At 38.3% G+C, this 263,972-nt stretch overlaps 3 protein-coding genes and 2 non-coding genes across 15 annotated transcripts; 2 read left to right on the top strand and 3 right to left on the bottom strand.

The window, feature by feature from the left end:
• The first annotated feature begins 20,383 nt into the window (after positions 1-20,383).
• MTMR2 (myotubularin related protein 2) lies at positions 20,384-107,252 on the top strand. 8 transcript variants are annotated; one of them, XM_074372907.1, is made up of 17 exons: positions 20,409-20,632; positions 29,464-29,534; positions 55,621-55,726; positions 59,064-59,249; positions 73,432-73,507; positions 79,041-79,135; positions 79,291-79,401; positions 81,404-81,505; positions 82,591-82,674; positions 87,028-87,177; positions 87,925-88,113; positions 92,615-92,800; positions 95,718-95,924; positions 99,986-100,078; positions 103,112-103,225; positions 105,039-105,215; positions 105,908-107,252. In XM_074372907.1, the coding sequence occupies exons 4-17, from the start codon at positions 59,193-59,195 to the stop codon at positions 106,067-106,069; spliced, it is 1,803 nt and encodes a 600-aa protein (XP_074229008.1). In that variant the 5' UTR covers positions 20,409-20,632; positions 29,464-29,534; positions 55,621-55,726; positions 59,064-59,192; the 3' UTR covers positions 106,070-107,252. The 8 variants fall into 8 exon arrangements, with proteins under 8 accessions (XP_074229007.1, XP_074229010.1, XP_074229008.1 ...); XM_045508945.2 differs by lacking the exon at positions 20,409-20,632 and adding an exon at positions 20,740-20,758; XM_074372910.1 differs by lacking the exon at positions 59,064-59,249 and having other exon boundaries at positions 20,410-20,632.
• Positions 107,253-119,845: 12,593 nt separating this feature from the next.
• Positions 119,846-159,622, bottom strand: CEP57 (centrosomal protein 57). The gene is made up of 11 exons (XM_010973335.3): positions 159,344-159,622; positions 149,560-149,716; positions 137,524-137,703; positions 137,061-137,182; positions 134,406-134,522; positions 133,749-133,826; positions 130,837-130,944; positions 130,219-130,296; positions 123,493-123,731; positions 122,746-122,890; positions 119,846-121,071 (listed from the first exon to the last, which is right to left on the bottom strand). Exons 1-11 carry the CDS (start codon positions 159,386-159,388, stop codon positions 120,838-120,840), a joined length of 1,503 nt encoding a protein of 500 aa, XP_010971637.2. The 5' UTR covers positions 159,389-159,622; the 3' UTR covers positions 119,846-120,837.
• Positions 159,623-160,260: 638 nt separating this feature from the next.
• Positions 160,261-178,619, top strand: FAM76B (family with sequence similarity 76 member B). Of its 4 annotated transcripts, none has more exons than XM_045509011.2 (10): positions 160,261-160,683; positions 161,510-161,574; positions 162,440-162,494; positions 163,570-163,725; positions 165,463-165,662; positions 168,887-168,934; positions 169,114-169,194; positions 169,848-169,980; positions 172,611-172,712; positions 177,452-178,619. In XM_045509011.2, the coding sequence occupies exons 1-10, from the start codon at positions 160,597-160,599 to the stop codon at positions 177,539-177,541; spliced, it is 1,017 nt and encodes a 338-aa protein (XP_045364967.1). In that variant the 5' UTR covers positions 160,261-160,596; the 3' UTR covers positions 177,542-178,619. The 4 variants fall into 4 exon arrangements, with proteins under 4 accessions (XP_045364967.1, XP_010971638.1, XP_074229015.1 ...); XM_010973336.3 differs by having other exon boundaries at positions 169,845-169,980; XM_074372914.1 differs by having other exon boundaries at positions 160,261-161,204.
• Positions 178,620-236,445: 57,826 nt separating this feature from the next.
• On the bottom strand, positions 236,446-236,518 carry TRNAG-ACC (transfer RNA glycine (anticodon ACC)). Its single transcript has one exon. It is a non-coding gene; the product is annotated as a tRNA-Gly (tRNA).
• Positions 236,519-249,121: 12,603 nt separating this feature from the next.
• TRNAT-AGU (transfer RNA threonine (anticodon AGU)) lies at positions 249,122-249,195 on the bottom strand. Its single transcript has one exon. It is a non-coding gene; the product is annotated as a tRNA-Thr (tRNA).
• Positions 249,196-263,972: the final 14,777 nt, after the last annotated feature.

Here is a 263,972-nt window from a genome sequence, read left to right as displayed (position 1 = left end):
AATAGTTCCCTGTGCTATAGTAGGACCTTGCTGTTTATCTATTTTTCATATAGCAGTTAGTATCTGCAAATTTTAAACTCCTAATTTATCCCTTCATCCCCCCTTTTGCCGCTGATAACCACAAGTTTGTTTTCTGCCTGTGAGTCTGTTTCTGTTTTGTAAATAAGTTCATTTGTCTCATTTTTTTAGATTCCACATACAAGTGGTGTCATATAGTATTTTCCTTTCTCTTTCTGGCTTACTTCACTTAGTATGATGATCTCCAGCTGCATCCATGTTGCTGCAAATGGCATTATTTTATTCTTTTTTATGGTTGAGTTGGATTTCATTGTATATATATATATATACCACGTCTTCTTTATCCAATTATCTGTTGGTGAATATTTAGGTTGCTTCACTGTCTTGGCTATTGTAAATAGTGCTGCTGTGAACATGGGTGTGCCTGTATCTTTTAGAATTAAAGTTCCTTCTGGATATATGCCCAGGAGTGGGATTGCTGGATCATATAGTAAGTCTAGTTTTAGTTTTTAAAGGAATTTCCATACTGTTTTCCATAATGGCTGCACCAAACTACATTTTCACCAACAGTGTAGGACTGTTCCCTTTTCTCCACACTCTTTTCTCCTATTGTTTGTGGAAGATTCTATATTTTAATGTCTTCAACTTTATCTGGTGCAGAGGGATTTGCTAGGATACCTCTTGGTGCTTCCATGCCCAATGTTAATAATATAAAGGCAACTTCCACAATCTTAAAAATGGCAAGGTAACCAAGGATTCAGGTCCCTCAAGGATGCAGGGCTGGGTCACCCCACCAATGCAAGTTCCAAGAGAATTTCTGACCAAGAGATATCTACAATGGGTGGTAAAAGAGATGATGAATTTTAATTATAGCCTTAGGACCAACTATAGCCTTAAGGGCTGTACTTTGTCCCATTAACTCACCAATTGTTAAGCCCTTGATTATTTTTCCTGTTTTCAGGGAACTGCATCTTGAACCTTGAAAAATCAGTGAGAGGATAAAGTGAACACGGTGTGGACTGAGTGGATCTGAGTGGTACAAGGGATGCATTGTAGCAGATCCAAAAAGAGCTCTACCATATCCTCTAAACCTATCCTGGAGAGCGCCTGTGCAAGATGATTGCTTCCTCCATATGTCTGCCTGGGGGCATCTTCAGCATACTCAGCCCACACAGGGGACAAGCCACAAATGGCAGGGAGTTCACGCCCCAGGATGACCTTCTAGGTCATGAACCAATGTAGGACAGGAATTGGTGGATAAATATTCTAGCTTCCACCTCCCTGAGTGGATAAATCTGATGCGTGTTTCAGGCTACCTTTCAGAGTTCCCGGCAGGAATAAGCCCATGGTGATAAGCTGCTTCTGAACACACACTTTATCAGCTTCTCTTCTTTCTGGGTCCTCCCTCCTCACTTCTTCACAGTGCTTCCCAGAGTCACTTCCCAAATGCTGCTTAGATCCAAATCTTGGTCTTAGGATCTACCTTGGAGGGAATTAAACTAAAACAAAATCCAAATGTCCATCAACAGTAAAATGGGTAAATTGAAGTGTTGTCATCAAATGAAATGCTAGGCTGCAGTAGAAGGGACTTGGCTAAACACATCACCATAATGTTGAGGGTAAGAGGCATGTCAGAAAAATACTTACAGTTCTATTCCATTGATTTAGTATCTTAAAAGGCAAAACTAAAAATATAATTTAAAGATACATACAGGGCAGCAAATTTGGAAAGAAAGGCCAGAGAATGATTATCGTGAGTCTAACAACTGCCTCTGGGATGTGGGACAGAAAGGGCTTTTAAAAAGGCACTGGTAATATTCTATTTCTTAAACTGCTTATGTTACACAAGTGATGGTGATATTCTTATTCCTTAGATTATACATATGTATTTTCTTTATGCTTTGTGTATTTGATATATTTTATAATGAACAATTTTCAAAAGCTGTCAAATTAGGTACGTGAAAGACGGAAGGAGGATTGCAATCAATCAACCAGTTGGTCACTAAGGACAAGGATTTTGCACTCGGAGCGCTTTGCAACTCTCTTAAGTTTTCGTTCCATTTTAATGAAATCAGAACTGGAAATCATAGAAGGTGCATTACGTATGAGATTCATGCAAGAAAGACTTTAGAGACCTCCCATTAGCAAAACCACACCAAAAAGAAAGGCCTTGGTCCTAACATCAAAAGATTTATATATAAAGGAACTTTATCAGCTGTACAGTAAAATATTTAAAATTTATGCTTCAAGTTAAAACATTTATGTATATGTATATATATATATAGTGTTTGTATACATATACATAATTCTTAAATCCAATTTTATTTTCTTTTTCAAATTAACTGACCAACTAGCAGTTCTGTTCCTGTCATATAAGAAGACATCTACTCTATTAAACATTAAAGAAATGAACTAAAAATTTTAATCTGTGTAGGGCTTTGTTTGAGAACTAATGAGAGGTGAGGATAGAATAGTACAGTTTATGTATGTTTGAAAAATAAGCTTGATCCTTAACATTTATTCCTAAGAAAATATAAAACTTAAATATTAAGAAAGATTATCTCCGATATGAATGAATGAATCTAACATAAATAATCTTCAAAGTAGCTTTTCCTCATTACTCATTCATATACTAACATGAAAGCAACATGTCACTTTTCAAAGCGCTGAAGAAAAAGTTAAATATATCTAAAGAGAGATAAATATATAAACCTCATTTATATGTGTATTTCCATTTGTATCATTCTGCCTTTCAACACTTACTGGAAAAATAGAAGATTGTTCTACAACTGGTCTTTTGGTTAAAGTTAGCAGGGAATTTTTATTCATCTTTGGAGTGATCAGAAGTTTTGAAGGATGTCTTAATCCTGCTCTGAGTATGTCAAAGTCGATGTCTTTGTTCATTTCACAAAACCAAATAAGAGTGGTGGTGTGCGGATTAGATTTTGACAATTCAATCCAGATGACTTCTTTATTATGGAAAAATATTCTCCATCCTTTATCTAATCCAGAAAGTATATTCATAGAGAAGTCACTATAGCTGCATATAATACAGTTGCAAACATTAAAATTAAAGGTTATAAGAAGAAAACACAGCTGTTAAAGGGCAGTGACTGAATGAATTCATTTTAGTGTTGCATATATATGATGATGTGGATTATTCAAGATTTTCTCCAAAACTCATTTCGAAGGCTCTCACTTTAGCATTTCAAAGGTAGTGGATAACATCAGGGGGGAAAAAGTTTCACTTCTTTCAAATACAATAATAACAGAATTTGAAAGCTAAATATGCAAAGGCTTATAAAATAATGTGTACCAGGGAGATCTGAATGTCAATTGTGTGCACAGATGTCTCAGTTAGAGCATGAAATACTGGCATGTTTCATAGTAGTTTCTTTCTTGAGGAAGTCTTTTGCACTTGTGCAGTGACATGAGATCTCTTTATGACATAGAGAAAAGCTAATAATCTCACAAAAATGGGTAAAACTTGTGTCTCCCAATTTAACTGACCCTGGATGTGAATTATTAACAATGAAGTTTTGTTTAAACAAATAAAACATTGCATATGTGTATTTACTTGCTTTTATTTAAAAATTTTAAAACATGTTCAAGCATATTTCACCTTAGAGAAATATGTTCAAACTATTTTAAGTTTTAAAGTTAAAGCATGAAGTGCTCCATCCACAAAGTCAGAACTTTTTAGAAGTTCATTTAACTCTATCATTTTCCCAAAGATCTTGTGCTTCTTTTCCCACTGCAATATAGTCAGAAACGACTTTGTATTTCCTATTAGTCCTTTAATCATTCAATTGGCTTCAAAGATTGTAGAGCCTTGGTTAGAGAGCTCAATTTCCCACCTGTCTGTGTAGTTCTTTCTCTTGAAACCGTGCTTCCCCGAGTATATTTCATGAACTACTAGTTTGGGGCTTTGCGACAGACAAACACAGGGCTTCCACTGTCGAAATAGGTTGGAAAGGATGAGAATGCATTAGGTCTTTATAAGAGATACAGGTGTTTTCAGATTTTTTTCTCTAACAAACAAAACTGTTTATCTTATTTTTAAAACCAGCATTTCCTAAATTTACTTGACCTTTTTCACATAACCCCAACTGATATCCTATGGTATGGTTAAGCAAATGCTGTCCTACATAATTTAACCTAAGAGTGTATTCTGGTCGGCCTTTAAAAGAATATTTCTACAAAATGCAAACATTGATATATTTTTATTTGCAATGAAAAAATACTTTGTTCATGTTAGTTAATAAAAAGCCTAGCATTTGGATAAACAACAAGGTCCTACTGTGCTCAGAGGGAACTATAGTCAATATCTTGTAATAATCTATGATGAAAAAGATTATGAATAAGAATATAGATATATATGTATACACACACACATACATATAACTGAATCACTTTGCTGTACACCAGAAATGAACACAACATAGTAAATCAACTATACTTCAATTTTTTTAAAAAAGCCTAACATTTTACTGATTTCTCTTCAAGATCAGGACCAGTTTTTTTCAGAGATTATACTTGTTTGTTTGCTCTGAACAGGTACTATAGAAGTTTCAAGAGCACTGCCTCATACAACATGGGATACTTTCCAGATAATGATGATATCGAAAAACTAAAATTTTCAAATGAGAGAGAGCCAGAATGAGGGAAATCACCTGACTTTTATTGTTTTCGAAGGAAGAATTAGGAGCTGTATGCATTGATAACTGTAGTTTAAAAGGCAGCAATTGCGGCTTAAGGCATGAAACAGTCAGGGAATACCGGTCTGTGTTCTGAGGGTGTTAGCCTAAGGAATGTTTGAGGAAAACTTGAGAGGATAAGAGTAGGTGAGATTTTCTAGATCTACTTTCATTTGAAACCTCCTATTACTGAATGCATCTAGTTTCAGTAAAGGATGAATTTACTCAACATGAAATTATATTCCAAGGGTTTAATTAAGTAGATTTTGGTCTCGCACAACTCCTCCTGAAAGCAATACTTCATAATTAACCTCCTTCCAAGTTGTTTGCACTCATCGCTTTTTCCCCTCAACCTCCCTATGCAAGTTTCCTTGTAAAACTTGCTGACCTGCGAACACATATATGGATTCTCCATATTTTGAAACTGAGGCCCTGAAATGCAGGGGGTGGGGCTGGGGATTTGCTGGTGTGTCTTCTCTGCCATTAAATTACTCCCAGGCATGTCACTGGTTTGGGGGGGATTTGTTTATTTTTTGCAATTTCCTATTAGTTTCTTCTCAATTAAAAAAATCAGTATTTAATTTGCTTTAAGTCCTTTAGAGTGTATGCATAACATTGATCAACATAGCAGGGTAATGATAGAATTCAAGCTTTGAAATTTGGAACCAGAGATCCAAAGATCTCTTTTATATACACACCCAAAGATCTCCATTTTGGTAACACAAAGAATCGTTCTCATCCTTGTCGTACTGCCCAGATGTTATATCTTGAACTCTATAGATACTATAAATCCTGAGTAATGTGAAAGCATTACAAAGAAATGAGCTTGCCTTTTAGAACTAAACCTAATGAAGGACAGATTGCCTAGAAGGGGAAAGAATATAAACATAGTCTGTCAAGAGAACATTTTCTTCAGGAAGTCATTGCTCACCCAAAACATTGTTGGCCATGGGTACCATTTTCTCTTGTGATTAGGTGGTGTTCTCATGAGAACTATCAAATCAGAGTAAGAATTCTGTTGGAAGCACCTATGAAACATATACATTCATTCATTCAAATATATATTTATTGAATGCCCACTTTTTACCAAACACTCTTCTAGATGCTTGGGACATATCAGTGGGCAAAATCAACAAGGAAGCTGGAAGCAACAGATAATAACAGTAGAATAATAAGTAAACATACGACTGGCAGGTGATAAATGGCATGAAAAAACTAGATGAGGCTAAGGGAGATATCAGTGCAGGGGCATATGTAAAATTTATGTGAAATGTCTTGAGAAGGAGACATCTGAGCAGAGATTTGAAGATGGTGTAAGAACATTAATATTAGGATGAAAAGTTGTTAGCAAAGATATGTCAAAATCATCAGGCGATGACAAGAGAGAAAGAAGCAAGAAATAACTCCAAGTCTTTCTGACTCAATTCATCTTCAACTCTGAATGCTTCAAAGTGATTGCAGCCCTAAGTGCAGACAAGTAGGTTTTTGATTAGTTTCCAGCCCCAAACGCTAACTTCATTTAAGGTCAAGGAAAGGTGGTTGTCTCATACACCTCCCTTAGTTATCATGAGCTAGAGCAAAGATGCAGTACATGACCTTGAAAGTATGAGCAACTCACACCACATAAATGTGACATACATTAGATATCCAACATTAGACGCTAAAAACAGGTACCAAAGCTTGACAGTTCATACAACACTTTCCAGGAGATTCAATAACAATACATCAAGATGTAATCTCCTCCAGGACAAATTCATCCTTCCCAAGATGCCAGAAATCTTTTATCTGCTTCCCAATGCCTGAAGTAATATATCAAAGAGTCATGAAAATGCCATGAATGTGAAAGTAATTTTAATGAATCAAAGAGGGAAGGCAACATGTCCACAGATGTGCAGTTAAGGAACTGTGATTAAGCCGAGACAATTTAACTTACTCAAGTGTAGAAATGACAGTTGACAGATTAATCACAATTATAGAAATCATATTATCTGAAAATATGAGATTAATGGATCCAAACACAGGTTTTTTTCAATGTATTTCAGGTAGTTCGATCTGTTGGTGGTGGTTAACATGTCCCCAAGGTCACTAGGACAAAGTGGATGCTGGGGTTTTTGATTACTGCCAACATTTCAGCAATGTTCAGTCGTCTGTTCTTCTTTGGTCTGATTGACACTGTATGTCTCTTTATGCTTTTAGTGAACTAGATACAGAGCTACCACTTGTGGAACATGGATAACGTGTCAGGCACCATACCAGATGCTTCTACACGTAGCATCTCGCTTGAGCCTCACATTCTGCTATTTAAGTGTGTGGTTACGTGAACATGATGTAGGAAGCTGCGGGGAGGAAGTACAGGAATCCTACATTTTTCAGGAGCTCAGAGAGGTCAGCTGACTGCTCTAAATTCACACATGTAGGAAGTATTAAAGCCAGGACTCCGCTCAGGATTTCCAGCTCTCTTAAGCTGTCCGCTACTCCATAGAGATCATCATAATAATGACTATTTCCATGGTATATTATTGTTTATAAAGTACATTCATATTTTTGATAATATCATGATCCTAAGATCATTCTAGTTAATCTTGGTTTTCTTCAAAATTATGAAAATGCACTAAAGCCACATGCCTATCTTTTGAATATAAACTTTCATCAACTACAGTTAATAAGACAAACTCATTACATTCGCCTCCATCTCACGATGAGGAAAGAGACTGCATTTTCAGTAAGTACAATAATACAGAGTATGGCACATTACTTAACTTCTCCAAGAATGTTTCCTCAACTATAAAATGAGGATAATAATATCTACCTACCTACCTACCTCACAGAATTATTGTAAAGGCAAAGTGTGATAATGCTGTGTATATAAAAGAGCTTTGAAAATTATAATAATGTATTACATTATTTAGTGATTATTATTAAAGACCATTTCTAGGTACTTTTATAATAAATTTATTCATGATTTTCTTTGGTTTTCAACTTGAAAGCTTTTCAACTATTCTTGATACTAAAAGTTTGTAAGATATCAAAATATAGAGAGTAGAAAGTTAAAATTCCATTTTATACATCTTTATCAATCCAATTAATTTCCTTTTCAAAAGGTGATAATGATTACTAGTGTGACACTTGTTTGGCACATTTAAAAATACTCATTTATATTCATTAATTTAAATGTATTAATTTTTTCTAAATACTTATCAATTAAATATATTTTACTTGACAATTTCTTGTTTATTTTTGTGAACATGTCCTGGAGCTCCTAAACTGTTATGTAGTAGTGTAGTACTTCATAATGGATAATTAAGCTATTTCTATTTCATATGTGTGTGTGTCTATAATTAACACCTTTTAACATATGTATATCTTCATGTACAAGTAAGCACATTTTACTAAGCTAAGCTATAGGTGAAATGTCTGAATCAAAGAGTACATTATTAATTTTAATAGTTACAACGCCCCCTCACCAAGTAATGCTGTGCCAAACGATACACGCTCTAACAGTATACGAGCATTTTCTTTGGACATTTGAAAACATTGCTTATCATCAGTAAGTCCATTTTGCCTATCTATGCATGAAAAATACGTCATTGCTATTTTCATTGTCATCGCTTCTATCACCAGTGAGGTGTGTATATTTTAATGTGTATATTATTGGCCAATTGCATTTTTTTCATGAGATATGTTTTTGTGTTCTCTGTCCATTTTCTTGCTGAATTGTTGCCTTTCCCATGATTTATAGACACTCTCTATATTACGGTCATATTTTTCTTTTTTATTATATATGTAGCAAAGATCTTCTTCCAGTCTGTCACGTTTATTTTTGTTTATGGTATCGCTCACCAGAAAGAAGTTTCATAGGCTTTTGTAGTTAAATCTGTTAGTCTTTCCCTTTTTGGTTTCTGGTTTTCTGTCTTGCTTAAGAAGGGACAGCCTATCAAAGATTATCAACACAGTCTCCTGTATTTTCTTCTAGTACTATTGCTTTTACCATTCATTGAGAGAAATATAGTCAGTTTTCTACCTCAAGTCATATACTAAAAGACACTTCTGATTGATTAAAGATCTGTGTGTCTATCATCTATCTGGCATCTCTCTCTTTAATATTTCCCACAATGGATCACCAATTGCATTAGCACCATTTTTTTTAGGAGTCCATGCTTTCTCCATTGATTTGAAATCACTTCTACCTTATAATTAATCTTCATCTGTATGTAAGTTTGTTTTTGGATGACTCTGTTCTTCATTTTGCCTTGTAATATTTTCTCGTCTAGTTCTAATCCATATGACTGTACATATTATGTAATTTTAATAAATGGGTATTTATATTCTTTCATGCAATACCCTAGACATATTTTCACTTTTCTATATAGTTTTTCCTAATTATTATTTGAATAGATATCATCTGTCATTTAGATGTACTGTATATTTTCCCCCATTCTTGAACATTTCTATTGTTTGTTTCTAAAAATAATGCTGCAGTTAACATCTTCATTCTCTCTCTCATTTTATGGCAATTCCTTAATAGCAGAATTACTGCATAAATTGCTATGAATATCTTTATGGATTTTGCCATGTCTTGCCATATTACTAACAGGATTGCTTCAGTTTTCAGTGTTCTCAGTAACAAATTAATATACTTATTTCCCTGTAATCTTATCAGTATTCAGTGTTATTTCACAAAGATATTTAATAAGTTAGTAAAATATTACCTCATGGTTCCCTGATAATCCTATATGAAGCTGGTCATCTGTCCCATTGTTCTGAATGCATCTTGATTATTCTGTATCACAGCTATATAATAATTGCTTATTAAATAATTTTAAAGCATAATCTGTATTCCAAGTTTGAAAATGACACATAATCTTTGATAGCTTCATGCTTCTATCTGTTACATCTCCATAACAGACAACACATTGTGAACTACAGGATAATTGAGTGCCATTCCATTAAAGTCCAACTTTAGACATTTACTTTTCTGATTATCTGTGGCTGTGTAAAAAAAAAAATCTCCCCCCCCCCAATTTAATGACATAGAACAACCTTCTGTTATGCTCGCATATTTTCAACACGGCACAGAATGTAACTTTTCTCTGCTCCACTATAACTGAATACGTCAAAGGCTAAGGGTGACTCGAGGGCTGGGGGCTAGGATCATTTGAATGCTTATTCACTCATGTGTCTTGTGGTTGGAAGAGGTTGGCTAGAACCTTAGCTATCGATGTTGGCTGTCAGCTGGAACATCTCCATATGACTTCTCCAAGTGGCTGGGTTCCAAGGGCAAGTATCCTGAGAGAGAAAGTCAGGTGGAAACCATACCTTTTCAAGACCTAGCCTCAGAACTCACAAAATGTCACTTCTTTTGGTAGTCATAATCTCACCCAGTTTTAGAAGGATAACCTGTCATATTTTGTGCTGTATTTCAAATTTTTGCTCTTCTTTTCTGGCTGATTTTGCAAAATATTTACATTCACAGATCCACTTGTCTTGAAATACAAAGATTCACATTCTACATTTGCCCTGCAGTTTTGTTTACCATTTATGGTGTTTTTCTAAGCTAGTCTTTTACTCTTTGCTCAAAATAACATTTAACAACATCCAGATGTTCCTGTAGTTCCTGCTCTGTTGTAGTAAGATCTCTTGGCATTCACTTAGCTTTTAAGGAGACACAGTTTTATTTCAACTATGGTTAGTGCCAAACTGGCCAAATGTTCAAGAAAGGGGAAGGAATCAGATTGGAGGATTGGTGACAAGGAAACTTAAGAAAGTAATTTCAGATTGACATCTTGGAATGGGCCCAGAGTGTGAACATTTTTATACCATATAAATGCATAACAAAAAGTATCCAGCAGGGAAGAGGCCCTAATAATCTGATGGAAAGATGACCTATTTTGTGGGTATCAGTGAGAGCTTCTTTTCCCAACAAACCCTAGTACTGGCTCAGTGAGCTTATAAACAAACATGGTAGGAATCTAAGCTAAAGATGGACTGAAACAATATGGACTTTTTTTGAACAAAGCTGATTTGGCGACTCCATTGCTGAATGCCTAATCTGCCAATAGCAAAGATCAATGCTGAATTTTCAATAAGGTATCATACCAGGGAAGGAAAAGCTGGTCACCTGGTATAAACTGATTACATTGATCACTGCCAATATGAAGTGGCAATGATTTTTCCTCAGAGGAATAGACATTTAGTTTGCTTAGTCTGGATGCATGAGCTCCATCATCCAGAAGAAGCTGGGTTATTATTGCAGAATAGTGAACATATATTGAAGACTCAGTTATGACACTGTCCAGGGGACCATATCTTATAAGGCTGATGTCCTTTCTTATAGAATACAACACATCCTCTGAGACAGCTTCCAGTGTATGGTGCGCTTTCCCTCACAGACGTACAGGGGTCTGTAACTCAAGGTGTAGAAGTGAGAGGGGTTTCACTCACTATTATACCTACCTATGTGAATCATGTTTGTTTCCATCTCTCATTTGTGCTTTGCTGGCCTACAGGTATTAACAGCCAAGGGATGAACAATTTCACTACGGGACAACTGTGGTCTCACCAAAGGGGAAGTCAAGACTGCCATCAGACCATTTTGAGGTCCTGGAGTTACTGAATTAACAGGTAAGAAGGTGAGTTACTGCCCCAATAGGTGATTGATCCTGTTTATCAAATGGAAATGGGAGTTGCTGCCACATTGCAAAGGCAAAGAAATATATTTAGAATCTAGGAGACCTTCCAGAAGTGCCTTTTTAAATTGCTATATCTAATGAGAAAAGATAGTAAAGATCGTTAACAACACAATCCGGGTGGGAATTCCATGTATTCATATCTCTCAGTAACTAAGATTTGAATCCCCTAAAAAGACAAAGAATGCCAACTAGCTGAAGTGCTGAATGAGGACAAAGGAAAAATGGAGGAAGTGCTGGAAGAAAGAATTTTAAATACTAATCAAAAGTTTTGCGGTAAATTGTGGAAATTAAGATTACGTTAGCTACATATATTTTCTTCCTTGCTCTGCCGTGTCTTTATTTTCATTACTCATTCATCTCCATTTCCCCTACTACTTTATATAGTGTGAGTGGTTAATTTTATTGCTCCATCCTTGGATTACAGGATATTGCGTTGGGGATGTGATTTAAGTAGAAAAGGAATAAACATCACTCAGAAATAGATACAGAGACTGACGAGACTGGGTTTCCTCTTTTGGGAGTAAGTGTGTTTTCTTCTGTATAAAGGCCAGTTTCATCATGGCTGGAAGCATGCTGTTGTTGTAATTGTTATTTGGGAGTTTGTCTCAACAGAGTGGTGTTTATGAAGGTAGACGAGTCAAAGGTATGAATTGTAGTGGATACAGTGGACTGAACACCCAGAGTGAGTACCTTCCGGGATGGCAGAAGCTGCAAAGTTACAAAATGCATTTTTCAGACTTCCTTGTATACAGGATTCTGTAAATGAAATCAGTTCTGTCCATTAAATGCATTCACAAAAAAACGAAAAATGAAGGTGAGGGCAGAGGCCATTTATTTTCTGTTTTGGCTGATGGCTAGCCTTGAAGGTACCTGTCTCCTGATCTCTAGATTTTAGGTAGTAATCAGTTCCACTGGCGATGTCCCAGTTCCGCACTTTCCTCATTTCAGTACACTGCTAATGCCTGTTCTCTAGGCAAGCCTGTTCTCTAGGCAAGTCTGTTCAGCCACTTCATTTTGAGAATCATACCTGAAGGCCCTGCCTAGAGGCTACTCCGTTAACCCTGTCAGGATTGCATGGGCATCTAATTCTGTTTACGATGTTCTGCTGTTAAAATAGCCAGCAAAGCACAGAGACTAGTGACGAGAACACAAACTTCTCAGGTGTTAAACTGTTCTAGTAGAAATTTGGGGATGTGGTTTATATACAGAGAACTGACCACACACGTAAACTTGAAGCCTAAGTTTGAGGGAATTATATTGGCAAAGAAGTCCATGCCTCTTCTACAAGCCTATGATTATTTGACTGCAAAATCAGCCTGAAGGTCGCCCAACATGCATTGGGAAGATGGCTGCAAAAGTTGTGAAACACTCTTCGCTTTCACCCCAAGTTAAGTCTCTCCAATACCCACTTAGAATGTGTCATAGAGAATAATGGGCAAAGAAAAAACTTCCTAGAAGGCAAAGCTAAGGTCCATGGAGGTTAAAAAACAAAGATACTCTTCCAAGAATAGAGAAATATGGGATGTCAAATGTGCTCAGCTCTATTGCTAACATGGGAGTTCCTTATAATTTCTGCCCAGCAGGGTTTCATGAATTCTATAGCTCTGTGACCATTTCCCATCCTTTCCTTTTCTGAATGAATTTTTTTTATAGTTAACCTATTCCTGCTCCACCATCATATAATGCGGAGATGTATGTGTGAGTGGAGAGGAGCGTGTAATCTTTTTAAAAAAATGTTACAGGACCTAAGATCCCAGGAAGCAGTATCGGGAAATGTTGAAGAGGACTGCATTTCACCCACAAGTACAGGACCTGGAGCTGTACGGAGTTACTAAAGAGATTTGTGGTTTTTACCTTTGGGAAAATAAACATGTTCTGTGTGTTATTAAAAGAGGGTACACAGGTTTTGGCGTTACCCGAAGGGTGGATTGTATTAGAGACTATTAGTTGTCCCCAGTATCCATTCCCTGCTTCTACAATAAAAAAAAAAAAATTGAGTTGGACAAATGGGCATTAAAGTAGACAGCATTCTAAGACTCCCCACAAGATTCTTTACACTGATGTACATACCCTCTGTAGCCTCTTCCCCAAGGATGGCAGGACCTGTGAATGTGATAGGATTTCACTCCTGTGATGAGACTGCATTACCTGGCAAAGGTGCAGGTGTTCTGCAACCACCTGAATTAGTCTGGAAGCAGATTGTTCCAGTTAAACCTCCAGGTGAGAAAAGAGCCTGGCCAATACCTTGATTTCCATCTGGTGAGATTCTGAGCAGAGGATCCAGTGAATTCTTGCCAGGACTCCTCATCCACAAAAACTGTGAGATAATAAACATGTGAAGGATTAGGCTACTAAATTTGTGTTTTTTTTTTTTTTACACAACAGTAGAAGATGATTATAGGCGTATACCTAAACATTGTGTCTCTAAGCGTCTTGCAGTAGGTGTGGTCTGTGACTAAGTTCTGGCCCATGAGATAAGAGCTGAATTCAAGTGTACAACTTCTGCTCTATTATCACAAAGGTAATGGTCATACTTCTAATTCTTTTGAATATATACCCAGAAGTAGACTTGCTGAATCATGTGGTAGGTCTATTTTCATTTATCTTTTTGTGGTTAAAAAATACATAACATAAAATTTACTGTCTTAATCACTTTAAGTACACAGTACAGTAGTGTTAACTAACTGTATGCACCTTGTTGTGCAACAGATGTCTAGAAATTTTTTCATCTTACAAAACTGGAACTCAATACCCATTGAACAATGACTCCCTCTTCTTTCGGTCCCAGCCCCTGGCAATCACCATTCTACTTCCTGCTTCTGATAGTTACCTCATATAAGTGGAATGATACAGTATTTGTCTTTTTATGGTTGGCTCATTTCATTTAGCACAGTGTCCTCAAGGGTCATCCATGTGGTAGCGTATGGCAGGCTTCTCTTTCTTTTTAAAATCTAAAATAATATTCCTTTGAATATATATATACATCACATTTGTTTATCCACTCATCTATTGATGGACATTTGGGTTGCTTCCACCTCTTGGCTATTGTGACTATTGCTGGTATGAACATAAGTGTACAAATATTTCTTTGAGACCCTGTTTTACATTCTTTTGCATACATAACTAGAAGTGGGATGCTGGATCATATGGTAGTTCTATATTTAATTTTTTGAAGAACCTCCAATACCATTTTCCACAGTGGTTGCACCACTTCACAACCCCACCAGCATTGCACAGGATTCCAATTTCTCCATATCCTCTCCAGTACTTGAAAGATATTTTTGTGATATATAGATATATATGTGATACATATATGCTATTTTGACTTTTTAAAAATATACTCTAAAGATGTTGCTGTAGGGTTTTCTATCATCCTATAATATTTCATGAGAAATCTGTGACCCTTAGAATTGTGGTTTCCTATATGTAATGTGTAATTTTTCTCTGCTGCTTTTAAGATTTTTTTGGTTTTCGGCAGTTTAATTATGATGTGTCTAGGCATGGTTTTCTTTGAATTTATCCTGCTTTGTGTTTTCTGAGCATCTTGAACCTATAAATTTATGTTGTCGGCCAAAATATGGTAAGTTTATGGCTATAGTTTCCTTTTTTAAAAAAAAGTTTTTGTCGGGGAGGTAATTAGGTTTGTTTATTATTTATTTTCAGAGGCGGTCCTGGGGATTGAACCCAGGACCTTGTGTATGCTAAGCATGCGCTCTACCACTTGAGCTATACCTTCCCCTCGCTGGCTATAGTTTCCTAAAATAGTTTTCTCTGTCTAATTTTTTTCTACTTCTGGGACTCCAATTATCTGTATATTAGACTTTTTGATATTGTCCCACGTGTCTCTTGGGCTCTGTTATTTTTTTCAATCTTTTTCCTCTTGCTTTTTTATTGGATAATTTCTATTGATATAGTCAAGTTTCTGACATTTTTCTCTGTTAAATCTACTCTATTAGGCTGATCCAGTGAATCTTTTTATTTCAGGTATTCTATTTTTCCTAAAATTTCCATTTGAATCTTTTTTTTTTAATATATTTGATTCCTGTGCTGAGTTTTACTATCTTTTCCTTGATTGCAGTGTATTTTCACTGAACGTAGTTCAATCTTTGCTGCTTTAAAGTCATTGATAATTCCAACATCTTAGTTATCTGGAATTTAGCCCTATTTATTATCTTTTCCTTTGAAACTGGGTGTCATTTTCTTGGTACTTTTAACGTCAAGTAATTCTGAATTGTGTCTTTGGCATTTATGAACATTGTTTTGAAGTCCCAGGATTCTGTTCTATTCCTCTGCAAAGTATTGATGCTTTTGTTTAGCAAGAAATTAAGTTAGTTTCAAACAAACTGAAAATTGTCTTGCCTATAGTTGGTAAGGACTCAAATCTTGCTTCAGTTCTTTTAACTGAAGAGTAGTAGGATATTCTATTTTTGGTTCTTGTATCTGAGCTGCTTGCAGTTTGCCTTTATGGTATTCAAATTAAAATCAGGTTTTTGTTTTTTTAATTTTTTTTATTGAATGAGTCTTTAAATTCTATAGCACTCTACAATTTTCAAGCATATATTAATTTTATATAATCCCATAATAGCCCCCTTTTTACTGCCCCACCGCTATATTCCCCTTTTGCCATTCCCTCTCCCCACTGGTAACCAACCACTACTTTGTTCTCTGTATCTGTGAGTTGGCTTCCTTTGTTGTTTTATTCACTAGTTTGTTGTATTTTTTAGATTCCACATATCAGGGATATCATACAGTATTTGTCTTTTTCTGTCTGACTTATTTCACTCAGCATAATGCCCTCCAAATCCATCCATGTTGCTGCAAATGGCAAAATTTCTTTCTTTATATGGCTGTGTAGTATTCCATTTCATATACATACTACGTCTTCTTTACCCATTCATATGTTGATATACACATACGTTGCTTCCATATTTTGGCAGTTTAAAAAATGCTGCTATAAACACTGGGGTGCATGTATCTTTTTGAATTAGTATTTTTGTTTCTTTTGGATACATATCCAGGAATGGAATTACATATATCTGAGTTTGTATACAGAGTTTATATAGTTTCCCTCTCTGGTTTTCTGTTTTAGAATTCCGGCTTCATTCTCTAGCTGCCCTGGGTTTCTCAGGCCAGAAAGTTAGTGGTCTGTCTTTGATAGTTTTTGCCACCCTGAACTGTACCAGAGATTTGGTCTATTCATAGCTCAAAGCCACCAAAAATGGAAACTCGCTCTGTGTTGGTCACTTCCTCCATGTTTTGCCTCTGCTTGCTTCTGTTTACTCTCTTGATCTCTCAGGTAGTTGTTTTGTTTTGTTTTTGATGTTTGTTTTGTTTTGTTGTTGTTTTATTTTGTCTAGTTCATAGCTGTTACCCGTGGCAAGCTCAGTCTGTTAGGAGCTTACTTCTCCATACCAGAAGTGGAACTCTCCAAGCCAAATTAATCAAAAAACTAAATTTTTAGATAAAAATAACTAATCATAAGGTTTATGCATACTTGATCTTTCCAAGGATTATGTTTTTAGCATATGTGTTTTAAGAGAAGCAGAAGTATCCTTTACTTGTCCACTCATAACCTGCCATTTTACTATCTCAAGAGAAGTTTCTTCATTACGATTCAAGCTGATAGGCAACAAACCTACAGATCCAAATCAGTGCTATTCAGATTGTTGTCTGCCAGCTAGTGCCTGTACGTGAACTATTCATTGCTGGTCCACGATGGGGACAGAATTGAGCTGTATTTAGAAACTTTCAAACAACTTTTACGGAGTAATTTTTATACTTGTTAAAAAAACAAGCAAAAAAATCAGCCTTGTATTTTGCATACCTTTGGTTTTTCTTAAACTTCATTTTTATAATAATTAATTTTTCTTATATTTTACGAAAGTATTGTTGGTGATGGTTTGGAAATTAAAAGCGAAACACTCGTTATTCCCACAGATAATTTGAAAAACACTGTCCCAGATTTCAAATGAGAAAATAACCTTTGGGAAGTTCTCATATTAACCATGTAATAGGAAAGATGAGCTTAGACTGTAAAAGATTATAGTGATACAGTTCTTAAATGACCTGGGATAGGCTAAAACGTTCTTTTCAAAGACGAGAAAACTGAGGTGCAGAAAGTCCTAACTAAGTTGACTTTTTGAGGATATATGACATAGCAACTTACATGTCAGAAAAAGAACCCAGCACTAATTTTACTTTCAGTTGAGAATATAGTATCCTTTGCTTGTTTTTCACACTGAGAAAATACTGTTTTACTATTTAGGTTAGAAATAAAGCAGTAAGCTCAGAGGAAGAACAAATAATAATGACAGCAACAGACCCATTTAGTGAACCTACTGTGTAACCAGCTTTGTGTAAAGAAAAACAACCCATTATGTGAGTATTTTTATTCCCATTTTAGAAATGAGAAAACTGAGTCTCGGCGAGCCAACTTGATCAAAAATCATGGAGCAAGTAAGTGACAGAATCAAGATTCTAATTCACATTTGTCTGATTCCAAAGTCTCCATACTTAACACTACTGTTCTTTATTAATCACTAAATAGACGCATACACAAATTATTCCATCATCAGGCAGGTGGTTTCAAATGCTCTACTAACACTGCTAAAAATGAACTGGGGAGTAGACAGTACATGGTTCTCCCAATCAAGCATTCATCAGTTTTGACCAAACTTTGCTTGGAAAATCTATGTCAGTGTATCAGCTGACAGTGAGTCAGCATTTTGGAAAGCATTTAGGGAAGGAGAAGCAATAAGCAAGTTTTTTAATGAATCATTGTAGATGTTTATTCTTGTTAAGTGTTTCTGACTACCTGTTATTTTTGCCCATCAGAGGAATCAGTTGCCACCCTGCAACTGCCAAGCTGAAGGGAACAGGAAGGCCAAGACGTTTTGTGTAAACATACGTTCATTAATTGTAATAAGTACCCTAGCTTATGCTGAACACAAGGAGGCTAGTTGTTCTTCTGGGGAATGTCCTTGCAAGTTAGTATTTCACTGGCCCTATGCTTTTAAGATTTTCTTAAAAACATCAGTTGTCTGTATAAATTAAATCTAGTTTAAATCGACATAATTCTATTTGTCCTATCAAGGAAGTGATTTTTTTTTAATTGTTCATTGTCTACTTTTTTACAGAAATAATCTTTGCATAGTTTTAAACCATATACATGAGGTGATGGGGATTCAGTCTCAATCAGAAAAATTCCTTTATGGTATCCTTTCTATGTCCTTCCTTTGTCCTCTGTAACAAAGTTGCCAGCAGAAGCATTTCCCCTTCACCCAGTTCCTGTTTTCTTATCACAATTCTATTCCTTTACCCTCCCTTCCTGCCCTGCCGGGGAATTTGAGAGGGCAGGGAAAGATTGCTAAAACTCTGCCCTCTATCCTACACCACTGCATCCAACAGTATATATGACTATTTTATTTTATTTTACTTTTTGCTTATTTATCAGTTCCCTCCCCATTTCCTCTTCCACACCTCTGTGTGGACAATGGATTAATGCCAAAATGTTTTTCCCCCACAGACACTTCCAGCACACACAGACTTCAATCCAAGTTACAGCAGGACTGAAAGTTTCAACTTCTTTTCTAGTGTCCTTTCTACAATGCGGGGCCAGGTGTGCAATGGAAACTGACAAGCATTAATTTTTTTCTTACCTGTCCTATACTTTCCCCCTTATCCTTCCCATACTCATCACTTCCTACTTCTCAGTGCCCTTCCTATCCCCTCCTACAGCTACCATTTATTGACGTTGTGTTTATATACATTAGCCCACTCCATCCTGTGACAACCCTTATGACGTCGGTAGTAATGTTAGGTAGTTTAGATAGAAATGAGCACTGGGCAGGGGGAAAGGAGCAACCAAGAAAATAACAGTATGTCTGCACTCAGAATAAGGGATTCCAGAAACTTTTACTTTCTCTAAATGAGGGCCAGCAAAAGAAGCCCGTTAAAATCAAAACGCTGCAGCTGCGCATAAGAGAAGGCCATGGGGTAACTTGACCCAATGAACCTGCCTAAAAGGGGTTGGGCATGCCAGAGCACAAGGAACCTGAGTTGTCAATCATCCTGAGCACAAGGAACCTGAGTTGTCAATCAGCATGATCACTCAAAGAACCTGAGCTGTTAATCAATAAGTCAGTCAGTCAATCAATCAATCTCACAAAAACGCCCCTAAGCCAGGGTGTAAGACACAAGAGCAAAGGAGCAGCACTATTTTTCATCTTTTGGACTGGCCAGCTCCCAATTCTTGGGAGTGTACTACCTTTTACTACTTTTTTACTTTACTAATAAAAATCTTGCTTATATCACGCTGTCTCTCATTAAAAAAATTTTTTTTTTCGGGTGACTAAGAACCGAGGTAATTCTTATTTCCGTTTTCCCAGTAACAGTAATACTGATAACATCTGAGCGCTTACTTTGTACTAAGCATTGTTCTCAGCATTTAACATGTACTAAGTCATCTAGTCTGTGAAGCTATTATTATTACTATTCCTATTCTTCAATGGCAGGATTTGAATCCCTGTCGGACTGACTGTAAAGCAGCCTTTAATCATTATTTAATTAATCGTTATTTAATCATTTGTCAGCCTCTGACCTGAACATTCTGCCATCTCATCTCTCACATCCTCATCCTTTCCTCGCCTCTACGTTCTCGTCCTCCCTTCCTGACCCCCACGTCCCTTCTGCCTCCTCAGCCAACTGCCCATTCCTTGATTCCTTTAGTCCCCTTTTCCCCCGACCGCCACATTCTGTCACAGTCTTCCCCGTCCTCCAGATCCTTGTCTCTTACTTCTCGTGAGACCCTGGGCCCTAGTATTCCTTTACTCCTCTCTTATTTTTAAAATGTCCATTCCTTCCGCAGGGCCTGGTCCCTCCAGCCGGCCGGGACCCTCACCCGCCGCGCGCGGCCGCCGCCGTCCTGGGAGAGGGACGCGGCGGCCGCGGGGCGGCGCGGGGTCCTCCGGCTGCCCGGCAGCCCCCGCGCGCGGTGCAGACTGGGGGAACATGGCCGCTTCCGGTCTCCCTCCCGGGCCGGCGCGGGCCTGACCGCGGCCTCTGCCCGACGCACTCCGCCCTCTGCTCCTCCCGCCGGGCTGCCGCGGAGGTCGCTGCAGCCTTTCCCTCCCGCTGCCCGCGCCGCGCCATGGAGAAGAGCTCGAGCTGTGAGAGTCTTGGCTCCCAGCCGGCGGTAGCACGGCCGCCCAGCGTGGATTCCCTGTCCAGGTAACCGGGACGCCCGGGGCCCCGCCCAGCGTCCGAGGGGGATGGAGAGCGGCCGGGGACCCGTGGGTCTGCGCCCCAGCTCGCGGACTCCGCTTCCAGAAGGCTGAGCCGGAGTGCTTTCCCTAGGTCTGGGAACCACTTCTTCCTCACTCTCTGGGGTTTGGAGGCTGGGAAAGTGGAGGCTAAAACTCACTGCTTCTTTATTGGCCCCTCTACCTTTTGTAATCCCACATCGTTTTATCCGTGGTTGAGGTACCCCCAGTTCACTACTTTCTCTTGTCTCCTTACTCAATTCATTTTTTTGGACAGCCTTCCCCCCACTCTCCCCCTCCCCCCATTTCCTCCCCTCCTTTCCCTCTTGATCACTCATTCCAAAACCATCCTCCAGTTTTTCTTCCATCTGTCCTTAAGTCTTTGGTTTTTGGGTTCTTGCCCACCCTTTCGTCTTTTTTTCCTTCACTTCACTTAACCTCTTTTACTATTTTCCTTACACTCGGATCTCCACCTCTCCACCTTTGCTTAAAAATATAAGTAAAAATGCCCATCACCGTGCTTCGCTGGTCTAAATCTTCCAGCTGAAAGTCATTATTCCCGAGTGGGAATAACTAATGAGTGGTGCTTTTCTTCCTTGCTGGGCTCCCGGTTCTCCAGGTTATTTCTCTTGCATCATATGGGATTTCTTTCCCTAGAATTTTGAGGAGGACTTTAGTATGCAGCTTGGCAGAGAGCTGTTGTGAATGTTAACTACACATGTCTCAGATGCAGGTTTTTTCTTTGGTTTTAAATTAGTGATGTAAAATTTTACTCAGAAATAATAGAAGACCTGTATTTGTCATACAGCCACAGTGGAATCTGTTCTTTTTCACTGAAAAATAGTCAATTTATTACAGAGTTACTAGATGCTAAACTGCTGTGTAAAAACGCACAGAATTTTCATTTTTCCCGGTGAGTAAATTGAAGTTGTTCTGTCTCTTTTAATTCATTTTGGACTCTGCTAAATATGGGTGATACTGCCCCTCCCCTTTTCCTGTTGCTATTCAAGACCTCATTGGAGAATCATTAGCTAATTCTATCTTTCTAAATTAGATTCTCTTCCTATATGCATTCATACCAACCTGCCTGTCCTTTTTTCAAAGTCCTTAACAAGCACAGTGTAATTGTGGTCTTAATTGTCTTCTCTATTAGACTAGAGGCTACTTGAGGAACAGGATCATATCTTACTCATCTTCATATAACCAGCATTTAACAGAGACCTTGCCTGTCACAGGCGCTCAGTACTTTTTTTTTTTTTTAATTTGTAGATTGAATTATCTGAGAGAAGAATTTTTCTTTGTGTTTGATTATGCATATTGTACATTTGTTTCAAGTATTTTTTAATTCTCTGTTTATTACTCTAAGATTTAGAAAGTGGGGATTTATACTTAGCTGTGAAATCAGTTGGAAAACAGGTTGGGAAATGGTAATTTTACGGGAAAGTTACAAATGGCCACTATGGTTCAGAATGTAAAGAAAACAAATGAGGCAACTAGTAAGCTCATCCAAGTGAGAGGATTTGGAACCACAGGAGGCAGTATAGCCTTGTTAGAAAGAAAGTCCTGGAAGTCAGGAGGCTCCGGCTCATTTAAAGTCCTGGGCTCAGCTAGTGATGTGGCTTGAATCATTTAACCTTTCCAGCCTGCAGTCTTCTCATCTTTTAAAATAAGGGGGTTGACCTAGAAAATCTGGAAGGTCCCTCAGAGCTCTAAAATTCTATCATTCTGTATCTTAAGATAATACTTTATCTTAACGCTTAATGATAGTAACCTTTGTTTTGGGTTTTTGAAATTACTCTAAAACGTCTATTATAAACTAATGTACCTAATTGTGTCACTTAAGCATATTTTTATTTTCTCTAAAAAAAAGGCCCAGCAACTTTATACATATATTCTAACTTGTTAATGAAACATTATGTTACATATGAAGAAAATTAAGAACTCTTTGAATTTTGACTAGAGTGTGTTAGCGTCATCCTCTCTGGACAAAAATATAAACATATCTCTACTTTCACAGGAAAATGCCAGCTTTCATTCTTCCTCTCTGCAAGGAAGAAAAATAACATTTATTGAATGTCTACTGTATGGAATTCATTCTGCTAAATTCTTTCATGTCTTTTATTTCATGAATCATTACAGCTATTGGTGGCAACAGTATAGAATAGCTGCATTGTAGACACTTTTTAGCTTAATGTTAAACTTTATATAGGGTAACAATCAATCACAGGTAATTCTAATACACAGGGAGGGTGGATGACTATGTTACAATAGCTATGTTACGTGGCTACCCACATTATTATTTTTGCTAGCCTATGTTAAAGCAAAATACTGATGTTTGAAATGTATTATCTCAGCCTTTTTCAGAAGTTTCACCCTTAAATTGTAGTTACACTTTTGTTTTATACGATTAGGAAATGTTCATTTTCAAATTTTGAATTAGGAAATTGCCTTTTGAAATTGTTTTGCTGTCTCTTGCAAAATAGTAATGAATAATACTATTCAGTGTGTTACAGATTGTCTTTTACACACTAGATTAATACATTTCTGCTCAGTTTAGCTCCAGGGAAAATTGTTCATGCAAACAATTATGTATACTTCCTATTTGTTTGAAAATAGAAACTGTGTAACTGCCTTTTCAGTTTGGCAAAAAGACTTCGATGAGATTTATAACTGAAGTTAGTAATATACTCACCTTTAATTTCTTCAGGTACTTCTGTTAGATAAATTCACTTTAAATATTATGTTTAATATTAATTATTAATAAACATATATTAATAACATAACATAATATATATTATATGTTATATATAATAATATACATTATAATATATAATTACTTACTAATTATTAATAAAAATAAAATATGTTTTAATTTGCTTAATTTGTAAAATGTTTTACGGTTTTCTGAGAAGTAGGGAGAATATAAATCTGAAAAATAATACATTAAACCATGTGGTTGCCCATTTTTTTTTGGAAAATGACACATTCCACTGAAGTTGGGTGACTGTCTCTTATGGGATCTGTAGTTCACATTAAGCAGATGTTGCAACTTTATATCTGTGTATCTGTAGTCTGTATATACCTATAAATCTGTAGTCAGCTCAGAATTGCTATTGCTTCTAGCTTTGCCTTCTAGGTTATCATAGGCCTGCTGTCTTTGTCACGAAAGAGCAGTTTCATTCTAAAGAGATTCAGATAGCAGCTAATTGGCTATAGTTATGTCGCCTTGCAGCCTTAAGAAAGGTAATTTTCAGGGGGAGGGTATAGCTCAAGCAGTAGAGTGCATGCTTAGCATGCATGAGGTCCTGGGTTCAATCCCCAGTATCTCCTCTAAAAATAAGTAAACCTAATTACCTCCTCCTGCCAAAAAATTAAATAAATAAATAAATAAAAACTACAATAAAAAATAACTTAAAAATTAAAAGAAAGCTAATTTTCTTTGAGTCTGCTTGGTGTTGCCCTGTTTCAGTGAGCTTTTCAGCAGCTCTTGTATATCCTGCTATTGTCCATTCATTACACATGTCCTGCCCCACAGAGTTGTAAAAAATTTCACGTCAGAACACTGATAATCTGGCTATATTCTGTAATTTTATTCTTGTTGGTCTTGCTCTGATTTTTATATAGGATGTAGATAAAACAATACTGTAGGCTGGATATGGTAGCTCGGGTAGGCCTGAGCCTCAGAGTTGTAGAAGTTACACAGCAGAATTTGACACTGTATTGGTACTATTCTACCTTCTTTGTCTGGCTCTCCACTTTTCAGTTTGTACATTGTTAGAAAATGTGCTGCTTGCGTGTGTTTCTTGGATTACTTTTTACTGTGCATAATCAAATGCTAATGTATCTGGTGCCACATAGGTGCTCAGTGAACATTTATTACATTAAATACGGAAATGGTGACTGAATGTTCACCACTTGTTTTTATTGTTTCTACTCAAAGAGTTAAAAAGGGTTTTCTGATGTGGAATATAGCCTGTAAAATCACAATTTCAGGTTCAAGCTGAAGACACCCGTGCGTGAAACCTCATGACACCCGAGCTATTTTACTGGCTGCATTATCTTTTCTGTGCCCAGTCCTGTGTGTCTTCACAGTGTTATGTTCCCTCAGCCTACTGACTTTTCCATCTGCCACTCTTGATTACTTTGGTCTCTTTTTCTTTAACTTATTTTGTCAGTCATTTTATATAATGTGTATTTCTTCATTCTCTAGTTACTCTGGGCACCACTTGTTTGTCTCAGATTATTTTGGATTATCAGTTAGTTTCTAGGGTATAAATTTGTTAGCATTTATGAACATCCCATATTTAACTTAGATTAAATAAAGTCAAAGGGGAGAGGCACATAATATAATAAAAAAGGTAACTCCAACTAATTTCATTTTTTATTGCGTATCTGTTTTAAAATTATCATTTGAAAACAGCATGAATTTTAATAGTATTTATAGCCTTAACAGGTAGAACTTTTAAGATTTCTGGAGTACATTTTGTTGCAAGGTCTCACTTCTAGTTTCAGCCCCAAGGTCACTTAGAGGTGAGGTGTCAGTAGGAAATATCCTTTTAGGTGGTTTTTTCAGTCATGGTGATGGATTTGTATCCAATCACACAGTCTTACCATTTCTCCTCGTGACTCTTGGCATGTCTTCTGAGACGGCTGGCCAGGATTAGTGGTAGAGACTATAGCTACGGAACAAAGTGAAGCTAATAGATTGACTCTCCAACTTTGGCCTTATTATTAGCAACTTGCATCAGACATTGAACATACTGGTAGCTTAAAAATTACTTATTTTGGATTTCATTATAACAAGACGCTGAAAGAACTTTAAAGTTCTTAGATAAGATCCAATATTATTGTTAACTAATCAGTCATTTTGTATATATTTTTCCAGAAGAACATTTAAAGAGATTACTTATCAATCAAAAGTACTATATTCAAAACCTTATAGTAGCTTATGGTGAAAATATGAAAATGAATATATGTACATGTATTTCTGTACCAGAAATAAACAATATTGTAAACTGACTATACTTCAATAAATATATATATATATATACACACACACACACACACACATACACACACACAAAAAAAGCATATAAGTTAATACTAAAGCTGAGATTGGGTCCTCATAATAGGTTGTATTTTTTCCTCCTTATCCTGTCATCAGTGGTCTTGATACGTAGGTCAGTAGTTCCAAGACCAGTGGCATCAGCATCCCTTGGGAGTTTGTTAAAATATGGATTTCCTGGCTGTACCTCACGTCTAGCTGAATCAGAAATTGGGAGTAGAGACCACAGTTCGTGCTTTATCAAGACCTCCAGGTGATCCAGGTGCATGTTGAAATTTGAAAACCACTGTCTTAGGTCTTCTACTGATTGTTGCCTAGTAACTCCATCAGTGTTAGTTGAAATGGACTAAGTTAAGGTCTATGTTAGAACTACTATAAGCCTGTTACTTGTGAGTACTTTTGTAAAGATATTGACTGAAATAGTGAAAGGTAAAATTCATCTGCTGTGGATTTATTTTATCTGGTTTTTAGGAAATTTCCTGAGGTCTTTTCTTTCTTAGCCACAAGAAAGAACACAAATCAAGAATATATGTTTTAGGCTTTTCTTAAAAATTGATCCTTGGTGAGAAGCATTAGTGGTAACATGCATTTAAAAAAGTATTATAAAGAATCACCTGAACCAATAAAGGATTAAGCCCACGGGAAGGAAATAACCCAGATACAGATGTTCAGAAAGCAGTGAGTTTATTTTGGAAAGTTGCCAGTTAATGCTATTGTATTCAAATTCACCAGGGACTAAAGTTGCATGTGATTCAGGACTTGACCAGTAGAAATTCTCGACATTTTAGTATAGAATATTTTCTCTTTTTAAGGAAGTTAATTTTGAGTGGGTAAAGCACTTGATATCTTTTGGCCTTTCTATGATTTAGGTAAATCAGTGGATAGGATTAAAAACTATTGAGAGGTGATAGTCATGGGTAGGGAGTGATTTTGTAAGCCTGCTTTCCACAGGAAGTCAGGTTAAAAATGGAACTATATAAAAAGAAAAGATTGGTACAAGGTTATTAAAATTAAAGGGACTAGAGAAGATGTTCTCTTAATGAAAATAATAATCTCAGTTCCCTTTCCTGTAGCTTTATTACACAGAACTAATTGTGCGTATGCCTCTTAATGTGTTTCTTTATATGTACCAATGTGGTCATCACTATAGACCACTAAAGAGCAAGCTTCAAAGTTCTTCCCCTGTTCAAGTACATAGTACCCAGGGCACTAATTGCTGATGATTTTTCTTCTTTCAGTCACTCTTACTGTGATTAACTCTTGGGCTCTTTAAATACTTCTTAGTCTAGATTAAATAAGGGCAGATGCTGTGTTTTAAATATAATAAAAATTAACTTTTAAAAATGTTTTAACTATACACCTCAAGAAACCTAAGTAACACTTACTCGGAAAACTCTTCTTTCTTCTTCTTTATTTACTTTTCTTATTTTTAAGTTAGGGTTTAGATTTAGCAAAATATAACAGAAAATCCAAACTGTGGCTTAGAACAGAAATAATTTTTTTTCCCACGTGAAAGCCCAGAGATAGTATAGATTTGACATAGCAGATATGATGTATCAAGGACACAGATTCTAACTTAATGTGCCTTACATTCCAGAGTTACCCCAGGAACCAAAATTGCTATCTCTAACCATTGAATCTCCATTCTATTTAAAAGGAAGGAGGAAGGGAAGAAGAAAGGCATGTGCCCTCTATTTAAAGGATATCTATTTTGAAGTCACAAGTTGCCTTTTAAGTTCACATCCAGTTGGTCAGATCATGGTCCCATGACCATACCTAGCCACAATGGATGCTAAGATACATAGTCTTTTCTGAGAGGTCTGTCTCTAAGGAATAGGAAAGAATAGGTGTTGGGAATAGTCAGAAACTTCTCCCATGTGTACAAATAAATCATCTTTAAAGCAAGGGAGATACTTTTCGTTTAAAGTGTATAACACTTGTGCCAGAGTCATTCTTAGATTTGCCTGCAATGACCGTAATAGAAAATGCACAGGAAGATGATGTGCTGTAGCAGACCAAAAGTGAGAACTGTGTCTTGGAACATTCTAAACGCTGAGTTTTTAGGCTTTTAACTTTTTTTTGTGTGTAGTATCTTTGGCTAGATTTTTATAATACTAATCTGGGACCATAAAATAAAAGGGATACACTTAATAATTGCCAGATCATTAGGTGAAAAGCAAATAGAAATCAAATGAAGAATAACCAGCTATGCTGTTTCATTTGAAGAGCTCAAGGAGTTGCCTGGTGAAGTAGTTGTGTTGTGAGGATGGTGGCCTGCACTGCTCACTCCTCTGTGGTTGGACACTCATTTCCAAGCCATGTGTCCAAGGGTGTTACCTCCCCCCAGAATATTCCATCAGGTTCTCCTTAGCTGTTTTCTCTCATTAGAGTTCAAAAGGTTTGGTTCATGAGGGAAATAAAGCAGGCAGTTTGGGCCATGTTAAGTTTATGAATGCTTTTTCCCAATATCTTGTGTTTCTTTTTGTATCTTTGACCTAAAAATTTGGAAATTCTGAGAAATTGATATTTTATGCCTTTTTGTGTCACCCAAGTTAAATATTAATATTTTAAGCATGTAATACCAAACAGAAGGGGTATAATCATATTGCAGTGAGTAGAGGATAGAGGAGTCTCTTCTGGATTGATACAGCATTGTTCATTGCATTCAGAGGGTTTAATAGTAACGAGTTACAAATATATCCATCTTCTTTCTTAACAGCATTGTCTTTACTGACAAGAGCAAGTGAGCAGTTGTTCAACTAGGACTTTCTTAGGAGGTTGTATATCAGCAAAAGGTGTACTAACTTTGGCTGACGATAGGCCAGTGATTATGAGCCTTGATTTTACTGAGTTGAACCAAGATGCCCAGCAAAGGTCAAAAATAAAATTTTGTATGATACAAATGTCCTCTGTTACTGGTGTTGGATAGTATTCTTCCATTATAACCAAAGGCAGTACCTAAAAATATGAACACCTGAGAAAAGCTTTGCTTTTTCAAGTGATAGAAAGTTGTTGAAATAGTAAATTAATAGTATTAATATAAACAGTCACAATAATAATATAAATAATAGCACTTAACATTTATTGAGTGCTTACTATATGCTGGGCATATATCATATATAAATCCCTTATATGCATTTTCTCATGTAATCCTCGTATCAGATAAACAGTATTAATGTCTCCATTTTACAGATGAGGAAACTGGAGATTAGGGAGAACAATTTGACATTTGAACCCAAGTCTGTTTAACTTCAGGGTGTCTGTTCTATAAGGAACTCATCACACCTGAAGGTCTGGTGCCTCAGGTCCAGGCCGAAACTTGGTAGGTAAAGGGCAGTCCCAGGGTAGGTCGACTGGATGGTCTTGACAAGGAAATGAGTTTCCTTGACCAGCTGTGCTATTGAGCAGGAGAAGGATAAGGTACACATACACAATATATTAGTGAGTTTAGACTGTCCGTCTTTAAAGAGAATTTTCTCTAGATTTGAATGTTTTTTAATTTCGACAGAAAATAAGATTTTTTTTCCCTTTGCCTGATGATTAAGAGGAAAGTTTTGTTTTTATTCAGAATAGTTTTACATTTTGAACAGCAGGTCTATTATGAAGCAAGTAAAGATGTTGCCAGAGCCTCCTCCTGTCCTTCCCTCCCCTGTAGGCTTTACAGAATAATTTAGAATACTTTAGTTTTCCTTAAATATCTGAATTCCCCTAAGTTCCTTTGTGTTTATTTACAGTTAATGTGTTAAGAGCCATTGACATTTGAAGATCATCAGAAGTGAAGATAAAACATCTCAAAAATTATAATGTAAGTGAATGGGAAAATGGAAATAAAAAATGGACAAAGGTTAATATTGCCAACAGTATTTCTGCAACTTATGTATTATTCCAAGTGAAATTTATGCATATGAGTAACCAGTAACTTCAAACTTAAGTCCCAATTCCAAGTCCCAGTCCTTAAAATTCTGTGTTCTCTTCTACCTGGGGAAAGTAGTCACTAAGCTTTAGTCATCGGTAATTTTCCATTAGAATTCTTTTGGCTTCCATGTACTGTTTTTCTCCTCTTTTCTCCTTAGTACTTTGCATTTTGACAAGGGCTGATGTATTTAAAATTGCATGTGTCTGGAGACTGAGGTCTTCGCTTTTTAGCTGTTGAGGTATGTTTTATGCAGGTTTAATTTTACTACTGTTTTGTATGTTTCTTGGGCAAAAATATGACTAGTAAGCTAGCTAACCTCCTCCCTTCCTCACTTCCTTCCCTTCTATCTTTGCCCACTCCCTTCCTTCCTTTCTTATTCTCTGTAAATATTTGTTTAACATAAATCCTGCACATTAAACTAGATCTAGAATTCTTAAGACGGTGGTACTGAAACGAGTTATGTCATCTTTTTATACAGTTAGGGGCATTAGAGATCATAGTTAATTTCTCAAGCGTGGCTGAGGACCACCTGCTCTTCTCAGTCACTTGCGGTGCCTGGTGAACATTTAGCTTCCTGGGTTCCAGGCCAGACATTCTGAATCATTGTAACAGACCTGGAGAAGTTTAATAACTTAACTAACCAGAGGCACCCTGAGTGTTAAAAGGCCGAGAAAGGTTGGTGTTTTCTCCAAAGTCACAGAGGTATTTAGTGCCAGAAGTGACCTCCTGACTCCTAGTTCTAGACCTCAAGTCATGCCATGGTTTTTGTTGGGCAGGCAGCTTCACTCTGTGTGTGTGCATATATATACATGTATACACATAGATGTCAAATCATAAGCAGTTGATTATCACTGTTCCTGAAAAACAATCACTAAGAAAACAACTGAAGAACATGGACTGTTTGTTTTTCATCTTTAGTCAGACATGACTGATACTGATTTTGAAATCATTGGCTGGGAAAAGACCCCTGGTAGTCCAGGAAGAGGCAAAAAACTTTTTTCTTTTTCTTATGGCACTGTCCCTACTTGGTCTTTAAGTTTTATCATTCTGAAAGGGAGGGCTCTGATTCCATTTGTGAATGTTGGTAGCTAGCATCGTGCTTGCAAATAGTAGGTTCTTGATAAACATGGTATGAATAGGTTACTGTTAAAACAGTTTTTTTTTTCTTTTGAATTTTATAAGATACTATTAAGAGTGGTTTTATTTGCTTTGTGCAGAAGCTGGTGCTTTACCAAGCCAGAGACCTTAAATAATTAAAGTCATTTATACTTACGACACTCATTGTTGTGGTTGATGTTCACAGTATCTCTGAGGGTCTGAAATATTCTAAATTATTTTCTGAACTATAAGTGTTTGAATTAATTTTTATATTATGTATATCTTATATTGTATCGTGTATAGTATACTGATAGTGACTGAATTGTAACCTTACACTAGTCATGTAGTTATCCAGTATTCTTTGAAATATTCCTTAATTCTCAAATTAACTAAGTTTAACTATAAATTGCTATTACCCAATATTCTGGAAATTTTTGGACATGTGACATTTTAAAAATCTCTTATTTGTTTCTAACAAGTTAATTGTATTTTTGTAATTTAAAATTTTCTTCCCATTAAATTTTTTTTGCTCTTTTTGTAACCACAGACTTAAAATTATAAATAAGATAGCTCTAAAAAGAAGTTTTTTAAAAAGGATCTATTATGCAGTATAACTCCTTCATTTTTTATGTTTTTTATGTTTGGGCACTGAAGGGACTTGCCTAAGAGTGGAAGTTTTATGAATATTAAAATACCCCTGTGTACAGGGTAATATTTATTGTATTTCTATCATATGTGTGAAGTGCTATGAAAACTGTCAAGTGTCACACAAATATATTATTATGATTACTACTCTGATGATAATATGTCCACTTAGTTTCACTTTGATTTCATTGAAGACATTTAGTATTGTTTAATTGAAAATCAGAAAGAAAAATACATAAATTCTTATCACATGATCTGTTCTCTTATTTCTTGTGCTCAGATTTTACTGTGTCCCCTTGAAGCACATGATACTAGAATAAATACTTTGTAGGTTGCCTAAATTTCTCTTTCACTGTGCTAATCCAATCCAGATTGTCACTTTATGCAATTACACAGAATACTCAGGATGGTACCTCTATATTGGAAGACTTCTTCAGCAGTTTTCTGTGTGGAAAAAATGGTGAATGAATGATGTAATCTAAGTATGCTGATGGGCTAGTAACCAATTTAGTAATAACTAGTGTTTCTCTGTCTTGGAAAAGCAAAAGTATCCAGATAGCCTGAAGAATGGATATGTGGTTTTAATAATGAATTTTATGGTTTTAATAACGAATTCGGATTTGCATGATGGAGTGAGAAAATTACGTGCAAGTTCATTTACCAATACACATGTTCCCCAAGTGTTTTCTGTATTTGTCCAGGTAAAAGTGTCTGCTGAGTGAGCATTTGCTGAATGGTCAGCTCTCCTCTTTTAGTGTTTCTGCCCTTGTACTTCAGTTTGGATGGAAGCGTTTGTGTCTGAATTCTAAAATTCAAAGTGTTCTTTGAACTCCAGTAATCTTACCAGCTTTCAGTTTCATATGACATTTTTCTCAGCTAATTGATTCATAAATAACTTCTCTCTAGGCTACTTATGACTCCACTGAGTTTTAACTTCAGCTCTCATCTGATTTTGGATCAGGATTTCTGAAGAAAATCTGAGAAACTCCTTTAAGGAGTTGCTGAGGGTGTTGGGATTGATGCTGGGATTCAGGGTCCCTCCTGTTCTCCAATTCTTACCCCATCCCCCAGGGACACACTCATTTTGGCTAGACTACCTTGGCTTTTACCTATTTCTATTTCCAGATAAGGTCTTTGAAGAAACATACTCTACAGAAAAAAAAAGACGTATGTAGACCATTTTCTATACAACCTTGTTTTTCACACTTTCTGCTGCAGCATTAAATACGTCCTAACTTTTAGTTAGGGAAATGTAGATGATAGACCTGAAAATAAAATAATTCAAGTTAAACTGTATCCGTGGTCATGTGTACCTCAGAACCTTGGGATTTTCCAGACTAAGTGTCAGTATGCACCAGCTGTCCCAGAGCTCAAACCCCCTTTGTTCCTCTGAAGAATACAAAATGTGGTCTCTCATCTCTGTCGGTCAGATGCCATGATGATAAAATCATTTATGGCCTCTCTTTTATACTATAGATTGGTTAAGTTAAAAAAAATTGAGATTTCTGGTATAGCATTTAAAAAATAATTACTATAAGCTCCAGTAATTTGGGGGAGTTGGTTTTCTGTTTTGGAGGCCCTGCAAGTATTCTGACAATAAGCCTTTTGTGTGCCAAGTGCATTACACACTCTGCAGTCCTTTTATTATTTTTTAAATAAAATTTTCAACAGAATGGCTAATAGAGCACGAACAGTGCTTATGACACTATAGTCCATTGTGTAAGTACTGACAGCAAAATTTGCATTCCTAGAAAAGCTTGCTCACAGTCAGAATATAGAGTACATTCTTTCATGTTCTTGGGCAAACATTCTATGTATGTGCTCAGCTCGTTACTTACAGGAGAATACTTTTTGGAAAGAACCTTTTCTTGCCATGGAATACTGAAGAAACATTAAATTGGCAGTAAGAGTGAAGCGATTTAAATAAGGCAAGTGATTTAAATCCTATTGTAATAACTATGGTCAACAATGATGGGAAGTAAAAGAAAGGCGAGCTCTCTCAAGTCCTCTGCAGACGCTTGTTTACTTGGATCTATGAAAAGATAGGTGACTTGTTTCCAGGCAGGTTTGAATTAACAGTATAGAATGCTGGTGTGTTTACCTGCATGTCTAATTTTCAGAAACACTTTTTCACTTTTGCCTGAAATGCTTGTATTTGAAATACTAGGTGAGGAGAACTAAGAGGAGTATAAATATATTCATGGCATCCTTCAGTGCTGAAATTTTATTTTTCTGTTCATTATTGTGAAATACCACCAAGTATTAGTGTGACTGACAATGAAGTAATGGTAATTCCATTAACAGCCCAGCAAATTGGCAGAGCCAAAGGTCAGTACTTTGCTAACAGTTACGTTGAAAAGTATTGGTGATGGAATTGGTTTTGCGATTGAAGCTTTGGGCCAGTCTTATGCATGAATCTTTCAGAAGTTACACAGGATACATATATGCACATGTGTTTAGGGGAGTGTGTGTGTGTATTATATGTATATATTTATATATTAAAAATTTTTCCCCTTGATATTTGTTCTTTGTATAAAGTGATTCATCCATTAACTAAAACTTTTTTTAATTTTTAAAGTTTATACATTTGATTACCTTAAACAGATGAGGACATTTTACAGTACACATCTGAGTAAAAAGTATTTTTACGGCCAAAGACTGATTCATTTTAATTTAATTAGTGGGTTCCTTTTTAGAAGGAGACCTTTATTTTTTATTTCATACTATTATCCCTTCTGAAAAAGATACTCTTGTATTTCCACAGTGTTACTCGTTGAACAGTTTCTACCAGTTAAGTATTTAGTACTAATTACTTTGTACAGATCATGTTTTTTGGTCCTTATTATGGTCTTATGTCAATATGGTATATTATAAAGGAAGAACTTAAATTAAGTAGCTGGCGTGAATTATTATTTGCTAAGTGGTAAAACCAAATCTTTGTGACCCTGCGGCTCCTGTTTTCAGCTGCTGAGCACTTCTGCATCTGTGTTCTGTGCTTTGTGTTCTGTTCTGTGATGCCGTTTCATCCTTTATATCCCTTTATTCCCACGCTGTACCATTATGAGATACTTAGATATCTGGCATCTGCCTTAGACTATGAGTTTCTTGAAGAAGATAAATCAGCTCTATTCCCAGTACATGATACATTGGTGATTTGTCAGTAAATGTCTGTGAAAGAGAGAGGAGAGTACGAAAAACGGTGATTAAGGAAGTTCCTGCTCCCCAGATGGAGGGGACAGTTGGCTAAGAGGCCTTTAGTGGAGGTAGAGATTGTTAGTCTCCATCCTTGCAAAGAAGCCGATGGGTACTTTGAGGCGTGGGAATGTTTGGAGGTGATAAGTGACCCCAGCTAACTGGAGCAGATTTCCCCGCCTTTGCAGCATTGTCAAGGATGCTTGTAAGTTCAGTGGTATTGAGGCACGAAGTCCTTCGGTGGTAGGTACCAAAATTCATTTGTTTAGACATACTTTTCTTAGTTAGCAAGTTTTTAGCCTTATTAATTCTCATAAGTATAACAACAACAACAACAAATCTAACTGAAACAAACAAAAATAAATAGAAAAGTGGAATGTACTTTATCGTATTTAACGATACTATTTTGAGAAGCATATAGAGAGTCATTTCTATCCCCCTACCAATCATTAGTTTGTGTAACTGTTTGTCTAAATGCTGCCCTTTGAAATAGTAGAACTTTTGAGACCAAAAGGGTGGAACTTTGCTCTTAGGAATAGTGTAGCAAAGGAAAAAGACATTCTCTTATAATAACAGCACACCAGCAGATGTGTGGGAATGACTAAGAGTCAGATGATGGAATTTCTGTTTTGACCTTGTGGTGGAAAGAGAACTGTGTCACTGGCTGAGATAGTGGCAGGACTGTTAAAAAACAGTATGACTAGTGCTGTCCTGTGTTAGCGTCTTACTCGCTATGGACCTAAGTTCTGGTCTTTCGCGGTGCGTGTGTATGTTCATCTGGTTATTTTGTGGAGCCAAAAGTTAACATTTAAATAATATTGACTTGATTCTTTTTAATTAGGGATAAAGAGAGTAATACAGTTCAGGGTGGAATGAGGAGTGGTTAGAGAGGGGAATTCTCGTGAGAGTGACTTCTTGTTTACAAGGACCGTGGCTCTGCAAATTTGGATAAGTGCATTTGTGAACCTAAATTGTTTGCATATTCATGTAATCTTTAACTGCTCGTCCTAAGCAGTTTTTTTGATACTGAATCAGAATGTAGAACATTAGAATATAATTGCAGTTTTATCCTAAAAGGTATTTTGAGGAAAGGAGCCTACGTATGAGTAAGTATAAAGAATAGCTAGTGTTGCTAACAGTGCTATTCCACAGTGCTGGTTATATTTTGATCAATTTTTGAGAAAATACTTTCTCTGTAACAACTTTAATGATTTCTAAAATGTGCGTTTTATTTATATTCTTTTCTGACATAGCACACTAATCTGAGTAAAGATATTGCTCTTGAGAGCAGAAATTGTTTTGCCTACCTTTGAGATATTATATGATTGTTTTTGTTCCAAAGCACACTTATCTCTTCATTATTCTGAACCTTATTAATTACTTGCAGGTTATCCAGGGCCTGAGAGTTTTCTATTCATTTATGGCTTAGCTGTTTGAACCCTGACAGTGGTTTTTTTGTACCTCCATCAAGGGATTTATAGGGACAGAAGGAAATCATGATTATAATTAATGTCATTTCTTAATAACTCTGATTAAAGGTTTGGGCAGCAAAGTGCCTACACTAATTGAAAATGAATATCATTTCCTGATGTTGCTGTGTGAAGGCCTTTTTGTGGGGAAAGCTCGTGCAGTATAGTTAAGATAAAAGGTTGATGGAGAAATCTTTGAATCACATTTTCATATGGGACAATGGTTGAGTTGTGTGCATGTGCAGAAGGGGAAAGTTGGGTTTTTTTTGATTATCAAGAGCTGAAAGGGACGTTAAAAATGGTAAAATCCAGTTTAGCAGATACTTCCAATACTTAGAATCATTGCTCTTTAATTCATTTGTAATCCTAGAATTTTATGTCTGGGATTTTTATGCCCTGAATCATAGAATCTTCGATTTGAACTGTGAGACCATGTTGTGTAGCAGTTCCACCCCTCAAGTCTTCCTTATGACTTGAATGTCATCATTCACAGAGCCCTCACTTCCTCAACACTTCCTGCTCCGTCTTGGAGATCACTCTCAGCGTAAAAAGAAGCATTGGGTACAGGAAAAGACCCTTTCTATAGCCTGTCAATTGAGTGGAATATGGATGATGGAGGATGATTGCTTAGTTTGGAAACACAGTTGTGTTTCTCATTTAAGCACACGTTGGGAAAAATCTTTTTTGGGGAGGGGCTTTTAGTGATTAAAGCAGATACTGTGGAATGGCTGTAATTTAATTCGAATAGTAATGCCACAATTCTTTTAATCTTGAATATTTGAAGTCACTCTGTGAAACTTATGAAACTCATGGCCATTTAAAATGTATTTGGACCGTGAACCTGTGACTCTTTATATGTGAGCTTTTCATTTGTGTGCCCAAATCTTATCTCGCTTGACCGGTCAAAAGTAAGATGACGTGGGTTGTTTTTTGGTGGGGGGCATTTCGTGACTTTTCCACAAGTCTTTTATTGTTTGTAATGGTAGATTTGATCATTTCAAATATTTATTTAATTCTTTCCCTATAAATCAGCTATCCCTTTAAATTATTTTAGTGTAAATAGATCTGGCTTAGGATTTTATTGCTGTCATTTAAAATATAATGGATATGTTGTAAATGCTAATCTCTAAAAAGCTCTGATTTTTATTTGGAAAGTTTTCTGGGTAAATAAGCATTTATTGAGTTTGTGTATTTTACCGAACTAGAAAATGTAAACTTGCTTGAAAACATTAGCAAAGAACCAGTAAGAAATAGCTATGAATCAGAGATGAATGTGATGAGGGGCATGTGTCCAAGTAGTCATCCAGGAGGAATGGTGTTAATCTAGAAAGTCTTTCTGAGAAGATGCTGTGTTTCTTAGATTTGCCATTCTTAAACATTTTAACAGTGACTTCATTTTTCGCATGTTAGTATATTATCAGTTGTAGGATTCAGTACCCCCCCCCCCCTTTTTTTTAAGCACTGGTGTTTATAGGTAAAAGAATCTTAATGCTTAGATAGCATTTTCACATTATTTTCTCTTGGTCTTTATAACTATCTAGTGAGATAAGAAGAGTGAGTATTTTTATTCTCACTTCGTAGTGTGAAATTGAGGCTCTGAGAGGCTAAATGACTTTCCATGATTTCTGAGACCTAATTTTCCTTTCTCTGCTCATAGCTTAAACTTACATGTCCTGGTTGAAGTGAGAGAGTAGTTTACGTGTTCCCATTTGCCATAGTGTCCCTTACTTTGTGTTCTGAAGATGCTTTTCAGTATGGTTATGTATAATAAATTAAACACTTAATGGTGGACATCCTTTTTTGGTCATGGAATGAAGTAGGACACAACATTTGTGATGAAAACAGAAAGGATGTATGTTTCCAACAATGATTTTATAATTGGAACTGGTTCTTAGAGGGAAAATATGAAATTTCTTTTCCCAAAAGTTATTTTTGCTTTCTTGTCTTATTTTAAATAAATTGTATTGAATTTTCTCTGGCAGAGACTGTCTTATTATGGATAATTTAGCTCCTTGTTTCTTTAAGGATCAGATTGTTGGAATCTGATTTGTTTTAGTCCTCCAATCCTGTGTTTAACCTCATTTTGTTAAACTGGAGTTCTCTGATGACAATAGGAGATACCCCGTTCCAGCCTCCATTAGATAAAAATAATATTTTACATAATTTTAGAGTTTCTATCTGTCAGGTAATATGCTAAACTCTTTGCATGCATTATTTTATTTAATCTTTATAAGTATGAACTGTTCCTGGCATATGGTAAGTGCTCAGTAAGTATTAACTAAACAGAGGAGACGGCAAATAAGTAAAACAAAAAAAATCATATAGCAATAAGCATTTTGGGAAAAGTAAAGCAAGAAAGACCAATAGAGAAAGACTGGGCGGGTTTGGAGTTGTTTGCAGTTTTATATAAAATTGCCCGGGAAGGTCTCATTATGAAGGCAACATTTGAGCAAAAAAGCTGAAGAAAGTAAAGGAAGAAATGGGGATATTTGGGAGAAGAGAGTTAGAGATGATAACCAAAGATATAAAGGTCCGGAAGTGGGAGCTTGCCTGGCGTGTTTGAGGAGTAGCAAGGAGTCCTGTGTTGTACAGGGCAGAGGAGTGAAAGGGAGCAGTAAAAGATGAGATCAGGGAGGGAGGGGTCTGGGCAGATTGTGAGAAGCATTTGGGGCCATTTTAAGGATTTTGGCTTTTACTCTGAGTGAAATGGGAAGGGAGTGGGAGGTTTTTTGCAGAGGAGTGACTGTATCAGGTGTTTCAAAAGGATCACTTTGGCTGCTGTATTAAGAACAGGCTAGGAAGCAGAAGCAGGGAGACTGGCTTAGAGGCGGTTGGAATCATCCAGGAGGGAGATGATAGTGGCAGCCAGAGAGGCAGACAGAAGTGATTGGATAGTGAACACATTTTTGAGGGTGCAGCCAGTGGATTTCCAGATTGACTGAACAGGTAGTGTAAGAATAGTCAAAGTTGACTCCAGAGTTTTTGGCTCAAGGAGGTAGAGAAGGATAGAATCTGCCATTTACTAAGATGTTAGAGCTGGCTTCAGGAGGAAGAGCAGGAGTTTGGTTTGGGGCACATTCACCTGTAGGAGTTAAATAAATAAGTTATTGGAATCTGAAATTCAAGAGAAGAGTGTGGGATAGGGCTCTAAATTTGAGTTCATCAACTCAGAGATGTTAAAGTTGTGAGAGTGTATGAGATTAGTAAGGAGGAGGTGCACATAGAGATGGTAGGAGGTGCAAGGACCGAGAGTTCAGGGGTGCCCCAGTGCTACGAGGTTAAGAAGTGAGAAGGAATCAGTACAGGAGGCCTGAGAGGAAGAGGGGCTAGTGAGAAGACTAACCCTGGAAGAGTACAGGGTTCTGGAAGCCAAAGATAGAAAGTGTTCCAAGGAGGAGAGATCAGCAGGGTCAAATGCTGCTTGTAGATGAGAACTAAGTACTGATGATTGAGTTCAGCGAAGCGGAGATTCTTGACAGCCTGACAAAAGCATTTTTATTGGCCCATTGGAAGGGGGTTCAGAGAGACTGAGAAGTATGGAACTGGAAGCAGTGAGTAGACACCGCTTTCAAGGAGTTCTGCTGTAAGGAAGCGCAGAGAAGTGAAGTGGTATCTGGAGGGGTTATGTTGAGAGAAATAATAGTGTGTTTCTATTCTGACTGGAATGGTTAAGGAGAGGGGGAACATTTTATAATGCAGGAACCAGAGGGAAAAATTGCTGGAGAGCTTTTCTTGGAAAGATGAGAGGAGATGCTTTAGCGGAGGAGCTGGCTTTAGATGGGAGTGCAGATGATTTCCCTGCAGTAAGAGAAAGGAAGGCAGAGGGCACATGCCCGGATGCAGTTAGGTTGTAGTTGGACGAGCCTGCTTGGTTACTTCTATATTTTTTAGTGAAATGGGAATCTAGATCACCTACTAAAATTCAAGACGGAGAGGATGGTAGAGGATGAGGAAAGAAAAGACAATATGAAATCGTTGTCTGGAAGAGGGGGAGAACATATGGACTAGGAAAATGTAGTGTGTTTGCTGGTCAGTATTAGGGGTCTGGTCAAGGTGAGTGATCATAAATTCAAAGTGAGTCCAGGCCGTATGGTTGTGTGTTTTTGTCTATACTAACCCACCTGTATGGGTGTAGGTCTGGAGTAGGCAAAGTGTTGGGTTAACTAGCATTTGGGTGTTGCCATAAGTAACCAGGAAGCAAACAAGGGCAAGAGAGCAATTGTAATTACAGGCTATGGAATTTGAAAAGTTGGGGAAAGAGAGAAGTAAGGTCATGAAATAGTGAGAGGCAATGAAAGGTAGTAGGAACAGGGGTGGTCTTGGTGGAACTGAGTAATTAAAAGATGTTGGTTAGGGTCCTAGGGAAAATGAGCTGATGGTCAGATAGTAGAACATTTGAAATTTAAATTAAGGAGATCAGTTAATTGGTAATGCCAGTGTTCAGGGTATGGTCCTGGTCTGAGATTGAGTGGAGGACAAGATCACTGGTGGAGAGGAGGTATGGCACTGAGAGGCCAGGGTATTGGAATAGTCACTTGTATGGATAGTGAAATCAGTAAGAATTATGGCAGTTGTATTGCTATTAGAAAGAATGGTGGTGAGCCTGAAGCTAATTCTTCAAGGAGTGAGGTGGAGTCAGTTAGAGATAGGTCCCTGACTTCAGCAAGGAAGGGTGGAGGGTAGTATAGTCTGATCACAGAAGAGTGACTGATGGGGTCTTCAGACACAAAGAGGAAGAATAGCCTGAAAGTGGCAATTTGCTGGCCTAGTCCTGGGAGAGGGGTATAGTAGAGAAGATAAGAGGGCTGTTTTTCCATTTGGAAGGGCTGTAGGGAGAGCAGTGTCCTCAGGGGAAGACTGGACTTTAGCTAGAGTAAAAGGCAGAGATCATTTAAGAGAGAGAGATAATAGAGGATTTTTGCTGATGATTGACCTTGAAAATCAGGAGCCACAGGAGTTGGCGGGAACTAGAAGAGGGAATTAGTTTGGTGGTTTTGACTTCTTATGGGAACTCTTTAAACAAAGATAAAGGGTGTAATGAAGTTAGTCCTTACGGTTTTTAAGATGGAATGATGGGCTGTAGGAAGACGGAGTGGTGAAGGGGAGGGAAGGGTGAGTCCTGCAAGCATCGCTCACAGTTCTGGCATCTCCTCTTCACTAGCCAGTGGTGCTGGGAGGCTGGGGAGAGATGGAGGGATGGTCTTGCTCTTCCAGAGCACTTGGATTTCTGATGCCCTTTCATAACTCCTACTGGTGGAGGCTGAGGGTGGTGAGTGGAATGGGTGGTCTTACTTGGAACACAAGGAACTGAATAAGTGATCAGTTGTATGGGGCAGAGTTTATCAGCTCCATTTTATATGTGAAGGAACTGAGACTCAGAGAGGTAGAGCATCCTGCCCAAGGTCACATGGCTGCTGAGTAGTGGAGTGAAAGGAGACGAAGCAACCATGTTAAGTGGACAGTTAAGTGGACGAGGAGCCCAGGCTCAGCAACATTCTGAGATGAAACCAGATGGTCATCGGCGCCTTCATCTACTTTCAGATCCTACAATACACTTGGATTCGTACTGAATTCTAAATGGGAGATTGAATCCAGTCTTCTCATATTGACTGTGTTCCTTGTATAGTCCAAAATCTTAAAAAAAAAATTATGGGAAACAAACCCAAAATACTGCTTTCTGATAGTCATATTCTTAACCTACTTCTAAATTCCGTTCAGCCTTATCTTCTCCAGGGATCATTCCTTGATTGGTCTCCATTGAACTTCATCCTCATACAGTGAGCTTATGTGTTAGAAATATTGATGTGTGTGTGTGCGCACGCGCACGTGGGTGCATTTGTCTTATGTTCCTAGTTAGATAATAAACACCCTGAGGTATTTGTCCTTTTGGTTCTGTACTCCTATCAGAAGCAATGTGATTTAGTCAGAATGGGACCTGGTACATCTGGCTCTGCCACGAATTTGATATCATACTTCAAATCATTCACTTCACTTCTCTGGCCTGAACTTTATCTGTAAATGAGGAGAGTTTCACAAAAATCTCAGTGTTCCTTGAAAGTTTTAGTATTCTGTAATTCAGTAGCCAGCTATCAGAACGGTTGGCTAACTGATAGCTATGCTTGCCTTTGAAAGGAACAATTGAAAAATATTATTTGGTGTAGTTCTGATTACTTACTGTGCAACTTAGTGTCATTGTAAGGTGTGGGCATTAGCCAAATAGGATCAGAGTGAGAAATAGAGCTGGAGAGAGGAAGGGTGGGGCCAGATGTTACTAGTAATATTTGTAATTGCGGGACTGAGAAGATTAAATATGTTTGAAAATCATTTGCATTGAGGTGGTAGTTGAAGCTGTGGGATTCCATGAAATTTCAGAGAGAGACTGGACACAGTGAACAGCGCCAAGGTCAGAACTTCCAAGAGAATCTATGTTTAGAGGGCATCTGGAAGAAAAGAACCTGGGGAAAGCCAGTAAATTTTAATGACAACAGAAGTTTAGAGAGAAAAGAATCCCGAGAGAGGCAGGGACAGTAGGATCAGATATTGCAGAGGAGTTGAGGAGGCAAGGACTAGGGAAATTGGACCCCTGGGTTTGTTCCTGAGGTCATTAATGACGTCCAGAAAGCAGTATCAGCAGAGCCGTTAGGATAGAGTTCAAAATGTGGTGTTAAAGATTCTCACATAGATTCAGCAAATCACTGGAGTTTCTGCTGAATGGCCAGTGTTGTGTAAAGTCTATGCATGTGTACACACACACACACACACACACATACACATACCCCTCTCCCAAAGGAGACTGGACGGGGCAGGATGAAGGACACAGGAGTAGGGACTTGCCTTGAACCTGAGAAGGGACGTGTCATCATCTAAGATAGGAAGAGTGGGCTTGGATGCAAATAAGTTTATTCAGCGAGACACAAGCAGTTGAGGCAGTCTTTGCCTTATTACTTCAGTTTTTCAGTCATATTAGGCTATGATTTCTAAAACATAGATCATGTTGATACAGTAATTGATTTGATGTATCTTATTAATAAATTCTTTGGATTTTTCTCTTATTTTCCTCCACCTCTTTGTAGTGTTATTTTTTACTATGAGCTGCCAATTTGAAACCCTCTTCTAAGCTTTCACTGAACTTTCTTTCTTGATCCTTCCACCTCTCTGACCATTTTTTCTTAGACTTGTACCTCTAGTCTCTATTCTATGAAAATGAATGTAGTTCTGTTCACTGAATCTCAAATCTCTTAGCGCTTTAAATCCTTTCCCTGGGCTACATGATTCAGTTTCATGGACGTAGCTATCACCTAACTGTAACCTCTCCAAAGAATTTCAAAGCTGGAAAAGGTTTGTATTTCCACTCACTTGATGAACACATCCACCTGGATACTTTGCAAGAGCCTCAAATTCAACATCAGAATCTACTGCAAATTTCCACAGACCATTCAGACTTGCTCTTTTCTTCTGCATTTCCTCTCTGTCATTGTGTGCCCTGTTCCAGTTGTCTATTAATGGTTTCGTTCAATAGCCTGTTAACTAATCTGGCTTCTTCTAGAGGTTTTCCCCCAACTGGTGCTCCATCACTCAAGCAGAATCTCCCTTTGCACGCAGAACTGATTATATAACACTTCTGCTCAGAAATGCTTGATGGCTTCCCAATGCCTGCAGGATAGAATCCGAACTGTTATCGGGGTGTCCTTCTAGAACCTTCTTTCTGTGGTTTCTTCATAGAACACAGGTCAGCCTTTCTTGTCCCTACCCCTGCTGTGATCCACAAAGCCTACTCACATAGGTTTCCTGGATAATCTGTTTACTTACGCTGTTCTCTATCTGGAATGTTTTCGCTTTTCCACTCTACCATTAAGCACTATTCATGGGCCAATGTCCATAAAAAATGACACGTTTTTTCCAGGTCTGTGTCACCCTTTCCCAGTCATACTCAGTCCTTTCCTGTTCTACGCTGTGGTGTTTTGCAGACCACTCTTACATCACTTATCACAGTCAGTTTCATAGACAGGTAAATAGGAGTCGGCCTCTCCCCTGAGGATTTAATTTGGGGTTCACCTAATATTGCCGTATCACGTGTATCTTCACGGTGCACTCATCCAGCACAGAGTCAGCAGTAAATCAGACCTGCCTGAATGAATGAATGAACAAATGCACGATCAGGGAAAATCTAAAGCCCTTTGGCATACTGGTACATAGAGTGCGTATGTTTCCCTTGGATGCCTTAAGGCCACCTCGGTCTTAAAAATTCCACGATGAAACTCATTAACTCCCCAAACAACCTACTTTTTTTTGTTCTCTAACTGGCACACTGGTTTCTCAGTCAGCAATACTTATGATCATATTTTGACCCTTTTCTTTCCCTTCTCATCTTGTCAAGTCAGTTGCTAAGTTCTGTTGACTCTGTCTCCATGCCCCTTGCATCCCCTCCTATTTCATTTTTACTGCTAGTTTAAGCCCTTAGTACCTCAGTCCTGAGGTCTCCTAATAGTTTTCCTAGCAGATTTTTCTGCTCTAATCATCCATTCTCGGACCTGTTGTTAGGATAATCTTCCTAAAGCACAGCAACTTTCCGTGGCTTCTCACTGCTTTCAGAACTAAATATGTAAATACCAACTTTTTTTTTTTTAAGGACTTTTATAGTCTAATCAAAGCCTGTCTTTTCAGGCATAGCTCTGATTAAGCCTTACAGGTATCTTGCACTTCAGCCAAAGTGGTCTGCCTCTTACAATAGCTTTAATATGCCCTGAACTTCCCAATTTTTTTTTCATATTTTCTTTTGTTTAGTAAAACTGTTGAGAAGGTGATGAACCTCTTCTGTATTCTGGCTGTCTCCAAATACCACCTCTTTCTTAAAACCTTTTTCAAGACCCTAAGTTAAAGCTGTATATGAGCATTCCAATTTCCAAACCCCCACATGCTTTCTTTCTTGCTCATTCATTTTTCATGTCCTACGTTGTGTTTTTTGTATACCTGTATTAAGTACATTGGTGTGAAAGCTCACTAGGGGCAGCAGCCCTGTGTTACTTATCTCTGTATCGAGAAGTTCAGTAGTGTCTTGCATATAGTAGGTGCTCAAGGGTATTGATGAAATTAAACTGAGATATGAGATAGCCAAAAGAATATGCTAGTGAAGAGAAAGAAATTTGTAGTATAGGAACTAAGAAAAGACTTTTTTTTTTAAAAAAAAGTCAGGTCATTGGTAATTATAGAAAACCATTTTAGGGGCTTGATAGAGGCAGAAGCCAGATTGAAAGGAATTAGGGAGTGAATGGGTACTGAGAAAATGGAGCCATTGAGGATAGACAATTTGCTATAATGTGGAAGGTAGCTAAAGTCTTAAGAAATGGAATATGGTCTGCAGATTTGGAAAGAGACTTGCGAAGGAAAACTACATGTGGTGTTTGAAAGAAAAATCAGTGTGCCGTCAGAAATGCAACTGCCAAGATCACTGCAAGTCATGCGTTTTCATTTTTCACCTTGGCAGAGGAGAAGCACTCCAGTGAGTCAGGCCACTGAAGCTAATAATGAGTTCCAGTGTGCTGGGGCCGCAAGGTTGGATTAAGTATGCGAATCACAAAATAAGAAGCCTTGTAAGCATAACCATGTTGGGCATTGGCAAGGCTGATGTTCCTGACTCACTTGAGTTTATATTCTTGTGTTCCAGTTCAGTCTGATGAAATTATTGATCGAGAGAGAAGAGTTACTGAGCCAGCCATATGTATTTTTTAGGAGGTGTCCCCCCTTAATTATTGCAAGTATGTTTTGAAACGTAGGACATTGAAATAGAATCATTAAGCTGAGAAACCCTAGTGGTGGAAGCTGTTGATGATGTGTGGTAGGGCCAAGGAGGCAGACAGCGAAGGTCTCTTCCCTGTGCTTGAAATGCCATTCTGGGGGAGACTTCTTTGGCCTATCTGTAGTTAGTTAAAAAAAAAAAGGGGGGGGGGGAGAGAATCATTACTTAGCTAAATTAGAATATTTTTCAAGTGTATTTTAAAAGGTAGATACCGTTACAATCACTTAATATAAAACACTGGTAAAATCACTTAATGTAAAAAACAATTAAAATATTTAGAGAAATTGTGGCTATATTTCTTAATAGGATGTCATTTCTGCTTCTCCGTAAGCAGGGGTGTTGAGTTACACAGTGACAGCCCAGTGCTCTTGAGATAAGTACAGCTGTTGGATTTTGTTTCCCTTTGACTCTTTTATAAGAAATACAGTATTGGAATGTTTCTATTTAGTCTATGAGTCTTAGCTTCATATTCGAGAGTAAGGCTGTGGTTACCTAATTATGAAATACATACATATATATACGCATACAAACACATGTACCTTTTGGACAATTTAATGTTTCAATATTTATCTAGATATTGTGTGAATATTTCAAAAGGTGAAATACTCATTTCTGAAACCCTGGACTGTGTTAGAACTAAAAAGGATATCTGAGCCATGGTTCTTAACCTTGAAGTCCCTGATAATTGTAAAAAAAATTCAGAGGATAGCTTTTATGAGATTTTCAAAGAGATAATATGTGATCATCCAAAGGCTAACCACTGAAATAGTCTAATTGGCACTTTTCATAGATAATGAAACTGTGTTAGGGAGTGAAGATTAAGTCAAGTGGCCATGGATACTGCTGTTAGCTGGATAAAACTAAAATCCTGGTTTCTCAAGTCCCAGCTACTTTTTCTGTAAGCATTCCAGTGTAAATAACAGTAAAAAACAATTCCCACCAGTTGTTTAAGGATTATTGGTCACTTACTTATGATAGAGACTCTTTAACAGAATGTTTGCTCCAGTGTCCTAAGAAATGGAAATGGAGTACTAGATATGGTTTATAAAATAATATGCACACAGTAACTCCTGAAGGAAAAGGGAACTGTGTTTACCTTTCCCTACCCTTGTTCTGCCCGCCACCACCCCCCACCGCCAGGTTTCTTTCTCATTTTCTCTTCAACATTCTGGTCATGGCCTCTGATGAATTTGACTCGAATTATCCAAAGTTTTGATCATTGTCATTCACTTTTTCACTCATTAATTAGTTCAAGCAGTATTTCTTGAGTGCCTTTTCTATTCCAGGCACCGTACTAGGTCCTAGGAATAGCACTTCCTTCTTAAGGTTTGTAGTCCAAGGGGAGTTAGTCAGGGAGTTTTGCAGAGCCAGGCTCGCTGTAGAGGGGCTGGCATATTTAATGACCTTAAAGCAGCCCAGTGTGGTTGGACTGAGAAAAGCAAGGAGAGAGAGACACAAGAGGAAGCTGGAGAAGAAGGCAGGGCAGCTCATGGAGAAGAAGGCAGAGGCCATGGTAAGGAAAGAGCAGTGGGGAACCATTGAGGGACTTCAAGCAGGGGAGGGGGGGCTCGTTGCGACTTTTTGGCTATTATGAATAATGCTGCTGTGAGCATCTGTGTACATTTCTGTAGTTTTTTGGGTGGACATGTTTTCATTTGTTTCTGAGTGTATATTTAGGAGTGGAATTACTATGTTTGGTGACTCCATGTCACTTTTTGAGGAACTGCCAGACTGTTTTCCAAAGTAGCTATACCATCTTATGTTCTGCCAGCAATGTGTGAGTTACATTTTCTCCATAATGTTGGTAACATTTGTTATTGTGTCTTTTTGATTACAGCCACCCTGGAGTGTGTGGAGTGGTATCTCATTGTGAACTCCTCGCCTTTTCCTAGCAAGGCTTTTAATTTTTAAGCCTGGCATTTAGGATTCTCAGTGTTCTGAAATCACGCTACCTTTTTTAAGCCTTTTATCTATTTAGTTTGAGTAAACTACTTATTCACAAAATATGCCCTGTACTTTCCCAAGCTCTTTTTAAAAATTTCTTTGCATGTATGTGTTTGTGTGTGCTTGTGATCAGCAAAGCCTTGGTCTACGCCTTGCAATCCTTCCATAAAGGCTCAGCTGAATTTCTTTCTCCTTCATTTGAACACATTGAGCCATGTGGAATAGTAGATATTTGGCCATTTTACCTACAAAATAGCAACTTCAAATGGTTCAACTTAATGTTTTTCTTATTTTCTCTAATCCTCAAATTACTACTGTTGCCTCTGAGTTTTTCCTCCTGGCCCTGTTTATACCTCTCATGGTGTTACACTGACGTGCTTATGTGGTGTAATGTCTCCTGTGGGGCTGAAATCTCAAGAGCAGAGGCTCTGTAATCTGGTGTTTTGCACATAGTAAGGGTTTTGTAACTGTTAAAAATTTTTAAAGGCTTATGTGCAGTATATAAGGAATCAATATACACAAATGAATCAGTGTAAACAGTACATCAATAAATATAGCAAATAAATTTGTATAACGAATACAAATGCAAAGGTGTTGGAATGACTAGACTTATTGAAAGAAATTAGTAAGAATAATGTAGGACTGGTTTCTTGTGGAAAATGAACTTTCAAGATAAGTTTGAGGTGGTTAAAAACGATAGTTGTCAGAAGGGAAGATAGTTTGGAGGCTAAATTAAAAGATATTCAGAGCAGAAATGAGAAGAATCTGATTCTCATGACCAGTGGCAAGGAACAGGTTTGTTGTCTTCAGGAGTGAAGTGTAAGCTTCGAGCTAGAATGAGGTGTGGTGGAGAGCTTTGGCACTCTGAAGGCTATTGTGAGATTTAACCTGATTTGGAGGCAGTTGGGTATCAGTGCATGCACTTTCATCATGATGAATACAAGTGCTAAAGAATTGTTGGAGTGATGCTTGACAAACATCATTATATTTGAGTGTAACGTATTAGAAAGTGATGAGACTAAAATCCCTGAGTGAATCCAGTTAGGCGCTGATTCCAGCTTTTTTCGGCCAAAGAGTATTGAGCTAGAGTGAGACACGAAAATGGGAAATAAAAATATTCAATGTGAAAGAACGGAAGGGAGGAAGGAAAGAAAATATGAACTGTTTCTTCATGGAAATTACTTCATGCAGTTGGAGTGTCTGTCAAGTTGGGGTAAACAGTTTTGGGAAGTGTAGTTCTGTGGAAAACGTAATAGGCAAAAATGACCATTAATTTTTACTCACATTTTTCTCGAAGAAAGGTTATTTTTGATGACATAATTCTGTCTCTTCTGGTAGGACTGCCATGTCCTTTTTAGTACTTTTTAGAATTTTTGAGCTTTTTTGTGTAGAAAAAGATGATTTTAAACTATCAATTCAAATTGAAAATCTTTCGCTTCTAAATCCAAGAGATACTCCTTTGATGACTTTCATTCTCTATGACGGTATTAGTCAGCTCAATCCTGCAGACTTGTGGCTTCAACAGCACAACTTTATTTCTCCCAGTTTTGGAGGCTGAGAAGTCTAAGACCAAGGTGCTGGCTGACACTGTCCCTGGTGAGGACGCTCTTTGACGGGCTTGCACGTGGCTGCCTCCTGGCTGTTTTCTTACGTGGCTTTTCCCGCAGAGGTGAGGTGCGGGGAGCCACGGGCTTTCTCTCTTCCTCTTCTTATAAGACCACTCATCCTATCAGTCCTAACATATACCCCACCCACATGACTTCATTTAACTTTAACTGGTGGCAGAGCTTTCTGGAGGTAATTATAATCACTTTGGGACACAGTGAGCATCAGTGTCGGAGTTTTTGAGGGGAGGGAGTGAGTGGGAGGCACCAGTCAGTCCATAGGAAAGACAGACTTCATTTCTAAACTGTGTTCACAGTGCCAGCACGTGTGCCCTTATAGTGGGAAAATACTAATTTTTCTAATACTTCTGACATAATATTATCCAAAAAACACAATTTCTTACTTTGTAGATATGAGGTCTTTAATTGTAGTTCTTGTTGTTTTTCTTCCCCAGTAAATCCATGGGTACAGTCACTGGGGGGACATTTGTATTCTGACTTGTAAAATGTCACAGCTGAAAGTAGTATTAATGAGAGGTGAAGCAGCAGCTTTGCCATGATATATTTTTTAATTTATGCACCTAATCTGACTTGGGTTGGGGAAATTTGTGTGTAATAACAATCATCTGTCATAAATAGCAGCTAATACACGTGGTGCTACATTTTTTTAAAAGATGCTTTACATATTTTATTGCAAGCAAGCTGGGGAAACAGTCTGTGGTAAAGGATCTTGGAGTGGTAAACAATAACAGAAATGTCTGAGAAGAGGAGCTTGTAGTCGGGTAAATGCAATAGAGTGTTATGGGTATTGTGATGGGACTATGTACCGTGTACAGTGGAGGGAGAAGTAGCCGTGCCTGCAGGATGGATAGGGGCAAAGAGGGAGTGGGAGTGCACGCAGGGCATGGCAGGCAGAGAGAGCAGAGTTGGCAAAGGCACAGGTGCGTGAAATGGCTAAAGGACTCGGGAATCTGCAAGCCGTTCAGAGTGTGTTCAGACAAGTAAGGTCTACAGTGAGATACACAGAACAGAGGCCAGATCATGGGAGACTCAGGTGTTGTGTGCCAAGGAGTCTGGGCTGGAAGAATCTCTGGATCCTTAAGGGCATTCAGATTCCCACCATGACGGCAGTTTTGGAGAAGAAAGAAGCTTTAAAGAAGAAAGTGAGCCAGATTATAAAGTCCTTACTGAGCGAGGAGGGGTAATTGAAAGGTGAGTGGAGGGTAGTAACAGAAGCTGTCTACCCAAGTGTTATGAGCCTCAGAGGAGGAAGGCGTTTATGTATGAGACGGGAAAGTAGTATTAGTGTGGGAGCATGAGCGAGGAGCTGGGGAGGTGCTGCCTTCCCCTTTGGGCTTTGTTAGACGCGGGAGAAGAAAACCTTCTCTAGAAAAGCCTGCAGAGAAGTGGATTCCTGGAAGGAGATCTCAGCTGAGGCAAAGAAGTGGAGGAGGGAATTTGGTTGAAGCTGTAAGAATTTATTCAGTATGGAATAAAAAGTCCAGTATTAGGTTAGGAAGAGTTAGTAGCTGAAGGAAGACTTGGGCAGGGAAAATGGATGGAGGAAACACATAGTCAGGCTAGAAGGGCTGGCAGTTTTGAAGAGGACAGGGGTGACTAGGATAACAGGAATGTCTGGATTGAAGTTTATGTAGTGAAGTTTATGGCCTCGGAGAACTGAGGACTCAGGTGGCCTTGGTTACTTAATGAGGTTAGCAGACTGCAGTCTTTGCTGAGAGTTCAAATGTCTTGCCAATGACAAGATTCTAGTTCTCTAGCCTTTTATAATTTTTAAAGGAGGTGGCTATGTAACCAAAGAGCTCTAGTCTCATGTGGAAAGTGTTAAGTGCCGGCACGAGTATAGGTAGAAGTGTAGATGGCTGCAAGTTGTTCCAGCTGGAAGGCCTGGGGAAGACTTCTTGGAAAAGGTAGCCTTTCAGCTGGATCTCAGAGAGTAAGTAGGATGTTAATAAACAGATTGGGACAAATGGGCATTCTGTTTCGGAATGGCATGGACAAAGGTGTGAATTCAGGGGCACACAGAGCTTGTTTGTGGAAGAGTTTATAGTAAACAGAGAGAGCTTGACCTCAATATGAGCAGGGGAGAAATGGAAAAGAGCAGTGGAAATTAGATTGTATTTTCTCAGTAGCCATGATGATCAGAAGTTTGCATAGAGCCTGTATGACAGGAGAAAATGAACTACTGAAAATAAGAGTTCTGTATTCTGTGGCCACCTTCAGTTTGAGTAGCCACTTCATGTTTATACCAGAACTTTTAGTAGTTCCGTTGATGGTGGTGGTGGATGTGTATTTGTAAGTGTTGCTGTAATCACAAGAACAGTACTTTGATAATATTCCCATCCTTGACCCCTCCAGCCCCTCCCTCATTGCTTGCCTGGAGTTTAAAACCTTTTAGTGCTTATTCAGATACAAGATTGTAGATCGTAATATTGGCCCATGTTTATGTATGTCTGGAAAGAGAAGTTAATATAATTAAAGGCTGTTTGCCACACTTTTGCTTGAAAGACTGGCTCTTTGAAACTGCAAAGTATTGGTTGCAAGACCTGGTTTTGTTTGTTATTTTATTTCTCTTGGATTTGTTTATTCCATCCTTTGGCTCTAAAGAGCTGTGTGGTGTCTTAGTGGTACATGCTATAATACCCTGTTGGTACTGTTTTTCTAGGTGCACGTTACCCATGATTCCAGATTGTGTTTTATTGCCTTCAGGTGTTTTTCCTGTTTTCCCAGGAGGTCACAGGCATACAGAGTAGTATTGCACATTTCAACTTGTTTAAAGTAGACTTTGTGGGGTGTTGATTGCTATATTGCACTTAGAATTGTATTTGGCTGTACAGAATATAAAACTCCATTACAGTGATTTTAAAAGTTGAACTTCGTTTATCTTACATAACAAAAGTTCCTGAAGTAGGGAGTTGGTGGGGATTCAGCTGCTCACCAGGAAAGGACTTTATGCTTTTCTGTGTCCTTAGCAGGCCAGCACATTGCTCATGTGTACAAGATGGCCACAGTATTTCCAAGCTTTATGTTTGTTGGTCCAGACCAGAGAAAGTGGGAAAGTTTAAGGGCTACCTTGCTATTTCTGCTCTCCTGTATTAAAAAGATAAAAAGCTTCCATAACAATGAATGGACTTCCCTTAAATCTCATTGACCAAAATTGTGTCACATTGTTCTCCTAGACATGAGGGGGCTAAAAGCAAGCATGTCCTTGTCCTCTTGGGCTGGGCACAAACTGCCCTCATCAAAGTCAGGAAAGAGGGGTGTGTATATATATGGAGTAGGCAGCAAACACTGTCAAAGTACTGTGCCTAAAGTTTAATTATTTCACTTGTTTTTTTAAAAAGTTAAAAAAATGTTTTTGGGAAAAGGGAGGTAATTAGGTTTGTTTGTTTGTTTGTTTATTTAAATAGAGATACTGGGGATTGAATCTGTGACCTTGTGCATGCTAAGCACATGCCCTATCACTGAGCTATACCCCCTCCCTACTTGTTATTTTAATGCAGATGGTATTTAATTTATCTCGCATTGGCTACCAAAAAAAAAAAAAAAAAAGGGAATAAATCATTCTCAGCCTATCAGTTTCTCTTTCCTTACATTATAAAGCTAGATAATTGAATTTCTTAATGGCTGTTCCTTTGTATAATATTATAGGTTCTTAGATATAAAAAAGTAGCCACAGTTATACTTTGAAATACTTAATAAAATAAACAGATGGTTGTAGTTGAAAAAAGATTCTGAAGTGTTCCCCCGGCATGCCATTTTGATCCATTTAAATGAAGTGACAGTTTATTTTGGGGGAGATGCTTTTCACATTGTATAAATATATAAAAACATATTTTGGATGGCATGATCTTATACATGCAAAACTGTTAAAACTAATAAACAAATTCAGGGAAGATGCAGGATACAAAATCAACATGCAGAAATCAGTTGTTCCTATACACTAACAATGAACTTTCTGGAAAAGACATTAAGAAAGCAAATTCACTACAGTAGCATCAAAAAGAGTAAAATACTAAAGAATAAAATTAACCAAGGAGGTTAAAGATCTGTATGAAGAAAACTATAAAACAGTGATGGAAGGGATTGAAGAAGACACAAATGAGTAGAAAGTTATCCCATGTTAATGGATTGGAAGAGTTAAATCTTGTTAAAATGTCATTGCTGCCCAAAGTGATCTGCAGATGAAATGCATTCTCTGTAAACATTTCAATGGCATTTTTCACAGATAGAAAAAACTATCTTAAAATCAGTGTGGAACCATAAAAGACCTGAAATAGCTAACACGATCTTGAGCACAAAGAACAAAGCTGAAGGCATCATACTTCCCAACTTCAGACTGTATTACAAAGCTATAGTTATCAAAACAATATGAACAAAGACACATAGACAGCAGAACACAATACAGAGCCCAGAAACAACACCACGCATGTGTACGGTCAACGTACCTTTGAAATGGGCACCAAGAGTGCACAATGGGGAAAGGATGGACTCTTTGGTAAATGGTGTTGGTGAACAATGGATATCCGTGTGCAAAAGGATGAAGTTGAACCCTTGTATCACATCACACACAGAAATCCACACAAAATGGATTAAACATTTAAAAGTAAAACCTGAGTCTGTAAAACTCCAAGAGAAAAACAGAGGAAAAGCTCCTTGGTCTTGAGAATAGTTTCTTGGATTTGACGCCAACAGCACAGGCAACAAAAGAAAAAAATACACGAGTGGGACTACATCAAATATGAAGTTTCCCTTTAACAAAGGGAACAGTCAGCAAAATGAAAAAGTGACCTACAGAGTTAGAGAAAATGTTCTCAAAAGTGGACATACTGATCAAAGGGGGCAAATTTTCATTTTAAAACAAAAATGTGGTTCTTGAATATTATCACAACCTCAAGATGGGTTTATTCCATCAAAAGCTAATGAAAAGTTTTGGCTTTTGCTGTGAGACAGACTTTTAATATGTTAGGAATGAAGCTTTAGAAAAATATATTTTTTAATCAGAACTTTTTCAGTTCAAAGTGTCTGAGATTTTTCTACTGTTGATTTTTCTTACCTTAAGTAATTTTAAATGTCTTTTACTGATAAAAGGAAATGATGTAAATCATTCAGTTTGTGGCATAGGTATACTGTCATTGTGTTTTTGAATTTAACAAACACAATACGTTTAATAGTATACACAGGCACTGAAATCAATTTTGTGGAAAACAAAGACACAATCCTCCCTCTTGGGATACTTAAATGTAAGTTGGTGAGACTAAATTTACATACCCAAGATCAATAGTGAAAGGTAGTATGTGATCAGGTATCAAAAGTTCTACAGGAATTTAAGAGAACGATAGTAACCGTAGAGTGCGATTACTTAGTACAGAAGAAGTGGCTGTTTAAGACAGGCTTGTTAATAGTATAGAATTTGGTTTGGTGGGAAGGTACCAGGTACAAAGACAGTCCATCTTTCCATCTTTATCGTCTGCTCTTTTGCTCATCCAACCCTGTTGAACTGTTTGTAGTTTTTCTCAAATGTTCTGTGCTCTTTGATGATTCTATGCCTTTGCAGTGTTTTTTGTTTAGTTTCGGGATTCCCTTACTTGTTTGTCAGCCTGGCAGTTTCCTGTCTTTCAAGACTCAGACTCCTCTGTAAAGTCTTCCCTGAACTTCTCTGGGTAGAGTTAGGTGCTTTCTTTTCTCCCAGTTTATAGTCCTCTCCCCTTGTCTTCTCACCCCCGTGTGTGTGTGTGTGTGTGTGTGTGTGTGTGTGTGTGTGTGTGTGTGTGAGATTAGAGTTGTTAGCACATTGCACCATTTACTTACTTGTCTGTCTCTTCTGCAAGTTTGTGAGCTTTATGAACATGAGGATTGTTCCGTGTTTATCTCCAAATCATGGTGCCTGGTGTAATGGTTTTGCACATTGGCATGTTCATTGGATGAATGAATGGATGGTTGAATAAAAAGAAAGAATTAACTTGGGGTGTATTCAGGAGTCCTGGGGAAGGCTGTCCACAGGGAATGTGGACGGTAAGAATACTTAGCCTTGAAGGAATAGAGCTTGCAATTTATCAGTATTTGGAGATAAGATTGAATAGGCAAAGTAGGACTAGTTGGCACTGGAAGTTTTAATAAATAATGGAGTTACAATTAAAAAAATTTCTGAAATTGGTTTTTCAACACCTCCATTCTTCAAACGTACTGTGTGCTTTTGTATCTTGTAGTGCTTCCACTTCTCATTCAGAGAATTCAGTGCATACAAAATCAGCCTCGGTTGTATCATCGGATTCCATTTCGACTTCTGCAGAGAACTTTTCTCCTGACTTGAGGGTATGTATTCTAAGTTCTGATGAAGCATTTTCCATTAGCTGTTTGTGGCCACACTATCAATATAACTTTTAAGTAAGCAAGAGACGTTGATGAAGTATTCTCAAAGACCCGAGTCTTTATATAATATTCCAGAACTGGCCAGCAAATTTGGAATTCTTATTTACTTGTACAGGAAAAATGTGTAATTTATCTCTGAGTTTGAGATCTCTTAAGTTTTTTGCCAAACGATAATTAGTGAATTTCATTGCGGTATAAAAGATTTTCATGATTACTCCCCTAATGCTTTACTCCTGGTAACAGCTAGTATTTATTGAGTACTTACCATGTGCCAAGTACTGTTCTAAGTGCTCTGGTGAAATATGTCTTGTAATACTACTGTCAGTTCTGTGAGGTGGAAATTATTATTATCACCATTCTACAGATGATGATAACTCAGAGAGAGGTTAAATAATATGTCCAGAGTCTCATAGCTAATAAATTTAATTGCCAGTATTCTGGCTCGTCTCGTCTAGTTCTGAAGCGAAGTCATTTAAATACTGCAGTTATCTCATTGTAGTTTGTAGGTGTTCATCTGTTTATTAAAGGTCTTGTTGCTGTGAGATTGACCACATCCGCTATATCCTGTAGCACTTCGCACATTTTTGGATTTGTCTGCTCTTCTACTGTTGCTTAACTATGAGTGCTGGGGAAAGTAAATTTCATATGTGGTACCGATTTTTAAATCTTACCTTAGAATCTTTTAGTTCTGATGAAGTGACTGCCTTCTCAGTGGTTACACTTACACAATCTTAACTAAAACGTTGTTTTCATTAATGAGGTCATTTGCTGTTGAGCATAATTTGAGAATATATCCTTTTCAAGTATTTCGTTTTAAAAACTTGAATCCAACAAATGTAAGAAGACAGGTTAGAAGTATCTGTAAAGGCTTCTGCATATTTGCCATTATGTTTTGTGAAATGTCATAAAATACTAAATTGGGTATAGCATAACTTTAAACATCTTTAAAAACAATAAAAATTTATCTCTGTAATCTGGATGTATGTTATGCCGATTATAAGGGCTTCATAATATCATTAGCTGTTATTTTGAAGCATAACATACATTTAGGACAGGGTTCATCATTAATAATAGTGGATATAAACCCACCCTTGCCTTTCATTAATTTACTACTATTTGAATACATATTTTGTATATGTATCTAACTTTTGTTTATTCATTACATTAATACATATCCATTAAGGGCCTCTAGGCCTCTTGATAATTTTGTAATTTTTTTGGCCTACTTCTAGTCAGATTTAATTACTTAAAAACATCATTTTAAACCTCATATTGTAACCAATAAAGACTCATACTAGGCATGGGAGAAATGTCATTTTTACTTCTAGGCTGTGCTTATATTATTAATATTTACCAGCTCTTTCTTGCCTCAGATATGTTAAACCATTTGTGTGTTCTTGTGAGGGTTAGTTTAGCTGGGTGCACACGTGAATTGCAGTACACTGTAGGAGGCCTCCACCGCGGGCTTCCACTGTCAGCTTCTCTGCGTGCAGACCCTCTTTACTTCCTCAGTACACCATGTGTACCATAATAAGGGTGACTGGCTTACACTGGGACAAAATCAGGGTCATAATGTTAATGTATATATTAAATATTTTATTTATTTCTTATTTTTATCAGATAAATTTTAAATTTTAGAACGGTTTTAGGTTTACAGAAAACATGCAAAGATAGTACAGAGTTCCCATATAGCTGATATCCAGTTTCCTCTATTATTAATATCTTACATCTGTGGGGTGGGTACACCTGTCAAAATTAATGAACCGATGTGGATACATCACTGTTAACTGAAGTCAGTGCTTTTATTCAGATATCCTTCGTTTTTACCTGATGTGCTTCTCTTTGTTCCATGGTCCGTCCAGGATACCACATTGCATTCGGTGGTCCCTTAGGCACCTCTTGGCTGTGATAGCTTTTCAGACTTTGTTTTTGATGACCCTGACTGTTTTGGAGAGTACTGGTCAGATACTCTGCAGAATGTCTGATGTTTTACCCATTATTAGACTGGGGTTATGTGTTTTGGGGAAGAAGACCACAGAGATGATGAGCCATTTTCATCACATATCAAAGGCACATACTGTCAACACGATTTATCACTGTTGACGTTAACCGTAATTATTTGGTTGAGGTAGTGTTAGGTTCTTTCACTGAAAATACTCTTCTTTTTTTCCCTCCTTATCCTTATACTGTACTCTTTAGAAGGAAGTAACTATGCTTAAGGAGCCCACACTTATGTTCTACCTTGTTGAGAGTGGAATATCTATGTACTCTTTTTATTTCTTCTGCATGAGATATTTGTCTCTTCCCCCTCATTTATTGAATTCTGCAGTCTTTTATTCATATCAGTATTGACTCATGGATATTTATTTTATATATTACAATCCAGTACTACTTTCAGATTGTTCCAACTCCAAACTGGGAGTTCTTTTAGCCAGATCTTGTGTGTTGTGTTCTCTGTTGTTGTTTTTCTTGTTTGTTTTTTAGCTCTTCCTTACTTTCTGTCACTACAAGGTGCTCCAAGCTCATCTTGGTATTTCCTGCCCCATCCTGGAATCGTCACCTGTTTCTCAGGGAGCCAGATTTCTTTTATTGGAAAATGAAATTAGAAAAGATCTGGGTACTAGGTGTGCTCACTTTCTTTCTTTTTTCTCCCCCTCCCCTTCCCCTTCCTCCTCCTCTTGATAAAAATACCTTTATTTTCCTTCTGAAGCAAAAGATCATCTACGTGCATCCTATTTGGAGATAATATAATGAGTATGTTGATCATGTATGCAAGTTTGTCTGGAATAGACTTATTTTATGTCTCTTGTCCCTTCAGGTTTAACATTAGACACAAAAATGTCCTGAATTATTGACTCAGTTAGCACTAGGATACCAAAGGAATCTGTTAAGTTTATACATCAGCTCCATGACTTCAGGAATTTCCTGTATTAGTGCCTTATTAATTCAGCATTTTTCATAACTTAGTGGGGCCTTCAGAGAATATTTATTAGATGAATGAAGAGACAGTTGTTAGATGTTATATTAAGGAGAAGATGATTTGGAGCAACCAAAAGTTAACTGTACTTTCCATAGTAGAGTGCCTGAAAGGGCAGAGACAAAAAGGAAACTAATATGTTTAGGCTACCTGTTATCCTGATTCCTCATTTTAAACGATATCTTTGATTATTAGATATGTCTTTGCTTGAATCAGTCTTATGTTTCAGTTGTGGGAGGGAGATGAGTGAGTAACATTTAATATCACTTAAAAAATGCAGCCTGATTTCAAATGTATGTGTAGGGTGGAACGAAGGATGTGCTTCTAATAACTGGAAAACATCTAGCCTGCAACCTGGATAAATACTTGACATGCCTCAACTCATTTAACTTTCACAACAATCCTGTGAGATGCCATTACCCCTTTTGACGGATGAGAAACCTCTCGTTCAGAAGAGCTGAATTAAATCATGTGCTTAAGGGCACACAGGTAGGTGCTGCCCTTTTATTCAGTCTCCGGTCGGTCGTATTCCTGTGTGGCCTTTTCTCCCACAATTTTGCTGCTGCTTAGTGTTTTCAAACATGAAGTGAGATTTTCTTAATTAAAAGGAATATCTTTAACACATTTTTGAGATAAGAAATAGTTTTCAATATTACTTCCTTAATAAATGAGAATTGCTTTCTAACCAACCTTAAAAAGAGGGTTTTTGTGATAAAATCTCATCTCTCTTCTCAGTTTTGTTAGTTGATGACGTTTTGCTCTTAGTATGTGCACCTTTTGCATCTATAAATTGATAGTATTCTAGTTAATTATAGGGGAACTAACTGCAGGCAGCTATGTGTTGCTGACCGTGGTTTGGCTCTATGTGTGAGACGAGGCGCTTGGTATGGTAGTTTTGAAAGTCATCATTCACAGATGATTTGAAGTGGGTTAACCGCTAGGCTTCGAGTTCTCCACAGCCTCACTGTTTATCTCTGTCCTGAGCCTCAACATTTTATAAGCTCCATTAGTGCCAGCTTTTAAACAGAAGTGTAAAAAACACAGTGCATTGAAAAGCTAACCCAATTTCATTAAAACTATTAAATCAAATTATATAGGTTTTCTGCTACACATACCATGAAGTGACACTTTTCCTGAAAGGATAGTGTCATAGTAAATTAACGGCTGTGAAGGCTTCTGTTAAAGATTTCTTATTCAAGCCAGATTTTTTTTTTTGCTCCTGCATCAGTAAAGCAGAATGGAAAATCAGTGGGGGTATGGAACTATTTTAGATACCTTGAACTTGTGTTTACTCAGGTGAAATTCTGTTTTGTGTTACGTTTTCACCTTGTGGGCCTTGTCTGTTGTGGAAAAAGTCATAAACAGATTTAAAAAGTTGTAAACAGATTTAACCCAGTAGATGTATTTCTGAAAAACTGAGCACAGACTCAGGCTTAGTGAATTGAATCATGGGTCCTCAGTGACGTTAATTATAGTATTTTCTCTTTTCTTCATTTGTTCTTCACTTGGCAGTGAAGCCTGTTTAATTTCATTTAAAAAACTTAAAGTACTTTCATACAGAATTTTTAATAATGCAAATTATTTTTTAATAAACTTGCAATTTATAAAATCAGGCTTTCTTTAATAAGATTGTATTTTTACAGTTTGACACTTAGTGGAATTAAGAATCGGAACCTGTGTTTGTTTGGTTTATTTGCTCACTGGAAACTAAATCCCATGAAATGCAGGATTTTAAAATTCAAATGCACAGCTCTTGATTTACAAAGTGTAATTTGTATAGCATTGGACTTTAAATGAAGTATGTTCCTTAAACGGTGATGATTTAAAGATAACTTAAAGTCAAGCTATGCAATATTTCCTTTCCTTTGTTGATGCCTGTGATACGGCACTTACACTGAAGTCTGTCTGCAATTCAGAGTCAAATATTAAAGTGAAATTGTATTCTGTGTCTTTTATCTCTTTTAGAAGGTCTGTTTGATCTCAGAATATATGTATATTTATATAATTTGTATATATAAAAATATGTAATACATGAGACAATAGTTATAATTATAATGTAATTTGGGGTTTTGTTCTTAATGATCTACTCCTATCTTGAAATATTTAATGGGCTTAAATTAAGGAAGTGTGAATATCCCTTCAAAATTTATGTTAAATTTTTTATATTTCTTCTTGAACTAAAGGTCACAGATAATTGGGTTATTTTTTATCTAGAATATGTACAGGAATGTGATATTGATATGTTCAGTCGGAATGAGTTAAGTCTCATAGAGTGGATGTTAAGTAAACAGAACAGTGTCTATTATACATAATTATTTCCATAGCCAGAGCAAAAATTGATTGAAATTAGCACTCACTCATGATTAACACCACCCCTCATCCCAACATCCACTCTTAAGAACCTAGGCTTTGAAAAGAACAGCTTAGCCAGATAAAGGGTACCCACCAAAACTGCTAATAAGCCTCATACTTAACGGGAAAATGTTAGAAGCATTTCATTTGAACTTAGAAACATGATGACGATGATTTCCTTCACCACTTTTATTCAACATTTTGCTAGAAGTCTAGCCAGTAAAGTAAGAAAAGAATAAATTACGTAAAAGAAAGAAACAAAACTTTTTATTATTTATAGATGACTGTCTATACAGAAAATTCAAGAAAAATCTGTATGTACACTACCAGCACTGATGCTGAATGCAAGATAACTTAAAAAAAAAAATGCTCTGTACCTTAGCAAAATGTTCAGATAGTGTGATTTTAAAAATGTTACATTCACAAGCACAATGAAATTACATCACTCAGCGATAAGTCTAACAAAAGATATGCAAGAACTTTATGGAAGTTATAAAACTTAATAAAGAACCTAAAACTATCTCAAATATGTGAGCAGGCACAAAAGCCTGGTAATGTCACATATTTTCAGTATGTCTGTTAATTCAGTATCATTTCAGACCAAATTTAAGTTTATCTTGCCGAACTTGGCAAGCTAATCCTAAAATTTATATGAAAAGATAAAAGGTCAAGATTACTTAAGAAGAAACATGAAGAGGTGGGGATCCATTTAATCAAACATAAAACTAAAGTAATTAGAACAGAAATAGATGAGTGAGACATGACAAAGTTCAGGAAGAGACTGATACTTATAGGAACTCTGTATATGACAGAGATGATGTAACAAATCAATGGGGAAAGAATCAGCACTAGGTTAGCCATATTGGAGAGAAAAAAGAAGTTGGGTTCTTAATTCATATATACACAAAAATTGAATTCATTAGACTAAATATTTTAAGAGTGAAAAATCAAAATTTTAAAATTTTTAAAGAAAATGTACTACCATCTTCGTGACTTCTGTCTGGAAGGAATTTTAAAATAAGACCCAAAAATATTAACCATAAAAGAAACGATTATTTTTGTTGTTATATATAAAAAAACCCCTCTAATTAAAAGTTTCATTTATAAAAAATAAAAACAAAAAATTTTATTGTGCTAAAGTGGTAAGGACCTTTTCTTGTTTGTTTGAATACTGTTCATCTGACCTCTCTCAAATTCAGCTCTACAAAGGCAGGAGCCTTGGGTGTTTCCTAGTGCATAGAATAGTGCCTGAATCAATGTGACTTAAAAGCTATTTTACACTTGTGGCCAGTTCTATCCTGAAGCTCCACAGGACACTGGGAACATTTATCCTCCCATTTGCTGTATTTAATTAGTGGAAAAGTTCAGGAATACTCCTAATTGACTGAAACTTGAAACTACTTGTCAGTTACATCTGGGAAACTAAAGAAGGAAAGTCTGTATTTTATTCATAGTTCAGGTAAAATCTGGGCATTTATCCACTAACTCACTGCACTCTTTCAAAATTTCCTGTGTGTTCCGGGGAAAGTATCCAGTAAGACATGGCCTCTGCTGGCATGAAGCTTAGGGTCGTGTAGTGGAGAAGGAGGAAGCAGATCAGTGGTTATTGTATAGTAGGTACGAAGACGAATGTATACCTTGGGAGTGGAGAGGACACAGCGGTCTAAAGCAGTCTACATTGTAAGTAAATAAAGTGTTACTACATTTAAAATACTTACAAGAAAATACTGGAGGGCATTTATAAAAGAGAATTTAAGGAAAAATAAACTTTCTGGAGAGAAAAAGACAATACTATGAGATATACAGATAAGATGTGTCTGTTGTCACCTCTTGTACCCTTAGAGCTTAGTAGCTGGAATGTGGAAGATGCTCAGCAAGTGTTTTGACTGAATCAGTGGAAGAGAATGAGAAGTACTAAGTTACTTTCTCTTGTATCAAAATGTCATGTCTTTTGAAAAATGCTCATTTCCCTCTTTACTTTCCATTCTTACTAGTCCCCTAGTTCTTACGTTTGATGGACTTGTCTTTCTCTGATGCAGCTCATGCACTACTGTAAGGCTGGTCTTTCTCTGACATCATGATGTGACACCCTAGTTTAAAAATTATTCTTACAGTAGTAAGTGCAGACTTCTAAGCCTTGTGTTCAGGGTTTCTCATGTTTGGTCCTATCGCACTTATCACACTGTATCTTCAGCTCCTCCCAGATATAACCCCATGTCCATAGACAGGGATTCTCCTCATAGTCCCTCATACATAACGTGCTCAGTCAGGGCATGGAAACTCCTCATAGCCTCATACCGCATACCTCGCCCTAGGCAGGTCTTCCTTCTGGCTGTTTCTGAGTCCTGCTCTTCCTAATAGACTGGTGAATGTAGGTACGGTGTTTTCCTGAGTTCTGTGAGCCATGTTAGCAAATTACTGAAACCAAGGAGGGGTTGCAGGAGCCCCTGATTTATAGACAGTTGGTCAGATGTGCCGGTGACCACCTGGGACTTGAGTTTGGTGTTTGAAGTGGGGGGCAGTCTTGTGGGACTGAGCCCTTACAGTGTGAGGTCTGCACTGACTCTGGGTGATAGTGTAGTAACTCGTATCTGCTGAGAATTGGGAAATAGCTTGGTGTGGAAAACCTACATACCTGGTGTCAGAAGTGTTGAGAGTAGAAGATAGAAAAATGGTGTTTTTTCTTTTAGGAGGCTAGTAATCTGAAATCAAAGTGTTGGGAGGGTTGGTTAGTTCTGAGGGCTTGGAGGGAGAATTTGTTCTGTACCAACTATCCTTGGCTTGTAGACCCATCACTCCAGTCTCTGCCTCCATCTTGACGTGGCATTGTCCCTGGATCTCTGCGTCTTCATAGGGATGTCTTCTTATATGGACAACAGTTATATTGGATTAGGGCCCCACCCTAGCCAGTATATTCTCATTTTAACTAATTACATCTACAATGACCTTATTGCCAAATAAGGTCATGTGCCAAGGTACTGTCAGTTCATACTTAAGCCTGTCTTATTGAGGGGCATAGTCAACCCCTAGCATGAAGTGGTGCTTTCCAGACTGTTCCTCTGTAGATACTCACCCTTTGTTGTTGTTGTTGTTGTTGTTGTTGTTGTTGTTGTTGAAGCAGTGACGGTGATGTAATGTTATCCACCTCTTACTACTTGTGGTTTCAGCTGAAAACCATATTGCCCTTGGCAGTGTTATAAAAAGAAAGGGCTTCCTTGTCCTTGAATTTGGATGTACTTTAAAATATATAACCAATAAGATCCATTCCAGATGCCAGTCTGTGGCTCTACCCTGTTGAGATTTTTGTTTGTGTGGTTCTTTTGCCTGCTCTGTGGTTTGTCAGTGAAGTATAAAAATAGAATAAAGTGAGGACTCATACAAAATAATTTTCTCTAGTAGAACTATCCAGTGAAGAATAAGTTCATTATTTTTACATAAAGAAACTGTGGAAGATAGTTTGTAACTTCTACAGACTTATTTCTCTCTTTCAGGTGATTATAATTTAGTGTTTTGCAGCTTTCAGAAAATTTCTTTCCTGTTTTTCTATTATCCGACATTCCATGTGAAGACTGACCCATAAACTTGCCAACTTTCAGATCATCATTAGAGACAAGGTTTCTGAATTTCCTTTGTAGTGATTTCCTGATCAGAGAAAGGGAGATAGGTTAGGGTCACATGGAAAGTTACTGAGCGCTGTGAAAACAGTTTGATAAAGAGGACATAGAAGAAAGTGGGGGGAGAGCATGGTTGGGGAGAGAACAAAACTGAATTATGTTTTAGGAATAAAAAAGAATTATAAATTTCAATCTGTATGATTTTTTTTTCCTGACCGGTAAGATTTTAATGTGATAATAGACTCTTCTTGATAGTTAAGAAAAGGATTCACTATTGTATTAAATGCTATTAAAGAACAGACTTTGAACAGTCTTATCTATTGATACAGCCAGAGCTCCGGAGGCAGGCTGGCATCTAACGCATCTGATGGGAAACGGAGTGGATACCCCTTTAGTAACATTACTTTGGGCCAGTATGGGAAAGTGTCTTATGTATTCCAGGGAGGTTCTCCTGGGGAGAGTTCTCTCTTCCTCGTGTATCTGAGGGTTTATAGCTTTTTCTCTGCTGAAGACACTTCCATGTGAACGCAGGCGAACCTGATGAATCAGCCTGGCTTCCGTGTCTTAGTTTCTCTACTCTTATTTTAGGAAGGTAGGCCCCTGCTGTTTTTGAGTCACCTCTTGTTTTGACCTTGACTCCTTTCTTCCTTTAGTCTGCAGTTCTTTTTCAACTGACACATCTGTTGAGTCAAGAATTCTTCTCAAGGGAGAATCATCAAGTATTACTCAATAGTTGCTTGTGTCTGTTTTATAAGCTTTGAGTCAAAGTTGATCACTTCTTCCCACAAGTTATCACATATACCTCTTTCTTCCTGCTACCACAGCCTATTCCAGGATTTTGATGTTTTTCTCCTAATCTGTTATCCTTTCATCTTTATCATATCCAGCTTTCGGCACCTTTTTGACCATGCCATTTACTCTTATCAGAGACCTGCAGGGATTTTCCTTCACATGACTGGTCAAGTTTAAAATCCTTACCCTCCTCTCCTTCCCTCATTTTGTTATGAAAATTTCCTAACACACTGTTGATTTTTATGAATTCTCTATATATTTTGGATATTAACCCCTTATCAGATATATGATTCGCAGTTATTTCCTCCAGTTCGATACGTTGTCTTTTCATTTTGTTGCTGTGCAGAAGCTTTTTAGTTTGAAGTAGTCCAACTTGTTATTTATACTTTTGTTGCCTTTGCTTTTGGTGTCAAATCCAAAAAGTCATTGTCAAGACTGATATCAAGGAGCTTATCCACTATATTTTCTTCTAGGAGTTTTATGCTTGCAGAGCTTTACATTCAGTTCTTTAATTCCTTTTGAGTTGATTCTTGTGTATGGTGTAAGACAGGAGTCCAGTTTTACTCTTTTGCATTTGGCTCTCCGGTTTTCCCAGCACTATTTATTTATTAAGGAGACTTTCCTTTCCCCATTGTATATTCTTGGGCAACTTTGTTGTAAATTAATTGACCATAAATGAGTGGGTTTATTTCTGTGCTCTCTAGTCTGTTCTGTTGATGTATGTGTCATTTTAATGCCAGTACCATACTGTTTTGATTACTATAGCTTTGTAATATAGCTTGAAACCAGAACACATGATGCCTCCAGCTGTGTTCATTCTCATGATTACTTTTCCTATTCAGGATCTTTTTGTGGTTCCATACAAATTGTAGAATTTTTTTTCTATTTCTGTTGAAAAATGCCAGTGGAATTTTGATAGGGATTACATTGAACTTTTTATGTTTTTAATGTCAAAATTAACCTCTTTTTATATTGCATATTCATGAAGAAATTTTACTGGCTATAGTTATTTTTAATACTCTTTTCCTTTGAACTTTATGATATGTTTAATGTGGTTAATACACTATCCTATTACAGAATCAGAGTTTTCTGAGTCTCACTGTATATTTACCAGTGAGTTGTATATTTTCATATGTTTTCATGTTACTATTAGTGTCTTTTTATTTCATCTTGAAGAACTCCTTTCAGCATTTTTTGTAAGGCAGATCTAGTGGTGATGATTTTGTATAGTAGAGCTAGCTTTTATTCATCTGGGAAAATTTTCATTTCTTCTTCATTTCTGAAGTATACCTTTGTTGGATAGGGTGTTCTTAGTTGGCAATTTTTTCCTCTCAGCACTTTGAATATATCATTCCACTCTCTCCTGGCCTGTAGGTTTCTGCTGAGAAATCTACTGATGGCCTAATGGGGGTTCCCTTGTAGGTTACAGTCTTTGTCTTAATGGCTTTTAGGATTTTTCTCTTCCCTTTGATTTTTGACAGTTTTATTATACTGTGTCTTGGAGAAGATCACTTTGGATTGAAATAATGAGGTGATCTATTAGCTTCATGAAGTTGGATGTCCAACCTTCTCCCCAGGTTTGGGAAGTTCTCAGCCATTATTTTGTTTTAATAAGCTTTATTCCCCCCTTTCCTTTCTCTTCTCCTTCTGGGACGCCAATGATACTGCTGTTGATTCTTTTGATAGTGTCCCATAGGTCATGTAGGCCTTCTTTACTCTCTTGCATTCATTTTTCTTTGTTCTCTTCTGACTGGGTTATTTCAGAGTTCCTATCCTCTAATTCGTGGGTTCAGTCTTCTGTCTGTTCTGCTCTGCTGGTGGTGCTCTCGCTTACATTCTTTATTTCATTCACTGAATTCTTCAGCTTCAGAATTTCTGTTTGGTTCTTTTTAATGATTTCTGTCTCTGTTTATTTCTCATTATGGTCATGTATTGTTTTCTGAATTTTGCTGAATTGTCTATTTTCTTGTAGCTCATTGGGTTTCCCCAAGATGGCTATTTTGAATTCTTTATTGGGTAAGCCACAGATCTCTGTATCTTTGCCTTCAGTCACTGGGAGATGATCATGATCTTTTGGTAATGTCATGTTTCCTTTATTCTTCATGTTCCTTGTAGTTTTACATTGCTGTTTTGGCATTTGAAGTAACAGTTACCTCCTCCAATCTTTACTAGCTGAGAGATACTTTTTGTTGGTCCTGTTTGTGTTCTGGGGCTTTCTCCAACCTTGTCCATACACCTGCTCCACACTTTTTACTGCCTCTTGTGGCAGAATTCTTAAGCTTGTATGTCTTCTCTAGATCTTACAATGAACCAGCTAATATGTCTTTCATTATCCCAAAGGTGGTGCCACAGCTTGAAATTGTGGTTTCTCCCTTGTCCACAGACCCTGCCTTGGTTTCTTTGTGTACCCCTGTCTACCTGAGCTTACACTCACTGTTGTTGCCCTTAGAATTGTGAACAAGGAGCTGGCTGCAGGGTGAGGAGGATGTGGTTGTGCCATTTGGGGCATTGGGAGTTCTGGTGGGTGAGATTAGGGGATCCTTGGGTAAAGTTTTCCCAATGGCTCATAGGTAGGCGTCCTGCTGGAGTCTAGAATGCACATCCCTTTAATATTACTATCTGCCTCTTTCCGGAAGTCCTCCATTTTCCCAGTCATGGAGCTCTTGTTTTAATACTCTGGGGCTGTGGGAGAGAGATGGGTTTCTTTAGCAGTGTCCGCACAGCTGGGGAGGCTGGGTATTCACTCACTGTTACCCCTTTTACCAGGGATTCCCACCCACCCCTTTTGGGGAGGGGTGATACTGGCAAAGGTCCTCTTAATAACCACTCTGATGCATCCAAACTTGTATTTTGTTGTTGTTATTGTTCAAATGGAGTGCTGGAACTTCTTTTGAAACCTAGACTTCCATAAAGGCTTTATCATCTGTGGGTGTCTTCCTTAGTCAGTGTTTTCCAGATACCGATGTCAACAGGGGTTAGAGTCAGTTCACAGGCTCCTGCTTGCTGGTTCCACAGCCTGTACCAGGTTCCACCTGCTTGTTACATGGTGCACAGGTGGGTGAGACTCCTTCTGGGTCCCTCTGCACGTGGTGCTGGATTCCATAGCTCCCATGGGGGCACTTTTGTTCATGGATAGATGTCAAATTTTAGACATTGAATAAAATAAAAATAAAAATAAAGGATGTCTTATTTTACATGATGCTACATCAGTCCTTTGCTGCTTTCTTTAGAAAAGTAAGATGCTTGCTATTCTATAGCTAAATCTAGAAGTTAGTAGTTCAAGAGTTAGAGATTTATGGCTCCCTGTGTATTTATGACATGCTGTCTCAAATATTACTCCCTGTGTATTTTAGAGCAGAGGAATAAAGCACCATGTGAATGAGCCATTGAGAGAAGAGACAATGAAAATTTATGTTGATGCGCATTGTTAAGTGGATAATAAGTATTTCTTATATTTTAATAGCCCCTTGCAAATCTCTTTATGATGCAGCTGTCTCATCTACTCACAAGCCTGTAAGCTGGATATTAATATTATCTTAATAATATAAGTGATGAAGCTAAGACTCACACGGGTTAGTACAGTGGCAGTAAATGGGTTTTTTTTGGCTGGAGGATAGTTAGGATATAAAACATGTTTTTCCTGTACAGCACAGATTTCTTATATATGAGTTTTAATTTTAATTCCTCTTTTTCAGCTTAATTACTGCCACAGGTCATTTTTTTTTCTTTTTTTCAAGAATAGGACATGTGAGTTATATTTTTGTTGACTTGGCATATCTGAGAATGGTTTCCATGTTAGCAAGGTCAGAGCATTTTCCTTCAAGAATCTGATAACATTTTCCTATTGTCTTCTAGTAATATAGTTTTATAGCGAAATCTGAAGGTAGCCTCGATTTTGCCTTTGTACTCTCTCTCTCTCTCTTAAAAATTTTTGTCTATATTCTCAATTTATTTTTTAATTAGAGTTCAAAAAATTTTTGCTAAGATGCACTGAGAGATGTCTGTTCATTGATTGTTATGTGGAACATGGTAAACTGTTTTGATCAACAGACTTAGAAGATCTTTATTGCAAAAGCATGTTCTTCAGTTACATATGGGATTATTGCTTCCATTCCTGTTTCATTTTTTTCCTTTAGGGAATGAAATTCTTTTATTGGTCATCATCTTCCCTCCTGATTTTTACGTCTGTTCTTTTTCTATAAATTCTTACAGGATTTCTCATATTTGCCTTCTACATAAGTGCTGTTTTCTAAGTAATCCACTCAGTTCTTTCTTAACTCCAACACAGATTTTATTTCTGCTATGACATTTACAATTTTTGCTGTCATTCCTTATTTTACTCATTTTTCTGAGTTTCAGCCACTCCTTTCTGTCCCTGGTTTTTCGGGTTTCCTTTTAGGCGTGTCAGATGGTTTATAAGTGGTCCTGCTCGTGCTCACAGGGAATTGCTTTCAGAGGATTGCTCGTCTGTTGAGCTCCAGGCTGATCCTTCCTTTTCCTCATCAAAGAGTCTATTCTTCTGGACCCCATTTTTTCCCTCTTCTGCTTTGTTAGGGATAGATTTGTTCAGGATCAGTGTTTGCTGGTAAACACAGGCTCCGGGTTGCCCTTGGCCCTGCTCCTCTCAGTTGTTGGAGTTCCTTTTTCTGTCTTCAGCTGTAAAGGGAGTTGTTCACGTGTACCCTCCCATGTACGCCTGTAATTAAAGTCTGTCGTCTCGGGCAGATTTCCCAAGCAGAGGTGTTTGTCTTGCTTCTCGTCATTGTCCTGCTGTCTGGTGGCCCAGTCCGGGAGGGTATAAGGGAGCTGTGGATCTCAGCATTCACTGCTTGCCTGTGGCTCCCTGTGCCTTTTCTCACTTTACGAAGCTTTACCGATGAAGGCTGCACCTCGTCATGCACCTGTGCCTCTGCCCGAACTGCCTTTCTCTCAGCTCCTGTCTGCAGCACACGGATTTTCTGGGGTTTGCAGTTTCCTTCTGAAAGTAGAAATATAGAAAGGGGGGAAGTTGTGGGGAACAACACTATAGCAACTACAAGGAGGTCTACCTGTGCGGTAGAGGGACTGCTGCCCAGCTTTGTAAGTGCCATAATCTTCGTCTTTTCAAGTCAAGTGGTTGACAGTGGGCAGAGGGTAAAGCAGCTTCCCTTTATATGACCTTTCGCATGTGTAGCCTTGTTTGACTTTTCCAGCATACTGTGTATTATTTATTTGTATCTTTTGGTCTAACTGTCTTCATAATTAGTAGAAAGTCTTACCAGATTCTGGCAATCTTGTTAGCTTAAATTGTTACTATCATTATTATTATTAATAGAAAACACTTATTAAGTATTATTTTGTGTCAACACTGATATAAATGCTTTCAATGTATTAACTCATTTAATTTTTATAACAACCCTTTTGTGGGGTACTATAATTATTACAATTTTACAAGTGGAGAAAATGAGGCATAAAGAAGTTGAGCACCTTGTCTAAGAGTACGTAGCTAGTCAGGACTTGGACCCAGAAGTCTATGTATTTGCATTATGTAACTTTTTATGCTGTTTTCTGCATCTTCATAGGCCTGCCCTTCCTCCCTCCCTCTTCTTTCCTTTTTTCTCAGGTTTCTTTTATGACTACATAAAAGACTATGTCAGGAACAGGCAATGACTTTTTTTCAGTTTCAGAATGTGGAATATTAAAACAATACATATGTGTGTATATTCTAGTTATTTAAGTATTGCACTAAGGTGATTTTGTGAAATAAATTAAATTTTTCAAAAATATGAATTTGTTTAGATTGCAAATTTGTTGAACAGAAGTAATTTGTTCTTTGTAGTTCTTCGTTTATTGTCCTTTGGTGAACATTGGGCTGTGACAATAACGTTAACCCTTTAGTCTAATTCCCCCTAAGCACCTAACTTAACCTAGGGAATGACTTGATTATCAGTAAGAATTAGATTCGTTAGATTAGTGCTGCCCAGTTTGGGCACCACTAGGCAGATGGCTGCAGAGCACTTGAAATGTGGTTGGGCTGGTCGAGACGTGCTAGAAGTATAAAACATACTCTGGATTTTGAAAGCTCAGTATGAATAAAAGAATATTAAATGTCTCATTCATACTTTAAAAATATTTATTGCATGTTGAAATGACAATATTTTTACTTACTGGGTTAAATAAGATATTAAAATCAAATTTTGCCTGTTTCTTTTTACTTTTTTAAGTGTGACTACAGGACAATTAAAAACTACACATGTGCCTCATTTTATATTTTTATTGAGAATTCGGAAATGTATGAGCTGCGGTGCCTCTTCTCTAGGACCCTGGTGGGAGGAGGACAGACAGGCAGTCAGAGGGGCGTGAGGAGTGCGGGTGGGAGCTTGTGCGAGGAGACAGCCAACCCAGGTTTGACGGCCCACAGGAGGTGACCTTTTAGGCAGCGGTAGTACCTTGCTTTTTCTTCCTTTTTATCTTCTTTCGAGGACTCTGTCTGCTCTTTGGATTGAAGGAAATAAAAGTTGAAAACTATTTTTAAAAAAAATTGAGAATCTTCTTTCTAGTGATAATGCTTCCCAGTCTGATGGAACAGATTAAGGTTGAAGGAGACGGCCTGAGTCTGCTCACAGAGACCACCGCTCGGCCCTCCCCGCAGGCCAGCTTAGACAACCAAATGGATGGTAATGGCTCTTGCAGAGTCTGAAACACAGGTCAGTTTGAGATCTCTTGAGTTCAGAGTGTCTGTGGGACGTCTAGATGGAGAGGAACATTAAGCAATTGGGTGTATGGAACTAGAGTCCAAGCACAATCTCAGCTGGCCATGTAGATTGGAGTTGGGTGCAGTCATAGATAAAGGAATGAAGTCATCAGGAAGTGAGTAAAGTGAGAAGTGGGCACCTTTGAACAGGGAACAGGGTAGGTTGAGAAAAGGGAGTATAAAGGTCATTGAAAACGAGTGGCCGGAGAGGAAAGAGTTCAGACAGGAGAGTAAGCTTTCAGAAGCAGGCAAGTGCAGGTAGTGTCAAAGGAGGTAGAAGTGAAGGCTGAGAAGCGCCAGTGTCTTTAATGATGAGGAGGCTACTGAGAGGAAAGCAGGGCCCTTGGAAGGGGCCGGGTTAGGTGGCAAAGCCAGATTGTGGAAGGTTGAGGAATCATTGGGGGATACAGAACTGGAGGCGGTAAGTTTCTTGTCTGGCAGTGAAAGAGGAAGGTTTTGGTAGCAGTGGGATATACTTACCAGACGACAACTGTGTGTGTCGTCTCTGGGTTGTAAATCCACTGGAAAACTGTGATTCTGTACCTTTACATTCTTCCTTGTAGTCCCGTGTAACATTCTTCATAGAGTGACTACTCAATAAATGTTGTTAATCATGATTTTCATCTTTTTAATTAAATTAATCAAATCTCTCTCAACAAGAATATCAGCATGATTTCCAAATTCTCTACACATTAAAACTACGTGAGAACTTGATTTTATCCAAGTGTAAAGGCACTAAGGCCCTTGGGCATGGCTTAAGGGAAAGAAAATGGACTTTGTAGTCCACCGTGACTGTAATTTAAGTCTAGGCTCTAACACTTTTTAGCTATGGGATCTTGAACTCAAGTTAAATGTCACTGCTGGCCTCTTTTCCCTCGTCTATGAAATTAGGATAATAACACCTACCATAAAGGGTTTTTGTAGGATTCAGTGAGAAAAGGTGCAGTGTTTTGTATAGTACCTTATACAGTTAGGCACTCAGTAAATGCTCTGTAGAAAAACAGCAACTTCATATGTTATACGTGCCAACATTACAGCCTTTTAATTTGATTTAAAGAAGTATATGTGATATGACGTTATAACTTTAAATAAGACCAATTGAAATTTGAGTAAAAAATTAGATTAGCCTTTGAATAAAAAATGTTTCTTTTCTTGCCCTCTCTTCCCCATTCCAATCCAGGTCCTGAGGGAGTCTAACAAATTAGCAGAAATGGAAGAACCGCCCTTGCTTCCAGGAGAAAATATTAAAGACATGGGTCTGTAATGGTATTTTTTGTCAAATGTCTTCTCCTTTCTGACTGTACAGACTGTTCAGCGCTCTCGGTGTGCAGAGGACAGCCTCACTGCCCAGACGCCTCCTGTCTGGCGGGCTCCTCACTGCCTGCCTTCCCGATACCCAGGGTGTTCTGAGAGCCTAGCTCTTGACCTGTTGGTTGTGTTTGTACTTGGACCTCTGGGAAACATACAGATTGAACTACGTTCTGCTGCTCCTCTGGTTTGCTTTACTTTCATTGAAAGTAGGTGACTCAAAAAAACAAACAAACTAGCTGAATTCCATCAAAGTAAATTTCACTATTTTGAATAAGAGAGTGGGTTGTGTAGATAAAAAAAACACTTAGTTTTCATTTTGTACAAGTCATTTTTCTTAAAACACATTCTCTCTTTTTGCGTCTTTATTTTTTTGCTACTCTGAATAAACTCAGGTCGATTTGGGGATAAATATATTTCATCTCCATTGTAAAGCAAGCCATTTGCATGTGGGTGCATTTCTTTGTCTAGCCCAGAGAACTCAGCATTAATTGATTGTATGGACTGGAAACTGGAAACAAGCTCTTAAGCAATTTTTTTGTGCTCATGCTTTCACTGTTTCATTTGTGTGGTAATCTACAAATACCCATAGCTTTTTAAATTTTAAAATTATTTATTTATTGAAATATAGTTGACTTAAAGTATTATATTGGTTTCAGGTGTACAATATGGTAATTTGGTATTTTTATAGATTACACACCATGCAAAGTTATTATAAAACATTGACTATATTCCTGTGTACATTACATTCGTGTAGGTTAATTACTTTACAGTTGGCAGTTTGTACCACTTAATCCCCTTTACCTGTTTTGCCCCTTTCCCCATCCCTCTCCCATCTAGTAACCACTAGGTTGCTCTCTGTATCTGTGAGTCTGTTTCTGTTTTGTTGTATTTGTTCCCTTGTTTTGTTTTTTCAATTCCACATGTAAGTGAAAACATATGGTGTTTGTCTTTCTCTGTCTGACTTACTAACTTAGTACCCTTCACGTCTATCCATGTTGTTGCAAGTGGCAAGATTTCATTCTTTTTTAGGTGTCCATTTACAGAGGAATGGAAAAGGAAGATGTGGTGTATGTATACTGTGGGTTACTACTCAGCCATAGGGAAAGGATGAAATTTTGCCATTTGCAGTAACACAGATGGACTTGGAGGGCACTGTGCTAAGGGAAATAAGTCAGACAAAGACAAATATTTTACGATATCACTTATATGTGGAGTTTAAAAAGCAGCAAACTAGTGAATATAACAAGGAAGCAGACTCACTGACGCAGAGAACTAGTGCTCACCAGTGGGGAGAGGGGAGGAGGAGGGGCCAGTTAGAGGCAGGAGATTAGGAGGTACAAACTATTAGGTATAAAATAAGCTGCAAGGTTGTATTGTACACCACCAGGAATAGAGCCAATACTTATAGTAACTACAAACAGACTATATAGCTTTTAAAAATTGTGGATCATTAACATTATACACCTGTAACTTATATAATATTGTACAGCCTCTATACTTCAATTAAAAACAAAGATTGCATGCTTGTGTTCATAAAAGAACTCTATAAGTAATGTTGGATGATCATTTTATTATCAATCATAATTTTAAAAAGAACTTAATAAATGCCTAATTTCCCTTGGCCAGGTGTCATTTCCTAATGTCAAAATAAGCGAGCCAGAGGGGCATCTCCTCCCAGAATGTGTTGCTCTTGCCCACAGGACATTCAGTCCCTTCACACTTAGCATGCTGTTTACCTCTTCTTGCTCTTAACTCTCGGTTGAATACCTCCCCACTTCCTTTTTTCCCATACTCACTTCTACCCTAAGCTTTTGTTCTGCTGAACTACTTACTAAGCTAGACATCACACATTGTCAGCGCTGGATATTATATAATCACAGCTGTTACTATATTGAGTGCTTCCTGTCCAGCTTAGTCATCATCACAGTGACCTTATGAGAAAGATGTTAATCCCATTTTGTAGATGAAGAAACTAAGGCACAGGGAGACTGCCTAGCTGGTAGAGTGACAGCTAGTGTTGTGACAGGTTTTTTTCCTCTTCTGAACCTATAGCATTTGCTATTTCTGCTATGATAAATGATCTTATAAAAGACTTTCAAGTTACCACTCAGTATCGTTGTTGTCTCCTCTTCCTTTAAATAGAACACTCCCATTAGGACCTCACCCTTGACTCATCTCCCTCTTCGTTCCCTGCTCTTTTTGGTTGACCATATCAAAATTAGTAGCTTTACCTACCATCTTTTTACTGATGACGCCAAAATTAGTTACTTCTAGTGTGAACCTCTGTCCTAATACATAGAAACAGTTGTGTCTTAGACACATGCCCTTGGGTGTTCTGTAGATACCCCTTATACCCAGCATCTCCAAGCCTGAAGTCATCACCTTTATCTCTAAATTTACTCCTTTCCTTTTATTCTCTCCCTCAGTTAGTATCCACACTGGTTGTTGTTGACTCAAGGCAGAAATCTGGGATTCATCCTAGGCTGTTCTTTTTTTCTGAACTCTGACATCAAGTCAGTTCACCAAATGCAGAGGAGTAATCTCTAAGGATTTCTTGAATTTATGTTTTCCTCTCAATTTTCAAGAGCCCTTGATATAATATTTATGTACATTGAGCTTCAGGTACATATGGGAAACGGCTAGGAGCTTAGGAGAGAGATCAGGGCTGGAAGTCCATATTTTGGAATCATCAGAACGTGGATAGTAGTTGAAAATCAAAGGAGGAAAATAACCCAGAGCAGGTATGGAGTGAGAAGAGGGCCAAGAACATAGCTTTGGTGAACATTTTACAATTATACGGTAGAAGAGACCAGAGAGATTGAGAAGGAATGAAAAGAATGCGATACAACATAAACGAGAGAGATCCAGACACTATACTTACCTTTGCCCAAGTGGTTACTGTAGTTTCCCAAGATGAGCTTCTTCCCTGCGTTGAGCGCTGTATCAGCATCTCTACACACCTCAAGGGTGCCTGCCACTGGGGCACGGCTCACCTGCCTGTGTTCCCTGAACGTCCTCCGATCCCGTAGCTGAATGGACTGCCCTTTGCATTACTTAAAGTATGTTTTTGTGCTGCTCTTTCTGCACAGATTGCATGCTCTCACGTATTACCTTTATTTGTGTATATTTTACATCCTTGTAAATAGGTATTCTCAAAGTCGTTTTGGTCTACCTCATACAAACTATTATGGATTCTTTTTTCACAGTGAGCTCAGGAAAAATTTGAGAGGATTAGTAATCTCAGCTCTTTTAGTAACACTAGGCAGCATTAGTAGTGCAAAATTTAGAGGAATACCTAATAAATAAAATATTTGAATCAAAAACCATCTGTATAGACTTGATCATTGTACAGAAAATTAAATGTAACGTAAGATATAAGGCTAGAGTAACCTGGAATGTATTAATTCGTGTAGAAAAGACATTTGATTCTTAGTTGGTCTGAGCAGTTTAGATGTTTTTAAAAGTCCGAGTGGTGTTGGAACATCAACAGAATGCTTTAACAGCAGCAGCAGCAGTGTCAGACCGTCGTGGCCTGGGCGCATCGGCAGGAGGGGTGGTCCTGGCCTGCAGTATTCCACCTTCTAACACGGGGGACGGACTGTGTACCTGATGGCTTGGCTTTGTGTGATGTGGTGGAAAGGGATTGGGACTTGCAGTCAGAGGAGCTGCATTCAAGTCCTCACCTTAGTAGTTACCGCTTCTGAAACAGTAAGCAATTTGTTTTACTTGTCTGAGCCTGCTAAAAATCGTAGGTAACTAGGAATCTTATACTTAAGGGTTGTTTTGACGGCTAAAGAGGTACTCAGGTCAAAATTACTCTATAAATTCTGAAGTGCCTGGTGTCAGTGCTGGTTGGCACTGTCGTCATTTGCTCCGGTCACAGTCTCCCTTCTACTTGGTACAAACCCTGCTAGGTTGGCATCAGTTCTCTCTTGAGAGTGGCTTAGCTGCCACCAGCCTGGAGAAAAGGATAAACAGGACAGAACGAAGCAGAGCCTGGTGATGGGAACAGTAACTTAGGCGTGACCCCTTGTATTTGGTGCAGTACTTTTATTTTGAAAGCACTTTCATGCATATTATTTCACGACTTCAGAATAAAGGGGAAGGTGTAACGAAAACTCTGGCCTAGGGGGGACATATTATTCTATAGTAAAATATAGAATAATAAGATTGGTTTTCTTGTGTGAGTTAAGAAAACTGGCTCTGGAAAGAATCCAGAAATGTTTTTAGTAACACTGACTAAAGTTTTCCCAGTTGAGGTAAAAATTCATAAGAGCAAGGAGATGTATGCAAGGCAAGTTTACGTATCTTTCTATAATGATGAGCTTATTTAATTTTAAAAGCTTCCCTCTAAATGAAACACTGGAAATGCATTGGAAACAATGATTTAAAAAATGTAGCTCAGACTCGCACATTCCCAAGGGAGCTGTTTCAGACGTTAGAAATGTTTGTTAGAAGATCAGTCTCATTTCAGATTCCATACGAAGCAATCAGTCCTTCAAAGTGATGAACAGAAAGCAAAGTCAGGAGGTTGCAATACATCATTAAACATACTTCATGCTCCTCAGTTTTCCCGGAAGCCCCTTGAAAGGTTCTTAGAAAGTTTTTGCTCCTAATTGTGCCTTACTTCCTTGGAACAATGAAAATACTCCTTTATCTGCTTATTTACTGCAGTAATGACATAGCAGGGATTTATGAATATTTTAAGATTTTAAAAAACTTTGTATCAGGCTTTATAAACTCTACCGTAGTAAATATTATTTTGAGCTAGTGGCAGCAGAGTTACCCTGCTTATTTAAAATAATTAACACATGTTTTGAAAAGCAGTCGTACTGTATAGATTCATTATTTATCATTTAATTAAATAATGCTTTGTTTATTTCTCTGCAAAGTTTGACATCAATTGTTTGGTTAGGAATATAATACCCTCATATCATACTATTATTTTTCTAAGAAATTACATTTCACGTACATTTCATTTTCCCCACAAATATAACCAGCTCAGCAGCTTCTGGTGTTACATGTTTCGGGGACTGTGTATTTAGAGGAATGTTGACACACTAGACTGGCCAGAAGACGACCAGCAGATTGAGGAGGTGATCTAGGAGGTCTGATTAGCTGGCTGGTGGCCGTGACTTGAGACACTGTCACCACCATTGCTACCACGCCTCCGTGCACTACTCCAACCACTGCGCCTGCTGTGTCACCAGGGAGAGTGGCCGCCTTGGCTTCCCTGTGTTCTGTCTCCCTCTGCCTCTTCAGTCCTCCCCATTCATTCTGCATTCCTTCCCCAGGTTAGTGTGTGATTGGAAGCTTGCTTTGGCTTCCCAGGTCGCTTTGAATCATCGGCTCTGTGATTTTCAAGCATTATGTAGACTAGCAGTCAGATTTCTATTAAATTTTACCTGTGAAAAGATGAGAATGCAGTTTTTAATAGTGTGCAATATACAGTAAATTGTGGACTCTTCTCCTTTTCAGCCAAAGATGTAACTTACATATGTCCATTCACTGGTGCTGTCCGAGGAACTCTGACTGTTACGAATTACAGATTATATTTCAAAAGCATGGAACGGGTAAGACTTGTCAGATTAGATTTTTATATGTACATCTATGTGTTGATTGTTCATCTTTGATCATTTTTATTTAAAGCATTTCTAATTAAGATTTTTTTCAGCTATAATTGTACAGTATCAGTTGCTCAGCTTTATTTATTTTTTCTTTCCTTTAGGATCCCCCATTTGTTCTAGATGCTTCTCTTGGTGTTATAAGCAGAGTAGAAAAAATTGGTGGTGCTTCTAGTCGAGGTGAAAATTCTTACGGACTAGAAACTGTATGCAAGGTAAATGTTGTAATACGTATGCAATTTTATTTGGTTTGCAAAGCTTTGTATTAAATAGAGCCCGTGTTTAGAAATCGGTTTCCAAAATGTCAAATGGATTTTGTAATAAAAACATCATTCTAGTAGAAGAAAACAACATTTAGTTGTAATAAAAAGATGACTTGAATTTTTTGAACCCAACACAAAGTGCCCTCACATTCATTATTTTATGTTGGGCCTCATAAAAATCTTGAAGTAGGCACAATGGACAGTACTACCTTTAATTTACAAATTAGAAGCATTAGGCTCTGAGCAGTTGGCTCATAGTACTTTGTAGTGGAAGAACTGGTAACGACGCATTCACCTGTCTTTCCTATTTCTCGTTCTCATAATTTGTCTGCTTCTGAAACAACAGTGGGGACAATTTCGTATCACAGACCTTCCCTATTTTCTTATCTAACTCGTGTTCTTTAAATGCATGGATACTTGAATGAAACTTACATTGTTATAATTTTATATCCAGTCGTAGGCATTTAGTACCGTGTGCCGCTTCTGCAGGTCCTGGTTCTCCTTATTGAGGCCTAGTGAACACCTCTCGATTCAGGCTCACCTCCGTCCTTCCTTTGCTGTTCTGCCAGTGCCGGGAAAGTAGGAGCAGCAGCACGTGCATGACTCCCAGGGTCCTTTCTTAGGCCGATTTTAGGAGTCTCATGAATCTAGCGTTAAAGCTAATGACTTAGTAATTATCTGTATGCTTTTCCCTCATAGTCGGAAGGGCTCTGAGAGCGTTGTAGCTGTCAACCATGTGACAAGACGTTGTCTCCTGGTCACTCTTCTGTGGTCTAATAATAACAGAGCGTAGAATATGAGAGGATGTGAAAAAGGGTGACTTTGAACTTTTGATCATTTTAAATGTGATTTTTTTCCCATGAACAAGACCCTCATCAACAAACCAGCCATTCTTAGGGCCCCTGCTGTGGTGCTTTTGGAGACTCTGTGTTTAACAGAGTGATTATGCATGTCCCTGCTAGTTGTAAAGATATTTACTGAGGAAAAACAAGGGATCAATTTAGGTTCCTGCACATGTTTGTTTTAAAAGATAGTAGAGCTATCGTTTCTAGTTTTGGATCAGATGTGTAATCAAATCTTGTTCATGTTCTGTTGGTGCATTGTAGTGGGGTGTGTCTGTGTTCAGTTTTACAGCATGTGGTGTAATAAAGCTATTCTGAATTCTGTCTAGATGAAAACACTTGAATAAAATGGATAGTCTTGACATTATTCTTCATCTCAACTTTTTTCTCAGTGCTGTTAAGATGTCAGGAAACTGGAACATGAATATGTATCTACATCTAACCTGAGCATAGACAATTGCTTGAGGGCAAATAAGGGAAGGGAACCTGGGGTCTTTAGATCTGACTGTAGAGCCTGGATGATATCAGCCAGACTATCCAGAGTTCCTGCTGGTGGATGGGTGAAGAACTGGGCCATGGAGTGGATGAAGACCTTTAGGCCGACTTTGGCTCTGTCATTCTAGTAGCGGGAGACTTATGGAGAGAAGATCCAATGGAAGGGATTACAAATAGGAAAATGGTCACAAAGCTTAATGGAAATGAAGACATTTATGAAATACAACAACAGCTAATCAGGTTTTTAATAGGGAAATTCATGACAGAAAATGGGCCTTCACAGGGAAAGGACATATGTTGATAGTGTGTATCAGTCATGTGATAGCAGTGCCTACGTCAGACGCTGCCTCCTTCACTGGCCTGCCTTGAGTTCACAAGCAGAGGTTAATTTTCTTTCCTCTGAATTCTGCCTTGTGTCAGAGTGCCTTGTGTTTGTTTTTCTCTCTATCAATAAGGTGTTGTTTCCCTGCTTCCAGGAGCTGTTGTCTGATTTATTTTTGTATCCTACATTCACAGATGTTAACATTTTATAAGATAGTTTTAAGTTGCCTTGTTTATTCATTAAATAAAAAGTGAACTAACAATGATAGATGACTTGGATCCTAACTCTTTCCCAGGATATTCGGAATTTACGGTTTGCTCATAAACCTGAGGGGCGAACAAGAAGATCTATATTTGAGAATCTAATGAAATATGCATTCCCTGTCTCTAATAACCTGGTAAGATTTTCTTATCTTTGAAAAATCTGTATTGTAATTATTGGCGTGGTTTTAAGAAACGTCTAGGCTATCTAGAATCTCCACATTTTCAATCCTACTTTACTGTTTAACCAGATGTATAATTTAGGTTTAATCTAATCTCTAGGACCAAGTTTTTCGGTATAAAATGAGGAAGCTGGACTGGCTGATTTCTGAGGTCCGTTCCTGCAGACTGATACTCTGTCATTATAGAATTTTTTTATCTAGGGTATTTCCATAATGAAAAGCTGTGTGTAGTTTCCATTAGGATGTGAAAGCCCCTTTTTAATTGGGAGCGGAGAATTAAGCCTAGCAATTTTAGTAGGGAAGGGAGGACAAATTCTTAGTTGAGTTCCTACTGTGTGCTATTAACAGTGTTAGGCTTCCGCATTTATTTTGTATAATCTAATGTCCACAGTAGCCTGTGGTGGTAAATATTATTTATCCATATTTTAAAGTTGAAGCCAGGAGCAGGTAGGCAGTTAACTCAATGGCTCAGTTAGTAGGGAGTAAAATTTGGAATCAATCCTGGTCTTCTGACTCTAGTTTGAGTGTTTTTCATCATAGTTGTTCCTGCCACTTTGTCTCCATTACTGATAAATAAAGTTTTCTTTTTTGATACACAGATTGCATGCCAAAAAAGAAACAGTTCATTCAGTATGTTTTATAAAATGTAGCACAATCTTTAAAGCTGCCTAACTGCTGAAACTGTGACGTCAGACTAGTTCATTGCATTAGAAGATGTCTTTTCTATGTCATATGTCTTTAACTATTTAGAAGTAAACCTAAAACAGCTACCAAAGATAAATTTTGAATGAAATATGGTGATACGTTAGCATTTGATAAATATTGGTGGTGGCCTTTGTGCTTTTTTTAATGTTTGAAAAATATACAGTTAAGTTCTCAAAATTATAAAGCAAAAGATAAAACAATAATATAAAACGATGCCAATACAAAATACCTTTGCAGATAAGTAAATGAAAACTCTAGATATGATAAGATTACATTTATGATTCATTACCTCCATAATTGTCTTTTTTAGCTTTAACTCCTTTTACTTTTTGTAGCCTCTTTTTGCTTTTGAGTACAAAGAAGTATTCCCTGAAAACGGATGGAAGCTCTATGACTCTCTTTCAGAGCACAGAAGGCAGGTATGTATGTTTTTTCTTTTAATTTTAACATTCTGTATTCTTTCCATTTCAACAGAGACTTCATGGGTAGAAGTAAACAGCTTTATATAGTTCTGTGGGTTTTTTTTTTTTTTTAAATGAAGGCTAATCTTGATATTTTTGGGAGCCTTTCAATTTCTTTAAACTGCTTTTCAAACTATGTCAGTGATCTTTTATGAATCCTAAGTGTTTACAAGTGAATCAGTTTATTTAAAAAATGTTTAATAATTAAAAAAATAAAATTATAAATATATTTATGTTTTAACATTCTTATATGTCATTTGACATTTTTCACTCAGATTTTTCTTTTGGGGTGTCCTATAATTTAATTCTGAAAAAATTTCCTTACGTTCTACTGCTTATAACTTAGCTCTACATAAAATTTTGGAAGTTCTACATCTTCACAGAGGACACACTTGTACATGCAGTGTTAACAAATCAAATCTGATAGTGTATGAAAGAGATAATACATCATGACCAAGGTGAGTTGGCTTAATGTTAGAAAACCTAATAATGTGATTCACCACAATAAGAGATGAAGGCAGAATTCAGTCTTGAAATCTGTGTTGTAGTGTATCCTTCCCCCATCCTCCTCAGTACACCACTTCCCACAGAGTTCTTACACTGCACTACTTAAACTCTACCTAAAATAGTCCTTATTTTTTTACTTTGTTCACTGTGCTTTCTTGCGAATTTAAGTTCAGACACATTGTGCTGAACTTAAGAATTCACTATGCTGTTCATTGTTCACTGTGCTTTCTTGAGAATTTAAGTTCAGACACATTGTTTCTTAGTAGTCATTAGATTTGATATCCAAATTATTATAAAATTCAAATATGAAAACCATTAAGCTGTGATTTTTGTATTTAGATTTTAAACGTTGCATTTTAATTACTATAAAGCTTCTGGTTTGTTCCACAAAGCTAGGAAGAATAAAAACCCATCACTAGAGAACTAAAGGTATCCAGATGGTTTGAAACGGAGTTTGTTGCTCAGCCACATGTGGCAAGTGAAATTTTAAAATTCCTCATTCAGTCATAAAACCAAGCGCTAGCAAACTATGAAGCAGAATACAAAATAAATGGATCAACTAAAAGCCAAGAGTCTACAAGTAACATTGTAAAAGTTTTGCTAATCCAAAAATCCAGTGTCAGAAATAGGTGGCAGAGCAATCAGGAAATCTAACAAATGTCTGTAAAATTGTAAAAATGAAGAATATTCTTTGGGAATCTGGGTAAAAATTGCTGTCAGTTCTAGTAACATTCAACATAGAGTTTTGGAAAAGAGATGAGTTAACTGTGTTCAAAAAAAATAAATAAGTTATGAAAAAGAATAAGAGTAAGTGCAAAACAAGCAGAGAACCCAGTCACAAAGTGGACAGAAGCCCTAAACAGACATCTCTCCAAAGAAGACACAGAGATGGTCAACAGGCACAGGAAAAGATGCTCAACATTGCTAATTATTAGAGAAACGCAAATCAAAACTGCAGTGAGGTATCACCTTACACTGGTCAGAATGGCCATCATCAAAAGTCCACAAATTATAAATGCTGGAGAGAGTGTGAAGAAAAGGGAACCCTCCTATCAAAAAGCTGATTAGCTGATAACCTTATGGACATTCTCTTGTGTGTTATTTGTGGGAATTCTCTTGTTGCATTTAATATTTTTTCCTTATCTTTAAGTTTTGTCAGTTTGATTACTGTGTGCCTCCACATGCTCCTCTTTGGGTTAATCCTGTATGAAACTCTCTGTGTTTCCTGGACTTGGATGACTGTTTCCTTTCCCAAGTTAGGGAAGTTTACAGCTATTATCTCTTCAAATATTTTCTTAGGTCCTCCTTCGTCTCTTTCTGGGACCCCTGTAACGCAGATATTAGTGTACTTCATGGGGTCCCAGAGGTCTGTTAAACTGTTCTCATTTCTTTTCATTCTTTTTCTTTTTTTCGTTCTGTGGGAGTGATTTCCACTACTCTGTCTTCAGGTTTTTTATTTTTTTTTTAATTTAAGTTTATTATAGAAGAAAATGAAGACATTCTTTCTGTTTGTTTCTGTCTTTCCTTGTTTTCATTGAGGTTTAATTGGCATATGACATATTAATTTCAGGTGTACAACATAATGATTTGATATTTGTATTGCAAAATGATCAACACAATAAGTCTAGTTAACATCTGTCATCGTACAGTTACACAATTTTATTTTCTTGTGACCAGAACTTTCAAGACTGATTCTCTTTGCAACTTACAAATATAAAATACAGTATTATTAACTATAGTTGCCATGCTGTACATCATATCCCCATGACTGACATTTACTTTATGATTGGAAGCCTGTACCTTTTGTCCCCTTCACCATTTTCCCCACTCCTGACTCCCTCCTTCCAACAACCAACCGTCAGTCTGCTCTCTCTGTCTATGAGCTTGGGTATTTTGTTTTTTGTTTTATTTTTTTTAGATTTCACATGTAGGTGAGATCATACAATATTTGCTTTTCTCTATTTCACCTAACATAATGCCTTCAAAGTCCACCCATGTTTGCCAAGTCCCATAAAGGATTGAACACTTTTTGTGAAAAGGAATAGGTAGCCCCTTATAGTTTTTAGGCAGAAGAATGAAATGATAACTTTGCATCTTAAAAGATTATCGTGGAGGCAGTGTGGGGAATGGATTGCAGAGGGACAGAAGAGAAGTGATAATGGCCTGAATTGGGGAAGTGGGAGTGAGGATTGAGAGAAGTGAGCAAACTTTTTCCTGACCCTTTTGGAAGAAAAAATCATAGAAATTGATCATTGATTGAAAGTATAGTGTGAGGGAGAGGGGTGAGTTAAAAGATGGTGTCCAAGTTTCTTGCTTGAGTACCACCTCTAGAAACTCACTGAACCTCTTACCAATTCACTGAACATTTTTTATTACGGCAAGTAAATACACTTTTAAAATCTCTAAGTAAATCTTTTTTTATTTCTGGAAATAAGTAAAGATCTCACTTAAAAGCTGTCTAGTATATATAAAGTTGAGGAAAGCAAGAGGGAAGGAGAGATGTAGATCATTGGAAGCAAGTTAGGACCCAGCTAATTGAATGGAGTAAACAGGATGGAAAGCACTAATGAATACAGACCATGGCTAGGGATAGATGGAAACCCTACTGATAGCATTTACCGCGTGATTATTGGGAGGGAATTTTCCCTTCTTTCTTAATTTTAATATTCTTCTGGGTGTTTGGCAACAGCTTGAGAACTGTCCCCCTAAAGGAGAGTCCTTCTGCTCTTTGAATTGAGATTTTTGTAACAGTTTTGTGACCCAGGATGGTAAATTTGTCTTGAGGAACAATGTACTTTTATTGTAAAAAGGATAGATTCAGAATGTACTTGTAATTCTTTATTACTTCCTTTGGTTAAGTTACAGTCTGTGCCACAATTTCTTCATCTAGAAAATGACGTTAATGAAACCTGAATACAGTAAAGTGTGTGTGTGTGTGTGTGTGTGTATGAGAGAGAGAGAAAGAGGGTGCTGGCATAGTGCCCGCACATAGTAGGTGTTCAATAAATGTATGTTTTTCTAAAATACGGTTTCTTTCAATTCTTTTTCTGTTTGATGACATGAGTTGTCAAGGGTGATAAAATTTAAAAACATTTAATACAATGGCTTTATTTTCTATAGTATGGAGGATGGAAATTTTTAAGTGCGTTATTAGGTAATCCTTTATGTGAAGTTGTATACTAGTTGTAAATATAGCAAATCTTGAAGGACCAAATGAGTTTATCAATTGATACGTTTTTTAAAAATTGTTTTCCTCTTGCCTTTTTTTTTTTTTTTTTGGCTTTGCCTTCTATTACTTCCTTGTTTTTCTAGTATGTTTTAGATTGGCAACATTTTATCAATACTATAGAGGTCACTTTATGTATGTAAGTGATAAACATGTGCAGAGCATTCCGTGGACACTTGGTGCCCGCCCTCTGACATTTCTTTGTATAGCTGGATGGCAGCAGAATCACTCATCCAGTCAGACTGTATGAGCCTGTGTTCTTTTTAAAGACAAGCACATTTTCAGTCTTACTGTTTCCTTCTTTTTCATTTAGTGCTTAGGACAGACCCAGCACTCAATCAGTATTTAATGACATAATAAATCTATTGACATAAAATCGGGTGTCTAAATGAATACAGATCCCTGTGTTAGAATGTCTCATCTTAAAATCCTCGTCACCACAGGCAGGCAGTAACTATTTCAGCAACTTAGGAGATGGGTAGTGGAGGTGAGAGAAGATGAGTAGCAGGGTTCTATTCTGATGTTTTTTTAATATTCGTGTAAGGTAGCCATTTGTCTATATTTTATTTCACATATAGGGAATTCCAAATGAAAGCTGGAGGATAACAAAGATAAATGAACGATATGAGCTTTGTGATACGTACCCTGCCCTCTTGGTTGTGCCGGCCAATATTCCTGATGAAGAATTAAAGAGAGTGGCATCCTTCAGATCGAGGGGCCGTATCCCAGTAAGTGCCGCTGAGATGGACCTTTGCACGTGCTTTTGTACTACACATAATGCTGAGAGTAGCGGATGGGAGCATGGAAATAGGATAAAAATAGCTACAGAGGCAGGTCTTTTCAGGGATATTAGAGAAGGAGTTACTTAGTAAAATTTAAAACTAGGGGAAAGGCTTAGATTAAAGAGGTTTCTGAAGTGTTTGAAATGGACATTAGCTGCACAGAGTTGCATGGTTAACTCAAAACCAAAGTTGGCTCTGTATTATTCACTATTTCTTTATCTTACTATATTTCTTTAGTCATGTGATAAGTGTTCTTTTTAAATTCTAGAAAGAAGAAAACTTCACAAATTTAGGTGAATTACTGTGTTCTAGAAAGATCAGCTCAGGTAATTTTAGGTACAAAAATGTGTGGATTCTGAAGACTTTACAGTTGTGCAGTTTTGCTAATACAGTGCTACAGCTTTAAAAGTGGAGTTGACTTAGCCCCCTTTTAACATGTTTTCTAGAGACAATATTCCCAAATAGTGACTTTCATAAATATCTGGTTAAAAAATTAGATCAAGTTTTCCACATGCCAGAGTTGTCTTGAAAGAAAGGTGATGATTTTTCATAGCAGCTTCATACATCTTTTCATGGCTAGGCTTTGGATCCAGTAAGAAAGCAGTGTTGAGAAAACACAGAGTAATGTTTTTGAGAAAAATTATAAACAGAGAGGTATGTAAAGGGTGTGTTGCCATTTCTACCCCCATTAAGGTTTTATCATGGATTCATCCTGAAAGTCAAGCCACAATCACGCGGTGTAGCCAGCCCATGGTAGGGGTGAGTGGGAAGAGAAGCAAAGAAGATGAAAAATACCTTCAAGCCATTATGGACTCCAATGCCCAATCTCATAAAATCCTTATATTCGACGCCCGGCCAAGTGTTAATGCTGTTGCCAATAAGGTAAGATCGTCTTTCAGAAATTAGAGTTTCATGAATCGGCATTTCATAGATCGGCTGAGTTTGGTGGGCGCCACAGTGGAGTAAAAAGAGTTCAGGCTTTTCAGTGATAAAGATGTAGATTCTAATCCTGGCTCTCCTGCTTGACAGTATGACTTTGGGTCAGTTATTTAATCTTTTCAGACCTTAATTTACTTATTTGTAAAATGAGAATCATAATAACTAACAAAACTGTTTTAAGAGCAAAGTCACCTGATAAAAAGTAGTGCATAACCCTGCGTACTTACACAGGAAACAGGTGTCAGCACTTAATAATTCCCCTCTCCCTTCTGCATGCCGGACAGCCAGCGGAGCCCCTGCCTGGCTGAATTCTGCGCGGCTCTGGTGTGGGAGCCCCGCAGCGGTGTTCTCAGGGCCCAGTGCTGCCCCCTTCTGACAGCTCTCCACCTGCACAAGCTGTTCAGCTGCACTTGGAGCAGTAGTCCCGATTTCTGTTACAGAATAAACACTAGCATTGTGGAAATAGAAATTCTGGTCCAGTTGACAACATGTACCATTGGAGGAGAGAAAATGGACACAACTTAGCCTTAAAAAATTACTTCTTTTTTCACCCCAGAATATATTATGGAAGAATTAGATAACGCACATAACAAACCAAAATGAAAAAATACTAAAACATCCCAAATCCTGTAACTAAGAGAGGAAGAACCATTAAACCTTGGTTATAATTCTCGACCTATGTGTATATATCTACACACACGTATTTGAGACAGAATGGTATAATTTTTAAAAATTGACACTGTCTTTCTATGCCAGTAAATATAACATTAATGGTATAATAACCAATAATACCAGCTGTTGTTGGATATTTAGGTTATTTCTGCCTTTTCTGCTCTTAAAACAATGCTGGGATGATCATAATTATGGGGCATGTACCTAATTATTTCCATTCTCTTTAGTGTTTTGAGGACATTGTGAATTCCAGGCATTCTCTTAAACTGTAAATATTTCCCCTTAAAGGAGAAATGAAATAGTGTGTACGTGACGCCAGTACCCCAGGGACGGGCACATATTTTTCCAGTAATTACTCGTTCCTCTCCCTAAACTTCATACCGTTATTAGCAGGAATGAGACTTACGATGTTTTCTAGAACAAGACAAGGGGGAGAGGGGAATATAAGGCAGCGAAGGTGGGAGGACAAAATGTTATATTCCTCACCTTATTTTTTTAAATCATTCCCACACATATTTCACTATGGAAATCTCTCTTTTTAAGACTGATATGTTTTATCTATTTATATATTGGGACATTTTTCTGATTATAAAATATGTAATAGACAATTTAAAAAAACTAGGAAGGCATAGACAAAGTAAAGAACGGAAATAAAAATCACCTATAATCGTTAATCTTTGATATATTTTCCGCCACTATTTTTTCTGTGCATTTATGCCTTGATTATTTTGATTCGTTGTTTTTCCTTTTAACAGGAGAAGAATTATTTCTTTGTATGACATACTCTTAAAAATACCTCAGTGGTACTTATAAAGCTACGTCATTTTTCCACTTAGTAGAGCATCTAATATCGGGTGTTTAAGTATTTAGAATTTTAAATATAGCTAAAATAAGTAACTTTTGTTGGCATCTTTGATTATTTCCTTAAAATAGTTTCCTAGATATACAGTTACTATATTAAAATCTAAAATATACATATTTTTGAAAGTTTTGTTACAGATTGCTAATCTTCAGAAAGGTTGATTCGGTTTAGCAACTTCACGTCTTTTCCCCTTCAGTTTTATTGAGATGTTACTGACACAGACCAGTGCATACGTTTAAGGTGTACAACGTAATGATCTGAGGTACATATACAGTGAAATGGTCACAATTAGTTAACATCCGTCGTTACAAATTTTCTTTCCTTGTGATGAGAACTTTTATTTAAAGTCTACTCCCTTAGCAACTTTCACATGTACAACACAGTGTTATTAACTGCAGTCACCACGTTGTGTGTTAGATCCCCACAGCTTATTTATCTTGGACGTTTGTACCTTTTGATCACCTTTGCCCAAATCCCTCTTCTACTGCCCTTTTTGAATTTGCAAAAGTATACATCTTTATTGCAAATATGTTTTTCCCTTCACTGTAAGAACGTTTTTTAACTTCGTCAATATGAGTATGACAACTGCTCTTGCAACCACAAGTCGTATCAAGAATCAAAAGTTTTCCAGCCACTGCATCTTCTATGTGTGTCCTACCCCAGTCAGTCTCACCTTCTACCCCTGCTGAAAGTATCCCCTATTTTTTATAGAAATCATCTTTCATCCTCTGTACTGTATTACTGAAGTGTACATCCCAAGACTCTATAGTTTAAATATTATTTGATATATCTTTTAAGCCTCTCTTCATCTGTAGACTTCCCCTTACTCATCTCTTTCTTTTTTTAAAAAATGTATTTTATCTGTAGTTTCTCATAGTCTAGATTTTGCTGATTGTGGGGTGGTATGGTTCAACTTTCTTCTGTTCTCTGAATTTCCTTCACATGAATTCTGAGCTTTATTCAGGTTCAGTTCCCTTGGCAAGGCTACAGGGGATATATCAGGAGGCACATGACGTGGCTGATTCTTTCGGGGATGTTAGCAGCTGTTCATGCTCAGTGCCAATATACACTCATTTGCTGGGATTGCAAAATGGTGATATTCTAATTTCATGATTTCCTTTTCAGCTGTGAACTCTTTCTCTTATTTAAATTTTGCTTAATCGACAATTCAATTAATATAAAAAAGCAGGAAATGCTTGATTCTTTCTCTTTATTTACCAGATTTCCAAATAATGAACCTACTCCTTGTTATTCCATGAAGGTGACTAATTTTTTTAAGTGTCATTATGAATTCATGTATTTATACGTAGTCAGTAGTTTTAATCCATTACAGATAATATTTTTTCAAAATTAAAATTTGCCCCCTTTGGAATGAACAGAACCCTTCCTGGCCTTGGCTGCACTCAGATTGATCTGTTGTGCTTTTCCTGTGGTGCTAAAACAAGGAAGTAGAAGAAACACTAGAAACCCCCCCATAAGGCTCTCTCACGGCTCTCTTGTACTCCAGTCCATCTTGTATCCATACTTCCTCCTGCTGCTTCCCCGCACTCACTGACAGCATCCCAGTCTTGTGGCTCTTGGTAACCATCTTGGGGTTTGATGGGATGCTCTGTCCCCTAGTTCTGTCCTAAAAGATTTTTGTGTGTTTTTGGTTTTACTGTCTAGTTGCTCTGTTTTTTAAAAATACCAGTTGTATTGAAATATAGTTCACTTGCCCTGAAGCGCACTCTTTTAAGATCTGTATTTCAGTGTTTTTAGTATATTCACGAAGTTGTACAGCTTTCTGATCCCAGAGCATTTTCATTCAGTGTTTTTGTGGCAGGTTGTGTGCAGTTGCCACCACTGGTGTGTTTCTAGGATTTGTTGAGGCAAATTTGAATTGAAAGCCCCTCTACCCCGACCTGCTTTTTCCCGCTTTCCAGAAGTAGTGCTTCTTAACAGGTACTTAATGGAACACTGTAAATTTTGCCCCCATGCCAGTCTTGGATCCAAACTGTTTCCCAGACTGTCAAGTGTCAGAAAGGAAGCTTGAACTTCTGTTCTTTCTGTAATTGGTTGTTGGTTAAGAGGTGAGTTTTGTTTTGTTTTCAAAGGTGCGAGTCATATGATCTCTTAATTTTATTTAACTACAGTGGCTATTCCAGTATTTTCTTAATTTTTTTTTTCCATTGGTGCTCTGAGATGAGTGATTTTATAAGTAAGATAGGAGCCATATTTTATACATAAGATAGGAGAATATTTTATTCATAAAACAGAGAAAACGTCAATCCAGGAAAGTTCAGTCCTCCTTTCCAGCCATAGCTTATTTTGAACACCAAGTATTTCTTATTCTGCTCCGTGGTGTGGGTTTGTATCTCTGAGAGTGCAGTATTCTGTGCTGTAACACTTGTTCTTTTTATTTAATACTAATTGTGTGGTTAAAATAGGAGCCAGTCGTTATGACTGCAAAGCACTTTGCAGAGACTCAGAAGACAGTGCAGGAGGAGGGAGGGAGGTGAGGAAGCGTGGGCAGGGCTGAGCGGGGCAGACATCTCTGCGCGTGGAGCTGCTGGTCTGGTGGTTTCCGTCCTCCGTAAGAAACTAGGTAGGACTTAAAATATGGATAGAGGAATTTTAGTGCTTTAAACTGTTCAAGTACCTTCATATATGTTACCACATTTAATTTTAAAAACAGCAACACTCGGAAGTGAGGGTGAGAGTGTGTAGTCTTGTTCTATAAGGAACATGTGGTAGAGCGAGGTTGTGTTCAGTGGCCCTGAGCAGACACTTTTTCCCGTGGAGGTTCCCTGTTCATCAGTGACGTGTATCGTCTGTTGGGTGTTTTATGGCCTCCTTTCAGGGATGCCAGCACACAAAGCATGTGCATTCTTTTATGATTTCCTGTGATGTTTGCTTTTTTTCCCCCCCCAGGCAAAAGGGGGAGGTTATGAAAGTGAAGATGCCTATCAAAATGCAGAACTAGTTTTTCTAGATATCCACAATATTCATGTTATGAGAGAGTCACTACGAAAGCTTAAGGAGATCGTGTACCCCAACATCGAGGAGGCCCACTGGCTGTCCAACTTGGAATCTACTCACTGGCTAGAACATATTAAGGTGAGCAGATGTTACTGTTTCTTTAAACTTACAGATTATCAAACAAAGGCTTTCTCTGCCCTTTTGTCTATGTTGGCTCTTGACACTTGAAATTGAGAAGAAAGTGCCCTTTTAAATGGTGCAAAATTGGTAACTGCTTTGGTAATTAGAACCACTTTTCTTTTTTTTTTTTTTTAACATTTTTTATTGATTTATAATCATTTTACAATGTTGTGTCAAATTCCAGTGTTCAGCACAATTTTTCAGTCATTCATGGACATATACACACTCATTGGCACATTTTTTTCTCTGTGAGTTATCATAACATTTTGTGTATATTTCCCTGTGCTATACAGTGTAATCTTGTGTATCTATTCTACAATTTTGAAATCCCAGTCTATCCCTTCTCACCCTCCACCCCCCTGGCAACCACAAGTCTGTATTCTCTGTGAGTCTATTTCTGTCCTGTATTTATGCTTTGTTTTTGTTTGTTTGTTTGTTTTTGTTTCTGTTTTTTAGATTCCACATATGAGCGATCTCATATGGTATTTTTCTTTCTCTTTCTGGCTTACTTCAGAACCACTTTTCAGTTTTAGTGCTTGAATGAATTAGTTTCCTATGTTCTGTGTTTGGTTCTCCTGTACTTCTTTCCCTCTTTCCCATCCTTCAGATCCCAGCTCATATTTCACTTCTTCCATGAAGTCCTCCCAGGTTGCATCCATTTTCATTTTCTCTAAACTTTTCACTTTACTTTTTCTTTCCATTTAATCAGGTGCTCCCTTGCACTTGCTTTAATTACTTCTGTGTGAAAAGCAACATATATTTCTAATTCATGCAGACTAGGAAAGGATAAATCATATTTTTTTATCTCCTCAAGAGCTAGGGCAGCACTGAATGATGTGAATAAAACACCCAGTAAGTAATTGTTGTGTGGCTTGCGAAAACCATTTTGGTCAGGCAATTGAGGTGAAGTTAAATGAAGGATACCATTTCAGTGCCGATTACCATATGAACACTCGTTTGCCTCACGTGTTAATACAATGTTTGAAGCACCAAATGTTATTTCAGTTAATATAGCTGTAAGTATTTTCAGATGTGATCTAAATTTCAGTAACATAGCTTACCAAGGTAACACACTTCTGTAGTATATATGACTATATATATATATATATATATATATATATATAGTGAAGTAATTGGAAATGAGATTTTTTGTTATTAAGGGGCAGCTAGTACCCACATTAAAACCTCTAAAATTAAGACAGAATTGAAGGCCAAATTGACCTAATGAGAATTACAGACCACTTTGATTATTATTTCTCTTCTAGAAACATAGAAGCTTGAATGTAACAAAGCGTATAAGCACTCTGCAGTTAGAGAGCATGGTCTCTATTACATCATACGATGTATAAACAGAAAACCAGAAGATTTGCTTTCGAACTAGCATAAATTGCAGCATTCTGTAAACTCCAGGTCATTTCTAACAGGTATAAATAACATTCTCTCCAAGAAGCTGGCTATAGCAGAAACAAATTTCCTTAGAGGTACAGGAGGTACAGCTGTGCCTGGAGCCCCCTCTCCCCCAGTCCTCACACCTGCAGGGCTTCCCCACTCACTGTCTTCAGACCTCTGCTCAGATACCGCCTCTCAGAGGTGCCTTTCCCAGCCCCTCCACACAAAAGAGCAGTTCTGCCAGCCCGCCGGGCCTGTGTGGCGCTTCTGCACTTACTGCCTCTGACACGCTCTACGTTTTTCTTTGCATCTGGCTGGCCTCACCTAAATGGAATGTAAACTTCATTAAGCCAGTGCTTTGTTCTGTTAGCTGCTCTGTCTCCAACACCTATAGCTGTAGGGGACGCCATAAATGTTTATCTTTTAAATGAGTGAATAAATGACAGTGACCACTTGGTATAAGTCTTCCGGGTCGGTCTTAACTTCCCAACTGTTTTAATATTTTGGGTCAGTGATGTGTTAGTTTGGATATACATTTGAATTATAGGTGGAAGTTATTTAAAACAGTGAGTTAAGATTAGTGGAGAATGGGGACCAGGCTTTTTTTTTTTTAATGCCCACAGATGACTCTGATGCCCAGTCAGGATTGAGATTGCTTCAGCGAACCCCATTTCCAGAATATGCCTGCAGTTATGATAAAAAAGAAGGTCATCATTAGATTCTCCAAGCCTAGTGTATCTTTCCTTTCATTCTGATACACATTTGTGGAATCATGCTGTTCTTTAAGTGTGACATGGCCACTGCAGAGAAGAATGGGGATATATTGTTCATTTTAAAGGATATTACAGTTCTGTGTTTCTTTTTGCTTACATCTAATCCTGTCTAGTTTTAACTCAAAATTAACTTTGCAAAGAATATCTACATCTTAAAAGAAAATAAACTATTTTAGATACCAGCTAAATTGACATGGTAATATATTTGATACAAAAAAGCAGTTGTACTTGCTGTATGCTGTGTGACATATATAAAAACAGCAAAATAAATGCTATAGAAGTTACAGAATATTTTAGAATATCCAGTTTTACTGCTTTCATATCTATTCTAATTTGATTGAGTATTGTTTAAATAACAGATGCCTTCAGTTGGTGTATTATTTTTATTTAAACGGATGATGTTGGAATAGTTGAAACAGATCTCTTTAGAAGTTAATCCTTTGTCCTCGTACTCATAGTCTTGATTTGTTTAGAATCCAAAGGTACCTTTCATTGTGCAGACTAATAGGAGTCTGCATTTATGAGATTTTTATAGTTTTAAAAGTAGAATTTATGTATCTTCTACCATTTACAAAAATTCTTTTTAGGAAGGGACTGATATTTTTTTCCTCCACAAGTTATTGAGACAGTCATCTCTAACAAAACCCTGTTAGTAAATTTTGAAGAAGGAAGTTACTTTATTAAAAATTTCATTTAAAAAATCTGTTTTGCAGCTTATTCTTGCAGGGGCTCTTCGGATTGCTGACAAGGTGGAGTCAGGAAAGACGTCAGTGGTCGTACACTGCAGCGATGGCTGGGACCGCACGGCTCAGCTCACCTCCCTGGCCATGCTCATGCTGGATGGGTACTATCGAACCATCCGGGGCTTTGAAGTCCTTGTGGAAAAAGAATGGCTCAGCTTTGGACATCGGTTTCAGCTTGTGAGTAAAGAACCTGGACTCGGTGTATCACATATGCATCTCGTGTGAAAATGATGCCTTTTATTCACTATTCATCTGAAACTGATCATTTATTTTAAAGGGTTAAACTTCTCGAGAGAACATTTGGGCTGTTTTGGAAAATGCTAGGATATCCTACCATGGCCCTGCAGTCTGGAGCCAGGGTTAGCAATTTGTCAGGTGTCTGCCCCAGTCTCTGTGTGATCTGTGCCAGGAAACGTGAACTGTCATCCTGTGATTTTCACCTTCAGATGACAGTTCAGATTAGCACGAATGGTTACGGAGTTACACACAGGGCACGTCTAGCTTTTCCTGTAGACTTAAGATGAAAATGGCTTAATTATTCTTAATTTAAAGTAGCCCTGCAAAGCTGCACTGCTCACACAGGACCAGGGTCTTAAAAAAAAACAGGCTGGAACTAAAAGAAATGACAGAGAAAAATGAGTAATTCAACTTAGACTGGGGAATAAAATGGCTTTTCTGTTTTCCTTTTTAAGGAACTAACACTCTTATGACCATGGGTTTGGAAAGTGTTGTAGTTAGTTTTACGGAAATGACAATTTTCTGTGCCTTCTGTCTGTCTCAGAATTTATTTTGTTGTTGTCATTGGTATCAAATCTAAAGGTTGGAAGGGCCTCACAGTCCAGGCATTAATTGCTGAATGTCTTCTATGGTGTCCCCATGAAGTCGTTAGTTTCTTCTTTAACCCCTTCAGAAATAAGCAGCAGGTCCCTTCCTGAGGCTGTCCAGTCTCAAAGTACCTCCTCGAACCTTCTTCCTCACAGTGACTAAAATCTCCTTCCCATTTTCTTACATCCCCCTTTGGAGACAAGGAGAACAAGTATGATTACTAACCAAATGAGACAGCCCTTCAGATACTTGAAAGTAGCCGTCTTCGCGTGTCGTTCATAATCTTCAGCTCTTCTGGCTAAAGATCCTTCTCCTTCTGTCTTTTCTCATCCTAACCCCCTCACCAGCCCCGTCGTCCGCTGGACCTTGGTCATGGCTTTCTGCCAGCGTGGTACCTGAACTATCACAGTTCCTGAAATAGAGGAGTGCGGTTATGTCGTCCCTTTTAGAGGATTCTGTGCTTTCATTTGCTTTTTTTATTACTTACATCATAGTTTGGATTCATGTAGCTTTTGATCAAATGAACATTCATGTGATTTTTAGCTGTGTTCCTGCTACACACTCAATTTGAAATCAGAAAGCTGGGGACCTTGGTTCTTATGTATTGCCCATCCATGTTACATGTTAGTTGTACTCATAGAATTTAGAAGGTGAGGGGCAGGAATATTTTCCCAGGAAGGAGTAACAGAGCGAGAAAAATGTCTAGATGGGACTGAGCGTGGCTGGAGTGGAGTTGATGATCACCGAGAGGAGAGTTAAGACTGTCAGAGGCCTTGCCGCCACTGAGTGTGATTCCTGGCAGCATTTCCCTAGATTAGCTGGGAGACTTCCTGAAATACGTTTTGCATAGATGCTGTCTCTAATGTTAACCATTAGTATCCAGCAGTTACCAGAGTATAGAAGCAGTGTTCATAAATAACTTGAAAGAAATGGACATTTAAAGGTAGTCTTCTCTTTCGCTCTTGAACTGTTAAATAAAATGGGTTATTAAAAAAAAAATGAAATTTAAGTCAGCCAAAGCTGCACATGTTCCTATAAATGTAACCAAAATCATAAATGTTTCAGACTGTTTGAAGTCGTTATGGATTCCTAAATTGCTAACTCTGGTTACCTACTCCTGAAAGCAGAATTTGACAATGAAAGGACACCTGGTCAAGAGAGTAGGCCCACATGGTTGATGTAGGCTAATGATTCTCAAACTTTGATTTCAGATTTTGATTTCTCAAACTTTTTGATTTTTCTCTTTCCATTTTTAACAAGTATTGATGACTCCAAAGAACTTTATGCCCATCAATATTTACCATATTGGAAATTAAATTTTAAAAATTTAAATATTATTTAAAGGAATAAGTCCATTTGTCTTAGTTCCTTTGGGCTGCTGTTTCTCAGTTTTGATGGCTGGAAGTCCGTGTTCCAAGTGCCAGCATGCTGGGGTTCTGGTGGAAGGCCCTTCTGGGTGTAGACTGCCAACTTTTCACTGTTCCTGAGTGGTAGAAAGGGCTGGGGAACTCTGTGGGGTCTCTTTTGATAAGAGCACTAATCCCATTCCTGAGGGGGATCTTCTCCACCCTCCTCACCTCGGGAGCCCCTAATACCATCACGTTGGGCATCAGGATTTCAACATGTGAATTTTGGGGGGACACAAACATTCACACCATGGTACTGTTATATATTAACATAAATAACATTTTAAACAACTATTTTCCAAAACAAAAAGGTTTAATGAGAAGATTGGCATTGTTCTACACTTTTGGCAAATTTCTTTAATGTCTGGCTTAACAGAAGATAGCTGAATTTCATGCCTATTTCTGCATTCAGTCTGTTACAATATGTTCTATTGGTATGAAGAAATGAGGAAAACCTGACCACAGATATGTAGCTTGAAAAACAGCATTTTAATTTTTTTTAGGGAATTGTGGATATTTTTCTTTGATACTGTGTCAAAACTTGACAAATGGTAGTTTCTTAGAGGTTAATTATAGTGTGGAATCCAAAACTAACTCAGTGAGTTTTTTGTTGCTTTTTCCATTAAAGGCCATGGGTCTGTCTTCTACTTTGAAGAGATCTTTCCCCCATGCATGATTTTGTGACATCATGTGTTGGTTATTTGGAAAATACTGGCTGAGTTAACAGCTCTTCCAATGTCAGTGCATTTCATTATGTAATGTCATAAGATCACATGTTAACATCACTACTGATTTTTATCAGAAGTCTTTAAGTATTATCAAACTCATTGTGGCAGATGAGATTTTCCCCCAAATCTAATTTTCGCTCAAAAGCTTGAATTTTATCATCGGTAACAAGTACTGTCCATTGTTTTCCTTGAAGTGACACATTCACTTCTGTACATTTTCAAAAAAATCTCTGCAAGATATTCAGGTCTTAATAACCAAAGCTGGTAGCAGAAGCATGTTATGGGTATTTCCCATTTTGTTACATAGGATATTAAAGAAAACTGTACTCAAAGGGAGAGGTTTAATAAAGTTAATAATTTTTACTGCTTCATCAGGGAAGCTGGCTTGAGAGAGACTGGCTCTTTCCCTCTTTCATTTAACTGCAAGTGCGTGGCAGGCCGGAGTACGCAGCCACTAGTGTAGATTTCTTTCAGTACCTTGCTTCCTGATTCCTCCTAAGGTACCCAAGTTTCATCCTTCATCACTTTTGCACCATTAGTGCAAATGTCAACCCATTGAAAAAGGCAAATAATGCCTTAGTAATATTATGAAATTTGTTTTGAGCTCACAGGCCTCCCCTCCCCCCTTGCTGGAAGTCCACGGACCATACTTTGAGAATCACTGCTTTAGGGTACAGAGTAGGGGTCTGTCTCAGTCATCTGGGGCAAAGATCCTCAGCGGAGGAAAAAGCTGAGAATACGGGTGAATGCATGCTTGAGGGCAGATGTCAAGCATTTTTTAAAAGTTTTCAAAGGGTTGTGCTTGTGTGATTCTTTCTGATAAAGACTGGAGCTCAGATGCAGCAGGTCTCCCATGGCATGCGCTGGCCAGTGTGTTAAAGGAGCAGGGTGTTTCCCGAGGCTAGTGTAACTGTTAATGCTCAGGGCAAATTAAATCTCCAGGACAAAACTCTGGGCTCTGAGGCCTGACATCTGCTGTCTTCCATTATCAGCCTTTCAGGATCTGAGTTTCATTTATTAAACAGAGTTGTTAGTCCTGTCATAAGCATCTCATGTCAGAAAATCATCTGGTAGTTTGCACAGAAAAATGTTGAACAGAGATTTCTGCTTGGTAGGATGATGGGTGATTTGTTTTCCTTGAAGTGCGCTTTTAAAAAGATTTTCTGAAGTTTTAAAAATACTGAGCAAATGTTACTTTTCTTAGAAAATAAAATTACTTCCATTAACAATTGAAAAAATCCTACAAAGCTCTTAAGGTATTTCACTCTCTTTGTTTCAGAGACTTGGCCATGGAGATAAGAACCATGCAGATGCAGACAGGTCGCCTGTTTTTCTTCAGTTTATTGACTGTGTCTGGCAAATGACAAGACAGGTAACTTATCTGGCATATCCGTTCGTATATCTCTTTTTAAGCTGTCCAGTCAGAGCTGGATTTGGTCACTGATTGTTCCTACATTTCATGTAAAATGGAAATTCTTGTAAGTTTTCTAGGTACTGTTGTTACCTATGATCACATTATAAATTAAGTTAAAGGATATTATTTGGAGGTGGTATTAAACCCGTAACAATTTGATTCCATATTTCAATGAATGGCATTGATAATAATCCTTAAGAAGTTTCCTTCTTTGTTTTGGACAAGTAGTGTTAAATAATGGCAATATATTGCCAGAAACCATAAACTCACCTATACGTAGAAACTCATCTATACGTTGCTAAAGAAATGAAGAAATGGGCTAGGTAACTCAAGCAAAAGGAAACCCTATTTTAAGCAATTTTGATGGAAAAATGTGTTTAGGTAGAAATTATGGCAAGGTATGTATGTAACAGATTCAGTGCTTTTTGTTCAAGATGATGTTTTTTAGACTTAATATTTCTAGAAATATTAATGTAAATGGATTTTAGTCTTTTAGAAAGATACCAGAGACTGAAAAATAGCTGGTTTATTATGGGATCACTTCACTAGTGAGCATGGAGTTGGTGTCTTAAAAATATTTAACTCAAGAAAAATTACCTCAAAACCCAAAAGTTAGATACAGCTCATTGGTGATCATGTTTTAGCTTTAATGAAATACTATTTATGGTGATCCTCAAGTCAGGTACATTCATTATATACTGAGTAGTTTATTTTTCCCCCGTAAAGCATTTCAGTTTGGGTGGATTATTTGGAAACATACTGGCTTAAATGAAGTGTTACAGCTGAAGTGACTACAATGTGATGAGGCTAGTATGTTAATACCTATACTGCAATGTGTTTACAGGTCAGTTTTGTTCTGTAAATTAGGCCCTTGGTGTGTTGTGGGGGAGGGGAGACACTACATGCTTATTAGTTTAATAATATTTACTACTTCTTGGAGTAGGTTTGAATTTTTCCTTTGGAATTGCTATGCAAATCCGCACCAAAAAAAAAATTTTTTTTTTTTGGTATTTGACCAAAAACAATGGGACCTACTTTTGACAATTACCATATTCAATTTTTAAACATTCACTGTTTGCAAAACTCAAATATGCCATATCAAAGGACTGCAAAAGCTGTCTGAAACCGTGGCATCATTAGTGGTTCATTCAGTGTATTTCCAGGGAGAACGCCCTGAAAGGAGCAATGTGTGTGAATTGTTAGTTCTGGTATATTTGTTGGAAAAACAAAATCAATCACATTTACCAGTTGTTTGCACATGGTACATGACACACATTTCTTCCTTAGTAATTGTGTTAACTTCTTACAGGTTGTATATCTAAAAGCAATTTGACTGTAATTTTGAGCTTAAGTTTTACTAAGTAATAGAATGTCAGTTTATTCTTGTGTTTCATTGCTAGAACTTAAAATACCCCATAGTTATGTCTTTGCTTTATTTATATTTTTCTTTGATACTTTCTTCCCGAACATTGAACGTGTTAGTTATGTTTGTTGGCAGTCATCAGTTTTAGAAACAACTGAATGTTTGTGCAGAGACTTAAGCAGCACATTTGTCAAAATGGGGCTAATTATGCTGTAATTAGCCAGATTCTGTGTGTCCTCCTACCCTCACTGTCATCCCCTTGCTCCTGGGATCAGGAAGCAGATGAAGGGCTCTTCAGATTTTAAACATGTAAGGAGAACAAAGTATTCCTCCCCTGCTCAGGATTTTAAAAGCAATAGCAGCAGTTAATGCTGTATTGCTATTTTTAGTTTTGTTTTGAGGAAATGCCCACTGATTAAGCTGTCTTCTCATAACTGAGCTAACAGTTTTCCCAGGAAGATGAAGCCTAACCATAGGCCATGCTCCTCTGGACTGCTGTGCAATGGGTCAGGGTGCAGCACAGCTGGCTAATGAACAAGGCTGTTAAGAGTGTGTAACAGTCCAGGAGATAGGATTTATTCTGTAAATGAATGAATGGAATTTGACAAAGTTTCTTAAAATTAATTGGCTGTGTTGGCATGTGCTTCATCACCTGCTTCATTCACTTCACAGCCACAAAAATTACTTAAGAATAAATTGAGAAGATAAATTTGCCATATCACCCACTTATAAATTTAGCAAATTCCAAGGCAAAGCTGTTTTCGTTCCTGTTCCTTTTGCATGCAGTTCATGCTGTGATCCTTCTAAGAAAAACTTGGCACCAGTATTTATTTCCCAAATCAGGAATCCAAATATTCATGGACTCCCTCTTCACAGGCCTGTAATTGGCATAACCCTACATAGAAGCTTTCGAATAATTTTTGAAATATTAGATGGATAGGATGGATTATACTAAATCCTTTACCGTCCTGGGATCTGTAATTTTATTGATATATTCACCCAAAATTATGTTGTTTGGGTAATATTAAGACATTCAATCAAGCCCTTGTCCTAGGTTAAAGAGAAAGGAAACTTTCTTTTTGTTAGCGGCTGCCAGAGTCCTAGATTACAGGATGTTCTGGTTTGAGTGGATGCTCCTTAAAATGTAAGTTGACTTTAAACAACCTGCACATCTGCCTTGGATATTAATTTTTGCGTACTGCTGATGTTTTCCAGAGACATTGATATTTTTTGTGTAATTCCTGAAAACAAAACTACATTGTTGAAAATTTAAGTTAAAATCTTACTATGTTGTTTATGGTCATTTTTGGCAGAGAAAGACAAGGCAAAGTGTCATCAGCTTTAAGATGAGGGTTAACAGGTAGAAAGGGATACCGAAGCGTCAGGGTCAGACCATTCAAACTCTTGGTGCATAAGAAGACGAGATTTTAGGAGAAATTGTCCCAGAAGAGTGATCAAGTGGGTTTTGAACAGAAGACCAAGCAGATAATACCCTAATGGCTTAGAAGGATACAGTTTTGAATACCGGTAGCTTCATTTTAAGAAGTATTAAAAAGGATCTACCAATATACAGGGATGAATGTGCTTGGAAAAATGTAATAATTTTGTGTGTGGTGTTTGCTTTGCAGTTTCCTACAGCATTTGAATTCAATGAATACTTTCTCATTACCATTTTGGACCATCTATATAGCTGTTTATTCGGAACGTTCCTCTGTAACAGTGAGCAGCAGAGAGGAAAAGAGGTAAAATGCAAGGCCTGACCCTCCCCTCTCCCCCAGATATGGGCTCTCTTCACTAGAGTGCATTCTGAGATGGATTTCAACTGAAGACGTGTTCTTCTGGATGGTTTCTTTGGCCATATTTTATTTTACATGCCTTAATATGCTATTTCTTTCTGTACATCTGAACCTGATCTGTTTTAAAGTACCTCCGTCACAAGATGGAACATGCCAGCCAGCTGTCAGTCAGCTGAGTTTCTGGGTAGGGAGCAGTGCCTGCTGGGGAGCTGAAGTCCGTGGGGTCCTGGGAGCACCACGGTGCCTGTTACTCTCTGCAGGATGGAAACCCATCAGGACAGCTGGAGAACAATATAATCAGCAAAAAGAATATACATCTGAATGAATGGACGGCTCAAATCCCCAAATATATTTTGCATACGTATGAGCCATTTTAGTTTTTTAAAGTGTAAAATGATACTGTAAAACATTCAAATACTGAAAAGATTATTATGTAGAAAGTTAAAATTTGTTAATCCCCTTCCCTAGAGATCTCACTCTTAAGTGGTTGGTATTATTTAGAAGAAACCACGTAAGGAGTACATTTCAGGTTTTACTTCGTCTTCCTCTGTACGATTCTAAATGATCTTGATTAGTGTCTCCCTCTGCATCAGTCTTCATTCTAAAACGTGGCTGTAAAATAGTTCCTTCATGCTTTTCTGTGAAGCATAATGACAGAGTGCTTGCTCAGGAACCAGGCTGCCTGGGTTCGAATCTTGCATCTTTCACTTACTTGTGTGACCTGGGGCAAAGCCTCTGTATAAAGTAGGGATAACAGCACATACTTAAGTTCTTAATAGGACTTACTATTGCGACGATTAAATAAAATACAAAACACTACAACAGCTGCCACATAGTACGTGCTTCCTAGACTCTAAGTTCCTTGAAGATAGAAATAATTTAATTCATCACTGTATCTTCAGTATCTAGCATGCAGTAAATATTTCCATGCACAGCAGGCACTCAAGAATTTACTGAATGTTTGTTAGATAATTAAGAATGTAGGTAACTTCCAAAGATACTTCTATCTTTTGAGAGACTTAAAAATAGGATTTACTATATCCTTAAAAAAAGAAACATTTTTTAAACTGAGCTATAGTTTGCATTCCATAAAATTGTTTTAAAGTGTATAATTTAGTGGTTTTAGCATATCTAGAGTTGTATAACCATCACCACTATTAATTTAAGAACATTGACATGAAACCCTGTACCGATTAGTAGTTACTCCCCATTCTCCTCTCCTCTCAGACCCTGGCAAACACTCATCTGTCTCGTTTGCCTCTTCTGGACGTTTCGTTCAAGGTGTGGCCTTTGTGTCTAGCTTCATTAACTTAGCATGTTTTCAAGGCTCAATTTGTAGCATGTATGAGTACTTCATTCCTTTTTATGACTACATAATATTTCATTGTATGGATATACCACATTGTATCCATTTATCAGTTGATGGACTTTTGAGTGGTTTCTACTTTTTGGCTATTATGAATGGTGCTACTTTGAACATTTGTGTACCAGTTTCTGTGTGCATGTGTTTTCACTTCTCTTAGGTTTATACTTAAGAGTGGAACTGCTGGTATGGTAACTGTTTAACTTTTTGAGGAACTGCACGGTTTTTCACTATCCCTCGATTTTAGTCTATGTGGGGCTATCGCTGAAATGTCTTCTAAGTTCTCTCCCTCTAAAAAGATTATAATGATCAGTTTACCTTTTTACAAATTTCATCTAAAGTATTATGTAAAGCTTATGTAATGGAGAATCTTAACCTATTTTTTCCTTCTTATAGAATCTTCCTAAAAGGACTGTATCACTGTGGTCTTACATAAATAGCCAGCTGGAAGACTTCACTAATCCACTCTATGGGAGCTATTCCAATCATGTCCTTTACCCAGTAGCCAGCATGCGCCACCTAGAGCTCTGGGTGGGGTATTATGTAAGGTGGAACCCACGGATGAAGCCACAGGTATGTGCCCTACAATACAGTGAAAGTGTTCATCCATGCAATTACATGAATCAGGTTTGTCCCCTGCAACTACAAAATTATATGTGCATATTTAAAACTTTCACTTTTTCCTGTTAACAGTTAGTTGAGTAAAAAAAGCACTATATAGGGATGATGGTGTACTTGGTTCATGCTAGTATGGCCTTGGACAAATCACTTCTGTCTCATCTCTGTTTCCCTCCTCTGTAAAATGAGACTGCTGGACTAGATAACTCTAAAGGTCCTGTTTTAATAGGTTGGAGAAATTAGCTTTAGGAAAGTTAAAAGCCTAACAAAATCCTGTTTTTTAAAATGTTATGGAATATTTATTGCTTAAAACTGTTTAAGACTCAAAAGCCTGTAACAAAATGACAGGAAATCTTATTGGCTCTTAGATTACCTTGTTAGATTATACTTAAGTATTTTAAGTAACTTACCAGTTTTAGGGTAGTTTGTGGACATACTGGGGCACTAGGAAAGCCAGTGAGAGAGTAGTGGTGTCAGTCGAGTCCCTGGAATGACACTTCACTGAGGTGCTGGGAAGATGGGCGAGGTCCCCATAGCTGAAAACACACACACTGCAACATTTAGAGAAGGAACTCTACCAGAATGATTTGACTTCAGGTTTGTTTAGGTTTGCCTAGTTGAATAACTATGGTGTTTTGCTCTTGTAGGAGCCCATTCACAACAGATATAAAGAACTTCTTGCTAAACGAGCAGAGCTTCAGAAAAAGGTAGAGGAACTACAGAGAGAGATTTCCAACCGATCAACCTCATCCTCAGAGAGAGCCAGTTCTCCTGCACAGTGCGTCACTCCTGTACAAACTGTCGTGTAAAAGGTCTGCTAGATGGGGGCCGCCAGTCATCACCGCGAACTCCTGATTACAATGGCAGCTTTATGAGTGGAAGGTCTTCTGAATATAGAACCCATCTGTGAGAGAAATTCAGTCACTTTATTTATTTTAAATAAGTCTCTCTAGGATGAGTTTAGAACTGTAGCAGTGCCGGTGGCTTAAGTGAAATAACCCCACATGTAATTACATGATTATGACACTAATCTTTTAAGTCACCCAAAGAATATTAAAATGCTTCAATCCTGGATCCACAGGGGGAACCAGTTGCTGATTTTTAAGAGGAAAATGGTGTCCGGTAAAATCAAAACACAGGTGATTTCAGAAATAAACCTGATGGAAGAGCACTCACCGTGGCACAGAGGGAGGAGCCCAAACCAATCCTGAAGTTCCGTGCCATTACCCATACCGGGCCTCAGCGCGATGATCGATGAGAATCCTCTGATGCTCCTTCCCCCATCATGGGTTTTTCTTTCTGGTAGTAATTTACTTTGATCACCATTAAAAACCCACATTCTTCATATGTAGTAGGGCAAAGTCTTGAGGATATTATGGTGTAGTAGTAGTTGAAAATTATTGCTGTCATTATTTATGGACTTAATTTAAGATGTATTACATAGCTGTTCTAAAATGACGCCTCAGATGTGCTTGGGAGCGGGATGGAGGAGGAGGTGGTCGCCGTCCAGGATTTCAAAGAAGTCCACGTCCTTCAGATTAGTTTCCATTTGCACAATTACTAGAAACATCATGAAACATATTTAAAGAACTCACTATCTGCCCTACTTCACGTACTTTTTTTGGGGTGAGTTTTGAGGCAGTATTTAAAAGTTTATAGGACTGACTTTTTTCCTGAAGTCTGTATAGTGAGACGTACTATGCTCAGATTTGACACGAAATATCTTACTACTACTTTCCTTTGCAAATTCTGTAATTCCACTGAATGATTAAGCCTACCAAAGAACTTACTGCATGTAAACATGTATTACAGTCTCGATGCCAGTAAGGGAAATCCTGCTTCGCTTTCTGCCTGCTATAGTAAGAACTCAGTGCTGGTGTAAACACTTGACTCCCTGTCTGTTTTCTCTGTGTGAGAGCCATACGTTATGTACTGTAACACAAAGGAGCTTCTTGTCCCTTGGGTCTTTAATTAAAAGAAAATTTCAGCTGACTTTTAAACCCTGTCCTTGTTCTAAGTTGTCTGTCTTAATTATCTTTTGCAGAAATATTTGGAAACTTTTTGAGGAAAAGGAGTGTTTCATACCACCTGCTGCAGGTGAAATGTTCAACTTGAAACCACAAACCAAATAATACTCAAAAATACAGGATTTTTTTCACTCGTTAATTCACTGGTCTGAACCTTAGCTCTGCTCTTGGTCTTGCAATTAGTAACTATAATTTGTTAGTACATCCAGTATTAGCAAAATTGGTACCAAAATGATTTGGTCATTGTGAAATTTGTTATACTTTGTAACAGTCAAGTGGCCAGTCTAAGTTTTCTATTCCAAATATTTTACAAATCCATTCTCTCCTGTCCTTTCTACCACTTCCCTCACTTAAGCCTTTATCATCTTATACCATCTGATACCACATAAAAGAATGAAGATAACTGAAGCGGTTCAAGAATTTAAAACTCCTAGTCTTACTACCCTCACATCTACTTTACATTCCATTCAAAGCAGTCAAATTCCATTCAGAGCAATCTAAGTGCACATCTACCACTTCTATTTTTAGAACTATCCAGGGGTTTCCTTTCAGCTGCAGGAGTTTCCCAAGTGTAGCACCTTTAAGATAATCCTTTAATGGGATTTCTGGTCAAGACAGCGGAGCAGTAGGACCAAGAGCTTGGCACCTCTCACGAACAACAAAACCACAACAGATTGCTGAACAACCGTCGATAAAAAAAGATCTACAACTGGAGACGTAAAGAGGGAACCACAGCAGGAAGGTAGGAGGGATGCACTCGTGATATATTTGGGTCCCATACCCCTGAGGTGGGCAAACCACAACGAGAATAATTATGAGAATATTACATTGCAGAAGTTTACCCACAGGAGCGAGAGATCAGAGCCCCATGTCAGGCTCCCCAGTCCGGAGGTCCAGCATCAGAAGGAGCCCCCAGAGCATTTGGCTTTGAAGGCCAGTGGGGCTTAACTGCAGGAGCACCAAAGGCCTGGGGGAAACAGGCTTCACTCTTACAGAGCGCACACACAATCCCACGTGCACTGGGACCACCAAGGGCAGAAGTAGTGATTTCAAAGGAGTCTGGGTTAGACCTGCCTGCTGGTCTTGGGAGGTCTCCTGGGGAGGTTGGGGGTGGCTGTGGCTTACCCAGGGGACATAAAAGCTGGTGGCAGATGTTCAGGGAGCCTTCAGCCACATGAACTTTCCTAGAGGCTGACATATTGCTTGGGTCATTAGCACCAAGACCTGGCCCTGCCCAACATCCTGTAGGCTGAAGTGCTGAGATGCTTCAGGCCAAACAGCTAACTGGGTGGGAACACAGCCCCATCAGCAGACAGGCTTCAAAAAGTCCGCCTGAGCCCACAGCCACCTCTATAGGTGGCCAGGGACTGGCCAGGACCTAGCTCCACTCACCAGTGGGCAGGCACTGGCCCCTTCCTCCAGGAAACCTGCACAAGCCTCTAGACCAGCCTCACCCTCCAGGGGGCAGACACCAAAGTAAGAAAAGAACAATCCCACAGCCCGTGGAAGGAGTCTACAAATGCAGGCCAGACTCTGGGACCAGCTGGCCCCTGACCCCTTGGGTGGCAAGAAGGGAGTGCACTGCTGGAACGTATAGGCTGTCTCACACAGAGGACCACTTCTCCAAGGTTGAGAAATGTAACTAACCTACCACACACATAAAACTGCAAATAGAAATGTAGACACAATGAGGTGGCAAAGGAATATGTTATGTTTAAGAAAAAGGAACAAAATAAAACCCCACAAGAACTAAGTGATGAGGAGACAGGCAATCCACTCAAGAAGGAGTTCAGGGAATGACCATGAAGATGATCACAGACCTCAGGAGGAGACTGGATGCAGCACTGATTGAGAAGCCAGACGTTTTCAGCAAAGATACAGAAGATATAAAGAGCAGCCAAACACTGCTGAAGAACACAGTAACTGAAATGAATGAAGTGAATTCCCTGACTTGGGAAAGGAAGGTCACCCAAGTCCAGGAAGCGCAGAGAGTTCCACATAGAGGAGCATGCGGAGGCACATAGTAATTAAACTGACAAAAATTAAAGATAAAATATTAAAAGCAGCAAGAGGAAAGCAACAAATAGCATGTAACGGAACTCCCATAAGGTTATCAGCTGTTTTTTCAGCAGAAACTCTACAGGCCAGAAGCGAGTGGCATGATATATTTAAAGGGATGAAAGAGAAAAACCTAAAGCCAAGAATACTCTACCCAGCAAGGCTCTCATTCAGATTTGATGGAGAAATCAAAAGCTTTGTAGATAAGCAAAATCTAAAAGAATTCAGCACCACCAAAACAACTTTACAACAAATGCTAAAGGAACTGCTCTGGGTAGAAAAGAAAAGGCCACAACTAGAAAAAAGAAAATTATAGAATGGAAAAGCTTACCACTAAAGGCAAACATACAGTAAAGGTAGGAAATCATCCACACACAAACTAAGAGGGAAGTTAAAAGTAAAATCATCTATATGCACAACAAGCAGTTAAAGGATACACAAAACAATTACATGTAAAATATGACATCAAAACAAGTAATTGTGAGAGGAGGAGAGGACGAATGCAGGGTTTCTAAAGTGCATTTGAAATTAAGGGATCAGCAACTTAAAACAATCATGGATAAATATATATATATATAGACTTCTATACCAAAACCTCATGGTAACTGCAAACAAAAATCTATACTAGATATACACACAAAAAAGAAGAATCCAAACATAATGCTAAAGATAGTCATCAAATCACAAGAAAAAAAAATGAAGAAAGGGGAAAAAAAGACCCACAAAAACATGCAAAATGATTAACAAAATGGCAATAAGAACTTATGTATCGATAATTACCTTAAATGTAAATGGATTAAATGCTCCAACCAAAAGAGACAGACAGACTGAATGGATACAAAAACAAGACCATATATATACTATCTACAAGAGACCCACTTCAGAGCTAGAGACACATACAGGCTGAAACTGAGGGAATGGAAAAAGGTATTCCATGCAAATGGAAACCAAAAGAAAGCTGGAGTAGCAGTACTTACATCAGACAAAATAGATTAAAAAAAAAAAAAAGACACAAGACAAAGAAGGAACTACATAATACTCAAGGGACCAACCCAAGAAGATGTAACAACTGTAAATATATATGTACCCAACACAGGAGTACCTCAATATATAAGGCAACTGTTAACAGATATAAAAGGAGATACTGACACACAATGAGGGGGGAACTTAACACCCCACTCACATCAATGGACAGATCATCCAGATAGAAAGTCAATAAGGAAATACAGGCCTTAAATGACATACTAAACCAGATGGATTTTTTTGCTATCTATAGAGCACTCCACCCGAAACCAACAGAATTAATATTATTCTCAAGCACATAAGGAATTTTCTCTAGGATCACAAAGCAAACCTCAGGAAACTTAAGAAAACTGAAATCATACCAAGCATCTGACATTATGAAATTAGAAATCAACTATAAGAAAAAACTTGCAAACATCCAGAAGGAACCCTACTTCAAAAAGACACCTGCACCCCAATGTTCATAGCAGCACTATCTTCAATAGCTAAGACATGGAAACAACCTAAATGTCCATCAACAGATGACTGGATAAAGAAGATGTGGTATATTTATACAATGGAATACTATTCAGCCATAAAAAACAACATAACGCCATTTGCAGCAACATGGATGTCCCTGGAGAATGTCATTCTAAGTGAAGTAAGCCGAAAAGAGAAAGAAAAATACCTTATGAGATCGCTCATATGTGGAATCTAAAAAAAAAAAAAACAAAACAAAAAAACCCCCATAAATACAAAAAAGAAATAGACTCATAGACATAGAATACAAACTTGTGGTTGCCAAGGGGCCAGGGGGTGGGAAGGGACAGACTGGGATTTCAAAATTTGTAGATACTGACAGGCATATGCAGAATAGATAAACAAGATTATACTGTATACCACAGGGAAATATATACAAGATCTTGTAGCTCAGTGAAAAAAAATGTGACAATGAATATATGTATGTTCATGTATAAATGAAAAATTGTGCTGTACACTAGAATCTGATACAACATTGTAAAATGACTATAACTCAAAAAAAACAAAAACAAGAACAAAAAACCCAAAAATCCCAAACATGTGGAGTCTAAACAATATGCTACTACACAACCAATTGATCACTGAAGAAATCAAAGAGGAAATAAATTAATACCTAGAGACAAATGGAAACAAAAACATGACAATCCAAAACCTGTGGGACTTAGCAAAAGCACTTCTAAGAGGGAAGTTTATAGATACACAAGATTATTTTAGGAAACAAGAACAATGTCAAATAAACAACCTAACCTTACACTTAAAGCAACCAGAGAAAGAACAGACAAAACCCAAAGTTAGTAGAAGGAAAAGAATCATAAAGGATCAGAGCAGAAACAAATGGAGACTAAAAAAGCAATAGAAAAGATCAATGAAACTAAATACTGATTCTTTGAAAAGAAAAATAAAATGGATAAACCTTTAGCTAGACTCATCAAGAAAAAATGGGAGAGGGCCTAAATCAATAAAATTCTTAATGAAAAAGAAGTTATAACTGACACCACAGAAATACAAAGGACCATAAGACCATAAGAGACTATTATGAGCAACTATACACCAATAAAATGAACAAACTAGAAGAAAAGGACAAATTCTTAGAAAGCTACAATCTCCTGAAACTGAAACAGGAGGAAACAGAAATTATGAACAGACCAATTACGAGTACTGAAATTGTATCAGTAATTTAAAAAACTCCCAACAAACAGTAATTTAACAAACTCCCCAAAAGTCCAGGACCAGACAGATAGCTTCACAGGTGAATTCTACCAAACATTTAGAGAATAGTTAACTCCTATCCTGAAACATTTCCAAAAAGTTGCAGAGGAAGGAGCACTTCCAAACTCATTTTATGTGGCCACCATCACTGATACCAAAAACAAAGATACCACAAAAAAAGAAAATTACAGGCCAATATCACTGATAAACATAGATGCAAAAATCCTCAACAAAACACTAGCTGACTGACTCCAAAAATACATTTAAATGATCATACACCATAATCAAGTGGGATTTATTCAGGGATTCAAGCATTTTTCAATATCTGCAAATCAGTCATGCAATACAACAACCACATTAACAAATTAAAGAACAAAAACCGTATGATCATCTCAATAGATGCAGAAAATGCTTCTGACAAAGTTCAACATCCATTTATGATAAAAACTCTCCAGAAAGTGGGGACAGAGGTAACATACTTCAACATAATAAAGATAACAAACCCATAGCTAACATCATACTCAACGGTGAAAAACTGAAAGCATTTCCTCTAAGATCAGGAACAAGACAAGGATGCCCTTTTTCCTCACTTCTATTCAACATAATTTTGGAAGTCCTAGCCACAGCAATCAGAGAAGAAAAAGAAATGAAAGGAATCCAAATTGGAAAAGATGTAGTAAAACTATCACTGTTTGCAGATGACATGATACATAGAAAATCCTAAAGATGCTACCAAAAAACTACTAGAGCTCATCAATGAGTTTGGTAAAGTTTCAGAGTACAAAATGAATACACGTAAATCTGCTGCATTTCTATACACTAACAATGAAATATAAGAGAAATTAAGGAAGCAATTCCATTTACCATCATTTTAGAAAGAAAAAAATACCTAGTAATAAACCTACCTAAGGAGACAAAGGACCTGTATTCATAAAACCCGACCCTAATGAAAGAAATTGAAGACACAAACAGATGAAAAGAACATGCCATGTTCTTAGATTAGAAAAATCAACACTGTTATAGTGGCTACACCACCCAAGGCAATCTAGAGATTCAGTGCAATCCCTATCAAATTACCAATGGCATTTTCCAGAGAACTGGAAGAAAAAAAGCTTAAAATTTATGTGGAAATACAAAGACCCCGAATAGTCAAAACAATCTTGAGAAAGAACAACAAAACTGGAGGAATCAAGCTTCCTGACTTTAGATGATTGCACACAGCTACAGTGATCAAAGCATTATGGTACTGGCACAAAAACAGACACATAGACCAATGGAATAGGATAAAAGTCCAGAAATAAACCCACACACTTATAGTCAATTAACCTACGACAAAGGAGGCAAGAACATACACTGGAGAAGACAGTCTCTTCAATAAGTGGTGCTGGGAAAACTCAACAGCTACGTGTAAAACAATCAAATTTAGAACATTCTCTAACACTATTTACAAAAATAAACTTAAATTGGATTAAAAGCCTGAATATAAGACAGGATACTGTTAAAATTCCTAGAGGAAAACATCGGAAGAATACTTTGACATAAATCACAGCAGTATTTTTTTTGGATTTGCCTCCCAGAATAATGGAAATAAAAACAAAAACAAATGGGACCTAATTAAACTTAAAAGCTTTTGCACAGCAAAAGAAACCATAAACAAAATGAAAAGACAACCTACAGAATGGGAGAAAATATTTGCAAAAGAGTCAATGGACAAGGGATTAATTTTCAAAATACAGGAGCAGCTCACAAAGCTCAGTATCAAGAAAACAAACATCCAATCAAAAAATGGGCATATGGTCTAAATAGACATTTCTTCAAAGACGACATACAGATGGCCAATAGGTACATGAAGATACTCAACATCACTAATTATTTTGAGAAATGCAAATCAAACTACAATGAGGTATCACCTCACACCAATCAGAATGGCCACCATTAAAAAGTCTACAGATAATAAATGCTGGAGAGGGTGTGGAGAAAAAGGAATCCTCCTACACTGTTGGTGGGAATGTAAAATGATGCAGCTACTATGGAGAACAGTATGGAAGTTCCTTTAAAAACTAAAAATGGACTTACCATATGATCCAGCAATCCCACTCCTGGGCATGTATCCGGAGAAAACTCTAATCTGAAAAGACACAGGCACCCCAATGTTCACAGCAGCACTTTTTACAATAGCCAAGACATAGAAGTAGCCTAAATGTCCATCAACAAATGAATGGATAAAGTCTACACACACACACACACACACACACACACACACACACACACACACAGGAACACTACTCAGCCATAAAAAGGAATGACAATGTTATTTGCAGCAACATGGATGGACCTACAGATTATCATACTAAGTTTAGAAAGTCAGTCAAAAAAAGAAACATCATATATCACTTATATATGCAATCTAAAAAAACCACACAAATGAACTTATTTCCAAAACAGAGAGACTCACAGACATAGAAAACAAATTTATGGTTACCAGGTGGGTAAGGGAGGGAGGGGGGGATAAACTGGGAGTTTGGGATTGGCTGATACAAATTACTATATACACAATAGATAAATGATAAGATCCTACTGTATAGCACAGAGAACTATATCCAATGGCTTGTAGTAACCTGTAATGAAAAAGGATATGAAAAGGAATATGTATATATAACTGTATCACTATACTGTACACCAGAAAAAAATACAGCGTTGTAAATCAAAATTAAGTAAGTAACAATCCTTTAGTGACACCAGCATCATAGCACGAGTGCTTCCTTCCTCTTTGACTTAGAACTAATCGGACATCCATAACTGGACAACAGAGCCCCTGCACGGCATACCAGAACAGCTGAGAGAGATCCATCCATCTGTGTATCCGAAACTGAGTGGGTTGAACCTCATACGAAGCTCGGGAGCCAAGGCAGTGGTTGGTGGCAGCAGCAGTGGTGGCAGCAGTGGCAGCGGCGGCAGCAACCTCTCTAACTGGGGAGGTGGAAAGTCAGAGGGGTGAGTAAAAGCCTGCCCAGCTTGTCGGCTGCAGTTGGAGGGTCCCATTGCTCTTCAGGAACATCCTGGATTTCTGAGAGATCTCCATGACAGACCAATAATGAGTTAAGACATTGAATCAGCAATCAAAAAACTCCCAACAAAGCAAACTGCAGTACCAGATGGTTTGACTGGTGAATTCTAACCAACACTTAAAGAATTAATACCAATTTTCCTCCAAACAGTTCCAAAATACTGAGGAGGTAGGAACACTGCCAAACTCATCTGCAAGGCCAGCATTATACTGGTATCAAAAACCAGATGAGGATACAAGAAAACTATAGACCAGTATCTCTGCTGAATATAGATACAAAAATTCTCAACCAAACATTAGCATACCAAATTCAAAAACACATAAAAAGTATTATACACCATGACCAAGTGGGGTTGATCCCTGGGATGCAAGGATGCAAATCAATAAATGTAAAACATCACATCAATAAAATGAAAGAAACATTACATGATCATTTCAGTAGATGCAGAAAAAGCATTTGACAAAAACAACATCCTTTCATGATAAAGTCTTTTAACAGATTGGGTATAAAACAACATACCTCAACATATATGATGAAGGCCATATACCACAAACCCACAGATAACTATCAATGGAGAAAAATTGAAAAATTTTCATCTTAAGATCAGGAACAAAGATGCCCACTCTAACCACTCCTATTCATTACAGTATTGGAATTCCTCGCTAGAACAATTAGGCAAGTCAAAGAAAAAGCATCCAATCTGAAAGGAAGTAAAACTGGCTATTTGCTGATGATATGATTTTACATATAGATAATTCCAAAGAGTCAACTGAAAAACTGTTGGAACTATTCTACAATTTCAGCAAAGTTCAGGATACAAAATCATCATACAGAAATCAGTTGCATTCCTTTACACTAATGTGAAGCATCTGAAAAAGAAAGAAAACTATCCCACTCAAAACAGCATAAATAATAATAAATTACTGGGGAATAAGTTTAACCAAGGAAGAGAAAGATCAGTACAATGAAAACTATAAGACTGTGCTGAAAGAAATCAAGACACAAACAAATGGAAAGATATCCTGTGTTCATGGATCAGAAGAATTAACATTGTTAAAATGCCCATACTACCGAAAGCCTTCTACAGAAATTCAATGCAGTTCCCATCAAAATACCAAAGGTATTCTTCACAGACATAGAGGAAACAATCAAAAATTTTTTGTGGAAACAAACACACACACACACACACACACACACACACACAGCCAAAGCAACCTTGAGGGAAAAAAAAAAACAAAGCCTGAGGCATCATGTTTCTAGATTTCGAACTATACTGCAAAACCACAATAATAAAAACAGTATGGTACTGGTACAAAAACACACTTTGACCAATCAGCAGAACAGAGAGCCCAGAATTAAATCCCACATATACAGTCAACTAATATTTGACAAGGGAGGCAAGAACACCCAGTGGGGAAAGGACAGTCTCTTCAACAAATGGTGCTGGGGAAACTGGGGAAACCCATGCAGAACAATGAAATCGAACACCTAACACCATTCACAAAATTAACCTGAAATGGATCAAAGGCTTAAACATAAGACCTGATACCATAAAATTTCTAGAAAGGAAGAAGCTCCTAGATATTGGTCTTGGTAATGACTTACTGGACATGATGTCAAAAGCACAAACAACAAAAGCAAAATCCCGCTCCTGGGCATATATCCAGAAGGAACCCTACTTCAGGATGACACCTGCACCCCAATGTTCATAGCAGCACTATTTACAATAGCCAAGACATGGAGACAGCCTAAATGTCCATCAACTGATGACTGGATAAAGAAGAAGTGGTATATTTATACAATGGAATACTACTCAGCCATAAAAACCGACAACATAACACCATTTGCAGCAACATGGATGCTCCTGGAGAATATCATTCTAAGTGAAGTAAGCCAGAAAAAGAAAGAAAAATACCATATGAGATTGCTCATATGTGGAATCTAAAAAACAAACAAACAAACAAAGCATAAATACAAAACAGAAGCAGACTCATAGACATAGAATACAAACTTGTGGTTGCCAAGGGGGCGGAGGGTGGGAAGGGATAGACAGGATTTCAAAATTGTAGAATAGATAAACAAGATTATACTGTATAGCACAGGGAAATATATACAAGATCTTATGGTAGCTCACAGAGAAAAAAATGTGACAGTGAATACATATATGTTCATGTATAACTGAAAAATTGTGCTCTACACTGGAATTTGACACAACATTGTAAAATGATTATAAATCAATAAAAAATGTTATTAAAAAAGGCAAAAAACAAATGGTACCATATCAAAATCAAAAGCTTCTGCACAGCAAAAGAAACAACAAAAAATGAAGATAACCGTATGAATGGGAGAAAATTTCTGCATACCAATAAATAAAGGGTTTTATTAAATAAAGGGTTAATATAAAATATATAAACAACTCATACAACTTAACAAAAAAACCCAATCTGACTAAAAAATGGGCAGAACTAAATGGACATTTTTCCAAATAGGACATCAAACAGACCAACAAGTACATGAAAAGATGCACATCACCACTAATCATCAGGGAAATGCAAATCAAAACCGCAATGAGATGGCACCCAACACTTGTTAGAATGGCTACCATCAGGAAGAAACAGGAGGTGAGGATGCGGTGAAAAGGGAAAATTTATACAGTTGACACAACACAACTTTGAACTGTGTGGGTCCACTTACATTCAGATTTTTTTTTTTCAGTAAATATACACTACAGTATTACATGATCTGAGTGAGGTTGGTTGAATCTGCGGATGTGGAAATGCTGTTGTTCAGGAGTCAACTGTACACTGCTGGTGGGAATGTAAACTGGTTCAACTACAATGGAAAACAGTAGGGTGGTTCATCAAAAAAATTATAATAGATCTACCATATGATCCAGCAATTCCACTTCCAGGCAAATACCCAGAGGAAAATGAAAACAGCATTTCGAAGACAATATATGCATCCCCATGTTTACTACAGCATTATTCACAACAGCCAAGATACGGAAACAACCCAAATGCCCATCAACAGATGAACAGATACCAAAGACATGGTATATATACACAATAGAGTATTACTCAGCCATGAGAAATAGCTAGGATATCCTGCCATTTGCAACAACATGGAGGAACTCTGAGCACATTATGCTAAGTGAGATAAGGCAGAGAAAGACAAATACTGTATGATCTCATTTACAGGTAGAATCTAAAAAAGTCAAAGTCATAAAAAACAGTAAAATGGTGGTTACCAGGAGACAGCGGTTGTAGGGATAAAACTGATGTTAAGGGTACAAACTTGCAACAAGTAGTAAATAAGCCATTGAGATAATGCACGATATAGTGAATACAGGCAGTCAACACTGTACTTTACAGAATGGGATACATATCACTACAATGGCACTCATATCACAATATCAAAGTAACACATTTGCACACCCCAAAGTTACACAATGTTCCATGTCAAAATTATTCAATAAAAAAGACCCTTATAATAAAGATGTTTCTAACAAAGCTACTTGCAAGCTGTGTTCAGGAGTGTCATTTCAGGGACCGGAAGTGATACCCATCCTGTAATGCATGTAATCAAGTGTTAAAAAAAAAAAAAAAAAGCACCTGTAATAAAGATGTTTCTAACAAAAGTAAAAAAAGAAAAAGAAAAAAGAAAAAGATAATCCACTGATTGTGCATGGAAGCTAGGGAGGGCAGTCAGCACTTTTTATATATTTATCTACACAAACAAAACTCTGAGTTGACAACTGTACGTTTTATAACCTTACCTGTGATACTGGCTGCGTAGGCGTCCTTTTTCCCTTTTCGATGAGAGATATAACACTTAGAGACCTATGTGGCTAAGTCAGAGCTCCTTAGCCTCCCGTCGCTGTCTGCTTACCCTCTGTTCTCACCTGCACAGCTCAGCTTTTGTGCACAGTGCTAGCCCACTGGTCACAGTCCCCCCATGTAGAGTGCAGACTCCTGCCTCCTTGTTTTTGCTCACTTCCTCTTGTTGACCAGGGACTGTTCTCCCTGGGGCTTATTCCTGTTCTCTCGAGTTTAGACGACATTTCCTCCTCGAGGAAGTAAGCCCTGTTGCACTCCCTTCTCAGCCATGCCCCACCTCCTTCTGTGCCACCACAGCACTGTGCACGTGCCACCACCACACTGTACTGAAATGCATGATTCAGATGGCTACGGCCGACTTGTAAACACACCTTTTTTACTAAGTTAGAAAAGTGTACAGGCAAGCAAAAGTGTAGATGCAATTTCAGGAAATTCACAAATACCCCCAAATCTAAGAACACTTAGTTAAGCACTCTGTAGACAATTAATTCAGTAGGACACCTAACAAGCTTAGTGCCCAGGCAGCCACAATTCATGCTGGCTGTCTAGATAAAATCCGAGAACTCCACGTCAATCCCAGGGGAGGCATAAAAAGGAATCTCTTTACAATCTAGTTAACACGTTCATTAGTACTTCTAGAGTTTCTTATCATATCCATGATAGAATTCAGTCTTGTTGGGCCTCGTTTCTACATCAGCATGAGAAAGGCAAGTAAATTATGTATTACACACCACATGTTCTTAATGTTTCTCAACATATGTTAATGTCCTATTTAAAAATGCATTTTTTGAGAGATTACAACAAATAAAGCCTTTATTAACAGGCTGTTAAGGAAAATTTCAGTGTTTCCTCAAAAAAGCTGCTTTATTGATTTCAGTAGCAAATTTGTAAAAACTTAACATGTCGATCTATTCAAACTTATGCTTTACATTAACATAATGACCATTGCATGTGTAGTTATTACTGCACTCACACTGTACATCAATAAAAGTAAATATCCAAGGGGTTCTTCTACGTTTTAAGATTAAAAACCTTAATGCCCTGAACTGAATAGCATGATTACAAACAGGTATTATTTAAAAATACAAATGTATTTGCTTTACATCTCCCATTCTCTCTTCATTCCAAAACCTCATTTACTTTATTAACATTTTGTTTATACTTTAAAAAATGCTTTTGTAATTTTCAGTTAACTGATTTAAAATGAATGCTTGAGTCCTTAAAAAAACTTTGATGGTAGATTAATGTCAACATAAGTGTATTTAATACTGATGAATGTTTGAAATGTCAAAAAGCAAAACAAAACAATCCTCTTAAATATGTATAAATATTTAAATATAGAAAACCTCCATCAATTGTCAAAGTATATTTAATGGTTGTACTGGAAAGGAGAAATGGGCAATCCATGCCAGGGGAAGATGGAAGATTTAAAAATGAGACTTTTCAAACATTGCCTGTGAGACAGCCTCATGTTTTGATCATTTCAACCTAATTTTACTTAGCTATGTAGAACTACTTCAAAAAATCACACCCACAAGTAAAAAATTGGTAATTTGTTTACAAAGTGCATATTTCAGTACAGTAAATTCATCTCAAACAAAGGAACAGAGTATGTGTGGCTTCTTAGCCTTTAAAACTACCCTGGTTTCCATGTAGATGGTTTAACATCTAGTTGTGATACGTTAGCACAAGAAGCCTGTGTAATGAAGCTTGGGCCCCTTAACACTTGCTATTAATTAATCCCAACATAAGTGAGTATGAGACCTGGAAAGTACATTGTCAACATCTGATGGATGAGGTACAAATTATCTGAATAAAATTTATGGCCTGGTACCAGTCAGTACTCCCAACACAAACTATTGCTCTGTAGTGAACTCTGTATGGTTTGCATGTCCTTCAGTAACTGAAGATTTTTCCTACTTTTTTCTCCAGGTCTCGGTTTGGCAAAGTCCTTCTTATTTGTGGTCCCCGTGGTTGTAGAAGAACGGCTGCTGCTGTTTCCCTCTTCACCAAGAGTCTTTCTGGTGGGTCTTGATTCCCTCCTCTGCTTCTCCATCTTTTGTTTCTCCAGCTACACCAAATATCGAGGTAGGGAAAAAAGGAAAAACTAATGACAGCATATTCTTCTGAAAACTGGTACTTTAAACTATCATCCTAACTAAAGGGCATGTAATGTATTCTGGGTTTATTTTTTTAAAGGCTTCAATAATCTATTGCACTAGTTATTTAGCACTCAGTGTTTAAAATACACAGTGACGTAAAAACATGTAATCAGGAGTAAACACGTCGGTTCTGCTGCTGTGTGTGAAGTTAAGGCAGTGTGGCCAAAGTGCAGAACAGGGTGAGGGGGAAACACGGGGGTCTGGAGGAGAGTCTTTCATGGAGAAGGCAAAAAGTCTGAAACGGGAAATGAAAGAGGATAGATTTGAACAAATGAAGGAGGAGAAAGGCATTCTAGAAACGAGTCTGAGCAGACAAAGCAGCACATTCCAGACGGATGAAGGGATATAATGGCTATGTATTAATACTATGAAAGGATTTTTAATTTTATTTTACTATTTTTAGAATAATTTAGTTTCAAATAGGGGACTTTATTTTTACTTTAGCTGCTGGCACGTGGGTGTTCCATTAGCATAAAGTTAAATCTAACCTACAGGAAACAAACTAGATCAGTACCCCCACAGGAATCATTTGCTTGTATTTATTTATTTTTTCCTAAGATGTGAATTTTAGAAAAAATGCTTTAAAAGCTGAGGTTTTGGAATTGAAAAGACCCAAGGTTGCATCACACCTCTGCCATTTACCAGTGAGCAGGCAGTATGTCCTCCATCAAGTTACATAATTTCACAGTAGGATATGCCTACCTGCTAGGAATTTTAGCCCCCGTCTCCTCATCTATAAAATGATACATATACTCACTTCATAAGCTTTCCATGAAAATTGAGATGACATATTCCAAGCACTCAGCATTATGCCTATTACACAGCAACCAGCTGATAAATGTCAGTGAAACCTGTTCTGCTACCTGTCTTCTCCATTTCAGTCAGCTGCACCATCATCCTCTCCCTGCCTGTGATCAATCCAGCACCAAGTAACCCTGATTATTTCTACCCCAAAACTCACCTCAAATCTGTCCACTTCTCCCCAGCTGCCACCCCCAAAGACCTCGGATAAAGAAAAGCTGAAATGGCCTAGTTCGTCTCTCCGCCTCTATCCTTTCTCCACCCTCCTCCCAGCAGTCATAGTAATCTCTTAACATCAGTCTCTCCGGATGAAAGCCCTTGGTGGATACTAAACAAACAGTTGTTTTATTAATTTAATGTAATCAGTAATATAAATATAACTAAAGATTTTTTTTAACATATTTATATCTGATTTATTCCTTTAGAAATTAAGAATTTCTAGGTGCTTTTAAAGACTTGGGTAAACTTAGAACCATTTAAATTCATCACAGATGTTAAAGTCTGTTCACATAAGAATACTAAATATACTCAATACTTGGAAGATGTATCTTAGATGATGAAATCTACTCTAAGAGATTAAAACACTGTCTTAGCCTGCTTAGCGCCAATTCTCAATAATTAATGAACTGAATTAAGAAGGTCTACAGTAAGGAAATAGTTCCTGCAGTGTTCTATCTATGACACACAATGTCAGCACTTAATATATTTGAAGAAACTTTTTTTTAATTGGTTTATTCTTGTTTTTTTAATCATTAGAAAGGAGTAAAGGAAAATGGCGTTACCTGGGCTTGATATTTTCGAACCTTTGTTATCTGATTGGCTTTTGCCTCCATCCTTCCCACTAATGTCTCCAGTTCACACTCTAGGTTGTCTTTTAGTTCAGCGGTTGGTGATTCTTGGATAAGTTTTGCAAGCTGTTGGTGATCACTGTGTAAAAAACAGAAGGAGGGCTTTAGTAAGTTTCCCATGTTACCTGGTTAAGTCCACTACATCTCACTCAGCATGGGACCACTGCTCTGTGCATTAAGAAGAGACTCAATTTTTTAAACAGAGCAAAAATGTCCATATTATTAGTGATAGTTTAAAAGTTCAAAAAGGCACTGGAAGCAAATGCAAAAAGAGTTCTTCATTTCAAAGAGCTAATGATCTGTATTTCTACCTCCCTGACAAGAGCATTACACATGCAGAAAAGCAATGTCTAGAGAAGGATCTTGTTCTTCACTCGTGTCCTAACTTATCAGTCGAGTGTAGCTAAACTCAATGTCTATCAAACTCTCAAACAAGGAAATAAAACTTAAATGTAAACCTTGGTCTTCAAAACATTTAACAGTAACAGAAAAAGGAGACATTTCACCCAGAACAGCTGTATTTGTTAAAGTCCTAGCAACCTGTTCAGTGGTTGGTGCGAGGATTGTGTTCAACAAATATTTCTTGAAATATTGAAATATGAGATAGAACAAAGTCACTAAGAAGTGAAAATGAGGTTTTAGAACTAAACGCAATTAAAAAGCCAAAAAACTGAAACTCACAAGCTCATCTGCCCAAACTCATCTTGCAAAGTCTGTAAGACTTCTGCCAGCTCTTCATCAATGCTGCTAGAGGAGGGAGGTGTCACTGACTTCTTGCTTTTAATGCTTCGTGAACATACTTGCTTTGCCAAAGGAACACTGCTGACTACCCGATCATTGCACAGGACTTTACTGTGTTGCTTCATTAGATGCAAGACATGCTGAACATTAGCTACCACGGCATGGCTGGGGCTGGTGGACTAAAGAAAAATGAAAATTAGTGACTGAAGCCACATCCTCTAGAAATGTTTTCTTTTTATCTCCTCACATGGGTAAAAAGACCCTCTCTTCCCCGACAACCAAAGCCCATGACACAAACCTCCTAGTCTATAGTAAATCAGTTACCAAGTCCCACAGACTTAACCTATATTTCTGATCTGCCTCTTAGTCTCCTCCCTCCTGTCATTCACTTGGCTTATGCATCCATCTCTATTAGCAATGGAGGAACATCCTAACTGTCCCCCTGCTCCCAGTCTGTTCCTTCTCTAACTCCACAGTGCTATCAGCTATCCTTCTAAAATATTACTCTGATCATGTTGTTCTCCTATTTGAAATTCTCTGATGTTAAGCCCACTGACTCTGATCTCCAAGCTCCTCGGCACAGAAAACAAGGCCCTGTATCACTGACCTGCAACTTCTACTCCTTGGCCTCATGTCCCACTGTTTCCTAATTGCTTGCCATCATTTGAATAAACTATATTTGCGAGTGCCATTTCTTTTGAGTGCCAATTCTTACACCATTTTTAAAAACCAATTCAAATATATGATTTATAAAGAGCTTCTTAAAACCTCCAGGTAAAATTAATTGGTCCTTCTCAGATCGCCTACAGCAGTTATGTCTGTCTCAGCATTTATCATATTATGATTGTATCTGCATGTCTATTTCACCTACTAAATAGTGTATGTGCTTCCAGGTGGTAGGGACTGTTACTGTATTCACGTCTCTATCCTCAAATAGTAAGAGGCACTAAGTTCATGGCTGTCACACAACACGAAAATCCTCGTAGCCTTCTCAAAATTTCTGTTTTTGTTTTAAACACTAAACAATAATCTCAATGTGCTATTTCAATTTACAAACACATGGCTGGGCCAACTTGGCTCCACAAGCATCAGCCAGACAGACAGTTTAAAATGCAGATTCCTAGGCAGCATCCAAAACTCAACCAGCGTGTTGTCAAGGCTTAGAAATGTTTATTTAAAAGTCCGCCAGTTGACTCTGATCAGCTAGGTTGATCAGCTAGGTTTGCAAAGGCCACTCTGCTAAGCTAAACTGATGCTCTTTGTATCCTAGTTTTTGTTGTTAGGTAGCAAACTGAGTCCAGCAATATATACACAGAGAAGTACACACCACAACCAAGTGGGGTATACTCCAGGAATGCAAGGCTAGTTCAGTATTTGAAAACCAGTCAATGTAATAATACAGCATATCAGCAAGGTAAAAAAGAAAAATCACATAACCATATCATTTGATGAAGAAAAGCATGTGAAAAAATCCAATACCAATTAAGGGTATCAACTTTCAGCAAAGTAGGAACAGAGAGAAATTTCCTAAGTCGACAAAGAGCATGGGCAAGAAACCTACAGCTAACATCATACTTATTGGTGAAAGACTGATGCTTTCCCCTGAAGATCAGAAAAAAGGCAAGGATGTTCACTCCTACCACTCTTATAATATAGGAAACCCTAGCCAGTGCAGAAAGGCCAGAAAGGAAATAAAAGGCACACAAATTAAAAGGAAGAAATAAAATTATCCCTATTTACAGAGGACATGATTCTTTACACAGAAAAGCAATTCAAAAAATAATTCTGAGGGCTAATAAGTGAATCTGGCAAAGTCATGGAACGTAAGATCAACATACATAACCGAAATACACTAGCAATGATCATGCAGAGACTGAAATTAAAACTCAACAAAATTTACAACTGCTCAAAAAATGTGAATATAAAGCCAATAAAACAGGTTTAGGACTAATATGATGAAAACCACAAAACACTGATGAAGGAAATCAAAGAGCTAAATAAGACACACAATTCTCATGGGCTGAAAGACTCAACACAACAAGGATGTCAATTCTCCCAAACTGATAGGCATAATACAATTCCTATCAAAACTTCAGCAAGACTTTTCTTGGAAACAGAGAAATTTATTCTAAAATTCATGCAGAAAGGCAAAGGAACTAGAAGTGCTAAAAGAATTTTGAGAAAGAATAAAGTAGGAGAAACAATCACTCTTCCCAATGTTGAGACTTGCCATATAAAACTACAGTCATCAAGGCAGTGTACTGGCAAACAGGTGCACGCATACATCAATGGAAGAGAATGAAAAATAAACCTTGACTTAATAAGCCTCATACTGTAAACAAAAAATTATTTCAAGTAGATCACAGATTTAAATGTAAAATATAAAAGTATAAAAAACACAGATGAAAATGTAAGAGAGACTTGAGAGGATGTACATCTAGGCAGAGTCCTTAGACATGACACCAAAAGCATGATCCACAAAAACAAACAAACAAACAAAAATAAATTAACTGGATTTTGCCAAAACGTAAAGCTTCTGCTTTGTGAAAGAGTTTAAGAGCATAAAAAGGAAACGCCGAAGACTGGGAGGATACATTTGCAAACCACATATCTGACACATGACTTGTGTGTAAAATACATAAAGAACTCTCAAAACCTAATAGTAAAAACAAACAAACAAACCAATTCAATTTAAAAAGGGCAAGATACACAGACATTTCACTAGAGGATATACAACAAATAAGTACATGAAAAGGAAGTTCAAACACCATTAGTCATAAGGAACAATTTAAAACCATAGTGAGGTATCACAACATACCTATCAGAACAATAAATTAAGTGACAATACTAAGTGTTGCTGAGAATGTGGAAAAACTGTATCTTTCATACACTGCTACAGAGAATATAAAATGTTAGAGCCACTCAAAAACAGCTGGGTAGTTTCTTTAAAGACTAAACATACACTTACCATATAATCTAGCAATCAATTTCCTGGGAATTTATCCCAGAGAAATGAAAAGGTGTGCCCACACAAAAAGCTGTACACAAATGTTCATATTGGTTTTATATGTAAATGCCAAAACTGGAAACAACCCAAATATCCTTCAACAAGTGAATCATTAAATTGTGGTACATCCACACCAGGAATAGTACTCAGTAACAGAAAGGAAAAACTATGGTTACATAGAACAAGTTTGATGGATCTCAAGGGAATTATGCTGTGCGAAATCAATTTTGAAAGGTGACATACTGCATGATACCATTTATTTAACATTGTGAAATTACAGATGTGGTCTGGTGGTGGTGCCACAGATCTACATGTGATAAAATTGCAGTGACGTATCTGCACATGTGCTCACGTGCATACAGGAGCACATGTAAAACTAGAGAAACCTGAATAAGGTCTGTGGATCGTACCAATGCTAATCTGGTTTTGATACTGTACTAGATATATGTTACTACTGGGGTAAACTGGGTGAAGGGTACACAGGATCTTTCTGTATTTTTTCAACTTGGTATGAATCTATATAATCTTTTCAAAATAAAAAAGCTAATCCATGTTTCCACCTAGATAATTGAAACTCATTTACATTTAAATGGTTTAGATATACATTCTCCTTTGCAAGTACATTGTCATCAATACAAACTTGATTATCAAAAACCAAATTCACCTGCCTCAGTAACTTTAAATGCTTATATACATGGTATTCATTTTAAAGTGCGAATGAATGGGGAATCACTATTTTGCCCATAACTTTTAGTATGTATTCACTATACTAATTGCCTACAAATAAATTTTCAACAAACAGTATATAGTTTTTGAAATTCTTTTTTCTATTGTTTTTCTGATTGTATTAAGATAACTTTGCTGAATCTAATAATAAAAAAACTGGAACTTGTATTTTGTCTTTTAGGTTTCATTTTTCCTAGTAATTCATTTTGATTGCATTTTACAAATGTACTGGTTTATGTCAATGTATAGTTAAAAATAAAAACTGGTTCTCCACCATAGATAAGTTTGAGAAACACTCAGATGACAGTACATTCTTAGCTGTTTGAATAGTATTTCACAAAAAGTACAAATTACAACTGCAAAAGAAGAGCTTAGGTTGAAAAGCCCTGTCTTTGAACCTGTGAACCTGTCCTGTTCAACCTCTGTATCAATGACTACAGTGAGAATTACCAAACATAGGCAATTAAATCTGAGGATAACACAAATGTAATAGAAGACTGAACTAGATTCTAATCTAATGTGGGACAGACTGAATCTGTTCCTATAGTGCTTCATTGGATTAAAAATTCTGTATAAAAAAAATCAGCTCCACAAGTATAGGACCTAGAGCAGCTGATGCAAAGATTCAGGAAAAGATCTGTGACTTCAGTTTACTCCACAACTGCTGAGTGAAAGGGATGCTGTGGCTTCCCAGTAACATTAATGTGATGCTAGGCTGAATTAACAGACTATCTAGAACATGACCAAGGGTCTGTTCTGCGTTAGTCACACCACATTTAGAGGGCTATATTCAATTTAGGGAGAAAGAGTAATGAAGTGGTAAAGAAACTCATAAACCACATCTTATGTTGAAGAAAAAACAGTTATTTGTAACTAGAATAAGGAGATAAGAATAGAAATAAAGCTATCTTCAAAAGTTTCTAAACTTCCTATAGTCGAGGGTTCATTTCTTCTATTGGATCCCTGAGAGCAGAAAACAGACCAATGAATAGAATTTACAGTGAAAGACTTCATCTCACTTAAGACCTTTCAAATAAAGCCATCCAGTAATGTGAAGGGCTGTTTGAGGTATAATAAGGTTTCATCAGTAGATGTGTCTGCACAGAGCACACAAGCGTTACTCTGGATGTTTACACAATGAAAACACTGGGCAGGGAAGGGCACTAAGTGGGCCCCAAATCTAACTGAATGTTAAATGGAGACTGGGGACCAGGTAAAAATACGTTCTCCGCCCTGCACTCAGAAGGTTCTGATCTAGTAGAATAGTGGTGGGGCTTCGTAATCTCATTTCCAAATGCACAGTCAGTAATTCTGATGTCCTTTGAGAAACTCTGTTTCCAGTGCAACTCAAAGATTCTATGGCAAAGTAAAACCAAATGGCTCCACAGTTAGAAGCAAGAGATAAAAGAAATAACAAAGGTCAAAAGATGGTCTGCAATCCAAAAGATTAAATTTAGGGTAAAGGACAGCATGGAGCCAATGGCAAAACGTTTTAAAGTGATTTGTGCCTCATCACATCTACAAAGGGCAAATGGGAGCCAGGAAATAGTTCATTCCCCAAGCTTTCACTGAGGATTTACTGTGGGATTAAAATAAAGAAAGAAATAAAATTAAAGCCTCTCAAACTCACAATCTAGATGGGGATTCAAGGCATCTACGCATGTAACAACTAGCAACACAATCATTAATGAAAAGTGGTATAAGCTAACACACATAAGCACTTACTAGAAATCACTTAAAAAACCAGAAACAGAGTTAACCATATGATCCAGCAATCCCACTCCTGAGCATATATCCTGAAAAGACAACAAAACAAAACAAAACAAAACAAAACAAAACAAAACCCTCTAATTCGAAAAGGTAAGTGCACCCCAATGTTCACAGCAGCACTATTTACAACAGTCAAGACGTGGAAACTACCCAAGTGCCCATCAGCAGATGACTGGTTTAAGGCAATGTGGTATACAGATGCTGGTATGCTACTCAGCCATAAAAAAGAATAAATAATACCATTTACAGCAACATGGAAGTGAAGTAAGACAGACAGAGAAAGGCAAATACCATAACAGTATCACTTACATGTGGAATCTAAAAAAAAATGATACAAGTGAACTTATTTACAAAACAGAAACAGACACACAGACATAGAAAACAAATTTATAGTTACCAAAGAGGAAAGAAGTGAGGGGAAGGGAAAAATTAGGAGTTTAGTGGGACTGGTAGATACAAACTATTATATAGAAAAAGATAAATAAAAAAGGTCCTACTGTATAGCACAGGGAACTATATTCAAGTAACTTGTAATAACCTACAATGACAAAGAATATGTCTAACTGAATCATGATGCTCTACACCAGAAACAAACAGAACACTGTAAATCAGCTATACTTCAATTGAAAAAAAAAAAAGCACATACTAAAAAAAAAAAAAAAAAAAACTCATCTAGAAAAAAAAATCACCCAGTACTTGCTGACACTTGACAAAATGATCTCTATATTTTTAAGCATTAAAGGAACTTAGGATTCAAGTCTATGTATGACTTCTTCTTGGAGAATGAATCCTATTAAGTAATATGTACATGTCATTTAAATATCCATTACCTAATTACAAATCAACGGGGCTCTCAATAAAAATGCAAGGTTACAAATATACTGTTTCCTACAGTCCCTAGATCCTACCTGCAACCACACCTTCTCCAAGCCAGGATGTCTGCTTTTGTTCATAACTTCCCTGCTTTAAAGTGTCCTCCTAGTCTCTTCCCTGCTCCCTCAACCCCATAAAACTTTCCTCCATCTCATTCTCACATAATTACAATTCATATTGGTAAAGAAGCAGGAAAATGTTACCACCATTTATAGGTATAAAGGCAGATGAGTGGACTTAATTCAAAGCTCTAGGTTGTATAAAAAAAATCCTGAGTTCAACCAACTCACCTTTCCAGCTACAAATGGCATATCACCCAAGCATAATCTATAATGTGGTTGTGCAGCAAAGTAGTTCTTAGAGCCTTTCTGAATGGAAAAGAAAGAAAAGCAATTATAGTCACATGATGATAAAAGCTGACTACACATGACTAAGCTGAAACTCCAGCTTACTGCTGGGCTACTGTCTCTACTGGCACTGGGATCTGGAGCTCCTAATAATACTCATCAACACGCATCCTAGTCTAGGAAAGGATATTAAAGAAAAATAGTACCTGTCAAAATAGCAGTTACAGTCTAAACAGAGAAGCAGTGCGTGTGTGTACGTATATCCACACACAAATTTTTAAGAACAAAAGGTAATCAACACAATACTGAATATTAATAACCAGTACCTGTGCAGTGCTACGTAGTTCTAAAATGCTTTCCTTTTTTTTTTTTTTATTATCTCACTGTTAGGGTGAAAACTGACAAGTAGGTATTACTTACCCCCATTTTCCTAATGAAGAAACTGAGAATGTAAGAAATGTACTCAGTCAACGGTGAAGTACCACATGGTGTACAAGTGTTTTCACATAAACGACACCAAGTAATAATCAGCACTTTGACTTACTGGTTCTGTTTTCATACCTTTTCTGGTGGTTTTGACTTCTTTTTTTTAATTCTTTTTGGACTAGGAACAGATGAAGTAGCCTTATGTTCAAGGATAAGTCTGTTTGTTTCTAGACCAGTCTGCAACTAGGAAAAATGTGACAGCCTAAAGTTAATACTGTAGAAATAAAAGCTGACCCCAATTTGAGTTTGCTATGTAAAAGGCCTGTAAAAACCTACAGTAGTGTCAGATTAAAAAACACATCATAGCTGTGTGACTGTGTCTTGAACCAATCTGTCAACCTCTGTCAGATATTTTAAATCACTATCAGTCTTTTTATCTTGAAGTGCTGTGCTATATAATTTGTCCTTTCACAGCCTGAAACCCTTCAGCTCCATTATTTGAGGTTGGTCCTTAAATTATGTCTAATGAGTTAAATGCAACATTTCTAACTCCAAACCAATGTTTAATGTTTTGTTCTTTTCACAGACGGCATATACAACAGTGCCAGACACAAAGCAGCTGGAGAGTCTTCCTCGTTTAAAAATTCATACACTTATAATTAAAATGAACTAGAAATCTATGCCCAAAAGAACTGGAAAGAATGTCAGAAAATGTTATCAGGCCCTTTTCTCTAGAAGCTTAGTAACTACATTCATTTAATATGGTAGAAATTCCACAAGCAATTCTTAAGGATTTCAAACAAGGACTGTTGTTTTCCCTAAAGCAACTTTCAACTTTCCTTTAAAAATATAATCATACACATATACGTGTGTGTGTGTGTGAGTTTATTTGTCTAAAATAGTGGTTTCAAATCTGCCTATGTATCAAAATTGTCTGGAGTTTATGAGAAAAATTAAGATTGTCAGGTGCCTCTCCAGACCTCATGATTTTAAACATTCCAGGCTGGGGAAATTTGTATTTTAAAATTCTTCAGGAAATTAAGATGGAGCTCAAACACTCAGAACCAATGGATTAGTTGTAAGAAATACTGAGTTTATTCCTAATACTTACCATGATGATTGCATTCCTTGGGGATAGAATCTATTCAGTGACAAAGGAACACAGGGATTTCTACTCTCATGAATATCTACATTCCCACACGATGCTTTATACACAGTAAATCAAACATAGAATTCAATGAACATGAAATTACTACTGTGGAAGACCTATGAAGCCAATGAGTTTATTTGTTTATTTGTTTTTTGGGGGGTCATTAGGTTTATTTATTTATTTTTAATGGAGGTACTGAGGATTGAACCCAGGACCTTGTGCAAGCCAAGCATGCGCTCTACCACTGAGCTATATCCTCCCCGACAATGAGTTTAAATAGCATGTAAAATAAAAGATTTCTGAACTATTTTAATTTCCAGCTTACTTAGTTCTTCCCAGTAGTTGTCACATATTTGTGTGGCAGTTTTAACATTTTAAAGTACTTTCATTATCTTTTCTCTTGTTTCATCGCTCCAACATAAAGAAGATGTGAAATGAAGACCACTTTATCAGTGGTAAAACCCAAGCTCTGAATGGTTAACTTCTTGCCCAAGACTACACAAATTAGGGTTAGCTAGACTTGGAACCACATATCATTCCTGGCTGGTTCTTCCCCTACAGCAGTGTTCACTATCAGAATTCAAAACCTTTAGTGATATTATATTGTCAGTAATCACTGATTTGGTCTCCATTTTTTGACTGCTAAATACAAAAATACCATAAAGTAATTTTTTAATTCATAAAATAATGAACTTATTTAATTCTATATTTCATGTACAACAGAACTCACTACTACAATTTATATAAAGCACAACCCAAAAGTCTGCATGTTATAGGTTAGGCAATGGGACACAGTAAAAGTGGCCTACTTACCTTAAAGTGGAATGGACAGAGAAGTAATCTCAAAAATAAAACCACATGGCTATGTAACTCAGAAAGCACACAGAGGTAAAAAATACATACACATTGATCAGAAGGTAAATATTTGAGAAGGAAAATACGTTAAGTTCATAAATTTGGGGAAGCAGTGGAAGAAACAGACAAGAAAATAAAGATGAGATAGTAGACGTTACAGTCCTATGAGCACATGTGTGAAGTGAGCCCAGACACTGCTGACATCCGGCCACAGTCTGAACTGCAGAGCCTCCACTCCTAACGGTTTTTGGAATCTGGCCCTGATTCTTGTGTTAATATTATGAGAAAAGATACTTATAAATGATATAAAACTTAAAGACTTTGGAAAGAGGAGGGTAATATATGGGAGGTACTTAAATAAATAAGCTTATATGGGTAGAGACTTCAGTTATAAACAGAAGTATTTTATTTGGCCCGTAAGTAAGATTTACTAGGACAGAAATGCTGCTTATCTTCTAGAAATGCAGTTCTGGTTGGTACATACTCAGCATTTCTATGCATTCGCACTGCCTTACCTGTTCTACCTGGCGGCCACTGCAGAGGATAAAATCCTGGACTAGGAATGAGCAGAGCTCATCCTCCTTACATGGAAGCTTCTGTGATTTACTATGTGTCACCACCTACAGGGCAGCTCACTACTTCACCTTCTGTCCTGGAGTCTCGAGGCCACCAAAACACTCGGGAAGCGCTTATAAATAAGTAGGACACTGAACAAGGCCTTCCAACACCTCTGACAGTGACTGATGTGAGACGCTGCACATGACCGTGTATTGTACTGTGTATAGTCTCTAATATTTTTTAGTCCACGTTGACTTTTTAAATGCTGATCAAAAGCCCACAATGTGAAAAACCCTATAGAACTGCTCAACTTTTACTTTCTGAGTATAAAAATAAGTTTATAATTTTTCAGATTAACCTAAGTCTGCAAATTTATATACTGGGCCATTCTAAAGTATAAATAATCAAAGCAGCCCACACCTACATGTATTTACACAGAGCAGTATAAAATGTGAGGAGCCCGCCTGCGCACATTTCAGCTTACCTGGGCGGCCTTAGCTTGCATACGTTTCCTTTCCTGTTCCTCTTCACGGAGTTTTGCTTCCAACTCTTGCATTTTTTTCTAGTGATAAAAACATTAAAAGTGGTAATAGTAAAAAGAGTTTTAGTGTCTATTTGTAAATTTTTAATACAAGCAACAAATGATTTTAGCAGAGTAAATATAAGCTTGTGAGTTCACTCTATCATTCTATTTATTATGAGTCACTTGTGAGGTAGCTGAACAGAATTATGGGTAAAATCTATGGCCAGAGAACACAGCTCCGTATGAAGGCAGACAGGCTACACGGAAGCTGAAGCTGGAACGTTAGAGTCTCAGTGGTATTAAATACGTCCCAAGTGAATCAATTAAAACTAAAAGTAGTTCAGAGAACAACTTAAATCAAGTGATATAAGCCTTACGGATACTCAAAAACATTTAATCTGTCAACATTTTCAAAAAGAACTCCTTCCTCATGTACCTTAAGATTGTAAAAGGTGGACATTCTCTCCAAATTTACATTTCTTCCTTTAAAAAAATTCCTATATGTTTCTTTGCTACAAGGTCACTATTCTTCCTATAAAATATCCAGAATTATAAAATGATCAATTTCACAAAAGAACCAATATTATGCACTGATAAGTAAAACAGACATTCACTGACTTCTGCAAGGGCCTGCATCGTGGTAAGCTTGTTATACTCCTGTTCAAGGAGGTCCAATTTTTCAAGTTGGTTTTGAACATGTGTTTGATCGTGTTGTCGTTCTCTTTCTAGGGAAACCTGGAAACAATATTAAATACAGCATGATAATTTGACAAAAAAAAAGAAAAACAACTAATACTGAGCATAGTATGCTGTATGCTGTTTGTCTGGCCTTTCACAGAGCTACGGAGATACCGCAAATGAGTTCTAGGAAAACAGTATTAAGACGAAGCCAAAAGAACATCAGTAAGTACAAGTGAAACCCTGTTCTTACTATATACTGCTGTTGTAACATTTGGTTCCCTGTAGCAAGGCTTGCTAACACTCCACGACAGCAGACATTTACCAGACATACAGGCTACACACAAATACTTAACAATTAATCTCTTAAATAGTTCATCTATTAATGAAGGGAGTAATTATTGTTTTGGTATCTATCATTTACACTTCTCTAAATTCTACGCAAAACATCCATCACTTTTTTTTTAGGTTTAGGGTCAAGGATTTGAAAATACTGCCACCTATCAGATTTCAGGATAGACACTCATAGGATAATCCATTACATCAGGATAAAAAGCGGAAATATGTTAGACTGAGGTCTACTGGTAAAAAAGGCAAGCGCTAAGCATGTGAACTTGTAAACAGTGTATCTTCGTGTACAAGTCTACAGCAATAGGTGTCATACTGACAGAAATTTGAAAGACGAAGTAATATAAAGCTATAATTTTCTCAGGAATTTGTGTGAACTACTAATTTCTTCCTATTCACCTTAGTGGATAGTTACCACTCTTAAAAAATAAAGTTAAAAATTGGCACAAATCATATTTTATTTCCAGTACTGAAAGCATTCTTATTAAAAATGGGCTATTTAAAATTTCTTGATGAAAACAGGGCTTAATTCAAAGACATATACTATATATGTCTAATAGCTATATTAATCAAGATATCTCACTGTAGTCTTGTAAATGCTTCCTCACCTGAGAACTGGACTACCCCAATGACGACCACTGCCAGATTATTGTGTATATTTCATCATTTCAGTTATGTGGCAGACTCCCACCCCATCTATCACATAAAAGTGTTAGATAAACACAGAAATAATAATTACAGAGCAAGTTTGAAGACAAGAAAGGGAGTTTTCCAGATGCAAAATAGATAAAGAACTCAAAAGCAAATGAAAGAATACTGAAGCCAAATGTTACATGAGGCAGGACTGTAGCCTCAGCGTACAGGACATAGCAGGAACGTGACATAAATCTCAGGCAATGTACCATCTGCGTAATGCAAGAACCCCAAGCCAACAAACTACCATAAATGAGGGCCAAAACCAGGCAAACCCATCAAGCCTCAGCAAAGTCAAATCCACAGCACCGCCCACACAACTCTGAAGTACAGAATTCCCAAAACAACTCGAAAGAATATGAGCTACCAAACACACACACACACACACACACACACACACACACACACACACACACACACACACACACACAGTTCTCATAAGAAAAAAAATCAGATCACTTTTAAGAGACTGGGAATTTTTACTGTTCAAAGAGATAAAAGGAAAGAATAAAAATCAAAGTAATGATACATTAAAATAACAAAAACAGGCAAACTGAAGAGGACCCAAATGGAAACAAAAAAAAAAACATGGTTACAAATAAACTCAATGGTACAGTAAAGAGACCTATAACACACACGAGAATTAATTACTGAAACATCCTCTTAAATACTGCTGTGCAATTATTCAAATACTTCTTTTAGGTCTAATATCTCCAACTGTGACTGAAAGCTGACTGAGGTAGAAAGCATTTAATTCCTTTCACACTGCACAGTATCTAGCAAAATGTTAAGCACACAAACATTCAACTTTTGCACGATAAAGTTAAGATGCCCAGAAACTGTGGTATTCATGATGAATTCCAATTCTAGATTCATAACAGGAAAGGGAGGTGTGTTTTAAAAAATATATTCGAGACTCATGTTGCAGATGTCCTCTGACAAATGTGTAGGTTACTTAAGTAAAAACACCTCAGGTGTGACACAGCAAAACATTTCTGTTAACATAACAATTGTAAAGAGTTTTTCAAATCCTGAAATGTGCTACCTACTGCAGTCTTTAAACAAATTCAAGAGGCAGAGAGGTACATAAGATGATTTATACTTTTTTTAATGTACACTCACAGAAGTTAACATAACTTGAAAAGGAGACTCAATTATACATACAGTATGTTTCCCATTTAAGTAAAACTCTACCAAATACAGCAGTAACAATGAAGACCCATCAAGTCTTCAGACATCATAAACGATCTGAAGCAGTTTCAGTCCTGGGCTGTTGTGCTGTGCAAAAGCAGAGGCTATCAAAGCTGCATGCAGAGGATGGCAGTGCGCCTAAGGGTCGTCCAAAAAGGAAACTCCCCTTAAAGCTTTGTTGAAAAAAGAAACCACATTTTTCTCAAAACTTCCACTAGCAGTTTTTCAAAATGAACTCTTTTAAGATAGAAGGCGAACGATTATTTGTAACAGTATCATCAGTCTTCATTGAGGAAAAAAGTCTTTATATCCATCCAGTTTTCTCCATAACTCACTTGAGAATGAATCTGTGAGGAAACGTACCTGTTTCTCTAATACAGAAGTCCTTTCCATTTCTGCATGTTTTATCATATTACGCATGTATTCCAGTTGTTTTTCTAAAAGATTACATTTATTTTCTGCAGCTAACAACTGAGATGTCAGTTCTAAAAAGAATACATACGAAAAGCAGAAATTAGCTTACTCAATAGATTTAACAAGCTGTTTAACATGAATTAAATCTACAGTATATATAACACTTTCCAGCAGCTCTGGAAGCCTTTTCAGATGACTGAAGTCATTCTCTTTCTGTATGTTAGTCCCATCTGCCTTGAATTTAGTCAGTACATATAACACAGGACATCAGCACTTGTTCCTCAAAATGCACCCCGGATACTGCACTTTGTAGTGCTCAAAGACACTGAGCACCAGGAAACACTAATGTGGAATTTCTTTGAGAGTAATTTTATACCACTCAGTCTTTCATTTCCTTCATAATTAAACAAACCTTGATTGTGTTTTGATTCCTCATTCTTTGAATTCTCCCTTTCTTGTATCTGTTCATCCAATACTTTTTTATATTCAATTGTCTCTTTAGACAAGGTTTTCACACTTTCTTCTGCCTGAATCCTTTCAAGTTCTAAACGTCGAATTTTATCTTGAAGATTCTTCAGAGCAGAAAATATAGCTGCCAAATACAAACATGGATAACTATAAGATAATTTTAAAAAGTTCACTGGAAAAGAATAAACTCATCCAAATAGAAAACTTGATGGGTAGGTCCAGTGAAGGATCACACTCTGGGAATACAATGTTAATTATTATCACATGATAATTATTTAAAAGAGATCCATTTTAAGACATCTTTTGAGCCTCTGAAATGTGCTAGATACTCAAGTAAAAAGCATACTGCTAAGGTAAAAACATTTTGAAGATTTTATAAAATTGTAGAAATATTGAGCTGATCATATAAAATTCATGAACTGTCCCAAAGTACAATATTTACTATCAGTCTTCTCTGTTTTACTAATAGGATCACATGCAGAATTCAAATGTAGAGATAAAAATAGATCAAGCACAAAAAGGATTTTTTTTTAATCTCCAGTTTTTTCATTATTTAGAAAAAAACCCTAAGCACTCTGCCCCTCAAAATTCCTGATTATAAAAGTAAGACATATTTGCTGTAGAGGGCACAGGAAAAATACAACAAAGAGAACAACTGATACTCCCACTACCAAGAGAAATGAACATCATTTTTGGTCATTTCTTTCAATCATTTTCTATATGTATAAAATAAATTGAGATCAAAATCGTTCTAAGTTTTGTTTTCCGTTTAGCATTATGGAACTGTAAGCATTCCCTCATGCAATCAGACAGACTTAAAAGATTATTTCCCTGTGATCTATTAGGAATTGAAAAACTAAGTTTTTGGATTAAAGACTTTTAAAATAGCTCTTGAACAGAGTAAAGTATGTTCAAAACGGACTGCATCAATTAATCCTTTCATCAGAAGTGTATGTCTTAGTTGGGGAGGGTACAACTCAAGTGGAAGAGTGCTTGCTTAGTATGCATGAGATCCTGGTTCAATCTCCGGTACTATAAACAAACAAACAAACAAACGAATGAATAAATAACCCCCCCAAAGGAATATGTCTTTGCCAATACAGACCATTATTAATTACAGTATCTCCACCATTCTGATTAGGAAACCCATGGTACTCTGTTTATTTTATTTTGCATCTCTATTAAAAGTTTAAATATTTTTGTATATATTATTGACTATCTTTTGATTTCTTTGCCCATTTTTCTGTAAGAAAAAGTTCCCCCCTCTTCCATTTTATTATTTGTGTTTAATTCTGGTTTTGATGTTGTTAGTTTTGATATAAAGATGTTCTGATTTTCATAGTTACATCTAATAACCTTTCCCCAAAAGTTCTTTGTTTATATACGAAGATGTTCTTCTGCAACCTCAAGATTAGATAAACTTTGTACTTTTCCATTTACCTCTTTAAGTCAAGTAAAAGGTATTTCTGTATTGAAGGAACGACTTTAAATGGCATCTTTATTATAACCAGATCTGTACATACACCTACACGTACAGATGTAATTATTACACACACATACCAAGACAGTTTCAGGACTTTTACTCTAGTTTTATTAATATTATGCCAGTAATTTAATTATTAAAACTTTATAATATAAATATCAATACTGCTAGTCTCTCACATTATATAAATCTTTAAAACATTTCAAAATTATTCTTATCAATTAAATATTCAGAATCACTTTGCCTAAACAATGATTTAAATGAAACTTCACGTAAATTATAAATAGGTAGGAAAAATCGCCTTCTTTTAAACATTGAGCCTTCTCACTCAAAGCAAGGCACACATTCTCATTTATTAACACAATTCATTCATTGGTCAAGTTTTTCAGACATGACAGGCTCCAAATAGGAGACTGATACGTTTTATAATATAGCCAGCTTATTCTTACTGGAATGCAATGAGACTGCAATCTAATTAGAAATAACACAGACATGAAACGCACATACACACATTCTGAAAACGCGACTGAAAAGACTGTTAAGAATGGGAAGAGAGCCCAGACATAGATTAGTATTTAAAGGAACAATAATTCTTTGATATAACTGGAATAATCAGATAAGAAATATCATAGAAAAAGAGAAAATAAATGCCATTCAATATCAATTGAGTTTTTTTGCCTCTTTTGAACCACTGAGTATTTATTAAAATAAAACTGTAATACTATAATACTAAACACTTCTTTCATTCCTTCATTAAATAATGCCTAATAGTATATGATCTTGCTAGTATTTTATTTTTGCATTTACAGTTATTACAGCAATTGGCTGGAACAACCCGTTTTTGTTCAGTATGTCAGCAACTGTGGTATTGCAGGGATGAGCTGGATTAACAAAAAGACCCAGGTTGGGGTACATGCTTTCTTTTTCTGTACTCCAGAACAGCTAATTGGAAATCATTTGTTTAAACATTTCTCAAAACTTAGTCCCTAAAACTACTTGGGGCAAGAACCTTACTGAGACTTAGATAACTTAAAAAAATTTTTTTCTCGTCACCTCCCACCCCCGCCATTTCTATGTTTAAAAATATTTTATTTGTATAAGCTTAAGGTGTATAACATGATGGGTTGATTTACATACATTGTGAAATTAACAGTAAGTTAACATACACATCTCATATACATATAATAAAAAAAGGAATTTCTTCTTGTGATGAGAACTCTTAGGATCTACTTTCTTGACAACTTTCTTATACGTTATACAGCAATGTTAACTATTGTTAATTATTTTCATTCTTTTCTTGCTCAATAATGAAACTATTTAAGACATATTAATTTCCTTCCAAGTACTGAAATCCATAAGCTTAAGTATCTAAAGTTTCACCATCCCCCCCATCGAAAAAAGAAATCACTGAATAAACACACATTAAGCAGAATTCCGGGGAAAAAACAGGAATAAAAAGGAAAAACACCCATAATCCTATCATCTCAGTATAATAATTATAAACATTATGTTGAAGTCCCTTTGGATTTTTCTATGCTTTTGTTAGTGAAATTACCTCTTTACTAAGTTGACATCATACTTATTCAAATATGAGTATTTCTCCATGACAACCTATAAATACACCTCTAGAATTCCAACCTTAAACATACTTGTTATGACTATGAACTTCCTATTCCACAAATAGTTCTGGACCAGTTCTACACTTCCTATTTTTATAGCCCTTTCATCTGTTATTAGTTGACAGGGTGAGACCATCCTTAGAGTGAAACCTTCCAGTAGAAGAAAAAACTCAGTTCTCACACACATTATTCTTTAAGTGACATTCACAACACTAAGGGTTTCCACTGGGTAACAGCACAGCTCTGTTTATGCAAGTCTTCACGTCCGCTCCTGGCAGAGCACACAGAAACAGGCCTAGACCAGCTTCCCGGAGGTGACTTCTCTACCACAGCCTCTTTCCCAGGCTCCTCTTCTCCAATTAGACTTCCAAAGGAAGCACTATTCCAGAAGCACCTCACACAGGCCTAAAGCTTTTGTCTCCAGTCTCTTCTTAGATTTAACATCCCAACTTCTCCCCTACTGTACCCCAATATCTAAGGCTTATATCTAATTCCAGGACTCCTCATAGTGTCCCTGAGGTTTTTGGCTTTGAATTCATTTTACTTCTGGTACCGAGGTATTTCCTCTTCTTGCTTTTAAGCTGAGTATTATTTAATGTTGTTTACTGTCATGTGAAACTGCTGACATTTGCCTATGATACTGTTCTGACAGTAATACTGTCATCCACCCTTTTTATTTGTTGTGTTCCTAACATGTCTTTGCCCACCTTTTACTTTTAATCTGTGTCACTTTGTTTCAGGTTTGGCTTAAAAGGCATATATTGACTTTTGAGGTTTTCTCTTTTCTTTTTTAAACATAATCACGTCTGTCATCATACCTGATAAATGTCACTCTATTTTTCTCATTGTGTTTTATGCTAATTTTGCTTCCTTGACTTTTTCTTTATTATTTTATTTTACTATATGAAGTGTAGCATACATCTTTGGAATTGTTTGCCTGGCTTATATACCTCTCTCCCTGGTATTTCCTGTTTCCTCAGCATGGCTATAACTCTAACTGATGTGTTCCTTTAGTTCCCTCTCACAAATCTGGCCACAGCTGACAGACCCACAGGGGAAGGTCTCTCTTCTTTGGATTTTTGGACTTTGGTCCAAAAAGTTGAAGCCAAAATTAGTTCAATTTAAAACTCAAGCTGTCAGTAGCTGAGTGGAAAAAGCTGGTCTGTGGCTAGCCAAGAGAAAAAACCGATGTAGAGAAGCACTCGCCATGTTCGAGTCCCTGGTTTCTAAGGTTCTTAAAGGCCACCTGCATATCTGCCCTTCTGTTCTTGGTTATTCAATCCTCCCTTGCAAGTATGTAAACCAGAAAGATTCCTCCTTGCCGAAGCTAGTTCAGATTGGGACTTTCTATCACTTGTAGCTAAGTTTTCATTAACTGCTCTTTGCTTTCTAAACTTTTATTAAACAAACTAGTACCATAAAGATACAAATTGATTTTATCCTAACAATGGCTAATATATGTTTAAAAATCTGTACTTCAATTAAATATAAACACATAAGTACATAAGAACACACATCCTTCAATGCATTTTCTATGTCAAAATGAGATTTTATATGAAAGTTTACGTAAAAACTATGGCAAACTTCTACTTCATCACCTTATTTTTTAGTTTTTTTTAAGTTGGAGATTTTTTGATACAAATGATTGAATAATCTCCCTTATACTACCATTTTAAGAGTTACACTTGGCATAGCTTTTCAGTTTTATATTTAGTTTTCATACAAACAGGCCTACTTTATTGAGTTAAAAAACATTCTAGGTGATCAAATGATGGATCTAAAGCCTTTTTTTCCCTTAGAAAAACTAAGAGTGAGCTTTTTCTTGCTTTTTCTTCCCTCCTGTTGCCCTAATATCTATGAGGACATGCACCACTGCATCATTTATGTTCAAATTACCACATTACCTAGGAAGATCTTTGAGTGAAAAATATTTTATGTAGAAATGAACAATAAAAAATTTGGAGATTTTTAACCTCATATATTGGGAAGATAAAACAGTGGGAAATATATTTATAGAATAAGAAGCAAATTCAAATACTAAAAGATGGAAAAAAGTGACACAGTGAAATATAAAAATGCTGTACATTTTTTTTTAAATTTCAGAACTTCCATAGCAAACACTAGATTTAAAATTTTTATCCTCCTTACCCAGAGTATCCCTGAATGTACACTTCAAAATTAAATATGTTCTGGTTAGTTAAATATGAAAGTGTAAAATGCTTCCGGAAAACTTAAGAGACAGATACTGAGTTTTCCCTTAAACTTCATCATCTCTGAAATGAGACCTCTGTAGGGAGAATAGACAACCTATTATTCATAACTGAAACTCCCATACCACATACTATGTGTGGCACATCACTGGCACCCAAATATTTCAATAAACATATCTAGTCTCCATAATTATGAAAATATCAATTAGAAAACAAATGGTGGCAATCCCTAACTCTTTATCTAGCAAAATTAAACCTCATCTTAGTAATTTATAATTTATTCTTTGCCTAACAGTCAGTGGTTCCTAACTTTACTGTATCTTCTGTACTACTTGGAGAGCTTCAAAAAATCCCAATGCCCAGAACATACCCCCATACAAAACACACACACACACACACACACACACACACACGCAAGAATATCTGGCAGGGATCCAAGAAGATCCTCAGGTGATTCTAATGTGCAAAGTTTGAAAACTTTCTAGTAACAGCTAGAAGCACTGAAAGAATGGAAGACTTTATTTACTTCTCAACTCATTCATTCATTCAGGAGACTACGGCACTTGGGGAACATTAAGCCTAGGAGATAACCAGTTAACACCTTGTTAACAACCAAGTTGGGTCTATTTGTTATTTGGAATATTTCTATCACTAAAGTAGCAGTACAAGTTTGTTGTAGATTAAAGGAGGAAACAAAACAGACCACTAGTACATATGTTTGATTTCCCTAGTATTTTCCTGTTTTGGTAGTCCTCTACCCTGCTGACTATTCCCACCTTTTAGCTCACTGTCTAAACAATGCATTTCTCTCTGCGGAAACCCTTCCACACTTGTAGGGTTTCATCTACTACTCGATCCCTGTTGAGGCCTGAGTTCATTACTGCAGTTTTCTTTTACACTTCATTTTTATTTTCATTTGCTTACTATTTGTCTCCACTTAACTCATGGGCATCTCAAATTTGAGGTGGCCAAAACTATATTTATTAGCTTTCCTTAAAATGTTCCATTTTTCCTGTCATCTGTCTTAATCACACCATCATTCATCCACATTAGAAACCCTGAACTCAAAAGATTTCTCCATCTTCTTCATTGCCCACATCAAAATATGCGTAAATCTCTCCTTAATCAGTCTCCTGTTCTCTATCCCAACTAGCATAGCTTCAGTTTAGACTAACTTCTGACCTAACTTTCAGTTCAACAAACATGTATAGAGCACATATGATGTGCAAGGCACTCTGCAAGATGCAGGAGAGAACATAAAAGTCATTAAGACAATCCCTGCTTTCAAGGAGCTATTGTCTAGATTCTGGAAACAGAAGCTACTATCTACTCTTCCTACGTGGAAAAATATTTACATAAACAAGAAGCTACTCTGGATGTATTCTTATCCCTTATTATTGGTTCTCGGAGCGTGGGGCATGGCCCCATGGGGACGTGGGGGCTCATTACCAGGCTCTGTGAGAGCAACACTATTTTCATCATCCTACTATGACTTCAGTTACTCTTTTCACTATGTTGACGTTTGCAGTGATGATGCAAGAGCAATGTTGGGTCAAACTGCTAATTTTAGCACAAAACAAGGCAGTGGCACTAAAATATAATTTTGGCCCCACACTCTTCACTGCCACACACTCCCAGTAAGAAAAAACAAAGCCACTTGCTTGTTGTCCTTGGTGAAACAGTAAAAATCATTAAATTTCAAAACTTGAGTACACATCTTCTTAATAGTAATCGACAAAATGGAAAGGCTGCATCTGTAAAGAACATACCGAAGGACAAGAGCGTTGATGAAAAGCACTTGTACAAAGGTTTGAACTGTGAGCTGAACCAAAACCATTCCCTTTAAAGGAACATCATTCTTACTTGAGAGAATTTCTGCTAGACTATGACTATTCACTGATGACTATGACTTTTTAGTAATCACTTTCTAGAAAATAATGAGCTTGTCTTGACTTTCTCAAATGACATTAAGACTTTAAAGATCTGACAGTAATTGTTGCCAATGACACAATTAATTAAAATTCTTTAAAAAAAAAAGTTATCTGTTCCATGAGCTTTATAGCATTCCAATATAATGATTTTGTTCTATTGAGAACAGTGGTATTAACAGATGGAGTTTTTTTGATATTGTATAGTGAAGTATGTCAAATTCTAGAAGTGTATAAGTCAATACAAATAAAAACCATGCATGAGTAAAAACTTTTCAAGGTTCAAAACAAAGGGATTTCAGTGGTCTAGCACTCAAAAAAAAAAAAAAAGTTTAGAGATCTGAACCTTGACTCACTTCTTTTGAAATGTTCTCTGTGTTACTAACTGATAAAGTTGTTTTGTATGACTAGGGCACTGAATCCTGCTGCACAAGTCTGTCTAGTGTAAAGAACGCGTTTTATGGTGAATATCTTGACTGGCTGAGCAGGCACAAAGTGTGTGACCAACTCCAAATAAAACCTTATCTCTGAGTCTTATGTGGGCTTTCTTGGGCAGAAACAATGCATGCATGTTGTACAGTTTATTGTTGAAGGAAGAAGTGTGTTTTGTGTGGCCTCCATGAGAAACAATCTTGGAAGCCTTTATCTGGATTTCTCCAGATTCCACTGGAATAAACCACAGTTCTAATTACAACTGCTTCTGAATCTTAAGTCCTTCTAGACAATCTGCAATCATATAGGTGGTCCTGAAGTTCCAGAGTATGAAAAACTCCCTAATGTTTTCAGATTTCACATTGCAACTAAACTGTAAGAAACTACATCTGCCAAGTTGTGACGTAATATCAAAGAACAGCCACAAGTTGTTGGAAAGGCTATTAAAATTTTACTCCTTTTCCAACTGCATATCTGTGTAAGGCCAGATTTTCTTCCCCACATACTTCAATCAAAACAACTTACCACAAATGGAATGCAAAAGTAGATACGAAACTCAAGGTGTCTTCTATGAAGCCAGAAATAAGTGATTTACAAAGTGTAAAATAAAACAATGTTTTTCTTTGTAGTCTGTTTTGTAAATTTGGAAAATATTCTTCATCAAAACACTTATGTACACATGTAATGGGTTTCCTGGACCAAAAAAAATTTGAGAAACAACGCTTCAGAAGAACAGATGGGCAGTAAACTGTTATCAACACCTAACACAACAGCTGTAACTTGACTCTTCCTCTCACTGGTCACAATAATGCTGAGATTTCAAACACAAATTTGTAATGGATACACCAACATGTTTTCTCTTGCAACTCTTCAGGCGATCAAGAACAGCTTGGGACAGTGAAGGATCCCAGATGAGTTGTCATTAACCCCACCTGTTTATTTTAGCATGCTGTATATATATTACCATTTCATTTTCCATATGCACTATGGGATGTGAAAGGCTGGGAAGCACTGGCCTAGATGAACTGCCTTATAGCTACTTTATCTTGCTTCAAATGTCCAAGCCATTCTTCATATTACTATCATTTGTTTTTTATGAGAGGGAAGTAATTGGGTTTATTCATTGATTTCTGCTTGGAGGAGGTACTGGGGATTGAACCCAGGACCTCTTGTTTTCTGAGCATGCGCTCTACCACTTGAGCTATACCCTTTCCCCTACTATCATTTGAAATGTGCTGAATAAATAGTATGAGCTATGGGTTATACTGAAAGTCTTTGGAATGATGTTACCATTTTTTTAAAGGGCTCTCTAAATACATTAATACATTTTTTGAAGACAATGATAACTTAAAATTTCCTGCCCATTTCTTTTCTAACTAAAATTTAAAATGAACATGAGAATTGAAAGCACAGTTTAATTATCTCTTTCCATAGCATTAGTCAAATTACATTCTCAAAGTAATGTTCAGATAGTGAAATGGTAATTTATCAATGAAAATACATGAAACCATAACTAAACTGAAAAAGAGTAAGTCCCCCCACTCCTAAGTGTTAATGAGAAAAACCATTTACTAGACGGGAAAAAGGCTTATCACAGGGAGTATCTATTCAAAATAAGCCTTCTCTCATTCAACTATCTGAGGGTCCACTGAACAAACCAGGGAAAAAGTGGGAAGAGAAAAAGGTTTTGATATTGCGTAAGTTAAAGTAACCATCTTGAGATGTTTCTTCATCAGTAAATTTTGAATATACTCACCTTATACAATTTTTCTGTGAGGATTAAATGAACTATATTTGCTTTATCTAGAATGCTACTGCATTACATTCTTTCCATTTTTTCAGTTGTGTGTAATTATTAATACTGTACCAATTATATTTACTAATGATTCTCTAGATAAAAGTATTATTGTATTTTAGCTACATATGTGTTAAACAGGTATTTATAAATTAGCTTAGTAATACTTTGGTTTCAACTGGGAAATGCATTGTAAATATCTTAAAAATTAATCTCAGGAAAGCACTGTTTTATAATCTGTGGACTGACTGTATAAGAAAATACTAGATAGATAACAATAGATAACAATACCCAAGTATAGTTTACCAATGTAAATCCCAGCACATAATAGGGCCTTGAAAGTGTTAGCTGAAATAAATTTAACCTTAGGTCTAGTCTTTTAAGAATTTTAATAGTTGATACCCAATTTACTAACTAGAAACACCTTACTTATAAGACACATATCTCAAAGATGATGATAAAGAAAATGCTAATTAATCTAGTGGTTAATAAAACAACTGATAAAGTGCTACGCATCAGAATACAGCAGTTAAAGACTCTGGCAATTTAGAAAAATAATAAAAGTTGCCTAACTTTCAAACAACATAGGTTAAAAAAGCAAAAAAGTAACTGAAGCCCAAAACGGAGCAAAAATTAGTTAAGTTTTAATAATTTCATACTGCAAAAAAAAAAAAAAAAAAAAAAAAAGCACATAAAAACATGCAAGAGTCCCAGCCGGGTCTAAGAATTAGACATTAATCTTACCGCAATATTACACATAGTTCTGATCTTGACATCTATCTAAAGAAGCTTTTAAAAGAGAAAAGGAAATTACTAAAAAATTTAAGAATAAGAAAAATTAAATGGGGCAGATTTATCCATGGAGCAGAGAATCAGCAAATGTTTATCAGCCCAGTGTTAGCAATTAAGCTCAATTCTGCTTGTGAGTAATTAGTGGTTTTAAGGAGTATGAGGGAGAAAGAGGGGAAAAAGAGGAGGAAGAAGAAAGTAGCAAGAGAAAAAATGATGTGGAAGATAGTAGATAAATCTCTCTTATTCCTTCAGAACATGGTGTTACGAACTGCTTAAGCACTGCCACAGGATAATCATTACTACCCACTGTACTTTTACAGTGTTTCTGGTAGCAATCCAGTGATACCTACTTTCAACAAGGGATAGACACAGAAACCACCACCCCTCTTTCCCTGAAAAAAAGTGAAGGCTTTGAAATATAATCAAAGGACCAAGAGAGTTCAGAAGAGACATCTGGGAAGAGCAGAGAGGAGTGTCTGTTGAGGAAGCTAGTAGAGAGGAAGACTTCTCAGAAGAAATAACATATAATCCAGCCTTTAGAATCCCTGAATACCTGTTATATGGCAAAAAAGGACTTTGAGAGGTGTAATTAAAGCTATGGACCTTATAGTTAGGGGAATTATTTCTGATTTTTTGAGTGGCCTCAATCTAACTAACATATGAGCCCTTAAAAGCTGACAATCTTCTCTGGCTGCAATTAGAAAGGTGCAGCAGCAAGAAAAGTCAGAGAAATTTCAGCATGAGAGAGGCCTGACTCACCATTCCTGGAGGGGACCATAAGAAAAGCATGAGAAAGAACGTGGACAGCTTCTAGGAGAAAAGACTGGCTCTGACTGAAAGTCAGCAAGACAATGGAACTTCAGTTTTACAACCACTAGGAACTGAATTTGGCCAAGAACGTGAATGAGCTAGCAGGAGATTCTTCCCTAGACTCTCCAGTAAGGAACACAGTCCACTCAACACTGTAATTTCAGCCTTGTAGGACCTGAAACAGAGAGTCCTGCTGAGCCTGCCCAAATTGTTGATCTACAGAAACTATGAGAGAATACATTTTGGTTATTTAAAGCTGCGAGGTTTGTTGATAATTGGTTAAGGCAGCAAGAAAACTAACACGGATGGCAAGTTTCAGTAACAAACTTACTTCAAAGTAGCCAGAGCAGAGGATATGTGGGTAAGGAAGAACAAAAAAGCGGCTGGGATGAAGCTGGTAAAGCAGGTGGAGACTAGGCTATAAAAAAAAAGATCTAAGACTTTGTTATTTAAAACCAGAAAGAAGTGCTAAAACTCTAAAGAGGGGAGATAATGGGTAACAACACAGGGCAGCAATGCTGTCAGCTGGGGCTGAGGGGGAGACCAAGCGCATGAAGTTGGTTAGGAGTGTATTACAATTATCAGTCGACGATGAGAGCCTGAACCAAACCAACAAGAATGAAAAGACAAAATAAATACATTTGGGGGATATTTCAGAAACAAAACACAAGTCTTGGCTCCTGAGTGACGCTGGAAATGACAGGGCAGTCCTAGATGACTAAAGTAATTCAGTCTTGGTGATCTGATGATGATGTTCAATAATAAAGGAACAAAAGAATGGCATGATATTTTAAGGAGGTTAAAAACAGGAAGGGGGAGGCATACTCTCCTCTAATTTTAAAATAAATGAAAGACACAAGAGTTTTTAAGCAGTGAGCAAACACAAAAACTACTCTGTTAGGCTCTGTTACCTCTGCTGTTGCTCTCCGGGTAGGCAAACGTAGGCTTATTTGGAGAGCGTCGTAGATCGCTGTTAAGGAAAGGCTTATCAGGTGGATATACTACATACGGAGATGAGGAGTGACGAACTATACTTCCATTAGATTTTGATGATTCTCCTAAGACATTCTGAAAAATAAAAACACAGAAGTTACCTTTCAAAATTTTAAACCACAAATAGCATGAGTGAGTGTGTCTGTGTGTCTATATATTCTACCAACAGAGATAACAGAAAAAGAGTTCAATGACCATATACAACAGAATTCAATCATTATTTAAAAACAATAAAAATTTTAAAATGTTTCATGTCTAAATATAGCCATATGCCAAACACTGTAAAAAGGAAATAATGTTCATACAACTTGAATACAAATGCTGCACAGAGATACTTAAATATGGTACTCCCAATGAATTTAAGTTTATTTTAAAAATACATACTGTAAGATGTATATTCAGAAAAGTAAATATTATCTTTACAGTATCAGGAACTGCTACAAAATGACTAAATTAATCTATCCCCAATCAACTAAATACTTCCTGAATATCTATCAAATGTCCAAAACTCTGTGGTATACAGAAAGAAAATAAGGCATAGTTCTTGTCTCAAAGATTTCACATTTAGTTAGCAGAAAAAAAGAGAGAAGCCATTAGAAAACATTAAAGCTTATCAAACAGCACCTAAATATAAAACTTTATTTCCATACATACACCATCCTGTCATCTGTCATTCTGTTCAATTTGAGATTACATTGCACATGATAATTTTCAGTGCAGGGGATGCTAATTGTGCACCTTCTTTGCTGTAGGTGACGTCCTGTTGATAGAAAGACCTAGAGCGGGAAAAACTCAGGTAAAAGATATGACTGCAAGTTGCTCAAAACTCTCCGACATCCATTTTTCTTATTCAAACAGCCACAGCAAACTAGGTTCTCAACTCTTACCTTTGGGGACCTATGACTATAAAGCATCAGAATAATCCGTGCTCAGAAAAGTACAAAAGAACAAGGAATATTTACAACACAGCAAACTACCTCTTGGAATAAACAAAGCCCATCAAAATTAACCATATTGCGTCTGAATCTTATCAAAATTTGCAGACTGTATTCCCGTGTTAAAAACCATGCAACTGACTGAAGAGAGCAAACACAAAACACGCACAAAGGCCATGAAAACTGAGAGGGCTTGGAAGTAGGGGCGAGTCTCAAAAGCGGCACTCAAATAGACCAGCGCTACTCTATGTGAAAAGTATGTTCACATGCAGCAAAGCCTAACAGTTGGCATTCTTCAAACTTTTAGACAAGCGGACGTCAAATTCTGGAGGTGGTTGGAAAACAGGTGTTTTCAATTCTTAAGATATATAATACGTCAAAACTCCATGAATAATCACATAACTTTAAATATTATTCTTCACAGAGAACCTTACATCTCCATACAACCTACTAGAATCCTGGCATTTAACAACTATCAAAGAACAATGGTCAGGAAGCAATTAAAATATTTATGAACATAAACCATGAGCAAATTCACTTACGACTTTCAAAACAAATTTTATTAGTATTACTGAACATTACACAGATAGTAACATAACAGTGCATAAATAATTTACCAGAAACCAAACCAAAACAAAATGAGAACAAACCATCTTCGTTAAATTCACTGCCTCATAGCTCCTGTAAAATTAACAGTTCAAGATTTGTCCTGCAACAAAATTTGTCACATATATATCATCAAAACACTGCTTGGGATGGGTCAGTTGACAAATCATGAAAAATCTTTTTATGTAAAAATGCAAGTATAATGAGATTTTTCTTTTGAATAGCAATTCTAAATATATTCTTCCATTTTCTAAGTCAGCCACCTCATTCTGAAGGCCAGGGTTTAAGCAATGAAAGTCATAGTTACTATGAATGTGTTGGGTCAATACCCTAATTTGCTGCCAACAGTCTGAAGTAAAGAATAGGAAGAATACATAAATCAACCCAAAACAAAAGGAAGACAGAAAACAAAACAGCTTTACAAAAATTATTTACAAGAACTATTTTGAAATAAAATTAAACCAAGATATAAGAAACTGATAACTCAATTACATACACAAAGTATCTATTAAAAAACAGTAAAGGATAAAATGTGGGACATACCAGTATCATTCAGCCTTAAAAAGGAGGGAAATACCATCACATGCTATATAATGGATGAATCTTAAGGATATTACACTTTGTGAAATAAGCCAGTCACAAAAAAGAGTTATTTTGTGATTCTACTTGCATGAGTAGTCAAGTTCATAGAATTTAAAGTAATCAAATTCATAGAAACAAAGTAAAATGGCAGTTACCAGGGGCTGGGGGAGGCTGCAAAGGGGAGCTGGTTAACAGCTACAGAGTTTCAGCTTTGCAAGACAAAAAAATTCTGAAAATGTGTTTCACAACAATGTGAATATACTTAACACTACTGAACTGTACATTTTAAAATGGTTAAGATGGTAAAGTACTAGGTAAACATCTAAGGATAATAACAGAAGAAAGGTTCAGAAAAGCTGACTCACCTACCTCCCCCTGCTTCCCTGCCACCCCAAGCTGATCCCTGGTAGAGTCAGCGGGATCACATGCTAAGTGATTTACTGAACACTTAGTTTTCAAAAGAGAATCCAGACATACCAACATCTGTTCTCACTCTGCCTTCTCTCCCCTGAAACAGGGAATGAGCTCTGTGTAATGGACCTAACTTCATTTCCTTGGTTCCTATAAAAAATCGTTTCCCTCAGATGCCATCTATTACTCCCTCCCTACTGAGCCTCTCACGTTGCCACTAAGGAAGGAAGGAAGGAAGGAAAGGGAGGGAAGAGAGAGGGGAGGAAAGAAAAGGAGGGAGGGAAGGAAGGAAGGGAAGAAAGGAGGGAGGAGGGAGGGAGGAAGACTTTCCCAAACTTCAGAACTCTCCTCCAGCTCCTGCCTAGAGTTTCTCAGCTTTTATAACCAAGTTCCTCAAAATAACTGTAATTGCTGCCACATATTAATCACCTCTCCCTTTTATCACCTCCAACCAAATTTGAGTTCTCCGAGTCCAATACAGAGGAACAGCTCTTCAAGCTCCCATGACTTTTACAATGCTGAATTCATGACCCTCCAGATGCACGTGATACAGCAGATCACTTCATCCCAATGCTTTCTGCAGTGGATGGACCACCACACTGGTTTTCCTTCCAACAACCTCCAGGGCTCTCTCTCCTTCCTCTTTCTAAATGCTGCGGTTCCCTAAAGCTTAAGTCTTTCCTCCTGTTTTCACTTACACAGATAACTCTGATGATCTCATCAACTCTCAGGAACTTGAAAAGCCTCTATTTGCTGACAACTTTCAAGTTTAAATATGGAATATGGAGCTCTCCCTCTTGAACTTAATATTCAAATTAAGGGAAGGAAGAGGAGCAAGAGATTGACTTCAACCACCAATGGCCAATGACTTACTTAATCATGCCCACTTAACAGAAATTTCCATTAAAAACTCTTGAACAATGAGGTTCCAGGAGCATCCAGATAGGTCACTGAAGCCCTTTTACATCTTACTCTCTGTGTGTCTTCCATCTGACTGTGCCAGAGTTGTATCCTTTACAAAATGCTATAATTTTGAGTGTGGCGTTTTCCTGAGTTCGTAAGGCATTCTAGCAAATTACTGAACATGATGGGAGTCTGGAGAATGCCTTAATTGCAATTGGCTAGGCAGACGTGCGGGTACCTTGGGGACACCTGGGATTTGCAGCTGGCTACTAAATAGTGGGGGCAGTCTTGTGGGACCTAGTTTCTTAACCTGTGGTGTTTGCACTATCTCCAGGTAGTGTCAGAACTGTGAGACACCCAGTTGGCACAGGAGAAGAGATGCTGGAAAAACATAGTCACCCCACTAGAGCTTAAGTTCCAATAAAGACACCCAATAAATATCTTTAATAAATCTGTTGAATGAATCTCATAATTTCTCTACAAAACAGGAAAATGGCACATTGTTTATAAAACTGAATTACCTTATTCAATAAAGTTACTATAGCCCCTTGTAAAACAATCAAAGGCTTTTGGTTTCCTTTCTATCAACAAACAGCACAAATGTCACAGGAAGGCTGTGTAGAAAGAGTTAACACAGCAGACTCAAGACTGCTATCCTTAGAAAGGTCTGCCTGCAAGGTTGATTCTTGGCTAGTATCTCACAACTTGAACTTTGGGAAGGTTCTGAATACTGTCATCATTAAAGTCAGGAGTCCCCAAGACCACCCCCAAGGTTCAATGACTGTTGGAAGAACTGACAGAACTCAGCACAGAGTTGTATTTGTGATGATTTATCACAGCAAAAGGATACAAAGCAAAGTCAGAAAAGGGAAAAACTGTAAGAGACCAGGTGTTTTCAAAATCTCTGTCCAGGTGGAGTCATTCAGGATGTGCTTGGTGACAGCTGTGTCAAGGGGTATCGTCCGACTCACTGGTCAAGGTTTTTACTGGAGGCTGGTCATATTCCTGACTCCCACAAGGAAAGCAGGTGTTCAACACTGTTTGATCAAGCAGTTTAAGCACAGTGAGCCACTGTTTCATCATTAGGTTAAAGTTCTGTATCAGTGTAGGAAACTGTTTACCATTCAAGTTCACAGGTACCAACTAAGAGCTAACATTGCAAACAGCCTTTTCTAAAAATAGCAGTCATCTGGGATTATGGATGATTTCAAGAGAATTTTTCTTGCCTTCAATACCATATGCCATCCAATCATGGTACCTGAGAACTATGGTAGGGCTAAGGGTCCTTTAAGGAGGATGTTTATGCTCTCTCCTCTCAGATGAATACTAAAAACAGCACACAAACGTCAAACTCTCACTGTACTGTACAATCTACACTTTCATTATTGGGGTTGATCTCACAACTATCCTGACAAAACAAAGTATCTCCACTTTATAGTTCAGGAAAATAACTTGTATTTATTTTCAGAACAATGAACATGGTACCTTAGATTCGTTAGCACATTGTTTTTTCTAAGCACACGCATATTAATTATCAAAAGAACCCTACGAAGTAAGCACAGCAAGTATTATCCTCCCCATTTTGTAGGTGAAAAAACGGAGGCCAGGAAAGCTGAAGCCAGCTGCTTAAAGTTTCATAGTTACTAAGGAGCCCAAGTCCAACTCCTAATCCAGTTCTCTTCCTAAGACCCCAAGCATTCAGTACATGTTTTTCCAACTAAAATGATACGATTCTAGGAGAAACTTTCAGGGTTAAAGGCAAAATGTTTAACCTAACCACTTTCTTTCCTGGTACCTTTAGTTGTCACCCTGCTTAGGAATAATATCCTACTTAAAAACACTTACGATTCAAATATTTATCAAATATCTCTGTATACGGACACTGTGTTAAGCATGAAGAATGACCAAAAAATGTGTATTATTTGCCTTCTTTTCAAATGCATTGTGCAACATGGCTGGAAGAAATCAGACACATAAAAATTTAAATACTGTTTAGCAAACCATACCCAAGTAGATAGAAAAAGATAAGACAATATGACCAAGGTTGGGTTTTTCCAGGAATGTAAAACTGGGTGTACATTAGAACATCTTTGGACGCAATCCATCCCATTAGAGTGAAAAACCATACAATCCTTAACAAACAGAAAAAGCATTCAATAAAATTTAATTTATAGCCATTATTAAAGAACTTTTCTTATGGTAATAAGAAAACTTACAAAAAACATGGTAACATACTTAACGGTGCAACATTTAAAACATCTCTTTAAAATTCAGGAACAAGGCAAGATATCTACAGAACTTCTAGTCAATGTTGTGCTCCATCTCCTAGCCTGCACATTAAGATAATAAAAAGAAATAACAGATGTTAAGATTGAAAATGAAGAATCCAAACTTCATGGATTGTGATCTAAATAGAAAACACCAAAGAACCCTCAATTACTAGAACTGGAGTTTAGGAAATTAAGATTAACACGCAATGATCAGTAACGATTCTACATACTAGTTAGGAAATGCAACATATGAAAATATAGAGTAACTAGAAATAAGTTTAATAAATGTACAAGACCCAAAATTATAAAACTTTACCAAAAAATGTTAAGTAAAGTTCCAAAGAAACTGGAGTACCAAAACATGTCCAGATGGACAGCTCAATATCGTAAAGACAAGTTATTCTTAAAATGAACTAGAAATTCATTGCAATTTCAATCAAAATTCCAATTCCAGATTGTTGAATTTCTACTGAATAACAGCAAAGGACAAAGAATAGCTAACATTTCTCTTGAGAACAAGGAAGACAGTTGCCCTCTCAGACAGACAAAAACAGGAAAATCATCAAGACAGTAAGTACAGACATAGGGAGAGACAAATACAACAATGGAACAAAGAGCCCAGTAACACACCCATACACATATGAAAATTAATATACGGACAGCTGGAGCTGTAAACCACTGGGGAAAGGATAAGCTTCGACAAGTAATGCTTAAACAATTGTTTATCTTAAGTAAAACCATGAAATTGGATCCCTACCTCACAGCACACAAATTAATTTCAAGCAAGTGAAAGACTCAATAGGCCCCAACTTTAAAATTTGTAGAGGAAAATACAGAATAGTATCATTAAGGCCTTGACTGTGAGGAAGAATTTAACCAAAAAGCACTAATAATAAAAGAATGAATAAATTTTACTACATTAAAATAAAGAGCTCCTATTAATCAAAAGCTATCATAAAAAGACACGCCAAAGAGCATTTAGAATACGCCTATGTGGATATTAACAACTAGAATACATGAAGAATGACTATAAATCAGTAAAAAAAAAAAAAAAAAAAAGACAAACCAATCGAAAACAAAAGGTACCAAGAGTCATTTCATAGAACAACAAAAACCCACAAAAGACTAGCAAAACTGAAAAATAAGTGTATCCTCACCAATGTCAGGGAGCACAAATAAGAATAGGAAGAGGATACCATTTCATACTCATCTCGGCAAAAATCTAAAAGCGACGCAAGGGAACCTGTTAAAGAGAACCTGGAACACACACCAGCACGATCACTCTGGGAAGCAATTCGGCATTACCAAAATCAAAGATGCCCATACTCTACCACCCAGCATTTCGCTGAACTATTTTCTCTCTCTCCACTAAAAAAAAAAAAAAAAAAAAAAAAAGTGTCCTAAGTCTCTAAATAAATGTACACTACAACCCATTACTGAGTTGTAAGTAGCTGCTCCTCTCAAACTTTTTGGTCTCTGGATGCCCTTACACTCTTAAAAATTACTCAAGGCACCAAAGAGCTTTTGTGTACATAAATATATTGATATTTATCATATGAAAAATTAAAACTAAGAAAATTTAAAGATATTTACTGATTTAAAAATAATAAACCCATGGCAGTATCATAATTTTTGATAAAAAACTAGTAAAAAAAATTACTATCATCCAAAAAATTTAGTGAAAAGAGTCGTATTGCTTTACTTTTTTTTTTTTTTTTTGCAAATCTCGAATTATTGACTTAAATGAAGGCTGCTTGATTCTTTTATTTGCCTCTGCATTCAGTCTGTTCGATACACTGTTTTGGTTGATGTGTATGAAGAATTTGATCTCCCACAAAGTGGTTGGATGAGGAACCCCGAGAGGGACCCCCAAAGGTCTTCAGACCACTCTTTGAGAACTGCTGCACTAAAGAAAATTTTGCATATGTGGAACATTATAGAGATGATCACAACAGCATTATTGTAATAGCTGGCAAACAAACGAGCAAACCCTAAAAACTTCAAAGCCAATTCCAGATACTACACTATGCAGAAATAAGTAAGAGGCTCTGCTGTTTCCTACTTGTGTAACCTTGACTTAACCTCTCTGTGCCTCATTTTGCTCATTCTAAAATGAAAATACTAATTCCAACCTCCTAAGATTATCGTGAGGATTAAATGAGTAATTATATGAAAAGTACTTAAAGTGCTTGCCTCATAGGACTAAATAAATATTATATACTATCATGACCTCAAAAATGTAACGTGGTGTGCGTGAGTAAAACAGACGCAGAAAGATGCACAAAGGGGCGTGAAGGTATTCATTTTATTATTCTCAAAAATAAATACTTGACACATTTAATGGTATAAAATTTATGATATATTCACATAATATTTTTAAGAGAAATAAACTGGTGTAAGGGTCTGGCTAAAACGCCAGGGAGAACAATTAGGAGATAACCTTACTAAAGTCCAAAGTGACGTAAGAGAGTTGACCACGGTTCCCAGGAAAATTAAAATGTTACTCTTCTTGCTGCTGTTGCAGTGAAAGAATATTGACAAGAACAATTCAAATGTATCACCTACTTCCATGTTGTTCACATTTGAGATTTACATTGTAGCTGCTTCCTAAAGATTATGTTATTTGTGAGTCTTATCTTTTAAAATTCCTTGTCTGCTAAAAGCATCTCCGTTCATTATACCTGGCTCTATGCTGGGGATATCAGTGTTAAATACATATAAATAGTTAATGCTCACAACCCTGAAATCTCAACAGTCACCGAAACCCGAAACTAAGTAAAAGTGTCTTTTCCCCGAGGTGACTCTGCTCTTGGGGTTCCCTAAACTTTTTCCCTTTAACTTCTATGACACAACCCTACCCTAATATTCTCCTGTCTTCGTCCCTCACCATCCCTCTTTTTTCCTATTTTAACCTATTTTTACAATTCCTTTAACTGAACTCTACTCCCATACTACCTCTGCTCATTGCAAGTTACTTCAAGTATTCTGAAAGCACCTACTGTCTTGGCACATAATCCAACACGACTGCGGCGCCTTTTTTTCTTTTCTGTTCCTGGGACAAACATTTACAATTCCTTCACCACCTAGCTAGCTCCACCTTCCCTACCCAAGCTCTGCTAATTACTACCGCCTAGGTTATTCTAGCATGGTGGCATTTATCAAATTGTACTGTGTAATCATCTAATTATGTGTAGTTTCTCTTCAGTGCTTTGCTCCTTCAAAGCAGGGATTCTACCCTATTAATCTGTGTAATCCTAAAGCCTAAAACTATTTAGCATTTGCTAAATGAAAAGATATTGGCTCTAACCTGAGCTTCTTCATATTCACATTTACTACCTATCTATTCCCAATGCGGCAGGTCCCAAAATACTAGTGACTGAACAGGCTGGTGGCTTTCGTAGAGACCAAAACAATATTTAAGATCAGCTCTCCCTGTCGCCTCCTTCAATGATATTTACAATCTGCGGTCCTAATAATACGGTGGGAGGTGGGAAGTGTGCCCGGGGTAGGATATGTACAGCAAGAAGTTAATGGGAGGATGGGAGAGGGAGGCACTGCGGACAAAGAAATCAACGTAAGTACTCGAGACTGAGGACTATTCAACAGCTGCCAATTAAGCCGACTAGGGCGCCCACCTGGTTGGGGAGGGTTTCCACGAGGGGCCGTTACACCCACGTGACCAAGGAGCACTGTTTTCGCAGGCCAGGCTGTAGGTGGCCACCCCTGCGAGTCCTGGCAAGGTTCGGGAACCTGGGCGGCTAGGCCGAAAGGTGAAGGGGGCGTGCGGGAGACACGGGAACGGCCTATTCCAATGGAAGGGTGCAGCTTCGATAAAGGAGCAGTAGGCGCCAAGCTACAAGGGGCGTTCTCGGCGTCCTCGGCCGTTCTCCAGGATGAGGTGAGACGTTGTGCCGAGAGAGCTTCCGAAGGGTGAGGAAAAGCAAAGGGGCGCCAGGACCGACCCGGGGCCCATTCGAACGTCAGCCGCTTCTTACCGAGAACTGAGAAGCCGAAGTCGCAGAGACCGACGCTGCCGCCATCTTCTTGCCTGCCCAGCGGACCTCCGCAGCCCCGGGGCGGTCCGGGTTCGCGTGCTGTTCTTCAGGATTCGAGAGCCGCCCGCGAGGGGCGACCGTAAGCCGAACCCCTGATGGAAGGGGCTTCGGCGCCGATGCCGGATCTGGAAACCCCTGCCACACACCCCCAAAGGGACTCCCACGCTCAGAATGCTCACGGAAAGGGCAACACGTCCTAACGGACGTCTTGACTAACCAATCAAAAAAGCGAACGTCTTCCGGTAGTGGGAGAGCCCGCCTCTTCCCTCGGTGACGTCACAAGGTAGCGCGTCGCTGGGACGGCGCGGGCGGGTAAAGCCGCGGGTTAGCCGGCGGGCGGTTCGTAGGGTATTCTGCACAGGGGCCGGCCTTCTCGAGGGGGGAACGTGGGCGAGGGGTTGTTGTCTCTATTGGTAATTGAATCAAATGACTGAAATAAAAGCGAATGCGAAGCTCAAACACTCCATCTGTCCCTTGGACTAAACGCCGGAGAGAGCGTGAGTTTGACTCGGGGACGCCTCTCCAGGTGAAGTACTTAGCTGTCAGCCAATGACGAATAGAATTAGGAGGGGCTTAGGGATTTGGCCCAATGTAAGTCAAGGGGAAAAAAGAGTAGGGGCAGAGAAAAACCTTCGCAAATAACTGCCCAATTGGATTGGGAAGCGCCCACGCAAACCTGGGACTGGCTGCTACAACTAGCCGCGGCCTTCGGGCGGGGTGTGTTTAAAGTGGATTTCGCGCGCTGAGAACATCGAGCTCTTATTGGCCAGCGACTACCTCCCTTTGTGGGAGCTCCCTGCGTAGCGGGGGTTAGCAGTTGGGCGGGGCGACCGAGTGACGCAGTAGCCTCCCCAGCCAATCAGTGGTGGGGAAGGGAGGCCGAGGAGGAAGCGGATCCGCTGCCGCGCAGCTAAATCGCATCGAACTATCCGCTTCGTCTCCCTCCGCCGCTCTCGGGGCCTAAACGGGAGCGGCTGGGAAGGCGTCACAGGCTGGGCTGGGGCGGAAGTGGAGGCGGAGGGAGACGACGGCGGCCGCAGGGCCTTGGGTTCTCGCGAAGAGGCCCTGGTGGGCGCAAGGCAGGGGGAGGGGGAGGAGGAGGAGCCCGCGGCCCGGGTGGCGGCGGCAGCCGAGTTCCCCGTAGGGCCCCGCCTCGGAGCGGGCGGCGGTGGAGGAGGAGACTGAGGAGCAGGATGGCGGCCTCGGCCCTGTACGCCTGCACCAAGTGCACCCAGCGCTATCCCTTCGAGGAGCTCTCCCAGGGCCAGCAGCTGTGCAAGGTCCGTGGGCGCTGGGCGGCGGGCGGGCGGGGTTTCCTCGGCCGTAGCCCGAGGGAGCTGGGTTCCCGCTGCATTGCAGCCCCGCTCTCTTCGCCGGCGCCCTGAGGGTTAGGATCTCTCGCCTCCTCTCCCAGAGACCCCCTTATCCGAGATCCTGGGCATCAGCTGGGAAAGCCCCTGAGGGGAAGACAGAGTCCTGCCCTCTCGCAGGCGGCCCTGGAGGGGGCCGGGCCCCAACAGCGTTGAGGGGGTCTCAGGGGTGGGGCTGAGTGAGGCAGCCACCTGTCTATGCCGCAGAGACCCCGGGGTGGAGATGTTTTCATCTCGGTGTTCTGCCTGGTCTGTCCTCTCCTTCCACCGGGAGGCAGGGGACGGTGTTTGCACTTTCTTGCTAGGAACCTGAAGCCGCAAAGCTGATGGCATCCTTCTTCCCTGCCCAGGAAAGCGAAGCGTCTGGTTTGGGAACAGAATGCTCTATGATTTGGAGCTCCTCCCATCCCATTAAAGCCGGGATGCTGTCTGTGAGCAACGGTGCAAAATAATAAGTAGTTTCACATTTAACCAATCCTTGAAATCGGCCCTGACAGCTTAATTTATCGGTAGCGTATCCCTTACATCTAATAAAGACAAAGACACCTACGACTTCCCTAAGGAATTGTGCTGTAATTGGCCACTTATTTGATAAATCACTCAATTGTCTACACTGGGGGGCAGATTTTATTGATATGTTAGGCATTTGACTAGGTTGGGTAATACTTTTCCACCAGAGAAGTGAAATTTGGGACTTTGAGATAAGTAACTGACTAATAACATTGTCTTATTACAGGAATGTCGGATTGCGCATCCTATTGTAAAATGTACTTACTGCAGATCAGAATTTCAACAAGAGAGGTTTGTATACTGAATAGTTTTTGATTGTTAAAGACAAAGTACTGTCATAAGGAATACTTGGGGATTGTAATCCCATATTTGTATTTACACTTTTTTAATAAAATTGTTTAGTTTCTTAAATTTTAAGTCATAAACCTTTTATACATGGTAGTAGAGAGAATGTTGACAAAAAATTAACAGTTATTTTACAGATAGACTATACATGAAGAAACAAAAAATTATTGCATGGAAAATGTACAGCCTTGCTAATGAAAAGTGCAAATAGAAATAGTTGCTGTTAAGTTATTATGAAATAGCAGAGTGTTAGTGTGGACATGGACCTGAGGAAAGATCTGTAGTTAACCAACTACCTTCCAAGAGTGAACTCTAGTAACTTGTTACCAGTGGAGAACACATTTTTTTAACTGGGTGATTCCTATCAGAGCATCAGTGTGCATAGAATAGCTTAAGAGAAGGAAAAAGAATTTCTTCACAAGTAGATGTGAGCATCATAGTAGTGGAGAAGGCCCAGTGGAATGTCAGGTAGGCACTAATGTGTAATGCTGTGCATAAATAGTGGCAAATGTGAAGATTCTGGAACTAGATAGGAAACATGAGGAGTTTTTGTTTTGTTCCCTTTGTCCAAAAATACACAATAAAAATGTATGAAAACATTTAAGTTAATTAAGAGAAGTAAACTTGGATAATATACATCCCTAAAAAGAGCCTTATATTTGTACATTTAAAAAAATTTTTGGTCCATGTTAGAGTAAGTTTTGAGTACTACTAAAGCAGATAGTACATTTTGATTGTTTGCCTTAGTTCAGCATTGTGCTAGTTAGAAAGCTGCAGAAATTTCATCATCTATATACAATTTCCTTTTCAGCAAAACTAACACAATTTGTAAGAAGTGTGCTCAAAATGTGAAGCAGTTTGGCACCGTAAGTATGTCTTATATTTTCATGTCATTTTATTGCTAGTGGTCAATTAATGTTTTCACAAAAATGGGCCCTTTTGAAAAACAGATATTGCTATGTTCTTAAATATTTCAAAATACCAAAATATTTCAGGAAATAAATTTTCTGTAGAGTCTGTTGGGAAGATAACATGTAAAAAGTCATATTATGTGCATTTTATATGTATTGAATTTCAGAGTTAAATGTATGATTTTATTCTTTAAAGATTCAAACATAGCAAACAAACTCTTGGTAATAGAGAATCTACTTATTTATAAAGTTTGCATAATTATACTTTTCCCCTTCTTCAGAATCTCTTAATTTTTGTGTAGCAGCACAAATGTGGCATTTAATCACAAAGGTTGTGAAATTATCCTTTCTGAATTCTTTATATATATATATATATTACAATCATTATTGATATATTACTTTTATGATTAGCCGTATTGTTGACTTTAAGGCTTTCTAAAATTCTGGATTATCTTTTGAATATCAAAGAAAACCAAGGTATGTTATAGTTATGTTGAATATGCTTGTGCCAATTTTTTTTTTTAAGTTGAAAAGTTACATGTGGTATATATTCCTTGCATTTTCTGTCCCTGCATATGATTAAAAGTTGTTACATGTATTTTGAATAAATGATACAGTAATTAAGCTAACAAGATATTAACTTAGTAGAAGTTCATTCCCCCAAATGCTAGATACATAAAACTTTTCTATCAATATGTACCTTTATTTTCATTCATTGAAATCTTTTTCACATGTAGCTTTTGTATTGTATAACATACTATGCAAATTGTAAATATGCTTCTCATGATCTTATTTAACTATTCAGTAGAGTAACAAAAAGTTTCATGAGTTTAGAAATAAACATTAGTAAATGAATAGTAACATAATAAACATCTTTGACTATCTTAGGGCAACGTACTCGACAGAAAATTTTTTTACCTATTGGTTTCCTTAATTCCTGAAATGTCCTGTATACTGGGTGTATTTTATGCAGCAAAATTTCAATATTTTTAAATATCTCAATTAAAGAAAACATATGTCTGGTTTTCAGCCTAAGCCTTGCCAGTACTGTAACATAATTGCAGCATTTATTGGTACAAAGTGTCAGCGTTGCACAAATTCAGAAAAAAAATATGGACCACCGCAGACCTGTGAACAGTGCAAACAACAATGTGCTTTTGATCGGAAGGAGGAAGGAAGAAGAAAGGTATATTTTATTTATGTTATGACATCTTCTGGAAATTAAGTGAAACACCAAACCAGTTGAAAGTTCTTATAATCAGTAAATCACTGAGGCTCGATATATTCTTGGGTCCCAGAAAGCAGATAGTTAAACGAAAGTGCAGGATCAGGGCTTTTTCTCCTTGTTGGCGTTTCACGTTGATTCACGTTGATCGGTTGAGATTACGATGCTCTAGAATTTATTCTGTTCTGTGGCTATTCTGTGCTGTTTGGTTCTCTAGCATTTGGTGAGGGAGAATTACTGTTTTTAAATCCTTTCAGCTACTTACCCTTTTGCTGGTTACTTGAAGTTACTGGTGTGAAAAAAGTACCTGATGGCACATGCACACGTCTAACTTAAAGTTGGTCATAGGCCTTTTAACTTGGGGCTAACATTTTAAACCATTGTTTGTTTTTCTCTGTTTACAATGACTTAGAATATACATGTATGCATGTGACATTCCTCTGCTGAGGAGCATTCACCAGGCCTGTTGTCCGTCAGTTTCGGTTGATTTGGAGGATGACTGTGTCTTTGAGGGGCTCTGCCAGATCCCTCCACTGCAGTATCGGTACCTTAGTTGTGAGTCATGTCCCTCCAGTGCTTCTTGAGTGATCAAGCAGAAGATAAAAAATTTAATTTTTATAGATTTAGTCTTAATAATTTTGGAAAGAAGTCTCTTTTCCTCCTCCTTGACACACATACATACAATTGGTTCTCATTGTTTGTGGTGTTTTATAAAGTTGCTGCAAACACTGAATCAGTGAATACTGAACTGTTGCTCCTATGGGCAGTACGGGATTAGGTTCCTTCTCTGGTCATGACCTGGTAATCAGTTGATCAGTACCTAATCTTGTTTTGTGTATGTTTTCGTTAAAGACACCTTACTTGGTATATGTCGTTGATTGATTAAATTGAACTCATGCTAACAGCACTGTAGCTATGCCTGAATGAAGCTTATCTAACTCAGGTACTTTTCACATAAGGTACATCACAGCTGCCTTGCACTTAGGAACACTGTACCTCACTTTAGCACTACACTTGGGGACCATTTTAACAGTGAAATCACCAATAAAAAGCACAGATGCAAAAATGGGGTACTAAGTGGACTGTGAAAAGGACCCTTGTTTACAGTATGAGAGCTGAAAAAGGCAGTAGAGCATGACCTGTTCAATCTCAGCTGGAAACATCTGTGGTCAAGCTACACATATTTCTTGCTGCTCTGTGCATGTGGGTGAATGATCCCGAAAGTAATGCAAGTTGATTTTGAGATTTTAGCAAGTAGGTGGTGAATCTGAAAATACAAAATCTGCGAGTGAGAATCGACTCTGTCATTCAAACTCTCCTTTTTTTCTGTAAATTAACAATTTTACTGTAGTGGGAAATACTTTGTCATTTTAGTAATTACACAGTAGTTTAAGAATTCAGGCTCGTGCCTAAAGTTTCTTTCAAATATATCATCAATTTATGATTATTTTACAGAAATAAGAAAACAAAGTTTCTCTCTCCAAAGTTAAAAATGCCTCAAAACTAATGAAATCCCATATATTATCCATTCTAACTTTATGATCCTCCAAACAAGCATTTCCCCAAGTTTTAGAAAAGTGTAATTTTACAACAATCTCTGTGTGTATGTGAAATATATCAGTTGAGCAGTTTACCTGGTTTCAGTTCGAGCCAGTTTACAGATGCATTTCATCTAACGTAAATATTTTCTTTAAAAAGGTTGATGGGAAGTTATTATGCTGGCTCTGTACTTTATCATACAAGAGAGTTTTACAGAAGACAAAAGAACAAAGGAAGAGCCTGGGATCTTCACATTCGAATTCATCATCTTCATCTCTTACTGAGAAAGACCAGCATCATTCAAAACATCATCACCACCATCATCACCATCACCATCGTCACAGCAGTAGCCATCACAAGTAAGTAGTTTGGAAATCGTGTTTTCCAAAGTCCTCCCTGGCATTTTAATGCCTACATTGGCGTTTTAACTTTTTGCAGATACGAGTTCTTTACTAGTCTAGTTTCTGTTGTACATGGTAAGCTTAAGTGTCTAGGGCTGTTTCCCACTTTTTTTTTGGTGTATAAAATTACACATAATGAGTGTGTTTACCTGTTTACCACCCATATAAAGATAGGACATCTGGGGAATTACAATGTAAAATTATGATCATATAATAAAGTCAAAATATAAGTACATCAGAGTTATTACTTCATTGATTCATGTTACCAAAAGCCTCAGTTTTCTTTTTTTATTCAAATAATTGTTAGGATTTTAATGTAAAATTATTATGATTTACCTCAGTTACTGTTGTTTTAGCTAAAACCAATTTAAACCAGTAAGTAGGAAATGTATTTGGTATCTTTGGAGAACAGATTGTAACATTATCGTTTGTGACCATGGTAGAAGCATTCTAAATCTAGAAGGTTCCCCAAGTCTGAGAGGTATTCCCTTTAACTAGTGGTATCTTCCTTTTCTTAAAAAACACAGACAGGGACTCTATTTGAATATAAACAACTACAACAACTACTTGGACTTTACAGTGCCTTGGGGGGAAACGTCATACAATAGTAATACCATAACCCTTAACATTTGTAAAGGTTTTTTTTTTAAGTGTGGCTTCAGTCTCCACAGACAAATCAAGAATGTTGAAACAAATTAAACACAAAAATTAAAACAAAAAAAAAGGATATGATATGCTGATTTTCAGAAGAATTCAGTGTCTTTTTTCCCAAATTTCTCTGAGTCCTTTTAAGTTCTAGATACTTAAAACATAATTTTATTTACAGAACACTGATGCCTGCCATAGTTAGGAACACATGGTGATATTTGTGGAGTGTAACATAGTTCTGTCTAATTAACAGCACTTGGTTCTAAATTATAGGCGAGCACACGTTACACTAGGTGATGGCGGTTTACTGAGGCACGGATGTTGTTTGCTTCTCTAGCAGTTTGTCCACTTGCCTCACTGCGCGACTGTAGTGATTTCTAGTTGTAACAGTGGTAGACTGCATAATGACTTCTGGTCTGGCTGTTGTGAAGAAATCTTGTGATCTGTATATCAGAGTATCCCAAGGAGCAGGGGAACGTAAATCTTCCTTGTTTTTGCTTCTTGTTTTAAGAAAAAATTGGAAAAAAATAACTAACACAATGGTAACTGTCAGACCTGAGACTCAGCTGAAATGCCTCTTTCCCTTGTCGTTTACAGATCAATCTGTTTTAGCGTGATGTGAAAGGATGCACTCAGATTATAAAGATCAGATTTTGTGACAGTAACTTAATCTTTTGAAAGAAGAACAGGTTTCAAAAGTAAAGGGAAAGAAGACTGACTTTTTGTTTTCCTTTTGATTATTTAAGAAATGCAAATACTATTTTGTATTAGATGAGTAGGCAGCCAGTTTGTGGAGTCCTATCTTGAGTTCAGTAGATAAGGATGAGTATGAGGAGCTTATGTGTTGTGATACGTAGTGATGGGGGGTGGAGGGAGGAGGAAACTCAGGTCAGTATGGATCCAGGAATAGCCCACCTCAGAAAGCTAAGATGAGATTCCAGGTGCTTCTGTTAAGATATCATCAATGCGATTGTTCTCACTTTGAGATCTGGATACTGCTATTAATTCATGTGTGACTATATGGCTTCCTGATGCCTTTAGTGAAATTTGTAAAAGAAACAGAACGGCAACTGAATTCCTCAGTAGGGTTGTCGTTCATTGCCAGGTGGAAAGAATAACTCAGGTTGACAGGATTACAGCTGCCGTTTCCCCAACTTGTTATTTATTTATAGCTGATTCTTAAGAACATAGTTCTGTTTCTTACTTTTGCTTTAGAAGTTTCTACAGCTTAAACAATAGTTAATTTTATACACACACACGTGAACATGTACATATTTCTATTGTGTGTATGCTAGCACAGTACTAAATGTTTTTACATATATAACTTATTTAATCCTTACGTTCTCTATAAGGTATGCATTATACCCATTTTACAGGTGAGGGAACTGAGGCTCAGGGATTTTTAAGTAACTTGCAAAAGGTCACACAGCCCAGGTCTTCTAACATCTCTTATATTGTGTATACAGTGGACCTTGAACAACAACAGGTTTGAACTACATAGGTACACTCATATACTGAGAATTTTTTTTTTTTTTTTTTTTTTTTTTACATACCATAGTTCTACATGACCTGCAGTTGTTCGAATCTGTGGGTGTGGCCCCGCCTATGTGGAGGGCCGACTATAAAGTTATGTGCAGATTTTCGACCGTGCAGAGGATCCGCATCCCTAACCCCCATGCTGTTCAAGGCTCAGCAGTATACATGGTGTCTGGTACATAGGAGATGCTCTGTACGTGTTGAATGAATAGACTAGGGGTTAGTGAAGGACTGGCTAACATGAAAGTACCAGAGAAAAGTATACACAATTCACAGTGAATTATAAAGTAGTTATTAATATTGTGACATAATGGAAAAGATGTAGTATTATAGTGTTAATTATAACTAAAAATAAAAGTAGTTGTTACTCTGAAATTTCCCAGTATTTTCAGCATGTCTTCTCCAGAGTACAGCCTAACGAAAGACTAGAGACTTTGGAGAGGATTCTTAGGAAAAGTAGGAAAGAAAGACATTCAGGTATTTCCTGGTTGAACTTGACACACTATTCTGAGCAACTTGAGTTACTCCAAAGGAATCTCCACACAGGATTATTAGGAAGGCCTTAACTTTAAAGACAAAACATCTTCTGTCTGAATAGTAAGGGCAATCCAAGTAAGATGATTTTCAGACTGTGTAATTGTAGAACCCTGTTTTATAAAACCTGGTAGTTTTCATGCTCATATACTCTAGCCCTTAGTATGATAATCAATTGAATTATGAAAGTCCTGATTAGAAAGAAAATTGTCCCTGTCATTGTACCTTTCTTAAAAAACTTAAGATGGCTAGTAGTCATTTGATTAGAATTTTGGAATCTAATCTTACTGGGATATGATTTATTCAGTATCTATTAGCTTTAGTCTGAAAACGTAGTTGAACATGTCTTTCTCTGAACAAAAGATTATAAACATATATCATTTGATTCCATTGGGAAGAACGCTGTTAACATGTTGATGTATTAAATAAATGTTATGTGATGATGTCATTTGTGTATTTTTCAGAATCAGCAATCTGAGTCCAGAACAAGAGCAGGGACTATGGAAACAGAGGTAAATATGTTAGCGTATTTTCTGAAGTATTTTTAAAAATGTGACATACCTTTAACTTTGTTACTTAGGCTTTAGAATGAAATTGATGTTCAATAATCTTTTAGGGGAAGAAGAATAACTTTTCATTTGATGCCTCTACCCTTTTTACTCTAATTATTTTTGTTAATGTTTGGTTTCAGCCATAAATCCTCTGCAGCAATTCAGAATGAAACTCCAAAGAAAAAGCCCAAATTGGAATCTAAGCCATCTAATGGAGATAGGTAAAAATGAATTCCTTTAGTGCTGTGGAAATTCAACTTAGTTGAACGGTTATGGCTGATTGCTGGTTATTACTAGGTGAAAGAAGAGAAACATGTATCTTCTGCATTGACTTCTTTGAGTCACCTAGAAAAGTAAACATAATCAGTTAAAATTTTGAACTTAATTTTGGCAATAAGAAAGTGGCACTGAATTATGCTGTTCTATTGGGGCATAAATTTGGGTTTTGAAAAAAATCTGAATAGAGAACATTCTCTTTATCTTAATTATTCTTCAGTGAAACACAAATCTAATTGTGATATTTGAACTTGACCTGCTTGGAAAATGTTTTTAGATTTAAAGTATTATGAGAGTGACTTTGTTTTAGTTCATTAGCCAAAAGTTTGCTGATGTTACTGTACAAATTGGCTGCCTATTGCTTTACACTAGAAGTATTGACCCCCTAAAAGCTAATACTGAATTATATTTCTGCAGGTGTATGTAATGTGTGCCATTAGTAAGGTAATTTGCCAGTTGCATCCATTTCTGTCAGGTACATATTTTTTTGCATTAGCCTTAAGGATGTTTGTGGAATTGTCTAATTTATGCAATTTGAACACCTGCTAATTTTCCTTCTACTTCACTTAACTGTGTTCTACTTTTTTCTTTTTAGTAGCTCTATAAATCAGTCAGCAGATAGTGGGGGAACAGACAATTTTGTCCTTATAAGTCAACTGAAAGAAGAAGTGATGTCGCTTAAACGTCTCTTACAGCAGAGAGACCAGACCATTTTAGAAAAAGATAAAAAGGTAGGTACATGGTTCACTGAGCCTGGTAAGATTTGCATCTTGACTCGTGCTTGATAGTTGCAAATTTTGTGAGGCTTTGGTTAATAACTTGGTAACGTGTGTTGTGCATGATTCTTACAAGACATAGAAACCCAAATTGGAACCTAAGCCATCTAATTCATAGAATGGTCTTTCAGAATTTTAGTTCTGAGAATTAATTGAGAGCTAATGAGATTTCTAATAATTTCTGAACGTTAGTTTTCAGTAAGCCTGTAATCTAAAAATAGGTCTAATGTCTCAATTTGGAAATGAGATGTAAATGGAGTATTATGTCAGTTCTTTTGATAAAAGAAAGTAGTTGAATAAAGTCTTTGATATACCAATTATGTATTTATTTCAATCGAGATCAAATAACTGACGAAAAGTCATGCTATGGGAGTTTCCTGTGTGGTACTGATGAGCAGCAGGTGTCTAAGATAGGAAGTTAAGTGTACTTATTGGGACTTTATCACTTAGATCAAGAGGAATATCAGATATGTTGTCTGTTTAGTGAAAAGTTCTAACACGTTCTTTGTGCACTTGAGCAGAATTTTACCTCTTTGGGCCTCAATTTTCTCATTTTAAAAATGAGACTATTAACACCATCTCATGGGATGATGGTTGTGATTAAACGAACATGTAGAGTGCTTGTTACGGCTCCGGCATGCAGATGTGCTCATGGCTGCTGTCACTGATGTTTGCTTATCGTGGAGGGTAGAACCTACTTCTGTACTTGTTTCATGGTTCTCGACTATCTGAGGTGACCTATTTCAGTCATCTTACTGCAATAGGAAAACATTAAAAATACAGCTTTTAAAATTATGAACAAGACAGGATTATAGATATGCAGCATATAGATATTGCTGAGTATCCACAGCAGCGCTTGGGTCTGAGTTGGCTTTTACCTCTGGCGTTCAGCAGCTTTATGTTACATTTCCCCACACCTTGGACTGGCATAGGGTAGTTACGAATGGCTTATTTTTTATGGTTCTTTTTGATTAACAACAGAACTTTTTAAACTAGTTTTTATGGAGGTTTGTTTTATGCACAAAATTTTAGAGACATTTCTATTGCACAGAGACAGGTGTATGTGTATTAACCTAGATAAAAGTTGAAGAAAATGGTAAGTTTATTATAAAATATCAGTGATTCCAAAACCAAGTAGGAATGAATTATGGAATTTTGGCTTTTTTTAGATCTTTTCCTTTTCTGTCATGGCTATTCTGTGTTACTGTAGTTAGTTGAAAGTTTTCTGTTTTTGTTAGTTCCTTTTTTCTCTAACAAACACCAATAGGGCTGGAAATTAACAGTATTATAAGAGAAGTAATTGTAAGCCTAAAACAGGTACATATTTACAACTTTTTCTTATAATGTAAATATGAGACAACAAAGTTAGTTTCTTGACTTTATTTCACTTTATTCAGTGACTTCCAGAGCCAGCCATGTACTAGATAATGAGGTTAAAAAGATGAATAAGTAAATAAGACATGATCCTTGTCTTCCATAAATTCATAATCTGGAGGCACCTCACAGTGTAGTGATGAGAGTATCTTAGCTGATCTGTTGTGAACTGGCATTTCAGAACAGGAATTCCTTTGTGATACTGAAAGCAGAATTCAGTTATTCTTTGAATTTGACAAAAGCAAAGGCTTTCATTCAGAAAATCCGAGAATAAGACACCATGACTTCCTTTCTCTGCTGTGCCTCTTTGTTTACTAGCTACTGGGTGATTGCAGAAAAGAATATGCAAACTTTTGAAGCTCACATAATGAAAACCATTTAAAAATAACCAGAAGCTTGCTTCTGCATGGCTCTGATAATGAAATGGTATATCAGCTTGTTTTTTAATGGGAAGTTATAAGATTTTGTATTTTTATATATGTCATTTATATATATTTAGGGAAAAATTGTTACGTAGCTGTCACTGCTTCTTCAAACCACTTACGTTTCTCTTACGTTTATCTAATTTAGCCAAAAATTTTTAAAGTAACTCCCTTTCCTTTCTCATTCCATGTTAGTGTATTTCTGTGCTTTGGTCTCCATTTTTACCTCAAATCTTAGGTGGTATTGGATAATTCTGGCTGTAAATTTAAAAATAAAAGCAATATATAGCTCTTGGTTGATAAAACTGTTCCTCTGTGTACTTGCCCAATGTGAAACCTTTTTTCTTTTATCATTGGAAAAATTATTTTAATCTGAAACCAGTTTTAATGTTTACTTTGTTTGTATATAATGTGAAGTATGTTTTAATTGAAGCATTTTCCAAGGTATTAACCATTAAGCTTTCCTGTTGGCATACCCCAGTTGTCAAAGTGTGTCCAGTGAAGCTGCCTTTAAAAAGAAACAAAAAAGGCAGCTTCTCAAAAGTTTTACTGATGGCTCAATATTTTTCTTAACATTAAAATTTTATTAATGTTAAAGTAAAGTAATAAATTAGATAGGGTTCATCATTTCACCAAACACAGATTCTAGATAAGTTACAAAACTGAGGAAACTGCTGTTAACATACTTAACTTTAATAATGAATCTTGAGTTTATTTTGAAGAATATTTAAAATGGTGTGTGTGTGTGTGTACACATATCCACATGTATGTATTTTTTAAATCTTTCAGTTAACTGAATTAAAGGCAGACTTTCAGTACCAGGAGTCAAACTTGAGAACAAAGATGAACAGTATGGAAAAAGCTCACAAAGAAACTGTGGAACAACTTCAGGTAAGAGGGTTATTTATGCAGACTGTTAGGCAGAGAGTGCTAAACTTGGTTAACGATATCCGTTCTCTTAGACTGGTATTGGTATCCCTATTTTATGAATATTTAGTGTATTTTCAGTTTTGATTTTGACTTTATAAGTTCCTAATCCTGTTCCCATTAAAAGTTACTCCTTGAAATTACTTGATAGAGGATTCAGTAGATTAATTTTGAAAACTTTTGCCTAAAATTCAAATGGAGTTTTCAGAATATCACTGAAGTAGGTTCAGTTAATCATCAGGTGAAAAGGGAAGAATTAAAGATCAGACTCATGAAACTAAGGTGGAAATAAGGTCTTTAGTACATTGTACAGTTAGTTAGTCTTCCTGTTTCCTCCCAGACAGTGGGAGGACAGGTGGGGGCACAAAACCAGTTTTCAGGGACTTTAAATGGAGAAAATTCATGCTGCATGCAGTGATGCAAAGCCAAAGAGTAAGCTTTAACCTTTGTACTGTGACTTTCAAAGTGCCCGATAGGATTCTGCTGTCTCCACAGGAGGGAGCTTCCAGGGACCTAGGCCAGCCTCGGAGTATACGGCGTATACTCAGTAGGGTTTCAGTGAATAGAGCAACTGAATGGTGATGCCAGGAGTCACCACAGTGACAAAGAGGGTGGTTCCTGAGGGTGGAGAGATGGAGAACATCTAACAGAGATACCGCTTACTCCTTATTGAAGCCTTTTCTCAGCTAGGTTTCATAAATTTAGAAGTCAGACCATACTAAGTTAATTACATGTTCTGTTGATTTATACATTCTGACATTTGTAGAATTAATCTTTGGGTAACAGGGTTTTTAAAGTTCAAAAATTTTAAGTCTAAAAGCATACAAGATGGCAGCACACAGACTTTAGGCTCTTGATGGGAGAGCACAGCTTGGAAGGAAGGAATTAATACTGCCCTGTTTTGTTTGTTTGTTTTTTAAACATTGTACCACCAGCGGGTATTTACTATTCCTTTTGGTTTTTTGTTCTTCATTCTTTGAAAGTAGCTCAAATTGAGTAAGATTTTAGTGTGGATTTAGGAACCTGTTGAAATTCGAGGTAGAGGTTGCCTAGTCTTAATGCTAATCTTACTGTTAACAAAGAATTTTGAAGAGGAAGCTTTTGTAGAACAGAGTAGGTATTCAGATAATTTGCTGAATGAGTGGCAATTTATGGAACTGCTCGTCTGCCCTCTGTTCTGAGAGATCGCCCATTTTATATATTAGACTTCTTATGCATTATTATTGCTCATTAGTTTTATTGTGTTTTATTCATTCAGTTATTAATGCTGAATGATTACTGGAAACAAAATCTTCTGCATGGTCATCCCTAGTTTAATGTGATGAAGCCGAAGCATGAGTAAATCCAGAATGACATAACAAAAACTGTGAACGGTACTGAAATATGATCAAACTTAGTACTCCTCGCTGTTCAGGAGAGGAATTCGTTGTTTTATTTTGTAGTTGTGAGCACAGGGGAACCTCTCTTTGACATCTGAGCCTGATTGGTGCCCTAAGCCTATCTTAAGCCTCTTGGTTCATAGCTGCAGTGTCATATTATACAATAATAACTAATAATTATATAGAAGGACACATTTTTCTTCTTTTTAGAAGTATACATACCTAATTTTACGTAGGCTGTCCTTATTTGCTCCTGACAGTCATACTCTGTTGTGGTGTCCTCATTTTACAGATGAAACTGTGCTCACATAGTCAGTCAGAAGTGACATAGAAACCTACATCTTCTGACTCGGATTTAACTGTACTTTCTTCTGTTCTGCACTGGCTCCCACCTCAGGTTACTCAGGTTTTCTCCTTGATCTTTGTTGTCAGACCACTTCCCTGTATCATTTGTGTTACTGCTGGTGACATTCTGTCACGGTTATGTATCCTCTTTTAACCCCACTTCCTTTAGCAACCAAGTACTAGTAAGGTTCTCTGCCTAAGTGAATGAACATAGTGGACAGTTTTTCTTTTTGTGGTAAGAAACTGAACCCTGAAGCAGAAAATTTACCTTGTTCTAATAGCTCTCAAAACATTTTAAACTACCAAACATGGAAAATAAGCACTGAGCATCACAAGAAAAAAACTGTCCAAAATATATATATGTATTTATCTCCAAACCCTAAAACCTAACCAACCAAACAAAAACTATCTAAAATATCAAGACTATCAAATAAAAAATGTACCTTCACTTAGAAGACAAGTTGATGAAAGGAGAAAGGGGACTAACACTCGAGCACCTGCTACCTACCAGCCACGGGGGGGCTCAGTATTTTGTGTGTTCGGCTAGTTCTTCTAGTTCCTGTCGAGGTAGATGGAGTTTCTGTTTTCTATACAAGAAAATAAGACTCCAGATTGCTAGCAGATAAGTAGCAGAGCCGGGATTGAAAGCAGGATCTGTGTGATTCTTTATCTACATATTCTTTCCTAATTTAGGACAGCATTTCTAAACATTTTTAACTTAACTTACGCTTAAGAGTTCTTAAATAATTGATTTTTGCATGGTGCATAATAAAGAAGTAACATTAGGATAAAAGTGTTTAATATGTATATATTAAATACTACATAAACTACAAAGTATGTATTTTAAATGTACTAAGAATAAGACAGATTTGGACTTACTTCCATTTAATAACTGATGCACTGTTTATTTTTCTTAAAGGCCTTTTTACATAATTTATCAGCAAATAAACTTATTAGTGACGTGATTAGGAGACTGAATATATAAGTGCAGATTGAAAATTAGCTGCTAAAGAATTAAAAGGAAAAGCATCTTTCAATACCTGAGGTTTGAGTTCTTGTATTTCATACTTTAAATTTGAAAATTATAAACTCACTGATTTTTTAAAACATTTCTTAATGATGAGAGAGAAACAATAATTTGAAAATTCATTTTGAATGATTTGGTATGCCATTATAAATGCTTTTCTATAAATACAACTGACAGATCTGACAGATCTCTTGAGGCAAATTTGTAGGCATTGCCCTTGTTTTAAGCCCTTCATTAATTTGTATTTTAAAGTTTCTGTTTAAGATTCCTTTTTTTAGCCAGTGAATCTATTATAGTTATAAATTAAATAATACGTAGCTAACAATAAAAAGAAAACAACTTGGAACTACCACGTTGACTAGCATTGGTCAGCTGAGTGGTGTATCAGTTGATCACATGTGTGCGCACTTGACTTCTGCTAACTGCCAGGCATTCTTGGTGATTTGTCCTGTGAGTTTCTCACAGTTTAGTTTTAAAGGGAAAATAAAAATCCTTTAAAATTCTTGATGGTTTTCTAAATTTGAAATTGAACTGGAAACTCTTTAATTACCACCTTAATTATTTAATAACATTGAATAGAGAAATGCTGTTAATCATGCAGTTGAGCATAGAAAATGATTTGACTTGCAAATATAAGAGATCTCTAAGAGTAGGTGCATTTTGGAGGTCATAGGTATTAGGGAGAGTTTGATTGGAGAAAGGGTGGGAGAGTGGAGGTACAAAGCTTGGAAAAGATTAATATTTCATGACACTGCTTTAAGATGGTATAGAGACAAGGCAAAATGTTATCTTGCCATACAAAGGCTAAAATTAGACTAGAAGATGAAGCACTGAGGTTAAAAGATGTCTGGATAGTGAAGAAATCTTGAGACCTGTGGAGGAAATTGGTTTTCAAACATAAACCAGAGATATCTTTTGAAATTTTGTTATTTTTATGGCGGTGCTCAGATTCCAAACTGTTGCCAACATTCTCTCTATTTTGGCTCAGAAACTCCAAAAGCGTTTGCACATGAATGTATTTGTATATAGGAGAGTTCTTTATTATCTACGTTTGAATAGTTAAGAGATTACATAGGGAGACAGACACAGTCACAATATGAAAACGTTCACCAAGGGCCTGCCCGCATTTATACCTTCCTCCTCGCTAAACACTGGTAGCTGTCATAGCACATTGAGGACACTGCCTTGAGGACAGCATCTTTGTCAATGGATGGAGCATTTGAATGACGTGCAAACTCAGTTCAGATTGATGGCAAAGTGACATCTTGAATCTTTGAAAAAAAAATTTCAGCCTTTTGTGAAACTGAAAAGAGCGATGATGTGTAACTGCTGTGTAAATTACATCACAGCGAGTACCAAATAACTGTGTGACAATTAAAGGAACAAAAGACCTGAAAGGGTGGTTCTGACGGGTGCTTCAAAAACAAAAAAATTTATTTGAGTATCATTAAGTTCAGAGAGTAGTCATTTGGCAAAGTGATAAAGTCTGAATATTTTTGCAAAAGGAAAATATATACGCTTATTCTATAATTAGGTAAACATCAAAACAAAATAGTCTGGAAATAATCCTCTCAAGTCATCATGAGTTACTTAGCTTATTAATTATAAAATAATACAGAGTTTCTGTTTCATGTTTTTAGGATAAAGACTAAAATTTTTTTCTCTGTTTGAAATTTTGACCCTCTTTTAAGTGGATTTAGTTTAAGTTGCCTTTGGAACAAATTGTATCTTTGGACAACAATTTACATTAATATTGATATTTACAAAGGGGGCCGATACACCACCAGTCTAGACTTTTCCTTCTGCATATCCAACATTAAAGAGACGAACCTCAATATATCAACTCTTTCATTTATTCTGTTAGTGTTTCAGTGAAATCTTTTTAGTAGTATTTTTCAGCATGACGTAATATTTCAACCGTTTTTAATTGTAAATGTTTTTGTCTCCCACAGGCCAAAAACAGAGAACTACTCAAACAGGTTGCAGCCTTGTCAAAGGGTAAAAAGTTTGACAAAAGTGGAAGCATATTAACATCCCCTTGAGAAAGTAGTTGTTCATTAGTGTTTTTGCTGAAAATGTAAAATTTGAAAAAAAAAATTCTGTGAAGCTCTTAAATTCTGTGTAGTGGGAAAATATTTTTGCACACCATGTCAGTTGGTGTGTTTCCTCTTCACTTTTGTAACTGATAATACAGCATTTTTTAAGTTGTAAAACATTCAAATGGAACTTCAACTGGTTTGAAGTAACTTTTTAATTATTTGATATCCAAGAACTTTTTTGCCAGCAATAGTATTAAAGGGTCGTAAAGGAGCACGTGAGTAGTGCGCTTTACAAAATGCAACATGCAATAACGGGGGCGGTGTGGCCGTAAGAAGTCAGCGGAGCGGGGTGTTTGTTTTTTTTGTTTTACACTACGCTAATTTCAGATGAACAGTTTTCAATTTAGAAATACAGAAACTTTTCAACAAAAATTGCGAACACTGGTTTTTTGGTAATTGTGTTTATACTTTTCATCAACATCAATTTAGGAGGGAATCATGGTGCTTTTATTAAATGGACTTCAGAATATATGTAAATATGTTTTTACAAGTTACATCATTAACATCTCTTAGTAAACTAGTATTTTCATTATTGGCATAGGAATTCATGTTTATTGTACAGTATCCAAGGTAAAATGTGTTTTGTTTTGTAAAAACTACTGTAGATTTTTACTTACAAGTGCCTTTTTGCCACCTAATGTTTTTATTTATAGGAATGCTGATCTTTTTGTACATACAGTTGTTTTAAAATCATGTTTAATAAATGTTTGTATATAACTGCATATGTACAGAAGCCTATTTCAAAAGGAAATCAAAGTTGCTAGTAAAACGTTTGAGGTTGCATTGAGAACGGTTAATGCATATAGACTTTAGATGATTTTGTGGTTGGTTTCTGTGTGATACGGGAAGCTGTTGGTCATTGAATTCATTGAGTTATGTCAAAATACTTCCCCAAAGATTTCATATTAAATCACTTCTGATAGAGTAACTTTATTTTTTATGTCATATGGCTTCATGTTCATATTTTGTGGGTTACATGTTTTACTTTATTTTTCTTTTATTAAAATTCTAAAAAAATTAATAGTTTTTCTGCAGTGGTCCATATATCTGCTTTCCCTATAGTATATGGTTATCTAAGTTAATATTTATGTACACCATACTTAATTTGTAAGTTTAAAGCAAATCTGGAAAAGTTAAATATCTTTTAAATCAATCTGTGATTATCTTTTAATAAATTGGAATCTACTGTAAGATTCAGGCACTATTTATAAGAAAATTATATCAGAGTCTTTAAAATTGTCTATAAAAGGTAAAGGTAGGATGGGGATAGATTAGGAGAAGTTATTGACTAATTATATTCTGATCCAGTGGTTTTAGCCTGTAGTCTAGAATTGATCTCCTACTTAATAAATGCCAGTTCAGACTTTCAGTTCAGTGTTAAAGCAGCAGGCATTGCTGGATGTACTCTGTAGAGTAGGTTAGCTCCTTCTCTTAGGAGTTTATGGACAAGGATAAATTTGTTTCAAGTAAACTGTTAATAAGTTTATCACATTTGAAGATACGTGTTTAAACAAGCATGGATTGTGAATAGCCTATCAAAGACTCTCCTCAGAACACAGGGTAACGGTAATGTTTTTAATATGATTCGTGTTTCAGTAGGTTATCCCTATAGTGATTCGTTACAAAGTGATATCAGATAATTCTTTGTCCAATTTGAAAACATAATTCAGGGTAATTTTCCAGGGACAGTGAAATACTGAATCAGTCAGTCATGGAAAAACTTAACCAGTTTATTTTTATGAGGTCTTCATGCAATAATCTTCCTAAATTTAGTATTCTCAACAATGATATATGATACCTTCTTAAGAGAGATTTTAATGTTTGTAGGATTTGCTAAATTCATAATACAGTTATTACATTTCTTTAAAATTTATAATGTTTGTATTCTGGTTTCATAGCCATTTGTCAATCCACAGTGGTCATTATGGTTTTAAAATAAACTGTGTAATAGTTCTTACACCTTGTTGGAGCTGCTACAAAAGAAAGGTGGCCCTTCCCTGTTTCGTAGATAACAGATAAAAAATTGAAATCAGTCGAAATGATTAAGCTTTGTAAATTCCAAGGCTAAAACCTTCTAGGGGCTTCCCAATATTTAGTCCTAATTGAATGCCCTCTCTTTATTCCATGACCTTATTTTATAACTTAATTATTTTGCAATTGTATAAACTAGTCATTGAGTCCCAGTCCTGGATCTTAGCGTATTGACATAATGAGCTGATATTCTCAGTGTGGACCTGTAAGGAGGTACTCTGGTGTGCCGTATTGTGCTTTTTTAGCCTGTTTTCAGCCATTGATTAGCATTTACCAGTGAGGGTCATTTGGGCTCCGGTTATTTATGTATTAATAGCCTGTGAATATTGCAGTCCTTTTTAGATTGTATTGGTCTAAACAAGCATTCTGCAGTGAACCTGTTAAGTTGTTCACATGTATAGACTATTGAAATGCCGTACTTGTACACATCTGACTGTTGGCATTTTGTACTTTTTTCTAAATCCAATATTTCACAATAAAAAACTTGTCAAAAGCTTTGTATTGGTTTCCTATTGCTGCTCTAGCAAATTACCACAAACTTAGTGGCTCAAAACAGCACGATCAATTCTCTTACAGTTCTGGAGGCCCAAAGTCCAAAATCGGTTTCAATGAGCTAAAGTCAAGGTGCTGGCAGGGTTGGTTCCTTCTGGAGGCTCCGGGGCATGTCTGTTGTCTTGCCTTTTCCAGCTTCTGGAGCTGCATTCCTTGCATTCTGTGGCCCTTTGCTTCTTCCTCCATCCTCAAAGCCCGAAGTACAGCATCTTCAAGTCTTTCTGCCCCTGTGGTCATATGGTCTCTCTGGTCATAATGCCGCCCTCTGTTCCCGCTTATAAGGACCTTACAAGGACATCACTGGGACCACCTGGGTGAATCTATCTCAAGTCCCTAACTGTATCTGCATACTCCCTTTTGTCATAAGAGTAACAAAGTGTTTCCGTCTTGAGGGGCCAATACTGAGCCTACCATAAGCTTGGCCTAACATTTTCCCCAGTATAAGGCTCTTAAACAGTGGATTTGAGAGAATTGACTCAGGCCAAACAGGAGTTTAACTTTTCTGTTAAAACTGCTTTCATGAAATAGATATTTTCCTGAAAAGAAATTACATAAAGTTTTACTGAGCTGTTTCAAGCCACAATAAAGCCAATGAAGCTATGTGTGAAGAGGCTTTTGCAAACGTTGGCACACGACTAGAACCATGCTAGATTGATGGGATGAGACATGAAGACATGGTTTTTAAACTTGGAGCCTAGTTGAGGAGACAATATACATGAAAAAAAGTCTGGTACTTTAGTGCTGTAAAGTATAATAAACTAATAGTTTTTAGCAAGGGCATTTCCAGAATCATGGGAAAGGTTAGTTGGCTTTCTCAGAGCATGCGTTTGTCAGGGAACAGGGTGGTGGGGCTTGCTAAGCATGTGTCGCTGGGCCTCAGCCCCAGTTTCCTGAGTCCATAGCTCTGGGATGGGGCCCCCAAACTTGGGTGTTTCAAACTCCCAGGTAATGCTGATGTGTCTGGGCCAAATTTTGAGAACCAGTGGTATTAAAAAAATGTCTTGAGAAGGTTTAAGGAACAATGAGTAGAAAACATTTTGGGAAGTGTTGAAGAATAAACTTGGAAGAGGTTTTGGGAATGCATTTTAAAAGCAGTTTGGGTAGTCTCCACTACACTAGATTTTTGAAAAGGAAGTGATGTAAGACCAGATAATTTGACACTTTAAGAAGACTGTAGGAATCATTTTCTCCAACTGCTTTATTTTATAGCCAAAGAAACAATAGGAAAGGGCAAACGACTTAAATGTTGACTTTTATTAATGTCCTGACATTTTCTAAAAAGAATTTGAGGTAGCTGGATTTAAGTGACTTGTACCTAGCCAATCTGCCACAAAATGAAAATCAGTTTTAAGGAGGAATGTGTATAGTCGTCATATCAAACATAGCTAAGATGTTGAGATAATGAGAAAAGTCAATTGGATGCAAAAAGCTTATGGGCAGAGAAATCTCCATTCTGAACAATGCCTTGACATAGAAGACACAGAATGTTTTAACTGACAAGGAGATGGTAGACTATTTAATCCCAGGGTATTTTCTCTCATGTTTAATGTGATATGACTATGTTTAGAGTATGTAGTGCTAGTCACCACTTTTCAAGGAAAACATAATCTGAAAAGTTGTATGATTAGAGGGTTGGAAACTATTTTGACCAAAATGATGGACTTGTTTCTAAATAGAGAAAACTCGGCTAGAGTAATGAATAGACAATCCATAGGAAAAACGCACATGGTTCTTAACCATGTGAAAAGATGCTCAAACTCAACTCATGAGAAAAATGAAACTTAAAAAGTATATGGAGTTACCATTTCTCACCTAAAGGTTTGCAATAGTCCAAATCTGACAACATATTTTGTTGACAAAGTTGTAGGGAAACCCTCTCTGAGATTCCTGTCAGTCATTGCAAAACAGTCCCTATGGAGGTAAATTTTAATAACTAGCAAAATTACATATGCAACTGTGCTTTGACCTAGCAATCCAATTTCTAAAAATCTATCCCAAACACACACTTAAAAAAATGAAAATATATATATAATATATAAATAATATTTATGTATATATATCTCAAAAAATTATTTGCAATAACAAAAACAGAAAAACAAGATCAAGGGATTGGCTAAAAAACTGGTATGTCTATATAATGGACACTATGTAGTTGTAAAAATAACTCGGCTGTTACTCTAGGATACACTGTTAATTGAGAAAAGCAAACAAGAAGAACGTGTGTTACAGCATGGGCCATTTACAAACACACACATAAGTATCTACTTATATTTTGTAAAAATTGAAGTCTTAATCATAATTTTAAAAAATAGTTACTAAGGGGCAGGGAGGGGATAGGTTGGAAGGGAAAATGTTGGAAGCTAGAGTTCTTTGAATATACCATGTTTTGTTGATTCAACTTCAGAGTCATTTAATGTTTTCACAAAGTTATAAAATAAAACAATCAAAAACAGAAAAGAAAGGAAACAAACATATCTAAATGCATAGCCAGTTGGTGCCACAACCACACAGAGAAATATTCTAATTGCTATAAAGTGTAGTAATTTGCACCTCCCTAGTGGGATATGTCCTAAAGTAAAAAAGAACTACAAAAATCATCTTACACTGTTGACAATCATACTGTTGATGACAGTGTTAGCATTCTGAGATTATTGTGTGGGATAAAATATTGTGGACTAAGGCAAGTGAATAATCATGTGATATTCTATCATTCCATTCATTGCTTAGGACAAGGATTCTTGGCTAAAGAGAAAGGAGATAAGTTTAGCAAAATCTATATAGTCCTGTTTTTAATTAGAATTATCAGCATAAACTCAAGATACTTTAAGAAGAAATAGACAAATTCAGTCATAAAATCTTTAAGACGAGCCTGCAACATCTTCTCAGACCAGATCACAAGGAAGCTATCAAGGATGATTTAATGTGCTCTCAAAAGACTCAGGAGCCAGTTGGAAGACAGCACTATTTGAACATCATTAGAGAAAATAGTATCTGCAGTGGGTGGAAACACTGAGTATGTTTAAATACATGAGTTCAAAATGATACTAAATAAAGACAAACATACCATACAAAAACCAAAGCACTAATTGCTCACCACTGCAGGATGCTAGCAAGCCAACTCATTATTTTGAAAACTGGTAAGTAAACAGAAAACAATTCAGTATTTCCTACAGTCTCCATACAAACTGTACCAAGTAGTAAATGAGGGATACTTTTTCTTTAAAAAAAAAAAATTGGTCATGCTCTTGGTCAGCTGCTGGAAGTACACAGACTCATTCTTAACATCACGTGCTTTCTGAAGGAGGAGCACATTACTACCCATAGAGCAGTTTTGCCGAAGAGAATCGAATCTGAATCTGATCAAACATCTGCCAATTTACAGGAAATAAAATATCACGTTGAATGACACCGAAGGGATGCAATTGGCACAATTGTTTCTTCAATAAGTTGCAAGGGGAAAAAAAGTGATGGAGGGGAGTTGTAGAGGAAATATGGAGTGAGAAGTATTTAGACAATATCAACCTATCACAATGTGTGGACCTGATTTGGATCTTGAATCAAAAAAAAAACTTTAAAATTAAAAAAAAAAGAGCATTTATGACACCACTAAAAATTTGAATACTGACTAATTATTTAATAACAGTAAGGAATTACTGTTAACTTTCTCTGTGTGATAATGGCTTTATTGCAGCTATGTTTAAGACACCTACTAAAATATAGTAAAATGATACGATGTTTCTTATTTGATTCAAAATAATATAGGGAGGGAGGTGGATGGGAATATAGATGAAACAGGATTGACTGTAGTTGTTAATTATTGGAATTGGGTAATTTGTATACGGCGGTTTATTACACTATTCAGTTCAACTTTTGTGTAAGTTTAAATATTTTTTTTTAATAAAAAATACCTGCACTACTACCACCATCAACCCTGCTGAATGGTGGCTCAGCTGAAACAATGAACTTTTACTGAAAGAAAAAAAAAAATAGGGACAATACAGAGAAAAGGAGAAATAAGGAAAAAAAGCCATCCACAATTCTACCACCTGGGGAAGTACAATGTTTGTTTCACACATTTTCTTCCAGCGTTATCTGTGAGTAAGGGTATGATCGTGTTACAGTATAACTTTGATTCCTGTTTTCATTCTTCCTCTCTCCTCACCGCCATAACAAAAGCAAATCTTAAATTACAAAAAAAAAAATAATTTTTTTTCGTAATTTCATAGCTATACTTGTAAGGCAGAAGAGCCTAGTATTTAAGACCACTATTTTTGGAGTCAAATCTGGTTTCAAAGCCAGCTCTGCCACTTGTTAATGATGTTTTGGGGGTATATTTATTAATATCTCTGAGTCTCGGTTTCCTCATCTGTGTCATTAACAATTTATAGGGTTGTTACCGACTGTTAAATAAGACAAAATATGAATACACAAAGCACTTTACAATATCTCTGGCACATAGTATACTTAAAATGGGATTAGTCAATTGTTTACTTAATCAATTAAAAATCTTTAAAGATGACATGAAGGCTAACTGTGCCTTTTCAGTTTTTGAGCATGTTTCTTGATGAGTCTGATTCAAGAGAAATATTAAGGTTGATTAGTGGCTTTACAGTTTTTACCCATGGAACTCATTTTTTTTTTATCAAGTAAAATCTCATCAGGAATCCCAATATATAAAACAAATTAAAGCTGAGACACTTTAAAGATGGTATCCTTTTCAGTGAAGGATTCAGTACAACAAATGTTGGTGGCTTAGAATCCTTGATAATGCCACATAATCTAAGTATCTTAGTTATTTGAATTTTGTCTAAGTTATTGCTAATTTTGAATTAACTAAGAATCTCAATGACTATTATCTTATTGTACGGGTATTTTCATTTCAGAGGAGTGAATTTCCTATTAAATGTATTAAGTTTCAGTCTTAACTGAGCATCTGTTATGTACTATATTCCAGTCACTGCGCCAGTTGCTACAAAGATTCAAAGATAGATTTTCATTCTCAGGAGCTCACAATCTAGAAGAGACAGCCAGCTAAATAAGTTATTTGCAGAAAGTCTGATAACTGACAGATATTCATGAATGATAACATTAAGAAGGGAGTTACTAAGATGAAATCTTTTTTAAAAAAAAAAGAAAAAACTATACACAAAGACTGATGACTTACAGAACATCAAACTTGCCTGTTTAACTCTTCTTGTTGCTTTTGTTTCTTTTGCTGTTTTTTTTGCTGGTACCCTTACATCGAATGGTTGGAGTTGCTCAGAGCTCAGTTCTTGTATCATTCATTTTATATATATGTGTATACTTATATATATATATATATATAAAATTATATGTATAAAGTATATATAAATTTTTTCATATATATGAAATATAGAGTATATGCAATTATACAATAAAGTACATATAATTTTTCATTTCCTAGATAATCTCATTAAATATTATCTATATCATCTTTTTTATATATAAAGTATATATATAATTTTTAAATTTCTTGATAAGTTCATTAAATATTTCATATATATAAAGTTTATATATATAATTTTATGTATGTATAATTTCATATATAAAAAGTATACATAATTAATTCCTAGATAAGCCTACTGAATATTATCTATAATATCTTTTTTCATATGTATAAAAATATGTGTTATTTCATATATATAAAGTCTGTATGTTTTTCCATTTCCTAGATATGCTCATTAAATATTTCATATATAAAGTTTATATATATATATTTTTTCACATATATATAATTTTTCATATATGTAAAGTATATATATATTTTTTCATTTCCTAGATAAGCTCATTAAATATTATCTATAATATTACCTATAAGCTAATAAATTCCAAGCTTATAGCAACAGTCTGGACCTCTCTCTTGATTTCCAGATTGTATATCATCTCCATTTAGGTGTCTAGAATTCCTCTCAAACCTAACATCCAAACTGTGTGCTCCTGATCTGGACCCTTGAATACAAACAAGTCCCAAGCCAGCTCCTCGTTCTGTTTTCTCAGTTAATGGCAACTCAACTTGAGTTGTTCAGGCCAAAATCTTTGGTGGCATCCTTGACTCTTCTTTTCCTTTCTCACTCCATATGTGTCCTTTCAAAATTTCCATCAGCTCTAACTTCAAAATATACCCAGGATTTGACTGCTTTTCACCGTCTCCACTCTTAACGGGTGTCTCTGTTGCCGGCTGGCTATTCTCAACACAAAAGCAAAGAGCGATCTTATTAAATAATATCATATCATGTCATCTCTCTACTCCAGTGGCTCTCAACTGAGGGTTATTTTGTGCCCTCAGGATATTTGGCAATGAGTGTGTATGTTTGCATGTGTGCGTGTGTATGCGGCGTGGTGTCACAGGCATCAACTTAGTAGAGGCCAGGGATGCTGCTCAGACATCCTACAATGCACAGAACAGCCTTGCACAACAGAGAATTGTCAAGCCCAAAATGTCAATAGTGCCAAGACTGACAGACCCTGCCCCACTCAAAACCTTAAGAGGGCTTTACAGCACAACACTTACAATGGCTTTGACTTTAACATGATCCTTTCTACCACACTACAGTTCATATGGCCCATCAGTGAAGCAGCTATTGCCCCCTTTTCATTTTTAATTCCATAATTAAAACATTAAAGAGGAATAAAATATATTTTAAAGGTTTTACTGGTTTTTTTAATTCCTACTTATTTCCACCAGGGGGAGCGCTTCACTACTAAATAATACCATGCAGGCTTCCTTTGCTGCGCAGCTGTGGGTGTCACTGTGGACGGAGCAAACATTCTCACAGCTACTCTTGGTAACAAAGTTTTCTTATATGTAGGATATATACTGTTATAAATGGGATAACCCATTTGCAGAGGCAATTGGCTTTGCACAATTCCAGAGTACAACTTTTCACTTCGGTCAACTGATTAGCTCACAAAAAAATGAGTTCAAAATATATTTGTCTTTGGATGAATTATTTTTGACCTCAGAAGTGCTATTTGAAGAAGCGCTGGTTTAAAGATGTCTCTCTTGAAGTTTTATCTTTCTCTCTAAAGCCAGTCTTGCTGCTGATGCACTAGGGACATTTGTTCCTTTACCCAGGACACCCGGGGCAACATAATTGGTCAGGCAATGAGTAGTCCTAAGTCAGAGGCCCTCCATTTCCATCTAAGCTATGTCTCCCAGAGAGGCTTGACGTGGCCACTGCATCGCTGGGCTGGTCTATGTCAAAAGTACCCCTGGAGTCCTGGGGTGTATAACCCACAGCTTGTGCAGCTATGGATGATGGCCTGCGATTGGGTGTACCCACAGGGCAGGAATTGTATGCTTTGAGTCAGCTATGAATGTATCGCATAGCGCCTAAATGACATTTGTTTGCAGATTTTTGCACATTTCATGTGACATGGATTTTTCTTTGAGAGGATTATTAAGACTCCCTCATTCATTAGTAATGGGATGGGTCAGCCAGGATATCAGGAACTCACATGGACTGGGCCATTCAGCTTCTATTGAAAAGCCCCTCTTTTTAATAATCTTAATTGTCGATGCAGCTAGAAAAATAATTTCTCCCCTGTCTGTATACCAACCAACTAAACTGCTGGCTCCTTCTAACTGGGATGAAGCTTGTGAATTTTCTTAGTTGGCTAAAATCACTAACCTTTTTTTTTTTTTTTTAGTAAATAGCCAACATTGTTGAGGATCAAGACCAAATAGATGCCATGTATTTGCATTCTGAATAATAAACCTGGCATGTGGTGAGTTATTTCAGGGTACGGTTTTAGAGAGTTCCTGCAAATGAATGAATGGACCTGGAAATAATGATGGGGTGGAATAGATGTGAGGGGTAATCTGAGAAGCCTAGAGTGTAGCTGGCAGAATAGTGGAACATTAGGAGAACAGGGGTTCAGGTAGAAATCAACAGACATAATTACTACATCTAACTCTTATTTATATTAAAATGACTTCATCCAAGCCTGACTTAGTCTGGGGTTATGGTGTAAATACCCTACAGCTGGGTGACTTTAGAGCCAAACTAAAGCCAAAACTGATAATTGGTTTTATATATATATAAAACACTTCATATAAAATTTTAAAAATAGGTGTATTTGAACCTGCATTTTTATTACTTTACATCATTTTCAAATTGTCAAGTTCTTTTCTAATGTAAATTTTATTAATCCTAGCTGAGGGTTTGAAAATGGCTGCAGAGATTCGGAGACTTCTTTTAGAACTCATTCCCACGCACCTCTCAAAAGGAGTGAAAGGGTTTTAATATACGGTTTTCCTCGCATCACCTTGTGCTTTCCTTCAGCACGGCAGCACTGCAAGCAGAAGCCACGATGCAGGCTTCTGATGTCATCGGCTGCCTGCTTCCATGGTTACCAGGATGAGCCCACGATTCCCGGTCGCCGGTGTCGGTGAAGTGGCCTGGTTCCCGGACTATGAATATCTGCGCAGCTGGACAGAGCAGAGGGAGGAAAGGGCTTGTGTCAGTACTGAGTCTCTCCTTTGGGTAAAGAAGTTTGGGGATGCTGTGATAGGAATTATTTTTAAAACACGAAGCACCAGCCGTTCTCTGTGCTCTCTGAATAACTGTGTTCTCAGTTGATTGTCTCAAGGAGGAAAAAAACCTTTTGGGAGCATTTGTAAAGAAGTGCAAAACAAACACTTGAATTAGGAATCGGGCCACGGATTTAGCTTGTGCGTGCAGAGCATCTGTATTAGGAAATGAGATGAAAGTCATGATTGAGAGGCCAAGATACCAAAGACCCAGGATGCAATTCTTCTTCTTTTTTTTTTAAGATACTTTGTTTCTTCTCTTTATTTTTATTTTATTTGGGGGGGGGAGGTAATTAGGTTTATTTATTTATTTTTAGAGGAGGTACTGGGAATTGAACCCAGGACCTCGTGCATGCAAAAAATACACTCTACCACTTGAGCTATACCCTCCCCCTCAGGACACAGTTCTTAAACCCATCCTAACACTGAAGGTCTAAAAGGTTGAAAGCGGTATTTAGAAGATGTGTTTGGAGACAGCTGAGCTGTAAGCCCTTCCTCTCCACCCAAGGAGGTAGGTTTGGGGTGAGAACCCCATGAAAAGAGAGGATCTTCAGGAAATTCACTCGAGGAGCCTGATAATGTTCCCTGCTACTGGGGGGACAAAGTGAAATTTTCCAGGAAAATCTTAAATCTGGTAGACATGGCTGGCTGGGCTATCTTCTCTGATGGTACCAACTAGGACTTTTTGCTGCATTGACATTGACTTCCATTCCCAGATATCACTGGGTCAGGGACGTGTGGGTAGTGTTTCTAATTGGAAAATGAGGTTTAGTCAGCTTGGAGTGGGTCTCAATTTTCTCTAAGAGGACTGCTTTGGGCAGGCAGGAGATGGGCAAAGAGGGACTCCCAGCAAAGAGTCTTCCAACAGTCAGAAGATGGACCTGGGCTTCATGGTACACACAGGAGCGTGTCTTGCCCGTGTTGTGGGAAGTACCATGCAAAGGTGCCTGTGGCCTGGAGGGAGATCTCAGAAGAGCTTAGGAAAGCGCCGGCTCTGCCACAGACACTGCTTCCGCCGCAAGAGAAGAAATCAGCTCTAAGCATTTGTCAAATTCAGTGAAGCCATCTTATCAAAGCTGCATTAAAGTAAAAGCTCCTGCTCTCTTCACTCCCACTCTGTTTCCTTGCATCTTCCTGCTTTGATACTGGCTGGGCCGGAGACACTGGCAACTGGTGGAAGAGGACGAGTGCTGAGTGGGGGACAGAAGGCCCAGGACATCTCCACCCAGGGCAAATGGCTGGTCCACAGCAGTCCTCGCTGGAGAAGGGCAGACATCTCAACTCTACAATTCTGAAGTTTTAATTAATACTTGGGTGTAATAGCTGTCTCCAAAAATTAGCCACTTTCCAGTATGCACACCCTTGTGTGGCCCCTCCTACAAAGATTCTGGGAAGGCCCTGTGTCTCCCTTTAACGGACATCATGCAAAAGAAGTGATGTTGCGCCAATTCTGGGCCTAAGCCTTTAGGAAGTTCTGGCAACTTTTTGTGCTCTTGGGGTCATTCATGTCAGGAGGCCAGCTGTGCTGCTAAAGAGACCGGGTGGAAAGGCCAAGTGGAGAGAAGTCTGAGCCCAGATAGGGAGGAAAAGGAGCTCCCCTCCCCCCGCCAGTTATCTTGAAGCAAATCCTAGTCATCACATAATTTCACCCAGAAATATTTTAACATGTGTCTCTAGACGAAAAAGAGTCTAAAAGCATAATCTTTAATTCTACTATCTTGTTTGAAAGTTATGATTTCTTAATTTTATCAATGATCTCTGTTCAAAATTTTCCTGATAGATCAAAATAGGATCTGTAGAGGATTAAAATTAAGATCTACATCAGGTCCATACATCACACTTACTGTGCCTCTTAAATTTCTTTTCATCGCTAACTTCTCCTGTTTTTCCTCCCACACCCCACACCTTGGGACAGGACTCTTACAACAACGGATTTGGAGAGGATTCAGTGAGACAGCCACTGCTTAGGGTCCTCCCACAACCCAGCTGTGCTCCCGGGAGCTTCGAAAGGACTTGCTCCCGGTTAGCAGGGCCCTGCACTTAGATGGGGAGGATCAGCCAGAACAAACAATTCGGCACAATGAAATAGAGCTGCAGGTGGATGGAGACAACATTTGAACAGAAAAATATTAAACACTTGAACAGCAAGCATGTTTCAGGGAAAGAGACTTTCTCCACCTAAAAAAGATGATTTCCCAACCAAACGTTTGCTAAGACTGGATTAGTGGCCTGGAAGAATAATGACAAGAAATACAGCCAAATTGCAAAGTAGAAATGATGAGAAAGATCTTTTTTTTTTTTTTTTTTTTTGGTAGGATAGATTTAGAAGTCCTGACATGCAAAGTAGTAATAATTTTAAAAGAAGTCCTAGAAGAAAAAATATAAAAGAAACAGGAAGAGTAGAACATAAATTATAGTAGAAATCTTCCCCAAAATATGAAAGACTCGAGTCTGCATATTGGAAGGAATCAATGAATTTCTAGGAGTACTGATTTTTTTTTTAAAAAGCCATGTCCTGGTAAAAGTTCTGTATTCTAAGGCTAAAGAGAAAAATCTTGTAAACTTCCAGACAGAAATAAAAAACAGATTTCCTGCAAAGGACAAGGAATCAGTCTTCTTGTCTGTAACACTAGAGGCTACCGTGAACTAACGCCCATGAACTAACATCCCATGAACTACTTAGAAAAAAAAACCCTGCAACCTAGGAATCCTACACTATGTGAAGTAAGCCAGAAGAAGAAAGAAAAATACCATTTGATATCACACACAAAAAGGACACAAATGAACTTATTTACATAACAGAAATAGACTCACAGACATAGAAAACAAACTTATGGTTACCGGGGGAGAGGGGTGGGAAGGGATAAATTGGGAGCTCTAGATCTGCATATACAAACTACTACATATAAAGTAGATAAACGAGTTTCTTCTGTATAGCATAGGGAACTATTTTCAATACCTTGTAATGGCCTATAATGAAAAAGAATATAAAAAAAATTTATATATATATGAACCACTATGCTGTACAACAGAAATTAACACAACATTATAAATCAACTATACTTCAATAAAAAAAGTAAACTCTTGAAAAGAAAAGACAAACCATTGATTATAACTATCTCAGCAAAATCTAAAAGTTGAAGGTAGGAAAAAGAACTAAATAATTCCATCCCCAACATTTCGTGGTGAGAAAGGCAGGCAACAGAGGACAGCAAGAGAAGGCGGAATGAGCATATTTGAAAGGTTTGATCTTATTAGGATCAGGAGAAAATGGAAAAATAGAGCTCCTGGGGTGGAAGAAACCACTAGTATTTTTTCTTCAAGTAGAAGAGGAAAACACGAGTGTGACCGTGAGCACAGGAGAGGGAAGGCGGCCATTAATGAAACGAAAGGGAGGTAGACCTTACAGGATATTGGGGAAAACCGGACTGAAAGCAGCTTGGTCACACCAGTAAAAATAATGAAAAGGCAAAAAGGAAACATCATTAAAAAGATAACTACAGGAAGGGAGAAGTGGCAAGTGAGGTGGGATGGCTGGAGAGATGAAGAAGCCACAAAGAAAAGGGACAGTGCTGAAAGAATCTGGCATGAATATAATCACATTTATTCATGTGCAAAAAGTTAGGTGGGTATGTATTTTTAAAAATGATCTACTGCTCAAGAGATTTTTTTTTTTTTTTTGGCTTAAACAACACATCTTCATTATCTTGCCTGTTTGTGGGTCAGCTTAGCTGGGTGGCTCTGAAAGGGAGTCACATGGAAGAGGAGAGCATTTGGGATCTCTAACGAGGCTGCAGTCTGGAGGCGGACTGGGGCTGCAGTCACCTGCTGGCTTGACTGGGGCTGGAGGATCTGCTTCCCAGAGCACTGGCAAGACTGTGGGATACAGGGCTCAGGTCCTTGCTCCGTGAGCTTCTCCATGGGGCTGCTCGAGTGTCCTCCTGACATGGCAGCTGGCTGCCTGCAGAGTACACGGTCCCAAAGAAAGAGAGCAACCGAAGTGTGATGCCTTTTATAACCTACCCTTGGAAGTCAAGAGATTTTTATTTCTAGGAAAAAAATTTTCTGCTTTATGTCAATAAAGGTAATAGTGCAATCAAAATAGTAACAATAATAAAGATAAACTTTAGCAAGGACATGCAGAGTAAAAGCAGAATAATAACTATGTGTCTTGAACTGCAAGGAAAACGGTAATTCAGGAAAGTACTTTCTCCTGACCATTAATGCTTAAGTCAAAAAATGGAAACTAGCTTTTGCTCCCCCCACCCCCCGATCCCTTAGGTGGATTTTATATGCATATATAAAATCTTAGGCATTCTTAGGTGGTGATTGCTGGAAAGAATTTATATTTCCCTTAACTCAAAGACAAGACACCTCACGTGGGATTTAGCCCAGTGTGGTATTCAGAGGCCGCAAGTTGTGGTGGTTAAGATCCAAGGCTTTAGAGTTCGATCCTGGTTCAAACTCAGACTGTCATTATCTGGCTGTGCAACACTAGGTGAGCTGCTTAACCTCTCTGAGCCTCAGTTTTATCATCACTAAAATGGAAGTCAATCACATGATTGTTGTCAATTTAAAACACATCTTTTAAGATGCTAATCCCATGAAGTGCTCAGTAAATAGACTATTATTATTATTTCCTATAAAGGCAAAAGTTGGACTGAATAGGAGAGGACACTGGAACTTGTGCTCTTCAAGAAAGTCCTTGATACCTACTTTTTAATTACTATTGCCTTTTGAATAAAAAGAAGTGAAATCTCAGCCACTGCGTAACTTCCAGAGCTGAGTTTCTATTCAATTAATTATTGACTTAAAGTCTGCTGTGACGTGTAGAGAGAAATGTGAGATGGGGAGTCAGGAGACTTTGAGAAAATAAGTTTTTCTTTTTCACATCTTAGTTTCCTCACTTTGAAAGTGTTGCAATATTACTGTTGTAACTATCAAGTCTCAGGGCTGTGAGGATCACATAAGATTGTAATTATGAAAATTCCTATAGGTTCCATAAATTACCAGAAATGTGGTTACCAAAGACCATGGAGCAAATGCTCCCTTGGCAGCTGAACTGAGCTGATCTCACTGAGGTACCTTAAACTGGGAATGGTCCGAATACTGCTGTGCTCTACGGAGCTGCCACCGCCGTTAACAAGTTAGATGTCCTTTCCCTGAATGTCCCTCTAGACCGCAAGTTCCCAGGATGGTCCAGAGATAGCTGTTTTCTTTGATCACCAGCATTTGCTGCTCTCTGACTTTGGGATTTCAGTTTCCTCCCTTTTTTGTTCTTTCTCCGTAGTGTTCTTTATTTTGTTATCTTTGCTTTCTTACATGTATTTCGTTTTGTTTTAATTTTGCTAAGCTGATGAATTGCTTGACTTTCCTGGCAATCAGAGACCAAAGAAAGTGCTCTTTGCACTTTTACTATCCCAACTGGCCAGCCAACAGATCCAACTCAATAAATGTAGCATCGTGAGACAAGATGATCAGGGATATAATTGAAAATTTCAGATTTGGGAAGATCCATTCTGTTCCACATTATTTTGCTGAGGCCATGGACCACATGACACCCTGTAGTGGGGAAAGGATTTCCCCGGAAGGGAATGAATGGTCCCACCGTCATGACCTGGCGTAAGTGTGGACCACGGTCTAGAAGAGGGAGAGTCTTGTCTCCTCTCTGAGGCTCTAAGTCAGTTGGGCCTGGTCTTTGGGGAGCAGGGGGCCTGGAGCAGAATTAAGCGCACCAGCAACAAAAACAACAGATAAGGAGAGACCAATGCAAACAAACAACTGATTCCACCCCCCCAGCGGAGGCAGGAGCAAATGCAACGACAAGGTGCAGAGGCTTCAGCCTCGGGGCAGCAGGGAGGGCCTTTTGAGTCTCCGTGCCTCCTGTTTGGGTTGCACTGGGCCCAAAGCAACAAGAGATAACCCGGCAGATCCAAGAACACATCTCTAGCAAGACTGGACTTACTAATCTGAGCGAGTGGCAGCTTGGTTTTTACACCTCGCCAGCGCAGAGGTGCTTGTACTGCGAGCTGGCCAAACTCTTCATTCCTGGCGCAGATCCCTCCAGCAGCTTTAGAGGAGAGCTTCTCATGCTGTGCGCTCCAGGGAAGCTGCCAGAGTCTGCAAACTCAAGAATAATTTATTTAAGACATTTGGAAACCTTCAAAAACTGATCAAAAAGAAGAAGCACACACGTGGACTCATGATAATACATTTCACACACGGGGGACCCTGTAAGTTAGGATTATGATTTAAAGTGAAAGAAACCCACCCTAACTAGCTTGAGCAAAAATGGAGAATTTTATTTGAAGGACTCAGGACTTTGTCACAGACCAAGGGCTGGAAGGCAGCCAGGTCTCGAGAAGGAGCTGAAACCAGGTATCAGAGGTCAAGAGGACTGTTTCTCATTTCTGTGTGTTTCTTCATTCTTTTCTCTCCAGACCTGCCTTCTGGCCTCTGAGTCTTGGTAGCCAAAAATAACGCCACTACACACCCTCTGTGTCTGTATATGTACAGTTACGGACTCAACTTTCAGTACCAATTCCAGATGCTCAGGAGAGAGACTCCAGCTGGCTAACCTGAGCTAGGTGTCACCTGCAGGTCTAATCAATGTTCCCAAGGATTCAGAGTCATGCAGCATCAATGTGGCTGCCAGGTGCGTGTGCCGGCGCTGGGACACCTCTGTGCCGTCTCCTACAGGGACCACAACCTAGGTGTTGACTTCGGAGACCTAGTTTAACTTGCTTTGGTGCACACTTTGGGGTAAAATTTTTCCAACAGCTTTTGTATTTGTACTTAAAAAAATACGTTATATCGGAGATTGGCCATCCTACCCAGCATTTTTTGAATATAGCTTGCTGCACGTGCCTCATATAAAGTCGTACAGAAAAGTACATGACCACAACCCACGTATGCTGTGCTCAATGAAAGGTTAAGCAACACTTAAATATTTCCACTGGATGCATGGCATTTTCATGGAGAAATAGCCAGTTTTCAGAAATATGTGAATGTGATCACATGTTGTGATCCAATTACATGACAATTTTAGCATTTGTGAATTTGTGCTTTCTGTCTGACTTTTAAAAATAATAATTTCCAGCTTACAAATACAGATAAAATATGAACAATAAAAGTGAACCTTAAAGTATTTTTAAAAATTGAAAAGAACGTGAACCTTTAAGTTTAAATTCCATGTGAAAAACAAAATGAAGATAGCCATTTGAAAACAGCCTCAGTCTAGGAAAGCAGTTACAAGATTCTGAAGTTAACTTGCCCAAATTCCACATGTAGCTTTATCACCTATTAGCTGAGGAACCTTGAGAATATTACTTAACTTTTCTGTGCTTAATTTTATAAGGTTCTGTGCTATTGATTTTATAAGGTTGTTGTGAGGAGTAAAAAGGGCAACACCTTGTAAGGTGCTTAAAACATTGCTTGGCACGTAGTAGGTGCTCAGTAAAACTCAGTTATGATAAATATCAACTCCTGACTCTGCTGGGTGTCTCCCCTCTGCCTCAGCCACACTGGGACATGCTCAGAACTAGGGCTCTATCTGCTCCCACTCCTCCGTGGGAACCACCTCGTCTAGATTGTGTCTCGTAAATTCACCAATGACTTTTGGTAAATTACACTGATGTCCCCCTCCCCAATCCCCACTCCTTGTAGGAATTTCTCCTCTTCTTTGATTATTGTCATTCCAATGGGTCTTCAAGAAGACGGGGAGGAGGGTGCGTGCTCCACTTATAGTTTTGAACAGAGATCTTTCTGAGATTTTAAAAGACATTGTTAGATATCTCAGAATGTTCCCAATTATGTGCTGCTCAAAAAATTATCCCACCAACTCACTCCAGAGTCAATGCTTATCAATCACAAAATGTGAACAATGTAAGAGATTGTTAGTATGTCAACTTAAAATGAAAAGATTTCTGACATTTCCCCTTTCAAGCTTCTGGATCAGTTATTTTCAATTTATTGAGCTTAGTGTATTTCAAAAAATACAATTAATGCTTAAGAATATGAAGCATTACATTGAAAAAATATTTTTGTATTTTTTTATTGAATTATAGTTAGTTTACAATGTGTCAATTTCTTGTGTACAGCATAATGCTTCTGTCATACATGAACATATATATATTAGTTTTCATATTTTTTTTCACCATGATTTACTACAAGATACTGAATATAGTTCACTGTGCTATACAGCATGAACTTGTTTATCTATTTTACGTATATATTTCAGTTAGTATCTGCAAATCTAGAACTATTAATTTATCCCTTCCCACCCCCTTTCCCCCATTTGCAGCAACATGGATGGACCTGGAGATTGTCAAAGTGACGTAAGCCAGAAACAGAGAAAAATATCATGTAATATCACTCATATGTGGAGTCTGAAAAAAAAAAGACAAGCAAACTTGTTTACAAAAGAAGAACAGACTCACAGACATAGAAAACAAACTTATGGTTACCAGTGGGGGAAGGGGGTAAGCTTAGTGTACTGATCACAGATTTATATCCTCTTCCTTCTGGGACCTTGTTAAAACTAGAGAAGTTTAAAAGGTATAGACTCAGGAGAAAGTGGTAGCTCAGTGGATACAGGAGTTTGACACAGAAGGGAGACAGAAAGTGGATGGAGAAGTGATGACTGGTTGTAGCTGAGTAGAGTCTGAAAAAGGGGGAACGTACGCGGTGAGCTGGTCCATCCCAGAGACATTTCGAGGCTCAGAACTGGAGGTGTCGCACACTGTGGAAGTTGAGAATGAAGCACAGGGCTGAAAATAAGAAGACTGAGATTGTGCAGCAAACAAAAGAGAGCTTGAGCCTGGAACTCAGCAATATCGGGCATCGTGAATGGCTAGGATGAGAGTCAGGCCAGAAAGCAGGGGCTGAGTGAGAGTACACACCTGGAAAACAAGGCCACTTTCCCTCTCTGCTCCCAGGAGATCAGAAGCTTGAGAATGAATAAAATAAGATACAAACATGCAATGATAGAGAAAAGGAGGTGGGAAACTGCAGCAGATACGATATGCCAATAAATACCGTAGGAGAGAAAGCTGGTGGATTCCAAGGTAGCCGAGTGAAAACAGCACAAACTTGAAGTGCCTACAAAGAGGACGCCAACAACGTAGCTTGACTCTGCGGGACACAGGAAAGACTGAAGGACTGGAGGCAGGATGAAGATGGGCTTCATGCAGGAAGACTGATTGAAATTCAGACTATTTAAACCCTTCTCCCACCCCCGTAAAGCCAGGCGTCTGGAGATTTATTCTCTAGAAAAAATGGAACCAAGACACTCTGGACTTACTGAAGACAGATGCACTCTAGGGTCAGAGTGAGTCACTTCACTGGAAATGGGATTATGTCAAATTCTGCAGAGTGAACGGTAAGGTCTCTCAGTCCATTTCTTTAGCTGGTCTCCCAAATCAGGGACAGTCACTGTATTCCACTGAGGTAGAAGTTTCAAGGATTTTGTGCTTTAAGAAAATAGGCATGACAAGGACTAGAGTGGTTATTAATGTTGTATGTCACAAACCACTGCGAAACTCAGCGGCATAAAACATAAGCCATTTTATGATGCTAATGGATTCTGTGGGTAAGGATTTCAGACGGGGCACTTTCTAATAAGAATTAAGTGGGGATGGCTTGTCTCTTCTTTATAATAGCTCTAGTCTCAGCTGGGAAGTCTCAGACTTTTAGAGTCACTCAAATAATAGGGGCTGAAATCATCTAGAAAGTTCTTCAGCCACAGGTGAGGTGCCTGGTGGGGGCTATAAAGACTGGGCTCAGCTGGGATTGTCAAATGAAGTGCCCACCTGTGGGCACTCCCCACAGCACGGGGGACTGGTCCAGCAAAAAAGACAGGACCTCCCTGTCCATTTATGACCCAGCCTTGTAAATTACAGCGAGTTACTTCTGCTCTATTCTATTGATCAAGGTAGTCAAAACTCTTCTAGATTCAATTGAGGTAGGGGAGGAGGGTATAGCTCAAGTGGTAGAGTGCATGCCCAGCATGCAAAAGGTCCTGGGTTCAATTCCCACCCAATACCTCCTCTAAAAATAAATAAATAAACCTAATTACCTCCCCCCAAAAAAAAAAAAAGAAGATACCGATACAGTGAGGTATGGACATCATTTCTCAACAGAAGGGGTGTCACAGAATTGGTAGCTAGGTTTTTAAACCACCACAGAGTTTTGAGGGTAGGAGTCAAATGGTCAGAAACTCATCAGGGAAATAAAGCAGAAGCACAAAGGAAACTCGGGCTCGGCTGTGGTTGAAAAAGGCAATTTCCCAATCCACTTGCTGCTGGTTAACTTTGCTGCTACAGTCCTGGCCTGACAAGCTCGGGCTCGGGGGCTGCAGAGGGACGGCGTCCAGGGCCCTGGCGAGGAGCATCCGGGAAGGTCAACATGTGTGCAGTGAACCTCTGGGGCCCTCTCAACACAGAGGCTCAGGATGGACCTCGTTTGAACTCTGACTCAGGGAAATTTGAACACTGAGGATACTAAGGATATACTGGGATTTTGGGGTGTCATATGATACCGTTGTTATGTTATAAATGGTAATGCCATTTTTTTGTTGACTGGAAATATTTTGTTTTTAAAAAGAATCTTGTTTTTTTTTAAGAAACGTGCTAAAGTATACACAGAATAATATGATGTACTGTATTTACCTTAAAATAATCCAGCAAGAAGATGGGGATAGAGGTGAAACAAGATTGGCTGTATGTTGATAATTAGGGAAATTAGTACACGAGGGGTTGCTATATTATTTTCTCTCCTTTTGTGTCTGTTTGAAAAGTTTCACACTGAAAAAAGTTAAAAAGTTTACACACACATACATGTATAGATAGGAATGAACCGCTAGAGTGGATTTGTCATATTTAAAAGAGCAAGGAGAAACTTTTAATAAATTAAATTTGCATTTAATTTTTTTACTTTCATAGATAACGATAGTGTAGCACTTTAAGTTTTATGAAACCCTTTGACTTTCACAACAATTCCACAAGGCAGACAGATGACTGACTGAGTTAGGCTAGGGGGATAAAGGGACACGTTCAAGGACACACAGCCCGTCAGTATATGGAGGGCACACGTCTCACACCTGGGTCTTTGGCTTCATAACTTGTTGCCATTACATGATAATTTACTACGCATGGTGGTTCTTAACAATTAGGAGTTACGCGATACTCTGACAACCTGATCAAATCTAAGGAACCTATTTCCAGAAAAATGCATATGTGTACACATCCAAAATCATGAAGACAGTTTCAAGGGTGGTGAGGTTTGCATCCAAAGTCCAAGCGTGGCTCTCAGGCCAGGCATTACTGCTCTGTGAAGAACATGCTGGTTAGTGAGTTATATTTCTCCTTTACTTTCTGTATGTACTCAGCCTTCTAACAGATTTCTGGCTTCCTCCCTCATCCAATTAACCACATCAGACCTGCTCTCCTGAGCACACGGTTATTCTCACTAAACCTTAAATCAGCCTTTCCTCATGGGCCCCACAGAAAGCCATTTTGTTTTGCAATGTTTACTCCCCCTTGTATATCTTACAGTGTGTCCAGTTCAAATCTGTCTCAGTTCTGAGATGTTCACATATATGGACCACAATCGACTACTGAAATGGCACCTGCTCTGGGTAGCTTTTCCCATGGCATGGAGAATTACTCTTTGTTCTGGGTTCCTGGAGCTCTCTGATCGTGTCTCTGTAACGTGACTTCGCTATATTGTGCCGATCCACTTCCACATCTTGCTCCTTTAGGAGACTGTGGACAACGTAGGTACAGCCACCAGCTCCAGCCATCACTGGGGAATGGCTAGCACAAGGCACGACACAGAGTAAGAGTGAAATATCTGTTTCTGAATTAATAAACAGACATACCGTTTAACAAATTACTTAAAATAGTAAAAGCAAAACAAAGCAACAAAAATTCAGGTATAATTTTATCATCCCTTGGAGGTCAATTAAATAGGAATTGTTTTGAATGCTTCCTTCTATTGCTCATCTGGAGACTGGAAGGAGAGAAATATATTTTGGTTAAAGGTCATTAAAAATCCTCTTGTTTTATTAACTACCCACCTGGAGACATTTAAAGGCCTGATCTAATTAAAGTCACTTCCAATGACTGGCCAAGAGGTCTTTTCTCCTGCCTGGATTGATTAGATGTACTCTTTCCAGTTAAACAACAAAGGCAGAGCTGTTGTCTCCAGAAGGTGTCTGTGGATAACAACAGATGTTACCTTGGTCAAAGGCAATAAACCCTGAGTTGGTCTCCCACCACTGCCGAAGTGTGGCCCACGTGTATGGTCCCTGTATGGGGAGTTGGACTCTGAACAGATGGATAATTAGGCAGGAGATTCTGTTGAGAGACATTTTGGAAAAAGTGGGGAGTATGGTGTGCTACATGGGGACTCCAGAACCAAATGAGGAAGGATGGTGAGGCAGTGGGTTGTTGTTAAGCGGGTACATACTTCTTTAAAATGGAAATCTTGACAACATAACCATTTCGGGATCACTTTGACCATTTATTCTTTGCTCCTCCTCCAATCTGTTCAATGGTGAAAAGGGATTACTGTGGTCTTTGAAGGGGAAGGTTATGTCTTTTGTAGATTACTGTGAATTTTACTTAAATCAGAAAACGATTTTGCCAAAGTATAATAGCAATCAAAACACAACGTTTGATTTCTACTTCAAAATTTGATGATGTGTTCTGCCGCTTTCCCTTCTGTCTCAATTATACAAATGTATATGTTTGTCAAATCTCATTAAACTGAACACTTAAAATGGGAGCATTTTATTATATATAATTTATAGTTCAACTAAGTTGGTTTTTAAAGACACTTTTCAATGGGAGAAGGGAAGGCCACTGTGAAACATGAGTCCCCAAGATGGCCACTGATCAGCCAGCAGCAGTCATCCTACTAGTGTGAATTCATGTTACACTGACTTAATATCCAAGCTGTGATGTGAATGTGGCTTCCCTGGTGAGGCTGCGGGGGGTTTGCATGGCTGGAGTTTATCATGGTCTCAGGGAAGATATGAATGAGAGACTCCCAGGATAGAGAAAAGGGAAGGCCAATGGGCAAGGTCTGCCACGTGACCAGACACTACTCTACTGGGTCCCAGAGAGATCTGAGCAGAGGACAAGGCCAGACAAACATACACATGCTTTTCCTTGCTAGGCTCCTGGCCCCTCATGCTGCCTCCGCCTTGTGAGAAGTGAATTCTAAGAGATGCAGAAAAGGGAACAGTGCGTTAAGAGGGTTAAGAGAGGCTAACTGAATACAAATGAACGTATTCACAAAATGGAAAGAGACTCACAGATATAGAAAACAAATTTGCAGTTACCAAATGGGAAAGGAGCAGGAGGGATAAATTAGGAGTTTGAGATTAGCAGATACACACTACTACATATAAAACAGATAAATAACAAGGTCCCACTGTATAGCACAGGGGACTACATTCAATATCATGTAATAACCTATAATAAAAAAAATACGTATAACTGAATCACTGAGCTGTACAACAGACAGTAACACAACATTGTAAAGCCACTATACTTCAATAAAAATAAATAATTAAAAAAAAAAAAAGAGGGCAATTGACGTGGGAACAAGGGTTCTTAAACTCATTACTGCTCTGCTTCTAGCCCTCCAGGCTTGCATAGTGTTACTGGGTATCAGACATTCCATATACAGATAGGTCAATATGTAGATATAAATACGCAGATAGGTATAGTTACTGTGTGAACTGTTTTTACTCCTCATGCTAACCCTCATTATCACCCCTATCCGATAGTTTAGAAACTAAGACACAGAGAGGCTAAATAACTTGCCCAAAGTCACACAGCTGCTAAGAGGCACCCAAAATTTAAACCCACATAGTATGGTGCAGGGTCTACTTTCAGTTGTTACCTTATTCTGCTAGTTGTACTCGGAAGTTATCAGCACCTCAGAACTTCAGATTCACAGGTAGAATCAAGAGAAGAGAGCCTTCACCTTTACCTGGAGACTGAGAAGTATTAAAAAATGCCATTCTCTCTTCCTTCCCTCCCTCCCTTCCCCTTCTTTCTTTCTCTTTCTTTCTCCCTCTTTTCCTTCCTTCCTCCCTGTTCCTGTTTCCTGAGGGTAAATTCCTGCCACTTATCTGATTTTTCATTTAACAAATATGTGTCCTGTAACTTCTATGTGCCTGATATTATGCTCACCACTGCAGATTCAAAAATAAATAAGATGGAATCTTGGCTTACAAAGAACTGGACATTCCTCCAAGATGACTTGGTGAGAGACGGATAGTGCAAATGAGCATTTGGAACGCCTGTCACACTAGGGTAAACCAGGTATCGAGGCAGCACAACTTGCATTCACGTTACCAGGGGACTGTCTGCACTTGACTGACTGAAGGTCACACCTGGACATCCCTGGGGGTCCTCTCAGCTTCACCATTAAGCAATCTGAAGCCATAAAATGATTAGGGTTGGCATGCTTTTAGAGGATTAATGTTCTAACAAATTGGGTGATTTTGCTCAGCGTGGCTATTGAGGATAACATATTGTGAATTTACTGAGCTCATCTGTGACCAGATTCCTCTGCAGGATAATTGAAAGTGAATGGAAATGGCTATTTATGTATTCGCAGCCATTAGATGTGACTTTCATCTCTGATTTCGTCGGATGATGTGTCAGAATAGACAGTGAGATTGTTGCCTGCGGGCGGCACTTTGCATGTTCAATTAGGGGAGGCCTGTGCGTGGCACTGGCCATGAGAAGGCAGATGGTGGGGGAGGCTGTTCTGTTAGACTTCAGAGATGCCTCACCAGCCAAATGTGAGTACGTTTGGAATTATGTCTCCTTTTGTCAGGTTTTGATGGCCACTAGGGGTGTTTGTGGTCCTTAGCTATCGTCACAATCTGATGGTAGTGTTGCCTAAAATTTTTGCATGGATGTTGAGGAAAATTTTTAAGCCCACAACAAAAGCGTTCATGGTATTAGAGCAGGCAGGTAGCTAGATCTGAGCAGAGAAAGGGGGACATGAGCCAAATAGCAGAAAACCATACATCTTGTGAACAATGGGGCTCCTTGGACAGACCAAGAAAAGCAGGATCCTTCAGACTGATTGAAAACCATACCTTCTGGGTTGATAAGTGTCCTGGAGGCAGAAGGGTGGGACAAGACGGGAATCCCCACATTCTGAATGTAACCTTTTGATCATCATGACCTCCATCCAAATGTAAACTTTTGCTTATGATACCCGCATCAGAATGTAATCTTTTGTTCATTATGACCTCATCCAACCTCCCGATCAAGACTAAATAAGGATAAAAATCCTTCCTCCCCAACTGGAAAGGTGGAGCTGGGATGAGGATCAGGAAAGATGACCTCAAACCCCTTCCCTGCCAGTGAATATTCTGCCCATTCATTTTCACACCCATATAACAAGCTTGCCAAGGAAACTCGGGGCAGCCACCCACCTGGGTCTGCCCGCTCTTTCCTGGAGAGCGTACCATCTATCCCTTAATAAATCCTTGCTTTGCTTTCTTGACCTCCGTTTCTTGTTTCTGAATTCTTTCTGCAACAAGACAAGAACTTCTTGCCCACAAAAATGGTGAAATGCATTTAAGAAGTCAATGCATATTGTGGGGCATTTCAGAGCCCTGAGTGTGAATCTCTAAGAGAGGAGGTGATAAAGTTATCCAAGGAAGCCAGCATTTATAGAGCACCTGTGTACTATTTACTACAGTAAGTGCTTTACATAGGTTACCTCATTTAAGCCCTGTAACTATTCTGTGACACATCTTTATTTTTTGGAATGATGGCCCTGAGGCCTGGAATGCTTCTAGAACTTTGCCAAGTGGCTTTACTACGATTTGAACCCAAGCAGTTTGGCAGCAGAACCCATGCTCTTGACCACAACGCTCTGTTTTCTTCCTTTTTGATTTTGCCAAAGATCTGAAATGATCCTGTGGATTTATTTTCTTGAGGTTAGAGATTCTTTTTGTTCATTATTGAATCTCTATCACCCAGAATAGATCCTAGAGAGTGGTGGTAGCTCAGTAAAAATTTATTAACTGACTCATTGAGTGAGCAATTGTCTAACAGAAACAGAGAAAATGACTTGAAAACCCTTTTCATATCTTGCTCAAGCAGAATCCCACAGAACACGCTTTGAGAAGGGCATTCTCAGCACACGGATGTCAGTTATCAGTAGGGTGTGCCCCAGCTCAGGCTTAGCTTATTAATGATATAATGATGTAATAATTAGGAAACACAGAGCCAAGGTTAGACATTTTTCAGTGCACTCTATCCTGCTCCATTTCCCTACGTGCCAAGTAAATGCTGACTCCTGGACTTTGGAATTGGAGCTGACTCTCCATTTTCCTGATCGTTGGAGTTGCCTTGTACTTACCTACTCCATCCTTTACTTTCCCAAAGCATCACAAAGACCCTGAAAACATTATTTCATTAAGCTCTCTGATTTCTGAGTGCACATAACAAACTAGGCCCTGGGCTAGCCGCGGCATTCAGAGGATTCAGGCACTGTTGTAAGACTTTGACAGAGATGTAACACTGGCTTTGTTGGTAAGGCTGATTAAAGACTGTGGTTTAGAAATGGCGTCCCCATAGGGCCATCTAAGACTTTGTTCCTGGAGTAGGCAGACTTATGGGCCCAGGCCTGGGAGAACAGGACAACCCCCTCAGTCTTTAGCCTACCTGATATGCCTTGCCCTCGGCAGTAACACGGAACATCAGAATTCTGAGGGCAGGCCAGCCAGAAAGGAGAGGTACATGGAGCTGAGTTAAGCATGTGTGATTTCTTCTCCCATATTTCCTGATGAGGGAAGCAGCCTGGAGTGCAGTGAGGGAGGGCTAAGAGGGACATTAGAATGTTCCCCTGTGTTTTTCTGTTCTGAAAAGGAGAATAGACATTCCTGCTCCTCTTTGGCTGGAAACCAGTAGTGGGGACATTAATCGTTCTCCCACCTTGGCTGTTACCAGCAGGAGATCAAACAGTGAAACATATAGAATTTCTCAAGGAGCTCGGAGTCCAGTGGAAGAGACAGGCAGACAAACAATGAAACACTGTGAAATAAAAGTATGCATGAGTAGGGGATAAAGGAGAAAATTATAGGAGAGCTATGGTCCTGATATCAATCACTTAAACAAAATTCACATTGTTTCCTTCCCTCTGACAGGATTACATTACATAGAGCTAATCATTCATTCATTCATCAAACACATATTGAATACCAACATGTATTGAGCCCTGTAGATGCAATGCCAAATAAGATGAGGCTAGAACCAAGTCCCTGCCTTTAAAGATTTTTTTTGACTGTGGGAAGGATATAGCTCAATGCATGCTTAACATGCATGAGGTCCTGGGTTCAATCCCTAGTGCCTCCATTTAAAAAAAAAATTTTTTTTATACTTTACTTAGATTAAGTAACTGAATTAATTTATTACCAACAATTGGTTCACAGGTTATATGGAAAGTTCTCAAGGTAGGGCCACACCGTGAGTCAGCTTTGGGTGGGGGAGATACACAGTACAGGGCAGCGCCACCATCAGAGCACCACACTTTGGAAGGTGGGGAAGAAAGAAAATACAGCAATAAATGGGTGAAGAGCCTCAGAAGTGAGCTGCAGAGGGCCTCCTTCCCGGTCTTGACTTCCCAATTTTGCTACATAATAAAAGCATGTCTTTCATTAAGATAGGCTTGTACTCATGGAAGTTCAGATGAGGTCCAGGGAAAGTCTTAGAACTGAACTGGTAAAACACTGATTAGACTATTCTGACGTCAAAGGAGACAAACTTGTAATTATCCTATTTGTGAAGGGAAGATGGAAAGATTGAGGACTTGGAGACAGAGATGCTAAATGAGCCCTGTTGAAATACAATGGAGGTAAAAATGAGGATATCCTAGTATGTCATTCCACAAAACCAGATCCGGAAATTAAAAGAGTAAAAATGACGATGTAAAATTCCATTACTGGCTTGCATGGAAAGAGAACGAGGCTGTTACTTGCCAGTCTGAAACACTGTTCCAGAGGAGGCATGTGTGTGTCTTTCCAGACTCCTCGCTCTTTAAATGTGGACTGTTGAGAGGACAGGGGAGAACTTTCTGCCCCTCTCCCCAAACCCAACTCAGCAGTCCTGATCTTGTCGACTCTGCTCTACTGTTCATAGTACTCATCACCCAACACGTTATATACTTTCCCTCTTTATTGTATTTCTTATTTATTGTCTGCCTCCCCCACTAGAATATAAGCCCCACAAGGACGTGGATCTTTGTTTATTCCTTAATGCTTCCCAAGCGCCTAAATGAATGCATGGCAACCGTAGGTCTTGAACTACCCATTGCGTGATGAATTCTTTGCCAAATTCCTCCAAGGGACTGAATTGGAGGTAATTATATGAAAAAAAAGAAAAAGAAAAAGTAGTTGTATAGGGGAAAAAAAGGATCCTTTGAAAAGAATAGTGAGTGGATTGTAATAGATTATTCTCAGGGTCTGAATTAGAAAGACAAAACAGTGAAGCTGAAAGCCATTTGGTGATTTGGTTAAGCAAACAGCTTCCCAGGAGGTATTTAACTAAAATGGCTGCAAGAGACTTGGACTTACCAAACAATTTTTCTCTCCTACCCGCTGTGTGCATTATTTTAAGATAAAAATGTCCAGGGGATCTTGACTCCTTCTTCAGGTTATTTAGTCTGCTGTTGTCGGGGAAGGCATTGGTCAGCCGTGCCATGGCTTACCAGACCCAAGGGAGCCCTATGCATCTGGGCCAGTTAGGGCTGCAGGATGGGGAGCGACCATCAGGGGGCTTGCGGTCTTCATTCAGCCGCCGCAGCTGAGGAGGCACAGAAAACTGTCTGTGCTCTCCTTCTCTAATCCTGTGATTGTCTTCTCTTCTGGAGACTGGGTTAATGACATAGTGGCTATTTTCGGTTGCTTCTGACTACATAATGTTTGTGTTCCATGTTTTTTCATGCGGTAAATGGAAGCTCATTCTTGGATCCCTGCAGTAAAAAGGAGCACAGCAATAGCAGGCGTTTGTGCAGCAGGGGCCACCAACTTTATTTCAGGAAATCATCACCATGACCCTGCGGAGAGGTGGTGCCGTGTCTATGCTGTTATTTGAAATGACCTGAGGCTCAGAGTTGTCAAGTTCTTTGTCTAAAGATGCACAGCCAGGAAGGTACTTCAGGTGATACTCAGACCCATGGGTCGGAACTCAAACTCCTGGGCACTCTTTACTGCTCAAAAGTTATCCCAGTGCTTACGCAACAATGGCCTGATTGTTAGTCTTGTCATAACTTTCTGCCTAGTTAATTAGAGACTTAAGAAGTACATGAACCCTTGAACTTTAGGGCACAACCCTTTTCAGACCAATTTTTTTTTATTGTTGAAATAAATTTCCAATGCCAAAAAGAAGAAACAGAAACTCTCTCTCCCAGTTTTATTTACTAGTTTCATTTCTCTAAAAGTATACACAAACCTTTGAGATTAATAACAAGATAAGACCTGAACCAGTCATTTTTTTTCCTATGCTGCAACTGGCGTAGCTAGAAATAACATGGAAACTTCTAACCTTTTTTCACCTCACTACCACCAGCCCCTTGTGCCACAAAGGCCAAGAGAATAGGATTATTGTGGGATGAAATCCAACAAGAACCCCTTTTCAAGCTCTGCTTGAGTATTTTTTCCAATAATGTTTTACCATTAGGTAGTTTTTCCTTCCTTTCCTTTCTTCTGTTCTACTTTCTTTTTTTTTTGAAACTAAGGGAGCATAAGCCATTTACTCTTGCTGATGTTAAAACGTGCCTTTTGAAATGTTTTGAAATAGCACCACACAGAGAGTCGACTACTCTGAGAGAAATTATTGAATGTTTTCTAAATTCTGCTGGATGTGCTTATTCTAGCTCTGGTGCAATGCCGATGGCTGCCCTCAGATCTAATCAGATCTAATCCCTGCCTGCCCCTGCTAGAGAGGACTGTATCCTTTAGGCTGTTTCCCAGGTCCATATGTCAGCTGGCTTCGGGCTCAGTGTGGTGGCAGGGAAGCCCTGCAGGAGATAGGATGGTGAGAGTAATGCAGATGTCAGGGTATTTCTCTTTGTTCATCAATTTCTGGTGGGTACCCCAAGCAGGGCTATATATTTTCCATGGCACTAGCTTGCCATGAAACCAGCCTCTGCTGAGTGACCCTGCCACCTGGTCACTCTGCTTCCTCCCTTTATCTTTCCAGCCCGGGGATGGTTGTGGTTCCCTGATGTTGCTAATATCCGGATTCCCTCTCACCATCCATCTGGCTTCTCAGCATCTTATCACCTGGGTAACCAACTTTCTACATTATGTATACTCTGCTGTAATTACTTGAAGTAAAATGTGTTTTTCTGGTTACACCCTGACCAGAATAGACATTGATAATCACTTGAAGATTACTGAGACAAGCAACTGCATTACACTGCAGTAGCAGTAAACGTTGACCTCTTGGATGAGGGAATTTGTTTAAAGTCTGCATGAGTTCACATTCACTTTACTGGACTAATAGGGAAACGAATGACCAGTGATTTTCATGTAAATCCACTGTTATTTGTAAGGATGAGCTATCATTTCTCTTTTTTCCCCCAAATTGATATACTTTATTTTTTTGAGAAGTTTTAGGTTCATAGCAAAATTGAGCAGGAAGTAGAATAAGTTCCCCTTACCCCCACCCCAACACACGCCAGTCACTTCTTTTTTATTTTCTCAAATGAAGAAGACATACTAAATAAATAGCAATCCTAGTCTTCTTGTTTTATTTGTGAGGACTAATATTAAGAGGGCAAAACAAATGCAGCTTTCTAGAATTTCACCCAGTAATGTAGCACATAATAGCTACTCGGATGTAGTGAATGCTCTGATGAGAAATACAAGCCATGAATCTCTTCAGCTGAAGGAATTCTGGAAATGGAATATAAGAATGCCCTCTGGGTTGGAGGGAATGGAGAAGGAGGTGGGGCTGAGGGAGAAGGGAGGGCAGTCGGAGACTCCCTTCACAGTTAGGTGGTGGGTGCTGGGGGCGGGGCATGAGGACGGAGACCATATAGATACATGGAGACACAGCAAGGGAGAAGCCAAGCAGGTTAACTCTTGATGAGTGAAACATGTTAGCAACTCCATCACGAGATGTAGAGAGAGGCATTTTGCATAAGAGGACACCTGACATGTGCTGAAGAGAAAGATTGGGAAGTCCATGAAAGATTGGGAAGTCCATGAAGTCCAGATGGGGTAGAAGCCCCATGACCCAAATTCCCTGGGACCAATGGGGCACAGCCTTCACAGCTTGGGAGACCTGAACAGTCGCATGGAGTAGAGGTGACCTGGCATCTTGAGAGACATTTTAGACATTGTCTCCTTGCTTCTGACATCGTCTTCCTTCCTTCCATAACAATTACTTGTGAGTGTTTAGGCACTGTTCTATTTATGTGACACATAGATAAAACAGACCAGAAAAAACCCCTTGCCTTACAAAGAAAACAGTCAATAAATATAATAAATAAGTCATTTAAAAAATTCGTTCAACATTCAATAAGAATTTGTAATTCAGAAGCTTGCATCTATGTTTTTTTAATGGAGGTAAAATTGGTATATATCATTATGTAAGTTTCAGGTGTATAACATCATAATTGGCATCTTTGTACATCACAAAATTATCACCACCAGTCTAGTTTTCATCCATCATCGTAAGATTGATCCCTTTCACTCATTTTGCTTCCTTCCTTCTGATAGCCACCAATCTGTCCACAGTATCTATGAGTTTGTTTTTGTTTTGTTCTCTTTGTTCATATGTTTTGTTTATTTTTTATTATTGCTTTTTTTAAGATTCTACATATGAGTTAAATCATATGGTATCTGTCTTTCTCTGTGTGGCTTACTTTTGTTAGCATAATACCCTCAAGGTCCATCCATATTGTCACAAATGGCCAGACTGCATTCTTTTATATGGCTGAGTAGTATTACACTGCATATATATACATCTTTTTTTTCCTTTTAATTGAAAGCAGTTGATTTACAATATTGTGTTAATTTCAAGTGTACAGTGAAGTGATTCAGTTTATATATATATATATATATGATTATATGTATCACATTATTTTCCATTATAGATTATTACAAGATATTGAATATTTTTCCTTATGCTATATAGTAAATCCTTGTTGCTTATCTATTTTACATGTAGCAGTTTGTATCTATTAATCCCATATTCCTAATTTGTCCCTCCCTTCTTTCCTTTCCCCTTTGGTGACCATAAATTTGTTTTCTATGTCTGAGCCTGTTTCTGTTTTGTATATAGATTCATTTGTATTATTTTTTAGATTCCACAAATAAGTGATATCATCTAATATTTGTCTTTCTCTGACTTACTTCACTTAGTATGATAATCTCTAGGTCCATCCATATTGTTGCAAATGGCAATATTTCATTCTTTTTTATGGCTGAGTGATATATATATACACACACACACATATATATATATACACCACATCTTTTTTTTTGCAGAAATACTTTTTTTTATTGAGTTATAGTCAGTTTACAATGTTGTGTCAATTTCTGGTATACAGCACAATTCTTCACTCATAAATATACATGTATTCATTTTCATATTCTTTTTCACCATGAGCTACTACAAGATATTGAATATATTTCCCTGTGCTATACAGTATAAACTTGTTTATCTATTTTATATATACCAGTCAGTATCTGCAAATCTCGAATGCCCAGTTTATCCCTTCCCACCCCTCTCCCCCCTGGCAACCACTAGTCTGTATTCTGTGTCTGTGAGTCTGTTTCTGTTTCATATATAAGTTCATTTGTCTTCTTTTTTTTTTTTAGATTCCACATATGAGTGATACCATATGGTATTTTTCTTTCTCTTTCTGGCTCACTTCACTTAGAATGACATTCTCCAGGAACATCCGTGTCGCTGCAAATGGCATTATGTTGTCATTTTTTATGGTTGAGTAGTATTCCATGACATAAAGATACCACAGCTTCTTTATCTAGTCATCTGTCAATGGACATTTAGGTTGTTTCCATATCTTGGCTATTGCAATAGTGCAGCTATGAACATCGGGGTGCAGGTGTCTTTTAGAATTAGAGTTCCTTCTGGATATATGCCCAAGAATGGGAATGCTGGGTCATATGATAAGTCTATTTTTAGTCTTTTGAAGACTCTCCTTACTGTTTTCCACAGTGGCTGCACCAAAATGCATTCCCACCAACAGTGTTGGAGGCTTCCCTTTTCTCCACACCCTCTCCAGCGTTTGTCATTTGTGGACTTTTGTATGATGGCCATTCTGACTGGTGTAAGGTGATACCTCATTGTAGTTTTGATTTGCATTTCTCTGATAATTAGTGATACTGAACATTTTTTTCATGTGCCTATGGGTCATTCATATGTCTTCATTGGAGAATTGCTCCTTTAGGTCTTCTGCCCAGTTTTGGACTGGGTTGTTTGTTATTTTCTTATTAAGTCATATGAGCTGTTTATATATTCTGGAAACCAAGCCCTTGTCAGTTTCATTTTTTGCAGATATTTTCTCCCATTCCGTGTAATATCCTCATCTTGTATTGCTCCGTTAATCATTATAAAGTGTCCTTCTTTGTGGCCTTTGTTTTAAAGTCTATTTTGTTTGAAATCAGAATTGCTACTCCTGCTTTCTTGCCATTTCCATTTTTGTGGAGTATCTTTTTCCATCTTCTCACTCTCAATCTATGTGTGTCCTTCTCCCTAAAGTGGGTCTTTTGTATGTAGCATATTGTAGGTTCTTGTTTTATTATCCAGTCTGCGACTGTATGTCTTTTGATTGGAGCATTTGGTCTGACATTTACAGTAATTATTGATAGATGTTTATGGCCATTTTGAACTTAATTTTGCAGTTGACTTGGTATTTCCTCTTTGTTTCATTTTCTTTTCTTTTTGTGGTTTGATAATCTTCCTTTGTATTATCTTGGCTTCTTTTTAGTTTTTGTGACTCTATTGTAAGTTTTTGGCTTGTGGTTACCCTGTTTTGTACATATATTAATCCATTACTATAGCTGTTTGTTTTAAACAGATAGTAATATAAGCTCAAACCCATATTACCAAGAACAACAACAAACAAGAAAGAAAAGAAAAGAAAAGAAACTCTATATTTTCTTGCTCCCCTCTCCCACCCTTAATGATTTAGATGTCTTCCTTTACAATTTCATGTTTATTCTATTTTAATTCATGGTAGTTATCACCTTTCCAATTATGGTTTTCTCCATTCTGTAGCATCCTGCTTCTTTTCTATTTAGAGTAGAACTTTCAATATTTCTTTTAGCATAGATTTAGTGTTGCTAAATTCTTTTTGTTTTCGCTTGTCTGTGAAGTTCTTTATCTCTCCTTCTATCCTAAAGGATAGCCTTGCTGGATAAAGTGTCCTAGGTTGCAGCTTTTTTTCATTCGGGACTTTGATTATATCTTGCCACTCCCTTCTGGCCTGTAGTGTTTGTGTAGAAAAATCACCTAAAAGCCTTATGGGGGTTCCCTTGTAACTAACTCTTTGTTTTTCTCTTACTGCCTTTAGAATCATTATTTATCCTTAACCCTGGCCATCCTGATTATAATATGTCTTGGTGTGGGTCTGTTTGGGTTCTTGTTTGGGACCCTCTGTGCTTCCTGTCCTTGGATATCTGATTCCTTCTTTAGGTTTGGGAAGTTTTCAGTCATTATTTCTTCAAATACCTTTTAAATCCCCTTTGCTTTTTCTTCTCCTTCTGGGACCCTTATTATGCATATGTTGGCATCTTTTATATTATCCCATAGGTCCCTTATATTGTTTTCATTGGTTTTATTTGTTTTCCTCTCAGCTGTTCTGATTAGGTAATTTCTGTTGTCCTGTCTTCTAAGTCACTTATTTGTTTCTCTGCATTATCTAACCTACTTTTTACAGCTTTTAGCTCAGCTCTCACCTCAGCAAATGAGTTTTCCAATTTTAATTGGCTTCTCTTTATAGTTTCAATTTCCTTTTTGACATATTCTCTGTCTCTATACACAATCTCCTTTAGTTCCTTTAATACTTTGATTACTGCTTTTTTGAAATCTTGATCTAGTAGACTATCAAGGTCTATTTCATTGATCGTTCCTTCAGGGGATTTCTCTTGTTCTTTTGATTGGGAGAAGTTCCTCTGCTTCTTCGTTTTACTTATATCTCTGGCACTATGGCTTGTGGAGTATCAGTTATCTACTGTGGTCCTGAAGAGGTTTGTTTGTTTGTTTGTTTGTTTATTTAAAGCAGATGCAGACACAAAATAAAAAGAAATTTAAAAGAAAAAAGATTTGAAAATAGAATATAATCAATAACAGAAGAACAAATCGAACAGAAATAAAAATTGAGGTGAGACAAATTTTTAAAAACTTAAAAGAAGAAAAAATATTTGAGAACAGTAATAATAAACAACAGCAAGAACAAAACAAAGAGAAATAAAAATGAAATTGAGACAAATTAAAAAATAATAAAAATATTTTAAAAGAAAAATTTAAAAGGGATTAAAAATAGAAACAAAGAATTTTTAAAAAGTAAAAATTGAAAAAGTAAAAGAAAAAATAAAAGTAAAGAAAAAAAAAGTGAATGTGTTCCCGTGGAGACTGTGTGCTCTTAATAATTTTGTGCAGAGGTCTTCTGAAGTGTGGGTGGTTGTCAAGTCGTCTTTCCGCGCCTTTTGCCTGCTACCCTGTGGTTAGAGGTGTGGCTGCTGACCTGGTGGCCAGAGCCTGCCCTGACTATGGAACAGGCCTCCTTTTTGTTTTGTGGTTGTCACTGTTCCTGCCCTCACCCTGCTGGGCGAGCTCTGCTCACTGGCTCCAGGGGCTCTCTGGACGCGCCCCTGGTCTGCACGGCTCCCCTTGCCGGTGGGCGGGCGAGTCGCGCCCCCTCCAGGCTGTACAGTGCCGCGCCGCGCTTGCGCACAGTAGGCAGGCGGTGAGCGCCCCCTCCTGACGCTGACGCCGCCGTCAGGCGCCTCACTAGTGCACGGTCGGTGGCAGGTCGCTTCCCTGCCCAGTGCAGTTCCCCGCTCCGCACTGGGTCGGCGCTCCACAGGTGAGCTCCATGAAAACGGCCACTCAGCCCTCAGCCCTGCTCTGTGCCTGCACTCTGCTCCTTGCTCCGTGTCTTAGAGGCGCGAGTTCTCAGAGGCACTGGGGCAGAATGTTCCTACCTGCCTGGGGCTGTAAACAAGTCTCAGGCCCGCCTAAGAGGTTGCGGGGCCCCCAGGTGTGGGTTCAGGTTACGACCCCGCCCCCGCCCCCGCCCGGGCGCTGCAGACAGGAGGATGTGGCGGCTGTGGCTGCGCCCCACTGTGCTGCTCCCGAGGACAGGCCGGTAATGGCGCCGCGGGCCTGAGGAGACAAAGGCTCGGCGCCCTTCCCCCCAGGGCACACCAGCAGCGTTGCTTTGCTGTTTTTTTGTTCCCTGTAATTTATGGGCGGCCCAGGCTGTTCTGCTCTGTATCCCCTCCCAGCCACGGCGTGCAGCCCCCTGCAGTCCCCCGGGGCTGCCTCAGTGCAGCCGCCCCGTCCTCCGCCCGGCTCGGGCAGCCTTGCCCTGCCCGCAGCTGCCGGCCCGCGTCTCGGGCTGGGTGTCGCAGGGACCCTCTGTGCCCCTTTACCTTAGTTCTGTTGGTCAAAGGCTGCTCCATGCAGATCCGAGCCTCGGCGGCTCCCCCTCCGTCCCGCTGGCTTCTCCGTTGGAGAGGGGAGACCCCGGCGAGCGAGCGCCAGCCCTCCTTTGCCGCTCCCTCCCCCGGGACCGGTCCCGCACAGTTTTGCTTTTCCTTCTTTCTTTTTCCCTTTTCTCGTACCATATTCGTGGCATCTTTGTCTTTTGAAGAGGGCGATGTTCTGTTGGAGTTCAGCAGGTGCTCTGGTTGGCTGGGTGGCTCCGTGGATGTGAGTCTTGGTGCATTTGTGGGGAAGGGTGAGCTACCAGCGCCCTTCTGCTCCGCCATCTTGGCCCTTCTACCGCATCTTCTTAGACCAGTCATCTGTTGATGGGCACTTGGGTTGTGTCCGTATCTTGGCTATTATAAATAGTACTGCTATGACCATTGGGGTATCTTTACGAATTAGAGTTTTCATCTTTTCTGGATACCACATCTTCTTTATTTATTCATCCATTCAATTAAAAAAAAATGTACCTGAAATGTTTGTTGAGGACAGGCAGGTGTGGAGTGAGCAAGGAGGAGTGTAGCTGACTATGAGTCAGGGATGCTTGTTGAGGACAGGCAGGTGTGGAGTGAGCAAGGAGGAGTGTAGCTGACTATGAGTCAGGGATGCTCAAGGGGATGCTAGAGGATGGAGTGAATTATGAAAGTACAGGTAGCCTGCTGTAAAGTCTCTGGATTTTACTCCTGATGAAATAGAAACCCTTTGCAGGATTTTGAACAGAAGTGTGAAATGATCTGGCACAGGCTTTAACAGGACAACTCTGGTTGCTGTGCTGAGAAGGACTGTAGGAAGTAAGGCAGACCCATGATAATAATCCATATCCAGGGCAATAATACGAGCAAGAATGGTAAGAAGAGTTTGGATTCCGGGTATAATTTTGAAGGTAGAGATGATGGAATTTGTGGAAAGACTCAATGTGGGCTAAGAGGAAGAAAGGAGTAAAAGTGCCTCCAAATTTTGGCTTGCGCAACAAGAAAGATGGAGTTGTTGTGAGCTGAAATGGGGAGTTGGCAGGTGAGCAGGCCTTGTGAACATGTTCAGTTTGAGATGTCTACTATGCGTTCAAGTAGAGATGGAGATTGGGCAGCTGGTTGTGGGGAGTTTTTAGTGTAGAGGAGTTATGAAAAGCTACCAGACAGGCGAGATCACCAGGGAAGCAAGTGTAAACACATAGGAGGGGTCCAAGTGTATTTGGATGTCAGCCCTATGGAAGGGATTATGGGCCTGCCCATGTAAGGCAGGAAAGGTGAAGCCACCAACGAGACGGAGATGAAACCTCATGATGGGCAGGATCAGAAGTGGAGCCATGGTCTCTGGTCCTTTTCCCTGCTCCCTGCCTCAACAGCAGAGGAGGACAGGAAGCAGAAGAGGAGGGGTGAAGAGGGGCGAAGTCATCCACTCTGCTCCTCACCCTCCTCCAAGCTTCTAGAGTCGTGATTTTCAGCTTGTGCCAGGGCAGAGAGAAAGAGGACTTGGGATCAAATTTGAGAATGAAGTCAAATGAACAGCACTCCGTTTCAAAGGGCCAAAATGTGACTGTTTTAATAACTAAAAGGGGCTACAGAGTTATGGACCAGAATGACATACTGGAGGGAGGCTGCTCCCCAGCCTGGAAGATCGGATGGGCTGGAAAATACTGTGGGGTGAGAACACAATTAGTGTCACTTATTAGGGGGAAAAAAACCCTTTAACATTTACAACCTGTGAGAGACGACTCGCAAAACTGGGGCATGTCAGTGTCTGATGCTGTGAGATCTAGGAGAGACAGTGAGAGCTTTAATCTGCTCACCTGTAAAAGAAGTAGGCTGGACAATAGCATATTATTCAAGGTCATTTCCAAATCTCAAATTCCATCACGTGATCTGAAGCACCTGAGAGCAGTGATAGCACACTGGCTGGTGTGAAGCCAACATTTTGCTAAACAGTGATTTTTTTTCCCTTGGAACTACATTTGTGATAACAGGATTTGACCACTTGAGTAAGAGTGAAGCTAAAAGAGCCTTTTGAATCCAGTTATTAAAATACTTTTAAGATTCTGTTTTTAAGGCAACCATTACTGATAATAAGGAGCAGTGTAATTTCTACCCATGTGCATAGTAAGTGTATCAGTGAAATTCCAGTTTATGCAGACACTTCCTCTACTGGTTTTAATGAGAATCTGAAAATAAGAACTAATGTCCTATGTGGAGATAAACACACTGACAGATGTGTGTGAAACAAAGAGTTCCCAACATTGAGGAACATATCCTTCCAACTATGTTTGGGCGTCTTTAAGCCCTCAAACAGCTATCTTCTAGCAAACTTAATGATGGATGTGTTCCAGAAATGATTCCTGTAATTCTTCCACATTAGCGTAGAAATCAGCTTAGGTCGTAGAATGCAAATCAGTGATTTTACTATACAAAATTTATTCTAATTTTCCTCTTGGGAAAAACCTTACAATGGAAACACATTGGTTTTTGAGCATATTTGAGGCCAGTTTTGCAACTGCAAATATACAAATATTGAAACTTAAATAGCAACTGATGGTCACAGCATCTGGGTGACTATGTTGTAAAAGAAGAAAAGCCATCTGACACTGACTCTTGGAATTCATTGCTATTTTGAGCAAAGTTTTTTGAAAACTTAGAGGATCAATAAAATGATCAAAAATAAAATTTTGGGGAAGCTGGTTGTACCATTTCAATGGGAAAAAAGGTGCTTAATAAGACCTTATCTGATCTTGGCAGGTACTGACTGATGGCTTGTACGGGGATTTTCACAGAGATGGAGGGATCCCACACAGAGAAGGTACATCCCAGTCATTTATTTTTTTCATTTGGTAGGAACTGAGGTGAAGTTTTCAATTTTGTCTAAGTAGTAATAAAATAGTAGGCTAAGATACTAATTTCAGTAAAATTAGAAATCATTAAAAAGTATAAATTTAATAATTCTTATCTAGAATATTGAGAAGTTGTGATGGTTGGCCTGTCTTGCATAGTTTTTTAAACTTTATTTCTATATATATATTTTAAAAATTCTAGAAATGCTATTTTCTTTGGAAACAAAACAATGTAAGTACTACAGATTTTATATATGTATAGATTTATATATATATATAATATATTTTGTATTACATTTTATACATATATAGATTTCTATATAATATATTTTGTATTATATGTATTTATATATTTTATATATATATAGAGAGAGAGAGAGACAGAGAGACAGAGAGAGAAATATAAAACATGCCACTTATAAATATATGAGCATCTACTATATACAATTTCCTCCTGGAAGTTATGAGATCAATAATAGCTTTACTTACAGATGAAAAAAACTGAGGCTCAGCAAATCTAAGAAACTTGTTTAAAGTCATGCAGCTAGTTAATGACAGATAAGATTAATTTTTAGTCTATTTGAGTTTAATCCCATGCTCTTTTAACTTTGCTGTACCCTCCCCTTTCTGCAAACCTACTAAAGAGGCAACCCAAATCTACAAAAGAAATAAGAGGTGATTATTTCCTTTACAAATGACTGTAGATTTTTTTTTCAGTATTTAAAATACCATTTGCTTTTATATGCAATTCACTGCATAGGGGTTTCAGGAATGAAAGTATTACATACTATGAGACATGTCCTTTAAAATGAATGTAACAGGTATGTTCTGGGTTTCAAAAAATCTTTGTTGCTGTATTGCATGTATATTACTTTCTGACGTCTTGACTAATGTCATGGGTACAATCTTTTGTTGAGAATGGAAATGACACTGAAAGGATCCCATGTACGAGAGGCATCAGGATTGTCATAAACTGTAAAGGTTTCTTAAGGGTCTCTACAGTGTGTCAGGGGCAGGCAAACATACAAAACAACTTCTCTACCATCAAGTCCCAGGAAATAGTGTGGATCAGAGGCAACAATCAGATATTCCTATAGATACAGAGACCACTGTAGAATATTCAGTGGTATATTCATGTATTTCTAGTGATGTATACACCGTGTTTCCTAAGCCACACTACATAAGAGGTAAAAACAAGAGGGTCAGAATAGCAGTACAAATGTGTTATTTCTTTGGCTCTGCCTGATTCACTCCACTTCTTTGAAGCTGTTACTGACTACTTCTGAGTTATCCTTAGAGAATGTTTCACCGTGACCGACTCAAACACCATCATTTTACTTTTTTCCTAGGGTAGGGTCTGCTGCCAACTTTCCCAATGCCAAAGAGCAGGTGCTACTGCCCAGGGCGCCTGCGTTGTCTCCCTGCTTCCTCCTGATCCCAGATTTTCTCGGTACTAAAGCTATTTTATTGTGCCAAAGCCACCGATGGGGACAGCTTTGGTGCAGAAATCTCATGTTGTGTTCTCCACTGGTCTGTGGAGAATCCCTCTCTCCCTCTTTTGTATCACTCTCCTGGTTTATGTGTAACTCGTTTTCAGGCTTCTCCCATCTTCAGGTAGCAATGAAGCTATGTTAGCATAATGCCCAGAATTTGCTTGCTCCTTTTGCTCTATCTTATTGAACTGCAGTAATTTACTAATCCCCACCCTTGCCTGAATCTCTTAAGTGAGGGAATTAGAGAGCATCTCTGCGCACACAGAAACAGCTCTGTTCAGATTTTTCTACCCACTGAGTCCTCTGTAGATTTGCTTTTCCAGTTCTTCCCTCCATGAAAAGAATGCTTTTAAAATAGAGCCTTTGGGATCAGGAGCCCCAGACATAAGATCTTGGATTCTGAGGCAGCACTGTGTCCCTGTAATAAAACTTCCCATGTTTTCTTAAGCAGCCCTAAGTTAGTGTCTGTCACTTTCAACAAAAGAATCTTGACTGAAACAAGTGTGGAAGGAAGTAGTGGTCTGTTCGTTTCTGAACATAGTTATTTTTTAGTTCTGAATCATTCTAGTTCTTCAGAATTCCCAAGATTATCCGAAAGTCGAATAATTAGTTATATCCAGCAGAGGGAGGCTATCTCAGATTCATGAATGTTGAGGGCTTAACTCATTTTTTCCTGTTGAGATTTGTTGTCAGCATCAATTAATGGAACAGAGTGTTGGGTAATTTCATTTTCCTCTGATATTGCAAAGTTTAACATTCTCGGTCTCACTAATGTATTTATGTTTTATAAACACTTAAATTGAAAAAATATTCTTTTCATAAACAACTCTCAGTGCAGCTGTATTGCAAATATTATGGATTTAACAAAGGTCTTATCAAGTCCTATACACCAGAAGACCTGCAATTTGTTTCCAGGTTCAATCACTTATTTGCTTTAAGACTTTAATTCAGGCATTTAGTATCTCTGAAATTATTTTATCACCTTTAAAACAGACTGATGACATAATGTTATGAAAAGGCAAAGTGTAGGGTAATAATAATAAAAATAGTAAACAAAAAGGCATGGAGAGTGATTATCTCAGTTCCTCTATTGAAGGTAAGTGTGTAACATTTTCTTATTTGAATGTTTTTCATAATACGTTTTGTAAGTGCTCTATGAAATATTTCAAATAGTATTCAAGCTAAAATTGGTAGAGGAACAATGATATATTTGAATGAATATTTTTGGTAATGTACAATATATATTTATGGTTTTATAAGAATGAGATAAAAAATGTATGTCTGTCAGAACCTTCTTTGTAGTCTTTTGAGTGACTGATGCAGGTGGTATCTTCTTTAGGTATACAACCATCAACCTAGCTAAACAGTCGCTAACTCATTCAAATTTTAGGCTGGGGAGAGGAGAGGCAGGGATAAAGTTTAATCCTGTGTTTGCTTCAGGGCTGGTGAAGATATTAATATACCCACTTCTTCAATGGGTGCTAGACCTCATCACCTGAGTTAGATTAAAATCAAGATTAACCAGGCAATGGATTTGGGACTTGGATATATTTGTATGACTTCTGATGATTTTTTTACCCAAGAACATCCTCTTATTCAAAGTTCTGAGTATTGCTTTCTCCTTTCACTCCTGTCCTAACAGCATCTTTTCCAGTGTTATTTTACAGACGCTATTGTATGTTTGCTGAGCCCTTTGGTTCAGTTTCAGCATTCTTGGTAATACTAACACAATACAGCATCACATATCCAGAGTGACTGTGACTAAATTATCTAGTACATTAAAAAAATACTAAAAAAGAGTGCTCCTGTACACTTAATATAATTTAACATGGATTTGTTTCTATCAAGTCAATTAATTTAAATAGAATACACTACTGAACATATTGCACTGTAGCTGCCAGCCTTTATTTTTATTCAGTAGAACTACATGGATTCTTCCAAATTATCAAATATTCTGGATTAATGGGATACAAATTAATGAGATAGTGTCTTCTAGATTTTATGTTCAGTTGTGCTCACCAGTTTTTTCTTTCTCCAACGCATATTCCCTGCTTCCAAAAATAAATTGGATGAAGCTTCCTTTTGCCCTCTGCAAGATAAATTGAGTTTCCTTGTGTGAAAGCAAAGCAACTAGAAAAATAATTTTTTTTCCATTTTGGGCAGCTCTGTTGAGTTATAGCGTCATTGCACAGCAGGCTTTTACAGATAAAGAAGTCAGGTGTGGAGGGACAAGAGTCCTCAAGGAGAAAGAGATATATTGGGAAAGAGAGGGGAAACCATACCAAGCAAGCCTGTGGTTTGTGATCTCCCGGAGAAAAAGGAAGACAGCGTGTGGGAATAGAACGTGCGTGGAGTAAGGGGTCAGACTGTGTGAGGTTTTAGCTAAGACACTGAAAGCAGACTTCAAGCGTGCTCAAAGGCTTATATAATCACACTTCACCTTCACACCAGCTCTGAAGGGTAGGGATTATTATCTAAACTTTACTGGTGAAGAAATTGTAGCTCAGGGAAATGAAACGACGAATAAGGGACAGGATATGGAATTTGATCCCAAGAATTTTGATTCTAAGAGCTCCATTCACCTGCTGCCTACCCCCGCCTTCCATAGGGTCCTCTTTGTCATCAACAGGAAGTGCTTGATGGCTGGGTTAAAAGTCAACCTGTGGCTTTGGGGCGGGTAAAGGATATGATGCTTCTCCCTTTGGAATCTGTCTCAGGACGTTCTACAGACTCTGCCGTCATTAGACTTATAAAATCCTCAGAGCGCAGTCTCTCTCTCTCTGACTATTTGCTGAATGTCACTGCTTCAGATTAGATCAGAAGCTTTCTGAAGACATGCACCAGGTTTGTTTTGCTCACTGCTTTATGTGCAGTCCAGTCCACTCCAATGCCAGAGCAGAGAAACATTTGGATATTTTAAAAATTATTTAATAATGGATAATTTTAAAAATAAACTTTCAGGGGATGGTAGAGCTCAGTGGTAGAGTGTATGCTTAGCATGCATGAGGTCCCGGGTTCAATCCTCAGTACCTCCATTAAAAAATAATAGAAATAAAAAAAATAAACTTTAAGAACAGTTTTAGACGTACAGAATTATAAAGGTAGTACAGTCTCCTCATATACTGCATAGTCCGTTTCCCCTGTCACTAATGTCTTACATTGGTGTGGACCATCTGTCACAATTAGTGAACCAATATTGATACATCATTACTACCTAAACTCCATACTTTATTCAGATTTCCTGTAAACTCTTTAGTTGTTTTTTTTTTTTTTTTTTCTTACCTAGTATCCTTTTTCATTTCCAGAATCCCGCTTAGGATACAACATTACATTTAGTAGTCATGTTTCTTTTTGGCTGTAACCATTTCTCAGATATCCCTGTTTTATGGACCCTGAGAGTTTTGTGAAGCATTAGCCATACATTTTGTAGGATGCCCCTTGGCTGAGATTTGTCTGATGTTTTTTTCTCATGGTTAGATTGGGTAGTGTGTTTTGGGAAGAATGACCACAGAGGTAGAGTGTCATTCTCACCACGTCATTTCATGCCATGTACTATCAATATGCCTTATCACTATTGACGTTAACTTTGATCACCTGGCTTGAGGCAGTGTTTGCCAGGTTTCTCCACTGTAAAGTTACTCTCTTTTTCCCCTTCCCTTTATATTGTACTTTGGAAGAAAGTCACTGGGTGCAGCCCATGCGTAAGTAGTGGGGTTATGTTCCATCTTCTATAGGGTGGAGTATCCACATAAATGATTTGGAATTCTTCTGCACAGGAAATTTGTTTCTTCTCTTGCATTAATTTATTCAGTCGTTTACATTAATGTGAACGCATGGATATTTACTTTGTTCTCTGAATTAGAATCCAGTGCTACATTATTTTGTTTGCTGAAATTATTCCAACTTTTGTCATCAAGAGCTCCTTTCAGTTGGCTCCTATATGCCTTTGACATACTCCCATCAGTGTGGGGTTTTGTTGTATAAAAAAATTCTTTATTTTGGATTTTATTAAGAAAATAAAATAATGGATAGTGAGTGAGTCTATTTTATGAAATGAAAACTGTATAAACTTTACAATTAATATGAGCAAAATTAAAGTATTTAATGAACTAAAACTCCTGTTCTGGTAGTAATTCTGATTCCTCCATCCCACATCTGCCAGATGTGGACAAGGAAAATCTTTGTTTTAGTTCTTTATGCAGGGTGTCCCTTACTATTCTGCTGTGCCTCGTACTGTTATGTCCCAGATTCTCTGTGCAGATAGGTTACTTCCTTCATGGGCTTCACAACTGATTGCATAGAATTATCTGTATTTCTGTTTGCAGTTGCCCGAAGTTCAGATGCAATGTTTTAAGTACAATGGTGTTTATTATCTCTAGCCATCTCTTTCATGTAATTGCTTGGCTACAATCAAAGCTCTGCCAGGCACTGGATTCAGCGCTCCATATCGCTCTGCACGTGCGTGTTCTGATCTATGCCTCCATGATGACCAGCAGAGGGATTTGTATTTTGTGAGGGGAAGAGAGCTGCTGCTCCAGTAGAGATGACCTGAAAATGTTCCTCAAGGCACAGAACTTGTGGATTCTTTAGATTGATCAAGTGGACATTAGTAATTTTCTAATGCAGCAGTTGGGATGGGGGCTGGAGGTGTCATTTCTCTCTACGCCAAATTGTTGGGGGGTGGGGATGACCCTGCATGCCTGCCTCCTAAGGACAACACTTCCTAGGGACAAAGTATGTCAACTCTGCAGAATCACTTTGGGATCTGTAATTTCTGTGTACTTCTCTGACCTGAAGATGTGAGATTGCAGAAGCTTGGCTACAAGATTTTCTGATTTTATTCTCTCTTTCAACAAAGGGAGTTTTGGGGTCGTGGCGACCTCAAGGGCTCTCCTCCAGAGACCTCACTCTGTTTCATTCTTCTCAGGTCCTTTCTCTTCAGTTTCCCTTTCTCTTTTAGTCCCTTAAAGATCCTCAGACCTAGGCAACTTAGAGTCACACTGATATTGCCACACACCAGCAGTGGTGTGAGAGCTGGAGACAGAATTGGTAGAGAGCGCCAAGAAGAAAGTTCCTGAAGCAGGAGGAGGTATTTACTTATAAGGTGTGGTCTAAGAGGCTCTAAAATGCCCCTCCCCTTTTTAAAAATTGAAGTACAGTCAGTTACAATGTGTCAATTTCTGGTGTACAGCACCATGTCCCAGTCATGCATATGCATACATATATTTGTTTTCATATTAAAAGCCCTTTATGACTCCTTTACTCAAGCATTTCCCTTCCTGATTCTGCCAAAGTTCTTGGAATTTCCCAGAGTTATCTACTCCGTTGGGTTTGGACGCAAAAGTCTTTTGTAAGGTACAGGTGCTGTTTAGGTGCAGGAACCATGAACAATTGAACTCAGATTAATGTATCAGCTAAGCCACAGTAGTTTTGCAAGGGAATAGGATGTTCCAGAGGGAGCAGGATGTGAGACAGGTGGGATTTGGTACTGGAAGAGCTGTGATTCTTACCTTGGGTGGTTATGGACTCCTTAGAGAGTAGTATTTCAAACGCTATAGACCTTCTCCCCAGGGGGGGAAAAATACATACAGTGGAAGTCACTTTTGCAGCTGTGTGTGTTTGAAAGTCAAAACTAAAGACAAAATTTTGCTTGAAAAGCCCTTAAATATCTTGTAATAACCTTTAATGAAAAAGAATATGAAAATGAATGTATGTATGTAGCTGCATGACTGGGACGTTGTGCTGTACACCAGAAACTGACACACTGTAACTGACTGTACTTCAATTAAAAGAAGAAAAAAAAAAAGAAAGAAATCAAGATTTAAAAAAAAATAATAGAAAAGCCCTAAAATAATCTGTGAAGTATAGTCTAAGTGGCTTGGAGGTAGTTTGCTCTTCAGTCATTCTTATGCATGTTGACATTTGATTACCATTGATGCAGACCAAGGATGGAATAAAAAGAAGGCACATATTCTGATATCTGGTCCTTCGCAACATTCTACCTTTGAAGTACCTATTAAATCTCTGGAGGAGAATGGGAGATAAGTGTGCGTTCTAAAGCTGGCCCGTGGGGTGCATTCTATTCTGGTTTTTACTACTGAGCCACGATCGCCTTACTCCATGCTAAAAGATTTGTTTGTGGTTGAAGATGAAAAATAATTAGTTGCCAGTCTAGGTTTGAAAGCCAGAATATGAGTTAAACTTATTTGGAGCATTTGTTGTTTCAGGTGGTTGAGGGGCTGGGAAGCAGAGCAGCTGGGAAGGGAATGGGACCTGAAGGTGATGAGAACACAGCAGAGGAGAGAGAGAGAGAGAGATGGAGAGGATTGTATTAAAGCCCCTCTGCTGACCTTTGATTGTTCCTTGGACCAGCCCCAGCTGGAGATTTTCTCCTTTGTAAAATTCCCTTTGCTGCCTCTTCTGTTGGCTCCTCCCACCTTCCTTTCTCTCTCCATATGCCCAGCGTTCTCCCCTGGCCTCTCAGCACTCAGCAAGTGAGGCCCAAAGGAAGTTTGCAGTTGAATAAAGGAAAAGCATCAAGCAGCCTTATCACTACTTCCCCGATTCCTCTGGGTTTTCTTGTTATTAATTTTCTTATGCAATGTTTCTGTGAGACAGCTGTGTTTTCGGCTGGAGAAAAGCTTGTGACCTTAAGGACAGGAAAAAAAAAAAACTATTAAGAAAAGGAGTGGAGAATGTTAAAAGGCAGGATTCCTTTAAATGGCATCAACTCTAGCCAGCTTCCGTCTTTTCTACAGAGTCTCCCCTGGCTGAATAGAAAGGACACGACCATTCTCTCTGGGCTGATGATTTCCAATTTGTTTTTTGGCACAAGGTCAGGAACAACAAGCTTTCTTAGTATCTGGTGAGACCACTCATGTATTCATTCTTTAAGCAAGTCCATAGATCTGTTAGTTAGGAAGTTAATTAGTGATTTCGGTGCACTGGCCACTGCAAAAGCCGTAATCTCTCTATTGATATGTAAAGGCACGCCTCTACTTCTGACCTTATTTCCTCATTTGATAGGAAATAAAAAGGAGGCATATGATTTAATTTATTGTTTGTTTATTGTCAAGATCAAATGAGATAATGTAGTGTGTGAAAATGCCGTTCATAACTTAGCACTTGCAAACAGCTCATTACATGTTGGTTCCACCTTCCTTCTCTGGGTGAAAATTCCCACACTCCGCAAGTTTCTATTCCCATCAGAACCTAGTGCCCATTACTCAGAACCCTGATAGGTGGCAAGAAAGAATAGGACACATGTGTTTGTGCTTCTAATGTCACATGTGGAAGGGTGGTCACGGAGTGGTACTCAGCTGGCTTTGACACCCATTATAATAGATTCCTACACCTTTAAGTTATGTTTCTCAAGTTAAAACTCTTATTTTTTTACATCCTTTTTGGCTTGTTTGTTTGTTTTAGGGGGGTGATTAGGTTTATGTATTTGTTGCAGAGGGACTGGGGATTGAACCCAGGACCTCATGCGTGCTAAGCATGAGCTCTACCACTGAGCCATGCCCACCCCCTAAAATTCTACTGGTTTTATGAGATGTATTCTGACCTGATCAAGAATGAAAATTTGTAACATCTTTAGTCATATTACATAACCTGCAAACTAAAGGATTTTGTAGTCAAGTAGCTGGAAGTTTAAATTTCTTTTCCGTATGTGATTATGCTGACATGCAGGTTCCATGAGGATGAAGTCTTTGTCTCATTCCTTCTTTTCATTGTAGAATCCCAGTCAGTCAGAGCAGTGGCTGACACGCAGTGTGAACTCAAAACTATTTGTTGAATAAATGAATGAATGAATGAACAAGCGAATGACCTTGTCCAAGCAGCCTAATGAAAGAGCCAGTCTAGGCTCTGCCTGTCTGGAATATCTGAGAACATCTAAAGATATTCACAGGAGTACTGAGAAAAAGTGTCTGAGCGCCTACTATGTATCTGGCTTTGTGTTGGGCCCTTGGGATTTTACTTTTAACAGGGCAGTCGTGCTCCTGCCATAAAATGAGCATAGAGCTTAGCAGAGAAGATATTGTATTAAAAAGTGAATACTAGAGGGCTGGTTTTTTATAACACAGAAGGCACAGAGTGTCCTGGAAGCACTGCAGGGGGCCACAGCATGTGAACAGAGGCATAGTTTCTAAAGCAAGTGTTAGGACATGAAAATATCTGGAAAACCATGAAACATGTTTCAGACGAAAGGTACTGTTATCCAAGTCCTTGTGCTTCACAAGCTGGCTCTTCCTGGTGCTCTGTCTCTTTCTTAGGATCCTGGGGGAGGAACATAGCTGTCGCGATTGTTCCGACATGTATGCAGCTGAAGAACCAAGCCTGAATAGGACAGCAAGCCATTTGTTCTAAAATTCTTCTTTTGTTTAAAAAATATTTTCTAATTTAATTTATTTTTTTTTTACTTTTAAATTTTTGGAGGGGGAGGTAGGTAATTAAATTTATTTATTTATTTATATTTGTTTTTTAATGGAGGTACAGGACCTTGTGCATGCTAAGCATGCGCTCTACCGCTGAGCTATACCCACTCCCCACTAAAATTCTTCTATCGAGGAAACATCTGTCTCTCTTTCAGGATGCCAACCATCACATGGGCCTTCCAGCATTAGCATCTTTTTCAGCCATTGGCAATGTTTGCCTCCTCCCCCCCCAGGCTTCGTCACTGCACACAGACACACACCTTTGCCCAAACTTCAGTTCCAGGCTTTTCTATGAAAGACTCTGCAGAAGCTCCTTGAAACCATCTTAAGTCTTCACAGTCCATGCATCTTCCCCCAGGGGCTTTGCCCAGCTGTTTCATTTGCAGTGTATTTATCACTTTTCAGCTCACTTGAATGCAAGGGGAAACACAAGAGAAAGACACTATTATTGTACTGTTTTTGTTTTCTGGTTGTCATTGTATTTCTTCAGAGTCATAGGATGGAAGAAAGCCTGGGATGTCATTTGGTTTCATTTCCTATTGGGCAGTCACGTAGGCCCACTCTTTTTTTTTTTTTTTTTTTTCTTTTTAATTGAAGTACAGTCAGTTTACAATGTTGTGTCAATTTCTGGTGTACAGCATAATGCTTCAGTCATATATATACACACATATATTCATTTTCATATTCTTTTCTTTCATGCTTTTAAATGAAACTTTTAATTCAGTATCCTCTCACTTTTAAGTCACTTAGGAGGATGAAATTCTGTAGGTTCCTCTGATAAATTATTCCAGAGTCAATAAAGCTTGTTTTTAAAAATGCTTTTTACATTTAGCTCAAGTACCTCCTGTTGCCTCTGAGGACAAGTGCTAAGTTTCAGTTGTAGCATAGCCTACCATGTAGTTAAGAGCCAAGTTCTTAATACCAGAAGTGGGATTTGAACCCACAGAGGATAGAAACTCACTGGATCTCAAGTCTGAGGCCTTAAGCATTCAGCCATTCTGGATCCCAAGAGCCAAGTTCTTGGACTCAGATAGACCTTGGTTGCAATATGACCCCTGTTTCAGCTGAATTGTGTGCTGTGAGACCATTGCATGACCATTTTGTAGCCTGGTTTTCTATCTGTAAACTGAGGAAAATAACATTCAGATCAAGAGGGAAATGTCTGTGTCCCTGACTCTCAAACGATGAATATTTGATAAATGGTGATTATCACTTTGCTCCGTATCAAGTATCTAATTATATTTGAGAGCAAGAACCATGACTTGTTGGGGTTTGTATCCAGCACAGCCCTTAGACAGCACTGCGGATATGATAGGTACTCAGGAACGGTGTATAAATGATTAACAAAAAATAAGCATAGGAAACAACTTGCTCGCCAGTTAACTAGGTCCATGACGGGGCAAATCATTTGCACTTCCTGAATCTTTGTTTAAATTCGTGTAAAATGATCGTTTTACAAAGGCCCCTTTGCAGTTGAATATTTATGGTGGGCATTTATTTCCTCTGCTCTGTCAGAACTCCAGAGAAGGAAGTTCTTTTAGGCACAATTTCTGGGCCTAAGAATGATTTTTTTATTAATAATCTGATTTTTAAAAATGCTCATAAGTTTTATTTAGTTACATTTAAAAACATCTTTTGGGGGAAGTTTTAGAAACTTTGTCATGTTTTCTTGATTAGATTTTAAATGCAAGGAAGTTAAATGTTGAGTTTCTGTCCCCTTCAGTATTATTTCACAAACAGCACAGACCCAGTATTTAATACTGGTTCCCAAAGTGAAAGTGGAGGTGGGGGAAGGAGGCGAAGAAGCAAACTCTAGAACAAGTCCATTTTGTTTGTTGTTCCACTGACTAATGCCTTCAGCTTTCTCCCTGGAGTGTTTCCAAAGCTCTTTGCTAGATGCTCACCTTGACTCTGCCCAACATTCTCAACCTCAGCTAAAGCAAACTGCAGCTGATGACAGCATCGGGCTGCAGAAAGGCAGCTGGTAAAGCCTGGGCACAGTTCTACTTAGAGAGACCATGATAAACTCACACATGCATTCATTTAACTATTGATTTCTCAGAATTTTAGGTGACTGAGGAGGGAGGTATGTGATTGGGGGGGAAGGGGAAAATTCCTTGGTGTGGGGGGGTGGTCTTAAACCCTCTTTAGAGTTTCTTTCTATGCTTGACTCTTTTCTGGGATGCTGAGGTTTCCAGCCGGAATATTGACTTCATCATAAAATTCTAAGGAAATGAATTGTTTTGTCAGTTTCACTGAGGGCCCCTGTGGATTCCCAAAGAGCACAGTAACCTTCAGTTAGGTGAACACACCACTAGGTGGAGAAAAGAGCATGTCAGTCTTAGCATAATCTTCTCATCTGATCCACCAAACTGTAAATCTTGGGGAGTTCCCAGTATATACACCAGTGTTAACTGAGATACGTATCCATGATACATGAAGATTAGTGATACATAAATAAAAAGAGGGAAATAAGATGATATCCCTGAGTGTGCAGACTTACAGAAGCCTACTCTGTGGTGCTGTTCTACCAGGGAGTTCTGCTATATTAATTTTTTTATTTCAATAGGTAGATGGCATTACTTAGACTTGTGGGGAGACGAGCTTGTAATGTGGGAGAATGATTTGTCCAGCTTCAAGTTCATTGATAACACCAATGAGAATACAATTTAGGTTAGTTGGTAGATTTTCATAGCTTTGTACCACAAACACTAGATTCATAGCTTTATATTCGGCACTTTTACTTTGTGCCAGTGATATCAGCAAAGAGAAATCCACACTGAAGAAAATTTCCACAAACTGCAAAAATTCTTAACTTTCTAAATATTATGCCAATGATTTCATCAGATATAGAGCAAAGAGTCTTTCCTTTGAGAACTTCGTTTCCCACAAACTGATTAAAAAGATACAATCCAGGAAATCCTTTTAGTACAAACCAGGGAGAATTGATATAAATGGAAATAAGGGAAAATGAAAACAGTGGGTAGAGCCTGACATTTGTTTGATAAAATAGCATAGGCGGTTATGAATGGCACAATATAATTCAGAGTCCACAACACTTCTTTAATATCACAATCACATATATTACCTTACTTAATGTTTACATTAAACTTGTGAGGTGCCTCTGACTGTCCCCCACCTGTCTTTTGTGAAGACAAGGAAATGGGTGCAGGGAGAAGGTAAATAATAACTCCAAACAGGTATTCAGTGTGCGTGGGAACCCGATTCAATTCCTGTTCCACCCAACGGTGGGTACGTCAGTTGTTTTTCCCATTTTGCCAATGACTCTCCACTTTTTTGTCAGCCAACAACCCTGGTGATTCCTGCCCATCAAGAGCAGTGCTTGCTACAGGGTGGTGGTGGGGAGGTGGGGTTTTCCCTGGGGGTCCCCCCAGAATCTGTGTGGGTGGATCTGTGTAATCTGGAAAAGATGCCAGAGACAGCTCTACTCTGCTAGCGTGCACCCTGACTGACATGCCCTGCACTGTCCCACACTCTGTACCAGGATGGTTTGATTTGTCTATTGACTTTGAATTTGAACTTCTTCCCGACTTCCTGTTTAATAACTCCGCATTAATTTTTTTTTTTGCACAAACTTCCCAGGCAATTAGTTTCATGGAATATTTCTGGGTTAGCCTATTTCCTTCTCCCAGAAGGAAATCTGGGGGTCGATGGGGCAAAAAACTCGTACCACACAGTTATGTTAAGGTTTAATTTAGGATAAAGCATCATTGCCGAGGTTACTGTATGAAGCTGGAACTCTCCCCCATGTCACATCTTAGTATTTCTCATCTAGTGAGAGTATTTGACCTTGCTTATGACAGCTTACTGTAATAGGAATCATTCTATCTAAGCTCGCTCTGACACACACAGCTCAAATGCTCCCCAACATGCTTCCAGGAGCAGGGCTTACTTGCTTTCACTATCCCCTAGGCACAGGCCCTTCCTTTCATGGCCACAGTCATCTCAAGACTCCTCTGAGGCTCACCCACCGCAGCCCCGCACAGCACCGCCCACCACCCCTCCCTTCCTCTGTGGCACTCTGGAACGTTGGCCAGGTTACATCCATGCTTAATAACCTGTCGCATATTTTACTGGTTGCTTTGGGCTTCCTTCACAGTTTCCTCCCAATATTACTTTTTTTTTTTCCAATTTATTAGCAAAATGAAGTGGTGAGTTTTGTGATGTTGAGCTGGGCCTAGAGGCAACACAACATTAGAGGGTTAGGGTCATGCAGCTCACTGAGTTTAGGTGCCCTGAGCCCTCTGGAAATAATGCTGAGCAGACTGAATTACATCGCTTTATGTCCAGCTTTGTGACTCATACTGCCTGCTGAAAAGAACACTTCTACTTTCTCGCTGTGTTGGTGGTTTCAGGTTTCAAAATGATATTCTTTCCAAATCTCTGGCCAGTTCGGATTTCACAGACAGCACAGCCATTTCAGGCTTTACCTGGGGGAAAGGAGCTGTGACTTTCCATTCAGAAGCTGTTGTCTGTCAGGAGCCACACCAGGAGAGGATTTCTCACAGCTGCCCTTGATGGTCCTAAAGCCCTTCCTGGAGCAGCTGTGAGCACCATGACTCTGCTCCTAACCTCAGAAATCAAAGGAAAGAAGAGAGTGTGTGTTTTACATATTCTCCTCTGTCTTTTTATTGCTTCCTGTCTGCTCTGTCCGGGCTCTAACACTAGTGGACGAAGAAGTGGCTGGGCCTGCCCACAAATGATGTCATTTCAGGAGTGGATGTAATTTTCAACCTTTGTCGAGATATCTGAAATCTCACCCGGGAGAGTCTTTCTTTTGGGACTATCTTCAAGAGTTTCATATGAAAGTGTAAAATACCATTGGAACGTACTGTCTTTTAAGCCTTATACTTTTTTGCACTTAAACACCTTCAGGCAATGTCAATCCACACCTGAGGGTTACTCATTTTGACAACTAGCTGAAAGCAAAATAATAGGAAAAACAGTGACTCTCACAAACAGTTTGCCAAGAAATGGTGCTAAAACAACCAAGGACAAATTTTGACAAGTTCACACTTTTTTGGTCCTCCCATATGTGTGTAATAATCATCCCATTGTAAGAGGTTTCGGCATGTCACATTTTCAGGACATATATTTATAGGTTTTGGAAAAATTAACACTTAGTAAGCATGTCTCTAACTGTGGACAGGCTAAGTGGAATGTTAAAATGTGTACCACACTATTTTCCTGCAACCAGTCAAACTACGATCACAACATTGAGAGTATATTCATCTCTCAAGTAGATGACTAATATTTTTACTTTTCTTAGTTACTCATTTGGGTAACTGTGGCTCATCTCCCTCCCTTGAGATCAGAAGGGATTCCCTGGACAGGATGGGAAATGGAAACAACCTTTACCGAGTGGAGAGTACGTGGACCCAGGCTATGACTGCACAGCTGGGTCTAAGAGCACACAGGTCAGACGGCAGGGGGATGGCCCACTGGGTCATCAGCACAGAAGGGGCCGGAAGTAGAAATTGGGAGGGGAGTTCTGAGTCAGAGAGGCTGAGAGCAGAAAGGGCAGACTGTGATAAGTGAACTGTTTGAACAAGTGTTGGACGCCGACAATGGGACTGAGAGTGAATCTTCACATAGTCTTACCATCCAGGGCGTGGTCAGGTCTGGAACGGGATGGATCTATTCTGGTCTATTCTGTTCTACTTTAATATGTGTGTGTGTGTGTGTGTGTGTGTGTGTGTGTGTGTTCTTCCTGTGGGCCAGGCTTCTGCTAGGCCTTGTGAAAGTAAACATCACCACCACCACCACTTACTTTCAGGTACTGTGATAAGTGCTTTGTACATATTACTCATTTAATTCTCACAAAAATCCCATTGGATGAATATTATCTTCTGCTACATATGGGGGAGCAAGTTCAGTGATGTCAGGAAAAGCATCCAAGGTTACATGGGATACAATTGATAGAGCTGGAAATTGAACTCCGTTTACTCTTTCTGTAAAGTTTATGATCTTAGTCACTGTGCATTCTAGCTGGCTATATGCATTAACCTGTTTTGAAACATTGATGGAAATAAGGACTTCAAGAATTTCGATTGCATGGCTAGGTGATTAAAACTAAGCTCACTGGCTTTGCAGGTCATGAGGCACTCTAGAAGCAAAGGGAAAATTGTTTACTCTTAGCTTTGCTGGTATTTCTTTCCACTTTTGCCTTTTCTCACCCTATCCTCCTGTCTGCTGTATTACGAAAACACGAGAGTACAGGGTACATGGTTAACAACTGAATTCCAAGCTGTCTCACAGAGATAAGCTCCTATGAGGAGTTACACAGGGCACAATGAAAGAAGTTTGGAAGAAGAAATGATGAGATCAAAAGAAAGTGCCTGCCAGGTCCAAGGCCCTGTTCTGAGTGTTTTGTGATATGAGTGAGTATCTCACGTCACTGCTGTCTTCCAGGAGCTTAAAAACCTGCGGGATGTTAACCCAGAGCACACGACTACTTAGAGAACCAGGCAAGATTAAATAATGAAGACTACAAGAGATGCCACTAGGCAGCTTAATCGATAAATAATTGCTGTTGCCAGTGTGTGTTACGAAGAATTAGAAAGACTGGAAAGGAAGCTCACGTGGAGAGAAGAAAACATTCTTAACTAATACTTGACAGCTACGCAGGTTTTGACTCAGTGGTGAGGCTGAGGCAATGGGAATGGAATAAACAAAACAACGAGAAACAATATAGGGATGATGAAGAGTCCAGTTTGGTGCAGACTTGGTACCAAGGACTGGTGGCAGCCAAGGCTGAGAAAGTGGGCCGGGGTAGAGTGCGTCAGACCAAGTGTCTGAGTGGTAAGAAGAAATCCAAAATCCTCCTTCCAAATCTCCAATATACTCCTCTTTCCAATCTTCAAAGCTGGCCCTTCTTTCTTCTTTCTTTACTCCATAGTCCAAGACACATTTGCCTAATTGATGCTTATAAATATTAGAATTGTCCTTGGGTTTTCGAAGCCTTGGGCATTTGGGATGCTGGGAGCTAGCTGACCAAGGGACTTTGTGAGAAGAGTGGTGGGGCAGATACAGCAGGTGGCGCCCTCTCACCAAGGCAGGAAGAGCCCATACTGACTAAGCCAAGCCAGGCAGGCCCTTCCTTGTGAGTCGCTTCCCAGCTCAGTAAAGGAACCCCCATGCCTTGCTTAGTGTGTCCCTCTCCACTTTAATTTTAACTATTTAGCTCCTTCATGACATTTTGAAGGGGTGGTGGGGAGCTGGGAGGTTTATTTCTTAAAGGCATTAGTAAAACTCATTTTGGCAGACGGAATTGAGAGTTCCATTAAGAGCCGTTGATATTCTGTCCAGATGTCAGGTAGATGATGGTCTTTTAAACTAAAACAACTGGTGTGCTCACTGAGGGTCTATTTTATTTCTTTCCTAGTGCTTAGCTTCTGTATGCTGTTGCTAAGCTTTATGGCAATAAGTAAATAAATAATCCATAATTACAGCCCTTTCTCCGGAGTGTGAAGAAACATCTATTTCTGTTTGAGATAAACCTTGGGGATATTTAGAATAGAAGGCTCAGTCTAAGTGGGGCATGGACGTGCCTTCACTGCGTGTTGCTGTGGGAACATGGGCTCTCCACCGTTGTCCTTGGCCCAGTGGAAGGAGGGCCCTGGGATCAGGGCTTGGCCCAGAGGAGGGTCTCAGAAAAAGTGAACTGAGCACCTACTCTATCCATATTTTATGTTCAGAAAAGTGGGATATTTTATCTTTGTCCACCATTCCTTTCCTTATTTATTCCCTGAAGACTACAGCAAAAATTTTGATGGCTAAATGGAACCATTAGGGCTACCCAGGGCAGCCTGGTGACATTTTGTTTCTTGGAACCAGCTGATTCCTGCTCCTTTCCTATCTTCCCGTTTCTCCTGTGGTCCTCTGATGCTCTCTGGTGCTGATGGCCCCACACTCTTCCACTCCACCTGGATTTATTGCCCTGCTCTTCTCTTCCTCCATTAAAATGACCCTGTTTCATGCCCATGATAACTTAATAGCTCAGTCCTTCTAGTACTATTGTGATTTAAAAAAATTTTAAAGTTCAGAATTACATTTTCACTTTTGTGACCACTTGACCCAGTTTTATTTTATTTATTTATTTTTTTGGGGTAATTAGGTATTTATTTATTTATTTATTGGGGGGGATTAGGTATTTATTTATTTATTTATTTATTTATTTTGGGGGGTGTAATTAGGTATTTACTTATTTAATGGAGGTACCAGGGATTGAACCCAGGACCTCGTGCATGGTAAGCACACACTCTACCACTGAGCTATACCCTCCGCTACCCACTTGACCCAGTTTTAGATTTGTAAAATATGCTCACTGTATTCAAGACTCCTTGTTAGTTAGTCTACAGAAACGGCCTTATCAGTGCCTGAGGAGAAACTAAGCATTGTCAGTCTCCCCGTTCCCTCTGAGGCATGTTAACCTCATGTCTGCTTTCATAAAGGGAGCGAAGAATTTCAGGCACCAGGCTGATGAAGGAGATGGTTTGGGGGTAGGCAGGTCACTAAGTTCTGTCAAATCAGACCCTCTGTGAGAGAGTTATGTATCTCACACAGAATCTCTTGGGACCTTTCTTCTGCAGCCCTGTGCCCTGCCAGGATGTGGGAAGGCATATCCAGGTAGGAATGATCCTGCTGGAACAACATTCTGGAAAGGTTCTGGCTAATGTTTGCTTGCTCTGAGCACCAGAATCTGGTTACAACTGTCCACTGGGCACATCCAGTCCTGGAAATTACGCATCGTGGTATTTGCTGGGGAGTTTCACATTGGGTCTTATGAGGAACACAAAGAGGATTAAATAAGGATAATTAAATCCATACCCAAGAACGTACGAGGTGCAAGTGACTGAATAGCCAACAAGCAGACACACACACACACGCACACGCACACGCACACGCACACGCACACGCAGACGTGAGAGCCCCAGTCACGTACACCCGAGCAATCGCGAGATTTCCTATCTCGACTCGTTAGAGGACTGGTGAAAGGTTTGGTCAGGACTGCCTATGGGAAATGTCTATGCCCGGGCCATGCGTAGGTCTTCACCTCCCCTCCCCCTTCTCATCTAATTCTAGGATGAGATTTTGTTATCTTCCATGTGCCACGCTGTTCCTTATCCCTCCTGGGTCTCTGTTGGAATGGCTACTTCTTGAATCAGAGCTTTTGTATACTTTAGAATTCTCAGGCTCTCTGCCAGCACAGAAGCTACACTTTGAGATGAGTTTCTATCAGCCGTGCTTCTTTAGCTCTAAGTACTCCTCTTCCAGCATACTACTGCATGGGTCTGTGTAATACTGGACCTTCTGGAGAGTTTTCCTTTTTTCCCATCAACAGACAGTGCTAGTCACCTGGAAATGCCTTAACTCTCTCCACTACCTCACTTCACTTTTGTTTTTCAGCCCCTTCATTCAGTGGAGGCAGGGTGAGTAGCTGTAGAAATAACTGGCTATTAATTGAGAAGAAAGCAACTTCCAAGCCAACAACTATCTAAAAGTCTTGACCGTTAGAAAAGGGACATTAACTTTAGGCTTCTTCCCTCATCAATTTGGTATATGTGGACTTCTTTAAGGATTTTTTGCCATTCAGTTGTGAAAACCTAGAAAGGTTTTGAACTTGAGTTCTCATCCTTGCCCTTGTCTTGAGGCCAAGACAGTAAGCAGTGCAGCCTACCGCACACTCTGCTGAATGTCTGCCACGTTCTTCTAATGGGAAACCCGCACAGAAGAAACAAGCAGTGTTACTGAAAGCAGCAAGCTGTGAGTGGTGGGGCAGCTCCCAGGAAGGAGAATGGCTCTGGGGCTCCTCCCCTCCCACAGAAAGAGTACAAGTCCTGAGGCTACCCTGTCCATTATAAACCCTTCACCACCTTGATGGCTAGTTACTGTTGGTGGAACCCAGTGAGCTTTCAGTAACCAGGCTGCACCCTATGTTCTTACACTCTCTCTCTCAAGACAGTGGCAGAAACCTAAGTGGTCAGTACTGTGTTGGTTTGGAGGTTAAATTCTAGGCTAAACTGGGGATCACAGAGATGCAGAAGGACGGAGGCCAGGTGACAGACTTTCATTTTTTGTTGAATTGTAAAATGCATTGATCATTTGAGCACCATTTAGAAAATGCCACTATTTAAGCTAATGTGGAAACTGTGAGTGAGTGTGCGTGCGTGTGTATTCACATGGCTCCTCTCCCAGCTCTTAAAGCCTCACCATGACTCACTGCTTTCTTTCCCCCAACAAATAATCATCATTACGGATTGAATTAACTGGAAATGACAGATAGCAATGTTTGATTTTATTACTACTACAAATCAGAAGTACCAGAAAGATGTAGGCTTGATAGATCTGGACTCTTTAGTCTAGTCTGAGCTCCCTGAAGGTCAGAGGTTCTTAAAAATCAGAAAGGTATTGAGCCTGAGTCGTCAAATTGCTTTTCTGTTTGGGAGCAAGATAGACAAGGGAGAATACTTTTAAAACCCTCTTAGAAAAGTGCTTCTCCTGGTTACTGCCTGAATGAGTGGCTTAAACATCTGGATTTTTTTTTTTATGGGGAAGTTTCTCTTTATTGGACTGAAGGAAGTTAACATACTTGGAGAACTGAGGCTGTTTTGTGCAGCACTTAACACAGTGGTAAGAAGGTACTCAGGATGCATTTGGTGACTAAGTGATTGCAAAGTCCACTCTAATCTGCTGCTCGACTCCTTTCTCTATTAATGAGAACAAATGTAATCCTGGCACAAAAACTGTAATCTGGAAATGGCTTTTAGAAATCCACTCTACTGAATAAATGGTCCATTAGAGCCCATCATTATATGGAGCCCATGATGGTCCATCATTATCAAAGTTAAGAAGGTACATTAGACTAGATGGTGGTGGGAGATGTAGAGGAGGGGGAGGTCTATTTAACTATTTCAAGATATTGATGGAGAAAAAAATTTAGCTTCTAAATTTTTATCTGCTTAATATTCTTACCAACAGCCTGAAGTATTATAATGTCTGGAAATTGTTAGAAACTGTAAAGGGCTGAGATTTTACCCTACTTGTAATCTAATACATTAGCCTGCTATGGTTTCAGAGATACTGGCAGAACACACAAGACTCCTGGGTCAGAGACAAAAGACCTTATTACTTTGAGAAATGGCAGTATACAGAGTATCAGAATTCTCTTGTGGAAGCTCCTTGAGCTCCATTTCCCACAGGGTGATGCAGAGAGTTCCAGGTGACACCTGCACGTGCAGTGGGTTACATGATAGGAGAGGAACCCTGAGCTTGGGGAACCCAAGTACATTATAGTGATCAATGAGTATGCCTGCCTTTGCTCCTGAGGGAAATGCTCTATCTTCCAAGCTGCTTTCTGTACAAACATCCTTGAAAAAGCTAGTCCAAAACAAAGTCAGTGCCTCTGCTCATGAGATGTGCAGAAGCATGAGAGTCCCATGGAGAAACTGCCTTGAAAGAATGTGGTATCCATGCCCCATGTGGGTTCTCCATCCCTTTCCCACTGCTATCTTTAAGCCACCATCTTTAGGCCACCATCTTACTTGGCATGTGGTGGTTCTCACTGTCTTCAGTTTCTGCTGTCAAACCAGGCTTGGAATTATGCTGGGTATTTTTATTTCCCCTGACTCTCAACAGTTGAGGATTCCCAGAGATCTTTGCAATCAAGGGAGATGACAAATCAACTAGGTCTCTGCCAGGAGGGAGTAACTTTTTCTGGGGCCAGTGCTGACACCTGCTTGAAGGAGACGTGGGGAGGAGGGGAGAATAAATAGAAGAGAGAATACAGTGCAGGGGAGAATAGCTCAGTGGTAGAGCACATGCTTAGCATGCACGAGGTCCTGGGTTCAAGCCCCAGTACCTCCATTAAAAATAATACACAGATAAATAAACCTAGTTACCTCCCTGCAAAAAAACAAAACAAAACAAAAAACATAAGTGAAAGAGAAGGAGAGAAAAAAAGGAGAGGGGGCAAAATCTATTGCATGGTTGAAATCTAACTGCATTAGTTAGGATTTTTCCTTGAGTATTTTTATCTGTCATTTCCAATAGAATCAGAGACAGTATTTAGCATCTATTTATGAAGAGTAAAGCAGTGAGTCACAGAATGCTGGTAAGGCTAAGGCCCCAGAGGAAACTGTGTGGGTAGCAAAGAAATCAAGCTTTCATAAATTGAACTAGCTGCAAAAGATAAAGATACTTTTTTAAAAAAGTCCCCCTATTTAGTAGAGTGAACACTTTAAGGGAAACTTGAAGAAAACATGTTATGTAAGTAAAAAGTGAATGTTTGATGGCTGCAGTTCACAGAGAAACTTACACGAATCCAGAGTTCTCTCAGGGTGGGAATGTGACTCCACCAGCACCAGCAGCCTTTGGCTGTGAAGGGTGCCTGTGCCTGTGCCTGAATCTTCTCAACGGCCACCCAAGGCTTCGCTAAATCTCTTTAACAGCAGAGGAAACACTGGTACAAAAGTTAAACAGTTTGCCCCGTTAGTGGACCAAAAACATGAACTGAGTCGCCTGATTCCAAGCCCAGATTTTGACCCACAATGTTAAATTGGAATGAAAACTAATAAAGTAGAAACACAAGGGAGAAAACGGGCCATTTCTTCCTCTTTCTTTTTGCTCAGAGTTGACCCTCCTCCCTAAGAGAGTGGAGACAATATGGCAGGTGGCTCTTTTCCTGCTGACCGACGGAAATGCTCCACGCAAGGGACAGCCGCAGAGGGAAACAGACGTATGAGTAAAGGGATGTGCTGTTCCGATGGGCAGAGATCAGAGCGGCCCACTCTTCAGATCCGTCATGCAGAAGGGCTTCAGTTTGTAAAAGGCAGAGAAGGAGAACTTGCCAAGGAAGCTGCCCTAAACAGCAATGTGTTTGGGTTCTTACGTTCTAATTTTTTTTAGAAGGTAGCTGAATTTCCTCATGGAACATTGCAGTCTTTCTCATCGTCATTAAAGTGGTTCGACCTGCTGTACTGGATGGAATTTGTTGAGTTTGAGGCTCAGCTTCCTGTAGAAGAGCTACATACTCTTGCTCAAGTCCTGGAATCCATGGAGAGGAGGAGACAATGGTTATAAAGTGTTAAATCCCAGATGAGTAAAAATAATAATTACTATCATCTAAGCAGCATCCTAAATCCACCTTTCTCTCCTAAGGAGATGATGACTCACCTTAACCTTATCCAGAAAAGAAATTCTAGCCTCCCTACCAGGTTCTTTTTTACCTCCCTACCAGGTTCCCACTACTGGTCTTATTTAGCACAGTTCCCTCTCTCTTCCCTTAGCTTGTCCTATAGAGTGTAAATAGTATTTTTCATCTTATATAGGTATCGTTCGATGATTATTACTCTGCTCTGTGTGTTCTCTATGTCTTGATCCTTTACACATTGGCTGTCATAGAGTGGAAGTCTCTCAAGGGCATGGAATCCGTTATTGGGAACTGTGTCTACAAAAGTGACAAACACAAACAGTGTTGAATTAACACTTTGTGTTAACTTGAAGACAGCGTTGGTGATGATACTGATGACAAACTTCTTCACAGTTTACTGAAAGTCAGAAAAGTGGTAAAGTTATTTCCGGAAGCCTTCAGAAAGCCTCAGAATCATGGAGAGTAAAGAAAATAGTTAAAATTTAAAAAAAAAAAAAAAAGAACTTAAAAAAAAAAAAGAAGTATGCCTTAGTCTTGCCCTTTTAAATGTATGGAGAACATTTCCACTTCCGCAGTCCATCATTATGTGAAAGGCAGCCGTGCCTTAAACCAAACTCTCCATCTTGCCTCTCAAAGCAGCCCTCCTGATTAGCATCCCGATTTCAGATTTATTCTCTTAGCTTCCCAAGCTCAAAACCCCTGAGTCATTTATTATTGCCGCCGTATCCAATCAGTAATCAAGTCCTGTTGTTTCTGCCTTCAAAATAATTTCCATAACTTTCCCTTTCTGTTACTATGGATACCATCGAATCTCCCTTTTCGCTTCATGCCTGGACAACTGCAGTAACTTCCTGAGTCTCTTGGCTCCAATCTACCCTGCCTGCAGCTGCTGTGGAATAATTTCTTTTGTCATATCACACCGCTGTCCAGAAACCTTCACAGGCTCCTCCCTGCTCTTCTTTAAAGCCCAAATTCTTTAAAGTAGCTTGCATGGACTTCCAGAATCTGACCATATTGAAAGGATCCCTGCTCACTGACGTGATGCCTTCATGGAAAACTGAGAAGGCACCTCCTGGAGGCAGAGAAAGCCTGGTGATGCAGGCTTACAGAGAGAAGCAAGCCTTTGTGTGAACACCCTGTAAAGGGTGGTCGCATCCTCAGGGGGCACGCCCTCTGCTGTAGGGTACACAGTGCCCTTGGAGAGCAGGGCACAGGTGGTTTTTTAACTCCCAACCACTTCAAGGTCTTTGCAGATCTTCACTTCCACAATCATTGGCAGAGCCCGGCAGTCTACCTGTTCAACCTAATTTCCCTTTGCTCCGAAGCTCAGACAACTTTGCTTTCCTTGAATATGCTGTGCTTGATTTTACCAGAGTACCCTGACTCTTAGTTTTTGCATTTCCTGAAATACACTTTTACTTCCTCATAGCTGGGTAATTCCTGCTTGCCCTTCAAAGTTCACCTTAAATGTTACTCTTCTGGAAAGCTCTTTCTAATTCCACAGCCTGAAAAAAACTGATCTTTTAGGTTCCCACAGCACTATGCATACTCAGTTATAGCACAGAGGGGTCGGATATGATAACCCACAACTCTGATGGACCAAAGTATACACTTTGGAATTTTGTGGTAACTGACTTTTTCTTACCCCGGAGTTCTCATTTCTGGAAAGTTGGAGAACCTTAAACTTGCTTATTGCGAAGTAATTCTGTCTCTTTTGGATAAACAGACACTGCAAATGTTCTAACCCCCACTCTCAAGGGAGATGGGTCTGAGCAGGGGAATGTTTGCATAGACTAATGTGTCCCGGAAGAGGTGAATGTTTTCTCTGTTGTCCTCCTTTGCCTCCTTCTGGTCCTCTGGTTAATCTCATCTCACCTGTGGTTCAGGAGGCAGCCTGCATGCACGTTAAAGCTGCTACTGAGCAGCTGACTGTTTCAGCTCAGGGGCTGTTCCTTCACGATGGGAGATGCATGGTAATTGCTCCCAAAGAGCTCAACCATCACCTCCTGCCGATCAGCACCACATCAGTTCTTGCTGGTGCTTCAGATTCCCAGTAACTCCATGTCATCTCCTCCTTGGCCTGTCTTTGCCTCTAGCAAGTTTACAGCCAGCAGGCCTGGTCCACATTCCATAAGGCAGCCAGGAGCTTTTGGATTCCTTCTATATCATGTAAGCACCAAGGGAGAGCCAGGTGCATCCTACCAGGCCTGTCCCTGCAGACACCTCCTCCACTCTTTGTTGTTTTGCTGCTCCAAGGCCAGCTTAGGTAACCTGAGAAAGCCGAGCACTAGCGTGGATGCTCTTAATTTCTCCCTCCATGCATCTGGGGATTTTTGTGGCAAGCTCTCTTGCCGCAAAATCCTCCTGTCTCCACACATATGTGGCCCCAGTTCTGGGGAAGTACTCAGGGACTCATGCTCATCCTCTCCATCCTCTGACTCCTGTAAGTCTCCCTGACCGAACACTGTCCCTCAAGTCAGAATTTTTTTTCCATTCCCTTCCTAATCTTTAGGTGGATGATAACTTCCTTTGTTAGAGCCCCAAATTTCTGTCTAGAGCTTATAATAAAATTATATGTTGGGCACTTCCAATTTTTGCTCCTGAACTTTAGAAATACCTTTATTTTTCAGCAAACTCTGGCTTACATTACCACAGTTTTGCCGTGGGCTTCAAAATCCTCTCTTACAGATCAAAAGCTGAACAGTGGCTCTTTCTTTGCATTCTGGTTATAGCAAAAGAATCTTCCCAGAGGTAACAATGCATCTGGCTTAGTAGAGGACAGGCTCATGCAAGGAAGAGTGAAAAAGGAAGCCATTAATATATTATAAAATATTATCTGCTGCTACACAAATGCCTGTATTACATTGTAATCACAGGTTCACTGGCCTGTCTTTCCTTCTCTACTAAAAGTCTTGCATGGGAGCTGTGTCTTATTCACCTTTGCCTCTTAATATCAATAAAACAAAAGCAAGGTTTAGGGCCACCTCCCAGCCATCCCTGGTCCAGTGGGGAAGACAGGGAAGGATCTCAAAGGAAAATAAAGTATTAAGATTTCACACCCGCAAGCAGGGAGTGGCACACATATGGTAGAGAAGATGGACAAGTGTCATTCTGAGGGCTTCTGGGGTGGGTCCTGTGTTGATTGGTTAGACAAGAATTTGCAATCTTGTCCATGGGTCTTCATAGGGGAAAAACTAGATACATGCAGTGTTGTTTTTGGATCCCTGAAACAGAAGATGGTAGTGTCCTTGTTATTGTGGAGCTGGCCCAGCTTAGTGCTGGCCCTCATGGAGAACGATGGAGCACTCGAGGGCTGGGGTACAAGTGCACAGGTAATCTGAATAGCTCGCGCTATATACCAGGCTCTTTGAGGAGCCGTACATATGTTGATTCATTCATTCCTTATCATAGGAAAATAAAGTGGCTTCCATTATTAATTTCATTTTACAGATAAGGAAATGGATGTGCAGGGACGTGAGGTGATTTGTCTGAGGGCATATAACTAGAAAGTAGCAGAACTAAGAATGTGAACCCAGGGAGTGTAACTGAGAATTACACCTGAGACTCGTATTCATACATTTCAAATATTAACATTTGTGCCTAAATTCAAACTGCTGTAGTACAATCAGACTGAATGAGCCTATATGTCAGGCTTATAGACTTCAGCAAATTTAGAGGAGAATCTGTTGACCAAAAAGAGGAAGACTTGTTTCGGGTGGCTGATGTGTCAAAAGTATCCAAAAGGAAATCCCCCCCAAAGGAACATTTCCTGGGAAAATCCACCAGCCCAGAGTCACAGAAAATTTGCTTTCAGCGTCTAAATGTCTTTCAAACTTTATTTAAAGTGAAACTTTTTTTTCCAAATAAAGTCTTACAAGGGAGTCCAATAAGTAAGAAAAATCAAAGTGAAGCTACAAAGCTTCCAACGAGATCATCAATCTTCAGCGTCCCTCCCCACCCCTCTTCACCTGTGTTGGCATTCCGGAGGAATACATGGAGCTCTGGTCGAGCACCTGACAAATTCATTGTGCCTCTTCTATGTACCAGGAACTTTGATACATTCTGCTACAAGATTGTATAAGTCCAAATGTGATTAAAAGAAAGGGCTACTTTTCAAAATACATATAGTCAGTCTGAAACTTGCTTTATGGTAAGTTATTTGAACCCCCACACACGTGTTAGAATACTTGCTTTGCCTGCTTGACTAGGTATGCACGTCAATTTTTGTGGGAAAAAAAAGAATGAAAAAATATTGACTTCATCTTTTATTATGACTTCATTTTCATATATTCACCATATACAGATATAGTGACTTGAGTTTTCTGAAGTAAAATCTGGGTTTGGTACATTATCTGACAACGGGAAAGAGTATTTCAAAATCTAGGCCCTCCATACAGCTCATTATATGGTTGGCAGTTTAGTGTGGTAAGGTCAGAAAGATCTGGTTTTAAATTCTGATTTCATATATTTTAAGCTAATTGCCTGACTTCCTTATGTCTCACTTTCCTCGCCTAAAATATGGGCTAACTATACTATTTACATCTCTTAAAGATGTTCTAAGAGCAAATGAAATCACAAAGGTAAACTGGCATAGTGCCCTGCATGTAATAAGTGTTAGCTATTATTATTACTACCAGGCTGGCAAAAATAGTATTTTTGTGCTGTTATCGTTTATCAAATGGGGTCAGCTCTTAATAAGCAGTGAATAAGGGGCAATTCATTCACATTTACGTGGATGTTTTAAATATACTTGTTGTACTGCTGTGTGCCTGACGTTGCATTAGACACTAAGTGTACAAGGTCCTGTCCTCTGTCCTCAAGGAGTGTATGTGCTAATGGTGGAGCCAGAGAAGACCAATGACCACTGTCAGTGGGAGCTGTGGAAATGTAGTACTACCAGTTTACACAGGGTGTGATGTTAATGGGTAAAAGGAAGACACCTAAATGCAAGTGTGGCATTAGAACAGTTTTTCAAGAGGGTTGTATGTGAGCTAAGATTTGAAGAATGAGTCGGTGAATTGTGGACAGAAGGAACAGCATGTACAAATGTACAAAAGGAATGGAGATTTGAAACAGCTTGCTGCATTACTGAATTTACAGTAATTTAGAATGTTCCAAAGTGAAAGGTACTTAGAGAGAAGATGAGTTGGGGCATTGAGATAGGCAAGTGCAGATCTTGTAGGGTGCTACATGCTAAGAAAAGGAACTTGGGCTTTATCATGAAAAAATGACGGGCTGTTAAAAGAGTTTAATCAAGGGAAGCAATATTATCAGCTTTGCTTTTTACAATCACTCTGGGGTGGATAATGAATTGTACTGGGACAAACTGAAAATAGGGTGCCCAGCTAGGAAATAGGAAAACAATTAGGAAGTTACTGCTGTAATCAAGTGTGAAGTGATTAGAACACACACTAAGGAATAACAGTACGTATAGAGAAAGTTGTGTATTGGAGGCAGATAAGAGATATTTAGGAGGTAGAGTCTGTTAGGGTTGGGTAAGTATTTGAATTCTGGCAGGGCTGGTGAGGGATGAAAGAGAGTAGAGACAACACCAGTTTTCTTCTACTTTGCATGACTGAGTTAGATTGGTATTAATCTAGATGGCAACTGTGAGAAAAGCTACAGCGTTGGTAGGGAAAGAATGATTAGACATAATGAACTTGAAGACTTTTGAGATTTCAAAGAGTAGCTGCCCCATAGCAGTTGGATACAAAGATCTCAAGTTTAACTAAGAGGTACAAGCCAGAGAAATACGTTTGGAGTCAATAACACATACGTAAGTAAGAGGTGATGATCTCCAAGGAGGGTACATAGAGTAGAAAGGCTAGGGTAATAACAGAGCCCTAGGGGCCAACAAATTCAAGATTTAATTAGAGAAAGTAGATTCTACAAAGGAGATTGGAGAAAAGCAGTAAGAGGGGGAAACCAGTGAGAACCGGATTATAGAACCCACAGGAGGAAATGGTTTCATAAAAGATGAAGTAGTCAGGAGCATCAAAAGCTACGAAGATCAAATAAGAGAAAACTTTAGGAATGTCGGAAGTCACTGATAATTTGGGGGGAAGGAAGAGTCATTGGAAGAGCTGAAGTAGACAGTACCACAGAGTATGGCTGTAAAGGAATGAAGAGAGGGGGATGGGAGCATATGGAAAGGAGGGCTTGAAGTTAATAAAGGATTTTTTTTTTATGGCTTAAACCATTCATTCATTATATTCAAGATTTGTATATGAGAAGTCTGGCATGACTCAGTGGAGTTCTCTGGGGTCTCCAAAAACAACTCAAAGTGTCAGTTAGGCTGACTCTAATAAGGAAGATCTGGGGAAGAATCCACTTTCAAGTTCTTTCAGGTTGTTGGCAGAATTCAATTCCTTATGGTTATAGGACTTAGGTTCCTATTTTCTGTCTGAGTCCATCCTATAGAGGCTGCCTGAATTCCTCATTATGTGGTATCCTCCATCTTCAAAGCCATGGTGAGTTGAATCCTTTTCATGCTTTAAATCTCTCTGACTTTTTTTTTTCTGCTAGTTTAAACTTAAAAAAATGTGTAATTGTGGCAAAATACGCATAATATAAAATTTATCATTGTAGGCATTTTTAAGTGTACAATTCAGTAATGTTAAGTATATTCATATTTGCAACCTATTTCCAGAACTTTTCATCCTGCAAAACTGAAACTGAACCAATTAAACAGAAACTCTCCATTTCTCCTTCTCCTCAGGCTGTGGGAACCACCATTCTACTTTTTGTTTCTACGAATTTGACTATTCTAGATACCTCATATTAGTGGAATCATACAATATTTGCCTTTTGGTGGCTGATTTAGTTCTCTTAAGCACAATGTCCTCAAAGCTCATCCATGTTATAGCATGTGTCAGAATTTCATGGGGAAGGAAATTTTTAAGATGAAAAATAGGAGAAAACAATGGACTGAGCAGGCCATAGGAAAGGCACAATCTGTGTACTAAGATTGGAGGAATTCTGTCTGAATTCCTACCACCTGAGAGCATTTATTTGTTCCTCAAGATCTTTTCTTTCTTCAATCTGCCAAGTAAAAAGCAATGTACCTGGAGGTGCGTAAGCCATTAGACATCCAAGGGTTGATCAGTTGGCAATGGGTTGAAATCTAGGTCCTGCAGTGTCCAAAGGTCAGACTGGTGGTCAGAAGCCATTCTTCCTAAGAATCCCACAAAAGTCGTCTAGATTGTTTTGAAATGCAAGTACCCTTACTGAAGAAGATTTGCAATTCCATTTAGTTTGGTTTAGGTGAGTGTTAATTCTGTTTGCTGGTATTTCAAGAAGACGCTGATGACACAGGAACAGAGCCCAGGAAGGGCTCAGTGAGTAGGAAATCAGACTGAAATTAGACATTTCCACGGAGACTTATTTTTCAGAGAAAATCAGTTGTACATGGAGAATTGGGAGTGACTGTGTTGGAAAGCCGGGGTTGCACTTGGCAAAGGGTTCAGCCCTCAGGGACCTTATGAGACACTTCATATCTCCAACTATGACCTCCTCCTCTGACCTCTTGTATATGCAGCTACCTATGTGACCTCTCTACTTAGATAACTGAAAGGAATCTCAAAGTTGACATGTCCAATACTGCACTCTGGATTTCCCACCTCTCCCCCAAATCTATGTCTCTCCTATTCTTCTCCAGTTCATAAAATGTCTTTTTTTTTTTTTTTTTTTTTTTTTTTTGGTGGAGGGAGATAATTAGGTTTATTTATTTATTTTTAGAGGAGGTACTGGGGATTGAACCCAGGACCTCATGCATACTAAGCATGTGCTCTACCACTTGAGCTATACCCTCCCCACCTTGGAAAATGTCTTTAGCATCTATCCAGTTGTTTAGGTAAAATTCCAGACATTTCCCCCATTTCCTTTGTGCAGTCTACCAGCAAATTCTGGCAGTTCTATCCTGAAAGCCATTTACATCCTCTCATCTTCACTGGACCACCCAGTTCAATTATTACTGGTTCTCGTCTGAACTATTGCAATTGGCTCTAAAAGGTCTTTCAGCTCCATTTTTGCCAGCCTAGAATCAATTCTCCTAACAGCAGCCTTGAAATCCTTCGATGTCTGTTCACTGCATTTGGGGTAAAATCTAAGTTTTCTAGCATGGGCTCTGGACCTTTCAACATTTCTGATCTCATCTACTATTTTCTCTTCTCTCACCACTTTCCAGTTCCACCTGCCTTCTTTCTATTCCTTTCCACCCGGCCTCCAAATCATGTCATCACTATCTCCTTATTGTTATTCTGATTTCAGCTCACATGTCATGTCCTTAGAAAGTCTATCTAAATCTAAAGAACTCTTCCATTCACTCATTCTGTGGTATAGCACCCTCTTCACAGATCTTTTCACTATCTAAAAGGGTCATTTTTATCTATATATTTATCATTAGAGTACCAACTCCAAGGAGGGAAGACCTAGTCTGTCTAATTCCTGCATTCCCAGCATGCAGAACAATGTCTGGTACAAAGTGGGGGTTCAGTAAATTCGTGTTGATTGTATACGTGAATCCTTTACAAGCCTGTACAAAAATCCTTTGAAAATGCTGGTGGATGGAACAGATGGCAAGCAGGGCACCCAGTTTTCAGAATGGATTTCTGCCCTGGTGAAAGATGAAACAAGAACATATTATTCAACGAATTAACAATAACAGTTCTGAATTCTTCCGGTTACAGGGTAAGTGTGTTTGAAGGTGAAAACAATGTGGTGTTGATCTCCCTTCCTGGCTTTGCAAAGAACCAGGAAGATGAAATCAGTGATTTCAAAATGAGTCATTGGAAACAAGTGGTTTTCAAAGAACACACCTTGAAGTTTAAACCAGGTGACACAGAGGGAGGAAGAAAAACATGACAATCTTTTAGACCTTATCACTTTTTAGCAGTTCAGTGTAGGATCATCCATTAAAATATGTGCACTAAATCATGGACTCGGTCACCCTCAAGGAGCAAGTGATCCTGGGCACTCATGGCCGGCTCTTTTCCTGGTAGCTCATGATTAACTTGTAATCATGGTAACTGATTTTTTTAAAAAATGGGAAACATTCTAAAATTTTCCCTTAATTAAGGGAGGCAATGGAAAACACATGGGCTTTAGGAAAGCAGGATAGTCTTGGGCTGTGTCCAAGCTCTGTGACTAAAAATTTCTGTGACGTCAGCAGGCTCTTTATCTGTAAGATGAAACTTAACGATTGCTCATGGATGTGTTGTGTGGATAAAATGAAGCAGTGATGATAACGTCCTTATCCAGGATGGGAACTTCAGAAGTGATCAGTATTTTGAATACCACTTGTGAAACATACTCTTTAAAGATATTAAACACCCTGTATCCTTTTCTAATGCCTTCCATAAGAAACTGGACCCATGAGATGTCCCAGTGAAAATGGGTTCTATGGTGAAAGACATTTGGGAATGAAATTCACAGGCACAGTGATCTCTTCAGGACTCTGAAATGTCCTAGAGAAAGAAAGAAAAAAAAAATCAAATTTGTTTAAACTGGTATTTATCAAACTATTCATACTATTATTTTTTTTTAATGTAACACCCATTAACAGGAGATTTGCTTGCTACAGAACATGTTTGAAGGAATACTGCCTAGGAAAATGCTACATTTATTAGTAAAATAAAGCTCCCAAGACCTTCAGGGTTGTCCCTGGGAAGAGAAGTTCCTGTAAGGAAGGCAGGGACATCATTCTGGCCCCAGAGTTTCATCACCTTCTGCAGCAACAGTTCCCTGGGGAACATTTTGAAAATGTAGGGGCCCATTTTGTCTTTCTGTGTGATCATACTTGTGCACTTACATGGGAAAAAAATTATCATTTTATTTTTCTTTTACATTATAGTTTGAGGACTTACATTGATTTCTTTATATGTGCTGATCAGTTATATGATCTCTGAATTCTATTTTAGGGTAGCAAAGGGAGGTCTACAGTAGAGTTGTCCTAGAAGGATGCTGCTGGTTTGGCAGGGTTGGGAAACACTCATGGAAATGTTTCTTACTTATGTTGACTGCTGTCTCCACCCAGGAGTGGAAGTGTCAGGAGGTCCTTCTTTCAGTTTTGCCCCAAGCACGGATAAAGACACTTCCCTCGGTTCCCCCCAAGCCTGACAAAGTCTTGAATAAAAAGAAACAAAACAAAACAAAACAAAACTTTGATACCTGGCAAAGGAGAAAGGCAGGGAAATAAATATGGAGAGTCGGAAGGACTCAAAGTAAAGGGAAGTCTAGCCAATCAGGCCTGTAAGATATAATTCCTGCAGGGTCTTGCAGATTCTGTCTCACTCCTTATTGTGGCTAGAGATAAAGAAATGACTGACCCAAGTCTCTGACTTTCTAAAGACTGATAACTCCCTGAGTTCATTATCAGCTTTTAAATGTGTCACTCAACAAACACCTTCTTGGAAATCTATATTGCTCCAAAGGCCAGGGCAGAAAAGACAATAGCTTACTTTTCCTCTTGCATTTGTTAGAACTGGGTTCAGTGTCTTACGGTGGAAAACCTAAATATGGTAGCTCAACTCAGAACATTTCATTATCTCCTGTGAAAACTCTAGAGGTCGGCACCCGAGGTTGACATGAGTTTGTTAGGGACCTGGCATCCTCCAGTTTTCTTCTCTGCCATCTCTCAGGGGCACTGAGTGTTTTCCAAGATACCTGTTGAAGCCCAGTTATCTGCCACGTCAGCCAGAAAGGATAAAAGAAAGGAAAAAATCCAGTCTGCCTCCTCATAGGATACTTACCAGAACTGTGCACACCATTTCCATTTCCATTCCATTGGCCAGAACTTGGGCGTATGGTGGCACCTTGCTGCAAGGGTGATGAGGAGATGTCATCTTCATTCCAGGACCCCACCAGCCCAGCTAAAATCAGTGGGTTCTGTAATAGTTCAATAGAAAAGGCAGAATCTCCACCACCCTTATGTTCCAAAAGTCTCCAGAGTTGTTCTGGATTCCATATTTCCAGACTCACCTCTTCCCTGTGGGACTAAGTTTAGGAGTGACATCATAGTTTTCAGGAGGAATGACATCATGCACCTCAAGTGTGACCAGCCACTTTTACAGACCTCATAGTCACGTATGTCTTATTTTAATACAATAATGATATCCACATGATAGGAAAATTTCACGTACTTTAATGGGGTATAATGAGATGTTTTCTCAGGTGAGTACAATTAATTTTTTTCCCTCTGATTTCTGCATCACTGGGGGTGAAAACACCTTCAAAATGCTTTTCTTCCACTTGCAGGTTTTCTTATGAGGTGTGATGTCATGATTCTCTTTCTCTAAATATATTTAGCCTTCTGATGCCATATTTTGGTTTCAAAACATCAAAATTAGCCCTTATAAAAATGTACATGATTCAGGCAGCTTCAATTATTCATGAAAAAGTATGATTTGCCATTGAGCCAGAAATAGGGCTAATTATGAGGTTGTATGGCTGAAAACTAAAGAAAGTAGCGTAAATTCTTCACTTTATGGAATACGCATCGTTGCTCTGTCTCTACAGGCTTAGATGAAGCCTGATCATCGATATTACAGAGAGTGGATAAGTGATTTTATCCAAATTGACTCACATTTTCCCCTTTGCTTTTCAGTGTGAACTTCATGTCCTCAAGTTCTATTGCCTTTAAGGCTCCCTTACTCTGAATAATGATAATAATAATTAGAGGAGGAAGAGAGGGAGGAGGAGGAGGGAGAATGTAAGAATCCTTTCCATGTGCACAGAAAATGCAGTGTTTTCTCATATCCCCTCCAGGAATGCTCACATGCTCCACAAATCTATCCTGGCTGTGGCCTGTCCCTTCAGCTGGTCATTCTGTTCCAGATGACTTCTGAATGCCCTGGGCATCTCTTGCTGGCTTCTAACCAACTTCTCAAGGCTACTGCTTTCATTGCACTGATTCGTCCCCAGTGTAGACACAAGCCCCTTCCTTAATTCCCCAAAACACTGGTGAGGCTGGGCTGTTAATGGTTAACAAAAGTGACTGTTGGCTTGGGAAATACAAAGGGATGAGAGAGAAGGCAAGTTTAAGCTTTTTCACTAGATCTTGCTTTCCTGGCGCCTCCTGTGCTTTGCCCTGTCAGAGGGGAAGCCCCGTCTTGGGTAACTTTCTCAACAGGCCTTCAGGAGTTCTTTCTTTCTCACAACAGTGCCTTTGCCCGTGCCTCCCTCCCCCTCCTCCCACAGCTGTGCAGACAACCAGACGAGCAGGTCCAGGACTAGTCAAAGCAACTGGGAGCATCGAGTCGATTTTCTCTTCTAAGATTATCAGATACATTTTATATTTGTGCACTTGGCCTTTCATTACAAAAGAATGACATTTAAGTCAAGGGATGGCTTCACTGAGACGCCCAATTTTTGTTGCTAATCCGGTGCCAGCAAAGTTACTTGTGAGGCTTAGTTTTACCATATAGTTTTGCCTTGATGCAGTGAACAGGTGACACCTCCACTTCCTGCTACACTCTGTACCAGGTGTCATGCCTTTGATGAGGCCCCTGGGTATTTCAAAGTATGGGGCACAGGGCAGGGCCGGTGGCTCCTGCGTCTCCTCTTTGCCCACCCCGCGTGGGTAACGTTCTCCTATGTCCTTCCCCTGTGTCCTCTCCGCATGGCCAATCTGCCGCTCACCACTGCTGGCCCTGCCCCTAAAATCCATCTCTGTTTGCCACTCTCTTCCTTTTCCCCCGCTTTCCGTCTTTCTAGCCTCTTACATTTCCTATTATTTTATTCATGCATCTTCGATAATAAGACATATAGATATTGCCAGCTAATGAGAGTTTTTTTCTTCCATTTCATAACTAGGGGAGGAATTCAACTCCCCAGCATTCTTTGTCCCCTTTATTGGATGTTGGGTGTGCTCAGAAAATATTTCTCTACTGCTGAGAGCTGCTTGCTTTGTTTTGTTCAAGTTTCTCAGGCAGGTTTGTACCTGGGGCTGTTTCATTAGTCTAATGGCTCCTAAGGACTTCTGTTAAGGCAACCAGGGTTTTTCTGTATGTAGATTATCATGATGCTCCTCCACATTCACTGTGTGCTGCATACTCGTACAGAACTAAATCAGAGGCTGTATTTCCCAGAAAGGCCCATCTCAGGCTTGGTATGTCTGTGGGTTGTTGATGCTCCAGAAAGATGTGGGTCTATTCTACTCATTATAAGTTTTGGGGGAATTGTGAGTTGGTTAAAAATGATTCTGGGTTTGGAATTAGCTGTAAAGGAGAAATAAAGTGTGTATGATATAATATGGATAGAATCTGAGAAAACAATAAGGAAGGGGAGGAAAGGTCTGCATTAGTTGGACACTTTTTGATTGCAAGCCTCAAAAACCTGACTAAAATGAACTTGAAACGGAATTTATTGGGTTATGCAACTGGAAAGAACGGGGTGGAGCTGGCCTTCTAGTCAGCTGGATGTCAGGGTTCTCTCCCTGCGTCTCTGCTGTCTCTGCTCCCCCTTCGCCTGGTGGTGCCCTCTCCTGTGGCAGACAGGTTTCTTTCCATGCAACAAGGCCAAGGTGGCTCACATGATTTATTCATTGTTCCAGGCCCGTGGCTTAGATAAAATCTTCCCAGCTCAGTGACCATGGAGGAACAGGTAGACCTGTCTCCCCACTGCTTCATTGCCTCTAAATCACAGTGGAAGATTCTGATTGGCTCAACTTAGATCGTGAGTTTATCATGTGGCTATAACCTGCTATAACTAGCCTGGCCCCCAGCACTTGCCTAGCCCTGTGGCAGGTGGTGTGTGTGTGTGTGTGTGTGTTTAAGAGGGGGATTGTAATTGGCACCTTGCCCAGAATCACATTATTTCTTGAGGGAAGTAGCAGCAGTTACCCCCCCAAAGAAATAGTTACCTGGAAAAGGAAAAAGGAATATTTAGCAGACAAAACAACTGACATTTACTATAGGAATGAAGAAAATAATTAAAAATTTCCAACTTTGGGGAGAAAGTAGATGGAAAGTAGAATACTATTACAAAAAACGTAGGAGAGAAGAGGGCAAATTTATAAGGATGATGTGAAATTAAAACAATGATCACACAGCGTAAAATACCGGTAGATAAATATTTGAAGTTCTTAGACATTGTAGAGTAGTTAATAGCAGGATGTACAATTAAAAGTAGGATAAACTAAAGTTTGGAAATGATTTGAAGACTAGAGTAATGTCTATGGATAGAAAAACAAGTGGTCTCAGGTACGTGGTTTAAGTTTCTTCCCCTTGTGGGTTTAGAATGGCATTGGGTGGAAGGTATACAGATATGCCTTCGGAACTTTAAAGAGCAGGAAAGTGCAGTGGTGACCTCAGTCAGGATTCCTGTCTGGGAACCAACATAGCCAGCCACAGGCAGCCTGAACACCAGAGGAAATTTCCAGAGAGGACATAAATCAGTCTCATCTGGACAGAGGCTTGTGCCAATGTTAAGAATTACACAAACAGGACAATACAGGGAAGTGTGGCCTATGTTTGGCACTGTGAGGTCCAAAAGTTCATAGATTATTCTTTCCTTAGGAAATAAACAGTTGGAAATCAAATGAGGTAAAAGGAAAATTACTCAGTAAGAACAAGGCATAACCTCTTTAGGGTTCCTGACTCAGGAAAGCCATACACATAATCTCTAGGAAGTTTAAGATTATTATAAATACCTCCTTCATCTACCCCTCTTAACTCCTGTAAGAAGCTGAGAGGGTCTTATTATAATAAAACATTCTATTTCTAGGCTGATGGATTAGTGTAGTAACATGAAAAGAGAGAGGGTTTCAAGTCCTAGCTTTACTACCTGGGTATAATACAGCTTACTTAACTATCTGAACCTTGGTTTGTCCCTTTGGAAATGGGGATACCTGGAACTAAGAACCTCAACTTCTTATTTCTAGTTGAGTTTACTACCCCCTAAAAAACAATATTTCCCCCTCAACAGGGTAGTTGTGCAAACTGAATGAAAGGGAACACGTGAAAGTACCGTACAAAGTGTAGACAGAAAGGAAGGTTGACATTCATTGAGCATGTACTACATACCATCCAAGCATTTGGGATACAGAGATGATTAAGACAGGGACCTGCCCTGAAGGGTGTGGTAGGCAGAATAAGCTCTCCCTGCCCCAATTCCACATCCTGATTCTCTCAGTCTGTGAATACGTTACCTTACCTGGCAAAAGAGATTTTGCGGATGTAGTTAAGAATCTTGAGATAGAAAAGTTATCCAGATTATCTGGTGGAGCTAATGTAATCATAAGGGTCATGATAATGGAAAGATTGGTACAGTAGAATCAGAGTCAGAAGGAAGGAAACATGATGATGGAAGCAGAAGTCCAAGTGATGTGAAGACCACAAATCGAGGTCAGTAGTGAAGGAACATGAGCAGCCTTTAGAAGCTGAAAAAGTCAATGACATGGGTTTCTCCTCTAGAGCCTCCAGAAAAAAACACAATTTTGGCAACATCTCAATTTTAGCCCATAAGACCCGTTTTGGGCTTCTGATGTCCATATCTGTAAGATAATAAATTTTTGTTGTTTTGAGCCACTAAATTTATGATCATTTGTAATGGCAGCAACAGTGAGCTCATTTAAGGGACTTACAGTGTATGAGATGAGGAGACGTTCAGAGTGGCAGATGCTGTGATAAGGGTGTGCACAGTGTCCCATGGGAGAAGCAGTGCGCCCCCCCCCCCACCTAGTTTGAAGGTGTGTGGCAGGGTTGCAAAGGCTTTCTCATGGATGAACTTGGTCATAAAGATGTCCTATGTCTTGCCTATATTGTCAGTGTCTATCTTTCTTGTTTTTTTTCCTATCAACCTATCAGTACTACCCTAAAATATGTAACTTCCTAAAACCTTTCACCATCTATCTTGGCTTTCTCTTCTGTACCTCTGTATTGCTTCTTTTCCTCCAAAGGTCAAGTTCCTTTATAGAGTTGTCTGCTGAGCCATCTCTATTCCCCACTTCTGTTTTATCCCTCCATGCCCTATATTCTAGCTTCTGCCGCCATTATTCCTCGGGCTGCTCTCTTTGAGGCCATTGGTGCCTCTCAACAATCAAAGCATTAAAAAAAAAAAAAAAAAAAAAAAAAAAAGCATTTCTTGACCCTGCTGAGCACTTCTGCAATCTCAAGTTCTCTTTCCTTCTGTTTTCAGTGGCACTCCTCTCTCTGCTCTTTCTCCTTCTACAACAGAATGTGTGTGTGTGTGTGGGGGGGGGTGGAATTACAAATGAGTTGGGGTTGCTAAAACACAAATCATAGGGAGGATCAGTGGGTAAGAGGCTGAGGGTGCGGCAATAGGGCCTTGCAGGCCATGATAAGGTACTTGGGCTTGATTGTGTAAGCAATGGGGAGCCACTGAAGGTTTGGGGTAAGGGATGGATACAGGCACCCCTTGGACTTCCTCAGTACACTCAGGCTTCTCAGGCTGTTTTGCTCATCCTATGAGATAATGGTGAAGTGGAGGGAAATTCTGTTGTCAAAAACTTTTGGGAAAGTGGGGGAAGAATAGGAGAAAATTTGAGAAAATGCATACTTGCATTTTGCTTCACTGTGCACTTTGGCATCTTAAAGTTTATAGAAAATCCTGTAGTAAAGAAATTTGTTTACCTTTGTTAACTCACTATTTCTCAAACTTATTTGACCATAGAAAACTCTCTTTTTGTCTCCATCTAAGGTCTATCAGTAGGTGCTAGTGTCTGTCTTTGGGGAATCCTTTCTTCCTTTCCACCATGATTTCTTTCATCTTCTGTCTTTCTTTCTTTATAATTGTTTGTCCAAATAATTCCCAACAGGGGTTATACTTGTATAATTTGTTTTTCCAAGAACCCAGGTTTATTAATCTCATTTTATTAATGTGAACTCTAGCTCTAATTTATTTTTTAAAAAAATCAGTGTTTATTATTCTCACTTTTCTCCCTCAGTGCATAGTACAGGATCCTCTACATTGATCAGTTAACCAGAGAAACATTTACACCAGTTAGAAACTGATGTTCTTAAGGATCAAACTGGATGCACAAAAATAAATTCGAAGTGGATTAAAGACTTAAATGTAAGACCTGAGACCATAAAACTTATAGAAGAAAACAAGTAGCGCTCGCTTTGACACTGGTCTTAGTAATGTTTTTTTTTTTTTTGATATGTCTCCTCAGGCAAGGGAAACAAAAGCAAAAGTAAATAGGGCTATATCAAAATAAAAGGCTTTTGCAGAGCAAAGGAAACTATCAACACATTGAAAAAGCCACTTACTAAATGGGAGAAAATATTTGCAAACAAAATATTTGGTAAGGGATTAACATAGAAAATATACAATGGACTCATACAACTCAACATCAAAAAAACCAAACAACCTGACTGAGAAATGGGAAGAGGACCAGAATAGACATTTTGCCAAAGAAGACGTAGGGATGGTGAATAGGCACATGAAACAGGCTCACCATCACTAATCATCAGGGAAATGCAAATCAAAACCATAGTAAGATATCACCTCACACCTGTCAGATGGCTATTATCAAAAAGACAACAAATAACAAGTGTTGGCGAGGATGTGGAGAAAAGGAAATCCTCGGGCACCGTTGCTAGAAGTGCAAATTGGTGCAGCCACTATGGAAAACAGTATAGAGATTCCTCAAAAAACTAAAAATAGAACTAACATATGATGAAGCTATTCTACTCCTGGGTATTTATCCAAAGAGAACAAAAACACTAAGTAGGAAAGATATATGCACCCTTATGTTTACTGCAGCATTATTTACAGTAGCGAAGATGAAAAAGCAACCCAAGTGCCCATCAACAGAAAAAGAAGATGTGGTATACATATGCAGTGGAATGTTACTCAGCCATAAAAAAAGAATGAAATCTTAGCATTTTCGACAACATGGATGGACCAACATGGATGGTATTATGCTAAGGGAAATGTCTCAGAAAGACAAATACTGTATTTTACTTATATGTGGAATCTAAAAAGCAAAACAAATGGACAAACAGAGAACAAACAGGTGGTTGCCAAAGGGCAGGTGGGTGGAGGGAGGTAAGAAAGATGAGGTGAGGTTAAGGTACAAACTTCTAGTTGCAGAATCAATGAGCCAAGGGTATGAAATGTACAGCATGGGGAATATAGTCAATGATTGTGTAACTCCTTTGTATGGTGACATATAACTAAGCATAGTGATCATTTTGAAATGTATAGAAATATGAAATGACTATGTTGTGTACCAGGGACTAACATAGTGTTGTAGGTCAATTACACTTCAAAAACAAACAAACTTGTATAAGAGAGGTCAGATTTGTGGTTACCAGACATGAAGTGGGAGTTAGAATGAACTTCATTCTCTTGAATGAAGGAACCAAAAGGTACAAACTTCCAGTTAAAAGATAAATTAAGTACTAGAGATATAATGTACAACATGATAAATACAATTAACACGCTTATGTTATACAGGAAAGCTGTTAGGAGAGTAAATCCTAAGAGAGATCTCATCACAGGAAACATAAATTTTTTTCTACTTTAATTTTGTATCTGTATGAGATTATGGATGTTCACTAAACTGTGATAATCATTTCATGGGGTATGTAAGTCAAATTATCACATTGTACATCTTAAACTTACAGTGTTGTATGTCAATTATTGCAGAGGCTAGCAAGCTCAAACTCTGGAGGGAAAGCTAGCATGCTGGACACTCATGTAAGAGTTTATGTTGCAGCTCAAGTCCTAAGGCAGTCTGGAGGCAGATTTCCTTTTCCATGGGGGACTTCTGTCATTTTCTCTTGAGGTCATCAACTGATTGGATGAGGCCCACCCATGTTATAGAGAGTAATCTGCTTTACTCAAGGTCTACTGATTTAAATGTTTTAATCTTATTTAAAAAACTCCTCCCAGCAACATCTAGACAAATGTTTGACCTAATGTTTGGGTTCTGTGGCCTAGCCATGTTGACTTAGAAAATTAACCAATTCAGCTAGTCATAGATGCATGACAGGACTCTTTGAAACTAGACCAAGTGATGTATCTCCTGAGGGATGGAGATACGTGGTTTTCAAGTAAGGAACCAGAAGAAGTGAAGACATATGTGGACAGTGAATTGAACAGAGAGAGGCTTCTCATTCTGAAAGCTTGGTTCAGAGCAGTCTACAACAAGATATTTTATTTCAAAGAAGCCGAGTCTTCCCCAGGAAGACTGATGATTACTACCCAGCCTTAAAGACCTTCAGAGCCGGAGTAGAATCCACCATTCACTAGTTCTGCCCCTACAGCAGACAGATGGAGAGTGAGAGGACTGGGGCCCAAGCCAAGGGCCTGTCCAAGGAAAGGACTGGGAGAAATCAGGTCTTCTGAGTCATTATCTAAAGCAACTAATTTTACAACGCTCTTCAAAAAATGCTGAATTCCTTGGACTCTTAAATGACTTTCTCAGGCTGGGCACTCAGCGGCAATACAGCACAGTCAGGCCTATCTCAATGGAAGGTGAGCCATTATGGGGTTTTTTGCTAATTAGTATTTGAATTAACAACAGTGTCTTCAGTTGGAAGAGCGGTGAGCTGTATTTTGGGCCCAGGCTAAAGTGAGATTTTCCCTTAGATGCCTGTTCATTTTTACCAGAATCATGTTTCACATGGCAATTTAAAATGTCACTAAGTATTAGCTAAACTGAGATGTTAATAGCTGAGAAATTAGGAAAGGAGGGATAAAAGTCCGGATACAATTTTTGATGAGGAGAAAATCCTTTAAAAAACTTACCAGAAACAAGTGGTTTTAAATCTCTCTCTCAGACTGCTGAATTTAATGCTATCTCATGTTACTTAACAACACTGTTTTTCCTTCCTTTCTTCCCTTCCTTCCGTTTTAAAATTTCTTGAACACATCTAACCCACTCTCATTTCAGAGCCTCTGTACATCCTTCCTCCTTTGCCTAGAATCCACTTTTTACTTCTTTCTGTTCTCTAGGACTTAGCTTAAATGCCATCTCCATTCTATCTAAATTTGATCCCAACAGGTTATTCTCCTTCAGACCATCCATTGTGTTTCCTTCGTGGATCTTATCACAACTTGCAGTTATATGTTTGTTGTCTATCCCCTTCCACTAGACCCTAAACCCTCTGAGAAGAGATACTCCATCAGTCAGAGTCCCAGTGGGGAAAAAATGACACGCTATCCAAGGACACTCTGAGCAAGGCTCACTTTGGGGGTTAGTTGCATTGGTCAGGGCAGGATGTACAGAAACTGTAAGGGGTTGGTCAGAAGCCCAGGGCTGGTAAGGGTGGAGCCATTGACATCCTCGGCCTGAAGGGGCAGGAGAAGGAGAAGGAGCCTGTAGCTGGAAGGGGAGACTCCCATGCAGAGAAACACCCTGAGTGGAGTCGTCCCCCTTGATTGAGGGAGACAGCCAACCCAAGCTGCCTCCACAGGAAGGGAGCCAGGCTCATACTGTGCTTTAATAAGAGAAGGGTGACACTCAGGGAGGAAGACAGAAGCTAGAGTGCCCAGAGAGGACTCAGTGGTCAGTGTGGGGAACGGAGTGTGTGTCACTAGGAACTCAATTTTCTCAGTGCCTCAGACTGGACCAGCTCTTGGGGGCTTAAGCAAGACAGTAGAACTCACAGGAGCTGGGTATGTAAATTGCAATTTGAAGTATTCATTTCTAAAGTAGCTGTTCTTTCCAGTGTCTTAATTTTTTGGAACTATCATTTATGCCCCTATTCCTGGTATTAAAGTACATAAGAAGCTGAGTTACTACTCTCTTTCTGTGATTTAAAATGTTACTGAAAATTAATCACACTAAGTGAAGTAAGTCAGAGAAAGACAAATATCGTATGATATCATGTATATGTGGAATCTAAACAAAATAGGCACAAATAAACTTATTTACAAAACAGAAATAGACTCACAGATTTCGAAAACAGACTTAGGTTTAACCAAAGGGGAAAGGCAGGGGGAAGGATAAATTAGGAATCTGGGATTAGCAGATACAAAGTACTATATATAAAATAGATAAACAACAAGGACCCACTGTACAGCACAGGGAACTTTACTCAATATCTTGTGGTTACCTATAATGGAAAAGAATCTGAAAAAGAATATATATATGTGTGTGTGTGTGTATGCATATATATATATTATATATATGACTCACTTTGCTATACAACTGAAATTAACACAGCATTGTAAATCAACTTATACTTCAATTAAAAATTTTTAAAAAATAAAATATTACTGATGATTAGATGATGCCTAGGATTAATGACTGTTTTTGGCGAAACAAACCAGTACCATATTAAATGTGTTCATTTGAAGATGCTTCCAGATGTTATAAACATAAAAATGTGGAAATATATACATCATCTTTTAGAAATTAAAAACTACTGTAATGATCCTGAGATTTTTCGATGAACGGAGGTTCAGAGGAAAGCAGGTAGACCATCAGACCAGCTTTTCCCAAACCAAAAGAACCTGCAGTGATATTTGGGAAGGAGGGCAAGTGAAGCTTTCCAGGAGAAAGAGGCAGGGTGTATGGTATTGAAAACACATAATCAATTTCTAATTATCTGGATTTGATTTTAGTCCCATAATTTAGTTTTAATTGCTAACTACCCTAAAGGAGAGAGAAGTTTTAATGTTTAAAAAACAAGAAGTATTTATTAATTCAGTAAATACTTGAGTAATGGTCACATGCCAGGCACCATGGTAGACGCTGTGGACACCAGGATAAACTAGACAGCCTCTTCCTGATGGAGCTGACAGCTCAGTGATGAAAACTGAGATACACTCATCCAGGTCCTGTGGCAGCTCAGTGTTCAGGTCAGAGAACCATGACACTACTATTTCAGAGAACATTCTAGGGGCTCATTCCGTTCCTCCACTCAGAGCAAGGTTGGACCAACGGACCATGGACAATTTCTTAGCTCTCTGGCTCTCCTCTTTCTAGGCTCCATCTGCACCATCTTGTTTGGGTCTAGATATTCCCTCCTGAAAACAAATTAAAATAATAACATTAATTAGGCATCATGTTTTTTATTTTTATTTTTTCTTTTCCCCATGAATGCAGTCTTTTGCTTTCTTGTCCCTGATCTTTTGCTCATAGAACATCTTATTTTATAAAGAGTTTTCTGGAGATAACAGATCCTGTCCCATTAAGAACTGATTTGCTAGTTCAGCCTTCAGAGGGAAGCCTTATTTCCAAGTTCTGGTGGGTATCTCAAAGTCATGTCAGTTTCAAGGATCCAGTACCCCAACCACCATCAACTACCACATTTACTGAGTGCTTACAATGTAGCCAGCGCTGAGCTAGACATGCAGGGTTCAAAGGTCAAAAGGATATGGTTCTTGGTCTTCAACAGCTTATGGCTGAGGTGCACATGAATAAGATGATAACTAGTCCAGTGACAGAGCTTATGCCAAGTCAGAGCTACAGACAGGAAGTGCTAGAGAGTTCTGTGGAGGAAAGATGTGGGTTGCCGAGATTTCGGCAAAAATAGGCTCCTATTTCTTCTCATTGAACTCCTTGACGTTTCCACCATCACAAGGTAAAAGTCCATCCAATTCTAGCAAAGATGCCTGGGCCAAGTCTGTCCTTATAACTTCACCTCCAAATCTTTGCCACTAGATGACGAAT

This window comes from Camelus bactrianus, chromosome 10 (genome assembly GCF_048773025.1).
Source record: "Camelus bactrianus isolate YW-2024 breed Bactrian camel chromosome 10, ASM4877302v1, whole genome shotgun sequence".
NCBI lineage: Eukaryota > Metazoa > Chordata > Mammalia > Artiodactyla > Camelidae > Camelus > Camelus bactrianus.
The sequence above is the reverse complement of the archived record's forward strand: the minus strand, read 5'-3'. Positions and strand labels throughout refer to the sequence as shown.

Coding starts and splice junctions, on each gene's coding strand:
- MTMR2 (XM_074372906.1), top strand. CDS start 20,553: ATGGAGAAGAGCTCGAGCTGTGAGAGTCTTGGCTCCCAGCCGGCGGTA. Junction 81,506..82,590: donor TCCCTGTCTCTAATAACCTG/GTAAGATTTTCT, acceptor TACTTTTTGTAG/CCTCTTTTTGCTTTTGAGTA. Junction 100,079..103,111: donor TCTGGCAAATGACAAGACAG/GTAACTTATCTG, acceptor TTTGCTTTGCAG/TTTCCTACAGCATTTGAATT.
- CEP57 (XM_010973335.3), bottom strand. CDS start 159,388: ATGGCGGCAGCGTCGGTCTCTGCGACTTCGGCTTCTCAGTTCTCG. Junction 123,732..130,218: donor TGCCATTTGTAGCTGGAAAG/GTGAGTTGGTTG, acceptor ATTTTTCTTTAG/TCCACCAGCCCCAGCCATGC. Junction 121,072..122,745: donor TTCGAAAATATCAAGCCCAG/GTAACGCCATTT, acceptor TATTTGGTGTAG/CTGGAGAAACAAAAGATGGA.
- FAM76B (XM_074372913.1), top strand. CDS start 161,100: ATGGCATCCTTCTTCCCTGCCCAGGAAAGCGAAGCGTCTGGTTTGGGA. Junction 162,495..163,569: donor ATGTGAAGCAGTTTGGCACC/GTAAGTATGTCT, acceptor TCTGGTTTTCAG/CCTAAGCCTTGCCAGTACTG. Junction 169,981..172,610: donor TTTTAGAAAAAGATAAAAAG/GTAGGTACATGG, acceptor TAAATCTTTCAG/TTAACTGAATTAAAGGCAGA.